This window comes from Phalacrocorax aristotelis, chromosome 1 (assembly GCF_949628215.1).
Source record: "Phalacrocorax aristotelis chromosome 1, bGulAri2.1, whole genome shotgun sequence".
In the NCBI taxonomy this organism is placed as follows: Eukaryota; Metazoa; Chordata; class Aves; order Suliformes; family Phalacrocoracidae; genus Phalacrocorax; species Phalacrocorax aristotelis.
The window spans coordinates 193,369,203-193,612,995 of NC_134276.1; the positions used below are offsets into that span (position 1 = coordinate 193,369,203).

The 243,793-nt window shown below is 40.4% G+C and overlaps 2 protein-coding genes across 8 annotated transcripts; one reads left to right on the forward strand and one right to left on the reverse strand.

Annotated features, from left to right (window-relative positions):
• The first annotated feature begins 48,824 nt into the window (after positions 1-48,824).
• PTPRZ1 (protein tyrosine phosphatase receptor type Z1) lies at positions 48,825-193,751 on the forward strand. Of its 5 annotated transcripts, XM_075081164.1 has the most exons (31): positions 48,825-48,948; positions 89,086-89,151; positions 127,781-127,960; positions 129,841-129,992; positions 131,458-131,553; positions 131,812-131,878; positions 135,101-135,258; positions 135,811-135,961; positions 144,880-145,064; positions 145,758-145,884; positions 152,564-152,607; positions 155,227-158,806; positions 162,502-162,646; positions 169,827-169,918; positions 173,274-173,359; positions 175,624-175,644; positions 175,810-175,906; positions 177,352-177,434; positions 178,184-178,318; positions 180,302-180,436; positions 181,524-181,687; positions 182,381-182,464; positions 183,949-184,084; positions 185,086-185,232; positions 187,354-187,447; positions 187,756-187,829; positions 188,842-188,970; positions 190,423-190,569; positions 190,862-191,004; positions 191,646-191,781; positions 193,434-193,751. In XM_075081164.1, the coding sequence occupies exons 1-31, from the start codon at positions 48,891-48,893 to the stop codon at positions 193,572-193,574; spliced, it is 7,053 nt and encodes a 2,350-aa protein (XP_074937265.1). In that variant the 5' UTR covers positions 48,825-48,890; the 3' UTR covers positions 193,575-193,751. The 5 variants fall into 5 exon arrangements, with proteins under 5 accessions (XP_074937265.1, XP_074937263.1, XP_074937266.1 ...); XM_075081162.1 differs by lacking the exon at positions 182,381-182,464 and having other exon boundaries at positions 48,839-48,948; XM_075081165.1 differs by lacking the exon at positions 182,381-182,464 and having other exon boundaries at positions 48,839-48,948; positions 155,227-156,187.
• A 5,833-nt stretch (positions 193,752-199,584) lies between these two features.
• AASS (aminoadipate-semialdehyde synthase) lies at positions 199,585-232,622 on the reverse strand. Of its 3 annotated transcripts, none has more exons than XM_075081168.1 (24): positions 232,508-232,622; positions 230,254-230,474; positions 228,931-229,107; positions 228,191-228,275; positions 227,377-227,444; positions 227,117-227,263; positions 226,043-226,121; positions 225,827-225,954; positions 225,506-225,654; positions 224,186-224,308; positions 223,923-224,034; positions 223,402-223,461; positions 223,240-223,307; positions 219,282-219,403; positions 214,764-214,893; positions 213,795-213,905; positions 212,372-212,480; positions 211,802-211,942; positions 209,699-209,866; positions 207,368-207,463; positions 204,492-204,607; positions 204,214-204,302; positions 203,711-203,887; positions 199,585-202,135 (listed from the first exon to the last, which is right to left on the reverse strand). In XM_075081168.1, the coding sequence occupies exons 2-24, from the start codon at positions 230,464-230,466 to the stop codon at positions 202,017-202,019; spliced, it is 2,787 nt and encodes a 928-aa protein (XP_074937269.1). In that variant the 5' UTR covers positions 230,467-230,474; positions 232,508-232,622; the 3' UTR covers positions 199,585-202,016. The 3 variants fall into 3 exon arrangements, with proteins under 3 accessions (XP_074937269.1, XP_074937268.1, XP_074937270.1); XM_075081167.1 differs by lacking the exon at positions 232,508-232,622 and adding an exon at positions 232,088-232,183; XM_075081169.1 differs by lacking the exon at positions 228,191-228,275.
• Between the last annotated feature and the right edge of the window lie 11,171 nt (positions 232,623-243,793).

Genomic DNA, 243,793 nt, shown 5'->3' on the forward strand with positions numbered 1-243,793 from the left:
CTCTTCTCATGAACAAGATCTTCCTTCTGTCTAAAATTTCCCAGAAGTATAAATGTTGAGGCACTGGTGTGCAAATGGAGCAAATAAAAGTAAGATTTAAAAAATTAAATAATACATTTCCTTCATAACTGCTCTTACAACTGCTCTGAAGTTCCTCTGAGTCTCATTTGACTTCCCCAATGAATTTTTAGTCTTATTCTAGTATCAACATCAGTCACAATCTCTCCCTGCAGAGTAACACATGTATTCTCAGGGAAGAGAAGGTCAGACAGATACAGAGACTCTTCTAAATCAAGCCAGAAATCTTGTGAACTAGTTATGCATTTTGTTTTCCTTCTTGCATTCCCACAGCCATAGGGAAGACACAGCAAGTATAAAGGTACTCACTGTGTAGAGAAAAATATCACAAAGATTATAACCTGAGTTAAGCCATGTAATTGTCATGAAAGACAGGTGTATTTAAATAAGCAGAAAACATATTTTGGGAAAAAATAGGTTTTGTTTTGGGTTTTTTTTTCCAAAGGCAGTTTAGGACTGTGTCTTTTTTTTTTTTTTTTTAATGTGTAACATAATAAACAATTGCTTTTAAGATTGGAGTGATGACGAGCAGTTTATAGAGATAGGCAATTTTGCTGAAACAATCTTTATGAGGAAAAACAGCTATATTTGCCCAAAAGAATGGCTTTATTTATTTGAAAATTAAATGGCTTAAATCTTTCAAGGGTTACCCAGGCGCTCACCTTCCTAGATTACAAACTGTATGCAAGGAACCCAGAATTGACCCATCTTGAGTTTAAAAGCTCTTTATAACTCTTGTAATTTGGACAACTCCACTGCTGCTGAAACAGTTTGATCAATATGATCTCTACAGTTGTCTCATGTACAAGTTGCAGTTAACAGAAACAGAATAGAGTCAGCACAATTAGGATTTTATTGCCAAAACAGTTTCCCAGCTTGATTAGCCAATAATAAAAAGTGACAAAACACCTTCTACTGCCTTTGATGGCCAAAACCCTACATCCCACCCTCCAGGAAAGGACCCAGTCACAGCAACACGTTTGATTTCTCCTACGTGGGTCTGGATGCTGAGGCAAGGCGAAACCTTCACTTCACATAGGGTGCAGCAGCTTGTCTCTGACGGGTATAAATTTTGAGAACACCTGAGGTTCAGTGCTCAGCACCTGCAGTTGTCTCCTTTTCATTTCAAAGCCACACACACTGTGGGCTGTCAAATGTTTGATTTGTATTCAGCAGCCTTATTTAATTGCCTTCAACTGCTTCTATATTAACAACTGCATAGTCACTCTTCTCTTAGACAATTAAGCCAATGGCACCTAGGGGGTGCAGAGGAAAAGAGAGTTCTCCAGCTGTGAACCAGCATAAGAGAAATAGAGAGAAATGGGGAGAGAAATACAGTGCAAAGCCAGGCCATGCTCAGAATAGACTGTAAAATGTCTGCAAAAGGCTTAACAAGCTTTAAGAACCAAGGAAAATAATAGAAAGAATAAACAACAAAATAATCTACAAAAACCTATCGAAGAAGCAAATATCAGTTGCATTATGCTGTCCACTTGACAATGCTGTGCAATCCACGGCTAGCATACTGAAAGCCTTAGTGCCTAGAAAGAAAGTCAATATGGAGTGAAATCACCTTATCCCTTTGTCACTTCTAGAATTGCAATGGTTCAATTTACATAAGGCCCATAGCTATTTTATACTGGTCGGCAGCAAATCTTAAACCATCCAGAAGTTAGATGTGAAAAGGCATATAAGTTATAAAATCAATCTGCTTCTTTTTACAGGATCATTTCCTAATCTATTACTCTTCATCAAAAGGATTACAAACCAATGCCTGACATGACTTTGAACTCAAAATCAGTCTGTGTTTTTTGAACATTTAGGGACACGTTTTCAGTACAAAAGCAGCAAAATAAGGTTGACTGCCTTACTTTCTAAACGTATCGTACCTTACGAGCCTGTAAAGAAAACAAGAAGAAGAGCCATTTATTCCAAATTGCTGGATGGAAAATTGACCTCAACACTATTTTAATTCCAAGGTTGGACTTAATCACATTTCATGATCTCTGTACCTTCTAGATAGTTTATTTAGAACTTCCAAGTGTTTGTACGTTGGTTCCATTTCCAAACTGCAGCTGAATGAATGGACTCAGAGCGCATCTTTGTACTGAGCTGTATTTCTGCTCCTTTGCTAGCTGTAGATGGAGCATGATGTAGTGTCTTCTCAGGCACTTCCACCCACTCAGGATGGGAGAACAGAAATATTATGATAACCCAGTAGTGAGGAGTAGTGTTTTGTGAGGTGAAACATGAGGTGATAAATGCCCTTCAACCCAATTTGTTTGTGGGTTCATTGATACTGCTTAGCACCAGACCTGACAGTTTTGGGCTTTGAGCAGTCTATTTGGATGACCATATTCTTTCAACCTTTGAAGGAAACAAGGAAGATAGGTGGTTTGACATCCTGGACAATTGCTTCCAGTTATAGTAAACAGGAGCTGAAGGTGATTTACAGCATTTACATTTAGATTACAGATTTACAGGTTAACATTTACAGAGTTTATCATAAGAGCATGCTGTAAGAGTCATAATGAGATGTTAAAATAATCCTTCTTCTTTTCCCATGAGCAGCATGACTTTCAGCCTTTCAGCTTTCACTAGCACCTCATCTTTTTTCTGACAGTCATTATTGACTTTGTTCTCAGTGTATACATGGGGTAGTCGGTTCCCCCATTCTTTCCCTGAAACAAAAAATTCTCACTTCCTGTTTAGTGCAAAAACCCAGGTAAATTTGGAAATCAGGGTACAAAATCAAGGAATGAAACAACACGTAGCTTCGTGATCACCACTACTTGCAGTGTTCTGCAAGACAGCATCTTACTTGGCAATCAAATAAGTGTCTGTTTTCTTTGAACTTTTTGCTTGCTTGGGACAACAACTCTGACTCAGTGATGCCGTGTATACTGATCACATATTTCAATTTGGAAAAAAACCCAGATCAGTCATCAGCAATCTGCGAAATCCCGAATGCACTCGCATACATGGCATCAGTATTACAACTGCTCTGCGCATGCTGGGCTCTGATATGTTTTATAGAACTACTTCTGAATAAATTGTTCTCCTAACAATCAGTTATTTAGTCTGACCTTCATATTTCAAGTTCATACTCTTCACCTGACAGTAAAGTAACCGTTAGAACAACAAACTGACTGTGCTGTAACATAATAGAAACTACTATGCATTTTATATGCCGAGGCTAATTGCATTTACAATTACCAACCAACCACTACAAGGCGTAAGTTTGTACCCCATCAAGTTCTAGTTACGTCAGAAGCCACAAGTCCAGAGCTTAAGTTATACAGCCACTGGAAGCCCGCTGCAGAATTATATTTCAAATAACTTAAAACACCTTTATTGTTAATATTTTGTACTAACACACACCTGAGCCAGGATCCATGGCCTGCCTTCAAATGTCCAAAGAGTTGTTTACAATGCTTCTCTTCAACCTGGAGCATGTCTTCCATCCCTTCTTAACCAATTCTTAGGACTTTTCAATTGCCTTCAGAGAATATTTCTTTCTCCCTGTACTCCACTGCTGTATCTTCTCTCAAAGCCCCTGGTGTTCGCACTATACTTTCCAAGACACACACCACCACCTCCAGATGCTCTATTTTATGCCTGGCTTTTTACCTTCCCATTGGAATGGCAAGTCCTCTACTCTAAAGGACGTAATAATTCTTCAGTTTAAGCAACTTTATACTTTGTAATGAAATTCAGAAGAAGTTATATTGCCTCAATATTTGCAACCAGCTGAGTGCTGAATTCCATGAATTATTAAAGTAGACTAACAATTCTTCAGTATTTTATTCAAGATTGCCTTGAGTCTTACCCTACTGCTAGAACCATACTGATGTGCCCATGAGTCTGTGTTTCTGCTGATGTTATGAAGTGTGTTGAATTTATGACTCATCTCCATTTTAAAGGTAGTCAATATGCATACATCTACACAAAGATCAAAAGATTTGTCACCACTTAACCTTTCCAAAACCAGTTTATTTGCTATTTGATGTCAAACACAAATGCCTTACCTGATCATAAATGCTGCATGTTACTGACCATGGCTCATTTTTGAAGTCTTATCACAGTAGGAAGCTTGAGTCAGAAACTGTTTGCTCTTTTATTGAAGATCTTAATGTGTAACAGGTATTTCTTATTAAGTGATGTGAGGTATAAGAGAAGGAACAATGTATTCTACTTGTTCATATATCAGGTTCTGTGGCAGTGAGATAACTGCATCTTAACACAGCAATCAGATTTCAGAGGTGTATGTCATTGTTAACTTTTGCTTAAGTTGATGGCACCTGCATGTGCAAACTGTGCCTCAAAAATCAAATGCTGTGATGCATTCCTAAATCCAGTGAAGTCAATGAGAGGCCTCCATTTTTGGTGGAACAACTTCAAGTCCTATGGAAATTACTTTTCAAGTTGTACATTCCTGAATGTCAAATTGTTCGAGGTTAAAGAAATTCTGATATTTCATTAGTAATTTTTGCCATGAATTACAATTGAAAAATACCAGATGTCAGAACTTCCCAGTGAGCACACTTGCTTCTGAAAAGTTCAGTACATTATATTTTGTGTTTGTGGGTTTTTATTTATGTTTGTTTACATTCTCATTTTATAATAGTTTTTACATTAGACTTGCATCCTAAAAATACCTCCTTCACTTTATTGATGTAAGTGGAGCCATGGACAGTTGGTTAAGACACAGACACACAGTGTAAATGTCTCAGGTTAGATGGGATGAATCCCAACTTTTGTAATTCAGAAGTCATGAGACCTAAGGAGACATATAAAACAGCATGGCGTTGCCCAACAGACTCCAGAGCATTATCCAGTGATCCTTCCCCCAGATCAAGAACAACTTCTAATAGATAACTGATATTCCACTTGTTGAATGAGGTAAGTAAGTGAGGGATAGGCAAAGCGATATATAATATATTGTGCTGGTTTTGGCTGGGGTGGAGTTAATTTTCTTCATAGCTGCTAGTATAGGGCTGTGTTTTGGATTTGTGCTGGAAACAGTGGTGATAACACGGGGATGTTACTGCTGAGCAGTGCTTACACAGAGTCAAGGCCTTTGCTGCCTCTCACCCCACCCCACCAGCGAGCAGGCTGGGGGTGCACAAGGATCTGAGAGGGGACACAGCTAAGGCAGCTGACCCAAACTGACCAAAGGGATATTCCATACCAGAAGACGTCATGCTCAGCATCTAAAGCTGGGGAAGAAGGAGGAAGGGGGGACTTTCAGAGTGATGGTGTTTGTCTTCCCAAGTAACCATTACCTGTGATGAAGCCCTGCTTCCTGGAGATGGCTGAACACCTGCCTGCCCATGGGAAGGAGTGAGTGAATTCCTTGTTTTGCTTTGCTTGTGTGTGCAGCTTTTGCTGTACCTATTACACTGTCTTTATCTTAACCCATGAGTTTTCTCACTTTTATCCTTCTGATTTTCTCCTCCATCCCACCAGGGGGGAGTGAGCAAGCGGCTGGGTGGTGCTGAGTTGCCGCGTGGGGTTAAACCACGACATATATATAAAAAATATGTAATATCTAATATAATGGATGATAATGGATGATCCATTATTTTAAAGCCAAGAGAGACAGTAGATCATTGATACCATTATAATGAATAAATTTGTCTCAAACATACCAGCAAGGCTTAAAGTTTTGAGTCAGACATCATTTCCCTAGTAGTTTTGTTCTAACTAACCCAAATATTAAAAATATATACCCTTTACCTATATTACCTGTTTTAACTTCCAGGCACTGCCTTTGCTTGCTAGATTAAAAACTGTGACTGCATCTACTGATATCTCCTTCTTGTGTACGTTAATGTATATGTATATATCTATATAAATACTTAAGATTTCAGTTGTGCCTTGATTTTCTTTTTGATTGGCTAAATAAATTAAGGATAAATCCCTGACTGTAATGTATGAACACTTCATAAACTCTGTTACCTTTTGATAGGTGGTTGAAAATGTGATCTGTTTTAATGTAATGTTTTCACTGTGAGAGAATAAAAATAGAAGTATCATACTCTGTTCATTGCAATAAAAGTTTTAGTATCTTTATCTGGCTTAGTGATAGTAATTAAAACTCTAGAAAACAGCCCTTAATAGGATGAAAAAAGTCTTTTTAGTTTTAATTCTCCAAATGCAAATCAAAGCCTCCCACTCCCTCCATAGTGCTGTCAAGCTGCTGTATAAATATGTGCTCTGTTGCCTGACAGTGAGGAAGAAGGAATTTTTGGCAAAACAGTTCAGCAGCAATATGACCATTGCAAACACAGTACTGTGGGTAAGGGAAAGAGAAAGTTTTACTGAGAAGGCATCATGAAACTCAGATCAGGTAAAAGCAGCTGAAGAATAACGATGCTGGTTTCAAAAAGTCAGGTGTCCAAAGGCACCTTTTGACTCCTGGAATATGAACATGAAAACTTACCCCATAGCCAAGGCAGCCCAGAAAAGCCTTCCACAATGCCACTCAAAAGCAGAACTGGAACATATTTCTGCTCATAACAGTTGGAGGGAGTCAGTTCTGTCAAGTGACAAAGAACTTACTGCTCTTCTAGTCTACTGAGCTCCTGTAAGAGCCTGTTTTGAACCTAGCTACCTCCCCTGAAAGGCTGGACTTTCAGGGGAGTGCAGATCAGAGAGGGAGAATTTTTGCTGGTTGTTCTACTTGGGAAGAGAGTGTTAGCTCCGTGCTGTTTGATCTTCAGATGTGGTCTCTTCATGACTTCAGCTATACTGGCTTCCTTAAATCCATAAGGTTTATGCAAATCTTGAGTGAGGAAAAAGATAGATGCTATTATTTTCTACAAGAACATTAAAAAGGAGCATGCATTGCCCTGGTCAGCAGTTTGAACTGCATGGTGCTTTAAGGGAAACAGATAATTCTGTGCTCTACATACTTTTCCAAAGAGCACAAAATATCTGGTGTTAAATAAGCAATGACAAATTATGCTGTACTATATTACACACTAGATATGAACAGATTGTTTCACATATTAGAACAAAGGACAAAGAATTGTTTGTGTAAATTAAGATTTCATTTGGAGACATTACCTTCTTTCCTTTTGCTCTCCAAGCACCACCATGATACATCAATCCCTGTTACCTAAGGGATAACAGATTGTTGAAGAACACTAAAACGACAGATTGTTCAGACGTCAGCAGAAGCCCGATCACACAATCAGCTTGGAGGTGCCTCTTCCTTTATTAGTAAGTAAGACCTTGGCTTTCTACATTCTTACAGTAGCTTTATGGAAGTTTTCTTATGACCAGTAATTTCAAAGTTTGCATTTATTTGAACATAACTTATGATGTACATACCAATACCTAGGTATCCAGATAGTATCTTTGTCTTTAGCAGGGTAAGAGAACAACTGGCTACCGGTATCACTCTTCTGTTACATATGGAAAAGCATCTGTGATCAGGTGGAAAAGAGCAAACAGGACTGAATTCTGGGCTTCAGACAGAAACACTTATTAGAAATATCAAATGTCTTGGATTTTGTTCCTGTTTTTTCTGCCTAGCTATTCCCATGGAATTGCACATATCATGCAAAAATCCCCAAGAAATTAAGCCTTCCTCCTGTCTGAAGAATTCTGGCTCCATTCCCAGATGCTATACTGCAAAGAAGGACAGACGTTATTATCATGAGGTCTTCACAGTGTATAGCTCCAATAGCAAAATGCATCCTTCAGCACTGCAGAAATCAGCACAACATAAAAGCCCAGGACAGATTAATTCCTGTAAAGCTAGAAGACATTATCATTGCTTAAGGTAAAATCTTCAAAAGTGCCTAAATTACTTAAGCTCTTGAAGTACCATTTTCAAAAATTATATAAACACTTATAAATCCTATTGAAGTCACAGCCTTATGATTACTATGGCATAAGTTACTTCACATGAGCTGAGCAGCAATAAATGCTACGCTTAATCTGCTAAACCCTGCAAATGAGGCTTGGGTGGCTCTTCCTTTGCAGGTTAAGTACAGTCAAATTCTTACTTCCCTTGTAGCATGCACGCAGCCTGCTATGAAGGCCTACCTGACATGTGGTAGACAATTAAGTTGTAGTAACTCCACTATTAGCAAATGAAATCAATGGGACCTCGGAACTTATGAATACGTAAATTCAGCCCATGAGAGGTTTTTGACTCATATCCTAGACAGAATTTCACCCAGAAGCTCCTCCAAGAAGCCCACAGTGGCTTGTTGAATAGATACCTGAATGCATTTGCTAGTCAAATACACAGAGAAGCTTGCTTCCTTATTCTGAGAAATAGCTACAGAATTTTAATACTCTGAAATATTATTCTGAATATTCTTACACACAGGCATGTATTCTCCATAAAGCACGTTTTACTGAGAGCCTGTTGATACTTCCTATTCCTTTATTTCTTCTACCTAGGTCAGGTTACCCAATTTTTTGAGTAGGTATGTGCTCTCTGTGCATGTGTGCATGTGTGTGCACACACACGCATGTGTATATGTTAAAGCTACAAATCCTGTTAAAGCTACACTCTAAGAAAAGACACACTAACAGGTTAACCATCCATAAAAAACCCACATGTGGGTGGTTAAATAATTCATTTGAAATACAGCACACTTCTCACCCACTCACAAAGGTGTTACTGAAGGCATGAATTTTCTTTCGTATTTGGGAACAAAATAAGGCTTATTCTTTGGCTTTTATAAGAAATGCTAAAAGCAATGTGAGAAATCATCTTCTCAAATACTCACAGAGTTCTCACAAGCATTTATGCGACATCTGCTACCGTGGGCTGAGGCTAGTAAACAATAATGTTAATACAAGCTAATATATTATTACTAATAATACAAAGTAATAATACATTTCTAATGCTTAGGGCATCTGAAGTGTGTATCCTAAGGCAAAGGCTGGATTCCATCTGGAGAGACAGCAAGAAGAGAGTCACCTGTTTACAGCAGGAAATGTAATCCTTTGCAATACTTCAGCTTCCCCACTGCAATGTGATATATTCATTTGTTCTAAATGTATTGTTCTGTACCTAAGAATGGATGTGTACAGAAGAATCGCCGGTGTGATTGCAGGATCACACTAGTTAGGTCAGAGCATGCTGGACGTAAAGATTTTGTTTTCATGAACATGGTGAGTTTTCCTGTGGCACTAGCTGCAACTGAATACCTTGCTTTAATGAAAAGTACACAGTATTCTCTATTTACAGAATTTAATTGTTCCTAAACTGCTGGTGTTGGATAACAAAAGCTTATGAATCATTTATACTCCTGTGTATTAATGTTCTCAGTCAAATAGGCTTGAAAGGGTGCATCCTATGTTGTTTTTACTCATCAGGTAAATATACCTCACATACCCTATGAAACATGACTACAACTCTGCTTTCTTCCACTCTGTTTTATGCTTTTTAGGTAATTTTAGTTTAAAAAAAAACCCATGATGTTCACAAATTACCAGGAATTATGTTTTCATGTAAATGAAATCCTAGATAGCATAATCTGGGAAATTATGCTTTCGGAAAACAAATTCTGAATCCGGCATTTTGAGATGTTAGAATCACATTGATAAATTCAGGAGAATGCTGCGGACACAGGCAAGGCATGCTTAACCTTCAAATTTAGGGAAGGAATAGTTTAACTACATAGCGCAGCAACCCTGAGAATCTATCCTTCAGTGAGGCATTGGCTTCCTGGCAGTCATTGCACAGTAGAAACAAGCTGAAGGTGTTTTTTGTGCAAGGGTTGACATAGTGCAATTTCCCACTCTACCTTACTATGTGGTATCTTGCTCACCTGTTCATAAGGTGGACACTGTGCATAATGGGAATACTGTCTTGCAAGAAAGCATTTTCTGGTTGATTTTCTCTACTCAGACACTCACTTTTCCCCTATATATGCTGGTACACAAGGAAACCTACTGAACAGAACTCTGCACCTAAATGCAGTGCAGCCCCTTCACTGGTATAAGTCAATCTGCGCCACAGATCCAGTTCAAACCCAACTGGATTGAAATGGGGTCTTTCCACTGTGTTTGAGATCATATTATGCATCCAGACAAGGATAGCTCAACAGACAAATAGGTGAGATCTGGATTTGCCCTATGTTATACCGTAGTACTCTACTGAATTAAATGAATAATATCCTGATTATTTTTTAATATATAAAAGCCCTTCTATTTCCATTCAAGTTCCCTCCTCAAAACATCTTCCTTTTCTATCAGGAGAAATTCTGAAATATTCTCATTTTCCTCATGCTGTGAAATTACAGTACATAGTCTTTATGGGCAGTGTATGATGCAACTGGCAAGTGTTAAATAGCTGGCCACCCACTGTGGAATAATAGTGGATGGTTGCAAAAGCACAGTAAAAGTCCATCAAATAAAGGGCCAGAATTCCTTAGACAACAGTTAAAACCCCAGGGATAAAGCAGTCGAGCATCACTTCCTGCTTAAGATAGATGACATTAGTAGCCAATGAAAATAGACCTAGACTCGGAGGAGAAAATGCAGATCCTGAGATCTAGATGTGAAGGCACCCCATTAGCTGCACTTGTTATCTGTCCACAAAACAATGCATAAATCTGTAGTGCCGCCTGTTTGGAAAAATAAAAGCACTATATAAACCAGTTTATAATTTTTTACAGTTCCTCATTGCAGCTGGCGATGGCTAAAATAGATGATCTCATAGTCTGCTGTGTGCCTGCCAGATAGCTTGCATGCAGATAGATGCCTTTGTGCTGCAGACCATAGAAACCTGCATAAAATTGGCCTTCTTTCCTTAATAGAGCTGCATGAACAAAGATGAGTTTGTTGCTGACCAAGAACTGAAAGCTTTGTTTTGTAAGACTCTCTGAATGTATTGCACTTTGCCAAAGGAGAAGGTTCCCCATAAAAAGAGGAAGAAAGAGAGGGCGAGAGAGATAGAGAAGGAAAGAGATAGAAAAAAGAGAAAGAAAGAAAGAAAGAAAGAAAGAAAGAAAGAAAGAAAGAAAGAAAGAAAGAAAGAAAGAAAGAAAGAAAGAAAGAAAGAAAGAAAGAAAGAAAGAAAGAAAGAAAGAAAGAAAGAAAGAAAGAAAGAAAGAAAGAAAGAAAGAAAGAAAGAAAGAAAGAAAGAAAGAAAGAAAGAAAGAAAGAAAGAAAGAAAGAAAGAAAGAAAGAAAGAAAGAAAGAAAGAAAGAAAGAAAGAAAGAAAGAAAGAAAGAAAGAAAGAAAGAAAGAAAGAAAGAAAGGAAACAAGTAGACAAAGTGCATACATTTCTGGTGGTGGATATTTGTCACTAAGTGGGCTGAAACTTTTTTTTTTTTTTGTATACTGGTCACATTTCTTGAGCTGAATAAAAATGAAAGAAAAAGGAACTTTAATTAATGGAATGCCTTTTGATTTGTAGAGCAAAACTGCCAGAGCAGATGTACCAGCAAAGAGGATTAGATTGTCCCTTCTCTGACGCACTGAAAATTTCTTTTTCCCCTTGTAGTAACCCCCATTGAGGAGAGGCTGTCTTTAGTGTCTAAGATTCAGCACTGCTAAAGAAACTGTTGTATTTGGGTACAATGGGCAGCTCTCACAAGACTAGACAGAATATGTGAGGAGAGAGCTAATATTCCTTTAAATCCAAGGTTGATTCCACTTTAGTATTTAGAAAAGCTTAAATAAAAGAGAATTTGTAAGTCTGAGTTCTTTCAAATCCCATCAAATATGTATTAAAGTGAATCCTGAAACAGTCATGGCTAAAGTTCATCCTTCTTAAAAGCTCACATACATTAGGTAAAGAGTCTTGAACCTATTTTTGTTTTATTTATATTAGTCCATCAGTTCACCTATTTCTGAGAATTTTTTCTCAGGTTGCAGTTCTCCTTTAACCAGGGTGGAATGATGACATGCACATTTAACTGAGGAATTTTATACACACAAATTAGGCTTGATTAACAAATTCCTTAAGTATTCCATTTTAAATCACGTTTTCAAAACTCTAGTTTGAAGAAAAACTGGTTCAATTCTATTCATTGAACTTCCTTTACACTAGGTGTGAGGTAAAGTGTATATTAAAGAGTTAGACTGAAAAATTAGACAGAAATATATCCCAGTTTTGCCCAGAAGAATTACTCTTAAACTGTAAAATTGTTTAAAACAGTTAAAACATTCTCAGCAAAATTCAGAAGTTCTGATACAGCTGAGATACGATAAAATGACAGGGAAGGACATTTTTACTGTAAAGTTCAAAGAGAAATTTAAGAAAGGTAGTAAAAAAAGAAATATTTTTGGCAGTGTAATTTCAGAAGTCTCATGAATAACATCTCAAAGATGAACAGAGACATCCTACTGCAGAGGAAGCCTTACCTTATTCTACCTATGTAAAATTCTGTTTTTTTCTGGCAGTGCTCACAGGAAATATCTCTGCCAATCTTCTTTTCTATTCTCAGCAACAGCAGATATTTTATATCTAGACTTCCAAGCACCTACTTGAAATGAAAATACCAAATATTCACCCCTCTCTTTATATCCTATCAGGGAATTGCAACATATGGTGAAGATACAAAGAAAACTCTCAAAAATGTGATTAATACCCCAATAATTTTCTTTTTGGTCTACTGTTTTAGGCATTCTTGTAAACCAGTGGGAGCACTCACTGGCTTGTCTTATCAGTCCCTTTGCTCTGGAACACAGCCTCCTGAGGGTGAGAGCAATGGTGACCAACCCCTTGTACTTCTGCTTCAGGGAAAGTAGTAGGAATAGCTTTCATTACCAGGGTAGATAGATCAATCATCGAGGGCATAACTGGGGTAAGGCTTGGGACAACACATCTGTCAAGACAGACATGAGGAAGAAGGAGAATTGCAAACTAAAAAGGAGCTAGATCAGAAAGACACAAAGACATCAGCAGTTAGAACCGGAAGTATATAAAAGTGATTCTCCTCATTTCACAGGCTGGGACACGTGATGATGCCAGTGCTGTCCTTTTGAAAGAATTATGAGAATAATAAACTGTTTGACATGACCATTGGGCAAATTATCTTCTTGCATTGTTGTCTCCCTGGTTATTTTTTAGAGCCAACATTGACAAAGGACATGGATCCCCAAAACTTTGTTCCTGGAAGGCCACTTTGGCCAGTCAGGTGGGTGACTACATAACAAATTACAGAAATTCTCCACCAACACCCCCAGCAACACGACGGCCATTAACAAACCAATACAGAAAGTCACCTATGGGTGGGAGTGTGTCTCTGGGGTCTCTCTGAGGGCCAACTGGTGGGTGGCTTCGTGAGGCTGCTGTGAGGTCTGGGAGACTCAAGCCTCAGTGATTGCTCTGTCCCCTGGGGAATGAGTCGAGTCTCACAGGCGGCCCCTCTGAGAGCTAGTTTGGCATTATCAGGGCTTCTCTAAAAATTACCTTCAATATACCAATTCTGTCTTGTTTACTTCCCCAGAATGGTTTCTATTGCCAAATGTAAAAAAAAAAATCCTTTTTCTTCTGTCAAAAATGGCTTCTCCTGGTGTAGAACTTGGCCATTTATTGCTAAGTTACTAGGTAAGTTAAGCCATTTATTGGTAAGTTATTAGGTAGTTTAGGCTATGATATTGGGAAGTTCAAGTCCTAATGAAATATTTTAAATTGGTTGCTTCTGCTTGCAAACCAGATTATACATTATACTTGGCATAATACCTCTGTTGCTACTATAGTGTCAGAAGCTTCATATTGGCATCAGAAGTATGTACATCTTTTCCTCACAGAGACCTATCCATGAACAGTACACACATCATTGCCAAGGAACCAGAGCTTTTATTTAGACAACTGTAAAGCCTGTGCAACACAAATCAAAAGTCAATAAAGGAAACTGACAAGTCAAGTCATCAACAGCAACATCATGATGGTATTAAGTTGGTTCTACAAACTCTCCAACACCAAGACTGTGGATGGATTCCTGTGATGGATTTAATAGTACGACCAGCATACCATTAGACAAGTTATCTCTAGGGGAAGGGCTTACCAACATCATCTACTTCCCATACGTACACAGTTAGTCTGCAGTCCTTTCTTCCACGCTTACTTCACATACCATAGTGGGTAAAATTGAGCACATGGCTTATTTACCAGGGAACAGTGATGCACTGCTCTCCCCTTCCCAGCAGAAGCTTGCTCGGGTGTGTATATCCAACTGTTGACCCATATTCTCAGCTTTGAAACCTAGGAAAACAAAGAAGTGAAATGAGCTTAGAATTGTTACCTTTTGGCAAAAAATTGTGTATTCTTACAAAATTTTATGTCATCTGGACAACAGGTCCCTAAACTGCCCATTTTAAAATAGTTCATTTCAGCATAGACATTTTCCAGAGCTTTCACCACACTGTAACAAAAATCCAAGAATGGCTGAGACAGATATTGCAGCTTATATAGTGCACAGAATCAAAGAGAAAACACACAGATTCATTTTAAGAAGTTATTAACATTTTAATCAGCAACACGATTGTGGCTGTGAAGTGCAGGTGTAGTAATACTCCTGTGATATGATGAGAAGCAGAGGAGTCAGGCAGGGAGCAAATTTTCTTTTCCCATAGATTTCCTAGATGTCACTACAATTTTCTTCACGTTTATTCCTCTTTCATTTTCAGCATGAGTTTTCATGTACAATTTTACTATGGATGCTTCAATTTTTTAATGCAGTATTTATCATTCATGTACGTAAAGATTGGCTATAAAATTGCGCTTTTGCTTGTTTAATTTTAAGTATGATATTTATTAGGAAGGAAAACATAGCTTTTTAATATCCAACTATTGAAGAGCTATAAAACATGTCTTCCTTTATACTGGTTTTGTTATATCTGTAGCGACAGAACTAAACCCAGCATTTTGGGCTTGTGCATGGAAATTGAATTAGCAACAGAATGTAATGTGAATAAGTTTATCACAGTCACATTTCCATAACAGCATTACAACCACTTTACTTGCACTTGCTGTGTAATTAAATTCATGATTCAGCCTGTTTTGTTAAATTACATTCATGTCTACATATGCAAAGACCTGATTCTTCATCTTTTCTTTTTTTTTTTTTAATTCTGGAGCAGAGTTAAGATGGAGCCAGTTAAATCAATGCTTGCTTATGAAGCACTACACTAATTCTTTGTTCCTTGTATTTTTTTTTACTCTAACTTTCTTGGTTTGTAACAAATACACTGCTTTATTCCAATACCTTAGCTTCACTACAGTGATTTTTTTATTATTATTATTTAATTCACCACATTATCTTCTATACTTACATATCCAGATAAGGTAATGCAGTATCTACTGATAGAGTAGTACAGCCCCTTTTTGTTCCAATGTATGTTTCTCCAATTAATGCTGCTTAATTGTTGTAGTCGATCCACCTCGGTACTATAAGATTTATTCCCTTTTAAATATCCCTCAACAACTTGCCTTAGTTTCTCTGCATTCAACCTCATCCCAGCCTTATTGCAAATACATCTGTTTGACATCAGAATTTGGAGCTTTCAATTCACTTGTAACTCCAAATGACATACGGTTATTCAGTCATTTCTCTCAAAATACAGAATATTCTAACCGGTTCTGAAACTACCCACTCTGCAATTCATGTCATAGCTGCTAAAATAGACTTTTTTCCTAATATAACCTATTGTTTTTCTTTTGCTCCTGCCATCAAACACAGCTTTGTAGGTTTTGCATTTCTAGCTTGAGAACTTAGAAGAAGGTAATCTGTGCATTACATTATTTGATTTAGACACTGTCCTTGATAACTCATATGTCACGCCAGGAATCAGAAAATAGTTGATCACTAGACCTGTACCAGAGGTGTTCTTGCCTTCTTACTCTGCGTGACATGAGAGTTATTAGCAAAATAAGACTTACCAATGACTACCCCACTACAGCTGCATAGGCTCAGCATGACTACTGGTAAGTGAAGAGACACCAAACAGACATAGAAATATGCATCCATGGGAGGAACTTCACATTGGCTCTGGCTATTATTGTCAAATCAACTTGCAAAGCACAGAGCTGGGTTATCAGGCAAGTGTTACTCCATGAGCACTCCATGAACAGTGAGGTATCCAAGGCTACAAAACCAGCTCTTGAGGGATGCAGTCCTCGGTTGCTCTGGCAGAGTGGGACAATCAAGAAGCATTACATTAAGAAGGAGAGAAGATATGGGCAGAAATTCCCAGGTGAAGGCAGAGACAGAAGTAATAGGCAAGAGAGTGGAGGTGTTTTACTACAGGAAAGAAAAACAAAGCAGGTGGGACAAAGATCAAAGATCCACCTGTGTTGCTGTGTGATGGCAGCTCACGCAGAGGAAGAACATGAACCTCTTTCCCATTCACAGCTCCTCTCAAATACTGCAATATGAGGGATGAGGGAATATTTGGATAGAGAGTGTATTCCCATCCCCTTTTCAATGCAGAAACTACAAACCCAATTTAGGTGTGTAATGCAGGCACTTCCACTTTGGGTGCCTGCCACCAGCAGGAGGGAGCAGAAAAGGAACACCTGAAAGTGGAAGGGTGCCGGCCCTCTACACAGAGGACAACATTGGCTTTGCTTCCCTTCTGCGAACTGCACTGCCCTTTGCATGGTGCATCTTCAAGGGAGCCAAGTACGCTGTTATCTAGGACACCACAGGGCTGGGGGAGCTGGCCACCCTTCAATACAGCCTGAAGGAAATAAATTTATCCTCAGATAAAGAAGACCTGGATTCAGGGTTTGCTGTTCCCAAGAATGAGCACTAACATATGAGGCAAAGAAGACACGACTGTTGGCCTCGTGTTCAGGGTGGGAAATAGCTACCTGTCCCCTCAGCACGAGTGTACTACGTGAATGTCAAGAAGGTTTTTTCAAGCTGTCCTTCAATGATGTGCCTATTCCTAGTGCCTAAGGGGTTAGGCAGGTAGCTAGGCTGGAAAGATGCTGCCCTGTTTCATCTGTCTTTCACAAAAAAGTTTTATTTGTATTTATCACAACATCCAATTCTGCCAACTTAACTGTCATTGAATAAGCACCTTGATCTGTGAGCAAATCCATCAAAATCAATCGGCTTTTCTCATATACTGAGGTTCAATTCAATATAACTCTGAGTAACAGTCATGGCCTTCAAGAAAATATGATTCACTGTGTTACCCCCACACACACCTCCAAAAAAAAACCATCATAGACTTTCTGTCATTGAATCTTCCTCTTTTCAAGGTTCAATTCTTTAAAATGTGTCTTAAAAGAACTCTGCTGCTTTCAAAATTTGTAGTTGCCATCAGGGCACTTTATATCCCCGAATGAAAGGTCAGGACAGATTCTAAATTGGTATCAATTGGCAAAAATCCATGAGCTTCCATGGAGCTGAGTCTATTTACATCAAATGCCTTCCTGGCCTTTTGAGAACAAGATTTTATTGTTATTATTATTATCATTTTAAAGGCTACCAAAGCAGCAACATTTATGCAATTTGTTTCCTGAAATTTGAGTTTGTAAAAAGAAAGCAAAACAAAAAAACCCCTACTTTCTCTTTATTCATTTTGTAATTAAATCCACATGGAGAAAATTGCCACTCTAAAAATAATTGGGTAGATATTCTTGTTCTTGCAAGCATGAAAAATTTTTCAGCAAACATGATTGCATGAAATGTCCCTTATAATAGGCTCAGTGGCTCTCTCAACTAATTGTGACATTATATCATAGGAAAAAGTCCATAATGCTCCTCCACCACTGAACCGAAGAAACAAGCATATTAATATATGCACAAAAGTTATCCTCAAGCTAAACCCCTGCCTCTTGCTCAGAGCCTGAAGCCGTTGCTATGTCCCTGTTGAAGGGAACAGTATTCAGACCAGAGTCATAACAGCCACCTTATGTCTAGACCTATTTTATAGGATCAGGAGCACATATGCTGTCCCTTGGCTCCCACATACAGAGGCTTTGGGATTTACCCCCACCCTGTAGAATCGTGGCGTGCAGTAAAATGGCATTTACCGTGTAGGAGGCCCTCACAGCTACAGCAGGGTTCCTCCCACCGACAAACAAGTGTCTCACTCTTGGGCTCAGTTCCCCTAGCTGCTCCTGCTCAAAAGCAGCAGAAATTAACATGGGTCTGCAATAGCAGGTGCTCAGTTTTAGACGGACTACCAGTTTCCAGGCAACGCAGTGACCCTTTTTGTTCAGAGGTATCATTTTGTTAACTGTAATTGTATATACTATCTCCACTTTAATGAGAGACACCTAGTAAATTATACAGGGAAGCATTTCACTGAAGGGAACACAGGCACCCTGAGAAACTCCAGCTGTTACTCAGCAATATTTATTATTCATATGCCATCACAGTTTCTGTGTGAGGCACCTCACACTGCAACGAAGAAAGAAAAGATGGTATCAGTTGACATCCTGCAACTCTGGATATAAAAGTTTAACTGTTCAATCCTATGGTCTTCAGGAAGGTTGCTCTTGGCTTAATAGGGTTTTGCTGCCTAGTGAGTAGTTTACAGTAGGTAATGAGCCCAAGAAATATACTATAGTTCAGTAATGCTCTAGAAAAGACCATAAGGGTGTGACAGGTCGAGAATTGTGTTGCTTGCCACAGCTGTTGGTATACCAGACATTTCAGGCTGGCAGGCAAAAGCACATGCCTATGTGCCTGATCCAGCTGTGTTGTCAATTGAAGGTCTTTGCAGAAGAAATGGGAGGTCATCACAGCTCATAGCTATTCACGTGCATGCAACAAACATAGAGAGGGAATGTAACATAAAAAGCAGGAGAAAGAGGGGGAAAACCTAGTTAAATTCCCCTTCCTTTTGTCCTTTGGCTGACTTCTGCTCTAGGTGCTGTGGTACTAGAAAAAAGCTCCAAAGCCCAGACAGAGAGAGATAAACCAACCTGCCTACCCAGAGCGCCCTGACATCACAGGCTTCAAACAGGAGCCATGCATTGACAGACTGCAAAAGGTGAGCCTAGAAGACCTACAGCACGGATGTTTGATTTCACGGGACCCCGTGTTGAGTGAACATTTCCAGCCCAGCTGAACAAATCATCTCCATTATTTTTCTAAGATATGCTTTGTTTAAAGCTGTATTTTCTGGATTTGGCATATCTGGGGATGTGTTTCCGCCGACTGATCAGAGCTTTGCAGACCAGGTAAGGACAGGCGGAAAGAGGAAAATTTCCCATATACTGCAGAGAATGAATGATGATTGAGAACAAAAGAACTGGCATCACTTTAATTAAGCCTTCAGGTCTGTGGAACAAAAACACTAGATTCATGATTAATATCCAATACACATAACGTTCTCTTCAGAGAACAAAGTGATGTACTATTCAATAACACCATGGATACTAGGAGAGTGGGCAGAGCTGTGGTGAGTAAGGGAGAACTACGGTGCCATATGGCACCAGAGCCCACAGAGAAAGAGCAGCTGCAAATCCACAGCAGCAGCTGCTGGAAGGGACTGAGGGACAGGAAACCCCTTTGAAAAATATGATGGTGTGGGAAGTGCCCATGCAGCTATAATTCTTCCTAGAGTTCTGAACAGGCATTAGTCACTATTGCTAGACACTGCAGTGGAGCCATGCAGGGTCATAGGGGTATTTTCCTGGTTATGACTTTTTCGACCCCAAAGAGCCTCTCAGCTGACTCTCCCATGTCTCTGTCCCCAGCCCTTCCATCCTTCCCAAGATGACTGCTATGCTTTATGAAGAGAAAATAACCTTGAAGAACCAGTTTTGTACCTGATCTGGAAGTTCCCTATATAAAACTCTGCAATAAGAAGGTGTTTTAGATGTGGCACACAACCAACAGTAGACCAAAGGAGCCATGAGTCAGTTCTCAGCCTCCATTCTTCAGTCCCTCCTGGCTGCACCTACTTGTGGTGAGGGAGAACAGGAGATACATGCAGATCAGCATTAAAAAATAACCTTTGACCAGAGGCTGCTCCATGCAAATAAACGTTGCAGTAGCTTCTGTTATGAGTATACAAAAACCTATAATATTTCTAACACCATAGAAGGAAAAAACAGAAGAAAACACGATGCTAATTAAAATACAACCCCTTACAAAAGGAGGCTACAATATTTCAGCTATGATTTCCTGTTGGAGTGCGGGCGTACCTTTTAGAAAAGCAGTCAGCCTTAAAGAAAATTCCTGGCAATGGTGAATCCATCAAAACCCTGAATAAGTTGTTCCTCTGCTTAATTGGCCTCACCATAATATGCTAATCAATGGTAAATAATTGCTTTTTAATGGCAACCACTCTGTGCAGCCTTTAATTATCCACAAGTTTCCTGTAAATCATCACCATCTCCAACCAAGCAGTAACATACCCACTAATAGCTCTGAAGCTTCACAAAAATCTTTGGTGACTCAACTGTCTCATCCAAGAAGCTCAGCCTTGTCCCTCCAAAGTCAGGTACTCAAAGCAGATTGCATATTTGGAGAAGATCAGACTATAGAAGTGGAAAAAGGCAAGTTTCACCCATATTTACCAGGCAGAGTTTGGCTTTTACGTAGCTGTTTTTCTCTTTTGCTTAATGCATTTCATTTGTGATGAAAAAAATTTATGTCCTCATTTTATTTTGTAAGGAGTACATATGGGAAAAGGCTTCCATGTGGCAGCAGTGATCTTAACAGATGCTCCCCTTTGGGCAAACACAGGCTTTTAATGGAAAAATTGCTGAGCGAGGTGCCAGGTATCTTATCTTGATGGAGCAAATTCATATTGAAATGAAAGTTTAGTTTATCTCCCGTGTTCCTTTTTATGATATTAGCTGCTATCCTGCATCACAAGCAATGTTTAACTTAAAGATATTCACATCAGATATAAAAACAGGGTATTGGAACTTAAATCAGTTAATGAGCACAGTTTGTTAAATTGCCAACCTAACCCATGAAAAGGGAGATTATAATTGCAGCTTATTCTTCACCTGTCACTCATTTCTCTTAAGGGAAATGATTGTTGTTTTTTACATGGAGTCATCAGTCAGACTCTTGGGTGCCTGATGAACTGCGATAAAATGAACGTAGGAAACATAAAGAGTCAAGTCATTCATTACTTTGTCTTGTACACCACTTGTAGACAAGGTGCCAGCTGCAGGAAAATCTCTCTCTGCCCCACACTTGAGTTGCAATGGGCCTATTATTCAGTGCCAGGCTATGGTTTCCTAACTTTTCCGGCATCAGCTTAATAGTAGCGTCAGCTGGGCATCATGCCATGTACATCAGCTATGCCTCATTTACCCTCCTGCTCCCAATTAGCTCGATCATGATGATAAAACCAGGAGAAAGACCTTTGGATAGAAGGCACATATTTATTTGGCCAACAGTCTAGTAAAAGGAAGGAAGGATGGGGAACTCATAAAGGGGAGGAAGGATGGATTGTGATCTTGGCTGTTCTGCAAACGCTCCATGTGACTGCCACTTCTCTCAGCCTCCTCTTCTCCTCCCCGTCCCCCCTGTCCCGTCCCCCCCCACAGGGAGAATTCTTTGCTTTGCTCATGGAAGTCTTTTAAGCCACTCCAATGCCACAGTGACAAGATATAGAAATGACTAAAAATAAAGGAGTCCAAGAACTTTAAATAGCAGGATTAAACACTCATGTTCACAGATCTACAGTTACTTGCTGATGTCTGTTCATCAGAAATCTTTGTTGAATTTCATGTCATCATATTTTGTTTGCTGTGGCTGTTAGGTTGTGAAGCAATCATCTCAGCTGTAATCCAAAAAGCTGAATGTAGTTATTTTGGGCAGAGGAGAGAAACCTTCTGCTTTAAGACCTCTGTGCAAGAGTTACAAGCCACAGCAATCTAGCTGTGTGAGAGAAAGCTCTTTTATTTATCTAGCAAGTAGTGTTTCCACTAGCACGCAGGAGCATTACTCTTAACAGAGACCCCTAGATTTGAGATACAAGCAGGGCTTACTATAAACTGGACAGGAAAGGGCAATCTGAAACTCCCTGCTATTGACTTTGTGACATGATCTGACAGATCACTTAAATGTAAAGATCCTGTATCTCCCTGTGAACAATGCTAGGGGAAAAGTTGTTCTCAGTTCCAAGGCAGGCAAATTAAGGAAAAGATGCTAAATACCTCTCCAACAGCTGCAAAGAAAATCTTCACCTGGAAAAAACTCTAGTTTAAGATTTCCTTCATTTTGGCCTTTTGACCCATTTTCTGTAACCTGTTGCCCATCCTCTAAAAAAATTATTTTGCCTACATAATTCACGGTCTTCTGAAAGGAGGTGTTCTTTTTGAAGGTAATAGAATCAAATTAATGTTGTGTGAAGTCCTCCAGGAAATCTGTACCCAGTCTGGTCATGATGGATGTTCAAGGCTGGCACAGCCAGTCTGGGAGTGCCAGCACCCAACACAGGGCATATTGCAGCCTTAGAGCATGGAGACAGCAAGAGTCAAGCTAAAGGTCCCATCTAGACCAAATGTCTGTCCATTCCAGGTCAGAAATGTGGTGAAAGTCAGCTGCAGATGCCATCTGATCCGGCCTAGTCCTTGTCCCATTCCACCATCATTAAAATGGCCAAGTTGGGACCTGAAATGAGTCTTGTTTCCTCACCTGGGCCCCAGGCATTTGTCATATTTTGTCATTTTGGCTGTGGCCCTCCATTCATCAAAATGAGTGACAGTGGAAGCAAAAGGGAAGAAGAGAGAGATCAACATGTGATGCCATTTTTATGCCATCTGGTAGTAAGTATGGGGATGCATATGGGCAAAACATAATTTAGAAGACTTCTTAAAATGTTTACCTACAAAGATCTTCAGTTCACTAATGCAATCTTTCCTAGCAAGAATAATTCTCAGAATGACTATATCCTTTAAAACTCATAATAGTATTTACACCTACATTATTTAAAAGAAAAGTCCACGTTCCGCCTAAGCAGGCTTTCTGTGGGAGGCACTGAAGAGAGTGCAAATCACTTACAATACCTACATATCTGGATGTTACTTTCCTTCTCCTGATTCAAAGATCATGAATTTGTTGTGCATAGCAAGGAGAGATCCTACTATTTGACTTCACTGAAAAGTTTCAGTCATTCTTTAGAGACCAAATGCAAATCAATATCAAGTCTGTAGGAATTAATTTCATCTGCATTGTAATAAATATTTCTGTCTCTGTTCAATTTCACATTTCTTTGAAAATTGGAAAACTAACACATTTGTTTCTTTCTAGCAATCATAACTCCAGCCATTCAAAATTAACCCCAAGTTTCTTTGAGAGCCTTGGATTCTTACCCAGAAGACTGACTTTCATCATTGGAGTGTGCTTAAAAATACTTACTAAATCTCATTCTAGGATTCATGTGTTCCCATCCCTTTTTAAAGTAACTGTCCAAAAGGTATCTATTGTAATGCCTTGAATATGTTGCTAACTTTGCTCACACAAATTAATAACATTCACTCTCATGTTTGTAGAATTGGGGATGGAGTTTCTACATGAGCTGAGTAAGTATATAACTTCCAGCAAACCCTTAAAGTGGATAGATTTACTTTGTTAAAGCAATAAAAGACCACTCCTTGTACTAACATCCCCAATATTTCTTTCACTACTGTGCACAAGATAGCATGTCAGTGGAAGAGACACATCTTAGTTTCACCAGTATTTGGAATACTGTCCATTTTTCCTTCAGTAGACTTTCTACCAGGGCACTGCAACCCCAAGCACTCTGTCATAATTCCTCAAATAATTAACAAGGAGATCATTTAAGTTGAGCAAGTCAAGTCTCTGAATACACCCATTGCTCTCTAACATGGGAACATCCACAAAATGTGGTGGTTGAGCAATGGCATTTATACGCAATATCAAATAATCTGGAACACCATATGAAGAATATATGAAAAGTCATGGACAGGATGTCTCCTTTGCAGCCAAAATAAAATGCTGGTTTTCAAATGAAATACGAAGTGGAAGAAATGCTTGCTTTCTTAAAAAAGTACTTTGGTGCCAAACATTTTGGAGACATTGTTGAAGAACAGTCCTTCCTCACATAGAGGTTATCCCTGTGATGCTGCCAAGGTCAGTGCCTGAGTGGGTGATTTGCCAAGTAAGTGCCAGTTGTGTAATATATGCTGTAGTAGGCATGGAAGCAGATTTTACTTTCACACCCGCCTTCTGAATTGGCATTCTTTGCCTCTTTTGTGTCAATGTTGCTTCTCTTTCCCATTCTGTGCCCTCTCTTTTCACTGGAATGCCCTCACCCCTCACATATAAGCTGAATGTCCCATTGTTTGCTAGAAAGCAAGACTTGCTGAATATGGATTTTATGGAAGTCACACAGGAAAGACAGACTGTATAACTTACTACATACCTTATTCATATGGTGACCCTACCAGGAGTATATTATTTTAAAAAATCCTCCTATTTTGTCATATGTACTTGTCTACCTTATATAATAGGGAAGAAAATAGTTCTTCATTCTTCAAGAGCTCTTCTTTCTTGTCAACCCATTCTTATCTTCATGATTACATAAATTCTGCTTCAACTTTTTTCTCCCCCCAATTTTGATTGTCTTCAGATGTCTTTCTTTTATGGTTACAAATTTCAATTTATTAGATATTTTCCTATGTTTCAGTCCTTAACCAGATGTTTTCAGTCAAGTCTCTCACAGTTCTACACAGAAATTAAGCACTTCTTTCTGAATGCTGACACTTACATGTATCCTCTCAAATAGGTAAATTGGGTTTACCAAAGACTTTTTAGAAGCAAGTGTTAGTAGGCAGGTAGGTTTATGCAATCAAATGATAGAATTTGTTGCACAATATTAGAAAGTTTCTGAAAGTTATATGTATCTTTGGCTGAGTTGGAGAGTGAGATCCCTGTTCTGTGTGCATTGCTTTTTGTCTAGGTTTGCCATAGACCACAATGTTCTCCTTTGCTATGGGAGCAGGGCACAATGAGCAGGCTGAACAGGGACCATATCTTTAGAGTCCCACACCTACCCCTCGGTAGCCAAAGTAGGAGATCAGCCTTGTATCCTTTGAAGCTGCAAAGGATTCCTTCCAAGAGCCAAGAAGGGGCTGAGGAACAATAGTTACTCTGAGTGTTCAGAAGTACATACAGGTTACCTCAGCTGCACGGCTCTTCACTCATCAGTCAAGCAGTTGTATTAGTCAGGATGTGCGCTCTGATCCTGGGGCGAGCATTAGAAGTTTCAACTTAGCTTGCATCTCCTTCACTGTGGCTTAATCCAACTAAACCTTCTTTTTCCTATTGTCTCAGAGCATGCACATAGGCAATTACTGCCTCTCATCCAGCGCTTGGTCAAATGTTAAATATAGTAACATGATGGGGTGTGGAAGCTCTGAGTCATAATACCTTTACTGAACGTCTCTAAGATGGATCACTTAGACTGCTCCCTGGCTCAGAAAAAAGCCCAAATGTTAAGCCAACCAAGCAGTGTATTAAAGTATTTTGTGTAGGTCTTTTAGTCAGAAGAGACAGAAGGGGCCTCATTGTGTAGGGCTCATCAAGCCTCCAGGCATTTGTGAGATCCAATTAATACGTACTGTCAGGGGTGGCTGCTGCCACTGCAGTCTTATACCTGGTATATACAATGTCAGTGGAGTCTTTGGCATGCAATGATTTTGCCATGGGGAATTCCACTTTGGAGAATTTTTCTTTGGAGGAAAGTAGTAGTTACTCATCTATTAATGCCTGCTATCAATAGGAAGCAAAAAAAATGGCACCCTGCTGGAAAAAGGTAAAAAAACCAAAACACTTATTTGAAAGATCTGGACAATGTTATTTTTTCTTTCTGCTGAGAGCTATGGCTTCATCTAAGCATTTGTCAAATTAAGTTATTAAGAAAGGGTAGTTAACACTCAGCTTAGACTCCTGTCAGGTTTCTCCATTTCTAGGTTCCTGAACACACAGAAACAGAGGGACATTGTGTACAGCATTTGTATGGGGAGAGAAGGGGAATGAATGGAAACTCATTAATTTCTTTGGAAATGTTATTATGAAATAGGTCACCTTCTTTAACAGGGAGGAGAAAGTCTGCAGATGCTAATCTTTGATGCTCTTTGAATCACACTTTCCTTTGCAGAACACTAATATCGGCACTTTGCTATAACTGAACTCAGAATTGCAGGTGTAGCCACCTACTATTATATTCAGGAATCTAAACAGACAGAAACCTTGCACATGCTTCCCAATATTTCTTTGTAGAATTTGATTGCACGACATGTCTGCAAGCAGTTTAACAAAATATGAAGAAACACTTCCCCCCAACTTACAGAACAAAAGAGAATGTATTCTTACCTATGGCAAAATATATTTTATTCTGATCTAAAATTATATTTTGCTAAGCTGACTTTGTGAGTTACTTTCTCAGTGGGAGTTGTTATTTCTCCCACTCTTCCTTCAGTAAATCAGTTGCTCTTTTTTAATAACCACTGTTTATTAACTTCCTTCCTATCAGAGATTGTAACAGGATGCTCAAATTATCTTATTCTTTCAGAGACTGTATTTAATCAGCGACTTCACTTTATCTCATTATTTCCACAGTTGTATTACTCAATATATTTAACATCTATGTTTAACTTGTTAGTATTTAGTATCACAGCATTGAGGTTCTTCACAAAAAAAAAGAGCACAACAGACTAAGTTTCCTTTTTTTGCTTTTTCTTAAATTCATGGGAGGTAATAAAACATAAACACTTAAGTGTTTGTAAAAGAGGTTTTTCACTGCCAAATGACCCATCATCTTTCCTGTAACTTTTCTTAGCTGAACTTCATAGGAACAAATGCCCAGCTCCTTTTCTTTTTCTCTTTCTCTTTCTCTACAGCATCAGCTTCAGCTTCTCTTTCTCAACACTGGTTAGACTCAACTTATATCTAGGGCCCATGAAGGTAGAAGTCCTACTCTCATAGACTTTTAGGCAGCTAAGAAGAGGCTCAGCCTGATCCAAATTATGCAACATGCTAAAATGATGCAAAAGGAGCTAACTCTCCACAAGTCTTCCATGTGTTGACTCTTGGACCCCCACAAGCTACAGCCCATGCTTTGAGATGACACTGACTCCCATCTTATTACATACCAATACTAAAATGGAAACTGCACTTGCAGCTGGACTATTAGGCTCAAAAAGCAGAAGAGAATTAAGATAGGATAAATTTAGCTTTTCTTTACTTAATAAGTGCAATGAAATTTCTTAAGAGTTTGAAGTTTAAATTAATTGGGACAAAAGTACATGGACAGTATTTTGCCTTAATTAGGAACTGCTTATAAAAAAAACCACTAATGTGTCTCCACTTCACTTCACTGATAACCTGACTTCATCTGGATACCCAGCAAATCCATTTATTTCTGTTAAGGGTCAACTGTTAAAAAAAGCTTAATATTTAGCCACCAGTGCTTATCATTAGATCCTCTATCCTCTTTTCTGAGTTGAAGACAATATTGTCTGAATAACTTATACTCCTTGAGTGCTTGTTTCTCTAACCGTATAAATAGTTACTCCACACACAAAAGCTTCCAATTTTTGCCACTTCTGTGATGCTCCTAGTAAAATTAATTTGTAGATTGCAGTTTCAGGCTTACATCTTAGCTCACTTTAGGGAGATATCACATAGTTTCATAGAATCATAGAATCATCAGGGTTGGAAAAGACCTCTAAGACCATCAAGTCCAACCGTCAACCCAACTCCACCATGTCTCCTAAACCATGTCCCGAAGTGCCACCTCTACACATTTAACAACTCCAGGGATGGTGAGCCCACCTCCTCTCTGGGCAGCCTGTTCCAAAGCCTGACCACTCTTTCAGCAAGAAGTTCTTCCTAATATTAAATCTAAACTTCCCCTGGTGCAACTTGAGGCCATTTAGTCTCATCCTATCACTAGTTACTTAGGAGAAGAGACCAACACCCACCTCGCTACAACCTCCTTTCAGGTAGTTGCAGAGAGCAATAAGGTCTCCCCTCAGCCGCCTCTTCTCCAGGCTAAACCCCAGCTCCCTCAGCTGCCTCTCATAAGACTTGTTCTCCAGACCCTTCACCAGCTTCATTGCCCTTCTCTGGACACGCTCCAGCAACTCAATGTGTTTCTTGTAGTGAGGGGCCCAAACACACACACAGTATTTGAGGTGCAGCCTTACCAGTGCTGAGTACAGGGGCACGATCACCTCCCTGCTCCTGCTGGCCACACTGTTCCTGATACTAGCCAGGATGCTGTTGGCCTTCTTGACCACCTGGGCACACTGCTGGCTCATGTGCAGCCAGCTGTCAGCCAACACCCCCAGGTCCTTCTCCGCTGGGCAGCTCTCCAGCCACTCCTCCCCAAGCCTGTAGCGTTGCACGGGGTTGTTGTGTCCCAAGTGCAGGACACGGCACTTGGCCTTCTTAAACCTTACACAACTGGCCTCGGCCCATCGATCCAGCCTGTCCAGATCCCTCTGCAGAGCCTTCCTACCCTTGAGCAGATCCACACTCCTGCCCAACTTGATGTTGTCTGCAACCTTACTGAGGGTGCACTCGATCTTCTCATCCAGATCATTGATAAAGATATTAAACAAGACTGGCCCTAACACTGAGCCCTGGGGAACCCCGCTTGTGACCGGCCACCAGCTGGATTTAACTCCATTCACCACAACTCCTTGGGTAGGCCATCCAGCCAAATTTTTATCTAGCGAAGAGTACACCTGTCTAAGCCATGAGACTCCAGCCTCTCTAGGAGGATGGTGTTGCTAATGGTGTCAAAGCCTTTACTAAAGTCCAGGTAGACAACATCCACAGCCTTTGCCTCATCCACTAGGTGGGTCACCTGGTCACAGAAGGAGATTAGGTTGGTCAGGCAGGACCTGCCTTTCATGAAGCCATGCTGGCTGGGCCTGAACCCCTGGTTGTCCTGAACATCCCTGGTGAGCACACTCAAGATGAACCGCTCCATAATCTTCTCTGGTACCGAGGTCAGGCTGACTGGCCTGTAGATGTCCAGATCCTCCTTCTGGCCCTTCTTTTAGATGGGTGTCATACTGGCAAGCCTCCAGCCATCTGGGACCTCCCCTGTTAACCAGGACTGCTGAAAAATGATGGAGAGTGGCTTGGCAATCTCCTCCACAAGCTCCCTCAGTACTCTCGGGTGGATCCCATCTGGCCTCATAGACTTGTGAGTGTCCAGGTGGCACAGCAGGTCATAAACTGCTTCCCCCTGGATTATTGGGGGTTTAACAACATGGTCTCACATCACAACATGTCCTGGTCCATGCTTCCTGCTCTAATATAAAGGTATAGCTAAAACATTGAACATTGAAATGTTTGCTAGAACTTTTTTGCTGGGCTAATCATCAACTCATTTTTCAGGCATCCATCATCAGATACATCCTTCAGTAGGTTTCAGATCTGTTCTAATTGTGTTTTGAAGACTATTCCAGCCTACAGTGTGTCAAGGATTGGGCTATTGTGACTTACAGGGTATTCAGAAGAGACAGTAGAGGTTGCAAAAGGAAGACTTTAGAAAAATTATGAGGAAATCAATATCTCTGATAAAATGCTTGTTGTGGTTGCAGTCGCACTGTAAGTAGTTTTCTTCATTAAAAAAGAATTTATTTTTGCATGCCTGGAGTCTGCTCATGTTATTATTTGAAATGCAATACTTGAAACATAGGGGAGTGCAAATGTGAGGTGAGAAATTCCTAACACAATTCATTAGTGTATCTAAGCAACCAAGCAGAGGACTGGATGTGCTGTCTCATGGCCTTCTGAAACTTTACAGTACCTGCCACTCACCAGTGTGGCCCACTCTGACAACAGACGTAAAAATGGAAACTTTGATCAATCTGACCCCAGGAAAAGCAATACCATTAAGCTGTGTTTTAGCATCATAGACCCATCGTATAAACTATTCAAGAGAGCTGCTACAGGCTGAGAAGAATAAACTTTCCATCTCTGCTTCATTCACCATGATGTGCCTCTCACTGCTTTCTTCTCTTCCTCAGCCCTACTTTCCCCTCCTCCTTCCCTTTTCAACTCCTAATTCTTTCACTGCTTCCCATTCAGGCCTTGCCCTCTCCATTCAGTTTCTGCTTCTCAGTCCCCTTTGCCCACTCCCCACCCTGTCTGCTCCTTTTTGGGTTCAGTTCTTCTTACTTCAGGCTTTTATTTCTCTGAGGGATTTGAATAATCACTCCTTCTTTTTTGATCTCATTGTCATCTCAATAGGTCTTGCTGCCTTCCACCCTTTCCTCAAAAGGTAGGTTTCCAAAGAACATATTCCCTCCAGAAAGGAGGAAAAGGACCTCTGAAACTCACTGACCCTTTCTAAATTGGATGTCCCATTGTGTATCACAGAATTAGGAATTTTTCCATTGTATGAGAATGTTAACTTTGTTAGTGAATTTTTTTTAATGAGCACATTAAATTCCTCTTTAGCCTTAAAAAGATGTAACTTTGTCTATTACCCTATCATGATTAATTTCTGTCTCTGCTTGGTCGATGGTCAGTTTTAACAAGGCTGATTTAGTCATACACTAAATTTTATGTAAAACATCAGGAGGAGGAGCAGACCTTACTAAAGGCCAAATAAATCCCTTTATACTATATGAACTCTCTCTCTCTCTCTCTATATATATATATATATATATACACTATATGAACTGGGAATCTAAGGCTGACACATCATTTATACTCTTGATCACATTTTTAAAATGCCCCTCAAACCTAACATCTGCAACTGAATGCTCTTGAATGCAACTATGCACAGCTGAGCATCTGACCCCACTGCTTGGGCAGAGAAGTCTGTCACATCTGATCTTGTTCTTTGCCATAGGTCAGATAAAAGACCCAGACACAAACACCAAGGTGTCACACACAGGGTATCTCAGGAAGAAATTTTACAGCGGTATTTCAGAGTCATAACTACTGACAATAAATTAGAGAATAAGTAGAAAAAAAAAAAAAAGAAACAATTTTGCAGCTATTATCAAAGGCTGGCCCTTTCTTTCCACAGTATGTGGAAAATGAAATAAAAGAAAATTCTCAGTGATATGCAGGGATCAAGAAAATTCTCAGTGATATGCAGTCAAGGCCACAAAACAAGAAGACCTTGAGCCAAACTTCTTCAAAGGTCAAGGATCCAGGCATAAGATATTCAGCTAGGCTTTTTGTTCCTTATGTATTCTTGCAATGGCAGATCACTGGAAGTTTGCTTTCAGCCCTTGTATCTAGGCCAGGAAATGTTAAAACATTCCTTTTTATCCTCCAGTACCCGATTACCACGTTACTAAATAAGGATTCCAAAATAAAATGAATGCAGAACCATATGGTTAGTTCTGACTACCATCTTGCAGAAAAAAAATCACTCATGCTTCTGTTCTGTACTACAGATGGTTCTGATGGACAGCATCATGGAAAGCCACATTTTTATTGCTGAGGAAAATGTGAAGACAATTCTGCAAATCTATTTATGGAACATTCTGCTTCTATTAGACACAGGGATAGGTAACCAGAGAGTACTTTTGAAGAGTTGCCATTTCTATTCTATATTCTGCTCCACATGTATTATCTGACCATGGAAACGTCCTAGCAAATGGAAAAACTATGTTTTGATGAATGCATTGCTGGATCCAGCCCTTAAGACTCAATTTTCTTTTATCACTTCCATCTCAGTTCCCAGAATTCTCATTTCTACCTGCAAGACTGAGCCCATTGTTATTTGACTTTTTTGTGCATCAGGAAGTATGGTTATTTTGTCTTCTAAACTTGGAAAGCCTGACTGCCTGGTCTTTTGAAGAAACTGTGGTCTTTAGTAGTTGCATAGTAGACACATCTGACTCATCACCTTAACTCTGTGGGCTGATGACTGAAAAAAAAAAAACCAGCAAAAAAATTAGTCCTTAGTCCAAGATCTCTTTTCCTTTACACTGGTAATTCCCATTCATCTCACCAGTTTTCCTGTTAATGGATGATGTAAACCAATGAGTAATTTTAACTTTCAAGTTTTCATTTATGGTTTTCTTATACTACAGAACAGTAATGTCCAAAATGTTCACTCCAAAGATATCACAATATTGCCAAACAAAATTTTACTGCAAAACATACATATTTAGATTAAAATGTCTCAGAATGATCTCTTCACAAAACATAGGAACATTCATTTTAACAACAAGAAAAAATCATTTTCCTGTCGTCTGCCCGTGACCGTAATATTATGAATTTCAGTCTGCTCCTGCTGAACACAGAGGAAGAGAAATCCAGCCCATTCTCCCTCCTCCTCCTCTTTGCCCTTTGCAAGGATTTAAATAAGATTTCCATATCTACTTTTACCACTTACATTCTGTTTCACAAATAAGCTGTTTTGTGTAGATGCAGATAGCACACGTTCACAGGCATTCCTGTTCTACATTCAGTTTCTACTAGTTTGCATAATTTTCTCTTTAGGGATTCTTACAAAAAGTGATGGGGATAGAAGTCTTTTTTTTTACCCCTCAGCCATGAATTCCATCTGTTGTCATGGCACTGAACCCAGTGTTGAATAGCAGCCAGCATTGCTTTTGATGTTCTGTAGGATTAGTAGAGATGTCTGATGTTATTGTGCAAGATTTTTCATAAGAGTAGCTCTACCTGAGCTTTATGCCAATGTACAGTTGCTAAATTAATAAATAAATGTGGTATGCCATCAAAGTTCACATTCTGGGGGCACTCCCTTGGGCCTTTACTATTTTATAATGGCTCACAGAAAGTTTTTGCAATTACTTTCATTTCTACTAACACAACTCAAATGTATGCAGCATTTTATTAAAGGTAGATGAGAAATAGTAAGGCCAATGAAATATAACTGACAATCTGTAGATGATGATCTAATGAGGCAAACTTTATTTGTATGATCTTCTAATCAAAGTATTTTGTGATTTGGCTCTACCTTTTACTCTGACATTTTTTACTGAGCTGTCAAGTAGACAAAGTTCCCATTGATCCTAGCTCTGGGAGGAGTCAAATATCCAATAATTAGAGGTATTCTTCAATGCTCAGGACATTCAGGTTGTCCTGTTTTAGACTTCAAATCTCTTGACACACATTAATCAAACTTTCACAAATGCCCATGGAGTAGAAGAGCTTTTTTGTTGTTTTTGTTTTCTTATAAAGGTAAGTATCAATGCTGTTCAGGATTTTTTCCTGCCATTTCTGTTTCATCAAAGGTTGTCAGTCTATCAATACCTTGTCTTGTTTATGGATATATTTTGGGAAGATTTCCAAGTTTCAAGATGGGATTTCTGGTCAAAACAGAGAACGTCACACCTTGGCACATGCTCAGGAAAAGGACGTGTAAAGTTTTCTGTAACAGATGATTACAAAGGGCAGCAAATGAAAAAAGCTCTGCTGCTTCCTTTTCCTGTCTCTAAGAAATCAAGTTTGCTTCTGCTTCTCAGGGAGTATTCAGGTTATATGGGGCCATGGCAGTGGCTTTCACCTTGAGGGGATGAAAAGGTAGCAATTGACACCTCCTGTACTCAATCGTCCTTCCCTGCAGGAGCAGCAAGCACATTTTCTGTGCTGTTTCCCATGGAGAAGCAGTCTAGCACTTCATCCTTGGAAGAGAAACCTTCAGTTTTGCCTTTACAGCTAAGAGGTCTTGTCTCAGCTTTAGCCCAGGAGGGTAGCCTAGTGAATGAGTCTTTCTAACAGAAGTGGAAGACTTAGGCCTAAGGTGCAGAGAGTACTCAACACAATGTGGATTTGGCGTCTTGCAATGAAGGCGAGTGCTCTAGACTGTCCTCTACTGCTTCAATAAACTGTTTTAATAGACTGCTCTCCTATATTCTCTGCATCCTGAGAAGATGAACAGGAACTAGATATTTATTTTCTTGTCTAACTTCTGAAATATTACTGATTTGCAGCCCCTTAGGTGTGTGCTGTATTTCTAGATAAAAATAGCCTTTTTCTTTCCCAGGTTCATTATTTTCATATTAACTGCTTGCACAGCCTACAAGGTTATTGAGAATGGCATTGGACTTTTAAAAGTGCTTGCAATTTACTCTGGCTTTTTCACATTTGAACCCTCTTTAAATGAAACTGTGCAGCCAGCTCAGCTTGTGTTTATGTGGAGTAAATCCACTGATTTCAGGAGTAGTATCCTGAAGTTACTTCAGTGCAAATTAACATGTTATTAAAGTAATTAATCAGCTTCTGATTAGAAAGGCAAATCTAGGATGCAGATATGTTGCCTTGTAGTTCAACAACAGTTTTCTGAGGTTTCCCTAGGGAAAGGATAAGGATAGTTGGACTTCTTGGGATACAGGATGGAACACAAAATGGCAGTATGTTGTGCTGTGCAGGTGGAGTTTCAACCCTGCATGTCTTGCCCTGACTGGTGAGCCAGTAAGGCTAAACTTTGATAAATTTAGTGAAGTTAGGGAGCTTCAAAACTGCAGTAACAAAAAACACAAAAAGCACCTGTTATAGAGTGTATGGAGGTAAGTTCTTGTTTAATGTGAGAAAAAAAAAATCAGCATCATTTAATCTCTTGGGACAGAAGTGGCAAAAAGACAGATGTTTTTGTTTTAAAAGAAGAAAGTCAGCATGGGCCACAGTACTTTTTCTACTTTCTTTAGAGGCTTTTTACCCAAATCTTCAACTCAGCCTACTAAATGCACATTTCTTTTGTGGCTGATATATCAATGTCTGTACATATGCAGCACCACATGTGGGTGATCGGGATACGGCTCAACAGTAAACTGGTTTGGAAGCAGCACAGCTTAGCCACTGGTGAGACAGAGACCAGACACTCACTTTATACCAATCCTCAAATCTTATTGCTGTGTGATGCCTCAGTCCCCAGCAGCTACAGCCTGGAGCACATATGTAGCATGGGAGTGGCATTAGCTTGGAAACTCTGCTGAGTATCTGCTGCAGCCCTGCTCACCTCTCGCTTCAACCAGAGGAATGCAATATGCTCAAATATTTGCTGTACAGTCTCTCTGTCTCCAGGCCTTTACCATACATCCTTCAGCAGGACTGAGAAAGAGATTACCACGGCTGGAGATATGGGTGATAACTATACCCTAGCTTTTCAGTGAAAGGAGGGGACAAGAACATGCCGTTATTGAAGCAAATACAGAATACCGTATCTGGAGCTACTCTACTGTGCAGATGGGAGTCCTTTCTGCTGCACCTTAGTATGAAGAGGGTGGTAGAGCACTGACAGTGACAGCACCACAGTGACTCCAGTCCAAGGTCAACCACAGCTGTTTCTCTGGTTTTCATGTGCCACAAAGGAAGGGGAGAACCAGAGGCTAAGAATCTGGAGTCCATTTGCAGGTTTGATCGAACCTCATCATAGTGAAAAATCTCTCCCTGATACGAATATCATTTATCCCCTGCATTAAGCATTTGGTGCTGAGTATACAATACAGATGCATGCCATTTGCAGCCTGTAAAATTAAAGATTGCCTTTTCACTGATGTTTTGATTTATAAAACACATCCTTTATAGGCTCCCAGTACACAGGTGCAGAATTGCTAGCTGAACATGAGCCCATGAGCTGCGTAGTAAGGAGGGATGCACATGTACTAGCAGCAGGCTCTATCAGTGAAATTGCTTTCATTTTTCACTGTCTTAGTCCTGTGGCTTAGACTGACCTATCCTTCAGAAAGCAGAGTAGGGCTTGGTTCCCTGTGCCCAAAGGGAAGAGGCTTGCCTAGCGAATAAGTGTCATGATATCCAACTGTATGAATTTTACTCAGTTGCATTTTTCCAGTTATTATCCCACGTAGCCCATAGATAAGATATAACTGCAGGAGGAACATATAGGTCCAGGGCCAGAATGATCCTGTCTCCTCTCAAGGACCCTCCTTGGCCACTAAAACATTTATCCTCCTTAAGAAGATCGAAGAGTTAGTCTCTTTTTTTAAAACAAAACAAAACAAAACAAAGCAACAAGAAAAAAACTCCCACACACAAAGATGTTGAAGCACTCTTTTTTCCATGTTTTAGTAGACTACGCTGCATTATTTGCATTTTATTTGGTTTTGCACTGCACTGAGAGTATCTTCAGAGATAGGAACCTCATTGATAAAAAGCACAATTGTCTGATCTGCGTCAGTCATGCTGATGGATGCTGTAGATATCTTGATATTATGGTGCTCAGTACTGTCAGATGGAGCTTGCAGATCAGCATAAAGTTATACTTATAATGAAGTTGGGAGCAAAAGGCAATTAATATGTACTGTTAGCAGGTTTTCAAAAAGTGGCAGGAAGCCTACTGAGCTCTCTTCTCACAATACATCACCAGCAAAAGTTTTAGAGATAACCTGTTTTCAAAAGACAGAGAGACAACAAGACAGGGAGACAGAGATCTATCAAAGCAAAAGCATTTAGGCCCAGATTATGAAGCCTTTACTGAAGCTCTTGAGCAGTTACATGTCAAGTCCCATTGACTTCAACTTCTCATTAGCATGAGAAAGAGTTGCATAGTTTGGCCTTTAGTTAGATAGTAGGCTTGAAAAATACACATTTGTCGACTTTCAGCTGAAGCTTCTCACTAACACTAATTCTATTCAGACTACCCAGCTAAAAGAAAATCTAATAAAGTACCTGCATGTTTTTTTCTATGCACTTGTTTACACAGGGGTGAAATCCTGTTCAATTTAGAGAATATAGCTTCTAGTCTAGGATTAAAAAAAGAATCACCGTCTGCTGCATTTTCATCCTTGAATGCCAAGCCAATCTTTCCGAAAATTGTTATGATTTGATTTCAGTTTCTGAAATGTGCACATATTTCACAGGTGTTCTGAAATATTTCCTTTTTATGTATAGAGAAACAACACAAGTCTTACCAACAACTGAATATTCTTGAGCAAAAACTGCCTTCAATAAGTTTGCACTAGTAGAAAAATCTGTTTCTTGACACAAAAATAAGGTACAGGGGGCTTTCTTTCACTTAGTGTTAGTAAGAATTAGTTATTTCCTAAATTTATGACAATTTCAGAATTACAAGATGCAGATATGTTTTTTTAAAGCTGCTTAGGCAGTGAAATGGAAGGTGCTGATTGAAGAGCTCTCTTCTGTATATACTTGAAGCTATTATGTATGCCAGACAAATTACACACCAGAGGCTGAATGTGTACTAGGGTAGTCAAACATTTCAGGGTAAACTTTCAGGGCCCTCATCTCTTTCAGTAATCCTGTGTTTTAATATGTGAACATAATTCAAGACTACCTTCTCCTTTGAGGGTTTCCATAATTGTTTTGGAAGGTCAGTGTGCAGTTCCAGTTGTTTTTAGATAGAATCCAATTGTATCTAAAGATATAACAATACACACATGGCTGCAGATCAAAAAAACCTTGAAATAATTGTTTGTCTACAGTATTTAAGAGATACTGGAGAAAATAACTATGCAAATTACAGGGTGGAGATGGGCTAGGTAATATATTTTATATCTTATGCATTAAATGCTACACATTTTATTTATTCCACCAGTGTTCTTCCTATGCTTTCTCATTTGTTGCTGTTAAAAAACAACAAGTTGTCTCATCACATACATAAATCTTCTTTGATTGTTCTGGACAAATTATTTCTCTGCCTCTGCAATCTGGCTTTCAAAAACATTTGTTTTGCACCTGGGTTCTCCAAAGGCAGAAGGAAGTGGCAGCATTTAAAAGCATAAGAGCAGCACCTATTCCACTAACAATATCAAAGCTGAACAAGAGTCTCTATTGAAGAAAATTAACCTGTAGCACACAAATGTATTTTACAAAGTACAGGGGATTAGATTAAACCACGAATCCTTGTAGAGTTGTACCACTGACTCCACCAGAAGCCAGGATTTCACCTTCATTGCACCCCATAAAAGATTCATAAAATCTCTGCTCCTTATAATTTGAGCCTGAATTGTCCTCATAAACAGGAATAGTGCACCCTGTTCTGTAAAGACTCAATATTCTTCTCTGAATGGAGATGAAGACAGATTTGGAGTGGGAAGTTGTAGTGCTACAGAATTGTCAATCCCATCCCTAAAACTCTACACAGTGCATTTTTACAGGTATATCCTGGGACTGGACAAGGAGCATCTCATCTGCACAGATCCTGCCCATGTCATTGTCCTACCTGAACCTTATGAGAATATTCCTCACAGGAAGGTAGTTATATGGTTGTTATATAGGACAATGTTGGAAATACTAGGAAGAGAAAGGCCATCCATATTTTCAGAGGCCTTCTTATCCCATGCTTGACCTAGAGGTAGCACTACAAAGCTACAGTCCATGCCAGCAAGATAGCTTGGTTTTAGCAACAGTCATCTAGCATCTGGGAGAGAGATGTATGAGGGACAATGGCATCTGAACCCAGGTTTTCTAATTTTACACAGAACAAGTCAGAAAATCCATCCATCCGAAGAAATATTAACCTGTGTGCCTCCCTGACTCATTTATAGCAAGTCCTATGGTAGGACAGACACAGTTCAATAGTTCAAGTATGAAATAAAATATGTTTTAAATTTTGAACGGACTCATAGTACACCCATTACAAAGGACAGGTATATTAGTGTGGCATTTTAAAGCATCACGGTTTGTGTTACTGAGGTGTTTCACAGCCAATTGACAAGTACAGCAGTCACATGTGCCCCAGAAGCTTGGGGAGGGCAAAGCAGCTGGGAAAAGAAAACCCTCCATTGTTCAATGCCTTCAGTACAAAGAAACTGAACACAAAAGATTTCAAATTCAGTCCTTTACTTACCGTGTATAACACAAAACCATGAAACTGTTCTTTCAGGAAAAAGTCAAGATGTTTTATAGCTACCTCACATTTCTTGCCTTTGACAATTGGACTTAATCCAGCACCACAAGATCTGAGTAACAAAAAATCATTAATTTCATTACAAACATGCTTGCCAGTATCATAAATTGGTTGTCATACTTACCTTCATTTTAATAAAAAACTTGGAGGTGTAAGCCTGTTTTCTGATATATGGGGGCACATTGTGTATTTTCAGTTAATTTGAGCAGTTGACACAGCTAACTACAGGTTTTATTACAATCTTCGGTTTAATTGGAAGCTTTCAGCATGTACTCTGGAAGTGTGGAAAAGGGACCTGTTTTTCAGAGTCCTACCTTTTCTAGCTATGGAATTCATTGCACCTTTACACGCAGCAAGTCTTTTAAGGCTGAAGCCAACCCTAGGGGAGCTAGCAGGTAAGGGAGCCCTTAGCAAGACTGTCCAGCTCAGCACTGCTCAGGGTGAGCTGAAGTGCAGAAGCAACTCATGCTGCTCTGGCTACAGTTGGTCACAGGAGAAGAACTCTGCAGTTCTGTCCTCATCTTTTAATTTTCTTTTTTTCTTTTTTTTTTTTTCTATATTCTTGACAGTTGCTGGAGTATGAAAGCTAATTTGAAGTTACAAAATTAAAAAAAAAACATAATGTGGGACCTTGCTGTACTCCACACACACATATGCGTACACATACAATCCTTGTCCTTTCTCTCCTCCCTCTCCTGTTAAAGTAGCTATCTTGCACATCAAAGGTTAGGAGGGTATTTTTGGTACAGTCAGGAATCACTCAGGAGATGAACGAGCTTATTTGTTCCAAATGATGAAAGTTCCAAGTATTTCATTTTTGCTAACAGTTCATTAATGTAGCCACTCATGTGTGCTAATCCCACTTATTAAGCCTCCCTGTCTCCTATTAATAATAATTTAGCTAAATATGAGATGTTTCAACAAGGTTATTCATACTTTCATATATAATTATGCTAGATATAGGTATAGGATAATAATCTTCCTTTTCACAAAGTCTTTCATCTAAATAGAGCTTGGAGTGCCATAATCTGCACGAGGTGGTGCACAGGCTATGTTCGTCTCCTGTTACTGAGCTGTCTGCAGAGTGCTTATCTCCAAAATCCCGTGTGAGCCGAGAAGCGCTGTTATCTTTCTTGAGCAGACAGAAACCTGTAGAGCAGAAAAACAAAGAAGCAGAACCCACAAAAGCACTTACACAACTTACTGGGTTCCAGGGCCTTCAGGCAAACTCTGGGAGTGAAAAGCAGTGAACTTTGCAAATGAGGTGGGCAGAGGACCCGAGTGTCCTATTGCCTGTGTGAGCGCTTCAGCCAGTATACAAAAAGCGGCCATTTCCTTCTTCAGCTGTGCTTGAGAACTGAGCCAATTGTCTGTACCTTGAGAGGTGATTTAGTCCAAGACAGTTAAACCTTGGCAGCCAAGGTTGCCAGATCTGTTTTTAAGACCTGCTACAGCTCTGTTCACCTCTACTATAAGTAGTCTATTTCTTTCATCTCCTCATAAGTAGTCAACTTCATGCTTCCCCTCTCCAAGCCCAAGAACAGACCATTTCTTCCTCCTCCATACAAGTATTACATCTTCTCTTTGTCCCCAGTGCAGTTCTGCCATCTCATTGATCTATTTTCCCACTCTTGTACAGGGTAGTCCACCTTCTCCGTATACAGCACTTAGACAACAATCAGTCCCCAAACCGCACGGTGCAAACAGCCTGCCTTTCTCTCCATCATCCTGATCTCTGGCAACATCATCCTACCTGCATTCTCTCCCAGCTGTCTCACGAGCATCCAAATCCTGTTCTGCTGAGCACCACAGCAGGATGAGAGAGATCTTGGATCATGCTGGCTTCGTTTGCTGCCAGCAGTTTCTCCTGTTGGACAAGTGAGCAGTCATTCCCCGTCTACCTTCCCCATGGTCTGGTCTGGTTCTACAGTCCTTGATCGTAGGTTGTTTCTTTTCCGGACTGAGGAATCCCAGACTCTTTTTTTGTCCCTCAAATTCCTCAAATATATACCTCCTTGTTCCTTAAACATAGAAGCCATCCCACCTCATCTTTGATCACTCTTGTTTTTCTTCTGAAAAGAAGACAATTTGGGGATTTGCATGTATGTAGTGAGGGGCAAAATAAAAGAGATCCTAAAGAATGATTTTGTATTCAGTCTGAGTTAAAAGTGGCAAGACAGAAGAGGATTTATAGAGTCGCATAGTAATGCTCTCTGTTTTGTCCTCTGTTGACTTTCTAATAATTATTACGAATGTTTTTGCGATTTTTTGACATCTACCAAGTACTGAGCTAATATTTTCATACAACTATCATCATACTGAATCTCACTCCTGCGTGGCAACAGGATTCTCAGATCTTGTAATTTTTCGTTAGAACCTAGGACACTTTTCTCTACATGCATCACATTTTTCTCTGTGTATATTAAATTTTATATATTTCAGTTGCCACAGTTGATAGGCAGCTCTCAATATTTAACAACAAACCAAGATATGTCTATGTTTTGGTTCAAATTAAGAAGTTACTCTTTCTTAGCAATAGATGGGCTGAGAGCTTAGAAGCCGTTACAATGGAATGACTGCCTTAAGTATTTTTAGACATTAAGGAGGAATATTGTTTTACTTAGTTATTCCTTTCCCTACATGAAAGACTTGTGCCTTTTATTTCTATGTGCCAGAAGCCAACATCTCTGCCTCTGTTCGTTTTCTTATCGATGTATCAGCAACATTGGTAGTATCTTCAAAAGAAGGATGAGCTGCAAATAGTTTATTTTATGAATACCTTGAGTCCTGACAAATAGTGGCTATTTTTGAGATGGATTATGGCATATCAGCATAACCTTGTTGTTGTTTTGTTGCCATTTACTTTTATCCCCAGGTGAATAGTAGATTTCAAAACTGCTTACATATTTAAAAGCAATGAGAATAATAGCAATCAACTACTAGGCCAGTTCCATAATCTCAGTTGTTTTTAGTTCCAGTTAAAATTGAAACATACCCTCTATAATAGTACAATTTGCTATAAGCAAAAAAAAAAGGCAGATAAAAATGATAAACAAGCATTCAAGAAAAAAACAATCTGTGCTTCATTTGCCAGCAGTAAAGTGTTCCTACCATTCAATATGCATTATTTGAAAACTCCTCTGTGCAGCATCATCAACAATGTTTACCCAAGCATGATTATGATTATGATTGTTCCACGGACTTCATATCTATTGTGCTTGTAGGTCAGCACTTGCTGTAATAAGAGGGCCACCAGATTCACAAATGAAAGAGGAAAATATTGGTAAATGTGATGTCAGCATAGGAAATACTGTTTGATTAGATTTGCGAATGAGCCAAAACAACTTGCTTTTGGCTGGAATTGACCTAGTAGATATCAGTTTAATGGTTGGTTGCAGGGAGGATTTATTTATTTATTAATTTATTTACTATTAAATGAGCTATTGTTAAAGCCTGCCACATTCATAGGAACTGTCTGTTTACTCTGCATGATCAAATGTTTGAGTCTATGCAAGCCTTTAATACATAGCTTAAGCATGCACTGGAGTTTCCCACTTTGGCTTGACATTTTTTTAAGTATCCATTTTGGTTCTACTTGTCCGAATTTCCTGTCAGGATGTACACTATCTTTAAAAAGTAGGCAGCAGAAAAAGAGCCTTTTAATCATCAACACCACTGAAAACAGTGCCTTATTCTGCAGTTACTGATTGAAAGAACCTTCCTCACTGGGCTAGAAAATATTTCTTTACACTCTATAGCGAGAGCTTTACCAGCAGTGAGAGCCAGAGGGGAAGGGGACCCATGAAATCGTTACTTGTAGACACAGTTCACTGCATGGGTGACATGAAGAACAGTGGGGTTCTTATGTGTCTCAAAGTGGAGGACCGAATTCAGTGCCTGGATAGGTTGTAGAGGAGCTGGGAGAGGCTTTGCACGAGGCTGCCACCGTCCCTGGGATTCAGCCAGACCTACATCTACCTGCCCCTCGACAGAAAGACGAGCAAGAATAAGACCTCCCAGGAGGTCATGCGAGGCTATCTATTGGGACTAGGGGGGAATCAGATGTTAAATAATGCACTCCTGCCCACTCTTCATTTAACATTTCGGGGCTTAGTTTTATCTGTCTCTGTGGGAAACTACTGTGTTGCTAACAGGTAACTATGCAGTGAGACGACACGCTAGCGTGGTTGTAGCTGTGTTTTGTGTTCCCCATTTTCCATTTAATAATCCAAGCAGAAATGAATAGGAATGCTAAATAGGAGTATGAAATATTATTTTCATTTTCTCTGTTGCTGCACAGCAGGAGGGAAAATAACCAAATGCCCCTAGAGGCATATCCGCTTGCCTAGAACATAGGAAAGGATTTGCAACTGGAATCAGAGCATTTTACAGCACGGCTATGCCTCTCAGAGCCGAAAGCATAGTCAGAAAGTCAGCCAGTGGCGTGTCTTTCTTCACACATAAGTTTCTTGTGGAAAAATAGCACCCACCTTCACGGAAAATGTTAGAAATACTTGTTTGCCACAAGTGTTCAGTAGTAGTAGTGTGATGAGTAGTAGTGCTGAGCACTGCATTGCACGAGGCAAATTGTGACTGACCAGCCACAAATGAGTACGAAGGAAATGCACACAAATTTGACTCAGTGCTCATGTACACACAAATAAACCCAATCTGTTCAAAGTTTGCATTTAAGCCCCTCGCTGTTTATTTCCCATACTCTATAACCACTCTGCTCGCTAAGTAGTGGGGTTAGAAGGTCATTCTTCAGCAGATGTAACAAGGGGCAGCTGTTTTGACACTGAAGGGATCAGTTAGGTACAGACTGTTTTTGCCAGAGAGACAGAGTTTGTAGACAGATGTTGGTTTTATTTCAAGATCAGCTGATAAAGCCGGGAGAAACAGGTATCTAACATTTCTAGCCCACAAACCTTTCATCAGAGCACCCGCTTTGCCAGAAGACGTGGTATTGAAGCCTTTTCCATGGCTAGACCAGACAGAGCGCTGTTTAAAAAGACAGGTTTAAACCATGCTGTCTTTAGTGCATCTAACAGCCCAGCTCTTTTCAACGGGTTCTTACTGAGAACTAAAATAATAAAACCAGGTTATGCGAATAGACTTTGTCTCTCGCCTAGCAATTCCCAGGGTCTGATGGCACCTGGCTGTTACCAAACTGTCAAGTTCTGATCCTTTTCCAAGAGGAAAATATACACCATCTATTGTCCTTGGGTTTAGCTTTGAAAAATGATTCAGTTACATCTTCTGTTTTGTAAAGGGCATAATAAGCAGTTCAATGTCACCATTTTTCTTGTCTTTCTGTGTTCTTGGAGGCAACTGAATTGGGAGAGTAATGTCTCAGATCAACGCCAAAAAATGAAAATAATACTACTTTACACAGAGTGCAAAAAATGGAAATCCCTTAACATATTGCAAAAATAGTCTTTATTTATTTGCTAATAAGGTTTTAATGATCTTGAAACTCTAACATGCCAAAAAAAAGAGTGGTAGACAAAAATACTGGTTTTACTTTCATTTTGTATCTCAATATTACAAAAAAATAAGGTCTGAGATCCTATGCTAATAGTCCTCTATTTAATATTTAATGCTCATGGTAAAAAGTTCTCTGAAAAAAAACAGCACTCTAACCAGAGAGATCTGACACATTTGACTTCAGCGTGGGACTTAATGAATTTGGCTTTTGGTATTGTATTATGTGTCTGAATGATATTCCTAATGATGGTACTTACAACTATTGCCGGGACAACACAGCTTTTTAATATTTCAAATTTACATGTCAATTCCTTGAGCAAAATTAGAAACTAAAGATGGAAGTCCACCAGATTCTTTGTTAATGTACCGTACCATACATATCAAGACACACTGATGGTACAGCCTTCATATAGGAAAGCTGCATGTAAATCCAAAAAAGGATTTGACAAATATCAAAGACAGAACTGAAAATAAAAACATTTACCACAAGAGAAGCAGAAGATAAATGCAACAAGAAATTGACATTATTCTGAAAAAAAAACATAAGCACTCAAAACAAGCTGGAAAAAAAAAGCTGAACAAGACATGGAATGACTCACCCTGGAAAATAACAAGATTGTCACAATACAAAGGAAAATACAGTATCAACACTGAGAAAAGGTTCATTTAAACTGAGAAAAAATGTAACCATGGATAGAAAGAGCACATCTGAAGAAAATATTCGGTATCAGATGAGAAGAGTAAAAGAAGGCTGAAAATTAAAGAAATTTAAAAATTCAAAAGGGAAAGGCTTATCAAAAGGGGAAAACGTTAACATAGAAACTAAAGAGGGACCAGTTTCTCCTTAACACTTGCTAATGTTCCATAAAAGGACAAGTAGAAATATTATGTAACGGAAGAGAAGCTTTATGTAAATCCACAAAATATTTACTAAAGGTTATGGTGATGAAAATAAGTCATATTTTAATTGCTAAGTCATCAATAAGAATAATAAGTTTTAAAGAAATAGAAATCTGGAATGTTAACTTGAAGCCCTTTTCATGTCTGCTTGCTATTGTATCATATTGTGGGTTATTTACACTTCCTATAGGAGAAAGAGGAAGCAGTAATAGAAGTCATGTTATTAGAGCCAGTGAATTGATTTGCTTGATAGATTTCCTTATTTCCAAACTAATTTTAGAGACTTTGGCTTGACGCAGCACAAGCTAAAACACCATGACATGACAGCTAAAGGTGAAGATGAGCACTGTCACCCTACCACAGCCAAGTGTTTCCTAGACTATGGAGACTGCTTCTTCACCAACCATTTTTCAGTGCAAGAACTAGAGGGGTATTGTAGGAATTGGCCTTTGGCCTGGTGGCTTTTCTAAACCACTGATGCCTGTTCAAAGCAGCTGTAAAGTACTATCACATCAGGATATTATAATTTTATCCTTACTCTGACCAGGTATGAATATACAGTGAATGGCCAGAGACAAACCTTCTAATCCATCCTTATTATCTCTGTATTACAGGCTATAAAACTCCAGTTACTTAGTGTAGACATTTGTGGTCATGTTTCAAGGAGGCTAAATTCTTGAGGTAAAGATTTCAAGTGATGGAGAGTCCAACACATTCACTGGTGATCTGTCCCAGATGTTTATAATTCACTTTGTAAAATATTACAATGTTTTACCTGCTGGAAGTGAAAGTTAACTATTGGCATAACAACCTTGCCAGGACCTCATTCTCCCTGCATAGTAATTTACTGTGGAAAACTTGGAAACAGTTCTGCCACCTGTGACTGCTGCGCTTGCCCTTTGGTGTGGGTGTGTTCACGATGGGTAACTTGTTCATGGTATAAATAAAAGGGGATTCTTAAACCCTCTAAGAAAGGGAGCACACTGACTTAACTAAAGCTTTTTCCATCACCTACCTAAGGAGGTAACCATGTTAGCAGCTGTCAGAAGTGATCTGTAGCCTTGTCAGACGGTCACAAAGCTTCAACCGCAGCTGAAAACCTGGAGATGAAAAAGGCACCAAACTGCTTAAAAGTTGGTCCTCATCAGGGTGGAGGGCGAAGCTGGAAGCTGCTGCAAGCTCACATGTACACACAAGCAACATAATTGAGTTATGTCTACCCACCAGCTTGAGGGGAAAGTGGACGTATAGCCTGAGAGCCATGCATTGCTGTAGCCTTGCAGGCATTGGCTTCATATTGTATAGCACAATACCTATAAATATTGCTGTGCAAGATGGTATAATTCTTATTCTTACTGAGAAACTAAGCCAATTGCAACACACAAATGGTGCTCCAGCTGGAGTTTGTCTCAAATATATTATCCACTGGTATTACTATTTTCTCTTGCATACGCGTATCAGTGTCTTTGTGCATGTTTGCATGCGTACAGGTTTGGAAATCACTACAGTTGTTTCCTGGCATCTATGGTCTTCGATAACATGAAAATCAGCTGACTAAAATCTTTAACAACATTTTCCCTTAGGACAGTCCTAAAACAGTTTTTTATTGGTGGAGTTCAGCACATGGAACTTTCTTCCTGTGATACCAGAAGTTAACAAGAACTGTCATTTAGAGTTAATTCTTCTCCTAATGAACCAATCTCTATTGTATGTAAACTCTGTACTACCCTGCAAGATGCTGACCTTGCATGAGAAGACACGTCCATAGCCTGCTTTCCGAATATAATCAACTGCTTGAGCATCTCGGCAATTTCTCCCGTAACTTTTGTTCTCTCAAAAATTTCCAATTTGCTTCATGTCGGTATAGCTCGTAACATCCCAAACAGCCAGGTACAGCAGGCAGACATGGAAATGAAAAACTGACACGAGTTTTTTCTTCGTTTCCTTGAAGGACAAGCTGGCAGAAGCAGCTCTGGTGCCTGAGGACTAGGAGGCCCAGCAGAGCAGGGTACCTGTAAACCACCAAGTGTTTTTACACTTAAGTTGCCCACCATTGAAAGTCGCATCACATCCCTGCCGAGCAGACGGTTTCACTCAGATGGGAACAGTACTATCACCAACACAGAAACCATTCACACGGCTCCTGGGCTGCACTTGGGCGGACCCGGGATGCGGTGGAGGGTCGTACGTGCCCTCTCGTACTCCCAAAGCCCCGAGCGTTTGCCGGGGGTGTTTCTAGCCCTGCCCCTGCCTTGTCGCACCGCGACACCCCAGAGGCCTGGGCTCAGCATGGGGAGGCCGGCTGCCGGGGACGCGCAGGTCGGCCTGTCTCGGCCGGGGCGTCCCGCCGGGCCCACGCGTGCCGCCTGCCGCGCAGGACCCCCGGCGCCGCCCCGCCCCGCGCTTCCCCACCACGCGGGACCTGACGTTCGTTTCCCTTAATTTCCCACTTCTTGTTTGGGTGGGTTGTTTTTGGTTTTTGTTTTTTTTGTGTGTGTGTGTGTGGTTTTGTTTTGTCCTGAGACGGTGCCGGTGCCTGCGCCCTGACCCACTTCTAAGGCGGAGAGTGATATTCTGCTGCTCCAGCCCCCATCCCCCGCTCCCCCCACCCAGTTCTCAGGAAACAAGCACCCCCTCTGCCTCCCGGCTCGGGGAGCAGCCTGCGAACGCCACCTACTTACAGGCCGGCAGCGGTTCCCAGCCCCGCCGAGCTCCCCGCGATTACTCTCCCGGTTACCCCCAGCAATAAGGGCTTGCAAAATCGGGCCCTTAGATCAGCGCTGGGAGCCGAGGTTGCTTTTTAGGGGGGCTCCTCTGTGTACGCGCTCTGCGGCATCCCCGCAGGGGGGCCAGGCTCCGCGCCCCCGCAGCATCCGCGCCCGCGGGCGGCACCCACCGCCCCGCACCTCCCTGCCCTCCGAGACCCCAGAAAGCCCTCACACCCCTCCCCGCTTCCACCGCGAATGAAACTTTTCCTTCTCCCGCCGGTGGTGGGGTGGCGGTGTCCCGGGGGGCTGCCCCGCGCGGAGCCGCTCTCCCCACGGGGCCACGCTTTGGCCGCGGCGACGTGAAGCGGCCCCCGGCCCCCCCCGCACCCTCCTGCCGGCTGGGGGTGGGGGGGCGTCTGCCCCCTCCCTCCCGCCCGCGGGCGGGCGCGCACCCCCCCCCCCCCCCCGCACACACATACACTCACACACACACTGAGGCACTCAGGCACACTCACACGCGCGCACACGTGCGCGACCGCCCAGCAGCGCGCGGTCTCCGCCCCCCCGCGCAGACAGACACACGGACACACACATCAAGCACACACACAGACACGCGCGCACACAGACACGCACGCATACCCCCCCGCCCGGGCACACCCGCACAGCCCCGCGCCCTCGGCAGCGGCCGCTCGGCGGAGCGCGGTGCGGCGCGGCGCGGTGCGGCGCGGAGGGCGGCCCCCGGCGAGCCCCCGCCATGCGCTGAGCCGCGGCCCCGCAGCACCCACCGCCGCTCCTCCCGCTCCTCCCGCTCAGCCCGCCCGCGGCGTGGGGGCGGCCGCCGGGCGCGGCCGCGGCGTGGAGCCGGCTCCCCGCTGGGGAGAGGCGCAGCAGCCCGCGGAGGCAGGCGCAGGCAGCAGGCAGGAGGAGGCTGAGAGGAGGCTGAGAGGCGGCCGGACGGGCAGGCAGGCGGACGGGAGGAGGCAGAGGACGATTTGGACATGCTCATTCTCGGGCGCTTGGTTGCCTGCATCCAGCTCGTCTGTATCCTCCGAGTGGGTGAGTGATCTGCTGTTGTGCGTGAATTCGTCTTTGCGTTTCAGACCAACTTTTCGGTGGGGTTTTCGCCCTCTGATCCCTTTGGCTCAGAGCCGCAGGTGCAATCACCGGCCACTCCACACCGTGGAAACACGCCGTCAGCACCACGGGTGGGAACGGGTCTCCTTACCCCTTCTCACCTCAGCCTCCTGCTGCCGGGCTCCGCGGATGCGCGGTGCCCCCACGCCACCCCGGCACAGGCGGGATGCTCCGGGGGTGGGTTCGGCAGCCCCCCCCCCGCCTCTGCTCCCACGGCGGCGTCTCGCGTGGCGCCCCGCGGAGCCGCTCCCGCCGCGCCTTCCGCAGGGCTCTGGCCCCGCGGGGCAGCCCGCACCCGCGGGGGAGAGAAAATCCCTGCCAAGCAGTATTGGCAGCGAGCTCTCCGTGGACGTGGGATATGAAATTTTACTTCAGCCTCTCGCAGGAACAGTTTGGAAGAGAACCGGGGACGGGTGCGAAATCTCAGCCCAAAAAAAGCCTCGTTCTCCAAGAAGGGGCAGCGTCAGCGATCGCCCCGCACCGGGTGTAGCTGCTGCCTCGGAAAGCGACGGACAAGTCGTTCGTTCACGTGGGACGCAGCACACAGGATATGGATTCAGATATAGATTTTAGCGGGGCTACTTACATAACCAAATTAATTTTCAATTCATTCTCATCTGTGCAACTGGAGCGCATCCTGACAGTCGTGCAGTGCTCTGTTACTCGGCGGTATTATTATTATAACCAGCGTGAGTCAGTTGATGCTGTTAGAAGTGCCGTCTTAAATACTTTGTCAAATAAATGTTAGGAGCTTAAGTGGTGGGGTTTGTATCTTATTGAACGATCGTTTTGAATTTTTAAACTTCTGTCAAACAGATCACTAGAAAATACTACGTGGTGCTCGCATTTACGTATGAGGAACTTAAGAGCTTCGGCTGCTCTTCTGTACACAATGGGTGTACAAAACCAGTTTTACAATAGGTGTCGCGTGATGAAGTAGGCACTAACCTACATTTCTCACCCAATAGATGGTTCTGCTTCTGAAGCCATGAAGCTCTGTAAACAAAGATCGGTGTTAGGTTACTCGGAGTGAAAGCAACTTCGTACCAAGTTCTGCTAGTTAGAGAAAACTACTTTTTAAAATTTTGCCACGTGAAAAAATATGTCTACCTCCTTTCTGGAAGTATAGTGGAATAGTTCAACTATAAATGCGATTAATGTAACCGACCTTTGATTAAAATATTAAAATGTATGATCCTTATAAGGGCATTAATAGCATTTTAATGTCACTTTTAATCTAACCTATTTCTAAAACCAGGGTTCTTATTCTAATATAATTCCCTTGTACTGGTTTGGCAAAGGAGGGCCTGTCATAAAACTTTTGATAAGTTTTCGTAACATCTTTCTCATATTGCCAACTTGTTTCCTGAAATCAGAGGTACTCCCAGGACTATCTAAAGGACAAAATTGGCAGGTGCTTGTGTATGTGTGTGGAGGTACATGAAAATGTGTGAGTACAGATCAAGTATACCATGATACGATCATAATGTAATAAAACACAATTCAATTTTGGAGACTAACTTCCATGTTCGGAGCAGCCTACCAGCTTGCAAGCAATGCCAGGCATAAACGTAACTTTTCTAATGGAACCTGTTCTTTTTTTAATAATTTCATTTCGTGACTTTTAGAAATAAGGTGGTTTTGTATAATGTAATATTCAAATACGTGGTCTGCGTGTGTATGTTGTATTAATTAATTTAGAAGACCTGTCAGGATGGGAAGACAAGGTTTTTTCCTCACACACGAGGTATAAGTGTGGCTACATTTTTTTCCCTCTAGACTGATACACTGTTGTTTTCAAACCTGACCTGAAGGGGACACCCTTTCTAGATGTGATGGATGATTTGGTCTGAATGGCTGTTCGTTCTGAAGACTCATGAGCTAGACTGCTCGGTGTGCTCAACGACATGAGTGTTCCCAAAAATTAATACCCTCTACAGGTTATTAGAGTGATTTAATGAGATTTCATCTGAATACGTTCCGCTTTGAATACCTATCCGTAACTAAGTATGCTCTCATCTGATAGTATTAGTTCACAGGAGTTAATACTTTGTTAGGAATTTGGCATTATTTCCTTTTGGTTTTTTTCATTAAAAAAAAAGCAAATAAATGATTGCATACTACCAGTGTATGGTTCCTCGGGCTTGGTGAAAGAGGAGGACTGGGTTACACAGGCTGACTCTTACCATCAGGTATTGGTGGTATGGAAGAAACCAGACCCAGGGCTCTGTGGAAGGGATGTTGCTGAAGAGCACGGCAGCCTCCCTTTGCATTCGGGCGACTACGCTCACTAGTTCAAGGCTAGGCAACATGTAGATGCCGGCCTCATTTCCTTGGAGTTTCAAAAAATGTTGTGGAGTTCTCAGCTGGTCACGGACAGAGCTCTGCAGGAGGTCCCTTCTAATGAATCTGTTTGGGAGTTTTGCTGTTGCCTCTGGGAGAGTCAGCAGGAAAATCTCAGTCCCCTATGTGTTCAGAAAAGACAAGGCGGTCAAATCAACCTCACCGAAGAAAAACCTATTAGAGCAGACAGAGGAAAAATGGTCTTTTGGGAATGACAAGACAGTGACAGTTCGTTCTGTGTGTTATTGAAGAAATGCTTAGGGGCTTGATTCTAATATCGCTGCTGAGATATGAATAGCACCTTCCTCCACAGTGTTACTGAAGCCAAGTACTGATGTAATTATTTATGGAATAGGGCATTATCTGCGTATTCTCAGTGAGTGCCATTCAGTGAAGTTCAATAGAACTACTTGTGGAGTGAGATGCTATTCAGTCAGAAGTAAGGGCACATGAGAAGTCCTGTGTGATTATTTGTGGACACTCCTGTCTAGTTAGAACAGAGGTTTCCTCTGAAGTTCTTTCTGTTACCAAAATGAAAGGAAAAAAGAGCCTCTGTGGAAAATTCGCTTGCTTTTTTACATTTTTATTTTAAATCCGAAATATGAGAGTCTGCAATCTTCAGCCTACGTATATCTCAGGCCTAAAGATACTCCTTGAAATTCTGCCTCAGCTTACTGATGTGTTCAGTATAACCTCCTGAAAGTCAATGGGACGTGCCCTTTTTGTAGCTTTTTTCTCATTGTGCTTGTGGAAAAAATGCCTGGAGTCTTTTCAATAAGTAGACTATTTATGAATCTGTGTAGGCAAGAAAATGTTAATAGAAAAAGGAGGATGTTTTAGCAAATTACATTGTAATTGTGGCTAAGTTTGAATCAAAGAGGCGTAAATATTTAGGCAAGACTTAAAAAATATTCCCTGCTCTCGCTAGCAAAATGTATGGGTAATTTCCCCAAATAATGTAAAAAGTCTCTCCAAAATTAGCTCATCTACACCATGCTACTGTCACTGTCTGACCTCAGCCAGAGTTTTGCCTTTCAAAACGCAGCTAATTAAACTACGGATTGTTTAATTAGTTGTGTTTCACTTTAATTTTTCTCTGTCTAGAAAAGGTCTCTCTCTCGTTTTTAGTTTGTTTTTGGCATCCCAGTACCATGCCTTTATTCACACAGAAGTATTAACGTTTCCCTAAATATTCTAATTTTTCTTACACAACTGACATCAGGACCGTGTTTCCAAGCCAGCAGACAGCATAAATCTCATGACCAGCAAGAAAAGCAACTTCTCCATGCTCTTTACTGGACAGCCCCAAATAATAATAATGAGAATCTGAAGGACAGCATTGGCTCAGCTTTCTAAATCCAGTCACACTTTCTGTTCATTCTCATATCTATGCATTTAGATTCAAAAAACCCTTAGACTGTCAAAGGGCTATGGGATCAGATCCTTCTTTTTTGCACTGACCTCTTATTTTGACAATATTTTTGTGGGTCAGATGTTTGACATACTACAAATTCAATTACATCACAGTAATATTACTCTATATTATTTGTAATGCTTTAGCATGTTTTACACTTAAGATGACATGTTCCTGTGGATGACGATACACGGTTCCTATGGAGAAATCTAGTCCTGCCGTATCTAAAATGTAAGAGCTAGAATAAAAATAAGAATTTTAGGACTGTTAAACCATCTATTTTAACCATCTGTATTATAACCATCTGTATGTTATGCATTTTTGTACCATAAGAGATTGATATATACCAAAATCTAAATATACAGTATGGATTTATTTTAGGTTCAAATACTGGCAGGTATGAAAAGTTGTGCAGAAATGAATGACATTTCAAAAGTTAATGTCAGTGTAACCTAATATTTATTCAGCACATTAGTCTGTGGGATATATCTAAAATAGTTAAAGCTGTACTTTGTAATATTTTTTCAATACAATGCATAAGGGAAATTTTCTGAGTTGTATTTGGCATTACTTCACCTCTAAATATACTCTTCTGTCTGAATTCCTGGAGAGAAACTAAATAATACATATAACATTACAGTGGTAATTTGAAACTATTCTAATTATTATCTGGATTATAAATCAGGATGTTAATTTCTGAACATAGGCACTTGCCCATTTCTTAAGGAAGGAGATTTCCTTCATTTTCTGTGCTCATCATTTAAGTGGTCACTGCCCACTATGAGTTCTCTAATTAGGAATTTAAGAGTGAACAGATTCTGTTCTTTCTCTGACAATTTCAATTCCTCTTCAAACGTGCCGTGCTTCTCAGTATTCCCTGTAGGGCCTGGAAGTCTGCGGCAGTTCCGGAGCCCCCTGCTCCCATTTAACAGCTCGATTCCCACAGCTTCGTGCACCATTTATGTGGCTTTCCTGTATGAGACATCCTTTGGCTATTCAATAAGCTTCTTTTCCCATAAAGACAAAAGTTACCTTTTTGAATACATGTCAAGGCTTCTGCATTAGAAAGATAAATCAACAGGAAGAAAAGGACTTACAGTATTAAATAAACAAAATCCGCTAAATGAAAGGTAGCAAATTTTTCAAAGAGGCTGGGGCTATAAATGAAACTTGGCTCCAGCAGGTTGTTGAGGAACTGTTGGCAGCAGAGTACTTTTGTAGGAAGGTATGGTGCAGGTTGAGTGTTGAATACAAATTACTGACGTCGGTCGATTCAGTCTTGAGGCTCAGGTGGAAATAACTGGAGATTTTAGAAGCAAGGTGAGGGTTTACTTTCCTTACTTTGCATCGCTGGCTGATATTGTGGCACTAGCTGGTCGAGGTGAAATAACAGACTTCTTAAGAAAAACGGGCCCTTTGTAAAAGTGCAATGGATTATTCTAGATGAGGCATGCCCCTCAAAAGCTCTTCTTGCCATCTGCTTCTTGCCCATACTTGACTTAGGTTTTCTTTAATCCACCAGAAGCAGCTGTATTTCACCCTAGAAATCAGTATTTTTTGTCACCAATCGAAGACTCCAGGAGCCGTTGTTTGAGTTAGCTAATTCTGGGTATCATTATTGTTGTAGAAGTCTCATGGGTGACAAAAACACTATCCTACATCTGATAAGGAAAGCTCAGCACTGAAAATAGGATGACAGTGGAACTTAGATGCCTGAACCAAAAATTATAATTAAAAGGATCTCTGATTCAGCTAGTACATCTCAGGGCTGCTAGGGAAGCTTTCAGGCAGGTACAATTCCCCTTCTGCATGTGCCTTACCTGGCCCTATTATGTGCATCTCAGTCCCTCTTTCCCTCCTAAGTTTAACTGGGATGCAAACCCAGATGTTCTTTCGGATGACTTCCCTGATCCCTAAGTCAGTAAGACTTCCCTAAATAGGCACTGACACGACCAGGTGTCTTGATCTGACTGTTGTTGCTACATCTGTTTAAGGCCAAGGGCGAGGCGATGGCTGTGCGTTTGAACCTAGATCTCCTGTCTCCAAACACTAGGTCTTGCAAACGAGAGGACTCTTCATACATCTTGTTTAAGATGAAGCATTTTTCCTTAGGAAAAAAAAAAGGTCAATTACAGAGAAGGACTAGGGAGAAGAACAAATAGCATTATGCCACTGCATGAAATCTTAGCTAACCTACTTCTTAAATACTGTGTACGCTTATGTTCCCCTCCTCTCAGAAAGGGCACAGCAGACTCAGAAAAAGTAAGGAAATTGCAACAGCGTATCTGTTTTCAGGAATGACTAAGGTAGGACTCCCTGTCAGGACCAAAGACAACTTAAAAGATTGTCTTGTAGAGTGTTATAAACTCACAAGTGATGGGAAGAGATTCTTCACTGACTCTTCCAATACAAGAACAAGGGGACAGCAAATGAAGGCAGTAGGAGACAGATTTAAAAATAAATAAAAAGGTAGTTCTTCCTGCAACAGGTGGTAAGACTTGTGAAACCCTACTATAGGCTGCTCTGAGAGCAAAACATTTTGAGGGGATACTAGATAAGCGCTTCAAAGAGAAACCTACTGGGGGTTGCTAGGCAGATGGAAACCATATCCATTTCAGGAACTTTTGGAACTGGAAGTAGAGCCTGGGAGAGTTTGCAAGGAAATTTTCAAGCATATCGCATAAGTTTGCCTTTTTCTTACTGTTCCTTAAGCATCTGCTTCAGGATTTTGGAAGCAGGACTCTGAATTGGTAGAGTAGTACAGCAAGAGAGGAAATACAAGTTCCTGTGCTCGTTCCTACTCAGTATTTTATTATCTACTTGCTGGATACAATGCATAGATCGCTACCACTGCCTTTTCTCTGGTTGTGCTCTAGAGAGAGCAGGTTTTGCTAATATCTTTGTGTAAGTGCAGACACTTACTTCAAAAGGGATTCTGGGTTGCATTTCTGAAGGACCCAACCTCCCAAAGGGGGAAAGAGCTCAGATGCATTTCCACCAACTCAGCATTTTACATCAGCTGTCCTGGGCAGCTGAATGCTGTTTGGGCAAGCCAGTTGCTTGTTATTGCACTCAGCTGCCTACAGAATCACAGAGTGGTGGGGGTTGGAAGGGACCTCTGGAGATCATCTTGTCCAACTCCCCTGATTGAGCAGGGACACCTAGAGCAGGGGGCACAGGAATGCGTCCAGGTGGGTTTTGAATGTCTCTGGGGAAGGAGACTCCACAGCCTCCCTGGGCAGCCTGTGCCACTGCTCTGGCACCCTCACAGGAAAGAGGTTTTTTCTCATGTTCAGGTGGAACTTCCTGTGTTCCGACTTGTGCCCATTGCCCCTTGTCCTGTCATTGGGCACTGTTGAAAAGAGTCCAGTGCCACCGTCCTGACACCCACCCTTTAGATATTTATAGGTATTGATGAAACCCCCCCTCAGTCTTCTCTTCTCCAGGCTGAACAAACCCAGGTGTCTCAGCCTTTCCTCATAAGGGAGATGCCCCAGTCCCCTGATCATCTTGGTAGCTCTCCGCTGGACAGCTTAGATCACGTAAGACAACGTCTGAACTTCAAGACTCTGGAGCCAACTGTTAGTGCCCAACAGGGGGGTGATTCAGCTAAATGCTGTCTTGTATCTGGGTTCTTGTCTAAGTCAGGGCTCTCAAATCCATCATTTACACTGTACCTTCAGATTCAGCAGAAATCACCTGAAATCAGCAGAATTCACCTGAAAAACAGGCTAGACATGGCTTGGCTACTTGGTATATAAAAAGTAACATTTACTTCTCTAGATTTTTATAGCATCCAGTTAGACACACAAAGTAACGTTTTTTTCCCACAGCCCTTTATGTTTCACTAAACTTATAGGCTGTAGAAAATTCTCTGTGTGATGCTGAAGGATTAAAGATCCTACTTTGCCGATAGCATTCAGCAATGTGCATTTCTTATGAAGATGTTAGGACTGCTCACCTGACTAGTGAGAGATTTTGTTAAGAGTTTTCAGGAGCAGTATTATGTGTCCGTACTTGGGCCCCGAATTGTCATCCTCATTGCCAAAAGGTTTCTGCTACATACTGGATTACCTGAAGACTGAAATATAAAGCAGGTAGCATTTGAAAAGGTATCCATCTTCACTGCCTTATTTATCTGTCTGCTGAGATAGGATAACAGTAAAAGCAGTGAAGAGTTGATTAAACAATAACATCAGAAAGGGTGAAAAAAAGAGACATCTAGAGTACTTGACTGAAGTTGTGTTACAAAATTGGTCTTCGAAGTCCTGTAAATACAGGAGGCTGCATAAAAATAAACGAAATCAAATGTGCCTTAGCGAATGAAGACGTATGTCTCTCTAAATGCCCTAACAGAATTTGACAAAGAATTCCTGACTTATTTAAAATTTCCTTAGAAATCGTGACATGCTCTTTCATTTGGGACAGGTTTTCTGGTCTTTTTTAGAAGGTATCCAGGCCAAATTCAAATTTTTCCTTAGGTAAATGGACAGTTTTAGTGACTTCATTGAGATTTAGACTGGTTTGTGTCATAATTCTTCAAAATATAATTTTTCAAATATAATGCTATTTTTCAAAGTTGTCAAAGCCTTGGAAAAGCAAAATTTGTAGTGTTCTGCAGGGGCAACTTATATTGAAGAAACTGAAAGCTTTTTGAAAGCTAAAGCAAGTATTTTGAGGAAAAATTAAGCCTTTAAAATCAGTGTTTAAAAAAAGACTTGATTCTTCAGTTGCTTTATATGCTGAACTCCATGATTTCAGCAGAACTTCCCAAAAAGAAAAACATCTGCTTGCTTAGGCTAAATAGCTAATGATCAGAGTAACAGCTGGCTTTATAAAAGTGACCGAGTATTACTCCAGGCAGTTTGTGTTCTAGCTCCAACCCCAAACTGATCAACTGTGTTTCATCCGTTTCTAGCCATTTGGAAAAATCATTTTGTTCCAAGTGTATGTCAGTTGTTTTTATCATTTCCTTTTGTAACTCTCATTCTGATAGGTGTGTCTAAGTATGATAATTAACAAATTTGTCAGGCTGGGACTTCCTGGGAGGCTAAGGAGCCTTCTGCCAGCGCCCTGGAGCACTGCTCTTAGGTGTGTGGGGCATTACGGTGTGTGCTCACCACACAACTCACCCACCCATCGTCTGCACGGAGTTGGCGGTGAGTCCTGTCCGGTCTGTGCCTACTTCTTTCTTTGTAATCTTTGATTTTGAGACAGTAGCTTTGCATTTCATGTATCATGCAATGTTGCAGAAAAATTCCAAAGAACCAGGTTCTCTTTGGGTGTTCTTTGTTTTGGTTTGGGGTTTTTGTTTTTTTTTTTTAAATACACTTTAGGTTTGTGTTAAAAAAACTCTATCACTGTAGATACACAGATCACAGTAGAACTAATTCTGGCTCATCAGTGGAACAGCGTGTGAATAAATGCTGGATGAGCATCAAGGAGAAAAAGATCCAGAAGAGCTATTTAAGTTTGAGGATAGTGCTGACACAAAACCAAATGGATACAAACTGGCAGTGTGCAAATTTAAGCTGAAAATTAGAAGAAGATTCTTACCCATTACAGCACTGGGATTTTGGAAAGTCTTTCTAATGGTAATAGTAGCAGCAAAAGGCCAACCTTTTTTTTTTTTTTTAAGAATAGAGTACCATGGTTTCTGCAAGATCCTGTGGCTCCTGCAATAGGAGAGAACCCCATCAATAATCTAGGAGTCCCTGTCAGTGAGTATCATGGTACAGTTTCAACTGTGCTAAATAAGAAAAGTGGGCAGTGTGCACCTGGCTGCACCAGCCACCTGCCCACCGCTGAAACAACATAAAACAGTCAGTCCTCGTGACAGACTGATGTATTTGTAAGCCGAGGTTCTGCAGACTGAGTGGCTGCTTGGCATCTCCAGTACCACTCAGCATTTCGAACGACACTGAGTAGTAAAACATCATAAATCTAACCAGGAAAAGAAATAAAGTCTAATACAAAGTCAGCAGACTTAAAAATTTACATTTTGGGTTTAATTATGGTATTTTGAGGCTGTTGATAGGTTGCTATTTTAAATAAGATTACTCGTACAAGCACAAGGTAAGAAACCTCTTCTAAAGAAAAGTATTTGAAATCTCATGTGGTTGTATGACTTCAGGGGCTAGGGGTTTAGTTAAAATACTAGCCAACAGAAGACCTTTGAGAACTGCCAGTGCTTTCACTTTCTCACATGATACAACCATAGGAAATTTCAATTCATTATATTTCAGTGTCAAATTTTACATTGGCTGAATTCTGAGAGTGTTCTCAGGCTCGTCGGCCCATTTCTCATTAATCCTTTCCATGCCCTCCTTTCACATTCTCAGGTAAATGGCTTGGCCTCCCCAACAGCCGCGTGAACTCTCTCCTCACCATGTGCACCTTTCTCCAAAGACACAGGCAGTTACATGTTGGTCTGCTAATGTAAAATTAACTCCTGCAACTTTGTAAGGCTCCTCCTTGACAGGTTTCTGTCTCCCTTTTAATGCGTATTTCTTACATATCTGATACAATTCCTCTTCACTGTTTCTTCCTGTATTTTCTATTATCACTAACTTTCTCCCCTTCTTTATTTGGGATGAAGAAGAAGGGATTAACTTTTTGCTTACTGCTTTAACTGTATGGTAAAAAAAAACCCAAACTCATGAATCATTATAATATGTATTAGACTAAGCAACCAGTGGATAAAAAAATGTAAATTCCTCTTTTTTTTTCCTCTGTGAGTTTTATTTTCTGCACGGTTGTCACTTAATCAAAGGTTTATTATTTTGTATCTCTCTATAAGAGAGGTAAAAGAGATTTCTGTATTTAATATATATAATTGAGCAGAGGTCAAGTCAGTATTACATTCAACAGAATTCATTCAGGAATACTTAGACTAGAAGTTATTCTTTCAATCCATTAGTGAAAAATGCATCCATACAAAAAGATTATGGGAAGCTATCTTTTAATGTGAGCATTTTTCAGTCATTTCTGGGTTGTGCTATCCACTGTGGGATTTGTAATGTGTGAATCAGCAGAGGATATATGTTTGCATGTGGTAGTCGTCTTCACTGTCTGGATGGGAAATTCCAACCTTTTTTGTGAGGTGATAAGACTGTGACACAGAATCTGCTAAAGATGTGTCTCAGTAGTGGCTGTACTGAGGGAGGGAAAATGACAACAGGAACAGATATATACTGTTGATTAGGAATATGTGCATATCTTAAATTATCTGATTAGGTTTTGCAACTGTTTAAGTGTTTACAGTAGGAAAAGAGATTCATCGTATTAAAACAAATTGCAAGTGCAATTTAGAGCAGAGTGAAAATGCCCTTATTGCCCTGCTGAATACGAGAAGGCAGGTTTAGCTAAATCAGGTGAAGCTAGTAAGGCGGTGATGCATAGCGGCTAGCTTCAGGTTACATGCAGTTGAATGAAATAGAAGAAAATATATGTAGAGCAACCAGAAAATGGAGTCTTGTTTTTGGTGGATGAGTTAATATGAATTAATCAGCTTTTTCTAACATGATCTACACATTCTGTCACAGCTGTAATCAGTGCATTTGAGTAAAACTGTAATCCAGGTTTTCATGGAAAAATTACAATTATTGAGGGGTTTTGTTCGTTAGTTAAATAGTTCCTTGGATGTGCAAGAGTTTTTCTAAATATATGAAACATTTGTCCCCTGAAATGTGTCGTTCACTTGAGAGCAACAAGAAATTTGGCCCACTCAGAGTAGCTTTATGGTTATTTCAAAGGAGAGATATAGTCACCTTGCAGTGGGACTCAAAATGCTGGGTTAGGCAACTTGCTTGTTGTGTACAGAGCACGAGAGTTACCAGCACCTAGTCTGGGATTCATAGTGGCCAGCACATCCAGTGCGAGACATGCATGCAAGCCTGGCTGGTAAAATAAAAATCAGTGTAGATAAAGTGTAAAAAAGTAACAAACTGGGAAGTTCCTCTTAGGGCCACATATTGGGCATTACTCTGCTGAAACATCTTGTTAAGATGGCTAGACCTGACAAAAAATATCTTGGAATCAGAATCATTGATCTTACTCTTCCTAAAACAGCCATAAGATGTTGATACTGGATACTTCTCATAATAATCTAATAGTATAACATTTGCTAAAGTAACAGGAGATGGCAACCCTAAACCTTTCCCGTGTAAGGGGGTTTGATCCACAGCCGTGGAAAGCAGTGTTAGCCACAGGGTGACAGACCACAGTAGTAGAGGATGGGCAACAGTGCTGATCTGTACCCAGGCTGAAGATGGGAACAGTAGAAAAGTTTGAAAGAGAAAAACTAACTATCCAGTCTAATAAGTGAGAGAAAGTGGTCCAGTGAAGCATTTCCAGGTGCCAGACTAGATTTTTGCCCTTTTCTTCGCTGTGCCCCCCCTACCCTGCCCAGAAGCAGCGGCTGCTGCCGTGTGCAAGCGGCAAGTCCCTGGTCTGCTTCTGCTGTGGGTCCCCTCCATCTCCCCATGCCACATCCCCCCACCTCGCTGTCTCTGTGTGGCTGCAATAGTACGTCTCTCTGCTGGGACGGATGCAAATGTGGACAAAGGCATTTGGCTGCAGAGGCAGCCCGTACTGCTGGAAGTGCCACTCTGTCTGCGACGGGGGATAGGAGACAGGCCAGGAAATATGTTCTGTAGGCTGGATTAAAGCCTTGGGTCAGCAGTTGGACCATGCTGGATTATGTCTTACAGTGAAAGGAGTGAGACATGGCGTTCCAGTCCCTGTCAGTCTGATTATTTCTGTCTTTTATCCAGCTGCTATCCAATGTAAAACCCACCAGGATTTCTGTTGTCTCCTGTAGTTCTGAAACCTGCTGAAGAATGCTGCTCTATCTCCTTGATGGGTTGGTCTGATGCTTATCTAGGTCTTCTGGGCATCTCTAAATAGCCACCTACGTACCCCTGATCCATGAAGTCTGTGCTGTTTTCAGTCTTGGACCAGTTCCTGTTTTTTTGTGTTGTAGAAACTGAACCAGTTAGGCAAAAGTGTATTATACCTCTCCCAGAAAAGAAAACTGTGCAGCTGTATCATTAGTCTGGGTAGGAAACGTATGCATTTGCATCAGCACTGTTGGAATAGCAGGAGATTTTCTGCCACAGGCAGGTATGGCAACTGAGTGAGCAACAGCTGCAGTGTCCTGGAAGAAAATACAGCATGTGCTCCTTTTTGTGGCAAATCAGCTGCTTTAGATGGCATAGAGACAACAGATACATTTCCCCGGTGAGTCACTAAGCCTCCCTAAAGCCTGGTAACTCCAAGGCTTTCAGCTGAGGTGGAGCATATCGCATTGCTCCCAATACAGTTGAAACCTTAAAGGCTCAGTCAAACCCATAATTAATTAACGTTTGTGTAACACTTAGAAGATACAACTCACTAGATGAGCACTAAGGCTGTTGCTAATGATTTTAAATCTACGAAGCAACTTCCTAAGAACCTTTGAAATTGACAATTATAATGTTCTGACTTAGGTGGAAATGCTTTGATCTCTCCAGAGCAGGAAATAAATGCATGACTTAAACTGGAGAGATACAGTGACAGAACAGCAGCAAACTGCTAAATATACTGCCATGGCAGAGGGCCAGGGGAAGATTTGCTGTTGCTCCTTCCAAAACTTGATTTGAAGCCATTTCAGTATTTCTGTATTGCATAAATGACTGTGAAAGTCCTAGGAAGCCCGCAGTTGCGTGTACTTACGGTCTGAAGATAAGACTTAACCGAAGAATTTATTTGCATGCCCTCTTCACTTTTTAAATTTCTATACACTTACAAGGCTACATTCTGATACAGTGCTAGAAATGAACCTAATGCAAATATTCTGACCTGTCCAGACTTATGTTCCAACCTAGATGCTTTAGTAAGAGTTAAAAAAAAATACAAGGTTTAAAAAAATTTATAAAAATGTGTCTGAAAGCCTACTGTTTCCTGTTCAAGGGTAGGAATATTTTATAAAGAAACTAACTGCAGTCTAGAAGCTTGATTTTGCTGTCCTGTTTTCCAAGAGCAAACTATGTGGATCTGTCTTCTGTGCTTGACTAGTGCTGGTTGTCGGTTCAGCAATGTCATCCAACAAACTGTTTCCCTGGCTTACTCAATTTTTCATGAGGTGATTAAAATTTAAGAGGTTCTTTGGTATAAAGCAGTGTAGTCTTTGCTTGTAAACTTTCTACACTTTCTTAAATAACTTCCAGTTATTCATGGATAGAAGAAAGAAAATAAGAACATTTTAAGAAAATAAAAAGTCGTTATAGAAAAACTGTTTTTAAGCACTAGACTGCTGTCACACGCAAATAATGTCTTACCTGTTGAAGGCATCTTCAGAAACATTTTATTTACTTTGATTAATTGCTCCCTAATAAATGTTTAATGAAGAATACTCTTTGAGTTGCATCTTGAAGGAACAAGTATTGTTGTAATGGTTTTATATCATAATAACAAAATAAAGTTACATCCAAGTAAAATGAGGGAAAAAAACCTTATCTCACTACTTGTCTGTAAGCTTTCAACTGAGGGATTAAATCTTAGTACTATGCCTATTGATGGAATACCAATATACTTCAGAAATTTTACAAACATTTGAGAAGTATATAACTAGTTATGGGAAACGTAGTCATTTAAATTACACATTATACTTCTTTCTTTCCATGGACGGATTAATCCTCTAACTGAGCTTTTACACATGTTGGATATTGAAACAAAAATGGGATCTGAGGCTAAACTGACACGTGGAGATGCTGTATAATCAGGAAATTGCTATCATTTATTATTTATGTATCGACGACATCTAAGTGCATTTGTCAGTGACCAGGGTTTCGTTGAATAAGGTACCATATGAACACAGAGTGGGAATATGACACCTGCCCTAGGGAATTTAGAGATAAAATAAAATACAAAAAAAAGAAGGCAATGGGACAGAGAAGATGGGAGGAGCTGCTAAGAAAAGAATCATATATTAGTCAGTATAAACAGCAGTCGAGTTGGTGAAGCAGCAATCTGTCATGTCTTTTCTATCTATTCCTGGAAGTGAGAGTTTTCAAAGAGGTATTGAACAGGTCTGCCTCCGTTCCTGTCTGTAAGGTAGAGGTAGTAACACTTTACTCAAAGGTGTTTTGTGTGAACAAGAGGTGTTGGCATTTCTAAAGCTCTTTCAAGAAGAAAAAGGTTGGCTCCAAGTCTTAAGTTGTAGGGCAGAGTCCCACCAGGAGGAAGTTATGGAGGTAGCCTTTGCAGTCTCCCTGGGACCTGAAGTGTGTGTGCAGGCAGGTTGGTTTGCAGTCACCTGGAGCCCCTGGTGCAGCCCCTTGCCTGACCTGTAAGCCCCAGGCAACACTTCCAGGTGAGGAGAAGCATTCATTTATGAGACCTAATGTGTTCTGGTGATTCATTAGGGAACTGAGTATCATGAGTCCTAGGAACTAAACCTGGCAGAGAGCATCACCTTGAGCATGTAATTTACCTTCTTTGCCTGGGTTTGCTGTCTGCAAAGCTGAGAGAGTATCCCCACAAGTCAGTTCAGGAGCAAAAGCACTGAGCAAATAGTAGGGTGCACAGAGAGTAGAGTGTGAGCGCTGGTATGTGAGGAGCTGATGTATTCTGCTTCTGACGACAAGATAGCCCTTTCAGCATGAGCACAGCCTTCCTAATGGTGTATGGCTTCACTTAGGTGAGACTGCATGTACATTTACACCTGACAACTTGGGTCAAAACAGCTGATCTGAATATTTATCCAGTGGTGGATCCTCTATGATCATAATCCTAGATGGAAATTCTTACCCTGGGTGACCCAGTGGTACCAGAAACCATGGACTGCAATAAAGCCTGTTACCTCATCGTCCCAGCCTGAGGAAATGTGGCAAAATCTGATAGGTGTTTGCTGTATAAAACAAAGCTCTAACATCTCACAAAAGGAACAGTTCTATTGAATGGGGATGCCACTGATGTGATGTTATCTAATTGCTGTAATTTAATGTTCATATGCTGTGTTTAGCTAGAAGTGTGGTAGGACAGTCATAACATCCTAAAAAGTTAGATTTTCCTCATGTGTAGCAGTCAGTACAGCTTGGGTCCACGTCATGATTAATGATGGTGACGATAATAATATCCTGTGTCATTCTTCTTCATTTATCGTTCTTCTTCATGCTATGAAGGTGGGCATGTGAGCATGGGTATAGGGTTGGTGGCTGTCAGCAGCTGTTATCCATTGCCACTGCAGTTCCATGAGGTCTTGCAACACATGTTGTCTAGGTGGTCCCTGGTGCCAAATGAATTGGTACAGCATTTCCCTCTTATGCCCTCCCTACTGCCAGGTAAGAAGGGACATGGGTCACGGTTCACACTTCAGTGCTTGCTGCCAGTTACCACACTGCAGTGTCCTGACACGTTACTGTTGTCTCCAGTTCTGGCTTCAGGGAGGTGGTGCTCTGTATCCGTTACTCGTAATTCAGAAGTAAATGTGGGCTTTTAAGTTGTGACCATAAGGATGATTACTGGCAAGGACAAAAGCTTTAAATTGCACAAACAAGCAGTGGAAAAAAACCTACTTTTCCATTTACTCTCCTTAAAAAGAATCATATGTTAAAAATTAATAGAAGGACCATTCTAAATTTCTGTTGTCTTCCAATAAATGATGACTTATGGGGGGAAAGGGCAAAAAAAGTGGTGAGTCTTACTGACAAGAGGAAAGTGTTAACTGTAGTTTCCAGAGTTCATAGAAATCCCATAGAGAGATTAAGAGAAAGGAAGAAAGCAAATGGAGGAAAAGAGGAGCAAAAAAGAAGGAGAAAGGGAGAAGGAGAAAGGAGGGAATGAAGAAGGAAGGGAGCGAAGAGAAACTTTACAAATGAGACACGCTTGGCGCTTGTGCAGCTTCCATTTATCTCATGTTTTGTTAAGTTTGGTGATGCTGCAGTCTGCAACCAGTCACCTTTTGTAACTACTAGAAAAGGAGACTGGGGAGGGGAGTTAAATTAATCCTGCTGTGACTTCTACAGGCATTGCATCAGCAGGCCCCGTGAGAAATGAAATGTAGTAACTGAACCCCAGCTTTCAATCTCAGTTGTTTTTAACAACTCTTCCACATAGTGGGGAGAATGAAGAGGGTAAGGCTACCAATTTCTCCTTTTTTAAAAAAAAATGCAGCCAGGTGGCATTTATTGCAGAGCACCTTATGAGATGTTCATTCATCACAACAGAGAAAAAAATTGTTCAGAGCAAGAGATGAGGAGTCTTTATATATTTTTGTTTAACACAAATTGTTTACATAACTTTCTTGGCATCATCACCACAGTTATCTCTAAAGATACGTAGATATGTAATACTTCTGGCAAATACATAATGAACCAGTTATAGAAAGACACTTGTTGACACTTGCAAGGAGAAGTGATGCAACGAGAAGAGCAGTGATGGGTTGGGGAAGGAAGAGCCACCCGTCCATGCCTGCTTACCTGCACTTCCTCACTACCTTGGCCTCTCTCTGTGGGTGACCCACACTACCTCCTCTCTTCCCCTGCTCATAGGGCACCCTATGCACTCCCCTTCCACTTCTCCTCCTCGGCCCCACATGTGGATGTAACCCAGCTTTCACTTCAGAAAATCCTCCTCTTCTAGAGGCAAAGAGAGCTCTTGTCTGGCCGGGAAGGAGGGAGTCCTGCAGAGCAGATTCTGGGTAATTGTCACTTGCTGCCTATGGCAAGCATGCCTATCTGAGACTATCATTTAAATTCTGTTTTTACCACATGCAGTCCCAATGCAGCTACAGTTCTGTGGATGTTCTGGCAATATTACAAATAAATCATAATAATAGCTCTTAATAAGGGAGTGCTGACAGTGTTACTCAGGCCGTAACAACCATTGTAACCTAAAAAAACCCCAAGGAGCTTTATTGTTTTCAAAACAGAAATGTGTGTTCTTAGGCTGAAAGGTAATTTGGTTGAAATAGTACATTTCATTTTTAATGAATGCATCCAGACCTAATGCTGCCTCCTTGCACAATATGGAAAACCATGATTTGACAGTAAAACTCTCTGCTCCTGAACATGGAGCGCTGCTGCCTCCATGGACAGAATATAGTTGTTCATTACAGATCAAACAGGGACTTTGCTAGTTCTCACCAAAATGTATAGACCTCTGCTAATAACTGGTTTTGTGAGGGAACATCTGAAAAGAGTTAAAATCTTGGACTTGTAAGGACCATGGCTTGGAAAAGTTTTAGCGAGCAAGGGGGAATGGACAGGCTGGCATGGCATGTAAGTTCTGTAAGTTTAAGTTCTTTTTCAGGGAGACAATATTTGGAAATAAGTTTCAGTTAAATTTCACAATTATTTTAATTGGAGAAAACAGCTCTAAATTCATCTTGATGCAATATCTATAATGAGTGCTATTTTAAGAATCCACCCGGGGCTCTAGTCATGAAGAAACATGTGCTTGACTGGGTTGCATTCACTCTAGAAAATAAAATTGATGTTCTACTTGCAGCTCTGAATGGAAGATCTTTTGTTCTTTTTTCTCCAAGCCAGAATTCCATGATGGTTGTGATGAATATCGTAGTTTTATGGGGGTGAGGGGTGGCGGGGGTATCAAAAGAGAAGCAAACGGTCATTTCCTATGGAAAAAAAAAATTAAAATTTTACATGATATTGGCAGGAAAAAAAGGCATCCTAGTGCAAATCCTGGTCAAAAGAAATTCTTCTGCTCAGTTCTATACTGTGCCCATAAAATTTTTGATGTACATCTCTTAAGCATTATGGTTTTCTGACATACATTATACAACAAATAAATGTGTAGCAGTAAGGTAATATTGGGGTAAGAACTAGTATCCAACAGCTACTCTTGGATTTAAGTGACTCAGATGCTCTGAAGGAAATTAGAAAAAGTTAACTGCTGATGCAAATGACCGTACAGCAAGCTAAGTTTGAAGAAGAGTATTGATTCCAAGTATACATGAGCACCTGCTTTCTTTAATCTAGGAAAGTATCCAAAACATGGTAAAAAATGTGGAGTATTCAGTGCTTGAATGAGAACCACCTATTACTCAGCCTACACCAGTGTAGCCTCCCAAGTGCTATAAAGATTAAAGGAGAAATTAAGATACCAATAAAACCAACAGAACCCTTTTTCCTACAGTTATGTTCTTCCATCTCCTTTCCTTCCAGTGTTAATATGGAGTTCATAAGAGACCAGATATATTTTAGTGAATGAATAAAACTTAATCCTAACATAAATAAACTAGTATACTGCCACTGTAAGAGCAGTGAGCCCATTCATTTGGCAGTAAGCCAAACATTGCTGGATAAATTAAAATGCAACCCTTTCATCACTGCTTGATTTAGCAATTAGTTGACATCAAACGAGCAAACATGCACTAGACAGAGAATACAGAATGTGATTTCTCCATATTAATACCCTAATCTCTCCTTCATTGCATACCTTCATAGTAGGCAGAATTAATACTGATAGATTTCCATTATTTACTCAAGAAACCCCCACTCATGTTAAAGCATGAGTCTGCACTTACCTGGCACTCAGCATAGATAAGATCTCCTTCATCCTTAATCTAATTATGACAAAATTAATAATGCCTAGCCTTGAGAAAGTAAGTGCATGACAATTAATAAAGAAGTGGTTTAGATATGAAGGAGTTTGCTTTGCTGATGATGACAGCGCTCAGCCTCTGTATCAGCAGTATGAGAGGATTGTGCTGAGAAAAGGCAATCATAAAGAAAAAGGTAAATTATGAAATCCAAATGAGACCCTGGGGAATAGGAAGATAATGATGGGTAAATCAAATCTGAGATGTGGGCTGAGGCACAAATGTATAGGTGAAAAGGGGAGCTTCAATTTGATGCAAGAAAAAGGGAATGTTCAAGCCATGATCTGTGTGTTATATGTAGCCTCAGAGAACAATTCATCCATCATTCAGCCCATTGCTGGCAGCTTACTTTCCCTGGGGAGTTAATTTGATGGCAACAGCCTGCCCTTAACTGTCATTTTTACCAGGGCTGAGCAGCTCACCCCTATCGTATGGAGCTTATTGCGCTCGCCTGACACCGTGCGTGCACGCAAATAGGTTTCTCTCTGCTTTGGGGTAGAGATAGCCACTAAAAGCAGGCCAGAACAATTAATTGGCCATTAAAAAAACCTTGGTCTGCTCTCAAGATGACCCTAGGAAAAAGGATCTGAACTGCTTTGGTGACTGCAACCATCTTTCAGCCATCTCCTGTACTGATCCTTCAGTGACACATGAGCCTGCCCTGGCGGCAGGTGAAGTTATGGGCCCTGCCCACCAGGTTGGCCTTTGCATGATAAGGTGTATGAAAACAGATTAAGTAGAGCAATTAAAACATCAGAAATCTGGAAAGAAGTGCACACGGAGTGATGGCTGGCAGGAACGTTAGATGGACAACCTAGAGTTAGCAAAAACTAGGTGAAAACTTTCAAGCCATAAAATAAAACAGAAGGAAAAAGAAGAATTAGGAATGAAAGGTAGGAGAGAATGAAGAAAGGAACCTAGAAGATAGAAGTGTGAATGTTTGGGTCCTATCCTGGATTAACAAAGAACTTCTTCCAGAAGATTTTTTTTTTCTTTTTTCCAGAAACTCTGTTGTCATTTGTACTTTAAGCTACACATACACTCAGTAGATTTAATTTCATTTCTTCTGGAAAGAGAGATGAAACATTTATGTCCTGTTTTGGAAAGGTATGTTGACTTTTGATCTTCAGCCCAGGAGTAAGTTTTACCAATGAAGAAATAAAAACGGCCAGATGCACACTCTGTGGTCCTCTGCACACGCACCTCAAAAGTTAACGGGTTCAGGTGTTGCTACACTTTCCTAATGAAAGCCAAGATACGTTTATGTGAAACTTGGAATTTACAGAAGGCTAGGCCTTTATTAGTTTCTTCTTTTCTAACCTCAGCTGTAAGGTGCCTAGGAGATTCATGCTACTTTGGGTCCTTCCCTCTCTTGTGCCTCAGAGTAGGAGAGAGGGGAGAGTTAATGCTGATCCGTACATTCTATCCATTCAAGGACAAAATGTCTTTTCCCTTTGGGATGAAGATTAGGACTTTTTTCTTCTAATGTAGTCTTTGATACAGTTATCTATTTCTTGTTGAATTTGGTTACCTGTAATACATCCCTCATGAGAACTTTCAAAAGGCACCATTTGCACAGATCGTAGCCAGCACACCAACAAGAGTGTCCCTTACTCCCTCTCCAAAGAGAGCACTTACTTCCATGTGTCATTCTCTTAGAGTTTAAAAAAAAAAATAGTTTTATTTCTTTTTTTTTTTTCTCTTATTTTGATTTGGTATATTTGTGCAGAAACCTGCAGCATGGAAAGAGGCAGTACTCTTCATCATAAATTATATATAACTTCAAATAATCAACACTTGTAGCTTGGAAAAGTTGCATTTCCCACAAATGAAACAGTATATAATTTATATATTGCTTTTTCAGAGCAAAGCTATTTCCTTTTTATGGAGAGACTTATTTTGATGAAAGTCCCTTGAAGCTGATAGTAAAACTGAAATAACAGGTTAATGATATGGAGTACGAGACAATACTGCATCAAGTATTGAACGCTGAATTGCAGAACGCTATGTGGATGTATAAAATATATTTGTTGTTAGTGGTAGATGCTTATGGACCAAAGAAAGATTTTTCCAGTTTCTTCTCCCAGCTATCTTCTATCCTATGCATGCCCTTGGACAAAGATTGCTTAAAAACTCAGGATTTGTGTCATTTTCAGATGAGTGTCGGGATGCTTGATTTCTTCCTAGATTCATTTTAAGAGCAAACTTTAATATACAGCCTCCAGATTAGCTTTGAAGTCCCAGATGGAGGTCACTACATATATGCATGCATGATTATTGATGTCAGCTTAAGGGTTTTTAGTTACTAGAATTCTCTCACACACAGAATAAATGGTTGAATAATTTATTCAGAATAACCAGTGCCTCTTACTAAATTCTTCATTTTCTTTTACTAAGAAATGTATTTTATTCTTTGGGAATAATTTTTAAACCCTGTGTGTGCATGAACAGATAATTTAAAGCATAAGGGGTACTTTGTTTTAAAGGAGAATAGGGTAAGGGAAAAGTTTCTTTCAGTTTGTTTGTGGAAATTGTGTTCTAAGCTACTTGAATTGAGGCATTTTGGATAACCTGATGAGTTTTTTGTACTCTCAGATCACACCTGAGCTTAATGGTCTCAGCAAAATCAGTGACAAAGCTTCCTATGCCTTTAGTGGAGCTACAGTTTCTCAGAGAGGCTTGGATGCGTAAGGAGACAAGAAGGAGCTTTGTAATTAGAATTGTTACATGGTAGTCTGACTTAAAAATAATTCACAGCTTGTCAGAGAAACTAGCAATTAACTCTGAACTCTGTAAAATTTCCATCCTTAAATATAAAAGAGAAATCTGTTCAATTTGTAGTTATCTTTATGAGCTGTAAAAATAGGCTCCAGATATAGAAAAAAATAGAATTCCTTTCATTAAAAACCATGAGTTTCGTTAGATGGAGAGAGCTTTACTATGAAAACGTTGGTCAACATAAAACCTCAATGTGATTCAGTTAGAAAAAAAAAAATTCATCATTGGCAATTCCTTCAGCAGGTACACAAGAGTCACAGGAAGGGTTTTATAGGTGCAGAAGCTGCCAAGAAAGTTTGAAAGCCAGCAGAGGGAGGGTTTTGTGGAGGGAAGACACAATGCTGGTTAGCCCTAAATGAGCTGAGAGGGGTGGAAGACTAAAGGTCAGATGCTAATAAGTTCAAAAATATAAGCTGAAGGATTTAGGACAGGCTGTGCATCCCCCAGTGCCTTTGGAGTCAGCGACTGTTCAAGTAAGACACTGACCTTTCTTCATCTGTAACATACCATTCGCCAAAAGGTTAGCCTAACAGGCTCAGATCTCATTTTTTCCTCAAGAGGCGTTTTCTAACAGCAGGTGTACTGCTGCTTTTCAGGGAAACATTTTTAAAAGAATTCATGTTTGAATTTGGAAGACTGGAATCTCCCAAGCTCTTTTTTAAAATTAATTCCTAATAATGGTATATAGACATAGTTGCAATAAATCCAATATCTGGGAGACCCTGTCCTGGCCTCTCCTCATTCCTTGAATGCAAAATTACAGTGATGTCTTATGGACTGATTTCAGTGACTTTTTTATAACAAAATTTATAAGAATATATCTGAGGGGAGTAGAGGCTGGTTATGGCAAAAATGCCTGTAATTTTTAAAAAGGTCAGCAAAACCAAACAGCATTGAGGACACCTTATTGGTCAAGTGAAGATATTATAACTTCATTTTGGTTCATGTGTGACAGATGCACTGCTGTGACTTGCACAGTAGTTTTTTGACATAAAAAAAGCTCAGTATTATGGCATAACAGAATAGTATTTTTATTGTACATGGGATATTTCCAAACTGTTTTGATTTTGCAACAAATTAGCCTAAGGTAGTTGGGTAGTGATTATTTTTATTTTAAAAGACCATTTTAAAAAGTTACCTAAAATATTTTTTTCCTTACTGTTTACCTCATTTGCAGGATTTTACTGTAAACGGTATTTTAGGAGACAAACATATGTATTGTTTGAAAGTTTCATCAAAATATTCATGCCAGTGAAAGCTTGGCTGCCTGTTTTCTCTGCAGACTTATGTAAATTTCTAGGGACCTTGTGTGAATGGAAGGAGTCTGAATTTGTGTCCATGGTAATCTGTTCAATGTGTAGAGGAAGTTACAATGGCATTAACCCATGAAAAGGATCAGTTGTTTTCATGGAAAGCAGTCAAGACATGCTCTGAATTCAGATAGTCAACTTAATCAGAGCTGAACATTGTTTTTTAAGGGTTTCTCTTTGAAAGAGCTTAATGCTGGTCACCTGCTACAGTCAAAATACATCATTTATCTGTAAAGGGGCATAAAAATTTAACAGTTAGCTGAAGAATGGATACATCCCTGAAATAAAGAAAAAAAAAATCCTGCAGTTATTTACAACCTCTGCTTGGGCAACTAGAAGCGTGAAAATGGCATAGTTGTCCTGGCTCATTACCTGCCTTCTGCCATGGGGAGTTGAGTGAATTCATCCAGTGCTTCTTCAGGACTGGAAATTCAGCAGCACCAGTCCTCACTGCCTTCCCGGCTGCGGTGGGAGTCCTGCCTGAGCAGGGGAGGGCCAGCGCACCTGACAAGCAAGACACAGAGGGGCTTGAGCAAACACGGTGATTCAGGGTCATATATCAACCTTTAGAGGACATGACAAGAATTCAGGTCTAGTCCCCCACCTCAACTTGCTTTTCCTCAGACATAAACGGTTCTGCTGGTACAGCTGCCCTGGTAAGAAGAAGGTGATTGAAACTATACTCCCCTTTACTGTTACCAGAAGAAAACATATGTAGCAGCCTCATTTGGGTTTTTGTCCTGCATTTAAATTAAATTACAGTACAAGGAAGAGTAGCATTAGGCAACCTGTGTTTATTTGGCTATTCAGCAGAGATTTCATTTGCGAGATTAAATAATACCTGTCTCAGCTTCATCTGTTTCAGCTAGTGAAAGTAAAAGATCCTTCTGCTCCATATCTTAATTAATTTGCTACAGGATATTTCCACAGTTTAAGGGTAGGCTTGTATTAGGGATGGCTAGCTTTTGATGATGAAGAGGATGACAAGGTTAAAAATAATAAATACAATTAATATAAGAAAATAAAAAGTTCAGTGTCTATAAAGTATGTAAGTTTTCACAGTATCTGTCTCATGCTACTTTAACATTTTACACCAATGCTAGCTAAACTAATTTGCTGTATTGCTGCATGAAGCTGAATTTAGAGAGCATTGTAACTATACTTCCTGGCCTTCCATGAAAATGGCATTACCCGACAGCTTTCCAGTGGGAAGAGGAAAGTCTTTCCATGTAGAGCTCTGAATTAATGCAGCAAGAACAGCTGGTACCTGCCCCTAATCCAATTTAAGAGCTGTAAGTTCCCTGAATTATTATCGTTAGAGCTACTGTGCCCTGTGCATGTTCACCAGTGGAGATGTTTGGCCATTAAAATTATAATGGGAAACATCATAACTGCTCAGGGGTTAAGGGAAAAGGCTGTTGATGGATGATCATGGTGTAAGCAACAACATCATCTCATCAAGACAAAGGAAGAACAATTAGGTAAGTACTGTAATGGCTGATATTTTTACTGGACATTTAAATGCTCTTTCTCCATGGGATAAGACAATAGCAGCAAGGATTTTCTTAGAAGTTGCAACACAAAGTAACAGAATAGACAGAAGTCTACTGTTTTGGAATTTCTCTTGCCTTTACAGGAGGCATGTGGGTCAATGGCCAGCCAGATCAGGCTACTCTTCTGGTTCTCCAGGTCAAAACCAATTAGATAAAGCAGAATGTCTAGAAACTCTCCAGAGCAAAAAGCAATATTAGTAAGAGCAGTAGTCACCTAAATAAGCCTTTGCAGAGGAATTGGGTTTTGAGGGTGAACTGTACAGTCAGGAATCACAGAACTGTGCTGTTGGAAAATACAATTGCCCATGAATTTATAGGTGTACTCTGTAGTGTTGGTTAGGCCAAAATCTGCTCTGGCCTGTTCTCTTATATGGGGAGTGAAAGCCAGTACTTTCTAAAAACAGCATTTGCTCTTTGAACAGGGTGGATATTGCAGCATAAAAGTGAGTCACGTAATCCCCAGCTCTGTAAGAAGGCTGCAACTGATGAACCAGAGATTTTTCCATTTATTAGGTATATCAATTTGCAGTCATGTTTTACTGTCCCTGATGGAATTTCAGACTCTTAAGGGAGACATTGCTAAAAAGCATCTCAGGATACATTCCCTTGAGTCTAAGCAAGGGAAGAGTCAGTCATATCACTTGCTCCAGCCAACTTCTTGAAGTTAACTTTGTTGCTTACCTGGATGCAAGTAGTGTCTGTTACAGAACAATAAGTGATGTTTATTTTAAGTTTTAAGAGTAGCTGCATTTCAGCTAGGACAAGTACAGGTTTGTCGGATGCTGTGGATCACTCATTGTAGTATGCAAATAGCAGGAAAAGCCATGTTGCGTCATATCTGAAATCAGTATTGTCTGACAGAAGCCAGTGCAGATGCTTCAGAACAGGAGGCATGAAATCCTGCAGTAGGTAGAAATGAGATGCTTCCCCAACCTTTTCTCACACATCTCATTTATGCCAAGTGCCTTTCTAAATGTATTGTGATAACTCCAAATATTCTTGATACCTTCATAGATGTTTTGATCTTCATTTAGCTAGTAGCCTCAGCAGTTTCCTGCAGTGATAATTGCCTAGGTGTGAAAAAAAGGTGTATCCTTTCACTGGTTTTCTTACTCTCAGCCTTCTCATTAATACCCCCAGGTGTTCTTGTTCTTCTAGGGAGAGGGAGAACAAAAGTTCCCAGTCTTTCTCTCAGCAACATTCATTATTATTTATATTTGTTTTCTTCCCAAAATAAGCATCCTTAACCTCTTCCATCTCCCTTTGTTTGGAATTTTTCCACAGTTACTTTCATCAGTGTTCCCTTTCGCCTGTGTTATTGTGCTTGATTGTTTTTGAGAAGGCAAGACTGGCACAGAATGCATTTTTCCTGATGAAACCACACTGATGATTTGTGTTAAGGAGCAATAATATTCTTTCTTCACCATTTCTGGCATATTTCCAAATTTTGGGTTGGACTTTAGCTGTATACTGAATGAAGAACTTGATTTAGCTGTCCAGGGGTGCCAGGGTCTCTTGTTTCAGCTGATGCAATTAATTGAAAACCTAACAAAGTAAAAGTAGTTTAGTTTTTCTCGGTACCCTTTTTTCAATTATTTTTGCTGCTACATCTATCAAAGCTGTATATTGTTTGGTGGTGTTAAATATTTACTTTGCTTGTTACAGCTCTCTGAACTTCTTGAAACTATGGTCCTACTCAAGCTAAATAACTGAAACATCAGTGCATTGCAACATTTTGGCATATCCTCTTGAATTTTTTTATTTAACCAACTGTTTCCATTTCTGGAAAACTAGTAGACATTTTAAAGACTTCTAAAAAGTGGCATTGCTATCAAAAAAACTGGAAATATTTTTATTTTGAGGGTCTTTGAAAAAACTTGTGCATTTTATTTGCTAGAGGTTGGTGTCAGTGTACTAATTTGACACCCTTGCTGTCCCTTGAATGTCAATTCAAATTATATTGGAGTCATCACTCTTTAATGGCTTGTCTGCTGTCCCTATGTGTCCTGTCTGCTGTGCATGTTATATGAGTTTCTCAAGAAAGACCTCTGCTGGTTTGTGTTCAAGAGCTACTTTTCAGATTTGCACCTGCATTGTTTGTTTAAGCTTTGTCTTTTTGGGCCATTTGGCCATTTTACGTATAGTAATTGAAATCTTACTGGTTTGTTACATTGTGCTGATTGTTTAATCCAGCTGCCCCTTAGGAATTCAATTTGCTTTTCTTTGCTAGACTTTGTGGTATAGCCATATTAATATATGTATATTATTAGGGCTCAGAGTTTGTTCTGATGTAGAGTCAGAGGTATGTTCCTCTCCTCTCAGCAGTTTTATTTTCCCCAAGGTGTCCTCCAGGGCCTAGAAGTTTAAACACTCCTTGGTCACTCATGGAAGTGGGTTTTAGTACCCTGTTCATTTTGTCTGTTTGGGCCTGAACACTTAATTGGAAGCATTTATAAGAAAATAGGGGTGAGAGAACTTCTTCTGAGTCTATATGTAAACTTCCAGGCCATCCCCTATTCATAGCTCTGCATTGCTCAGCGTGATATGTAAGGCAGGCTTCCTCCCTAGCACAATGGCAGAAGTGTCTAAATGGCTCTAGTACAAAGCGTCCTAATTACTTGCCCAAAGAATATTCACAGAAGACACTCTGAATCCAGCCTATTGAAGTTTTTCCCCATACCAAAAACCTTTATATAAATATTCATAAAGGCAGGGGAGAGGGGGAGGCAGACATGGTTCACAGCCTGCTAATTAATGCCTTTATCCAGGGTTTTAGTGTTCTACACCTAGATCAAGGGCAGGTTTCTGTTTATCAAGGGCTTTTAGGATCTTTGAGAGCCTACAATGGGATTTCAGTGTAAAAATCCCTTTCTAGAACTAATTCTTCATCACTTAAGAGCCCAAGCTCCTTAGTTCTGTTGGGAGTTGAGATCCAAACCAGCAAAGAGCTTGCGCAGGTGATTTCCCAATGTGGGAATGACTTGGTTGGTCCTGCTGTAAATTCACGAGTCACTTTAGGTGCATTGACACCTACTTACAAGATTTAAGCCTGCTCAAACTATCAACATTTTTAGATAATGTTTTCCCCTGATTCTGTTTGCCGTTAATTGACAGAGCAATTCATTACTTTATTAATTAGCAATAAAAATAATTTAATCTTGGTAGATGAGTCATTGCAATTAACTGAAAACAAATCTAATAGGTACGTACGTCGTATTTAATTTCTTCATGTTATAGTGTTTAGTTTGTAGTAAAAATTTGCCTATGAATCATCATGACATTCTCAGGCTTCCTGATTTTTGTTTCAAAGATTTAATTTCTTACTGCTAGAAAGTCACAGCCAATTTGCCGTTTGGTTATGGAGTGTTGATAGCTGACTGCCACAATATATGAACTTTCCATTGTATTGAACTAATGTGAACCTAGGAGGATTGCTGCAATGAGATTCTCAGTTCAAACCATGTTATACACTGAGTATAGGATTGCAAGTAACAAGAGGTCAGAATCTCCATTTTGTGGTTCAGTGCACAAATTAAGGCTTTTCATGGAGTGGCACCACCACCTGAGACCTGGAAAAAGGCTTTTTACTGCCTCAGTGAAAGGTTGGATTATAGGGGGAAATTGTTATTGCAGTAAGATGAAATTTCATGTTTACAGTGATTGATTAAACCATGTATCTATCATCTTTTGGCGCTATTATTTTTACATTTTGGGTCAAACCTTGTTCAACTAGGTTTATGTTTGCTGACAGAATTCAACAGGGATTAGAGCAGAAAGAATATGAACTAACAGAACAGTGTTGTATTTGGGGTTTGGGTTTTTTTTGAAATTACAAAGTTGTATTCTGTCTGCTATTAATTACTGTTATGTAAAATGTGCATAAATTAGGCAGTAGGAGGATGGAGAAGAGGGATGTATGCCTATAAGGTGGTGGTGTGTTCTGTCTGCATTCACATGGACCTTTTATAGCTTCCTGGGCAGATTTACCTCCCCTTTCCAAGATGAAGACGATATTGTTTAAATAAAAATTAGCAAGATACATGACTATCTAGATCACACAAAATATCTGGCACCCTCCTAAGTCTCCACTCCCAAATATTATTAGTATCTGAATTCCAAAATCATCTGCGAATTTCCAGTTTTGTGGGTGATGTGGGACAGGACTAGGATGAGACTCCTGTTTCCCTCATGGTACTGTCTTGGGCATACATAAAACATGAGACAGAATTTGACCTCAAAACTATGTCAAATGGTAGATGCAATATCGATAACAAGGTACTGAAGAGAATAAAAAATGAAGTCAGGAAAGGAAATGTGAAGAAAATAGATTTTAAAATGGCATGACCTTATTTTATTTGATATCTCCTATATTTTTTTTTTTAATCTGACAGGGAAAAAAATCAAGCGTTAATATTGCTGTAGTTAGCCATAATAAACGGTCACCTCCAGGAGCAATCGATACACCTTTTTGTCTTCAGCAGGCTGTGAAACTAAAACTATTGTTCTATAGAATAATAAACCACATTTGTTTATGTTTCATGAAGCGGAGGACCAGATACTGACCATTTGCTTTTCAAAACAAGAGTAAAACATGCTGACTAGCAAGAGCCTAAGTGCCTGGATTGTACGAAAATACAGCTGTGGTGTGATGCTCTACTTACATGGTGCAGGAGTGGGCAAAGAATGGAGGAAAGCCCTGACCATCCATTTCCCTGTGGAGTTACCATTCTTCCATAAATCCTGTAAACCCCAAGATTAAATCTGAATTCCTTAAGGATCTTCAAGATATCCCCTTTTTTTCGTACTCTATTTTTCTTATCTGACATCTTTTCCCAAAGAATTCATAGGAAAATAACATTATATCATTTGATCTGTTCATACTGACTTATAAATTTTTGAAATCAACTTCAGAATTGCTGGAGCAAAATGATTAATTATTCCACCAAAAGCAGAGGACTCACTAATTAAACTTGGGGCTGTTTGTTCTTGGTTTCTGTAAGGTCTGGATGAGGGTTTTGGGAACCCCATCCCGATCCAACAGCACCAGTCCCCCAACAAACAGCCAGCCCCTTCCCATTGACATCACCTTCGAGCAAAGCTCAAAGGTCTGGGAAAAAAACTGTGGTTGAGTGCATTAGAATATTTTTTTTCCTGGATCTAAGTGACATGTACCTCTTTTTCCAATCATTTCTGTCTTTAAGTAGTGCCAAAAAGGTTAAATTCCAAATATGTTGGGGTGAAATCTCTGGTAGTATTAGACTGTACTTAGAGTCAACAGTTAGGGTTTAGCCTATTCAACAGTGAGTTTTCCAGAGGCTTTTGTAATTTGAAGCAACAGGAGTCAGACTGAAAAGTGAAACTTAGGTAGAAGACAGACACCCAAGTCCAAAGTTACCCAAATTCCTGAAAATACTGAAAAAGAGTTGCCTGACTACACAGATACCCCAGTTCTTAACCTGAAAGTCTCCCAAATGCTTAAAATTCTGCTTTACAATTTGCTGAGAATTTCTCAGTCTGGATAGCGTGGAGCCACCTTGGAGCCTATTTCATATCTAAAATATGTTTCTAATTTAAAGAATTAGTCATCTTTCAGGCACCCTTTCAAAATTACACTTTGTTGGAACATGTTAAAACACACAGTTGTAGTGTTAAACTCCATGTAAGACATTAGTGACGCTAATTCTCCTTTTCACTATATCCTGCTGGCTTGAAAACTCCAAGGACATCAGGAGACAGGTTCCCTTCCCTCCTCTGCCTGGGGAGATGTGACTCTTGGTGGCAGTTGCTCCTCAACAGCACCAAGGGGCAGATACAGGCTGTCTGCAGGAACAGGAGGGTCACTGTGGACTTCCACTGTGGTGGAGGTGTGGTGGGTTGACCCTGGCTGGGTGCCAGGTGCCCGCCAAAGCTGCTCCATCACTCCCCTCCTCAGCTGGACAGGGGAGAGAAAATATAATGAAAGGCTCATGGGACGAGATAAGGACAGGGAGAGATCACTCGCCAATTACTGTCACGGGCAAAACAGACTCAGCTGGGGGAAATAAATCTATTACCAGTCAAATCAGAGTAGGATAATGAGAAAATAAAAACTAAATCTTAAAACTCCTTCCCGCATCCCTCCCTTCTTCCTGGGCTCATCTCTACTCCTGAGTACTCCACCTCCTCCCCCCGAGTGGCGTAGGGGGATGGCGAATGGAGGTTGTGGTCAGTTCATCACAGGTTGTCTCTGCTGCTCCTTCCTCCTCAGGGGGAGGACTCCTCACACTCTTCCCCTGCTCCAGTGTGGGGTCCCTCCCACGGGACACAGTCCTCCATGAACATCTCCAACGTGAGTCGTTGCCATGGGCTGCAGTTCTTCATGAACTGCTCCAGCGTGGGTCCCTTCCCTGGGGTGCAGTCCTTCTGGAACAGCCTGCTCCAGCGTGGGTCCTCCACGGGGTCACAAGCCGTGCCAGCAAACATGCTCCAGTGTGGGCTCCTGTCTCAGTGGGTCCACAGGTCCTGCCAGGTGCCTGCTCCAGCACGGGCTTCCCCTGGGGTCACAGACTCCTTTGGGCATCCACCTGCTCCTGCATGGGGTCCTTCTGGCTGCAGGTGGCTCTCAGCTTCACTGTTAACCTCCATGGGCTGCAGGGGACAGCCTGCCTCACCGTGGGCTTCACCAAGGACTGCAGGGGAATCTCTGCTCCGGCACCTGGAGCACCTCGTCCCCCTCTTTAGTCACTGACCTTGGTGTCTGCAGGGTTGTTTCTCTCACATACTCTTACTTTTCTCTCCTGGCTGCTGTTGTGCAGCAGTTTTTCCATCCTTCTTAAATCTGTTATCCCAGAGGCGCTACCACTGTTACTGATGTGCTTGGCCCTAACCAGCAGCAGGTCCATCTTGGAGCTGGCTGGCTTTGTCTCTGTCAGACACCGGGGAAGCTTCTAGCAGCTTCTCACAGAAGCCACCCCTGTAGCTCCCCCACTACCAAAGACTTGCCGTGGAAACCCAATACAGAAGTGAACCTGAGTGGAGTCAGGGAGATGCAAGCGGACACATGACTTTCTAGTCCCGCAGTCAGAGAAGCTGTAGGGAAGGAGGGAGCATAGATTTTGGTTCCTCATCTCACTGTGTTTTGAAATATAGTATCATAAATTAATTTCAAAGTAATAATTGCAGTTATTCTGTTGACGTTATCTGTGATCTCTCTCATGCCACATTATTTTAAAAAACCCAACCAGTACATTAAGTGTCTTTGTTTTGCCTTTGTTTTGTGCTTTTTATGCAAGTGTTTTTCACATTCTTCTCTGTTGTCTTTAGCAATCATAAGATGCTTCCTTTTTCAAATTATGTGTTTATGTAATCAGTTACAAGAAGGAAATGCCTAAAGGAAAAGATTAAAGGAGATTTATAACATGATACAATCATAAGGAATTGCAATATGTATGCATATATATTTACATATCCCTTTTTGACAAATCCTTATAGAGATACATACATCTGTAAATACCTATGCAGATATATATCTATTATAAATGTAAGGATGTCTCAAAAATTGTCAGCTTCTACATTTCTTACAATATTTTTTTTGTATTGTTCACAATATATTAATCTTTTTTTTGTCATATAGAGAGACATGTATTTTTATAGGGGTACAGTTGACATCAAGTGTCCATGATGAGCTTTGGAATTTTTCAGTCTTGATGTTGTGAGTGTAGATCTTCCTCAAGGGAGTAGAATGGTTTTGGTATGTGGCATAATCCCTAGACTGATATGAATACTTCTACAAAAATCATCCAGGGCAACCTCTCTTTTCCCCTTTGTTACTGAAAAAAAGAATTTCATCAAGATCTTTCAAGTAAATACCTCCCTGAAGCAAAAGAAGATTATTGCTGTCTAAAGAGACACCTTTCAGGAAACTTACTGGAACATGACTGGAGGGGTAATGGTTGAGTAGAATTTGCAATTCCAGCATCAAATAAATGAGGAAGGAAAATATTTAATAATTAAAGACTTCCTCCTTTAGAGAATATATTTCTTTCAATCTCCCCCCTACCAGCATGTTCATAGGATTCAGTCTAAGGCTGTTCATTAGAGTCCACAAGATGGTTTTTACCTTTTGAAATAGTGTGCAAAAGAGAAAGTTTCTAACAGCTTGACTTCATAGCCCCTACTATGCAAAAAAGCATTCCTTTCAGCAAATGTGCCTTTGAGATGACTTGCACAAGGTCTACTCTCAAGAGTTTTAGATAGCTATTTCCAAAGCTGTAGAGCTTTACTGATCTGCAGATGTTAACAGGTGGAGAGGCATTGGGGAAACATAGTAAAGATTTTTAAAAACATTTCCGAAAGTCAGTTAAATGTGAACTCTGAGATTTTGGGTGTAGGACTTAAATTTGGGTTATTTTTCATTGGAGTTCTGAAATGTCTACTGCTATGTTTCTTTTTTGTTGGAAAGGGGATTGTAAATGTTTTTGCACTTAGGTGCTAAATATAAGCAGTAAACCACATATTCTTAATTCATAATTATATTTATTACAGTTCTTGACATGCATTTTTGCCAGAAATCAAATAATAAAAAAATTGCCTGTGGAATACCCGGAACGTTGAAGACGATCGTGCAAATAAAATTAAGTTACCATTACTATTTATGTTTCAACAAAGTCTGTTTCTGTTCAACTCTGTCTTTTTCCTACTTCCCTGGTAGGGCTAACAGAGAAGTAAATTAATTTTGAAACCAAATGCCTGTAGTTTCACTGACTTGATCACATTTTTGTTTCTTCATGTCTGGTCTGGATTTACTTTTTATTTCTGTGATTCTGTTAATTTACATGTGTTGCATTAAAAGACTATCTGGGTATGGGGAAAAGAATCTGGGTAGCAGCAGAGTTATATAAGTGTGTCATTGATTCCTTGATGCTTTTTTGAATAGCAGTTGCAATTTCTATCATAATCCTCAGTTTGCCTCACTTCATACATAGGACAATAGTGTAACAACTTTGGGGAGATTACAGTCCCTTTTGATTTTGGCTTTGGACACCTAAAATCCATTTAACATCTTCAGCAGCAAGCCAGTTGTCCGGCTCTCCTGGGTTACTTAGTTCTCCGGCTTCTTAAATTGCCGAGATATCTTTGTATTTAGCCCAAGAGCTTCACAGGCACTTCATTTCACTCATCGTGTGTGTTCAGAAATATGCATTCTGGAAAGATTAGTACCATTCTCCCACCTAAAATGTGTATTATCAGCTTCATTTCAGTGAGCAGACACTTGATTTGGTTAACAGAGAAGCCTTAAAACTTACTATAGCCAATGCTTCAACTAACTGTTAATGGCTGCATAGGAAGCTGAAGTCTATCAGACCATTTTTCTCCATCTTCAGATGATGTCTAGTTGCACGAGATGACAAATGGAAGGAGGCTTCTAACATTTCCTGCTGCTTGGCTGGTAGTCAGAGTGAAGGTGGAAGCAGGTTACTTAAGCAGATTGGCTCACACCCTGTGACATCCTGAGATCCTTCCCACTTTCCACTGGCTGCTTAGAAATTTCAGAGGCTCTGTAAGGCCCAGGCATGTAAAATTCCAATGGGGTGGAATGTATATTGGTCAAACTGGAGTCCTTGTTGCTTTTGCATATACAAATGCACTGGAAAAAATGTGATTAAATGTGATTTATAAACCTTAGCTGATGCCATATGGATTACCCTTTTAATTCATGGCACTGTTCACTCTAAAGTTGTGACAGGGTAAGTAAGCAGAGTGCCTATTAATACTCTGGTGCTTAACACTAACTGCTTTTAAATGAAGCCAATCAATCTTTTTCTCCTCTGTTTTTTTTTTTTAGATTTAAACGCAATTTGTGTTAGTAACTACAGATGACAATTGTCAAATCGTAAGAGGAATTTTGTTTTGGCTTTATATTTAGTGCAGAGAAAGTCTCACTTTTTAAATCTGTATTGGAATGAGCATCCTACACTCCAGCATAATGAAGGGACCTGACTCTCTTTATAGATACTTGAACATGTACTGATGCCTAAAATAAGTCTACACAAAAGGAACTGTGGGTAAAAAAGATTTTTAAATTTCTCTAAGGCTGTGAGAATTCTCAGACCCATCTTGACAAAAGATTTAAACACTATGACTTTCAGGGAGAAAGAATATATGAAATTACAGAGGTGGGCTGTTAAAGCATTTTGGTGGTTTTAAGGATTTTACAGATGCCATTACAAAATTAAATAAATCCATAAGTGAGAGACCTTACTCAGGTAAATGTAGATCACTTTCTGAAGGGGTTTTATAGATAGCTCCTGTCAGTTAGAACTTCAAGACTGTTAGCAGATTGTGCTCTGAATCTTTTCATTTCCTCCGTCAGTATAAATCAAAAATTATTTCAGTTGAGGCAATGAAGCTACACCTCCATAAGATGGATGAAAGGTATTAGAAGCGGATCCTGTGACCTTCTTGACAATGGAAGGAGCTAAAATAAGGAAATGGCAATTGTTGAAGAACTGCTCTATTTATCATCAGAGGTGATTTTGCAGAGTTTTGGCTGTGTTTAAGGTTTTGTGTTTACATTCGGAAGTAGAACCTACATAATAAGAGTCTTTCTGATCTATTTAATTGTATTCTTTTTAAATTTGAAGAGGATTGAGCATCTATTTTGCTAATCACATGTAGCTTCTTTTTTAAAAAATGTATTATTATGCCAGTTTTGCAGTTTGTCTTCCTCTCTTTGACTTCTTTGCAGGACCTTTGCCTGGTGTCCCACTTCTTAGCCACTAGACACACACAGTTTTTCTTTCAGCTACCCTGTATAAACACGAAGCTCAACAAGGCCAAGTGCAAGGTCCTGCACGTGGGTCGGGGCAATCCCACGCACAAATACAGGCTAGGGGGAGAATGGAATGAGAGCAGCCCTGAGGAGAAGGACTTGGGGGTGTTGGCTGATGCGAAGTTCAACATGACTCGGCAATGTATGCTTGCAGCCCAGAAGGTCAACCGTATCCTGGGCTGCATCAAAAGAATTGTGATGACCAGGTTGAGGGAGGTGATTCTTCCCCTCTACTCACACGTAAATTGAAATTCCCATCGGTTTTAATACCAACATAGCCTTTATTTCCATGGCCGTAATACATTGCCATTATCCACTTACACTAGATGAATGCTTATGGCTTTAGAGTCTATCCTCTTTGCTCCCAAATTAGATTTTGGGATAGGAGGAAAATGTTGAGTGAGAGGTAACTTCCCAGGGCCAAACCGTGTTGGCCATCTGAATGCGTAGGCAAGAGTGCCAGCCCCTGCTGTACACACAGACCGTCAGTGCCCTGTTTGTATAAAATCTCAAAAACACAGACATTCTCTACATGTGTCCCAATTCCCATACATAAGTCATTCTGATGTCAGAATCTCATAAATGCCAGCTCCGCTGCAGATGCAGCTCACAAGTTCAGGCTGAGTGGAGGTAAAACCATAAGGAGGTTGTCCTTTTGTCCTCCTGAGTCTAGCAGCTGATATCTCTTGACACTGCTGTGGCAAAAAGGACAGGCGTAAAGGGCTATTAAAATTACAGCAGCCTGGTATAAATTACAGTGTCAGATTATGCCTGAGCTTGTATCCTGCGCAGCAAAGCAGCATGTTGAGTGTAGCATCCCCAAACATACTTTGTGACTCAGGCACTGTCCTCAGAACACCCTTTTTACTGAGGTTTAGGAGAGGAGTCTGTGGTGGACGCTTGGGGCTTGTTGTCTCGGCACCTCTCAGAGGATTCTCCCTGACAGGATTCAGAGGTTTAAGGTCCCATTTCCACCTCTCTGACTCATTATCCTGGCACAGAGTACCAAACCAAGAGGGCTTCCCTCAAAGCTGTTTCTTTCTGTTCATCTTTAAAGCCATTCATTTTTTTACCTTTATATATGAACGAATACACATTGAAGATCTGAATGTTTCATTCACAGCAGTAAATCAAAAGCAATTCAACCAAGGCCAGTAAGTGCAAAAGGGATATCAGACTCATTGCAGGAGGAAGAAAATCTAGTTATTTATACTTTTTAAACAGGAAAAAAGTATCTACAAGATCTTATTATTCCCAGCACTATGCTTGAACCAGAAACCTATCTTCTCTCTTTTCTCACCATGGCTGAACATGAGACAAGGTCAGCCACAAATCAGTCGGTCCCGCTACCCCTCATGAGCAGAGGAGGGAGCATTTGCCTGACTTGGTGGGCCTTGGGCAATGGTGTGAGCACTACTTGGACAGAATATAAAAAGAAACAAATCTCACAACCTCAGACAGAAAACTTTGGCTTTGAAGGAGGGTAGAAAAAGGGAACAAAAAGCATTTAATGATATCTGCGTGTCTCCTTGACAGGCATAGAAAGATAACCATAAAAACCGGTTAAAACATGATCCTGCAAATGAGCTGCCTTGTTCTACAAATAAATCAACAATCTATGGAAACATGTTCAACAGCTTCCTGGAAGCAGAACAGAACATTAAGGATTTTTTTTGCTCCATAAAACAGCACCTCAACCAGTAAAATTCAGACTATTTTGGGCACTGGCTGAAGATGTCAGTCAGTGTCACAAGAGCCATGCTGACTGTCAAGTTCATCAAGCTCAAGTATCAGTATCATAGATTTTCATATAACACCACAAATTTGACACCAGTTTTGCCTTCTCTTTTGTGAAGATGTTCATGATCATTATTACTATATTAATTTAAATTAAGTGTAAGGAATTATACTATTTAAACAGAAGTACCTGCTGTCATATACCATGAGCAAAAGGGATGTCAATTTGTTAGCTCTACATAAAATAAAATAAAATTAAATTAAAAAAACTAAAATAATTTCTTTCCAGCTGGTCAACGCTGACTGTTTACACAGCATCCCTTCATAGGATGCATGGTTGTGTTTTGCCAGGGCAGTTTACACAAGTAGCTCAAGGGAAGAATTCCCTTATCCTCATACACTCACACAGAGCTTTTCTCTGGCACCCGTGCTAACTGTGATTCCTCAGTCACTTCCTTTCGCAGATGAAATTTGCTTTGCTTCCCCAGTTTTGCTACATATTTGAAGTGGAAAGAGGCAAGACCAAAACCACTGACAATCCCTGCAGATGTGAGAAGGCGCATGGCTGTGAGTGTGCTGTGAAGGGGCTGTGGGAGCACAATAGGTGAATAGCAGAGGAAAGAAGGTGTATGAACTCCTAACGTCTTCTGGCATTTATAAAGACTTTCCACAAGATTTACAGGGTCTATAAGTGTGTAATGCACCAAAAAAGTGAACCTTGCCCCTTTTTTTCTTGTTCATTGAAGCTATCACTCCTTGTCCATCAGACCTCCACGTGGAATTTAAAAAGTGGTGGGACGCTCTCACGCCCAAACCCTGCTTAGTTAGCATATGAATGCTCAACTAATTGTTTGAAGTAACAATTAAGAGGACAATGGATAAAGGAGGAAACTGGAGACAGCAACTAACACCTGTGAATCAGGACTTAAACAGCTTTCTTTTACATAATTAATTAAAGAATGGGACACAATGCACATTGACTTGAAAATGTGGTCCAAAGACAATGTTGGTGCATGCAAATCCCTTTTCAGTGCCGTTACTTACATGTAAGGTTTGATCTTTATGTAAAATTCTTAGTGAGTGAATGTTGCGAAGTGTTGCAAGGGGGTTTTGTTGGCTGGAAGAAAGAGAAAGGGAAAAACATTTAAGGGCAATTGCAATTTCATGGCAGAGGCAGAAGTCCTGATGAAGTTACTAAAACGTATGGGCTTCAGATAGGTAGCAAAAAGCCATTGTAAGACACAGAACATTTCTAATCTTGCAAATAACAATTATGATTTAACATCCTGTAATCAGCACTACATACTTTTCTGCATTGAATAAAAAGAAATGGATGCTATGACACTGTTTCATTAAATTGTGTTTGTTGCAGAATGTGAGCAGAATTCTATGGCACTTTCTCAGGAAGCAATCCATGTGTGTGCTCAGCGTGCTCATATGCAATTATTTCTTAAATAGGTTATATTGTGCTTCTCTAGAACAGTATTTAATGAAGGTAGTTAACATTATGACTCTCAGAATGACAGTCTCAAAAAAGCTATATCTGCAATTTACATATATTAATAGGTATTAGGGGGCATAGTCATCTATTTGCACACATCAGTAGCATTGCCAGAGTTGTACTGGCATAAAAAATGTAACAGTGAAGGTTATTCAGCAGTCAGAATAAATCAGTGAGTATTTATATAGTTAGATATTTCTCTCTGGAGAAATATGTGATTAAAAAGTATCTAATACCTAGCCACCTTTCTCCATAAAGTTTATGGAGATACAAGCAACTTCACATATTTCAGCTATTATATTGCTGATGATAGTACACAGTGAAATGACATTTTAGAATATTTTGTTCACTAACTTTAAATGGTATCACTAATACAAAGTTAGAGAAAATATGTGAAGTCCTGACTACACTGAAGTAAAAGTTTAACTTGCATTGATTTCAAAGTAATCTGGATTGGTTGTTCATCACAGAAGATGGTTCCTCCAAGGGGGGAGTTGTATTCATTTTAAAAGAGAAAGCAGCATGAAAAGAGAAAGCTGTGATGAAAAATGGAAAGAAAGTATGAAAAGAAAGAGAAGGAAAGAGAGAGAAAGGAGGAAAGAAAGAAGGAACACACAAACCTGGGTGCAACATAAAGAAAATAGATATCATGTGGACATAAAGAAAGAAAACTGGGTGGACTGAAGTCTGGGGAGAATAAAACATTGGTCCTACCAGTATACATATGTCAAGTCTTAAGCTAAGAGGTAAAAATTGAATAACAAATGACATTCAGATAAACTGAAAACCACTTCTGTTTGCTTTGCTTGTATCCTTTATATGCCACAATGTTGATGGTATTTATATTCTATTTAACCAATACTTACCATCTAAGGTCCAAGATAAGTACAAAGTAAATAATCAGTAATTAAAACAGTGATTATCTTGTTGGAGGGGGGTGCGTTATCTACACTTCAAGTTCCTCTTATGCTTCTGGTTTTTATATTGTAAATTCATTGCTATTTTGCAGATTTGGCGTACGGATACTATAGGCAACAGCGGAAATTGATTGAAGAGATCGATTGGTCATATACAGGTAAGCAAAAGTGTCTGTCGAAGAACTTATTTTGCTTTGATATTTTCACTTTCATTGTTATAACTTCAAGGGTCTGTTGTGTCTGTATACCACTGTCCATATGCCTCAACAATTGCTAAAGTGAAAGAGTAGGAAATGGAGTCTGAAAAATTGCAGGAACATTACAACAGGAGAGACTATTTTCATTTCTTACATCTGTTACTTTTGGAAACAGAAAGCTCTCATCCTTCAAACTTTAATCCTGAGACATGACTTCCTTGATGAAGGCTGAGCCAATAAATTGTTAGGTGCTCTTTCATCATCTGAGTATTACTGTTCTGGCAAGTTTGAAAAGTAGACAGAAAGGCTGAAAAAAGGCACAGCATGTTGTGCAAGCAAGAACATATCCACCTACTGCATAAGAACTTCTGCACTTCTCTTCTGAGCACCTGAGCATCCTTTCCAGCTCCCACCATTATTCTCCTAAAAAACCAATCATTTGGGCTCTCTCATCTACATCAGTAAGAAAGGTATACCCTTAAATTCTGCATGGGCTTTGTCTCATCACAGAGGACTATTCACAATTCACAATTTGCCTCCTAGATTCTCCTGTAAAAGTCAAGCTACTTTCAGTAATATTGAAAAGGTAATTTTGTCCTAAATGATAGGTATATTTTACCCAGAATGTAAGAAGTGACTTCCTGAAGATGTGCATAGACTGACATTTTTAATTATTTAAGTTACTGTTTCAAAAAACACCAATTTATTAAAAGAAATAAAGACTGTCAAATTTCAGTGTTTCATATATTTGTTTCAAAATATGTTCCTGTAGTTAAAGAAAGTTATACTATTCCTTTGTCTCACTCTCTTTCTCATTTCTGAGACAGTTCCAGGGTAAAACATATCTGACAAGTTTTTGAGCCTAGAGAGAATTGAAACAGGCTAGTCATAAACCCTTCAAAATGAGATTTATAATGAAAACTCCCACTTACACACATTGTACTGCAAAATCCAAGCATAAGATCAATCAATATGATATTTCATGTTCAAAATCCATCCATTTTTTAATATTGCAGTTAGGGGAATGCATGGATAAGCCTCCAGGATTACAGGTGACCAGAGGGCAATTTATGAGTTTACTTTAAAGAATAGTGAATGGGTTTTGCATAGGATATTGGAGGATAGAGCTCTTCCCTAGCCTGCACAGAGCTCCCACCGCTGTGCAGATGCTGCAGCAGCCACAGGCCACATTTACTGGGTATTTTGGATGGCAAAGCAGCACAGACTCTGCAAAGCCAGAGGATTCAGACCTGTTGGTTCTCTCCTTTAACGTGAGATGCCTTCGTGTAGTCATTGCACTTCATGTGCCTTGCCTTAGTGACTCTACTTTTGGCAAAGCCTCTCTCCCTATTCAGACCTACATAGTCAGATGCATATGGTGCAAGGGGTGGCTGGATGTGAGAGGAGCCTGCTCAGCAGTGCGTGCCCTGACCGACAGCCTCCTGCCCCTGCAGCCTCCTGCTCCTGCAGCATCCTGCCCCGGGTCCTGCCGCTTCACCAGGCTCAGCATGTCCCCAGCACTCATAACGCAGCCAGCTCCAGCCATGGTTGGATACAGATTTTAAAAGCTTTTGGTGGGGGCTGTATGTAAATCAGGTCCTCCGTGTCTAGGGCTGCCAACTGTATTGGAAGCCGTGTGGGATTGGGTGTTTTCCTGAAATACGAGGTAATTGGTTCATGGCATGAAGGGAATACATGAATTCAGCTTTCACTTAAAAAAACCATAGTCTACTTGAATGTGACGAAAAATTACAAATTTTAACATTGTGTGTTGGAGGCACAGAACTCTAGAGGCTGAGGCATAATGATTTTGATCTCTATTTATTTATTTTTTTGTTTGTTTCTTTGTTTGTTTGTTTATTTTAATACCATAATTTTATTCCTGGGGCAAGTAATATCAAGTACTGTATATATAACGACTATACCTAGCTCAGACTTACTGTTTTGAGGCATAGACCAACATGCATATTTCTGAATAGATGATCTATTCTTTATCAGTTCATCCTTTCCTCAGACACCAGTTATATTCTTCTGTCTTGTAACTCATTCACTGAAAGGCCTGAAAAATTACCTTCTGTGTGCCAGTGAAGTGTTAGGAGTGGGCCTTGGGATCTAGCAAGCATGGATTTTAATCCACCATAAGAAAACGAAGAAACTAAGAAAAATCTAACTGGCTTGGTAAACTAATCTGAGTTTGAGCAGATGTAATTCTCTATATCAAATAAGAAATTCCAGATACATTAGCCACAGTGGGTCAATACAGTCCTTTCCTGGGATGGTGCTGTGAGATGAAAGTAAAATGTAACTAGAGGAATAACTTGAATCTTACCTGCTGCAATCATGCAGTTTCTGAAGGTGAAGTTTCATAATAAAGCAGTTTCGCATACTGTAATTTATGTGACTCATCATCAGATTTTGACTCTCGGGTAAATGAAGCCATAAATGTTACTGGAAATGTTTTGTAGTACTTCTAAGGGCTCTGCTTTAAGCCATAGACAAATTCTGCATTTACAAGCATGAATTTAGGTTTTCTTTGTGTCCTGACTTTGCATATATTTGCATAAACAAATACAGTGTTAAAGAAATGGTACGTGCAAATGCACACTACAGATGGATCCAACTTTTTCAGGAACAAATGGTTGTTGAAGCTACTTCATTAGTAAGATGACTTTATTTTAACAACCTTTCATTGTATTTTTCATTAAAATGGTGGTACAGATAAAAATTTTATAACAACAGAATATTTTCAAATTATGTCATATACCAAAAGTGATTCCAACCATTTTTGTTGTAGAAAAACCAAGACTACTGAGAAAGTTCACTTCCTCAAATCAGTTACATACTAATTGATGACCAAAGATCGTCTAGACATTATTTAGCTGCACCACTAAGGTTAAGCAATCTCATTTCGAACCATAAAGCAAGCAATATGAGCTTCAGCTATTTCTCTATCATACAGATGAAAGATTAATTTATATTGTTGCTTTGTTTATCTGTATTGGTTTTGCCAGAAGGAATGATATAGTGCTGTTTTCTGTTTGTTTGTTTTTTTCAACGTGGCTGGTTGATAGCACTCCATGAAAACTCTAAGCCTGAATGTTGACATGTAGAATTATCAAATGATACCACAAAGAAGACTTGTTTTTTCCAGTGAAAATTCTTTCTGTTGGGTTTTTACGCTTGGGATTTCGGTTCTTGTTCACAACAAACAAGTTACGTGGTTTAGGGGAAAAAACAGACCTAAATTCTGCTAAAAGCAAGAAATTCTAAACAACCTTCCAGGAATTACAAAAGCTGAGAGTTTTTTAAAACTGAATTCACTATGTAAATGAACAGCACAGCCAGTTCAGTGTTCTTTGTATCATCATTCAGGGGTGTTAAGTTCAGTTTCTGCTGCCATTCATTATGTGATAGGTGGATACATAATTGCATTATAAATGCAACTCAAAGAGTGATTTGAGTAAAAGCATTTGGGTCTCTGGATATTCAAAGAACAATTTGGTTGTTTGTAAGCAGAATGTGAATAATATTTCCCTTTTCTCCAGAGGGAAGATTCACAAATCACAGAATGATTTAGGTTTGAAGGGACCCTTGGAGATCATCTGGTCCAATGTCCTGCTCAAAGCAGAGCAAAGCAGGTTGTTCAGACCTTGTCCAGCAGAGTTTTTAAAATCCTCCAGGGAGGGAGATGCTGCAGCCTGGGCAGTGTGTTCCACTGTCATTCTGAAGAATTTTTTTTATTTACCCAACTACAATTTCTCTTATTGCAATTTGTGACCATTGCCTCTTGCCCCTTCCTTGTACACTGCCCTGTGGATTGCCTTTACATAGTGGTAGACTTCAGCTAGGTTCCCCCTCTCTTCTCCAGCCTCAGCATACTCAGGTGCCTCAGCCTTTCCTTGTACGTGAAGTGCTCGGATCCCCTGATCATCTCAGCGGCCCTTAGTTTGTTAATATCCATCTCATACTGGGTTGGGGAGGAAGTTGAAATTGCACTCCGCATTCTTGATGTCACCTGGCTTGTGTAGTAGAGGGAAATAAAGTTACTTCCCTTGTCTGCTGGCTGCACTCTTGCTAACATAGCCTTGTACTTTCTTGGTCATCCTGGGCGCAAGGGCACACTGCTGACTCACACACAACTCGTCTATCAGGATAATTAATTATGATCTTTTCAGATAATTTTTAGTATCTGGTGTATCACAGTATAAAACTTGGCAGTGTGTTGATAACCCTCTTCTGACCAATACTTTCCACAATAACAATGGCTAAATATAATGGCTTGTTGGTTTTGCTCCCATGTTGAAGACTGAACTAATCTTGTTAAGCTTAAAATTGTTATCATTCTGTGTCTGATTCAACACTCCCTGGAGATATCCCCCTAGTTCATCGTTCCCCATTACTATCACTACACAGACAAAACCTTCATTGTCAGTTGAAAGGCTGTTTTTGCCACCCCAAGTCCTGGAAATTTGCATTGATGGCTTCAAATGTTGCTGACTGTAGTTTGGCTCAGAAATGAGAATGTCCTTATTTTCAGTGGTACTGAGAAAATGTAATTCTCTCTCTTGCCCAAACAAGATCTAATGTGTTAATTTCAAATGTTGCTCTATCATCCTTGAGTACTAAGGAGATTCTACAGCAAAGTCACCGCTCATGAAGTTTATGGTAAAGTATGTTGTTGCTTATATCCATAATAATTTACAGGACTGTGCTTTCTGCTCAGCCTGAAAAGTGAGCGAGGATCTTCACTATCTCAGCTGTGACTCAAGAAAGTTATTTTGACATTGATAACCAATTCTACTTATTTTCTGAAATGTCTTCTGCTTCTATTACCCCACAATTTGAGTCTGGTAAACTGGAAAGTTTCCGGCTCTCCCCTCATCCTCACCCTGTCTCCCTGTTCAGCAGCCACCCACTGGGAGGATGGGCAAGGCCAGGCATACAGGCATTGTCTCCTGCCCTGCAGCTGCAGTGGAGAAGAAGCTGTGCTGAAGAGTGAGTGAATGTGGGCACCTGTGCATGCCCCTTATGAGACAGCTCCAGGAGCAGGGCAAAGGGAGCTAGAGGGTAGAAGTGTAGGGTTTGGGCCCTATTCATTGCAGGCGAGGGTGGACTATGATAGATGAGCCATTTCGTGAGCCAAATCCTGACAGTTAGGCTATGTGGGAGAGGGGGAGGCACCAGCAGGAGCCTGCTGGAGGTGGGATCCAGGAGCTGCTTGCTGAACTGGCTGATTTAATAGACAGTTCTACCAGACCAAGCTGAAATGTCTCCAAGAGAGCCCTGGCCAAAAGCTGATGAAACCTCCTGCTTTCACTGATGGATAAAACCATGCTCTGGGGAGATGATGCATACCAAATTAAGTTCACATTTTTTCCTGCTATCTAACTACTGTGGCAGTATCAGCATAGCTTTGTGAGAAGATCTGTTCTTTTTATCACCTCCTGTGAAATAAATCTCTTTGTGTTTTATATTCACCAAGTATAATCATGTGCTATATCTGTTGTGAGTAATAAAGAAAAGCCTATACTCTTGGGCCCTGTGGGTTCCTTCTGTAAAGGATGCTGCATAAGAAATCAAAATAAGATGCATTATTTTATTAACTCATATAAAACAGCTCTGCAGAGAGTCTTTTCTTTATCAGTAGACCTTATGCTTCAGAGGCTGTCATACCTTTTCTTGCATGATAGCTCATTACATGTATTTACATCCCCCAGATCACACAGTCACTCATGGTTCCAGTGTTTTGTCACTAAATTCACAGGCTCATTAATTAAAAAGCCTATGGCATTATTGCAGTTTTGGGAAGGCTGATGATTCAGCAACAGAAATTACAGTGTTATGCATCTGTTCACATCAAAGAGACAAGGTGTCCTCAAGCAGGAAGCTACATGCTGGCATTGCTTGCCATAGAGAATTCCCTTTTAAGATACTCAGTGTACTGAATCAACAACACAAAGCATGTTATTCAACACAAATAAGATCTATTCAGTGTATTTGTGATCAGACTTTTGAAGTCATATGAAGTGTTATGGTTCAGAAGAATCTGTTTCAAACGTCCTTTCTTCTCAACCAGGAGAGCTGATCTTTGAGCAGTAGAAGGCTACTAGCAGCAAAGTGCAATTTATGTAGCTTTGATTCAGTCGATATTTCTGGGATAAACTGAATGGAAAACTGTTACAAGGGTTTTTTTTTTTCTGGAGGGGAGATGAGAGGATTGGACCCCGCATTCAAGGACCTTTCAAAGTTAGATGCTTGTAGGACAGGTGTGAAGAACCACATGTTGGTATTCATATTTGGCTCCTCACTAGTCAAATTATAGCGTTTTTCTGTCAGTAAAGGCTTAAGTGATCTGTTTGCCAGAGTTTCCTGGTAAGGAACTCTGATAAGACCTGTTCCTTCCCCCATTTCACTGTTTAAATGCTATAAGCAAAGAGAACAGCTGGGTCATTTTCAGAAACTGCACAGCATCTCATTCTGAGCATCAACTAGAGTACTCAAATGCAGAAGGGTTGGTTTCTGAAGTGTAGAAATCAAAGTGTGAGGTATTTGCATAGTGTGGCCATGCTGTGTTGATAAGGTCTGGCCAGGAGTCAGAAAGATGTGGAGACTACCCATTAAGTAAATGCATTTGGAAATTAAAAGCTTTTTTAGGAGACCGGTCTTTGGGAATACACCAAAGTAAAATGAAAACAGCAGATTGTGGATATTTCACAGTAGACTACAGCCTCTGCCTAAGCCTCTTTGCCTTCAAAATTATCATAAAGGTATCCTCATGTATATACTACTGAATGATTTCTCATTTACAAGCCCATTCTATCTGTGCTGCAGTGGGAAGGATATGTTCTTGAGGACCACTTGCTTACAAAATACACAGATGATTACTTTGAGATCATCATCACCTCCATATCAATACGATTTATGGATTTGTGAAGTTTAGAGCCCAACAAATAATTCTCCCATTGCTTATGTTTACAGAAGACCTGGCTTTACTCACCTCCTACAGCCTATTTGTTTAGGATTTTCTTACGAACACTTTTACTCAAAGGCTATTCTGCTGTATTTATAAAAGAATTTGGAGGTTTTTTCCAAATGTTTTAATATCCCAATCATTTCAGTATGCACAGTTTGCTAATGTACTGGAATAAGGGCAATAACTAATTCTGTGGAACATATGCACAGACTTGAAGCCATTCACAACCTTGCTGTAGCTCATTAATTCTTAGAAAACAAACCCTTCTACGTAGTTTTTCCATGGGTCAATAAGGGTTAAAGCAGTTCTCCAAAAGGCATGGTTAGACAAGTCTGCATGGCTGGGAGCACAGAAAGAATATGAAGGTAAGAAGAAGGATCCTGAGAAGGAGGGGGCAGGAGAAGTGTGGCCTCCCTCATTGACAGAAGAAAGCTGTCCTGTAGGCTTAGGTGTCCCTGAAGCCACAACCACTGCAAACTACGGTGTAGTGGGTTGACCCTGGCTGGGTGCCAGGTGCCCGCCAAAGCTGCTCCATCACTCCCCTCCTCAGCTGGACAGGGGAGAGAAAATATAATGAAAGGCTCATGGGACGAGATAAGGACAGGGGGAGATCACTCGCCAATTACCGTCACGGGCAAAACAGGCTCAGCTGGGGGAAATAAATCTATTACCAGTCAAATCAGAGTAGGATAATGAGAACTAAAACCAAACCTTAAAAACTTCTTCCCGAGCCTAACTTTAACACTGAGTTCTCCACCTCCTCCCCCCGAGTAGCGCAGGCGGATGGCGAATGGAGGTTGTGGTCAGTTCATCACAGGTTGTCTCTGCTGCTCCTTCCTCCTCAGGGGGAGGACTCCTCACACTCTTCCCCTGCTCCAGTGTGGGGTCCCTCCCACGGGACACAGTCCTCCATGAACATCTCCAACGTGAGTCCTTGCCATGGGCTGCAGTTCTTCATGAACTGCTCCAGCGTGGGTCCCTTCCCTGGGGTGCAGTCCTTCTGGAACAGCCTGCTCCAGCGTGGGTCCTCCACGGGGTCACAAGCCGTGCCAGCAAACATGCTCCAGTGTGGGCTCCTCTCTCAGTGGGTCCACAGGTCCTGCCAGGTGCCTGCTCCAGCATGGGCTTCCCCTGGGGTCACAGACTCCTTTGGGCATCCACCTGCTCCTGCATGGGGTCCTCCTGGCTGCAGGTGGCTCTCAGCTTCACTGTTAACCTCCATGGGCTGCAGGGGACAGCCTGCCTCACCGCAGGCTTCACCAAGGACTGCAGGGGAATCTCTGCTCCGGCACCTGGAGCACCTCGTCCCCCTCTTTAGTCACTGACCTTGGTGTCTGCAGGGTTGTTTCTCTCACATACTCTTACTTTTCTCTCCTGGCTGCTGTTGTGCAGCAGTTTTTCCATCCTTCTTAAATCTGTTATCCCAGAGGCGCTACCACTGTTACTGATGTGCTTGGCCCTAACCAGCAGCAGGTCCATCTTGGAGCTGGCTGGCTTCGTCTCTGTCAGACACCAGGGAAGCTTCTAGCAGCTTCTCGCAGAAGCCACCCCTGTAGCTCCCCCACTACCAAAGACTTGCCGTGGAAACCCAATATACTCAGTGACGGATGTGTGCTTGGTATTTTGCAAGTGCATCTGACTTAGTTAAGCAGAGCACAGGAGCAGCAGCACATATGATTTCAGTTACTACATTTTGAATGCTAAGTTACTGGAAATTACTGTAAATGAACTTAAACTACATTTTCATGCTGTTCTTTGGAATTTTATTTTCAAATGTTGTAATGTGACTTTTTTCCTACAATAATAATTTTCCCAAAACCTTTCAATTTGAGAAAAGAGGTAAACCCATCAGCAGTTTTATTTTAGATGAAACTGCATTTGCTGACAGAAGCCCTAAACCAGTGAAAAAATCCTGACCTTTTTCGAAATTAACTTGTAGAAATGGCACTTCCAGTTCTATAGGTCTGCCCCTGCCATGTGTAAAGAATGCCACCTTCTCATCTGAGAGGTAAAAACAAGCTTCTACTTACCTTCAGCTGCATGTTAGAGCCAGCCCAGTTTGTAGCTTGGTGGCTGGACCCTGTGCTCTCTTGTGAAGCATTACCATGGTTGTTGCATTTTTTTTCCACCTGCTCACTGTTACATAGGTGTGGAGGTTGTGCGGGTGTCAGCAATAACTAGTTTGGTCTGCAGGCTTGCAGGCTTGCTGTAAGCTGTAGTAATTCATGACAAAGAGGGAAAATTAGCAAGGGGCAGAAATAATTTTTCTTTCTACACAGAATACTTCCTGTTGAGAATTTCTGAGGGATGATATGTGGTGTTTATTTATACACCATTAGCTTATAAGCAGTATCATGACTGGCACATTAGCACAGTTCTAAGAAACCTGAATCATACTGGAGAGTTACGCAGCTTATTGTTTACAATGGGGAGCTCCATTCTAGAAATTGAAGTTTTCCATTCCTAGAAGAAGTCTGGGCCCTGTTTCTCTACCAGGATAGCATGCTTTCCACACCACCCTGAAGAAATAGTGGGCATGTCAAAAAGCTGCTTACATCCAGAGGAAGTACACAATTCCAAATTAAGGCTCTGTGCCCCTGTACTTGGCCTTGAATTTCACAGCCTTTCTTCCCTTTGTCTTTTTTCTACAGTTGTGGTGCATATGAAATCACTCTTCTACATTCAAAGTCATCCCTTCTTCTGGAGAAAAACCTGCTGAAAGCAGTCAAAGTCTCTAACTGTTAATTTGCAGCAGTCCACAGGAAAGTGGCTGTGGCACTGTGCATCCACGAGATTTATCAGCTGAACTGTTCCCTCCATTACTGGGTTGCCAGAATAACAGAAGTTCAGTTCTGAACATCTCTTTCAGTCCTGAAAGGTGCACAAAGTCCTTTTTGTGAAAAGCCGGGTCAGGGCATCTAGCTGCATACCTATTTACCTAGTTCTTACTATGCTTCAATAGTTGTGCTTGCAACAAGCTCCATATTCGTCCTGTGGCGGCCTCTTTCTGCTCTCTTCCAAGAGCTTTCTTTATGAGAAATCAAACTATGGCTTTATCTGATATTGCCTGGCATTGATCCTATTTTAGGAGCCACAGACACAATTGACTGTCTCTTCCATCCTTTATCATAGATGCTGCATTTAAGAGCTAAGCTGTTTTCCCTCTGAATGTGGTATTTCTCTGTCAGTGCCTTCTCTGTCAATGAGCTTTATCATCTGATGAAAACTGTGTTAACCAGAGGCATTTTTAAAACACAGTTAAGACAATTAAGATATTAAAAATGGAAAAACAAAAAGAGGGATAATGTGTTGAAAGCTGGAAAAGAGAAGGAAGAATCATTTACATGTCAGGACCGGAAATTTGTTTTCAAACTTCTGATATTTCCCTAGCTGTGTAAGGAGTGAATTCAGGGCTTGAGTACATGGTCATAGGCTGCCAACAATTAGTTTTTACTGAGTTAATAGCAAAAACAAGCACACAACAACAAAAAGCCCAACTTGCATTATCCTGCCTGAGTCACTGAAAGGGAAGAACTGAAAAGAATACTGTTGCTGGAGTATTTAGGAATACAGGGTGAATGGTTCATAAATTCTTTTCTCCTATTTCAGAATAGAGTGGATTTTCTGCCTGCTTCTACATGTTCTGACTACTCTGCATATAGGCAGTACAGGACGATCAATCTTTTTTTTCCACCTGTGTTTTTTCTGTCAGTTTTCAGGAAAGCAAATAGTTTTGGCTGGAGTGCTAGTCAGTGAAAAATTACAAGCAAGGAGGGGGCACATACTTTAAACAATGCAGCACCTGCTTCAAACAGATTCAGTACGTTACTGTAACTAATCTTTACCAACACATTTAACCAACAAGAAGAGATATGTGCACCTGTCAGTCCTAATGTGCCCATGCCACATGTATCTGATCAAAATGAGAACAATACTTGTTCTTCACTGCATAAAAGCATCTGATGCAGTGGCTTGATCATACATCTGAAGTTCCCTTTGAAATTGTTTGTTTTAGTAATGATAGAAGTCATAGAATCATTAAGGTTGGAAAAGACCTCTAAGATCATCAAGCCCAACCATCAACCCAACACCACCAAGCCTCCTAAACCATGTCCCGAAGTGCCACATCTACACATTTTTTTAACACCCCCAATGATGGTGACTCAGCCACCTCTCTGGACAGCCTGTTCCAAAGCCTGACCACTCTTTCAGTAAAGAAAGTCTTCCTAATATCCAATCTACACCTCCCCTGGTGCAACTTGAGGCCATTTAGTCTCGTCCTGTCGCTAGTTACTTGGGTGAAGAGACAGACACCCACCTTGCTACAGCCTCCTTTCAGGTAGTTGTAGAGAGCAACAAGGTCTCCCCTCAGCCTCCTCTTCTCCAGACTAAACATTGCGGAAGGTAACCTTAGAGGAAAGATGAGGAGAAGGCTGAGGTACTTAATGCTTTCTTTGCCTCAGTCTTTAATAGTCAGACTGGTCATCCTTGGGGTTGTCAGGCCCCTGTGCTGGGAGATGGAGATGGTATGCAGAATGAAGTCCCAGTTGTTGAAGAAGTGGCAGTCACCAACCTGCTTCTTCTCCTGGATGTTCACAAGTCCATGAGGCCAGATGGGATCCACCCGAGGATACCAAGGGTGCTCTTCCACTGTCCATCATTTATCAGCAGTCCTGGTCGACCAGGGAGGACCCAGATGACTGGAAACCAGCAAATGTGATGCCCCTTTACAAGAAGGGTTGGAAGGAGGATCCGGGGAACTACAGGCCTGTCAGCCTGGCCTTGGTGCCGGGAAAGGTCATGGAGCAGATCATCTTGAATATCATTACGCAGTACATGCAGGACAACCAGGGGATGGGGCTCAGCAAGCATGGGTTTCTGAAAGGGAGGTCCTACCTCACTAACCTGGTCTCCTTCTATGATAAGGTGACCTACTTAGTGGATGAGGGGAAGGCTGTGGACATTGTCTACTCGGACTTTAGTAAGGCCTTTGACACTGTCTCCCACAGCATTCTCCTGGAGAAGCTGGCTGCTCATGGCTTGGACAAGTGCACTCTGTGCTGGGTTAAAAACTGGCTGGATGGCCGAGCCCAGAGAGTGGTGGTGAATGGAGTCAAATCCAGTTGGTGGCCGGTCATGAGTGATGTTCCCCAGGGCTCAGTGTTAGGGCCGGTCCTGTTCAATATCTTCACTGATGATCTGGATGAGGGGATTGAGTGCACCCTCAGTAAGTTTGCAGATGACACCAGGTTGGGTGGGAGTCCTGATCTGCTGGACGGTACAAAGGCCCTACAGAGGGACCTGGACAGGCTGTATGGTTGGGCCGGAGCCAACGGTATGAGATTCAACAAGGCTAAGTGCCGGGTCCTGCACTTGGGTCACAACAACCCCATGCAACACTACAGGCTTGGGGAAGAGTGGCTGGAAAGATGCCCAGCGGAGAAGGACCTGGGGGTGTTGGCTGACAGCCGGCTGCACATGAGGCCGCAGTGTGCCCAGGTGGCCAAGAAGGCCAACAGCATCCTGGCTAGTATCAGGAATAGTGTGGCCAGCAGGAGCAGGGAAGTGATCATGCCCCTGTACTCGGCACTGGTGAGGCTGGACCTCAAGTACTGTGTTCAGTTTTGGGCTCCTCACTTCAAGAAGGACATTGAGTTGCTGGAGCGTGTCCAGCGAAGGGCAACGAAGCTGGTGAAAGGTCTGGAGAACAAGTCTTATGAGGAGGGGCTGAGGGAACTGGGGTTGTTTAGTCTGGAGAAGAGGAGGCTGAGGGGAGACCTTATCGCTCTCTACAACTACCTGAAAGGAGGTTGTAGCGAGGTGGGGGTTGGACTCTTCTCTCTAGTAACAAGCGATAGGATGAGAGGAAATGGCCTCAAGCTGTGCCAGGGGAAGTTTAGGTTGGATATTAGGAAAAACTTCTTCACCATAAGGGTTGTCAGACATTGGAACAGGCTGCCCAGGGAGGTGGTTGTATCTCCATCCCTGGAGATATTTAAAAGAAGGGTAGAAGTGGTGCTTGAGGATATGGTTTAGTGGTGGACTTGGCAGTGACAGGTTAACGGTTGGACTCGATGATCTTAAGGGTCTTTTCCAACCTTAACGATTCTATGATTCTATGATTCTAAGACTTGTTCTCCAGACCCTTCACCAGCTTCATTGCCCTTCTCTGGACACGCTCCAGCAACTCAATGTCCTTCTTGTAGTGAGGGGCCTAAAGCTGGACACAGTACTCGAGGTCCAGCCTCACCAGTGCCGAGTACAGGGGCACGATCACCTCCCTGCTCCTGCTGGCCACACTATTCCTGATACTAGCCAGGATGCTGTTGGCCTTCTTGGCCACCTGGGCACACTGCTGGCTCATGTGCAGCCGGCTGTCAGCCAACACCCCCAGGTCCTTCTCCGCTGGGCATCTTTCCAGCCACTCTTCCCCAAGCCTGTAGTGTTGCATGGGGTTGTTGTGTCCCAAGTGCAGGACCCGGCACTTGGCCTTGTTAAACCTCGTACAGTTGGTTTCGGCCCATCGATCCAGCCTGTCCAGATCCCTCTGCAGAGCCTTCCTACCCTTGAGCAGATCAGGACTCCCACCCAACCTGGTGTCATCTGCAAACTTACTGAGGGTGCACTTGATCTTCTCGTCCAGATCATTGATAAAGACATTAAACAAGACTGGCCCCAATACTGACTGCTGGGGAACACCCCTTGTGGTCGTCCGCCAACTGGATTTAGCTCCGTTCACAACTCCTTGGGTCAGCCATCCAGCCAATTTTTTACCCAGCAAAGAGTACACCTGTCCAAGCCATGAGCTCCCAGCTTCTGTGGGATAATGCTGTAAGCATACACAAGATCATCACACATCATAGTGTCTAGAGAAGCTGTGGAGCATGTGCTAAAAAGAGCATTTCTGGATGACTTCCTGTATCTTCTCACTCCATTCCTTTCTCTAGAGTAATATTCCTACTCTTTCCATTTGACACTTTTTGAAATATTGGCTTATTGCCTCTCTTACAGTGCAGCCACAACTTGTTTTCCTTTTGCATTATAAAATTCTTCTTTTTCCCACCATCAAATAATTGTATAGTGTTTTGTTGCCTACTTCTCCCTGGCATTCAGTAATGGCTGTATGAAGTAACTGTCAGTTTGCCACTTTATCTCCTCTGTTTCCAGGAGAAACCCTTTCTCCTCCCAAGTAACTAGTGGAGAAAGAGCTGGCTGAACGTTTCCTTGACTATCTTGCAGTCTCTCCCAGCTGCCTTTTCCTAAATGTCACGGACACTCTCCAGCGTGGTTACCATGGTGCGTTCAGCTGGCATGCCTGCAAGGGTTCACAAAAGCCAGCACACCCACTGCACGTTTTATAGGAATATAGTATGAAGGAAGGCACTTACCTGCTGTATCACATAGTTACATAGAACATAATGAAAGATGCTTTTTGGTTCATATTTGGTATAATATTGGCACCAATTTGGATACCGTAAAAATAATCAATCAGTTAAGAATATGCTCTTTGCCCCTCCCTTTGTGAGAGTGTTGGAGTATCTGTAGATGTGTTACAAGTTACATATATAAACCTACTGGTGAGCTTGCCAGCTCAGCAGGTCAATACATGAATGTAAATGCTGATGAAGAGCAGTGAGATTTACACTGTGCTGTATTCATTAACTACTTTCTATAAAAAGATTTAAGGGTGTTTTCTATTTCCTCACAATTTATTATTCAATCTGAAACATTGTTATTAGCAAAAAAGCTTTTCTTTGATATGGTTTCCTGGTGTAAAAATCAGTACAAATAAAGTACATCCTGCATTCAGCCATCGGAAAATGTTATTTTTCAAACCTCAGGTTTATAGCTAGCAACCTGTAGATAAATTTGTAGCTGAAATAGCAAAATCCTTTTTAAAATGCCAACAGATTTAAAAACTCACTTTGAAATCCCAGGCAACTGAGGCATATTGTTGTCTGAAAACGTATAATTCACTTCATAAACAGATTTCAAACATAAACATGAATAAATGCCTTTGTTCCAAATAATAAGCTACCAGTAAGTTCTGTTCCAGGCACTTCTTTCAGGTTAAGTTGGTCATATTCTCTTCAACAGATTATTAGGTAGCCTGGAAACATGCTGCATCAGATTCAGTGATCTTACAGAGAAGAGCTCTGAACTACAGTCTACTTTAGTCTGTCGCCTTGATAAATGTTTCATAGAAACAAAATACTCTCTCAGTTGCTCAGCTTTAGCCCCTGTGAATGAAGTCAGTGTGATTTTCCAGTGTGATTAAATTCCTTACACTGAACTGCTCAGATTTTTCTTATTGGGACCAAATATGGACTCCCCAACTCCAACACCCTGCTGTTACAGGCAATCATGCCATCTAACTCCTGCATAAAATTAATCAAACTCTGTTTTAAAGGTAGTTGTGACATTTTGCTTCATAGTTCCGCTGAAAGACTATCTCAGAAACTCACTCTTGACTTTCAAACCTTATCTGGATTTCCAAGCTAGCTGTATTAGCGGACCATTGAGGTCATCTGGTTCTTCTGATAGAATTGGTTGGTTTGTTTGTTTTTTGGAGAGTTCTTTTCTATTGCCAATATTTTCCTGCACTGATATCCCTCTCCTGTTTGTCTTTTAAATTAAACCAAGAGAATCTAGTCTTTTCTCCCGTTTTGATCATTGCACTAGATTTTTCTGCTCACCCATGGTTCTGTTAAAATTCTTTTGTCTTCAGGATGGGTGACCAGCATCTCATGCACTTATCCCAGATGAACTGTTCCCATGAGTTTGTGCAGAGAAATTAATACTTTCCTATCTTCACTAGGAGTTGCTTGGTTAGAGCTTCAGAACACACTTTGCCTTTCCATCATGCTGTTTACGGTCCTCTGAGACTGTCAGACATGGTCTGATTCTCCTCCTCCCCCGTGTTCTTCCTATGGTGAGATTCTCATTAGTAACCAAAACACCCACTAGTATTCTCTAAATGTATGATTTTACAAATTGCATTGTTGAATTTCATGCCATTTTTACTACTTCAGATCTCAAGGTCAGCTGGTTTTCCTACATGCTATACTGGACCCCCTTGTGATGGCACGTTTTCACACATTGTGTCATCAGTAGGTGTAATTAGCAGAACTGAGAAACTCCAGTGTTTCCTGCACACACAGAGCCTAGTAACTCCCATTTACTACTGCTCACTATTTTCTCCCTCTCTTGTATTTACTGAATAAGTGAAAGTACTGATTTGTTAGATACTATGGTAACAGTTTTGGGTATTTTCTGATCTATGCAGCGCAATTATGCAATTTCTGTTTTTTCAAAGACTTCTGTTCATTTACTTATTTATTTGTTTTCCTTCCTCCCTCCCTCCCTTCCTCCCTCCCTTCCTTCCTCCCTCCCTTCCTTCCTTCCTTCCTTCCTTCCTTCCTTCCTTGCTTCCTTCCTTCCTTCCTTCCTTCCTTCCTTCCTTCCTTCCTTCCTTCCTTCCTCCCTCCCTCCCTCCCTCCCTCCCTCCCTTCCTCTCTTTCTGTCTCCCAACATATCTGAACTTGGATACCAGCTAAACAGCTGCCTATATTCTCATTCATATTCTGCAGGCGAATTCAGCCTTGCTTTAACTCCATTGACTTTATAAGCATGAGTCAATATAAGGAAGTTGGCTCATAAAGTGTTCTGTAGCCTAGGCAAAATATTGCTTAAGTTGAAAATTTATTTCCTGTTCAAGCATCATTAAATTGCAATGATTTATAGTCTTAAAATAAATTCTTGTATGAATATTAAATACCCAGTTAGCAGCTTTATTATGCTATCCCCACAGATAAATCCCATTTTGATAAATTCCTATGTAAATAACATTTTAATTATTGCTGTGGAAGTACTAAATTTTACAACTGCAACTAATTACCTGGATTCGAATTTCAAACTTTAGTCTAACAGCCAGAGCTAAAGCCAACTGAAATCAGTAAAAAGCTTTCCCTTAACTTACAGCTGAACTTTAAATCGGCCCTACCTTATAGTTATGACCAGTTTATATCACATTAGCAATGGAGTAGGTTTCTAAACAAAATTTAAAGGCATGGATTTTAGCAGTGATGGAGTGGGTAGCAAAAATATTCAGAAATGCATTCTACTTTGTGTGTAAAAATTATTAAATTATTGGAAAAATTGTCATGTCAAAACCAGGAGTATTTGGCAGTTAGGTGAGGAATCACTCTGTAATACCCAATGACAATTAGCTCTCCCTGTGCAGACCCTCATTATTTTACATTATAAGAAAAATTACAAGTGTATTAGCTTGATTCTACAGTTGATCATCAGTGAAAATTACTGTTGACATTTAATTGTCCTGAAACTTCATATTTAATATCTCACTAAGATGAATGGCTCAGTTTACACTTTCCAGAGCTATTGTTTCAGTCTATGGTAGTACCAGCTCCAAATTAATGCATGCAAATATAGCTTTTTCTTCACAACCAAGAATGATGGAGACTTTTACAAACTTAATGGTAATGTGAGAATATAAAGTAATTTCATAAAGCCTATCAAGATATATCCAACACAGCTGCTTCCTGGATGTGGTATTCTTCAGTATTTTCACTAATAGCTCAGATGACAGAAGAAAGAGAGGGCATTTGCAAACTCGTGGAGGACACCATGCTGGAAGTTGCAAGAATTTTGGGTGACATAATCAGAATTCAAAATGAGCTTGATGAATTGGAGAAATGTTCTCAAATCAATCAAATAGAATTTGTCAATACAATGGTAACAGTAAGCACAAAACAATTGGGACAGAAAATCAAGCATATGGATGCAAAATGGGGACTGTCTAGTTAGGTGGCTATATGGCTATAATTATATATGCAATTTTATAGCTATAATTGTATCTGAATTAACAATATGCTGTTGTTGCAAAAAAAGACAATCCCATTTTGAGATGAATTAACAGGAATGCTGTATAAGGCATGGGAGGCAATTATTCTGCTCTACTTGTCACTAGGAAGGTCTCAGCTGTATTTCTGTATTCATCCTTGGGCTGCACACTTGTAGGAAAGACAGTGACAAATTGAGAGAAGGTCCAGAGAAGAAGCAAAATGCATCATGGGAGTCTAAGAAAGCCCAAACTCCTTGGAAAAATCCTGAAGGAAATAAGTTAGTATAGAAAAGGGAGTTAAGATAACAGTCTTCAAATATTTAAGGTTGTTATAAAGTGATCAGTTGCTCTCCATTCCACTGAAGTGACAAGGATGAATCAGTTTAATTTGCAGAAAAGAAGGTCTAGGTGCAATATTAGGAAAAACTAACTGTGAGAATAGCTAAACTCAGGTTGCTTAGGCAGGCTGTGGAATCCCTCTCATTGAAGCTTTCTCAAAAAAATGGGAAAGACAAGCATTAGTGGGGGAGAATCTAATTATATCAGATCCTGTAATGAAGGAGAGGACCCAGATGACCTTTCAGTCTTACACATGTGATGCCTTGGGGCAACTTAAGACCCAATTTAATCATCTTTCAAACAGCACCTAGTGTATGTGTTGTTGCATAGACAAAGAAAATACTACCAACCTCTCCTGAAGTTACCCAGGTTTTCAGTCCTTTACTACTTTGTTATCATCAACCATTTGTCTAAGAAAATTATTTTCTATGCTAGGTCATTTGCCCATTTTTGACTGTTTGAAGCTGTGGGAGGGAGGACTGCAGGGAGCATTCCAGACAAAAAGGAGTTTTTTATAAGGAGACCCAGAAAAAAGTATAACTTCTCTCTTTTGAAAAAAAAAAATGGCAGTCTTTTCTCTGAAAGCCTTAATATGTCTTCATTTTGGATCTGGAACCTGGAAGGGTGAGATAGCTTTTATTTTATCAACTCACTTTCTGTCTAGGGCAAATGTTTCTGGGGCAAGCCCTTACCACCGTGTCCTGACATAAAATATGTGTTGAATTAATTTAATGTTATCTGGGTGATTTAGACTACTGTAATTATTTTGATTGGAAATACAGTAGAATCCAATGAGGCAGAAACTTCTGTGTGAGGGCAGTAACTTCTTAAGCTGCTCAGACTTGTTTCGAGGGCTTGTCTGATTTGCATCTACAATTCAAATTTGACATGGAAGATTTCTTGTAACTCTGTTTTATCAATCACTTACTATTCCAAAGCTTTCAGATCCCATTTTGACACACAAACTCATTTGTTTTGCTTTTCTTTGGACATTTATTACAGCCAATTTGAGATTAAATTGATTTCATTTTCTGTCTGTTGGACTACTGCAAGCCTGCAGTTATGCATGCTCATTGCTTCTGTCTGAGGGTAAAGCTCTTTATAGTAGAGCACTGAGGGCTGGCAGTGCTTTCCTTCTTGTGCTGCTGAGCAGCTCTGACCAGCTGGACTGTCAGCAGCTGGAACCTGCTGACTTTCTTGCTGGAGCAGCCCAAGGGTCAGATATTCTACATTCGTACTGCTTTTAGCCTCCTCTGTGTTTGTGCATGCAGTTCGGACTAGCGGAACCTGTCGTTTCATCAAGCCTTTAGCAGTCCCGCCGTAGCAATTCAGCCATGCAGCATTACCTGTTCACCCAACTAATGGCTTCCAGTGGATGCTCTGTATTTGTCCTAGCGTTCATGTTTTACATTAATGTGATAATATGAGAAATCAGCTTTTGCCATTATGCTGTCTCAGAACACCTTCATGGCTTCCTTCAAGCAGCACAGTGCATCTTTGGTGCTCGTGCATTTGTCCTTGGTGAATCAGTTCCCTTCATGTCACACTTTTTTGCTTTCTGCCTAGCTGATGAGTCCCTTATAATATTCCCAGAGGTGACTGCACCGTGGTGTATGATGAATCTGTGTCCCTGGGAGGATAATGTTAGGTTTCTTTTGTGTGTCATAATGATACTGCATAATGGAGACAGAATATATGCCTAGAGATGGAATAGTTACAAACAAAACCAACCCAGCAATAGCACATCTAGAAAAAACAGTTGTAATCACTTTTATAAATGTCAGGCTTGCACCTGCATATCCTCATCACCCTTTTGTATATGTTCTTTAAAACACAAACTACTTTTTGTTTGCTGAGCAGCCCAGAGCAATCACATAATTGCATAATTTTTGTATGTGCTTTTATAATAAACTGGCTCATAATAGGAGTACATTTAAGTAGATGCTCTTTGAACCTAAGATATAATAATACACACATTTAGGACTTGATTCTAGCTAAGCAGTCCCTTGAGGTTACTGGGAACTGAAGGCACTGCAATTTACAGGCTTATGCGCTTGCTTGATTTAAAGACAGAAATGCAGTCAGGAAAAAAATGTCTCTGTCATTTCCCAAACATCTTTCTTCCCTCTGACATCTTTCTATAACCCATGAAGTGGCTATTCTAGTTGTCAGAAAACATTGGCTTTTTTCTGGAAGCAGAGTACAGAAGTACTGGTGTGTATGAGGAGCAGGGCTGTCTCTCTCTGCATAAGTGCATTGAATATCATGTTCATCAGGCTCAAGTATCACTGATTGGGTATTTGTTTTCAAAGGAAGCATCCACTAGTATTAATTAGTTAAAGTGAAATGAAATATACTGTCAAACAATACTTTTCCCTTAAAATGCCCTTTTGAAATACATTCAAATTTCTTTTTACCTATTTGGACTCTCTATTTTACACACTCCAAAGTTTACAACCTATAGTCTCCAAAGTTGTAGGCTCCTACATGAACCATAACTACTCTATTCAACCTCCTACAGCTCCTTTCTTCATCCTGCACTATGGGGCAATTTTCCTGCAAATTAGCGCAGCTCACTGGAACTGAGGTTCTACATGCAGCTCCCCCACCTCTCAAATTAGCTTGTTCCTGAATAAAAGGCAAAAAACAGACCTAGAAGGAGAGACCAGACTTCAGGCTGTTCCCTTGCCCTCCTTCTCCTCCCCTAAATGCAATATCCATAAGGTGAAAGTCAGGCTCCTTGTCACCTTGGGAGCTGAGGTCTGTTGCTGCCCAGAGGCCACAGCAGCCCAGCCTTGGAAAGGACGGCCACTTCTCTCTTTTACTGGCTAAGCCTTTTCCTAATGTCTTGGCATAACTCCTTCAGGAAGAATAAACCCAAGAATTAAGTCACTGCTTCCTCACCCAGTGCTCTAACCACTAGTGCAGAAGCAGTAGTATGTTATCTGTGGCCATCATCCCCATTACAATTGAGACACAATTGAACTAGACAGATTGGACTGCCCTTTGAAAGGTGCCTGCCTTCAATATAGCCAGTGAAGAGAGAGAGGTGCTTAATTTTATGAACAGTGGATCTCCCCCTGCAAGTCCTTTCACCTTCGGCTGCGTAGTGTATTTCACCAAATGCACTAGATGTGTTTCATTAAGCCTGTGCACTGCCACAGAGAGATGGCCAAAAACTTCAGGGCATTTTCCCTCTGTTTGCTCCTTTTTTTGAATGAAACTATAGGATAAGGATGCTCAGGAAAAATAAATCCTTTAAGAATAGGCGATGTGATCTTCAAACCTCAAAGGCTGACAAATGTGATTCCTCAAACCAAGTAATCTGATTTTCTTGAAAATGACTGACCAGGCTTCAAGTTGTCAGCAAGCATCCTTTAAACTCTATGCAGGGCAGCAAACCTGCAGTTTAAAAGCCAAAATCTTAAGCAGAAATGCAGCTTATGAAATGTTGAAATAGCTAAATGTTTCTTAAAGGTTATTTATATACCCACTTGTATTTTTCATCTTCTGCTTCAATGAAGATTGTTTTTACATTCCACAGCTCATGTAGGAGGCTGTGCAAGAGGTTATTAATAAAATATTAATGCTGTCATCCCACAGGACATATTGTTTATACCATCACAGATGCAGATTACATCTCAGATCAGTTGAGCAATTTTTTTAAAAACTCTTTCTAAAGCAGCAGTTGGAGTATGATTATAGTTGTCCACAGTAGTTATATCACACAGCAAATTAGGAAATACATGTCAGGACCCATTATTCTAATGGGGGTCTTGTAAGATTTTTAAACAATGTAAGTAGATGCCAGACTTGCAAACCGATGACCCTCTTTGAAACAATACCCCCAGTAGAGAGGAGAGAACAAAAATGCTGTTGACTTGTGCATGGCTGTCAAGTTAATGCGTCACAGGAACCCACAACACTAATCGCCCCTCTTGAATGCAAGTTCTTCCTTTCTTTAGCTCCCTCATAAGGTATCTCTTAAGCACTCATTAGACCAACACAGCTGAAAATTGGTAAATTTGTTTTCAATGTCAGCTACCACCATTTTAGTCCTGGCCAGATACAAAGGAGACAGCACTACACTGCTGGTGTCACTTTGTTTCCTGGAGTATTTGTAAAGAAGCATTTTGTTTTCAAAATCCATTAAAATAGAGTAAGATCTTACATATTTATGCTCCATCAAATGCCCAGTATGTACAAGGATGAGAACTATAAAACAGTATAAGGTAGAGGATGGAAATTCTCCATCCTAAATGGCCAGTTAAGTATCACATCTGGAGAAATGCAGCTGCCAAATTTTTAGCAATCAGCAGCAGCAGCATTAACAAGGGAACCATTGTGGTATGCGTAATGGCAATATTTATTTTATGCAACTAAGATTCCTAATACTGAATTAAATTATCTACCAAATTAAAGGCAAGATCATGCTTTACAGTCTTTTGATGGGCTCTACTTATTACGGAACAGGGACTTGTCATACCTAATCTGAAGGGGTGAGTTTATGCAGATATACAGCTGCAGTCAAGTCAAATGGCACGGGAACGCAGAGTGTGCAAGGGCAGGGAGTAAAGCTCCCTTAGTACTCTGTGCCTGCAAACTGAAGATTATTTGAACAGCGATCAAATGTTCTCAGGAAATGTGTTTTAATTAAATTCTGCTCAGCTAAGAAATGAGACAAGGACACAATTATCAACAAAATCCCTCCTTGATGTGAGACTGAATGCTAGTATCATGAGTCCCTCACAGTGCCCATCAGTATTCTGCTTTGGTGGGGTGGCAGTGATATTATAGGTTGACAGCTCAGAGCCTGGCAAGGACAGCGCTCTTCAGGCTCCGCTTACTGGTCATGAAGTATAATTTTCCAACCTGTGGAGTAGTATGCACAGCTTATCCCCAGGTTTTGTGGATCCCATAAATGAGATAGGTGCCCAGGATGGCCATGGAGAACACTTGTAATGCCCCAGGAGCTCTAAGCTCTGGTATAGGTTATGCAGCTCTGGGGAAGAGGTTTTCTTTCTGACTTGGTTTCACAAGTCCATATTATTTTTTCTTTACAGGGTCCAGCAAAGTGGGAAAACAGTATTACTGTATATCTTCATCAGTGATCTAGGTGATGGGGCAGAGTGTACCCTCAGCAAGTTTGCTGCTGATATAAAACTGGGAGGAGTTCTGAGGGACCTCAGCAGGCTGGAGAAATGGGCTTACAGGAATCTCATCCACAAGGGAAAGTCCAAAGTCGTACACCTGGGGAGGAACAACCCCAGGCACCGGTAGAGGCTGGAGGCCAACCAGCTGGAAAGCAGCTTTGCAGAAAAGGACCTGGGAGTCCTGGAGGGCCCCAAGTCGAACTTGCGCCAACGGTGTGCCCTTGCTGCAAAAAAAAAAAAAAAAAAAGGTTAATGGTATCCAGGGTTGCATTAGGAGAAGTGTTGCCAGCAGGTCGAGGGAGGTGATCCTTCCCCTCCACTCAGCACTCGTGAGGCCACAGCTGGAGTGCGGCATCTAGTTCTGGGCTCCCCAGTACAAGAGAGACACAGACATACTGGAGAGAGTTTAGTGAAAGCGATGGGCACAAACTGAAAGACAGGAAGTTCCCTCTGAACATCAGGAAACACTTTTTACCTGTGAGGGTGACCGAGGACTGGCACAGGTTGCCCAGGGAGGGTGAGGAGTCTCCATCCTTGGAGGTATTAAAAAAGAGTCTAAATATGGTCCTGGGCAGCTGGCTGTAGATGACCTTGTTTGAGCAGGAGGGTTGGACAATGACCTCCAGAGGTTCCTTACACCCTTGACCATTCTGTGGTTCTGTGATTCTAAGTAAGAGTCTCACATAAAAGACAGATCATTACTAAACTGGAGAAGGAAGGAAATGCAAGAACATGGCAAGCTAAGAGATGACAAGGGTGAGTGAATCTCCATGTAAGTTTGTATGGCAGGTCTCCACAGAATAAGGGTTTTGAAGACTACCAGCAGTCAAGGAATTATTTATCAGAACTGCAGTGTGACAGGACATTAGCAAAAGTAAAAAGGCAATATAGAAAAAAACTCATTTTCAGCAGATCTCTTGTGACTCACAGTTGCAGACTGGCAGTATTTTCTGTGAAGTCAAAAATGTCTTTTCTTTGCAGAAACAATTCCATGGAAACTCCACTCACTGAGTCTTCTAGATCTGATGTTTCCCCACAGGGAGGTAGGCTGTACTGGAAACAAGAGATTCTGGTTATTATTCCAAGATAAAGCCAATTCTCATGAAGGGAAAGGTTGCTACCTAGAGCAGAGAGAAATTATTTTAAAAAGAGTTCACAATTACATATGCAAGAAGCTGTCTGCATTTTCTCAGAAACTTTCATTTACATAGTGTTTTTGCCTTGCTTTCCCACCCCCGAGCTGCCACCTTTTTCTAATCTAATATATTATTCCATATCTTGGAATTGATGCAGAAGAATCATATAATTCACCTACAGGGTTTTTTGATCAGCCCCTTCAGAGTGTAATTTCTGTGTAAATGTCATGCAAGTAGTTCATGAGTGAGACTAATCTTTTCATATCTTCAAAACTATACCAAGAGATATAGATTCAGTACTTGGGCTCTAGTATGCCTTGCCTGTGTGATATGCCTTAACTAGAAACTTGGCCTTGTATCTTCTCTTTTACCATTATAATCTCTTGCCACGCTTTCCACCCCAGCTGCAATCAATGCCTGCATTAGTCATCCACAGCTACCCGGTTAGGGAGGAGTCATACACGGGTCCTCAAGGAATGAGAGCACTGGGAGACTGTGACAACATACACTATGGTGTAGAGTGCACATGGTAAGCACACGGGAAGTTCTTCCAGAAAAAAAAAGTTTTTAAACAGTAAGTGGTTGGTTTATACTTCGCATAACGTAGGTGAGCTTTTCTTCTCTGATTTTGCTGGTTATCATTTTTTATATTCAGTCTGAGTTTCTTGTTTGAGAATATAGGAATTAAACATCATCATTTGGTATAGACTGGTCAACATTATGGAACTGTGTCAGAAATCTCTTAATGAATGCAGTGCTGTTTGGTACTAAATACCATATCGCAAACACTAGCCATTGTGCTGGAATAGCAAATATAAAACAACCAGAAATTCATTATACTCAATTATTTGTAACAATTACTTGCTCTAATTGCTTTAATAATAGTGGGGTTTGATTTGCCACAGAAATATAATCTATTTATATGAACAGACTAATGAAATACAAGGTGTTCTGTGGCCACCAGTACCAGAATAGCTGGCTGTCCACATGGATCAGGTTGTGAGACTGAGGCCTAATTCAAATGAGAACCAAAGCACCAGAGAAATACTATGGAAAAATTACACTATGATTTAGGGTTTATGCATGCCAGTGGAAGTTACATATGGAATAATCTAAGGTGCAAATTTGAAATGTGGGAGTTATTTTGCAGTAATTTGCTGTGTAGACTTCTCAAGTGCACAAAGGTTTAGCACGTCTCGTAAAAGTACTGATGACTGAGGGATCATAGAGGACATATATCTTCTCTTAAATTCTCAATTCAAGGTTAGGCACCTACATGAGGTGCCTAAACAACACAAGGGGGAGTTACTTGCCTCAGAATTCACCCATTAGCAGAAAGGTGCCTGTCTCTGCCCATTTGTGTCATCCCTACCCTTTCCCTGCTGAATGCTTCAGCTGCTGGGCTACAAAATCATCTTTCCCCCCTTATCTTCTTATGACCCAATGATTCTTGAATTTTTAGCCTGACCATATCACAGTGGGGTGAGTGAAGAAGACTTCTTGCCTTTTCAATATCCTCAGACCTTGCCATGGGAAATGCAAAATATGGGTCTTTTTTTTTTTTTTTTTTTTTTGCCTGAGGAGGGTACTTAACTCCTGTTGTCCCAAATACACTGCCTGGCTGTAGCTGCTGGGATATTGTAGTCAAATAAGCATCCACTTGAATGTTCTTGAATGGCAGGAGGAACAGCTGGAGGGCTTTACTTTCATCTTGGTGCTGTTGGCTGCACAGTCTGAGGTCACTAGGTGTGTGCCAGCTAGGTCTGTGCCTTGGGAGATCATGGCGAGGGATGACTGTGAATCCAAAATGTGCTGCAATTTTGGTTGCTCAGCTTAGTCAAACTGACAGTGCCTCAGGGCACAGGGAGTAACAGAGTGTTTAGGGAGCTTTTGGTGAAAATTTGGGAACGTGTGAACTCTGATGTGGCTTGGTCTCTTGAGCTTGGTTAAGTACGTTTCAATTATTTGCACAGTAGGCATGTATTGGGGAGATTTTGTCCTAACAACTTACAGACCTGTTTTTTGTTATGGCTGTCTAATTCCTTGCAGACTGAACAGAGATGATTCTTGTCAGCAAACTTTTACTCTGGAGCAATTCAGTAATTGTAAGTGCGTTTTTCAAGATCAGCTAACAAAATAACATTTACATTCAAGAAAACATGTTTAGGGTAGCATAAATTTTTTCCTGAGCATAAAAGTGATACTTTCCACCAAGAGGGAAAAGGAAAGGAGAAGCAGCAGTAGATAAAATTTAACTAAAACTTACTTTGCTTGTATAGAGGCCCTCCACAAATCTAGAAGCACTGGGATTCTTGAATACTTGGTCTTACTTGGTACGGAAGTCCCTTGTGTGCATCCAATCCCCTCTTAGAACTGGCTTATTTCCTTTATGTGAATGATAGCATAACTCCATGGCAGAAGATAATTGTTCCTCTGCACTGGGGAGAGGTTTGATGGTTAGATGATGTTAATGTGTCAGGAATATCATGTGTTCCTCCTGTTTCTGCCATAGTAACTTCCTGCTTAAAGCAGATAAATGAATCAAGAAACATGCCTTTAAATTAACCAACTGTCATAAAGTATGCTAGATCTCTTTCTCCTTGAATGGTCTACTTAATAAGAAGAAATAAAGACTATATTTGCAGGAGGTAAAAAATACCCTACCTGTCTGATCCCTGGCAAAAATGTGAAGAAAAGAAGTAATGTGCTTTTCTGATCCTCTTCCACTTTCCTATGTGTAGAAATGAAAGATTTTTTTTTTTTCTCCACAGGGAAAAGAAAAAGAAAAATTATGACACAAATCTTCATGAAAGTTGATTATTCTGTGTATTAGCCATAGGTGGGGAAAAAAAGGTAGTATTAAGCTATTAAAGAGTTTAATGAATTTAAAGCAATATTGATATGTAACCTGGAATCACAGCTATGAACTTTTGGCTCAGAGGGAGTAGGTTACACCAGTTTCTATTGCTTTCTTAATACAAGCAGTGCAATGAATTAATTCTTAGTTTCAGAAAATATGAAGTAGAAAACAGTGCTTCTAGCAGTAGCCAGGTATTTTAGGCCAGTTTTATCACCACAAGACTCACAGAGGGACATGAACTTACTGGCTGCCTGAGACAGATGTGAGACCACAATTGCCCAGAAACGCATGAATTAAGTGTGTGCCTGTGTAGCAGTTAATGCTGCTTCCATCCTCATTTCAAACAGTTTCCACTGTAGGATGGAATGGAAAAGCTGCGAAAGTAAATGCTATTAATGGACAGTGAGTTCCCCATCTGAGGTGAGTTACACCTACTGCTCAATAGCTTTCAGCTATGCACTCTTAAGAATAACTACTTAGCATTGAAAGTGACTTTAAAAGTTCATAATACCAAAAGATTTTAAAAACTGGTTAGGCCTTTTTATAGATCTGCAAAGGTAAAAAAAGGATTAGCGCAACATGTTTGTGGAAGAAATATTTGGAAGAAAAATCTACCACATAATTTATATAATGCTGTTATCACATCAGAGCTGGGTAAAACCTCACTCAGTGAAAGAGTTGGTAAAGAGTGTTTTTGAAGATATGATAGTCTCAAAAAAAGACATAATAGTATCTTTTAAATTTAACATGGAATATTATCAGAGGAAGAGTCATATACATCCACTGACATTGCTATGGCAGTTCTGAAAGTACCCATTACAAAGACTGTGGACAAAATGGAAACATAATGGTAACACTGAAGTTATACTTAGTCCAGATAAAGTAATACCATTAGTGCAGGAAGGTTTCTGGAATGTTAGGAGGGGTTTGGGTTTTAACATTTTTTGAAGGATTTTCTTTCATTTGGGGGGGAAGGGAAAGACAAAGTTTTTGCTATTGCAGTCAAAGTCCTTGCTGAAGAGCATTTTTGTGAATTAGAATTGGTTTTCTGAAGTAAAAAATGGTAAGAAATTGTGTAGATAAGCATACACACAAGTATAGCTCTGTGTAAGAAATCCATATGGCTCAATATAATACTATATAGCAAATTCCTGCCCATCACCTCTTATCGTTACCATTATGCAAACATAGTATGTATTGATATTCCCACAGAAGTGTGTTACCAAATCTTGCTAAAAGATGCTATAAAGAAATCCCACTTTCCTATGGTGTTATTCTTCTGGAGATATGTAGGAGCTTCATTTTATAAACACTGAAGGTGTGTAAAAATGAGAACCTGGGGAGCAAAGAACCAGAATTACTTCTATGTTCTTTTGGACATTAGGGTAATATATCTGCTGGCAGCTGCTGTGACTGACTGGCAGTGATATAATCCAGTAGTCTTTTATCCTTATATTTGTCTTGCTTTAGTTTATTTCTGTCTCGTACTTGCTTTTCAGGATCTTTATGTTATTCTTCATAGTTGATATAAATGCCTTTTTGCTATTCAAGGGTAAATGCCAGCTTTTTTTCATGGCTATTTGTGGAATTGTTGCATCCAAGGTTTCACTAGTGTTGTTTAGTAGTGATTTTCTTATGTATGCACAGCCAATCTGATCCAAAGCCCAGAGAACCTACTTGAGATTTATTCATATACTTCAGGAGGCTTTGGTTCAGAACTTATGACTGTGGCCTTTATGAGATGTATTATTCTTGTAGATAGGGTAGTACTGACAGAAGTTATTTTCCTAGATGATAACAATACAATAATTCATGTGTTTGGTAACAGGAAATAGTGCCCCTGCGGTACACCATCACAGGACTTTTCATGGAACTAAACAGACTGCTCATTAACATTTAACGGTCTAGGACAGAGGGAGGAAAGAGGGGAAAAAGGGAGGAAAGGAAGGAAGAAGGAAAGAGGGAAGGGGGAAAGTGGAGTGGGGGAAGGAGGGGAGTCATACCACAACAGGAGAGAAAAGGAGACCATGTTGATTTTCTCAGTGAAAGCCAATATTGTAAGATCTGTTGAGAAGCTGAGAAGGAGGAAATTACATGTTCTCTTTTTAAATTCATTGTTGCATTTTGTTTCTGTACTGAGTACCTTGTTCTGCCACCCAAGATGATTTCTAAAATACAGCAGAGTCTACCTTGTAGTAATGGGGAGTGAAAAGCAGAGACTGTTGCAGTGCAATTCATTAGACTTAGATGGTGATCTGTACTCTGGTAAAAATTAGGTTTCTTGCTGTTGAAGATGGGTTTCATTGTGCTCATCTCCTGGGACTACATCAACTATCACTTATCAGACAGATGCGAAATGCTGCACTTGAAGTAGATTATTGCTTCCTCTTTCTTTGCTCCAGCTGATGATACTTTAAAGTGCATTTTTTTGGTCTGTTTAAAATTGGTGCAAGCTTTGAGTCTGCACAATTTTCGTCGTATGTAGCCGTTGCATTTCTAATAGAATGGTAGCTGCATGTTACGGGGTAGGGGGAGATACCTCCCTAAGCTTCATTTATGCCCATGTTCACCAACAGAAAGATGATATACATTGACTTGTTGTCTGTGCAGTAGCTGTAAATTTGGGAGTAAGCTTTACTTCCAGGAAGTACAGCTGAACTGTGATGGGGATGTACCGTGTTGGAAAGCTGTTGCTTTTATTTTACAGATCAGGGTAGCTTTAGAGGACAAAGCCTGTGATCATCCCATTTTATTCGTCCTTCTTTAATAACAGTATGCAGAACTGCTCAAAAACAGGTGGAGAGTCCTCTTCTAGTGGAAGACAAACTGGCCTTTGACGTTGCCATGACAGAAAATTGACAGCTAATTCTATGATACCCAGCATGAAAAAAAGTGCAACTGAAGGGTATATGAAATGAAATCGTAGGCCGTGTTCCTCAGTGCTGGCCAAAAGGCATTGCCTATTTCTTAGCCTAAAAGTGAGTCAGCTCCATGTATTCCAGTTCAGTTTTCCATCGTCTTGGAATGATCTTTGTCTCTCAACACTGTTGTATTCAGTTTCATGAGCTGAAGTGTTACTAAAGGTAAAGGAAATCATTGCTACAACCTGAATTCCTCAAAGCAAGGTTCAGAAGATTTCAGGGCTTCCAGTTAGGGCTTTACATATTGTCAAAAATTAAATAAAAGCAGGAGAAAGAATGTGTTTCTTTTTTACTGGACATTTTCCCATTTGGCACTGTACCAAATTTCCTTCCTTAATACCTACTTGAAAAATATAGCTTAGATCTTAACACTACATTAATTATAAAAAATTACTTGGCAAGTTTTCATTATATATTGCTACATGATTCTCCAGCAGCACTTATATGCAAATTCAGGAGCAATGGGATAAGAATAATAGAAAAGAATTATCTTAAAAGGTTGACTGAGTTTCTCCCATAATCCTTCTCCTAGTCTAAACAGCTATCCCATTGAGAGCACTGCAAATGGAGCATCAGCAATAATCTGTATTTCTCTGGCATAGAAATGTTTGATTATATATTTTCTAACTTGCCTGCAATGGCCTGATTTATCAGGGAATGAAAGAAGAAGAGGAACAGCAAACAGTTGCTATATTGAAAGAAAGCTGTCCATTGCCATTTATCCTCCTACGTGTTTTGCTCAGTAATTCACTTAGTCTGACTATGAATCATTATCAGACTGAGTCCCAGGAAGAAAAATCACCAGACAGCCACTATATTAATAATACTGATTACAGCTTTCGATTGTGTCTCAACAACTGTAGTTTATTCTATCTGATTTTTTTTTCTGTGGGGATGAAGTGAAAAAACAAAATATTTTTCTCACTTGGTTGCTTTTTGGTTATTTTATTGAGCAATGTCTCAGTGACCATAGATGTGAAGGAAGCATAAAGTTTATGTTCAAATAAATAAACAAAAGATGAAAGATCCAATAATCTGAAGATAACAAAATGTTTCATCAGAATTTTCCTGACTCATCTTCTAAGATAGATTTTAATAAGGGGTAAGTGGTCCAACACATTTTAGATGAGAACAGAGAAGATGAACATACCAGAGTTCAGCTGAAGACAGGTTACTGCTGAGCCATCTTTTAGGGTATTCTCCTCAGGAAACGTCCATGTTTGTCTGTGTTTCTGCAGTAGATATTTTCTTTTTTGTGTGCGCATATACACAATACACAGAATACGATGTAGTTAGGTACTAAGTTTGTACTTCGGTACAAAAATAACAAATAAGGTACTAAACAAAATAACAGATTGGATGTTTTGGCTTGCCTGAATACATCTAGTTGCAAAGCAACCAGAATTTTTTGTTGATTCTGTTTGCTTTGTTTGAAATATTACACCCTACAGTAAGAAAATGTATTACATTCATTTCTCTGTCACTGTACATGTGCCAAAAAAATCCGTGGGATAAATATATTTGGCTCCTGCTCATTTAAAAGCAAGTTACTTTATTAGTGTTGAACTTCGAGGGTTTAAATGTTATTAAAGTCTTTTGGAGTGGCCATCTGGTTACTCTGTCTTTAACATAACCAGTATAATTTAGTTTTTGAACACTTGACCTAGACATTGGCAAGCAAATCCTGTCTTGGAAAACCAACTAGCAATTAAATCACTGAGACGGGCATAATAGTTGGCTAAGCCCAAACCTGGAAGACAAAACTCCTTCTCTGTAGTTGTGACTCTGTCCTGACAAGTAATTTCACCCATTGAAGTCTGGGTTTTTTCAATCTGAAGAATTTTTATAAACTTTATGAGGCTGATCATGAACAGGCTGCAGGGCTAATGCGGGCTTTTGGAAGGGGAAAACACAAAACCCAAAAATCCTTGGGTTTTGAATGAAGATCAAGATGAAGCAGAAAAGTTGTCTTCTACTCAGTAGTATGTAAAACTTAAACCTTCTGTTTTTTCGAAGACCAAAATGTTTTCCTAGTATGCAATAGGTTTTGTCATGGCCTTTGCAATACAAGCTATGGTAGCATTCACAGGATTAGAACTGTCAGTGCTTCTCTCTTTGGGCCAGTAGTGCACTCATCCAGAATGTGAACTGAAATCATTCTTCTGCCTTAGAGGATTAGAGAGTGCATTGTGCAACTTCTGCTAATAAGCTAAACGGTGTAGCTATTAATGGTAATGGTATGAAGCATCCTGAGGTTTATTGATCTCCACCTCCTCTGTTCACCCAGTTCAGACATACTATCTAAACAGTGAAGCAGAAATAAAGAGGAAAAAAAAAACAGAATAGCACACAGTTTGGTGTTCAGAGCAGTAGCGATTGGACCTCTAAATATAAATCTTGGCCCAGTATAAGCACCCATATCTTTTCATGGCCTTACTTCTGATTTCTCATGTCTTAGATAAAATGTGTTTGCTCTCAAAAAGAAAACCTTGAAATCACTTAACAGTTCAAAGTAGCAAGTCAATAATATTTTTGATGAGGCAAATCCATTATTATCAGTCCACACAGAGGGGATATCCTTCATGTGTCCAATCTATATTTATAAAAGTAATTATATCATTGTGAAAGCAAAAGCTGATGAAAAATGGAGAGGAAGAAACTAAGTAGGGGTAAAGAATCCATCTCTCTTTTCTGCTGTCTTTCATCTATAACATAAACCCTAGGGTTCACATCAGTTTAAATCATGAGATAATAAATGAGGTAGGAGCAATGGAAAACCTGAATGAGACCTATGATTATTTCTGTACTGCCCATTATTGCCAGTTTGAGAAGCAGTGTTTATACTCTAACTGGTTAGAGCCTAAAACTTACATGGTCTTATACTGTATCCCTCTTTCGGTCTAACAGTAGATATCTAACAGTGATGATGTTAACCTCCCTGTGTTTCAAAGCTTACACTTGTGAAGGAAGTATGGCTTCTTCACCAATATTTAAAGCATTTCTTTTTCTGTAACTGTCGTTAAAGCTAGAGCTTCTTATAACTCCTGGGGGAGCACATGCTAGGAGTATGCCCATTCACGAGAAACATGATCCTAATAAGAGCTAAGAATGCAAACTCTGTGATGTCAAAACAACAGTTACTGAAGTGAAGTGCTGGGAAGTAGAATTTTCCAAGTAAAACATCTCCTTACTAATGCAATTTTCTGACATCGTTATTTAATCCCATAAAACCCAAAGCGTTATTTTTAAGATCGTATTTCTTCAGAAACTACATCCATATTCAGTACAAAGAAGAAATGCAGACTGTTTCACGTATTCAGAATCCCATTCATTAGATTTAATGTTTACGTTTTAAGTTCTTTATGTATATTTTCCCATTGATTTAAAAAGATATCTTCCATTTTTTGTAAACTGTATATTACATTCAGCCAGTACTGATACATGGTAGTAAACAGCAGTACTCATGATGAAGGTTTACAGTCCAGCAGACGTGCATGTAGTAGTGTGTGAGCACGCTCAGAAACCCATCTCCTGGCGAGCTGCGGGGAGGACCACAGCCCACCCAGTTTCACAGCTTGTCTTCAGCCCTGCTCGCTCTTTCTGCTTGCATAGGGTACTGACACACAGAGAGTTCTTTGACAGATGCTTTTCTTTCAATATTTTTATAAAAGACAGAAGTGCAGTAATATCTTGTGGGCCAGATCATCTAAAGACAGCAGTGGATGAAATGCAGATTGGATGCTTGTTGCAGGAACGGGATCAGTGGGGCTAAGGATGAGGAGCAGAGTTAGGTATGAACATTTCCTAGAAAGAAAGGGTAGGAAAATTTTCGTTTTTGACATTCTGCCCTGGGCAAGAGTGGTAAAGGTTATGGTATAAGCAGTCTTCCATTATCCTGTAATCTGTTGTGTTCAGGCTCATTTTCATTCATTGTGAATTGTGAGTTACTTCTTCAGAGCTGACGGCTTTGACAAACATTGCTTCCTCTGTGCACTCTTTAAGATATATCGTGCACATTTTTAATCTCCTCAGATTTCCAAAGCACAGTTTGGGGGAATTCATTTTCAAAGATCAGTTTCAACAATATTTTTCAAAATGGCTGGCACTGCTTTGATTTATAATTTCCATCATAACACCTACAATAAACCAATCTGCTCTTGTTTAAAAACATTTGGTTCTTTCGCTTTTACTTTGACTTTCTGCAAGTCATGTAAACTGCAGCAGTTTCACCACCTGCTGCCTGCACTGGCTGCATTTACGTTAATGCTTTAGTTCAGATCGGGTGTGGACTTCTGAAGCAAACTTTCTGGCTGCTCCCTACTTGCCAAGCTTTGGTTCACAAGGAAGGGTTGTCTCACGGTGTGTGACATGGATTCACCTCAACTGATATTAAACAGGTGATGTGCTGCAGGAACGTACCCAATGCACTTCAGCAGCCGATGGGCATTCAGCCCATGGGACCAGGCAGAGCTAGGCTGAGGTAAAAACCTTCTGAAAAACATATGGTATGGACATCTGGTCCTCAGTCCCAACTGTTTCACTCTGTAAATCCACTCGTATTGGTCTGCGCTACTTGCTGATAGAGACACAACTATTATCTGCTCCAGCATTTGCAGCATTTATACATAAACATGTATTTTGCTGCTCAAATATAATTTGGATCATCGTGACTGAACTCCAGTTCCTTCTGGAATTCCCCGTGCTCCTGCCCCAGGCCAAAGCCTGCCATTGATCTCCTGTACATTTCATGCCATAGCTTTTGATCAATGCCACAACTTCTCAGTAGTTATGCAAGAGTGATTTTCCTCTTGACATGCAAAATGCACACAGATTTTGTTCCTCGTTACTGAGCTCAATATCATTTTTACCTTGGAAAGAGAGCTTCCACATTGCCTGTGTTCCTCAGTGCTGAGATCACTTGTACTTCTGCAATTGTAAGCACTAATGGTGTCCTTTGCTTATATAGCTTTTTCAGCTACAGCAGCTGCTGGACCACAAAGAAGAAAACTGATTAAAAGTTGTCAAATACCTATTCAGATTTGCCAGCAGGAACATTAATTTGGAGCATACAGTTAATTTGTCCTAGCTGGAAGTCTTATCTCTTGTCCTCTTCAACCATGAAATACTTTTTTTTTTTTTCGTTTATTCTTGGTTGACTTCAAGCTAGCATTCATACAGAAAGGATAGATATTTTTCTTTTTGTCAACCAGAGAGTAGCTGAAACAGTATTTGCAGCTTTTTCATACATAATATACATAGATCAGCTTCCTCCCATGGCTGTTGGTGAGTGTATGGCAATATGAATTTACATTAAAATCTCTTTTCTAAAACTTTCTTTGGGGCATAAAGATTTATAGATGCTGTAAGATTTCAGTAAGGTGTAAAAATCAAAGTTCTTTATGAAAGGAGAATCTTTTTATTATAATCACTTGCTTGGCTGAATTGCCTTTGTTTCTACATAGAGAAAAGGCAGAACATTATCAAATCTTTTTTAGCAAGCTCATCTCATAGGTTTGAAGCCTTTCTGGGAGACAGAAAATAGTGTTCTTCATCTCACCAAGCCTTCTAATTTCCCTCATTTCTTTCTGGCAATTCTTATGAAAAGCTTCACATGCAGAGTGAAAGAACAAACTTCCTCGGTCAGGCCACAGCATTGCCATACTGCCTACCGCCAGCATCCTATGTAACTCTGCATGCCCTGGCTCAGGATGTTGTGATGGATTACAGTGTTGGCACAACACTGTCTTCTGGGATCAGCTAAGTTTACTATTGTTATCATTAGCTTCACACTAGGAACTTGTTATATTACACATTGAGGCACACATAACAACTACCAAGTCAGAGGATAACGAAAGGATAACAAAACCACAAAATGTGAAACTATGAAGTTGGAAGGAGATTATAGTTTCTCGAATTTTATTGTATTTGTTTTTATTGAACGTGACAGTGGATAGTAAGGAATTTAAAGGGAAGATGCAAAAATGGGACAATGTCATTCATCAAAAGAAGCATGGAAGAAAGTACCCAAAAGTACACTAGTGGGAGAGAGAAAAGGGTTGTATTTTCAGTTCATTCTAATGCCAGTGGTGGAAAGAGCAGAATAAGGGAAATGTGTGTTGGGAAAAGATTTGTGACGGTGATCTGAAGGCAAGACTGCAGGTAAGCAATGGGAGTGGGTATGTCAATGGAAAGAGAAAGGAGATTTCTACTGCCTTGGGGCAACAGCAGGAGCCTGGGGAAGTCTTGGGCTGTGGCAAAAGGAAGAAGCAAGAGAAACAGAGCAGGCAGCACACCCTTAGCTCCAAGGGATGGCCATGGGCAGCCAGCCCAGCCCAAACTGGCAGAGACTTTGAGGGAGCAATGGAGGGCTCCAAAGAGTTTGCAGCAGCTTGAAAAATCACCGAGCTGGCTACGAGCAGACCTGGAAACAAGGGCCTGTCTGCAAGGATGCATGGGGCAAGCCAAGAATTGTTATTTCTGTCCTGTCTGACCCTGTTTGGAGGCTTTTTTGTTTAAAAGTTAATTATTCTAATATATATTTAAATAAAATTGGCTTTCTTGGTTTTAAAAGCCTTCAATATTTGTTAGAAAATTCACTATAGAAGATCTGAGCAGATTCTCAGACCAGAGACTTGGGCTTAGAATTTCTTAAGGGAAGTTTTTGAGAGAGAAGGTGAAATATTAGCCACTCTTTTCTTATTAAAAGCACATTAGAAATCACGATATTGCATTACTTGCCCAGGTGATAAACTACAACTGACAGCCGATGTCCGGGACAAGCGTGATCTGAGGAGGAGCTGGAAGCTTACCCTGTGTGTTCTTCCCAAGGGGACCACTGCTGGCTCAGTCTAGGGCTCTAATCCCCACCTGCAAGATATTCAGATTCATAACCTCGTGACTTTAACTCATTTTGGTTTGCTTGGCTGTTGTGCCTAACGGTTTCTTATGTTGCTGTTTGCAAGGAGTAAATGGGTTTATGTACCATCTGACCTGCAGTGCTTCTGATGCTGCAAGGTGATATTGGTAACTGGCTTGACTCGATATTTGTTGAATAATTTAGCTCAGGTTTGTTTCTAGGTAGCTAGCTATCCAGATGAGCATCTTGTATTACTGCCTATTGTCATGGTTACAGGGCTGGCTGCATCTCTTCTCCCCCTCTGAGTTTTCTGAGTGCAATATGAAGGCTGTCCTTGCCTGCAGTACAGTATAGCAAATCTTCCACTGAAAGTCTTGGATGTAGCACAGCAGCCTGCAAATGAGCACTGGCTCATTTTGACGTGTCAAATGTGTGCATTGGATGCACTAATATTAGCTCTTAACTACTAGTAAGTGGGAAGCTAACTGAAGCAATTATATTTTCTTAGGTCTCTGCTTAGGTCTATGCTAAATCTTGGTTTTAATTAGCCCTTTGAAGTGTTACCAGAATTCCCTGTCAGGAAAAATATTTATATGTATGCAAACACATAAACATACACAAAATATCATAGTATTTATATTACTATATTATATAAACAAAAGATTCTCAGAGCAGCTGCTAACCCCTCACACTGATCTGTAGAGTACTTGAGCATTTCTTATGGAAAATAATAAAGTCTTTGGTGAAGGGCATGCTGTCTGTTTCCATGTTGTCTGTGTCTGAACCGGCCACAGTGAAGTGCCACGCAGCCCCTGCACCCTGGAGAAGGTGCCCTGCTGCAGCAAAGGACCTCCTGGCCCCTCTCACCCAGCAGCTGCAAAGGGAGCCAGCTAGAGTGTGTGTGCATGGCCTTCCACGGGCCATACAGCCAGGCTCTCCGGCCAGAGCATCACTAACCTTTTTCCTTTTTCCGGGTAGAATCACTTTACCTTTTTCCCTCTGTGTAAGGATTTTTTTCAAAGATCTTATTACTTGTAGTTATTTAAAAATCTTATTAGACGGCTGACTTCATTGGGCAGAGGAATGTTAATGACATTAATATGATTAAAAGAGTTATTTGGAAAGGAGAGTTTTGCAGTAATACCCAAGGTTTTTTGAATGTCGATTTCTTTCACAAAAGCCCTCCACCCCCCCTTTTTATTTATTATTTCTGTATATTGTGTGTAAGGGGTTTTTTGTTGTTTTCTGCTCTCTCTAGAGATTCATAAACATGTATGTCTGATGTCTAAAATGGTCAAAAAGTGACTTAACTATTGGAGGGAGGATGCAATGGTAGGTGTGCTAAGTATTGCTACAGATGAGGCCTAAAAGAAGGGCAGGTACTCTGATCACAGATTGCAAACTGCATTTTAACTTTTCCATGTTAAAAAATATATGGGTCACAGTTTAAATTTTAAATGTATTTACCCCAAATGTTTTGATTTCTAGGAACTTTGAACCAAAAGAACTGGGGAAAGAAATATTCAGCCTGCAATGGTGCCAAACAATCTCCTATTAATATTGATGAAGATCTTACTCAAGTAAATGTGAATCTGAAGAAACTTAAATTCCATGGATGGGAAAAGGAAACTTTGGAAGATACTTTCATTCGCAACACTGGCAAAACAGGTTAAAAGTCAGATTTCATGTTTGGAGTTAAGTGAGGTCAGAAAAGTGATATAGGACAGACAATCAATCAAGGATCTTTAATGAAACATCTTCATTTCACTTTTCCTTAGCTGGTGCATTCTGAATTTATCCATTAAATAAAAAAAACAGGTGATGATGATAGCCAAGCATAATAGACAAATCACACAAATGAAAATTATGTGTGCAGACAGATAGAGCCAAAGCAATCACATCGTTACTATCATCCCAACATGAGCACTTCATTGAAGCTAAACAGTAATTTAGCATTTGCAATGAAATAATGATAATTATTACTACATATCTAGAATCTGTAACAAGTATCCAAAAATTATTTTTTAAAAGTATGAATAAATTACCTACTCATCTGGAAACACTTCATGGATGAGCTGTGGTTTCAGAAAACTCAGGATGGGATTAATCTCATCTACACATAGACACCTATAATGTGGACGCTTGCATCTGAATTACTCGCTTAGACGACTTCTGCAGTCAAAGAAGAGAAATAGGTCCTTTTATGGTACAATTTGCCTTACCTATCTTAAAAACATGTTTTAGAAAGAAGTGATTTATGCTTACAAGTACCTGTTTCTCCCAGCTATAAAAGAAGCTTATGGTGGCATTTACATTGTCACACAAATCTTTTTGCAACACTTATAAATCCAGGATATCAATAACTAGAAGCTGCTTGTTGAAAGTACTGTTTCTTGTGTCAGGCATAGGTATGGAGGAAGGAATCTGTTAACAACTGTTGCTGACCATCTACCAGTTCCAGAGGAACCCCTAGACCAGCCTTTTTATTTTATTACATTGTATTTTATGTTATTTAATTTAATTTAATTTAATTTAATTTAACTTTATGTTGTTTTATGTTATTTTAGTGTCATTGTTCCTAATTTCTGTTCTTGGCCCCATCATGTACTTCCTACATACTACTCCACAAAGCACTTACTTCCCTCTTGCTCTACTAGCTGAGATAAGTAGTGCATATGTCTTTTCAAGAGATCCCTGAGGAAACTTTCTTTCAAGTCCATAAAAGTGAACTGAGCTTTTCCTCATCTACAGTTCAGATATTATAAAAGGGACTGCTAAGCTCTGCACTTAAAACTGTCTTCAAGGTTTTGAGGAAAGGAGTGTAATGAAACTGAACTCCAGTAGTGCTGTTTTAGTAAGAGGTCAAACAATTCAGAATCACTGGAGGTGGGAAAGCCAAACGTGGGGCTTTGGTCTATTCCCCCTGCTCATTCCCTCCAAGACAAATATTGAGTCCCATCTACAGTTTGTGTACACCTGTGTCCAGCTGAAGACCTGTAATCACCCTCTCCCATGGGAGACCACTCCATAGCTAAGAGGCCTCACAGACAGGACAGTCCTCGTAGGAACTGGCTGAAATTTTCTTTTCTTGTGTTGCCTCATGATTTCCATCTAGAATTATGATAATAATGGATGGGGTGTATTTTCATTTTTGTTAAAAGCACAGGTGGTCTCAGGAAGCTATGTGTTTCAGGAATTTCTTTTCTCAGTCAGGTTGGTGGCTAAGCTAGTTTTCTGAGCTTTTTAGCATAGTTCTGTGGCTAGTTTCAGGCAGCAGGAGACCAATATAATAGTGCACTTCATTAGATGACTATTTTATGAATTGCAGCGTGAAATGAAACATATTTCTCCATGCTAATAGTGAATAACCACACCTCCGTCTTACTTTAAATAACCAATTTCCTGTCAAATTGCTTATGAAATACAGGGAAATAAGTGTACCATATTTACCCTTTAGCACCTAATACTGAAATATGAGAGTCATAGATGCCTTGGCTGGCTTTTATATTGACCCTACTTTTTCCCCCCTCCCCTCTCTCTTTGTGCAGTGGAAATTAACCTGACAAATGAGTATTATGTAAGTGGAGGTGGATTAGACACCATATTCAAAGCAAGCAAGATCACTTTTCACTGGGGAAAATGCAACGTGTCATCAGACGGATCAGAACATAGTTTAGAAGGACAAAAATTTCCTCTTGAGGTAAAGTACAGAATATATTTTGACGATTTGACATTCTGCAAAAAGTAATACTGTTGACTAAATACCTTTGTTTATCACTTGATTAAAGTCTATTTGCAAATATAATCATTCACTTAAATCCAAATTATTAATATTTAAATGATGCATTTTAGAAGGGCAGTGTAAGGCGTTATTCTGTGGCATGTTGAGAATGTCTAAACTGCATTTTTGCACGTCTTCTAAGATGACATTAGAAGTTGGTTCTGTTAATCTGACAAAGTTCAAGCTCCCGCTAACAGCTGAGTTCTTACAAGTTTGGCCTGTCATATGGCCCATCATATTCCACAGCACTCGGTTGTTTAAAGTGTAAATGGACTTTTCAAAGCTGGGGCTTTGCTGAGAGCCCATGGAAGCTGCTGGGCCTTACCACGACAAAGTGCGGCCCATGTTCCTGGGCTAGAAAGAGCTGGCAGCAGCATGTCAGGAGCCACCATGTGAGAGCAGGTCCTGGGTGCGGCCACGTCCACAGGCAGCCAGGCCAGCATACCCCTGGATGGTTTGGCAGAATAGCGTGCAGCAGCATGGGGGTGGGGTGGAGGAGAGGAGCAGCTCTCACTGACATCCACGAGGGAGCTCTGCAGACCAGACTTGCAAACCTCAACATGGCATTGTGATCATTTTCCAGTTAAAGAGATGTGAGGAGATGCTGCTCCTCACTCCAAGCACTTCGGTCTTTTATGTCAGAGCAAAGCAACAGAGCCAAGGAGGTCCTATAGTCTGTGGAGAGCTGTGAGCCAGGAGCTTTCCCTGGGAAGCATCACTTGCTTTACCTCATTAGCCATTTAAAGATTCCCTCTCATACTCCACCTGTCCTGCCAAGGCATTGAAGAGAATATTCTCTTTAGACATCATCACATGAAAAGCTAGGAGGAGCAGGACACTCCCCCATTCACGTGGGTGACCTGGCACTGGGGGAGATTTCCCAGCTGCATCCAGAGAAAGCAAAGAAGGGGTGCAACAAACCCAATGCCCATGACAGAACTCAAATGTGGGCACAAAATACCCGGTAGTCTTTTATTACGAATACTTCTCTACACTGACTGTAAGGCAGATGCAGGAGAGACATCTTGCCTTATTATTCATGTTTTACCACTGATTTCAAGATTTGTCTCACCTGAGTACTCTAGGTTAGATGTCCAGTATCAGCAAACTATCTCAGCTTGCTGTATTATCCATGGAGAGCATTATGCTCCTTGAAAGGATAACACCTGCATAACTGCTAGTTTTCCAGGAGAGGTCATTTTTAGACAGCTAACAGCTGATTAATTCCATCTTCAGATAATGCGAGAGAGATAAAAAATCGATGTATTTGTAATTAAATTTATTGCTTGGAAATTTTTTCTCAAAATGGGAATATAAATAGCTGCATTGTTTAATTTTTAAAACTTTTTGTATATATAACATTTGAATATATTTTTATTTGCAGATGCAAATCTACTGCTATGATGCAGATCAGTTTACAAATTTTGAAGAGGCAATTAAAGGAAATGGAAAGTTGAGAGCTTTATCAATTTTGTTTGAGGTAAACAAAGTATATCTTCGTGTCATTAATTAAGCTTTGAAACACGGCAAATGTTCAAAATGAATTTATCTCGTTCTAATGTGTGATCACTGAGTTCAAAGTTTGCATGTATCTTTCTAATTTATTCTTACAGAAAAGCAAATGGGCAAAATACGTTTGCTCTGCTTTAAGTCATCTATAATTTTGGTGGTAAACTGCAACTTCCAATTCTTTACATGAAATGTGTACTGTTAAAAAATTACAATTTCTTTTTAACAGATTGGAGTAGAAGATAATCCGGATTATAATCCAATCATTAATGGAGTAGATAGTGTTAGTCGTTTTGGTAAGTCTGCCTCCATGTTTTATTGATTACTGATTAGACTAAATTCCATTTCAGTGTAATTATGAAACCTTAACGACATCAGGGGGCACAGTTCTCTAGAGCTCAGCCATGTCTATTGTGTTAGAAACAACAAAAGTCATCTGGATAGGCTAGAGAGCTTAAGCTTTGTAAAACCCCTTAAAATCAATAGGTTGAAAGTGTAAAAAGCTATTACGCCAGTATTTTAAAAGCTTTCAAAAGTTTGACACTGTTATTCTCCAGAAAACAAACATCATTCAATAAATATAAAAGGAAGCAACTTTCATAAATTACAAAGACAGAGGAGGGGGAAATATAAAGCAGTTAACGTTCATTATCCTTGTGTGCCATCTTCTATGAAACACAAAGGAGAACGAGTGATACATCAAGGCAGATACTGTTCTACAGCCTTGGAAGGAGCTGTAAAACTATCAGCAGCAAGATTCAAGACACAGCCACTACATGGCACTTCAATGAGTAGCATATCATTTTCTTGAATAAAATGCAAATAAGCTCTGAAAATTCAGGTCATGACTAAATCAAGTTGCTCCTCCTGAAGAAAAGTGAATAGCACACGATCTATCCTTGTCGGCAATGTACATGATCTGTCCTTGTCAGTCATATCTGTATTGTACTTATTTGAATCCTAGTTGCCAAGTTCTCAAGCTCTGCAGAGGAGCAGTCCTGTTCCTTGCGGACAAACTCTCCATTTCTAATCATGCTTTGTAGGTGTTTGATTTTAGAATCTAGGCTGTCAATCACGTTAAAGGGTATTTTAAAATCCAAAGTTGCAAAATGTATAGCAGGATTCTTACTATAAATGAAAAGTTTTGTGTCCCCAAGCACCTACATAAAATGGACTGGCCATATATTTTTACTGAAGGAAGAATGTGTTAACTAGACACATACCAGCTAGCGATGATGGCTTCTGCCTGAAGGTTGATTAACATGTTGACAGGAGAAATAGAAGGATGGACTTTGTCTGACACTGCTAAATGTTCCCCTTTCATGAAACATGGATATGAGAGAGGGGAGGAGCCGGCTCTTAAACCGTAACTCAGTGGAACAGTCTCTATACAGAAGAAAAGCATCAATGATTTGTAATAAGCTGTTAACGTTATTTGCTGCTCTCACCAAATTTTTAAGGAATTATGAAGAAAAATACAGGCCATAAGTCTGTTCAGGTCTTAAAAAGTAACATATCTGTAAACCCAAAAGTTAATGCACAGTCTGAAAATTCATTAAAACAAATTGTGTTTAATATCTTTATCAATGATCTGGACAAGAAGATCAAGTGCACCCTAAGCAAGGTTGCAGGCAATGCCAAGTTGGGCAGGAGTGTGGATCTGCTCAAGGGTAGGAAGGCTCTGCAGAGGGACCTGGATGGGATGAATCGATGGGCCGAGGCCAGTTGTGTAAGGTTTAAGAAGGCCAAGTGCCGGGTCCTGCACTTGGGTCACAACAACCCCATGCAACGCTACGGGCCTGGGGAAGAGTGGCTGGAGAGCTGCCCAGCGGAGAAGGACCTGGGGGTGTTCATTGACAATCAGCTGCACATGAGCCAGCAGCGTGCCCAGGTGGCCAAGGCAGCCAACAGCATCCCAGTTTGTATCAGGAATAGTGTGGCCAGCGGGAGCAGGGAGGTGATCATGCCCCTGTACTCGGCACTGGTGAGGCTGGACCTCAACTACTGTGTTCAGCTTTAGGCCCCTCACTACAAGAAGGACATTGAGTTGCTGGAGCGTGTCCAGAGAAGAGGAATGAAGCTGGTGAAAGGTCTGGAGAGAAGAGGTTGAGGGAACTGGGGTTGTTTAGCCTGGAGAAAAGGAGGCTGAGGGGAGACCTTATTGCTCTCTACAACTACCTGAAAGGAGGATGTAGTGAGGTGGGTGTTGGTCTCTTCTCCCAAGTCACTAGCAATAGGATGAGACTAAATGGCCTCAAGTTGCACCAGGGGAGGTTTAGATTGAATATTAGGAAAAATTTCTTCACCAAAAGGGTTGTCAAGCATTGGAACAGTGTGCCCAGGGAAGTGGTTGAGTCACCATCCCTGGAGGTATTTAAAAGATGTGTCAATGTGGTGCTTAGGGCCATGGTTTAGTGGTGGACTTGGCAGTGGTAGGTTAATGGTTGAACTTGACAATCTCAAAGGTCTTTTCCAACCTAAATGTTTCTGTACTCGCATGACTCTATATTCATGAGTGAAATTTATTAAATAGGGAGAAATTTTAAATCAGTAATTTTGGATTAAAATAATGTATACAAGGATCTACCTTATTCCAAGTTGTAAATACAGGTATTATTTTGGATACACCAGACAGTAAGGTAGATAATTGTCACAAGATTCATAATTGTCACAGACTGAAAAAAATCTGCCTTGAAGAAGTCGGTACCATTTCTGCCATTTTTGGTTGCTGGGCCCTACTGCCATACCAGCACAAACTTAGCTTTCTGTGGATGAACTACCAGCAATTCCTCATGCATGCTCCCAGCTGACAGGGTACCCAGTAAACTGCTGACCTGAAAGACATTATATTATTTTCACAGGGCAATTAACAGGATGGTCGTACTCTCCTGGAGGACGTCTTTGAATCCTCTTCTACTTTGTGTAGAGCTATTACAGTTTTTCACTGTATTATCACCATTTTAAAATTCCCTGTTCCACAGAAATTTTTCTTCTGCTATCATGAGTAATATAACTCTCTGGTCTAACATGTTGACAATTCCCCAGGCAGTAATTTTCTGTAAAGGTTAAGATCCTGAGTAACTTAACAACTTGAGCAAATTCAGAGAGCCTTGTCATGAGACCAAGAACATATTTTTTAATTTAACATATTTTTCTTTGAAGTTCAAGGGTGAGACAAAGATTTGGCATCTTGGATATTTACAAGTAAATTTACAGGTGAAAAAATTATTGTCAACCAATGTACTGATTATTTTATTTATTACTGGAGTAACTTATTACACCTTCCCAAGTAAACAAAGTTGTTATTGAACAATACTTACTCAAACTAAGCAGAAAAGGCTCAGCAACTGATTTGTATACTAGTCTCTCTGGAGGTCAAATTTTTGATAGACTCAAAATTAACATGTTCCTATAATGGTAATTCTTTTGCAGAGTGTGATTCCTATTTATTCATTGCTTCTGCAGTATTTAACTATCTGACTAATTTTTGGTTTGTTTTTTTTTTTTTTTTTTTCCAGGAAAACAGGCTGCTTTAGAACCATTTATTTTGCTGAATCTTTTGCCGAATGCAACAGACAAATATTACACTTATAATGGGTCTCTATCAACTCCTCCCTGCTCTGAAACGGTTGAATGGATTGTGTTTAAAGATACCATTAGTATTTCTGAAGACCAGGTAATTCATTTAATGTATTAAAACCAAAAAATTGTACATAATACCAAAGAAAAGCGGTTGCCATGTATATGGTAAAGGCCATGGCATTCATTTCCAGCCCAACAACCTGGCTTTTCTTTTAGCAAGTTTTAAATTTTTCATGCAGCCATTAAATTAGAAAGCATATATATTACTTTTTCCCTTTTTTAGTTCAGGACTAGATTCTGAGTCATTTCTTGCCTTAGAAGGGAGTAAGAACACACTTCCTAACTCTGCAAGCTGTTTGGACTTCTAGCCCAGATAAAAAAGAGTACAAAACACTCTTTCCATATTCCCCCAGCTAAATGGTGGTGACTGGGCAGAGCATAGCTCCAATAGCAGAGTGGTCGAGAAATACAGGTGGATAAACCGCTAGATATACTGTTGGTACAGAGGAACAAAAGTTCAGGGCCACCTGGGAGAACTCAACTGGGCGATGTTACCCAACATCTTTTCCCTAGGGGTTTTGCCTGTTAGCAGAATCTGGTTAATTTGTTATGACTTCTAACTTCTTCTTTTTCTCACCTTATCTAGTTAGCTGTATTCTGTGAAGTCCTTACAATGCAGCAGTCTGGCTATGTTATGCTGATGGACTACCTGCAAAACAACTTCCGAGAGCAGCAATATAAGTTCTTTGGGCAAGTGTTTTCCTCGTACACTGGACAAGAAGAAATTCATGAAGCAGGTATTTACTGAATAGTCATTCCTCTCTTCACAGGTTGAAAGACAATTTTCAGTAAAAGATTCATCCTTGTATGAAGATACTAATTTTAAATTGTGTAGAAAGTACCATGCTGTATTATTACTCATAAATCTATCACTTCAGAGAAGAAAACTAGCAACCCTAAAGCATGTCAGATTAAATGGAGTGGAAAATTAAATGCTTGTCTTGACCAAACATTCAGTGAAGATCGCGTCAGTTCAAGCTTTCTTGCACTGCCCTTTTAATGTGTTTCAGACTTAAACAAAGCTGCGTTTTCAGGGGCTGCAAGAGGATTTTGTTTTACAAACCTATTTGGTTCTTTGTTGTGTAATGCGGATGCTTTTCCAACAGAGGCTGAAGTGAGGTCACCAAATTCATTCCACGTAGTCTGCTGAGAAACGGATAGATGGAGAGAATCGCAGAAGCCAGACTCTGTTCTCTGTTTTACCTAAAAGCTCAGGGAAGTTTGTGAAGTTTGTATGACCAAAATAGTGTGTTATGTAATGGGAAACAAGATCTAAACATGGAAGTCAATGATTTCTGTACTCACAAGCACAGAAGAATAAATAGCAAACATCTAATTTTGGGGCATTATGTTGCTACTTGGGTGGGGTTACCTGTAGATTCTTAAACTCAGTTGCACTGAACTGTGGTTAATTAGACATAGGCAGATGACCGAAGCATGTGGTGTAGGTGTTCTTCAGAGTAGAAGGAAGTGTGGTTTCATTTTAATTTGCCTTGGTTGGGTGGATATTTTTTTTTCCTGGAAAAGGATCCTGTGTATGAGACTTGCGTCCAAGCTAGGGGTTGTTCATCATTCAGAACTGCTGGAAGGCTGAGTTCCCTGCACAAGTACATCACACTGTTTCACCACAGTGCTGCACAGGATAGCTTTACTGCTTTATTTCTATAATCAGTCAGTGACACTTCTGTATTGACCTCAGCTTGTCATGAACTCCTCAGATGTGTGCCCAGGATATGAATTTTTTTGCATTGGTCTAACCCAAGAAATACCTATTCAGGAAGGTATTTTTTTGTTTAGGTATTAAGTAGCACTTGACATTTTGAAGCTTGGAGGAGGAGTGGGGAATTGAGCTGTAGCAATCAAGGAAATTATCTCAATTAAAAATTTGTTTTCAAATAGACTTACAGTGGACGTTGTTGATTTGGCCTAACTTAAAGAAAGATCATCCTTCCCCAAATACCTCTGTTGAGTGAAAGTCTCTGGGAGACAGGTCACTGTAATACAGACCACCTTTTCTCATGTCCACGTTGTCAGAAGGAAATTAATCTTCTCAGTCCTTTATAAATAGGCATCAATCTACAGTGAAGAAATGTCATAGGTAAAGGACCTTTGGAGGCAGACACCAGGACTTCAGCCACATGCAATCCACTTGCCTCCCAGGTGGTTGCACTACAGCCATAACCTTGGCCTTCGCCCTTCAGCTCAGTCACTGCAGCAGACAGAAGCTACTTTCAGCTGTGCCATCTTAATCTAGATTTCCATAGAGACTGACAAGAAGAAAAGCTGGATAATACTGTTTAAGAAAGGTCCCTGCGTCCTTCTGTGCACTCCATGTGCCGACACCTGAAGGAGCTTTCCACCTGGTGTCCAAAGCAGTGTGTGTTAAAACTGCATAGGAGGCTGCTTCCAACTTTCTGCACTACAGCAGAGATTCTGTGAATTTCTATCTTATCTGTGAATTTGGTATCCATACAGATAAGGAAAGAGTGTTCAGCCTAAAGGTATTAGGATCCTTTTCTGCATTGAGTTATACCATTTAAAATTAAAAGGCCCTTCCTCTTCATGTAATGATAAAATATGTTGTACAGAGCACCCAAATTTTCTCTCTGTGTGTAGGCTTGTGTAATACCAAACAAATGGGTTTCAATCTACCGAGTTTAAGACAAAAGTGTCCTGCACTCACATTATTCTGGCAGCAAACGCAGCTAGTATTTATTCCAAACTAGGTATTTAAAGTAACAAATTGTAGGTAAAAAATTCTGGTTTGGCCATAAACAGGGAGGGACAGAAAGGGATCACTAAAATTTCAAGTCTTCCTATATATATTTTTTTTTCACATTTCTGTTAATATTTATATGCACTGTGTAAATGCAACAACATCACGTACACAACTTATACATATTTGTGTAAACATGCATATATATATTCACGCAAATGCAATTAGAGGATTTGTTTAATTTACAACACTGGAGGAACATTTATATTTTCACCTCCATTTTAAGAGAAGGTAAATATAAAGCCCTAGGAATCATTAAACTTAAATATTGAGATGTAAAAACTGTAGTCTGAATGCTTTAGTCCCCCCCTAAATAAGCTTATGTATTTCATATTTAATATTGCAAAGTTCTTGCAGTCAACAGAGAAAAAATAATCTTTGAAATCCCTTTAGATGATTGAAGAGAAATGACAAGAGTGGGTCTTACCCAAGTAGGTAACTGAAAAGTTATTTTGTGTCGTGAAACCTAGAATCCTGAGATTCTCCTGTTGGATTCAGTGTAGGATCTCATTAGACAGTAGGATTAAGTGCTTGATTTATTGCTGTTATTAATGCATGGCATTTCTTAAGTAGAACTAAGTTTCCTTAGAAGGGCTGAAAGAATCTTTCTCTTCAATTGTAAACTAATTTCAGCAATGTATTGGCAGAAATTTTCACACAGTGACAGCCTCAACATTCTTGGTGTACAAACACTGCCCTACTGAGGTCATGGGAGATACTTTGTTCCCCAAGCCTGCTTAGTGATGCATATAATTTTCCTATGTGGTATGTATGTCTGCATATATATATATATTTAAGAGGAATAACATAGCTAATCCTTACAGCCATACTTGAGGACTCAACTCAAAAAGCTTTTTGAAATTGTGATGCTTTATCTCCACCAACCTCAGCTGGCATGAAAATCCATTTATAATAGAAATTATTGTATATTTCCATAAACCTGAGAACCATCATGGTAGCTGCTGGTATGTAATTTCCCATCTGCTCCACTCTTCTAGTAAAGCCCTGCGAGTAAGCGCAGAAACATAATTCTTGTTAGTCTTCCTGGGTTTAGTAAAGACATAAAAGACAATCGGTAGTTAAAATTCAAGACTGACAACACAGAATCATGTAATCATAGAGTCATATAGGTTGGAAAAGACCTTTGAGATTGTCAAGTTCAACCATTAACCTACCACTGCCAAGTCCACCACTAAACCATGGCCCTAAGCACCACATTGACACGTCTTTTAAATACCTCCAGGGATGGTGACTCAACCACTTCCCTGGGCACACTGTTCCAATGCTTGACAACCCTTTTGGTGAAGAAATTTTTCCTAATATTCAATCTAAACCTCCCCTGGTGCAACTTGAGGCCATTTAGTCTCATCCTATTGCTAGTGACTTGGGAGAAGAGACCAACACCCACCTCACTACATCCTTCTTCCAGGTAGTTGTAGAGAGCAATAAGGTCTTCATAAGACTTGTTCTCCAAACCCTTCACCAGCTTCGTTGCCCTTCTCTGGACACGCTCCAGCAACTCAATGTCCTTCTTGTAGTGAGGGGCCCAAACACGAACACAGTAGTCGAGGTGCAGCCTCACCAGTGCTGAGTACAGGGGCACGATCACTTCCCTGCTCCTGCTGGCCACACTATTCCTGATACAAACCGGGATGCTGTTGGCTGCCTTGGCCACCTGGGCACGCTGCCGGCTCATGTGCAGCCAGCTGTCAGCCAACACCCCCAGGTCCTTCTCCGCTGGGCATCTTTCCAGCCACTCTTCCCCAAGCCTGTAGCGTTGCATGGGGTTGTTGTGACCCAAGTGCAGGACCCGGCACTTGGCCTTCTTAAACCTTACACAACTGGCCTCAGCCCATCGATCCAGCCTGTCTAGATCCCTCTGCAGAGCCTTCCTACCCTTGAGTAGATCCACACTCCCTCCCAACTTGGTGTCACCTGCAACCTTACTGAGGGTGCACTCAACCCCCTCATCCAGATCATTGATAAAGATATCAAACAAGACTGGCCCCAATACTGACAGCTGGGGAACACCCCTTGTGATCATCTGCCAACGGGATTTAGCTCCATTCACCACAACTCCTTGGGCTGGCCATCCAGCAAGTTTTTTATATATTGGTTAAAAATATTTCTCAACCTGTTTTCTCGTGCAAAATACAACTGTGTAAAGCTCAGCAGCTATTTTAGTTAAATTCTCTTGCAAGAGTGAGGGTAAAGACTCACATCCTTACTATTTTACACACCACAGACAACATAAAATTAGCTATAACCATTTTCAGATTCTCTCAAGACATTTCCTCTTGCGCCAGATACTTTCTACTCACATAATGTGCTGGGTGCAGGTGCCTAAGCTGTCAGGGGGAGATAAGGAGCAGCCTCTGTGAGGAGAAGCCGGGGCTGCCCCATGCTGGACACAGCCGTTTCCAGCCAGCTCCAACCCACCCGTCCCAGGGCAGGCTGGGCCCCGCAGCCACGATGGTGGTGGGGCCTTAGGGAAAACAGATTTAGGAAAGGGCAAAACAGTGGATGGCAGGGAGGAGTGAGGAAAAAAGTGTGAGAAACAGCCCTGCAACACCAAGGTCAGTGAAAAAGGAGGGGAGGAGGTGCTCCAGGCACTGGAGCAGAGATTTCCCTGCAGCCTGTGGAGAAGACCATGGTGAAGCGGGTTATCCTGCTGCAGCCCATGGAGATCCCACACAGGAGCAGGCTTCTGGCATAATCTGTGACCCCGTGGGGCACCCACACTGGAGCAGTCTTTTCCTGAAGGACTGTACCCCATGGAAAGGACTCAGGCTGGAAAATTTCATGAAGGACTGTACCCCGTGTGTGGGACCACATGCTGGTTCAGGGGAACAGCATGAGGAGGAAGGAGCAGCAGGGACAAAGTGTTATGAACTGACCACAACCCTCATTCCCCATCCCCCAGCACTACTTGGGATGGGGAGATGGAAGAGTCAGAAGTGAAGCTGAGTCTGGGAAAAAGGGAAGGGTAGAGAGAAGGTGGCCTTAGTTTTGGTTTTGTTTCTCAATATCCTACTCTAATTTACTTGGTGATAAATTAATTTCCCCAAGTTGAGTCTGTTTTGCCATGATGGTTATTAGTGAGCAATCTCCCTGTCTTTACTTTGACCTGCAAGCTTTTTCATCTTATTTTCCTCCCCTGTCCTTCTGAGGAAAGGGAGTGAGAGAGCAGCTGGGTGGGCACCTGGTGGCCAGCCAAGGTTAACCCAGTACGCCTATCTACTGTGCTGCTCCACCTCCGTCATAGCAATGGAAGAGACTGAGCATATTGAAGAACTACATTTTGCCACACACTGTGGCAGGGAGCTGAAAAGCCCTTGAATATCTTAATGTAAATTAAGTGATTTCATGGCTTCCACAATTGAAAATTTGGATTTAAGTCTCAAAGCCAGATTCAACTGAAAGTAGAAGAAAGCAACGAATGTTGAGAAAGAATCCTCTGTGTTATCCAGTGCTCCCTCAGAACTACACCTAGTCTTATTCCAGCTGTGTCAAGCTCAGAGAAGCTTAAATCCAGGCGCTTTTTTTCTTTTTTAATGTACATCTGAATAAGCCAAATATGGGCAGCTTATAAAGGTCTTTTGATCAAAAACACAGTGCAGGCAGTTTTTGACAATGATTTGGCTAATATACCCTGGTGCTTCCCGATGATGCAATTCAGTTTAGATTAAAAACTTCTAAATTTTTTGTATGGGCAGAATTTTATTCCACAGAAGAATAAGCAAAGAAAAGTGCATTACCATGACCTGATATGCAAAACCAGCATCTAAGTACTCTCCCAGGGAAAGCAGATACCTGAATTCAAGCCCAGCAGGGGCTTGAATAGGTATCTGACTTCCTGTGAATAGTATTTTGCTGCTTGAGACTTGTAATCCAGTTGAATATCTGTTACTTCAGGCTAGTAACAGACTCAAGAACTCCCTTTCCTCTTTGCCCAGATTCTCTAAAAGTCAGTATCAGAGCAGGAGTCTTTATTAGGTAAGTTGTTACATGATCTTGCTTTTCCCAGTCTCCGGAGAGGGAAAGTGGGAAAAGGCAGGAGCAAAGTACCTCTATATTACTAAGACTGGCAGCAAAGGAAAGGAAACAGCACAGGCAGGATGACTGATGGAGAGGCATCAGAGGAAGGGCAAGACACAATAACTTGGGAAAGAACTGAGGTGCAATAATAAGCAGATGACTGTCATATAGGAATATTGTTGGTCACTGCTGAGATGAACAGGACCAAGCATCAAAAGGACAACAAAAGGGAAGATAACTTTTTTCTTGGAAAAAGGTAGTTGGAGCAACTATCTGGAAAAGAAAACAGAATGAAACTGAGATAAATAATATTGGAGACACCAATCTTGTACATTTAAAAGGTTTATAATGCTGCTCAGTTAGCCTGAATACAGTAAAAAATTTCAGAACCAAATTCACTTACAGACGAAAAAGAGGAAGAGAGGAAAAAGGACAGCAGAGAAGAGTTTGGAACAGGGAGAAGCTTGATACTGATACTATGAAAAAGCATTTGGAGAGTTATTTTAAACACCTTCAAAAAGAAATAGCAGAAGAGTGTTTTGATTCGTTAAAAAAATGGAATCAGAGTTTAAGTCATCTGCCTTAATGCTCAGAATTGAGAAGGGAATTGTCTTTGCTGGTCTAATGATTTCCGTTTGCCATCTGGTGGAAATGGGATGGAATGACAAGTTTTAGTAACGGAATGGAATGTGCACAACTAGAGATTTATTTTTTTTTTAATTTGCTCTTCCTTTATGTCAGTTAAGAGAATTCTGTGTAACACATAAAACGGCATGTCAGATACATAGCACAGTAGATTGAAAGCCTGGCAAGCTACAGTATTCAACTAGATCACACAGACTCTGCCTCTACCAGTAGCTCGTATACACAGAGAAAAAAAACAGAAAAGAAAAAAAGAATCACTGCTTATTTTCCATTGACTAGCTCAGACCAGCGCTGCTGAAAACTGCCCACCTGCATACAGAACGTAAGAAATTGAGGTTTTTCAGAATATTTTTGAGGGGTTTGAGTGCCCTCCTGTGTTCAAGTGTCAAATTGCAAAGTTAATGGAAAGACTTTTCCTCCTTTCTTTCAAAATGCAGTACAGTCTGCCAAAAGCATTGCAGTATCATGGTGTTTGCTTCCTTCAAGAGAACTGCAAAGTATCTACACTTATTTTCTTAATCACCTAGATAGTTTGTTTTGCTTGCTTTTGCTAGATAATCGAAGTTTGTTTTAAGCAGATTCTCAGATTTGAAAAATATGTTTCCTCATTTATTGCAAATAGGGAATGGTTATGTAATTACTTGTGCAAAAGTCAAGGTAAAAGTTTTGTAATAAAAATATATCCACCTAGTCATTTTTATATGTAGGATATAATTAAATTGTTGAAAGATTCCAAGTAAACTTCACTTAATCTGATCAGTAATTTTGACATCTAATAAAGACTGAATAATAAATAAAGCAGTAGAAATGAGGTAATGAATGAAACCATAGACTGACTAATATGCCTTTTCAGTACATATGAAAGCACACATGAAAGGAAATTCAGTACATGAGGAAGAAACATCCCAAAAGCTAGGGCCAGGGCAGATAGTCACTCCCAGCGTTTCAACCAAAGTTCAAAAACCATGCAGTTTCAAAGAGGTAAAAAGAGGAATCTGTAATAGGAAATGTCAGGGACCCCTGGCCCTCATTCTGAGACATGAGCAGAAACCTAGTTGCTGTGCTCCCAAGTTGGGAACCAAAAGTTTGTGAACAATTCTGTGTGTCATCTCCATTCTTCAGTGCTGTGCCTGAAGACATAGTTCCCTCACCAGCAGAGGGGATGGTGAGAGCAAGGAAGGAAGAGGAGTTCTTAGCCCAAAGCCAAACCAGCCATGAATGATGCAACGGTATATGGTGTTGCTTTATTTTTTGTGTATTGCAACTTACTGGTCATTTTCTGATAAATAATTTACATTTTCTGCTGATATATTTTTTTCATGCAGGTTAATCTACCTTTGACCTCGTATATTATTTTTAAGGCACACAGGTACTTGGGCAATTTAAAAAACAAATGTCAGAGTCTCAGTAGATTTCTAGCGCACTGGTAATCAGTATATCTGTATGTCTAGAAAAGTATCAAAACATTCAGCTTACTTGAATAAAATGAAGAGAGTATTGGAGGGGAAAGGCTTGTGTAGCAAGCATAGCTACCTGACCAGGCTTCTGGAGGGCAGGTTTCAGGCTCACAAAGAAGGTGTGCGTGAGCCAGGCCGAGGGCTGCAGCAGGCTGGTCAGACTTCTTCAGCAGATGTCTAGATGGTGCCTTAAAAGATAATAATATGAAATCACTAACTGCGAACCTAATCGTTTCTTAGCCTCTCCCTATTTGCCTTTTGTCTCTTCCTTAGGTACTATAAAAAGATTCAGACATCCTTGAGAGGAAATTTAAGTGTGATGGTTTTACCTTTAACCTTTAAAAACAATCCATTATAGATTACAGTCTAGTATAGCCGGTAAGAGGGTGTGCAGCTCTTCTAACGCTACTCTGATAGACCCATAAGGACAAAGTAATAGAGATTTTTCATCCCCAGGGTGTATGTATGAATCTTTATGTTTTGTGTTTTATATTTTATTTCTTGGCAACTGGATAGTAATATTTCACAGAATATGGTATAAAAAGGGGAGGAAAGGGAACTCAGTTAAAATACTGGTTCTGTTTACAGTGCATGGCATCTCAGATATTTTAGTGGAAAGCTAAAAATGAGGCAAATGAAAGACTTGCATTAATTTTCTCAGGATGTGGCTCAAGGTCTTAGAAGAGTCATTTGTACCATTTAATAAATATCCTATTCTTTCCTCTTTTCTTTCTTGCAGTTTGCAGCTCAGAACCTGAAAATGTTCAATCTGATCCAAAGAATTATACTAGTCTTCTTGTTACATGGGAAAGACCTCGGGTTGTATACGACACCACAATTGAGAGATTTGCTGTCTTTTATCAACAGTTGGATGGAGAAGACCAGACTAAGCATGAGTTTCTGACAGATGGGTATCAGGACTTGGTAACTGTAAACTCTTCAAGTTTCATACAAAGGGGTGATGGCAAAACACTCACTGTTAATTATCTTAAGGGATTAAACAGTAGCTGGGAGCTGATTCAATTAAAAAATTACTTCTTTGGCTGCAGCTCACGGAAGCTGTACTTAATTTTTTGGCTGTAAAGCCTTTCTTGCTCTCGTAGATTGCTGTTCTGATTTGCCGGAACTCTCCCCAAAAGTTTACAACCATTTCAATGTCAGAGCTCCTTAGCCATAAAGCCCTTAGCCAATTAGTAGTGCTCTATACATCACTGCTTACTGATGTGCAAAGAATGACCTACACAACTAACAAGATTCAGTACAATCACACTGCTCTAGATATTGTTACTGATTACAGCTTCATGGTATTTTACTAATGCGATCTGTTCCTCTAACCCTCTTTAAAGACTCATAATGTATCAGAGATAACGTTACCTGAACTAATGTTCAGCATTAAATAATTATATAGTTTGGTATCCTCCGTGTAAAAATTCACAAGATTCTTTTCAAAGTTGACTGAAAAATAGTTGTGACAATGAAATATAAAAAGCATACGTTACAGTCCTAAAAAAAAGGAGCTTTATGGTTCATATGAAAAATGTGTTATGAAAAAAATAACATTTCCAAATCTTTGACACTTATTTGCAAGTAAATGATTAAACATGGTTTTTCTTTTAGGGGGCTATTCTAAATAATCTGCTGCCCAATACAAGTTATGTTCTTCAGATAGTTGCTGTTTGCTCTAATGGTCTATACGGAAAATACAGTGACCAAGTCATTGTTGATATGCCTTTAGAGGATCCAGGTAAGTGGTCTTTTGAGCTTAGTGATGACTTTTAGCTGAAAATCTGTATTTGAAGTAGTAGTTTGTTTGCAAACCAGTTAAAATGCACGACTATCAAAATATGCTAAAATGAAATTTCAAAATCACTGCGGTTAACCTTCAGCATGTTCTTTGCTACTGATGTTTTACATGATGTAATTCTCCATTCCTTATAAGCATTACCTATGAAAGACTGCATGTTAATTTTTTTTTAACTCTTAAGAATATTCTGAAAAACACCTACCTGATTTCAAATCTCACAAGTGTATCTTTTAGCAATATAATGTAGGGAAATAAAACCATGTTTGGTATTATTTCTCTATGGATCAAGCATCCTCCCAAAATTAATCCACGCAGCCAAAGTATTAAGGAAACAAGTAATACAAAATATGACTTACAAGCCTGTATGAATTGATTTTGAAATTTGATTTCTTATGATTACTTGGAGTTTGATTTCAAAGGACTTGTGGTGATGGAATTCCCTTGCTTCTTAATGCTGCCTCGCAAAAAATCAAAAGGCCTAACAAACAAATCTTACTGATTTCACAGCCAGATTTACTTCTTCCGCCTGCTGGTAAATATGAAATAATTGGAAACTATAGCATGAAGCTTGATCTTGTCCTTAATAATTCCTTACATTCTGTGGAAGTTTTAGCATCAGACCCAGTTCTTATCATGTGAGCGAGAGCTGTGTTTTTAATTAAGAACCCTGTAATTAATCATAGGCAAAAAATCAAAGACTCTCTGATCGTGCAAGAAACTGATTTTTTTCTAAGGGCCTGGGTTCTTGTTGTTTATTTATGGATTCTGGAAGTTCAGTTTTACACTTCATTAAGTCTGTTTAGCTACAGCAAAGTCCTTAGTGATGTTGTGATGTGCTTGGGAGAACAGGTCAGTTTTTCATTTCAAGGGAACCACATTTCTTTACAACGAGAAAGAAAATGATCCTCGGCAATCCCTACGGCGTGAATTATGAACTAATAATGGTAATGGGGTTTATAATAGTGCGTTTTTGTCTGAAGGAGGGGGATGCAGGTTCAGGTATAGTACATACCAATTTTCAATAAACATTTAACTTGACTTTCAAACACAAAGTGTTAAGAAGAATGCATTTTTGGAGTCCTATGCTAATATCTACCAGAATTTTGCTATTTTTCTTCAGTTTTCTAAAAAGTCCAAGACGAGGTTCTGACATTCTGCCTGACATTTCACTTTTCTGTTTATCCTTTATCTACCTCTTAGATACTACATTCTTCCACCTCCTTTCCAGAATTTGCTGATTTTGTGTTTGAAGATTTTCTCAGATGAGGTTTCATCTACATACCTCCACATCCATTTCTACCTCGAATGACAAATAAGCAGCGTAGTGTTGTCATTATTAAACAATAGTCAGTTCAACAAATCAAATTAGTGCCGTGCTACCGTCACAGGTTTAAAAGCTCAGAAAACAGACATTGCAAAAAAAAAATCCATTTTAAATAATATCCATGGGATAACCCACCTCACTACTAGTGTTGTATCCCTGCTGTAAGGATCAGTGAGACTCGGTTGCATACCACCCTGAGGTGAGAGCAAATACTGCCGGGGAACAAGCGCGGCAAGAGGACGGTGGGGCGTTTGGCAGCCTGCAGCTGGCCAGCAGTGTAGGTACCGCCACCGATCATGGCACCCTTGCACTTCTGCTGAAGTCAGCAGTGGCTTTGCATTCATTTCAGTAGAAGGAAGAGTGAGGGCCTTGCTTTGGAAATACATACTGGAAAACCCATTTCACCTTCCAGTGTATCAGCAGGAATTTCTCTGAGATTTGTATTCTCAGACAGGAGACTTTGGTGCAATAAATGTTATATTTAGCAGTTTTAAGTGAAGGTTTGATACTCTCATGCCTTTTTACACAGACACACCACTAATTTCTTTTTGTTAAAGAAAGGAGAAGATATAATGCAAGGGTACCTAGGAGGCATAGCAATGTAAAGATGTATCTAAGTAAAATATGAACAGGTTAACAGAACTATGAAAATGGTATTGTTGTATTTTCTGTCATATGAACATTTAAATGTGTCTCCTTAATGTTACATTAAAGCAGATTAATTTATGTAAGTATAGTCTTATCCTGAGTTTTCATGTTTTCAAGTAAAGCATTGTAGAGAGGATAGTTAAATAATCTGCATATCAGAACTGTATAAGCACCTGGGTTTTTTTTCAAATTTCAGGCAGTTCTGAAAATTTGCAATAGCTTCAGGTCTACCTAAGGTTTTTCCTCTGGCTTTCCAAAAGCTTCAAAGTTGAGGAAGATTATTTGAGGTCAAATTAAGTATTTTGACGACATTTTAAATAAATTTTAAAAAAAACATAAAAAAGAGAGGAGTTTATAAATAGAAATACAATACCAAAATTAATATTTTGCATGTTTCAGGAGAACAGTTTCTTTGGGATGCTTCCTATCTGAAATGGACACAAAGTTATTAAATGTACTTTGTGTTCTTCTTTTTTTTTTTTTTTTTTGACACTTCCACAGAGGCACATCTGAAAGCATTGGATGAGGAAAATTCAGGGAAAAATCCCTCCCATGTAATTAGTATGATTAGTATGGGTGTGCATTGCTCTATAAATAAGTTTTATAGATGCTGTCTGAACCCTGGATATCATTTTAGAATATGAAAAAATCTTCCATTCTTTTCTAATATTAATGTGTATTTGCATACTTACTTTTACTAATTATTTACATCTGAATTAACTGTTGCAAATATTGCAAATATTTCCATATTTAATATTTTAATATTACAAATATTAAACAACAGAGATATGAGAATGTAGATATCTAATGAGAAAGATTTGTTCAGAGCAACTTGCTGGTTACTACTATAACATCAAATTGGTTTTGTGATCTGCTTTATAGATCTTGAGGCAAAAGGGGATTTCTTGGAGTTCCTGCTTGTGAATTTATGAAAGAAAAGTTTTCTTCACCATGAAGACATGAAATAAAATTGACTCACATAAAGTATAAACTAAAACTTTCATTTTCAAGAATTACTCTGAGTAAGCCAGTTTAATTAAGATGAAATTCACTGCAGTCACCTCTAATCTTCATGTTAAGAGCTGAAGTGAGGCATGAGTCATGCGGAAGCTTTAGATGGGCCCTTTTCCAGGAAGAATTCTGCCCTTGGAGTGGCCGCTTTTAATGAGGGAAGTTTCAGTGCTCTGTGCAACACAAAACTGGTGTTAAAAAAACCTCATGACCATTGTTTTAGCCTTTTACTTTTAAGATGCTTGCAAGAGAGAGTGTTGCTCATGCCTTCTCCCCTCCCAGACTGGGTGCCTCACATGTGTGGTTAGTAAGGGCTCTGCAGGCTCCGGGGCACCCACAGACCAGGTTTAAACTTTCTCGTCAGTGCTTTGTAAGAGTATGGACCTCTTTTGGGGCCATGCTCTCTGCCTCAGTTTGTGGAAGCCTCAGGAGCTCTGATATGACATTGGGCAAATGATCGTAGTTGAAACCTCTGCTCTTTGGGTTTTTCCTAAACTGTTCAGAGTGGCAGCCTTTCATCTTTTGATATAGTGTGTGTGCACATTAAAATCGGTTCCAGGTAGCTTCCATTTAGTGAAAGTCACCGGATGCCCTATGTGATGTAACTACACAACCTCCACTGAAAATGAAGGGAATCATGTACATAGTGTTTTAGTCAGCTTCGATAAAAGTCCAACTTTATTTACCAATTTTTCATTTACTATTAGAATTGGATTTTGAATAACTATCTAAATGTGTGCTTTGACTCTCTAGATAACACCTGTATAGCTCTGAAAATTCTGCAATAGTTTGTCGTGTAGTTAAAACCGGTGTTACTTACAAGCTTTTGCTGACACAGGAAACGAAAAATAAGAAGATATCTCTCCTCTCATCTTCCTTTGTGTAGACTTTGGTTGGTGTTTATCAGAAAAGCCATGCTGGGATATCTCTCTCAAATGCTGTCTCCTGCGTGGCAGCTCATGATGTCAGCAATGCTTTGTGAGGGTCTAACTATGCAATTGCTTTGTAACTTGTCTTCATTATTTTTGTCCTAAAAAACACTAGGCATATCTTAAATGTTTCATTTAAGGGATGCTTTTTTTTCTAATTTTGTACTGGTAAATGTAGAAGTCTGAAAATGAATCTGATCAGAGGAAACAGGCTTTACTTTTGGTCTTGCCATGCCATTTATTACATGAGACAGTACAGAAATGAAAAGAGTTTATGTTGTGCACGTTATTCATCAATTACAAATCAGACTGTTTTAAGACTTTTTTTAAAGATTTGCATTGAACATAAATGTAGGGAACTAGTACCTTTTTTGTCTTTGTTCTGTCGCTTCTTCACCTGTCATTAAAATGGACTATGAAAAGACCTCTACAAAACTTCCTAACTAATGATCTAATTATTTTATTTTAAAATGTAAGCTATAGAATAATCAATATGTGGTTCCAGAAAAAATAAACAAGCTTGTTCATCAACCTACATCAATGGGTTGTTTTTTGGAGGGTGCGGTTCTTCTCGTTGGTTGGGGGATATTAGCAGATTTCTATAATCTCCCATGAAATTTAAACTCAGCAACAGGATTAACAGAACTTCTACTATGTGTGTGTCTCTTTTCCTTTTGAAAACTACATTTTCTGAGACCAACTAAATTTAAATGGGCTTGGTAAAATGCCTGAAGATTTAGTGCTGTTAATATAAATTTTGTATGTGTGTTAATGCCTCTCCATGGAGACAACAGCAAGAAACTGTAGTTTTCTGCTGGTGGAATTTGTGAGCGCATACCATGCTTTATACTCTAGCACAATTAACATTTTATTTTTCTGACTGAGTCTGATTAAAGCTCAACTCAAGAATAGTGACCACAGAAAGAATGGATAGCATTTCTCTGTATTAAAAACATTTTTCAGAGAAGTCTACTGAGTACATAGTACATGGTATGGGTCTACTGCGGGAAGACTTTCAAACTAATGTCTACAATATTTGATTTATATCATTGAGAAGCCAGGGAATATCATTATCTCCTCCACCCCTTCCTCCCCTCCGCTCCCCTCCCCACCCTGCCCCGGAGCCTCCTAGGCTTCCTGGAGTCAGAGGTAAGATAATTTTTCTCTATCTTGTTAACGAAAGGTTAATTCAGTACTTGGTAATTTATAAATGTTTGTTACAAAAGAACAATTTGTGAAGATTTTGTGCAGCATTGTTTAGGCAAAATTTGTTTGCATGCTATAATCTACAAGTAAAACAGTATGAGCTTGTTAGTTTGATAAACTGTCTAGTGTGTGTTGCATATAGTGCATGTCAGTTTGTTTTGAAAGGTAGATATGGACAGACCAAAAGGAATACAAATTAAGTCATAGATCCCCATATGACTTTGCAGAGATGAGAAGTATAAAGATGCCATCTTGAGTAGTGTATTGAGGAAACTTCATTTGGGAATTGTGGAGGAAATGCAGACATGGAGCTGTGTGTGATGCAGTAGTTAGAATCACTCCCCAGGCTAAGAGACTGGCACTTTTGCTTAGTGCAAATCAGCCCTTGGAATACATGCTAGCACTGGTGTGCAGACAGAGTGCTAGAACATTGCTTAGGAAAAAAGGCCTTAGAAAGATTCAGAAAGGGAATGGACCTTCCTGTTCACCAAAGGAGCAGTAAGATGAGTTAATGCTCTGGCCTTAAAGGGTATTACATTTCATCACTGGAGACCTGTGCCAGTTCCTACCAGAGATTTGTAGGTTTCCTGCAACCTGCTTTGAAGCCTCTCTTGCTGACCACCATCAAAAGTACAATATTGGGTTTGGCCAAAAAGACAGAGAGAAAGAAGGTGAGAGACTACCTCTAAATTTAGGGAAAAGGATTTCCACCTGGGCTGTAGGAGATTCATTTCTTGATCCTGCTTCAACTGTTACTTATCTTTGAAAAGTGGGGAGGCCTCAAAAGCCTTTAGAGTAGTTCTTTGCAGAGCACCCAGTACCTGTTTATTAGGGACTTTTTGTGGGACGTGGTACAACCAGGTTCATGTCCTTTCATTGAATCAAGTGGAGTGGGAGTTTGAGAAAGGCCTTAAGCACTGGACTCTAGGAAGCGGGGGTTTCTTCGGTCTGCCCTGACAGAGGCAGGCAGCGTACTGCATGCTGAATATGATGGCATGGCTGTTGCACTAGTACCTGACTCTAAGCCTGGGTGCACAAATGAGGAATCTGCTGGATGAAAATTACAGAACAGATCATTTTACAAGAATACCTTCAGAGCTTTCAGATTAAATATAGAGGAATAGTTGATTGCCAGACTTACCTTTTTTTTCTCTTCTGTATTTCTGCATTAAACTGTACTTTCTCTTTGAAAATGTTCTCATAAACTTGGTTGTCCCTGGCCAGGATGTGGTTCCTCAGTGCAGATCCAACACATGCTGCAGTATCAAATTCGAGCCAGGCAAAACTGTTGTGGCTGAACGTGTCCTGTCTAGATGAGCATTGCTACCGTTAGAGCTAATCCTCAACCCAGGAGGTTGGCTGCTTCTCCAGACACAATCCTATAAAACATCTTAAACTGGATCTCAATAAATGTAATAACTAATCAGTTGAGTCCTTGCAGAATTAATAATTCTGTGAATTTAAAATGTTGGATGATATGGTGTGTATTTTTGTTTTATAGAGGCTGACCTCATTCCTGAACTGAATGAAACTGAAGAATATGAGGTATAGCATTCATTTATTTTAAGAGAGTATTTCAAATACATACATTTCAACTAAATTGAATTGATATTCTGTGAAAATTTTAAAAACTATGTCACCAACTGAACGTATTATCTGCGTTTATATATACATACATATATATACATATACAGCCTTCCCTTTCAGCTATATTCCTCCCTAGATAACTCCAGAGGTAGCTCACTATTTAGTTCTCTGGGGCTGAAGATACATGGAGAAGTAAGGGATATCACAGGATATGCCTAAATTTTTTGGAGAATGGGGCATCAGGTTACTGTCACCTCTGAGTGAAGTCTGACAAAATTGTTCATTTAGCAGAATCAAAGCTGTCACCCAGTGTTAGGCTTTTTAGTTTGTTTAAAGAAAAATCTGGCTTGGCTTTGCTTATGATGGTTTTAGCATGTAGGAAACTAAAGTAAGGGAGGAAAGCAGTTGTGCTGAAGAGTGAGATTCACGTGTGTCTGCTGTTAGTTGAATTTAACCATTATCCAATATTCTCGGAGGGTCATTTACTCTTATTTCTCAAGCTCAAGTTAGACTTTACACTATAACTCTATTTTACACAATTTTGGATGTTTTTATGGTAACCTCTGCAGACTTCATATTTGGTAACTAGGTTTCTGGTGTCCCAGCAAGGAGACAGGTGAAAATATGAAAAGACTTTAACAGTCTCTAATACCGACTTTACAACACGGACAGTTCCTTCAGTAAGACCTACATTTGTATCAAGTAATCCCTCAGAATTTTTATTTTATAGTTTCAATCTATGAGCACAATATTGTCACCAAGTGGCAAGTCCTTGTTATTTAGATAGACGGCTTGTGCTTAAATGTCTATCTATTTACCCTCCTTTGTATTTGTGGATGCTGCGTAACCAGTAATACAGTTAGTTCTCTGTTGGTGTAACCTACACATCTAGATTATTATATTGCATCTGTCAGGACAGTAGCCGAGTGCCAGTGAATGTCAATTGATTTTTACATGAACCAAGAAATTTTAAAAGTACAGGCATTGCCCTACGGAAAGTAGATTTTCAAAAACAAGGGCCTGTCAAGTCCGTCTGGATTTGAGGACACAGTCTAGATGCTGCTGTCCCTACATTTTAGGTATTTAGCTCTTGGAATGAAATCCAAACCTGAGAGTCATGTCTGAGGTACTTTATATGGTGTGAGTGCATTAGAGGTTCCTGGTACAAAAATGGGACTGCAGAGTGAACCACGGCTCTAGCCTAGTGGTTAAAGCCCTCACACTGGTGAGACTGGATAAAAGTTAACAACTCCTATTAGCTGAGTGCACCAGTTAATAGTTTATTCAGCAGTGTTTCATCTTGGGCACTTTCTTTCAAAGGCTGTTGTTTTTACATTCTTCTCTCTGCTGCGCCCTGTTCACTTCAGTGCAGGAGTGGGAGATCTACTCAGCCTAAAATATAGTGGAAGCTGAGGATTTCTTAGACTGATAACTGTGTCCCAGTCTCCTGTCTTCTGGGTGTTTTCTCTCAACATTATGCTTTTGAATGAAAACAGGTGGGTTATTTCCACCACATCACCAAGCCAGATCTTCAAAAGAAAAAGGACTTACAACTGTATTTTGTGAGAGGCTCTGTCCTGCTGGTGTCTCTTAGGGCTATGTGTGCCTATCAGATCAAGTCCCTTCAGAAACTGAACATGCCCCTTATTCTAGTTTGCAGAGTTGTGCTCAGACAGGTTTGGTTCTGGTGCAGTTCTAGATGGGGGCATGGCACAGATCTGCGGGCACTGCTATGTCTAGGTCAACAGAAAAATGCCTGCTGAACAAGTGAGATGCTTCTGCATTATGTTTTTTGATTTGGGGCAGGAAAAGTTGGAGAGGAGACAAAAAGATTTAAACTTCGATCCTCAAGGACTGCCTAAATCCTGATTGTATTTAGGCACGTAATTTTCTTTTTTTCTTTTTGGATCTGTCCTTAAAAAATTCAAAACTTTAACACAGATTTTTCACAAAGTATCATTATTCAAGTTCAGAAAAGAAAAGGTCATAACAGGGATTAGGTGGTACCACTCACAACACTTGTGAAACCAACCCTTACAGTCATGCTGACCATCCTAAAGTCTTCTTTTCCAAAAAACTCCAAAGAATCAACAAATTTAAGGACAGGTCATAAATATATTTTACAAATTCTGTTACTGTGACAATTTAATCAACAGCTGGGTATTAGTGCAAATCTCTAAGACATTCTGATAGCAAAACCATATTTTCACTATTTGTACTGCATATACAATTGCATTTTATTAGGAAAGAGGTAGAGCTTTTATAATAAAGCAGTTAAATATTGTGAGTGGTTTGTCTCTTAAACAGAGTAAAAGTAACACAATGCTTAAGAAGCTGTTGTGACACAGGATTTTTTTGTTTGTATTGCAAATAAGTGATATTTTCAAGAGAGAAGAGGATACCTGTTCTTGCAGCTAAATACTTTGCTGTGACCAATAGTCTTCTCAAGTGCTGTCTTGTTTTGCCTCCCTTATTTTTATGGAGCCAGGAAAATGTATTATTGCAGTTTTGGTTTTCGTTTGGGTACAGTGTCTATAAACATTTTTAATTGTCTTCGGCTATGATATTTTTTCAAAGGATGAAGTTGATGAAAAGGAAACAGAGGTGGATGAAGAAACTGCTGTGATTCCTAGCACTGACAGTACATTAAACCAAATATGGAAAGATTTCCAGGTGACTACATCCAGCTACAGTCAAGAAAAAATGGGGACAAAACCCAATGAAGCTAAAACAAACAGATACTTAACAAGAGAAGAAGAATTGCATGGTAAAGATGATGTTTTCAAAGCAGTTTATTACACTACTTCTCCACCTGTTAGTGCAATTTCTGAAGAAGAAGAAGATCCTTTTTTGGAATCCCGAACAGTTACTGGAATTCCTCCTCAACTCACTGACTCCACCAAAGGTGTAGAAGAAGAATATATATACCTTTCTTCAGGCACTGAACCAACAAGAATAACCACTACTGGCCATAGTGATGAAGATTTCTTATTGTCTCCTTTTAAACCTCATGGGGAATCTGATGACTTTTGGAGTTCAGTTCTTACCACTTCTTCAGCACAGCTGGGTACAGAGGAGACCTCCCAAGAAGACACCCTTCCTTCAGGAAGCCCAGATATAAGCATGCATGTTGTTCTTTCCCAAGGGTCCATTAAGTATGTTTCAGAAGGTGTAGCACCCTCAAGCTCTGATGAGCCTCCAAAGCATACTTCTTCCACTGATGGAAGCTTATGGTTCCGTAATGCTACAGATCCAACAACTCAATCTGTTGATACACCGGATAGCATGCAGTTGCCTCAGACCAGTTACACAGATGCTTATATAGAGGGATTAAAGCCAGCTACAGTGTCCTATTCCAGCAGCCCAGTGGTTTCACAAGACACTTCAGATGCGGATTTAGAGTTGCCACATTATTCTACCTTTGCTTTCTCCTCTGCTGAATTATCACCTCACTCTATCTCTTCAAGCTCTGGAGAATATGGTTCTGCTTCTGCTGCCAGTGAGGTACTCTCTCAGACAACTCAACCAGTCTATAATGGTGAGATACCTCTTCAACCTTCCTACAGTAGTGAAGTGTTTACTCTAGTCACCCCTTTATTGTTTGACTCTCAGACGCTCGACACTACCCCTGCTACATCAGATAGTGATGTGACCTTGCATGCTACACCTGTATTTCCCAGTGTTGATGTGTCATTTGAACCCACCCTGTCTTCCTATGATGATGTACCTTTGCTTACATTTTCCTCTGCTTCCTCCAGTAGTAAAATGTTTCACCGTTTGTATACAGTTTCTCAAATGTTTCCACAAAGTGCTACTCCAGCTGTTGCAAGTGATAAGGTGTCCCTGCATGCTTCTTTGACATTGGCAGAGGGTGATACATTAATACAGCCAAGCCTTGCTCAATATGCTGATGTGGTGTCACATCAGACTACTCATGCTGCTTCAGAGACACCGATATTTGGTCATAATAGAACTCACATATTTTCTCAAGTTGAACCATCCAGCAGTGATTTAAATATGCATGTACTATCTACAGTGTCTGAACTTTCTTATGCTTTGTCTAGTAATGTGGGCTCCCTCCAAAGCTTTACTGTTTCCTATGACTCTGCAGAATTTGTGCATGATTCTGTTGACGTATTTCGTCAAGATCCTTTATTTAGCAGCTATAACAATGTACTGGTGCATAAACCTTCTTCTGTAGTATCACAAGCTGATACTTTGCTGCAGCCTACGCGCTCTCTATCTAGTGATACGGATTGGTCTGAAGCATACTCTGGTAGTGAGTCCCTTTTGCCTGATACAGATACTTTGACGGTACTTAACATTTCTTCCTCTGATTCTGTAGATGAAATTACGTATGAATCATCTGGGTTTAGTGATGTTAATAAGATGCTTCAAAAAGGTGATGTTATATATGGAAATGAGAGAGAACTGCAAATTTCCTCTTCTTTAAGTGAAATGGCTTCCAGTGCTGAAAGTAAAGTGATACCTGAACTTTCTACATCTGTTTCTGATAATGATGTAATTAAGCAGAATACGTCTCTGCAAGAAAGCCCACTTCCTGTTTCTAGCACAAAGGGAATCCTTCCAGTCTCTCTTGCTTTTCCCACTACTAAGATATTTGATCATGATATTAGTAAACTTACAGAAAATCACCTTTCTGTTCAGCCTTTGCATGTTACAACTCCAGCCTTTGATGACACTTTGCTTAAACCTATGCTTAGTGCAAGCTCAGATCAAGCTCTCTCTGCCCCTGCTTATAGCAAAATGTTATCCTCGACTCAGCCGTACTTTTATGAGACCTCAGCTACATTAAATAATGAAGCATTACTACAATCCTCCTTCCAGTCTTCTGGCGATGGCGCTCTGCTTAACACGGCTGCAGTTGGGCGTAGTGATCCAATATTGGCTGAAAGCTCCAGGGTTCATAAAGATAGTTCTACATTTGACCAAATATTGCATCAAATGACACCAGGTTCTGCTACAACTGAAACCGTGCTGCATTCTACATCTGCACCTTCCGTTGCTGATATGTTGTCAAACACTGTTAGTAAGCCCACAGCGTCACTTCAAGGTTTATCTGTTTCTTATGCAAGTGAGGAATACGTTTCATCCACTTTGTTTAATGGTGAAGATGTTCAGCAGGTTATGCCTTCATTGTACAGTAGCGATGTGTCATTCCAGCTGACCAGTTTAGAAAATACCAATGCATTCCCCCCCCAAGCAGCGAATGCCGTAACAACTCCCTTCCTAACAGGTGATACATTACCACATGTAGCTACTCCTGCAGACAGCCATATCTCTTCAAGTGTTTTTGAAAGAAGTGAGGCAGCCAGTGTCTCTTCAAGTTCTACACTTGGTTTTGATCCTCTTCATATGCCTGCAGTTGTTTCTGATTCTGACGTGTCCGTTCATCACACTGTTCCATTACCAAATGTACGTATTTCTGTTACGGCTGTTCCTCCCAAAAGTGAGATCCCTGTAACTTTGAGTAGGTTGCTGGTTCCTTCTAGAGAATCCTCTGGGTTGTTTCCCAGTATCATGTCCAATACAGATTTGTGGCCTTCCGTAGTTGAGGATGACTACGATGAATATGACGATGGCTTCCCTGTAAGTAACTGTATCTCATGCACTTCCCATAGAGAAGCTCAGGATATGGTAGTAGAGGAACAAAATACAAAGGTAAACAATAACAAGGATCAGAATAATCTAATTATAAGCTCACATTCTGAGAAACCTGAAGAAGAAGAGAAGATTTCGACTGCTGCATCAGACAGTCAGACAAACCATGCCACGGACAGACGTAACTATACAGCCGTACCAACTCTGACAGCGAGCGTGATACCTAAGAAGCCCAACGACCCGACAGTTTTGGAGAACCACATTCAGACTGCTAGTGTCCCATTGCAAAACACATCAGAGTCTAAGTCTTGGGCTGTTTTTACAAGTGATGAAGAAAGTGGTTCTGGCCAAGGTACCTCAGATAGCCTTAATGATAATGAAACTTCAACAGATTTCAGTTTTCCTGACCTTAATGAGAGAGACACTGAAGGGGCAGTTGAAGCAGGTAACTCAGAATTAACTCCTGGATCATCACAGTCATCAGCCTCATCTGTTACTAGTGATCACTCATCAGTATTCAACATCTCTGAGTCAGGTTAGTTATGGATAAGTCTAATGAATACCGTCGAAAGCTGTGAGGGGATACTTTTGTGCCGTAGAGAATGAGAAGGTTTACCTACATATAATAAAAGGAGAACATAACAGTACCAGTAGGTGTGATGAAGGAGGCATTGGGGAACAGGGGGTGCATGCTGAGCTGGCTATCCTGTGAATGCTTCTTCTGGCTACTTAAAACTGCACCTGATTTATTCTCTGCTTTTGGATAGATGCGTACTGTCAGCAGAAGTTGGGTGGTGCATAATCCAAAACCAGAATTTGTTTCAGTGTTAATTGTTTAATTTTAGTCTTAAAGATTTAAAAGGGACGTAAGTTCGCTGTGCAAAGACAAGTGCTGCCCTTATGGAAATACACCAGAGGAAACTGTGCTTCTGCCAGAGGAAACATACCTCTGAGATTCTGGTTTTAAACTTACAACAGCACATTTCCTCCTTGTGTTTTGTTTTGTATTTTCTGAGATGTATTGAGCAAGGAAGAAGATGCTTCAGTTTGATTCTGATTCATCTTCACTCATAAAATCATTCATTTTCATTCTTACTCTGTATGCCAGCTTCAGGTTTCAGTGAGATGCAGACCTTTCGTGCCAGATTTCTGTATTTCCAAAATGCTTAGAGCCGTACCCTCCTGCACCGCTTTCTATTTAGTGCTATTTTTCTATGTAGTCCTCTTAAAGTCAGCAAGAATATTCGTGGTCTGTGATTCCAAGGATAAGGTCAGAAGGCAAAACTGAACCTCACATAGATAAAAACCTGATAAATAGAAAGCATTTCCTTTATATTTAAAAAATGCGTTGTGGAAAACCTGAAATATTCAGGTACCTAATCTGCATTGCCTCTTGTTAGAGTATTGAAAATCCAAGAATAAAGTCAGAAAGAATCTATGATGTTTGAAAAAAAACAACCCCAGAACCAACAAACAAGGTTTAATTGGCATTTCAGAAATTTAACTGCCATTAAGTACTCACAGCACCTGTAGAGGGCAGTATTGTTCAACTAAACCCACTAAGGAATGGACTCCACAAAGCATGGGAAGTTTTCGGTCCAGTCCTACAAATAACACAGTTAAATCACATGAGGTCATATTACTCATGAGCAACAGAATACTGGAACGAAAAGGTGGTAAATTGACTCTCTGTGTAGCTGGGGCTAGTAGAATGTGAAAAATAGAAAATAAAAATGAAAAGAAAATAGAAAACATACTGAAATTAGGAGGAGTCCTAACAAGGTAGGCATTATAAAACTGAATCAATAAGTGAGTTAGTTCAGTAGGTAAGTACTTACCACATTGTATAAAATGCATAGCATTTCCTTAAAAAATCAGCAAAAATAACATCAGCATTTCCAAACTTATGTTACTAATGTGAATGAGTGTTACCAGAAGAGATTTATAGTTTTCATAATGGGTGTCATTTGAATTGTTGCTTATAGTAACTCAAAAAGCATTATAAGTTCTGGAGGAGTAGTAGTACAACAGACTTATTTGTCTTCTAGATATTATTGAAAGACACTATACAGTATCATTTCCTGTATGCTATTTTTTCCAATAAATGATGCCAAATATTGTCTTTTAATAAACTGAAAATTCAATGTGAGCATGTCTAACATGGTCTCCTGTAAATCAAATACATCTTTGCTTAATTCAATTACAAAGAAATGAAACAAAAGAAATCAAAACAAAACAAAACCCTCTCAGTGGAGAACTTATTTATACATTACAGTGAATTAATCAGAAATTGATGAAATGTCTTCTAGATGTGACCATTACAGAAAAAAAAATGTCATTTAAACTTTTCCCGGTCTTTGCAGTTGTTGATGCATATTTATGTTTGTTCTGAACTAGGGCTTTCTCTGTAAAACCTCTATGGCTACCTAAACCTTTCAACTTCAGTTGAAAAACTGTAAGAGAAATTAATATAAAGAAATATGCAAAGGATCCAGACACATCAATTATTAGGGAGCAAAGAAATCTACTATAGATGAGACTGCCTTTTCAGCCACTGTCACTGGAGTGATGGCCAAGTAGGCGAGAAACCCTCCATTACAGGAGAAGCCTGCTCTTCATTCCCTGTAGAAGGAATCCTAATAGGATTTGGTCATGCAGTTGGAAGGAACCCTGCCATCACACAGATAAGACTGGGTTTTACGCTATGAATTAGTGCAGAGTTGGATAATCAACCATGAATGCTTCGAAGGGATCGTATTCTGATCTCTCATGCATGCACATAGTTTCTTCTGAAATCAACAGGAAATACTGATTTTAGCATACTCATCAGAAACTCGGGGACAGATTTTTCAGAAGCAACTTGTGCCTGCATTCACTCTGCCCACTGAGCTACAGGATTTGAAGAGTGAGACTTGGGTGTTAGAGTACTTTGAACTAAAACCAAGAAAATGTCTACAAGATTAGAGCCTAGACCTTTTTGCATATAAAGCTGTGAAAGCCCCTAAACCTAAGAAAATGGAAGCAAGCAGAGAGCTGCCTGGAAATCTGTACTGTGTGAAGCTGTTTGTTTCTTGACATCCTATTTAGAACATGTGATTTGTTGACGGGTGGTTTTTTTTCAGACCCAGCCCCATTCCATCCTCCCTTTTGTCTGAAAGCTTTTTATTCATGTAGAATTGGTGCCTTGAAATCCCAATTAAGTGCAGCTGATTTCTAGACAGCAAAATTTTGCGCCCATACAGAACATTCATTGAATTAGGGCTGTTCACAAAAGCAGAAAACATTCTTAGAAAATCTAAGGGTTTAATTCTAACAAGTGCAAAAGTGCTTATTTCTGTATTTTAACTCATATAATGGTCACAGATCACAATAAATGCACAGATTGAAAAAAAATCAGTCATTTTGTGTCAAAGTCACAGTTTTAAAGTGTTTACTTCTTGAGGTATGACCAAACTTAAAAATGCAGAATTGGTCTCATCCAGCATTGTGTTCCCTTATTTAATGAGATTATAAAATATATTGCTTTCATCTTCATACAGATTCCTATGCCCAAATATTTTTGTCACCCAGCATTACAAGGCTGACAGAAATGTGAAATCTAGACAATATCTAAATAATCATTTGATCACCTGTACAGATGGAGGTAGGAAATTTAATTCTGGCTCCAGTGTAGCTGGGGGAGGAAGTACTGCATTTGGATTCAAAGAAAGCAGGATGTATCCATAAGGCGAGTTACAGAATGGACAATGTATTAAAATACAGAAGGCTTAACTGCAATACAGCAAGCACATAGGGACTGCTGTAAGAAAATTTCCCTATTAAACTATTAGCCAGAGAGTCATTTGTATTATATGAGTGACAGTTTAATATCAAAATGTTCTTTACACATTGCAATACTATATATTCAGATTCCTTAATTCAGTTGGCTTTCAGCTAATAAACAGATGAAAATAAAAACTTTCTTCTCCTATATTTTAACAACAATCTGCTATTCTTACAAAGAGAAGGCTCCACTGCTGGAAGGCTGAGTCACATAAGCTTGAACACTTTGCTTTACCCTCTATCTGCTTATTTTCTGTAAGCTGGTTTGCAAATGTATATACTTTCTGCAGTGCATAGTAAAAAATAGAGGTAAGTGGTATTAAGTAGGCTCATTATAAGACACATTCACTCATGCTGTGCATTTGTCAGAATTTAAACATGGACTGTTTCAATTTTCTCTGACTGCAGAGGCAAGTAATAGTAGCCATGAGTCTCGTATCGGTCTAGCTGAGAGTCTGGAATCAGAGAAGAAGACAGTTATACCACTTGTGGTCGTATCAGCCCTGACTTTTATCTGTCTAGTGATTCTTGTGGGTATTCTCATATACTGGAGGTAAGTTGTTTTTTGGTTGATTTGGTTTTTTTTTCAGTTCTAAAGAACTGTGATTTGAAAAATGTGATTGACATTATTGAGCTGGTTTTCAGGAGGGAGAGTGGATCTTGTCTCTCACTGTGTCTTTATATTGCTCCCAGCACTGCAGTGACATAAAGCTGACAAAATAAGGTGGTTTCTGTCCAAAATACTCAACTACAACTCTTTTTGGTTGCAGAGGGTTGAACGATTGCAAGTAATTTATTTCTGTTTTGAGAGATTTTAGTAAACTTACTTGTGATTATGAACACCTAGAAGCCAAGTAGCTTAGAGCACTGGGAAGAACAGGAGGGAAGAAGAAAAATAAATAACATGGTGTGGTTTGTTTCCTATCTTTCTAATCCTTTAACAGTTAAAAAAGGTAGTTGTCAGTTAAGGATGAGAAGCTGTGGTCCTCAACAGGACTATGTGAATAAAGCAATTCATATAGGACTGCAGGAGTGTGCTGTAGCTGACATTGTATGTAAGACAGAAATGGGATAGTATCATAGTATAAATATTTTACAATCATTTACTGAGTAGCTCTTATGACGTTCCGTGATTAAGAACTTGTTCTGCTTCGTGATTCTGCCTATCTCCAAAGCAAAATTTGTTCCCCCAGCCTTTCAAACCATTCAGCTAGTAACTAAGGATGCATTTCATGTGCACACACATACTCAGGCTCCCTCATGGGCCTGTTTCTCTGTGTCTTGATAAATTGATAAGACATTGAGAAAAAAAATTAGGCTAAAGAGCAGTGATAGCTACAAAGAGTCCTGATAACATAATCAGTGAGGACAAAACGATTATAACTATCCCGTGAAATAAAACAGACCAGCTGGCATGGCACAGATTTCTTCCATACAGCTGAAGCCTCTTCCCTCACGGGGAAAATATAGAGTGGCTGCATTCTTGTCACCTACTGGGGATGGTCTCTGCCCTGTGCTAACCCCGAACTGTGTCAAGCGTTGTGTGAAATAATGCAAGTTGGCCTGAGTTAAAAGCATACCAAAAATCTAGGTAGCCGTGTGACAGTCTGTGGCAGCGCTCAAGCCTTTGGCTCTGTTTGTTTGATTCTAGGTAAAGCCAGAGAGTCATCCTAGGGACACGTCTGCTTAAGCTCTCATAGGGCTTTCAAAATACACGCACAACCCCAACCCTTTGTCGAGTGTGCAGGTGGCCAGGGAGGAAACGCAGTGGTCCAGAAGGGGGAAATCAGTTGCAAAAATTCCCTGCCACGGAGTCTCCTGCTGTTTGGTGATTGCCAGGAACCTGATCCTGTTACTGCTTCTGCAGTGCTACCACATAAACTAGCAGCAAGAAACAGGACCTGGCTTTTCCAGGACCTGTATGAACAAGGGAGAAGGCAGACCCAAACATCGCATAGATGATTCTAGAGCCTGTTTCTTTTTCTTTTCCCCTGCTCAATCCTGCTTAACTTAAAATGTATAGAAGTGGTGAAGAACCAGGAACTAGACCCCATACTGCCCTTTCCAAGTTACTGACTACGGTAATCTCTAGGCTATGATGTCAGGGTTGTGCTTACTGACTTTTCTTCTAGTCTCCTGACACTGGTTTTCTATCAGCCTAGCAGGGTATGTCCCACCTGGGGACAGAATACCTCCCATCCCTGAACACACTAGGTATCAAGAAACTGAGTTTTTGCTTCCCTTATTCCAGGCAAGCAAGCGTGCTAGTGAGCCAGACAGCCTTCAGCGTGATTAAACATGCTTTTAAGCAATTAATTTTCTTAAAGATTTCTTCTTCCTTCCAAAGAAGTAGTTCATTGCTGTAAGAATTGCACGACTCAATTCTTAGTTTATATCTATTTGGATAAATATACTCTCCATCACAGGATTTCCAGCTAACCACTTTCATACTGAGGACCTTTTCCTGTCTTTCATGTTACGCAACACAAATGTTCATATTCATCTTCCAAAGGGTTTCATCCCTGGAGCTAAACAGTATTTAAAATCTCTTCAATTTGCCAAGGAACACCATCCATTTTAAGATCCAGACTGTACAGTGCAGTTCTAGTAATCCTACACGTTACAAGCTTGTTTTTGTCGAATAACATTGTGTTCATTTCGTATTTTTTCTCTGGGAATGAACAATTCTGTAACAGAGGTCTTTCGAAATAAAACAAAAATCCCGTTAGCAGTAATATTTTCCTGAACTTGGGTTTAATCTTTTCTGTATTTCTTGTGTACTACAAAATAAAATATGGAGCTCTTTTTTTATTAATCCTCAAGAAAATTTTCTTGGCGTTATGATAACATCAGTAACATGCTTCTTATTTCAGAGGAATGAAACATAAACAGTATGTATTGTAGGTAGGACTTTGTGGCCCTCTTTCAAAGGTGCCAAGACCCTCACCTCTTTTTAAAGCCTGGGAAAAATCAGAACATTGACTTTATGGCTACACTGTTTTCTTTATGCCTGGAAATATTAGTATAAAGTCTATAAGCATTTTTGTTGTTAGATTTAGTTTATTTTGAAATAATTGATGTAACCTGTCAATGTTTATTTTTATAACAGTTTTTTTAATGTGGGCCAATTATTTTCAGTTATTAAAGTTCATAAAAAGTTTAGGTTTCCAATAAGTTATTCTATATTCCTTTGGCAACAATCATAAAAAAAATTTATGGGTCTTTCCTAGCTGGATATTTGAGTGAATAATGCTTTAAGTTTTTTCCACTACTAGCTCCTAATTTGAATATACAAAAGGTGTGTTATTTGGTTTAAAAACCAAATAACTACCAAGAGTGACAAGTTCCAGTTTCTCAAGATTAAAAAAAGGCAAAATTATTTTGTTCTTCACTTGAATGACTTGTATCAGAAAAATAATTCTGTACCATCTGTTGTTTGGGTTTGGGGTTTGGGGCTTTTTTACATGAAATTGTTAATCAGCACTTGAGGAAATTCCCCAATCTCTTCACTGTCTCATTAGGCACAGTTTCAATCTTCCTGTGATGAAATACTCATTTCTCTGACAAGGGTGAAAACTTTTAATGGCAATATTATCTAAAGATTGTCTAATTGCCAGCAGGAAAATACAGTTTTGAACTACTCTAGTTCTGTGTATCAGATCTTTTGTAATTCAAGCAATTTTCAAGCAATGTAATTTTCCTTCCATTTCTTCGGCATGATTAAGATTACAGTGGAATAATCAAGGAGCTTCTTGTGCCTGTTTAATGGCCTTATCATCCAGAGATCTTTTTTTTATATAGCTTTAGAGAGAATTTTCTATCCATATCTAGACCCTGTCCATCTCTCAGTATCTACTTGACTGAGTCCATGCAGCAGAGATGCAACAGGGATATCTGAATCTCCTTGCTCCGTTCTTTTCCCGGACAGCTTCATCATTCCCATTTTGCTGAATTAACCCTATCTGTTAAGGTGACTGAAATTGAAAGTTTCTCTGTGATGACATATAATATACTGGAAATTGCGTATGCATGTGTGCACACTTTTGGAACAGTTCATAGAAGTGATCAGTGAAAATAAACCTGATGAAATGATGTCAAGGAAGAAATGTCAGCCTATTTGTGCAAATCTATTTTTGTAACGGTTGTCAGAAGAAAAGCTTGGAGAATAGTAAAATGGTAGCAGTTGCCAGCGGGCGTTGTGCCATTCAAGACTCTTTTTCAGCAAATATATGTGAATCTCAGACTAGCTCTAATAATGAGAGCAGCAAACTGCTAATGCAGCTCCAGCTACATTTCTATCTACAGACACACTGAATATCAGCTGGCTGTCATGAAGCCTCCTAGAAGTTACATGGCAGCAATACTTCAGAAATGACCAAACCAATGACAGACAACACTCTTGAGTAGTCCTTTAAATTTTAACTTTCCTCTGCCACCCTGTATCTTTGAAACACAGCTGTCAGAGCTGTCAGAGAATGTTCATTCTCTTATTACCCTTTCCGAGGATAGTTAAACTCACACATACAGAGACACACTAAAAACAGATTTAAACTTACAAAGGCCACACTCATCCATCCGTCCATGAGGGAAAATCTTTTCAACTATGTGACATCAAATTATAAATAAAAGAGTTGATAAAATTCTAAAATGAAAATTTCAGCTCACAAACACTTAAAAATTAAATGGAACCATTTAAAAATTGAATAGTTGGAATTACTGGATCCATTAAGGATCCACTGAAAGATCCTTTGGAACCAATGGAGCTGTAGATGATTGGAACCATTTAAAAATAAATTCTAGTAAGTGTTTGAGAATACCTATTGGCAGCTATCCTGTGAGCACAAAAGACTGAAATTCTCAAAGAAGTGATTGTGCCTCTGAGACCATTCTGGGCAAGCACGGGATGTGCAAACCCATCCCGTCACAGATGCCTCTGACTTCCGAGGTTCAGCTCCCTTCCTCAGCCAACCCGAGCAGTGAACACCCTGCCCACGCGCACACTCACTCGCACACACAGTGCCACGCTGTGTTGCCTGCCTCGGTGACAATCCCAGTCAAGCTATGAGCAGTCCCTGCCCCAGGGGAGAAATAGGCAGCACATATCATCAGCCAAGGTCCAGGGGCCCGCCTGCCAGAAAAATTATGTCCTCTGCAGTCTGAGGCATGGTCTCACCCCAAGTAGTTCACATTTAAGTGTTCCTTCAGATCTAGTATCCCTCCTGTTAAACCAAAGAGCTGCCGCTGCACGGCTTCCTGTGCAGATACAGATACTCTAATTAATTAAATGGCTTAACACGCTCTCCATATATAAAGTGTGTGTTCAAAGAAGCGCGGTGTCTAAATCACAAATTACAGTTTTAGGTTGAAGATCTAAATGCTGTGATGAAAGGTGTAAATTAAATAATCAGGTTAACATTGAGTGATGGGACCTTTGTGTGGAAGTTTGAAATAGTCATCACTTTTTTCATTAACAACAAGTGATAATTAATGAGACATGGTTATTAACATTAGGTTTAGTCATGAAGACTTTCACTGCTGATGCAGAAGCAGATGGAGTGCCTATTTATGAGTCTTATTACAGGTTAAGTCAACTGCTATGAATTTGTCTCCCAAATGTGCTAAGGGTGTAATTTATTTTCAGCCACAATTAACTTGTTAAAGATTAAAGATACAGTGGCTCAGTGAGGGATAGTGAATATATGGCATATTATGAGGGCATTTTAAGTACTGCTTTAGATGTGAAAGCCATTATGCTAATTAAATTCTTTTTAGCTCAATCTTTTCTCAAGCAAGGAGGTGACAAAACTCTGTAATGTTAGCCTGTAAACTTTATGTATGATCATTGTTCATAAGCAGTAGGCATTAGGGGGAGGACATTTTTTGGCTTGAGACTTTTAGTGTCAGGTTGGTTGGCAAGTTCAGTTGGTTGGTGCGGTTTTTAATAAACACAGTACATCAGCATTGTCTGCACCCAGCAGGCAGGGCCGGACTCTCCAAAGGCTTTTAGTGATTTGAAGTACTTTGATCCTTGCCTACCTCTCACAGACATTTCGTACACGGTCCTGACACTAACTCTTGAGCATTACGCTAGCATTGAGACAGCCTTTCTCACCTCAGCAGCCGCTAACTCTATGGAGTGCTAACATTAGAGACTCTTTAAAAATTAGAAAGATGTTCCCAAGCACATCCTGAATGTGTTCTTGGTCTGATCCAAAATGGCCATTTCTAAGTAAAACTAAGTACATAATGGATAGTCTTACTCCAAACATGTTGTGCAAAGCCAAAACTCCTCTATGATCATCACAAATATGCTTTTAGAGGATTCTAGCTGGACTCCAAATTTAATTTACATGTTAATCACCAGAACTATTTTGCATGCCACAATTTTCCCTTGTCCGCCTTTCCCTGTGTTTTAAGAGAATCTGCATTGTACACAGAAAATTCCCAACACATTCTGAGAGTATGGGCATGTTTCTCAAAGGCTTAATTCAAATAAGCTTACCAAAGTCCTTATGATCTAAATTAATGGTTCTGGAAAGAATGACAATATCTGCATATTCCTTATCTATTTCTCAAAGTAGCCTCAAAATTTCTTTTTGATTATAACAATTATACGAGGGATTTTATCCATGCAGTGATACAGGAACAGTACAGAAGAATTTAAAACACCAGTGATTACACAAAATAGCAAAAGATTGTACAATAGCTTCAGCCAACAGCTTTGAAGAAGCAGAATCTTGTAAATATAAAATGAGATTCATATTTTCCTGATGCACATATTTCTTTTTAAATTTAATGACTAGTGAATAATATCTCAAATAGATTAAGTGACCCAGAGTAAAGATTGTTATTAGCATGTCTAATCATATGGAGATTTTTTAATTAAGGAGGCTTTGCAATGCTTACAGCAGCAGTTGGTTGTTTAGTCCCTTGAATAGCTTGGACTCTTAACAGATGCTATTCTTATTATCTTCACATCTGGATTACAGCACAGATACAAATAACATTGTGGGTCATAGTTAAGGTTGATTCCATTTGTATTCATCCTTCAATGTTTTTGCAACAAAGCTAGCATCTCCTGGAGTTATAAATTCCCCCGTATCTGTCTGTCAACTTTGGGAAGCCCTCCTTGATTAAGGTGTCCCTCAGTGTTGCAATTACATTATGAAAAAAATTGTTTAGTCCCAGTCATAGTAGTTCCAGAGCCGCTGTTTTGTCTGTTACAGGGCATGTTGCCTTTTATTGCATTTCCGTGTCTGCAGTAGGATCTAACGATGAATTACCAGAATTGATCTCGTACACTGCTCCATCTTCTGGCTAGCATAATCACATGAAAGGGAACAGGAATTATGTGTGCGAATTTGGATAAGCGAGGAAGACAATGGCTTTTTTTTATACTTGGAGTTGTTGTGCAGCATCCTCAGTAGCTCCTGATGCAGAGTTCCTCTTTCAGCTTTCACTATGTCTGATATGTGCTCTGTCTTCTGCCTCTGGTATAGGTAAAGATGCATGGACTGTGTATTATGCTGAGTTAATGTAGGATCTTCAAGCTGTATGCATAATTTGGGGGGGTATTGGGGGAATATTTATATTTCAGCAGTAGTATTTGACATTCCGTGAAAACTGGTTTTCAAAACCATGATTTCTTTCTTACTCAGTAACGCCAGAATTCCAAAAGGTCTCAGAAAATGTTGTAATTTTTGCAATATTTATGTATGTTTCTTCCTCTCTAGGAAATGTTTCCAGACTGCTCACTTTTATTTAGAAGATAATACATCACCTCGAGTGATTTCTGCTCCCCCAGCTCCAATCTTCCCAGTCTCAGGTATTTTTTGTCAACTGTTCTGTGGATTGGTGTTAGCTGTTGGAAAATGCTGCCTTGTATGTGTCATATGAATTCTTCACATACTGTAACATCTGTAAACCAGAAATTTGTACCCTGTTGTACTAATAAACCCAGATGCACTTGATGGAGGCAGAGACTAGTGTTACTAACATTTTCTCCTGTAGGTAACACAGAAGAGAAATATCCTCATCTTATAGAGTTGTCTCAAAGATACGCTGTGTCTTCCAGCCATTTGAATGTAGCCTGACTAGAAATGGCTTCTAGTGTAGCCATCTGAGCTACACAAAATAGCTCTAGTTCATTGTCATAAAGCAGAGGATTGCACCAGCAACATAGTCTGCTGTATTTCTTCCTCTAATTGAATTTGTCACATTTGTATGGATCATGACCTATTCTTTTTACCAGCAGGAACAATATATGCCTCATCTATCTGCATTTTATTTGCAATTACAATGTTTTCTTTAACTGATAGATTTTACTAGCGTATTTACTACTGGTAAAGTTCTGTGTGAGCCTCTTATAAAAATGATACGCAAGTGCAGAATATTATTAGCATCTTCTGGTTCCGTATCCACCACAGTTACTTGGAAAAACTGTTTCTTTCTTTCCTTCTCAAAGAGTATCAGAAGAGCACATGCAGCCCTTCCAGCTTTTTCAATCTGAGTAGAATGAAAAGTACCTTAAATAGATTAATTTTGCAGCAGATCCTGAGCCACATTTTCACACATGAGAAAAGGATACCTTGTTCCACAAGTAATGCCTTTGCAAACTGTGCTGTTACGCAGGGGGAGGGCTTCCCTTGGAGTGACTAAGGGAAGCAAAATCACCCCTTATGTACATAACTAGTAAACACATTTAATTAAACAAATCCCAAACATTAGACTTCTGTTGTAACTGAATTGTAGGCATCTTTAAATGCCTCTTGCATTGAATGCTATTGTTAGACGATGCATAACCTCTCTCTGTATGGTTAATAGGCAGGGGTATAGCTTGATTTCAGAAAACATGTGATTATAGATGAATGCCAAGTGCCAATCATTATAGGAAATCTCTGCTCTTACTCTCTATTATTAACTATATTACAGTACAACTGTATAATTTTCTTGCAACTTTCCTGACCAGCTCACCTCAGGGAGATAGTGTTTTCCTTTGTCATAAGACAGAATTGCACTTAAAGTTATTCTGAGTGCTTAAAATATGTGTTTGGATGCTGGAGGTTTTCCTTCTGACATACTGATAATATTAACTTAAAGAGAAAAGTGTTTCTAAGTGACTGAAAGATACATAAAATACTTTGTGGAAAAAGCTGCAAGCACTGAGGCAATATTTTTGGTTTATTTTGTGTGCAACAGATGTCAAGTGAGCAGTTTTTGTGTTTTCTGTTGAACAAGTGTTTCAGCAGTGTAATTTTACAGCAATTGAGACTAACCATGGTATAATACTGGCAAAGAGCACAGAGCAGGAAGAGCATTTTTAAATTAAACTGCTAAGTGTAATTTTTTATTATAACTATGACTAAAAGCACACTCCACAGATCTCATTATATATTAAATTTTTCTTTTGTGGGGCTTCATTGGCAGAGAGAGGATAACTGCAGCTTTTCACAGAAAATGCCCTGGCACTTCACAGCGTAATGCAAAGACGCGTTCAGAACAAATAATGAATTACAGGGTAATATTAGGACCCACTATCAATCTTTAAGTAGTTTCAAGTGATACCTGCCATCCAGATATAAAATATATTCCTGGAGTCAGAAGTGATTGAATTGGGAGATTAGCACTGTCGAGGAAATAAAGCAGTAATTACACCAAACCTGAGATCTCTTTCTCCCTTACTGTCCTTACCCTTAGGATCATCTACCTTCCCTTCTGTTTTTGTGTTTGCATATCATTAGAATAAATGCTTTATGCCAGGTTTCATCTCTGAAGTGTGAAGATAGTGTTACAAATTTGTTTAGCTTCTCTTAGGCTTGACTGGATAAATTCACTTTTTGTATTCAGATTCATTCATGTAAGCGGAAGACCAGATGGATCTCAATACAAATCAACAAATTCTTCATAACTGAAAGCTAAAACTATTAGGTGGCCTAAATGCTGAACATCTGTTGATGTAAATAACAGGTCCTTGTTCAACGTTTTTGATATTTCTTTCTCATATGAAACAGTGATAAAATTACAAATTGTGAAATAAACATATTTTTAATCCATGAAAAGCTTTTAAAAAAAAGTTATTATTCTTCAGAACGAAAACTAGCTGAAATAATGTCATCCTTTAACAGGTAATTAACAAACAGATGACTTTGTTTACATAGCGTATTTGCAGGAAAGAGAAGATTAAAAGAAGCAACGGTTTTTGACATGATCTCTAATGAATGTTCTACACAAGAGTGCTTTTCTATATTTGTATAAGGTAAAAAAGAGATGTCCTGAAATATAAACATCAGATGGAAAATTCAGCCTCAGAATCACAACCCAGAAGTTGCATGAATCACATTTCTTGGTTGAGAATGCAGCTACTGTCTGTGGGTATCCAGAAAGTCTTAAACTTAAATCTTGTACTTAAAACTTGAGGTATATAGCCTGATATGAAAATTTGCAGTCAATACTCCCAGGACGACCCATAAAATTATTATCAATAGGTAATCATAGAATCCTGGGGAGAACGGGGGGAAAATCCCTACTGGAAGTACTCACTCATGCAGTAAAAGATGAAAATTAGTTGTTGTTTCCTTTGGATGCCAACGCAAACATGCAACACATCAGTTAAAATTGTACTACTGGTGTAATACTGCATTAATTTAGTAGGCTTGGGACTCCGCGGCTAGTCCATGTACTGCACCAGAGCCCCGGTGCAACACTAATCAGCCTAAAGCACCCAGACTCCTCTGCCTGATCATTCTTTTTTTACCAGTTATTATTCAGAGCTCTGCTCCTACCCTCTCCCATTGAACATCTTGTAGCAAACTGCTAATCCTCACATATCACCCTGACTTCACGGTAGATCCGAGTGCTCTTTAGTTTACAGACAAGCTCAGCATCTTGCAGAATCGTCACCTTGATTTTGGGGGCTTAAAGACAGAGCAAGGCCTAGCAAGGCATTTTCTGTATCTTCTTTCCAAATAGTCATTTAGAAATGTGTAATTGTTAGAGAATGGTTTTAGAAATGTTAATGGTGTTAAAGACTGTTCTTATTTTTGTGGGAGTTGTATTTCCAAAGTTCATGCTGAAAATTTTATTTCAGGGTGTTGTGTGGATTGCCTACATAAAAACTTCTTTATATGTCACTGGCTTTTTATTCTTCATAAATATATTTTTTGTCTTTTCCCACCCCTAAGATGATGTTGGAGCAATTCCAATAAAGCATTTTCCAAAACATGTTGCAGATTTACATGCAAGTAATGGTTTTTCTGAAGAATTTGAGGTATGGCTCTATGACGTCATCTTTCTTCTTAGCACATACAAATAATGTTAAGTTTAAATGCCTGGAAACAAAGAACTGGGCATTACGTTCTGACTTGGGGACCAGTTTCATAAATGCATGTCAACATGAGCACTGTGAGCCCAGTAAGGATTGTATACGAAGAAAGACTAGGGAGATCTATGAAAGCTAACGGGACTGGGATGCAAATGGGAATGTTTATCACTGTTATAAATACTCAATGATTGTGTGTGTAAAGTATGCAAAGATAATGCAATCTGTATGGTTTATCAGATACAGTTGTAGATCTAAACCTTTTCCAACACTAATGCCAACTGAATTTTGCAGAAGCTACCCGCATTTGCTTGTTCCATTAACAGAGAAAAAAAATATGGGAGTGATTATGAGTATATGTGGCAAGACTTCTGATTAACAGGGGAGCTAATGTAGTCTTCATATGTGGTAGTGAAAGCTTTACAGTTCCTTTCCTAAAATATATGGTTCATAAGGGATATTTCAAAACTTTGAAACATATGCTCTCATCATATAACATCACTGTCACCTGATGTAGCTAATGAACTTCACTGTTTTTCACATTCATATGCATTAGAAGCAATTTAAAGATAGATATGTTCTAACTTAAGTCACATAAAATAAACATTATAAAGCAAACTCTGTAATTCAAGCTGTGCTATTAAAATTCTTGGCAAGTGATTTTTAACAAAATCAGTCAGCTGAGATGGAAACAAGTCTTTTAATTGATCTCTATTCATTTAAAATATGATAGTAATATTCCTGCTGCAGAAACAATACTGAAAGTCAAGAAATTAATAGTTTTGCATCTTTTGGTTTTGCTTTTGTTCCCCTGGCCAATGTGTTGTGATCTAATGGACCAAAAATTCCATGTCATTCACCTGACCTTCTTCATCAGACTTTCTTCTCCCAATTAATTTAACATTCAGAATACCCATCTGACTGAGGGCCCAAACTTGTAAATGCTTGTGAATGTCCAGTACATGTTCATGTGTTACCCACATGCGTATGCACTGACAGGACTGGGCTCCAGCTAGTCTGGCTGTTAATAAGAGCAGATGTTGAAGGACTGTGTAAATACAAAAGTAACCATTAGTGAGGACAGCAATACAGAAATCAAATTGTTCATCCTAAATTGTTCTTTTCCTAAATTACAGCAGTGATCCAGAGACCAAATACGCTGCATCTCACTGAGTTACACCTATCCCATCTGAAATATTTCATGCTTGTTTTAACTATTACAAAAAACTCAGTGTCCTTATCATTTTGTGGAGATCCTTTTTGGCTTTACAGACTACCCCAGGATTAGTTTCCAGCCTTTCTCTGCTGAAAAAAACTTAGAAGATATGGAAAAAAAATTGAAATACAGTCACTGGTTTTGCAGAGTCAGCAAACATTTGGAGAGGAGAGTACAGGGCTGGTTCAGGATTTTTATTTATATTACTATAGAACAACTTAGATTTAAAATCTAATTTCCAGGCTGGTAAACAATTTTCGTATACATACTTAAATAGCTTAGGGTGAAGGTAATTAATATTAAAATAAATCCTAAAAAGTGTTGGGAAACATTATTATAGTACTTTTAGTCACAACAGCTTATTTCCTACTTAACAGCATGGACCTTATAAATGCTTGAGTTTCCTGTCAGTTGAAGTAATCAATAAAATAAAATAAATTAATTTTGTGGGTTTTATGGCCTTTGTGCCTGTCTTTCTCAGGCCTGCTTCTCTCTTTATAAAACATTGGGTTCACTGAGAAACTGCTGGGAGACTGAGGGCTGTGCTGCTGTCCTTCACCAGAGCACCACGAGGCTGAGCCGCACGCTGCCCTGCTCCAGTGGAGGTTTTGCAGCTGATTGCAAAGAGAGCAAAACCATTCCACAGAGAAACTAATGCAGTTATAAGGACCAATAACAAATCCAATGAACAGTTAAATATGTAGATAATCTGGCTAAAGTCAGTGGTGTTGCTCATATGTATAAGCTTTCACCGGCCCACGGTCTAACATTAAAGATAAGAAAACCAATGCCAGTATTTTAACAGGAAAATTACCTCTTGTTTCCTTTAAGAGTTATGTCAAAATATTCAGCTTTATTGTTATTATGGAGACATATATTGCATGACCATAACTGTTTTCCATATAGTAACTGTAATTTATATAAACACTTTTATCCATTTGTTCTGTGCTGTGGAATTTGATTTTTTTTACTTTTTTTGCATTCATTCCCTCATTAGACACTGAAAGAGTTTTATCAGGTAAGGAATTATTTCACTGCATTTTTTTAGCAATGAAGTAGTTGTAAAATATCATAAGATAATTGGGTATAAGGTTGTGGTTCTTTTGGTGCTGACTTACTGTATTTTAAGACATTTTATGTATCTTAATACTTACTAAAGTATGACATACATTTTTTGTTTCAGGAAATCCAGAGCTGTACTGTAGATCTAGGTATTACATCAGACAGCTCTAATCACCCCGACAACAAGAATAAGAATCGATACATAAACATTGTTGCTTGTAAGTAAATGCATCACTTGGTGTTTTGTTTAAGAAATGAGTATAGACAAGTGGAGATTTATATGCTATTAGAGGGGAAACAAAATACCTCTACACTAAAAGCTCTGGCTACTGTTCAGCAAAATGCTGGGAGAGGAGTAGCATGAGAAATCACATCTCTTCCGGTTAGTCCTCTGGCATTCTGCTGCTTGGATGAACATGTGTTAGCAAAACATATTTGTGTCTTCTGTGATGACCCAAAGGGAGTTGGGAGATTTCATTATAATGCCATTATAAAGCCAAAGAAGCTGTGTTTTGATTGCCAAAATTAATCCATCTTTGATCTGGAATAATGATGATTTATCCTCTCTAGGAACTTCCCAATCCCTGGATATATTTACTGTCATATAATACAAATGTACCGGTTTTATGTTGTGTTGTGCCCTGCCACAATGTAATAGATCAGCTTCATTAGCCAGGACGCATGTTTTCCCATTGCATTGCCCTTCTTCACTATCCCAGATTTTTCTTTCTGAAACACATCTATTCAGCCTTGTTAATCTCTCTTTGAAGCTATTGCCTCTGGGCTCTTGATCATTTTGGTGGCTTAATATATTTTTCTTAATTCTCTATAGTATTTCAACTTTGTCTGATAACAAGAAGCTCTAAATTAAATATAAGGTCAGCATTCAGTGTCACTAACAGAAATAGGTTAATAGAAAAAGAGACAGAATCAGTCCAGAAGACAATGTAAACCAGCAGTAAGAAATCTGTTCCACCTGGCTGAAGATACCTCTAGAGAGATGGAAAGTCAGGGATTTTCCTCTGCCACTTTGTGTTTGTACCTGGTCGTACAAAAGGTGCTAACCCAGTGGCTTTTTTATCAAAGGGCAATGCACGGGCAGCTCAGGTAGCAAGAATTGCCCGGTGAAACTGAGTGAAGTCTCTAGTCCTTATAATCAGTGCAGGCTACAGAAAGCTCCATCCCTCCCTGAGGTAACCACTGCTGACCAGCTTCTCCAAGGTCTCATTGCTCTCCAGTCTCTGCTTTTTAACTTGGAATTAATGTGCCTTAACACTGGTGCTGACTGTCATTTGAGACATCCCACTGTGCAGGCTTGCCAGTCGTGACACAGGACTTACAGAAGACCCATATCCCTTCACAAGCAGCAGCTGGAGGCTGTAGGAAAATATGTCACAGTGCCTAAAATGACTCCAGGTGATGCTCTTCAGGCAACTAAATTCTGAATCCCTTGAATCCTTGGATCCATTAGTTTATTTTTCTGCAAACTAGAGTTTTGATTCTGATTAATTCCTAAGCATAGGATGTTTGCATATGTAATTGTCACTGCATTAGTCCTATGTATTGTAAAAATCCATTTCAGTATTTTTTAAAAAGATGTATTATAGAAAGAATAGAATTCTTGTAGAAAACTATGCTTATTTTCTCCCTTGTTTTACTACAGATGATCATACTAGGGTTAAATTAGCACAGCTTGCAGAAAAGGATGGAAAACTGACTGATTACATTAATGCCAACTATGTTGATGTAAGTGCCATTTTCTATCTGCCAGCCTATTCATCTGTCAGCCTTTTCTGTAAAAACTGTTGTATGGAGGTGAATAAACTTAATTTAAAAAAATAGTATCACAACATTACAGAATTTTTTTAAAAAACTTTAATCATCGAAGTTAAGCCTGCAAAGTTAAGGTGCAGGTAAAAGTCCAATTCTTTCTTGAATCCATCTTGACATTGTAGCAGCTGCAGCTTAATGAAGAGCTGTATGAAACCAAAACGTCCTGTCACATCTGAGTCGTTTCAGAAGCATTTAGCATCTGAATGTTTGTTCTTTTATACATTTTTGGTAAGTGGTTAATTCTTCTGTCTGAGATAATCTCATGAGAGGAAGATGCCATTTGGCTGAGATCCTCACCGAGGTACCATTTATTCAGGTTTTGTTACCTAGTAATTTACATGTGAATGACCTTGATTCATTTTTTAAACCACTACCATAACAGATGTCTCATAATCACTATCATGTCAACATTCTGCTGGAACATGGGGCACTTGAACATATATCCTATTTGTTGGAATGATAAATATTGACATAACAGTTACATTCACATGTCATCTGGTACCACAGGGTTTCTGTGATTTGGACAGTTATAAATTCAAAAGTACTTAAAAGCTTTTGAGATTCTTTAAAAATAGATACATAAAATATCATGTACTCCTCCCAACCTCCTTTTGCTTGAGGACTGTGATTTGACAAGTGTCATTTGTTATATTTCAATTTAGGGCTACAACAAGCCAAAAGCCTACATTGCAGCTCAAGGGCCACTAAAATCGACAGCAGAAGATTTCTGGAGAATGATATGGGAACATAACGTAGAAGTTATTGTGATGATAACTAATCTCGTTGAGAAAGGAAGGGTATGAGTACCTTTGACTATTATTTATTTCTCTGATGTTGATAGATGTACCTGTAGCAGACTCCTTTCTCTCTTTTAAAAATCTGGTTTAGGCATTTATTGAGCAAAAAGCAGTAGTTTGTAGTAGTTGCTTCTATTAGGATTGGCTATAGAAGTATAAAGTTGAGGATTTGTAGTATGAAACTAAAGAAAACATTTAAACTCAACTGTCAACAACAGGTCTTGAGCCATGTTCTAACTACAAAAGAAAATTGTCTTCTACTGAAAAAAAGACTTCATGTATATAATTAGGAGTGGCAAGACTCTGGACCTTGTGCCACATTCTGCTATCAATCTGCTCTCCGTCATTGTCTTTCTCAGGGATGCCTTAGACCCTGGAAAGGAGAAGGCCGTAGTTCAGGTGAATTCTTCTGGCTGTTCACTGGCAGCTCCTTGTTGACATCCCATGGGACCCGCAGTTCCTTTCCTACTACATTACTAGATACACGTTTGTCCAGTGAGACAAAATGAGGTCAAACCCCACCACAGGATGTGTGTTTCTCTGGTTATGTGATGGGAGCATGCATGTACCCTGGGGTCACCTGAAGAGGCAGGCATTGCATCACACTTGCCACATACCGGCAGCAATGTCTAAAATGCATGTAAATCTTGTCATATGACCTATTAAGCATCTATCAGATGATATGGACACAGCAAATGCAGGCGAGGGCCGCACTGGAGTACCACTTCATTTATAATACCATGCTATAAACGTCTACTCTTCTAGTTCTCCTAGAGAAGGCTAACCAAACAAAAGGCTGGACATCGCAGCTCTCTACTGTATATTCTGGCCACACACAAGCTCACTCGTACCCTTGCTATTGAGATATGAGTATACTCTGTGCTTAGTCAACTAACCAAAAACCACATACAACTCGCATTGGGGCTTGACCTGCTGGAAAGCAGTTCCGCTGAGAAGGACCTGGGAGTGCTGGTGGGCAGCAAGCTGACCCTGAGCCAGCAATGTGCCCTTGTGGCCAAGAAGGCCAAGGGTATCCTGGGCTGCATTAAAAGTAGTGTGGCCAGCAGGTCAAGAGATGTTATCCTCCCCCTCTACTCTGCCCTAGTGAGGCCACATCTGGAGTGCTGTGTCCAGTTTTAGGGCCCCCCAGTTCAAGAAAGACAGGGAACTACTGGAGAAAGTCCAGTGGAGAGCTACCAAGATGATCATGGGGCTGGAGCATCTCCCTTATGAGGAAAGGCTGAGAGACCTGGGTTTGTTCAGCCTGGAGAAGAGAAGACTGAGGGGGGATTTCATCAATACCTATAAATATCTAAAGGGTGGGTGTCAGGATGATGGCACTGGGACTCTTTTCAGTGGTGCCCAATGGGGCAATGGACACAAGTTGGAACACAGGAAGTTCCAGCTAAACATGAGAAAAAACTTCTTTCCTGTGAGGGTGACAGAGCAGTGGCACAGGCTGCCCAGGGAGGCTGTGGAGTCTCCTTCCCTGGAGACAATCAAAACCCACCTGGATGAATTCCTGTGCCCCCTGCTCTGGGTGTACCTGCTCAAGCAGGGGGGCTGGACGAGATGATCTCCAGAGGTCCCTTCCAACCTCTACCACTCTGTGATTCTGCAATTCTGCAATTCTAATGACTTGAATGCATTCCTATTTTACCTATATATTATTTGTTATGTTCTTTAGATTTTAGAGTGCCTATAGAATGGCAAGTTCAACAATATTAGAGCCCTTTAACTCTGACAGTATGATTTAAACGTCTTTTCAGAGTATTCCAACTAAGTTCATCTTTTCACAGCCATCTTCCTTTACAGCGTTTGTTCTCTTTTTCTGAAGATCATGTCTATTATGAACTGGGTATATTCAGAGTCCCTGCATGTTTTTGTGGTTGACCGTGCACTTAAAATTGAACATTTCAGCTTGCTAGTTTGACACCTTGTTTTCTTTCTCTTTTTCTCTGCTTTTTATCCACTTTCTAACAGAGAAAATGTGACCAGTACTGGCCTACCGAAGGTAGTGAAGAATACGGGAACTTCTTGATTACTCAGAAGAGTGTTCATGTACTTGCCTATTATACTGTGAGGACTTTCACTCTCAGAAACACCAAGATCAAAAAGGTTTGTGGCAACCTGAAAACATAGTTTGGGCAAAAGGGAATGTTAAAAGTTGCTCAGAATATTTTTTAAGGCAGTTGGAAGCTCTTTTCTGTTGTATAGGTAAAGATGAATCCTGTAGGTCTCAGCCAGCCAAGATGTTCATCAACTTCAGAATTAATTTGACCAGATCAACAAATTGAGAAGATACTGGCCTCTAGTACTGGTGTGTTGTAGGACCATCCAGATGTAGGACCAGAAAGGCTGTGATCACACTGGAGAGATGATTTGGACTTTGCCTGCCTGGTGAGCAGGAAGGTACATTTTCAGAAAGCGAGCAGATAGTAGAAAATGTGATATGAATTAAATCATCCACCTCAGCTCTCAGTTTTCCTTTTTAAGGGCTGAATTTTTACCGTCCTGCAAAACAGGTGAATCCACACCTTCATTTACTGTAATCAGAACCAGCATGCTCTCAGCTCAACAGTGTGATATTGGCTACTTTGAGGGGCATTCTGAAAGCTTAAGTTATTTCAGCCACCTAAACGTTAGACATCTAGTCTCTCAGCCTCCCTGTACAATTAATGGCTAAAGTACACTTACGGCCAAGTAATTGACTCTGCCTGTTTTAGGAACCCATCTTCGAATGAGTTGACCTGCTCTCTGAAGGTGTCCCTGCTTCTGAGTTGCCGTTGAGGGAGGGAGCTTAGAAAAGCAGCCTACGCAAGGCTACTTCCCTTGTAGATCTCTAAAGCTGAGTGAGGTGAATCCTACCCTTTCTGTCCACCCAGCAGAGGAGCCAGGTGAAGAAATAGGTGGTGACTCTTGAGAGCAGCTGTAATTTGTTTTCCCTCCAGTGCTCTTAGCCTTTCTCTATGGCTTTCTAAGGGACAGTGCCAGGTCTTTTTTCCATTCAAAGTGCAAGCTGATGGGACAGAAGCACAGGCCCTTACTCTTCTCTTTGAAAGCTGAAATATTCAGAGCTAGGTGGCATGCTATGTACTAAATAGGGACAGTACTAATTCAAGACTATCAGGTACGGAAATAAAATTATGAAGAGCTGCCATTCAGATACGGGCTGCTTACATATGGAATTATTTTTCTGTTGCAGGGTTCCCAGAAAGGGAGGTCTAGTGGACGTATAGTAACTCAGTACCATTATACCCAGTGGCCTGACATGGGTGTCCCAGAATACACGCTGCCCGTGCTCACCTTCGTGCGGAAGGCATCGCATGCCAAGCATCACGCTGTCGGGCCTGTTGTGGTTCATTGCAGGTGTGGTTTTTACCGCTGTAAGGTTCACTCCGCTTTTGTTTTGCAGAAAAAAGAATTTTTCAGTGGTGGGTTAAGCAAAATTTCACATTTAACAATTCCTGATGGAATAAGATTAATTTCTTCGCTGATATTTCTGTCCTTGGTAAGGCCAACTAATCAACTGTCTGTGCCACTTCTGTAAATCTGTATAAACAAGATGATGCTGCTCTGCACTATGTTCCTTTTTTTGCAAAAACGCTTTCTTTTTACTTCTTTGCACACTTTTATACTACTCTCTTGGTTGCTATGAGCTTACGAGATATATATAGCAGCAATTGTTTCATTTCTGCGAATATATCGTTAGGATGTTTTTGGCTCATGCTTTCTTTGGTGCAGGGATACTCTGTAATCCTAAGAGGAGCTCTGTCCACAAAAGAAGACTCACTCTATTCCTGGCTGAACTACAACTCTGCTGTTTTTAACATTACTCTGCGCTCTAGCAGTCATTTGCAATGGAGGAGCATTCTGGGGAACGGTTTGAGGTCTGCATGTGCCGCAGTGTGCAGGCAGGTGTTCTGTCAGTGCTCACTAAAACTGGGCAGCTCAGGGAAGATTGGTTAAAAAGGGCTTGTAGGGCCTGGAATGACTTCACAATGCCCGTGAAGGACCGGGTTATTGTAAAATATATAAGCAGGTTCTGGTTTTCCACTGTAGTACTTCACCTTTGATGGAACATTTGGAAAGAGAACCTCCTCATGAATTCTGTCCTTCTGGAGCTGACTCTGAGGAAGCCAACAGGTAAAGTCGCCTCACAAATGCTGCAAATGAAGATATTTTATTTCTGGGATGATCTAATCTGACTGAAATCTGTTTTTAGCTTGGAGAATGAAAATGCTATCTACATCCTGCCTGTTCTTGGGAAGTTCAAAATAAGAGTTTCCCCAAAATGCCAGGTCTGAGATCTATGCCAGTGGGCTGAGAGATCAGCAATACATCATAAGTCAATTAAACTGAGTTTTTAAAAAGTGAACAGTGGTAAGTTGTGTGGCTTCAGTCAGACCTCCCTGTTGGGTCATAGGTATAACTTACCTCTGCCTGTAGGCAGTTTTGGTCAGCTTTTAGTTCACCTGTCCCTGTGCACTATGGAATTTCAGAGGAGACATCTCATGTTAGAAATATAACTTTTATTTATCTTTACAGGCTGTATGGAGAACACAGGTGATGAACTTGATGAAACTTTTTTTAGCCACTTTTTTGTTTTGGCACTTTTGATGTTTTGTCTTTCATAGCAAGTACTGATGGTGTCTGGTAATCTTTATACCTTTTGAGTCTAAGAGTGTGTTAATAACCTGGGCCTTTCAGTTTTATATCACCTTTATTTAGACAGTTTATTACAGCAATCTGAGCTCATACTACCCATGCTTTGTGCCACCTCTGTGGACGAAATGAGACGACTGAATTAGCCTGTACCGACTGAGCTTGGATCTGCCCATAAGGAACCGTGCAGACACAGCACAGTGTTGCTGCCAAGTTACATGTGCCAATACATGTTTCCTCATCACTTAGAGGGGAATTACAACTAATTCCCATATAAGACTAGAAAGCAAAAAACGACCTCCTGACCTTGTACTCCCTACCGAGATATTTTATGAAAGAAAAAGTTGGGGTTTAATCTTACAGTACAGACATTTTATGCTAAATGAGTTCATGACAGGAGTGAGTTGATTAACCCTTTCTTCTGCATCTTCCCTTTTTAAGAAATGTTTCAACCATTGCTTGCTGTCTTAGCTGTATCTGAAGAGCACTAAGCTTTTTCTTTTACAGAGGTACCTTCAGTGGTTTTGCCACTAATGGGTGGCATAATGCAACTTTGCCTTTAAAGTGATGCGTGTTTCAACATAGAAGAACTTGAGCACATTAGCTGTGCCTAAATGCTGACATACGCCACCTTTTCTAGGAATACTTGACAAAGTATCCTAAGGAATATCAGAAGCCTGGAAATTGCAGGCCTGCAGGAAACCCCTTAGTTCTATTTCAATTCATAGCTTAAATCATTTGAGAAAATGATCTTTAGATTTCTTCTTGCACAAAGAAAAAGATGAGTTGAAAAGACTTTCCTTCATTACCAGCCTTGGAGTTTAGCAACACATATCGTATAATAAAACGATTTGTAGAGGAAAATCTTCCCTACACACCATTTTTTTGAAAAAGCTGTGTATAAGAAACAGTTCTTTTCATTATTGTTTTACTTCAGACTCAAGACTATATTTTTTGTTTTGTAGTGCTGGTGTTGGAAGGACAGGCACATACATAGTGTTAGACAGCATGCTGCAGCAAATTCAGCATGAAGGGACAGTCAACATATTCGGATTCTTAAAACACATACGTACCCAAAGGAACTACTTGGTGCAGACTGAGGTAAGAATAAAATATATTTAGCGAGAGACTGTTACAGACTATTTCTGTTTGCAGGAGGAGAGATAATACAGTCCTCTTTTTGGCACCACCAGACAGACTGGCATCCAGTCACCAGACTGGCCTTTCCCTTTTGCTTCCCTTGTTTTTATAGAGACATCCTTCTAGTCTCGGTTAGAGCAATCCACTAGAAATTACCTACCTGTGGGCTCTTGTCTGTTTATTAGGGAGGACTCAGAAGAGAGAAAGTGTATAAATCATGCTTCCTGCAGAAGCACTTTCTTGGCAGGGCATGCATTTTTGCAATAGAATTTTTTAAGGAAACACCATTATCAGGTGTTCAGATCTTCACTGAACCTGATCAAAGCGTTGATATAAGGCAATAAAAAGTAGGGAGAAAAGCTGTTTCAGTCAGAAGATTATCTATAGCTGCCTTAAACTGAAGACTATATATAGAATCATGAAAGACCAGGAAAAAACCAATGAGGGCAACAGCAGGGCATTTGAAAGTCTATTTCAGGTTTCAAGAAGAGGTGGTTAGATTCCCCAGTGCCTTTCAATGATAAAAAAGGTAATCAACCACAGCATGGGCCCTTGTTCCAAAGGATGTGAGAGAGAAAACAGGGGACAGCAGTAGAAACTGGGAGAGATCACCTTATTGCAAAAAAGGCAGGGAGAGTTGCGTAACAAGCTGACTTGAAAATTTGACTCAAGGTTATGATTGCATTTTTAACTGTTCTGTGAACAAGAGAGGCCACAGGTGGTGGGGATTTGGGATTATATCATATATACATTGCACATGTAGTTCAATTGTGCTTGTAAATGTGTACTGTCACTGTAGAGGGACAGCCTTCGCTTTAGAGGATCACTTTGGAGAAAACTCCCCCACAGCAGCAGGCTGTAAAGAAATACTGACCACATGAGAAGTGGCGTCTTAGCCAGAGGTGTCCAGGAGGAGTATCTGGAAATAATTAGAGCTCAGATGTTTGGTTTTATTTTCCTAGGAGCAATACATCTTCATTCATGATGCATTGGTTGAAGCAATACTCAGTAAAGAAACAGAAGTCCTTGAGACTCACATTCATGCCTATGTTAACGCTCTTTTGATACCTGGACCAACAGGAAAGACCAGACTGGAGAAACAATTCAAGGTGAGCTCCCCAAGACAGTAATGCAAAAAGCTTTAGGCTTGCAAGCTTGAATGACTTGAAAGTAGGTATCTCAACACAACTTTCATTATCTTTCTCTATCTAAAATTTGACTGCTGAGCCTAAATTCAGACCAATTTAACAAATGCATGCGGTCGGTTGGGACAAAAGAATTATTTGCATACTCTTAAACAAGGAATTGAAAAAAAAAACCAAACACAAACCAAAACCATGAGAACTAGGACAGTTAGAAGATTTTGGAAAAGGTAGCTACATGCCTTTGCACAAAGATCCCAAAGGTAAAACAATAATCAGGAAAGATGTCACTCTGGCAAAAATATCGTGAGCTATACTGGTCAATCAACATCTTCCCCTCAATGAACAACACTGGCTAGAAGACAGCCTTTGCCTCAGCAGGCGCTACGTGAATGCTTTGGTGCTTGTGGAAGTGGAGATCAGTGTGTGCATGCACAGGACTTTCAGTCACCCAGAGAAGGAGCAGACCCAGCCAGGTAACAGCCCAGAATCTGTGAGAGAAACAGCTCATTGAATCATGGGGAGAACAGGGAGTCTAGCTCGCTCAGTGGGTCAGTTACAGAGGAAACACAGAAAATCCTACATTTTCAAATGAATTTGAGAATTAAATCACAACTGTTTTCCAGATTATGTGGCAAAACATAATTTGCTCTCCCTGATTTAACAGGAAGTAAATTATTATAACCTTCCTCTAAGGAATTTGATTCTAAAGAGGACTGCACGGGATAATGTGTATTCTTTATACAATTAGCTATTGGATCATAAGTAAAAAACTTCAGCAGATAAGTCTCTAGGTAATGTCAGTAGATAATGAGGCTATGAAAAATATCAATATATTTTTTTTCTGGAGTATTTTGGTCACAAAGGCACAGTAACTAGTACTTCTTCAAGATAATGAACAATACAGAACAACAGAATAGGAACAACATACCAAAGGATTTCACAGCTTGCTGCTGTCCTGGCTTGAATGATCCGACAGTGTTGCACTGTTTTTTCCTGGGGAAAAGTAGGGACTCATCTCAGCTGTGGTGTGCTTGGAGAAATGAGCATCCCACCTTTCCTACACAGATGAAAGAATAAAACACAGAATATATACAAACAGTGTATGTAAATATGTATAAACACTGAGTGTGCAGTGCAAATTGCAAGAGCCATGAGGAGCTCCAATTCTAAGAGCTGACGTATTATCAGAAAGGGACATGTCTCATTCAATCTCATTTTCCTTTGCAAGATAAAATTATTAGAATAATAACAAAAATGTGGAGTCTTGTTTTACTGAAGAGTTGTTTTAGAGTAAAAAAAAAAATGTGGTCTCATGCATTTTGATGGAACTTCCCTGGTTTGCTGTTTTTCCAAAGCAGGCAGCTTCTGAAAGCTACACATGCCCAGCCCAAAACATCACAGAAAAGTCTTATGGATTCTTTTGAACATTCTGATTAATCTGGCTGATTTTTCTGGCAATCAAAAAAAAAAAAACCCCAACCCTAAAATCTAGGAAAAACATGCTTTCCAAACTTATTACATGCCTAATTGTGGTGTATATACCTATACACTCGTTCCTTCTCATACTCTTGTTTATTTGAATTCTATTACTTGAAACAGGTAAGTCAATGAGACCCGCCCTGGATCAGTCCTAATTTCCTCTCACAGGTTTGGAGGAGGAAGCTCATAACAGGGATATCTAGAGATGCCTCGCATCAGGAGCTATGCTGTCTGTATAACAATGCAGATTTTTTTGCACAGACATTTTCTGTTTTCCAAAACAATTTAAAGATACACAAGCAGCTGTGCAGACAAAATGGAGGTGAAACCAGCATGGCAACAAGCACTGGGAGGCTGGATATGGAACAACATAAAGTGGCATTTCCTTCAAAGACATGATTATGGACCTGGGGCTCAAGAATGATTTGAACTGATAAAACAACGAAGAAAAAAGATTCTGATGACTTGATAAATAGTTTAGCCAGATAACTAGATAAGCTAAGAGAGACGGCTAACCTGCAGTACATGCACCCTTCTGTTTAATGCGGCTAATGAAGGAATGGCTTTCGTACAGTTACCTGACTTTTTTTAACTTCATTGTTTCAGTTACTGAGCCAGTCTAACACACAGCAGTGTGATTATTCAACTGCACTCAAACAGTGTAACAGAGAAAAGAACCGAACTTCATCCATCATTCCTGGTAAGCTTGTTCAAATAGGCTTCTCTGGGTGGGAAAATGTTTATGAACTGTGTGGGTCAGACCTTTAATCTTTCCTCAGCAAGAAATGAAGACATCTGCATTGGTGTGGAGCAATGTTCTGTAAAGTACTTCTAGTGAAGAAATTATTTGAATACTACACATAGGAAAACAAAATAGATGGCTGGATAACACTTTATCCTGATTGACGGAGTTGAGTGTTATCATTACTATGAGATATATGTGAGATAATTGCTCTAATAAATGAGTATTCACAACATTTGTACTAGTTCATGACTTTTTTTTTATAGTGGAAAGATCTAGAGTGGGTATCTCGTCACTGTCTGGTGAAGGGACAGACTACATCAATGCCTCCTATATTATGGTAAGTCAGTTAACTGTACTGGTGAAAAACCATGTCCCATTGTATAGCTGTTTTCAGAGCACCCATGTGTCCGAGCTAGGGTGACACAGTCCTGATTTTGAAAGCTCCTTTCTTCTATGATTCACTCTGCCTGAGAGTTACTTCCCCCAGGAAGTATTATTAGGGTTATTACTGGTTTTAAGTTTGGTTAAGTGAATTGTATTTTAACAGTCTGTAGAACCAGAAATCTCATCATAGTTTAAAAAACTGGTAAAGCTAAATGCCACCTATGGATGGATCTTTTGAGATGAGCTGGAAGTTTTAACTAACAAGTTAGTTTTTAATGGCTGTACTGTGGTTTGCCTTCCTACCTGCTTATCTTACAGAGCTTTTGCAACTGGCGTAGCACAAGGCACCATAGCTCATCAGCTTTCCATTATCTTTTCATTCCCTGGGTTTTCTTCAATTCTTTTCCCTATTATTAGCTGAGAGGGAGGAGAAAACACTTCCTGGACATTCAGGAAAGAGATGGGAAAGCTCCTTGCAGCGCTGTGTGTGCACAACCGTTCATCAGGTGCATTAGTGCAAAGGAACACTTTTGTGCTAAGAACTTGATCTGGGACATCTATACAAATTGAGAGACCACTTGGGATTTTTTGCAGACCTTTCAAGTATTGTTTTATTTGTTTCAGGTTGCCAGCTCCTCTGGGATTCTGGCTAATGTAGAACAATTAGCATGTGTGTATGAGTTAATGTGTTTTCATTCTGAGTTGGCTGTTGAAGTCTCCACTGATTTGTCTTTTTTATTTGATCAAATTTTTTTAAGTTTTAAAAATTATTTCAGTGTAATTTATTTTATTATTTTCACCTGGAAAATACTGTATTGGAAGTTTTAAATTCTTCTAGTATTTGCAGGAAGCCAAAGAAGGCACAAGTCTGCAATCTATTTTCTAGGCTTCTGGCTCTGTCCATTAGAAACTTCCTTTAAATGTTAGTAGTTGAGCATCAATTCTGAGTCTGTTTTGCTTTGCAGGGTTACTATCAAAGTAATGAATTCATTATTACCCAGCATCCCTTACTACACACTATCAAGGATTTCTGGAGAATGATATGGGACCATAATGCCCAGCTAATAGTCATGCTGCCTGATAGCCAGAATATGGTAAGTTTTATGGCTGATTGTTAGGGGTTTATGTATGAATTTTATTTGTATTACCATTTTGAAATATGCAGAACATGAGGCAATATATTGGATTTTGCAAAATACAATTAAAAATTAATAATACTGTACTGAGTGTAAAATCCCCAAATCATCTAGTGGAAATCTGGAGATCCTTGTCTGGGCAGATCACAACTGGCATGAGAAAGTATTGAATCATCCCTGTATAATTTATAAAAAGAGCCATGCAGCAGAAGTTACCATTATGCAAGGTTAGTTTTGGCTCCAGGACTTTTTAGTTGTAATATGGCTTCTTCAGCCATTATTAGGTATGGGGAGAAGAAATATGAAGTTGTTTCTTTTGCTCATATCCTAAAGTTACAAACAAATGGGTAGCAGGGATTTATCTGACTCTAAACAGCAAAGGTAGTTCACGTGTTCATCCTGCCTGTGTAATTTAATAACAAATGAATATCTTTTTCAGTTACTAAAAATGCAGAAATATTTGAGAGCTTTTAGGTTGGTACTTAGAGAAATCCTGTGGTGTGAGAAGGCATCATGTTTGGTAATAAGTTTGGAGGAAAACCATTCAGATGCTTTGGAGAGTCTTGCATGATTGGAAAAACATGTACAACCAAGACAGTGTTTGTTTTTTTCTTCTCAACAAATGTTTTATCAATGTTATGCTTCCTATAAAACAGATGGATTTTTTAAGTTAGCCCTTGTAATATGGGAGGTTGTTTTGCCAGGAGGTGCACAAAAGGCACTCAGACTCTGTAAAGTATCACTTTAAATGCTATTTATTAGCGCTAACACTATAAAGGGGAGGGTAGTATAGATATAACCTTACATCCCATCAGATAGATGCGGGGAAGCCCAAGCTGTGCAGCATTGAATGTATCTCTGATCAAGGTGCATCATGCCATGCAGCTCCCATCCATGGAATGGTTACCCCCATTGTGGTCATTCAAACTACTATAGGATTTTCTTAAAAGGAAACAACTCTGTTCATCATTTCTGCTGTCGAACAGAAAGGATGTTCCCATGAGAACTTATTGCTGCACTTTCAGATAATGCCACGGCCATGCAAGTGGAGTAATCATCGGTACAGAGTAGGAGCTGCCTGCAGGCTCCTACATTACAATCCATCAGCTAAGTTTATCCTGTGGCCATGGGCTGTGGTCAGCGCAACACAGCGTAGCACAGCACGTTGACCGTTACGTGGGTCGGTATTTCCACCGGGTACAGTGGTCTGCTGGTCAGGATCGCCACAGACATATCTGAAAAACATCATTTATGATGTTTGTAATCCTACTCAAATTTTGATTTGTCAATTTAATTCTAGCTGGCTGCATTGATTACATATATGATTCATTATTTCTTATGTTGGATTAGGTTTTAGTTTAAGAGGAAAATGTTACTTACTTTCATGGCTTCTTTTTTTTTTTCCTGGAGGCTGAAGATGAATTTGTATACTGGCCAAACAAAGATGAGCCTATAAACTGTGAGACTTTCAAAGTTACTATGATTGCTGAAGAACACAAGTGTCTGTCTAATGAGGAGAAGCTCATAATCCAAGACTTTATTTTAGAAGCTACACAGGTAACACTGCCATAAACATGTAACCCGGGACTTAATTTGTTAAAGGTAATGCCTACATTTTGTTACATTTTCCATGGTAAATGAGTGATAAAATTCCATGCCCCTGAAACACCCAGGGAAGAAGTAACCTCTGTAGGTAATACAGTAACATAGGGAATAGTGTAGTCCAACCTCCACAGCAGTGGGATTCTGCAGCTGGCGGCTGGAACTCGAGTGGAACATGGTGAAGGATAAGAATAAAGACAGTCAATCTTTTACCAAATTGATTTATGGTTTTTTTTCACTCTTTTAGGATGACTATGTTCTTGAAGTGAGGCATTTTCAGTGCCCAAAATGGCCAAATCCTGATAGTCCTATTAGCAAAACTTTTGAACTGATCAGCATCATCAAAGAGGAAACATCCAACCGTGATGGACCCATGATTGTACATGACGAGTAAGAACTGCAGCTTTCAGTTTGTTTTGATGTTTTTCCATAGAACCATCCTTTCATCTCACTTAGCGTGAGAGCCACTGAAACAAGGCGCAAAGTCTGCACCAAACAATAGTGCTGCTGCTTCTGTTTCAGCTGCATCAACAAGAGAAACATTTTTCTTTTATTGCACTTTAATGTTTCTTTTCAATTCTATCATTTTGATACTCCAGATGATTGTTGAGTAGGGAACTGGAGAGGAAATCAGTCAGGGCTTCATCGTCTGTTACTGAAAGAAGTAAGACGAGATGAGGCGTTCTACCCTTCTCCAGCTGTTTTAATAATGGCCAAAAATACTGAAATGTTGAAACACTGAAGGACCTGAGGCCTTCAGGATTTGCTTGTAGAGGACTGAAGGGAAATAACGCTAAGACTGGCTTTTAAAGACTCTGCAGAAGTTGTAGCCAGGTGCTGTGAAGGTTGTGTTAAGGCACTGCTGGGAAGGCCTATTTCAGGAGGAGTAAAGATCACATGACAGAAATTAATCATATCAGTTTACCCTGGATTTTCTATTTTTTCCAGCTTTAGAAACATAGTCCCGTTTCTAGAGACTTTTTTGTATGTGTATTTTGTTTGTTTTCTTTTTCTTTTTTTACTTTACAAAGGCACGGAGGGGTGACAGCAGGCACTTTCTGTGCATTAACAACATTGATGCATCAACTGGAAAATGAGAACTCAGTGGATGTTTACCAGGTAGCGAAGATGATAAATTTAATGAGGCCTGGAGTCTTTACAGACATTGTAAGTAGTAAACAAAATGTGTGCATAGTTCTCTTTTTTTTGCCCATGTGTGGTATTATCAGTGTGCTTAGATCTTAGGGCAACATTACTGAACCACTGGCATCTTAGTTTCTGCGTGAGTTAATCAAAACTGTCTTCCAGAGGTGCTGTAGTGGACCTGCTGCTTATTCCAAAATAAGTAACTCCTGTGAAAACCTGTTATATAGTTATCAAGTGGTCATACTGAAAATATGCAGAGCTGCCACCATCATCATAAAATCTGCACTGTGTCATGTAAAGGAAGGTTTTAATTCAGCAGGAATAAATTTGTACTCCAAGTAGACCATGAAATAGTTACTCTAGTTTTCCATTTCAGGATGGGCTTTGATCTTTTAGGATCTGTTGAACAGTCACTTGACACCACTGTCACTGTGCTTACAAAAAATAAAAAATGAAAAGTATAACAAATAAGAATTATTTACTAAGTCAGTGTCATGCAAACGAAAATTCATCACAGAAATTAGAAACTATGAATCAGCCTCCTTTGGTCATACCACTACAAGTCTGACTGCTGTAGAGCTGCAATGGATGTAATGAGACGAACACTTCAAGCACAAAACATTAGGCTTGGCATTTTTACATTTTTGACAGCAAAAACAGGACATGGCACAGGATTCACAGATGTGCCCGCCCCTTGCCCTGCCAGCTAGCCCAGGCTTCCCACCTCAGCAGCACCAATAGGACCTTCACTCCTCTTGCCCCAGGAGCCTCCAGCAAATAACTGGGCCCTTTACCTCAGATTTCCAGTTTCCCAACCTCCTACTGCAGATTTTCCAATTCATTGCTTTCTACCCCAGGTGTCTTAGTGCAACCTAGTAGTCCAGACCCCAAACCCCACTCTAGTCTGTCTTACTGCTCCCCACTCCTTCCATCACAGAAATTCTTTATCCCCATATACCCATCCTAGAACCCAACTATTCCTCTGGCCTTTCAGAGCATCCACTGTTACCTGGTGCAGCACAGCCATCGCCGTGCCCGCGCTCCCCAGGTGCTGCCCTGCACAGAGCATCCAGCTGTTTCCCCCTTCCCAGCCCACACTGCAGCCCAGCTGGCTTCTGGCATCCCCATTTCCCACTGCACCCATCTGAGACCCCCCCACTCCCTCTGGGCAGTGGCTTCCTCAGTGAATCTTTCCACAAAGTCTCTCTTCCTACACTTGGCAGGGTCGTCAAAAACATAAACAGCACCTGCAAATACAAAAAAAAAAAAAAACCACCTGCCTGGATAGAATTCAGAGGGCAAAAAATGAGAACATATTCAAGGGATTAAAAAAAAGCCAACAGATAAATAGTACCCAAATCCTGACCCCATTCAGTCAATGGGAACTTCGCAATTGACATTAACAAGGATCAGATTTAGTACCTAATATTTCTTTTAAAATAGTTTTTTTCCCCCATCCGTACTGTGTTCCTTAATGTTGTGCTTTACATTGTGTAGAGGGGGAGCCATTAGCTGGAAAATTAATGAAGCTGCTAACACAATAACTTGTGGAGCACAGTACATTAACAGACTGACACATCAGCTGTTAATTAATTTTGAATAACAGCGTTACAAGATAATCTAGTGATATTATTTCTGACAACACACTGACTGCATCCTCTCCTTTTCTCCAGGAACAGTACCAGTTTCTGTACAAAGCTATTCTCAGCCTTGTCAGCACAAGGCAAGAAGAAAACCCTTCAGCATCTATGGACAGTAATGGCTCAGCTTTACCCGACGGAAACGCGGCTGAAAGTTTAGAATCTTTAGTTTAATTAACACATCAGATTAAACCCACACATACCTACATCACACCAGTCACAGCTGGCATTTACCACTATTATTTTCAGTTTTATACTTCAGGGGTGGGGGGGAATCTGTCCAGTCTCTCTATATATAATCAGATCCCAACCGTTGCTCCAACAGTCATTTCTGTTACATATGACTTTACTGCGGAACTTTTATCATTAACAATGTGTGCCTTTTCTTGAAAGATTTCTTGTAATACGTTGTTACGTCTGGACTAACTTGATTGACTTTTACAGTGTTTCTAAGAATTGGATTGTGGTATGTTTTTTCAGTATTAGTTTTTGGCTTTACTTTTAACTTAAAATTATCATATTTATAGATGTTAGGGGATTCTCAATTACAAACATGTCATGGTTTTAGTATTGGATTTATTTGCTGTATTTATAACAATTTACATTTGCTAGAACTATAACTTTTACTATAGTAGAATGTAAATAAAATACTGTTCTCCATAACATTCAACATTTTAAGACTTCAATTAGACATTTAGAATAGTAATCTGGTACTTACTGTAAATACTGCTACTTCTGTAGTGATTCCATGGACCAAATTTATATTTATAATTGTAGATTTTTATATTTTACTACAGAGTCAGTTTTCTAGTTCTGTGTAATTGCCTTGTTAAAATTATGTAGTCCAGTATGTTTTTATTTTAACAAAGTCTTCTGATATATAATTGTGCATCTTAAGCAATTAACCTTCATATAGCTGCATGTGATTTTAACTTTTTGTGGGAAATAGAAATAATTTGTTTTGAAATGAGAAGTTTTTATGAGAATAACACCTGTACTTGGCATTGTTAAATTGTTTTTACCTATGGCATTGCAAAAATAAATATAAATATTCCAGTCTGTGCTTAGTGGTCTGCCACATACATTAAATGGTCTTCATTGTCATACAAGAGAGCTTTTACTTACAAGAATAAGGGCTCAAAGCTGACCTGGAGATGGCTGCTCTTCCTGTGGAACCTGTGAGTTCAAGACACTTCTAGAAAACCTTACTTTTTGATATTTAATCTCTGCTCCACTTCCAGCCATGGACTCATAGAATGGTTTGGGTTGGAAGGGACCTTTAGAGGTCATCTAGTCCAAGCCCCCTGCAGTGAGCAGGGACATCTTCAACTAGATCAGGATATACCCATAGTGTCCACATTAGCTCCTGGTGTAGCCTCTCCCAGTCAGGTCACCCACAGGCTAACGGGCGGTGCCAGGCCTCCAAACTGCCTTAAATGCCCACCTGTGGGACTTCCCCATGCTGGCTTTGCTTCAGAGCATTCATTCAGCTGCTGAGCTCTTCGCTGCCTCCTTTGGCAAAGCAAAAGCCAAACTGGGAAGCAGTAAAGCAACTGATCTCTGCAAGAACAAAAGCAAAATTTTCAACTTGGGCACTCAAGTATTTTCTGTAACCTTCTGAACTGGCAAGAAAAGATACTGATTGTACTGAAGGTTGCAGCGCTGAGGAGGGTGGCGGAGCCTGGAGCAGAAGAGTTCCTTGTTTAAAACTGTCACAGGCCATGAGAGTAACTATTCTCTCACTTTAGTATATTCAGTTGCTACACAGAAATATTGAGAGCAGAGATACAGTTCTGGATCAGAATGCCAGAGAATCTAGTGGACAGTATCTTAGATGAAAAATACGGATGGGAGGAGACAGACCTGATGGCCACTTGGAGATTTTAGTCGACCGATGTCCTGAGGTGTGTGAGGGGAGCTCAGTGCTTCAGCAGATACATCCAGACCCTTTCAGCAGTGTGGAACTGAGGATAGGTAGAGCTGCAACAAAGCAAAAAAAACTTCAGCTTTAGACAAAGCTAAATAGTGGAAACTTTAAAAAAAAAATCCTCATACTGTTGATACATGAAGTGAGTGAGAAGGTACCAGAGCAGGAGACAGAATAGCACAGAATGACAGAATAGCTAGCAGTAAAGCAGACTTCTTCCTGCTCTAGTCCTCTTTAAAAAAAAAACAACAAAACATACAGACATAATAATCAAAACACTGTAATGCACAGGTTGTTTTGTAAAACTGTGTTAACATGTTAATGTGCTTGAATTATCTCTTACACTTGACCACTTCTGTTTATAACCACAGTAGTGCAGTCACAGGCATATGGAGTGGCTGAATCCTTTGGGCTTGTGGCCCGGGGGGTTCCCCTTCCCTGTCCACCAGGGCCGACTGCAGGGTGACTTTCCTGTCTCAGCCCGGTTCCCCTTTGGAGGTCCGCCAGGGACCACACCAGGCACGTATTCCACACACACACGTACACGTACACACACTAGAGAGAGTGGTAGAAACAGGATTCCTCACACAGAAAATCGGACTAGGATTTAAAAAGAAGGCAGGACAGGCAGTGGTGATCAGGCATGGGGGACAGACAAGTAAAGGTACTGCCCAGCAGCCTGCTGACATGCAGGGATCCCCTTTTACCCCTCTTCTCTCCGTTTTCCCTTGCTTATTCTTCCTGTCTACCTTGATCCCTCTGTTTCTCCACCCTGGTCTCAGTGTCTCTTTGCAGATAACCCACCTAATTACCTTTTCTTCATGGGCCCCAGCTTTGTTAGCTCCATACCCAATGTGAAACCTCTGATGCTGCCACTGAGATCATCTCAGCCGTACGTGGCGTTACCGGCACGGTTACCTTGGTATTTCTGGCCTCACAAGCTCTTCTTTCCAAACGGTCTCCTGCAGAGTTTGGCCTTCCCTCACGTAACTCCTCACGAACCGCCTGTGAAACACAGACGTCACGGCACTGCTCGTAACGTCTCATCAGCTGCTCGCTCCTGCTCGCTTCCGCCGTTTCCCCTCCCGTGCCCAGCAGTTTCTCAGGATCTGTGCAGGTAGCCCAGGGTGCAGCCATGCGCCGGCAGGTACGAGCACTTGCCGCTGCAGTTCACAGCCCTACCTAGTTGATTGAATAATTCAGAGAGGAGGGAAACTACTTTTCTGAGCTGACGTCTTTATAAAGGTTTTACGCTTTTTTCTTGTCATACTTGCATAGTTGCTAATTCTGAAGTCCAGGAAGAATGGGACTGAGATACAAGCGGCTTCTAAGTGCAGGTGAACTTAAAATGTATCCCCAGCCAAGTTAAGCACCTGTGAAAAATAGGATCTAGGGGTTTTTTATTATTAATTTGTTATTTTGGGGGTGATATGAGTTACAAATGTACAGACCATCCCATTGTCCCAAACGACAGACATTTTTATAACACCATTGAACTACACGAACACTTTCTTCACAGCCTTCAGGCACAAAGTTGGTGTACACCAAGGCGTGTAATGATTGCTCTTGGAGGAAGGGAATATCTTCTTTTTCCAGGTGGCCGGCGGGTTCCTTACTACTTCCTCTAAAGCACTCAGACTGACACCCTCCACTTGTACATCTAGGCCAACGAGGGCAGCGGTATTATACAATTCCCCCCCTCATTCCAAAAACATTGACACAATTTCTCCTTTCTTAATTTCTAGAGGTGCCCGTACGAGAGAGGGTACCTGTGATCTTACGGGCATTCGCAAACCGTATTCCATAATCTGCTTACCGTATACTTCTCTTCACCACATTAGCACACAACATAACAAACCGTAATGCTCATGTGCTACTTCTCCAGCCATTTCTTTAGGGAAAACTGGCTTGTAGCCTCACATAACATCATGCTTCTTATTTTGATATCTTCTATTAATGCATTTACAGTTTCATATGGCGGTATATACAAAGTCTTTTTTAGGCTAATTAATTCTACTATGTTTTCAAGCCTCTATGGACCAAAAGCGAAAAAGGAATCCTCCTTTCTAAAATCCCATCTTGATACAACTGTTTCTTTCAACCTAAATGATTTGCAGACATTTTAAAACGATAATCCAAGGAATCAGCTGTTGTTCAAGGTTTCTTCCAGAGATGTTTGTAATCACATTCATCATCTTAGCATGCTGACAAGTTATTCAAAACATAAGTGCTTAGGATAATCTCTTTACTCACACATATTGGTTCTGATCTAGAAAAAAGTTAAGAATCATAAAAAATCTTCTATAATCTTCAACCGTGATGGATTAGATTTTAATAAATGCGTGTCAGTTCCTCTCTCAGACAAAGGCCATATTCTAATTAATTTTTTTCTTGTAATCCAAGCCACAGACTCAAAAGACATATAGCCTGCCTTTTCAAACTGGGTCAAGTGTGGAGAAGATGTTATGTATCTCCTGCAAGAAGTAGGATATTAATAAACAATGTCAGTTTAAGATTTATATTTTTTCACAAAGCTGTAAGTCATGTGTGCCAAGGAAAACTTGATCAGTGAGCTTCCTCCTACAAAATCATAGGTGAGTAGATGTACAAAAAAAACCAAAAACAAACTTAAGTAATTCACTAACATCACCAACATTTCAGCAATCATGGTGGTGTGATTTATTACCTATGGAAAAGCTTTACAGAAGTCAGCAAGAACTGACAACTAGAAGTCATACAAACTCATAGCTACCGGTACAACAGCATATTGGTTAAAGACCTTAGTATGGACTTTGAAAATCAGTTGACTAAACTAGCTAGCAATGTCTTCTCACAGTGCTTTAACTGGCACAGCTCATCGCAACGTCCTAGGATAGCGTATGTTATTTATTTCAGATGGGTTGAAATTTTCTGCGGTGAAAGCTTACTTCAAGATGAGTTTGCAAAGTTAAACTCGTTCCTCTCTCTGATCGTTCTGAAGCATAAACAAAGCAGGGCTGGGGAGGAGGGGAGCCGTGTTGCCTCGCTGGGGTTAAAAACAGAAACAGGGATCCAACTACTACCCTAAGTCTGAGGTCACAGTCTTGGTTTTCACTACTTCCCTGCAGCAAGGCTAAGGCCCTTCCATCCACTTCTGTTTCACAGGTTTGTGCTTTGGTGGACTAGGGACTTGACTTCCCAAGGGACAAGAGGGAAAAGAAGCCTCTCAGGATATTTGGCCACATTTCCCCCAATTCACCTGTTTCCAATTGCATTCTTTTCTTTTTAGAACCAAAAAAGTAGGGAAAAAAACCCTTCTGGCTTACTGAACTCATTCCCTTGCTTTAGCAAAGTCACATCCAGTGCACCTATAATTAATTAGTCAACAGTATATTTGAGACGGCCTGATTTACCTTGACAAATTCTGCTGGACAAAGCTAAATATCTTTTCTCTCCCCCTCCTCATGAATTTTCCAGCCTAATCACAATCACTGCCCCAGACTTCTCCCCTTAAACAGCTACTGTGCTATGAGAACACGCCCTTCGACCAGCAGTCACACTTTTGTGCTCCAGTCCCTGAAAAGGGATGTAATTCTCATCTACAGAAATATCCAGGGCAGAGAGAGTGTGAAACGTTGTGGCAAGAAAGCAAGTCCGAGTGTAACGGGTCTCGAGCACCTCCATCTCAGAAAGAAACTAGGATCTTATCTGTCATGGAGAGCTGGCACTAGAATAAATATCAAAATGAAAAATAAGAGACACACAGTGGCAAACAATCTGTTCCTTGCAGCCTGATGTGAACAAACAGCTTAAGAGCCTTTCAGACCAGGCAGTGACAGCAGAAATCAAGCCACCTATTCAGCCAAGTAAGGCCCTCAAGGAGAGATAGGCAGTGAGACACCAAGCTTTCATTTCTTCCAGGGGTACAGGGAGACGTTATACATCTACTGTTCTGTAGTTTTCCACTTAAGAAGTTGTCCTTGTGCCCAAGCACAAAATGGGCTAAAAAACCTGCATCTCTTAAGATAATAGCTGAAGATGATGTCTAGGTACAGAGATATATATGTGTTTATAAATATATTATGGGTGTTAGATGTGGATGCTTAAACAATCCTTGAAGAGTCTTCTCTTGTGAGTCCAGCAAGAAGTATGGAAGGGTATTTAATGTACATAGAGGAGTCCGTGTTAGACACCCTTTCAATATAACCATCTGTGTAAAAAACCAAATCCCATTCATATACATCTCATTAGACTGTAAAGTTGACTTGACAATGAAACACAGGTTTTCAGATTATTTATTTTTCAAGCAATCTTGTGTATAAGATACAATTATCTTTCCAATAATATGCAAAGAGAGCTTAGAAGTAATCTTCATACAAAAGCTGAGCAATAAATTCATTTAAGTCTGAACTTAAAAAGCAGCATTGCACTGGGAAACAGAAATACATTCTGATACAAAGTGTTTCAAAAATAGGAGCAGTGTTTCTCGAAGAAAACACTCGGTAGTGCTCATTCTTTTTGTGCTCCAAAGAGATTACACGTTTTTTCAAAATTCCCATTTTCTTTGCCTACTGCATCTCCTAGGCAGAAAAGCAAGCAAGGTGCATGCATATATACAGAATTGCAACTCCATGGTTGCATGTTGCCGGGTAAAGGAGGGAACAGAGAATTCTCGAGTGAAATCCTAGTCTCACCAAGCACTGGACTGGAAGGAACCAGCAGATAAAAGTCTAATTTTAACCCTTAGTTGCAGGCCTTTAATCTACCTGGGGAAGGAGGAGGCAGCAGAGAACAGAACATTCATTGCAGGCTCCATCCTTACCCCAGCTGCATGTACCAGCCGTCCAACAGACCAACAGCCTGTAGGGTCAGTGGGAAGCAAAGCAACTTAGCGGAGCTAGGATTTCATCCGATACTCAGAACATGCATGGCACTGTAACAGAATCCAAATTTGACAGTACAAAAGCATTCAGTGGTTCAGTATAAAAAACCTCCTCTGACAATAATACTCTGCCCTTCGTTCTTCCTTCTCCCTTTGGCTCCTCTCACCCTCCTCTTCCTTGCAGCTGCTACTTCATTACATATGCACAAAGAAAATCCAAAACCTGAGCAGCAAGACTTGGAGGTCAAAACTTCAGCTACTGTTATGGCTGCTTTTCCTATCAGGCAGAGCAACACCTGGAATTCCAGCCCCTTGGGACCATGATAATAGCACTATGGTTCTCAGGAGGTAAAGGCTGTGTATTTATCAGCAAAGTGCGCTTATGAGCAAAGTCAAAAGCAAACAGCTTCCAGTACCAGTACTCAGCTTTAGAGAAGGGGAGCTCCAGTCAGTTGCACAGGGACCAGTACAAATGGTATCTGCCCACAGCATTGCAACTCACAGGCCAAACTGGTGAAGTCTAAGCCACACTTGCATTGCAAGGTGGTGTAGAAATCTGTGAGCAAAAGCCACAGAAGCAGCCCTGAACTGGAAGGAAGCAACTGCTGTTTTGTCAGAGAGAAGCTGCACTCAGGCTAAAGTTCAATTCTGGGCTGATGCGGCTAAACTGCTGCTAGAGCTGGGCCGGCACGTCTGTGCAGCACAGCACTTAGCATCAAATGAGCTGGTACACTGGCAAACTCTCATCCGCCTAAAGTGGCACTGTATTGAGTAGTCTGGATAGGCTCCCAAATGAACGCTTCAAAAGCATGATAGCAAAAGGACAGAAGCTAATTCAAAAGCAGTGATTTAAACCTCCAAGCCTACTGCATTTAAAAGCTGCTTATACTACACAGTCTCTTCCCTTTGTAACAGTACTTAACCCGGATGAGGCACACAGTGTAAGTGGAGAGAGTAAACGTGTCATTTGGAGCGGCTTGTAAGCACATTAACGGTGTTGCATTTCAGAATGCCCTTCCTAGCTGCAGAGCTAAATGCTAATGTGCTCTCTTCACAGCACAAGGCAACACGTAACAGCAGGTATTTCAACATATTGCAAACAGCCTCCACTCTGTAATGGGAAAGGGCAAGTTTAAAGTCCTCCCTCCTCTAATTAATTTAAGTTTACATTCATAAGAGAGGGATTTCAAAAATACTAGGATCTAGATTTCAAACATTTAACAACTGAATGTTTTCAAGATTTAACAGGATCTTATTTGCTAGTAGTGCAGAATTACTAAACTATTTCTTGCATATTGTTATTGTGAAAACATTCACAAATTCTGTTAAAAGGAAAGGGACAACAAGACTTACAATTGGAGTATCACCTTCATCTCTGTTATTCTGATAAATTATTTTTACCCCAGGAACAATCAAGCTTAATCAATGGAATTCATTAACCAGACTGTTACACCACAAAAGAATCCACTACTGGATTTTTCTTTCAGTTTAAATTTGTCTCAGTAATAATCCTATATGCTTAGAAGATAAACTCTATTAATTAAAAAAAAAACAAAAACCAAAACCAACTCTCCTGAGATATTTTAGGAAAGATATAAGGAAAGATCTGATCGATGCTGAAACACGTACGTGAAAGTGTAACAGTTTTAAGAGGAAAATACCACAATTCATGCAGCTGGGTATCTACTGTTTCTACATCAAAGCCAGGAGACTGGTTTTGTGGAAGGCACCATTTGTGAGTGAAACGGCAGGTGCTGCCTTTAGCTGGTCCAAAGGCGGGGACACACACCAAACACGGCCAAAACCTGATTCAATCCACTGCTTCCAGTTACTGTTTGATAATGCTGTGAGTTCTGTACACAATGCCTTCTGCCCGAACACGTTCAAGTATTGGTCCATAAACATTCTTTGTCAATGGTATAACCATACCTTTGGCACCTATTTCACCTGAGATGAAGGTAGGAAAAAAAAAGTGTTAAGTGCTGTACTGGGTTTACCTGGCAAAGCTTTGGCGGGGCGGCTGTGGGGTGGCCTCTGTGAGGAGAAGCCAGGGCTGCCCCATGCTGGACACAGCCGGTTCCAACCACCCGCCCCAGGGCAGGCTGGGCCCCGCAGCCACGATGGCTGTGGGACCTCAGGGAAAAGAGATTTAGGAAAGGGCAGAACTCTGCGTGGCAGGGAGGAGTGAGGGAAAAAAGTGTGAGAAACAGCCCTGCAACACCAAGGTCAGAGATGGAGGAGGGGAGGAGGCGGTCCAGGTGCCAGAGCAGAGACTCCCCTACAGACCATGGAGAGACCACACTGGAGCAGGGGAAAAATGAGAGGAGGAAGAAGCAGCAGAGAGGAGCTGTTATGGACAGACCACAGCTCCCCATTCCCCTTCCCCCTGCACCACTCCAGGCAGAGGGAATAGGCTGAGGAGTCAGGAATGGAGGACTGAGGCTGAGCCTGGGAAAAAGAGGTGGGGGCAAAGGAGATGTTTTATCTTTATTTCTCACTATCCAAACCTATGTTTAATTGGCAATAAATTAATTTTCCTGAAGTTGAGTCTGTTTTGCCTGTGACAATAAATGGTGAGTGATCTCCTTGTCTTTATCTCAACCCATATGCTTTTAAATCTTATTTTGCCCCCCTGTCCTGCTGAGAAAGGGGAGAGAGCAGCTGGGTGGGCATCTGGCAGCCAGCCAGTCAGCCAAGGTCAACCCACCACAAGTAAAAACATCAATTTGCAATTATATAGATTTTAATTTTTATATTTTTACATATATATATATATGCAGATTTATCAACCTCGGCATTATGTTCCCACACAGCAGCAGCAGTACTGTATCAAAGAACAAGGGGAAAAAAGTTTTAAACAGCAGCATGCACAGCTTGAATTTAATTCATAGAGCTGTGAAACTGATTAGATGAAAAGCATCTAAACTTCAAAAGTTTGCGTTTTGTTTTCTTAAATTACAAGAAAGACAAAAAAAAGTTTTTGCTCTTTTCAGTTAGCCAGGAGAAGAATGAAGTTATAAAGATTAAAAGCAAGCAAGGGGAAATCACACTATTTCCTCAAACATGGTGCTGACTAGGCAGAGGCTGCCTGTTTGTTTATACACACAACATCATCAGGTAATACGCCGCAAGCCTCAAATTTGATCAATCCAGAAAGCAGCAGTGGAAGTCACTAGTTTGTTCAGCACAGGTATATTTTAGCCTGCTTCACTGTGGCATAATCAGTTGTAATTTACAATACCAAAGGACCCCTCCACACCAGTGAAACACTTAAGATTAAATTACTAAAAGTCTCTATAGATTAATAAATTAAGAAGAGTCACTGAAACATGCAAACACGCAGATTAAAAATTCCTGTAAAGATAACAGGAAAAGTTTGATTAAATTGAAAAAAAAAAAAACCCACCCCAAACCTGAAACCCACATGTATATACACTTCAGAAACACTACACATATGCTTTCTACAGGCAGGAAGATCCAGCATAATGAAATACAGTTGCTGAAGCCTGAACAGTCACTTACCATCTAGAACCATCTTAGCAGCAATAGCTGTGGGGTATCCTACTGTTTTAGCCATTGCAGAATATCCTTTGTTATCACCATAGACAACCAGATCAATAAATTTGTCTTCCAAATGACCAGAAGGATGCCGGAGACCTATTTCATTTCTCATAACAATCATATCTCTCTCTCCAGGGCCTAAGAGAAAAGGACACAAGCTATTCATTACTTGTATTTCAGTCATATCAAGATGAGGTTCCTGATGAGCAAGGCACTATGCATACACGGCACATATATCAGGGAAGTCACTTAAGACAGGGACTGTTAGGGAAGACAGAATATTAAGGTGAAACTAAAAACATAACAGGGAAAGAAAAGGATCAACTGGGGGACTAGACAACATCACAAGAACACCTAACATGAAGGTTTTTTAATGAAGGTGAACAAACTAATCTAATTAAAGCTGATAAGACATATCGACTTGTTCCACTCACAGCCATGAAAAAGAAGTATTTCTCACATACCAAAGGGCAGCTTCATCTCCATGTGCTTTGCAAGGGCCCCCACAATGGAATCTGCTGCTGGAACTGGTTCATCTCCCAGTAAACCTAGCCTGGCAGAAGAAATGAGACAGACTTAGGTCATCGCCTATCAACAGCTTAGTCTCAGTTTTGTAATTTCCAGCTTGTTCAGCATACCAGTTTAACAGTCTCAACGTGGACCAAAATGGGTAGAATTGCAAACATTTTTTGTACTTTTTTTTTTCTTTTTTAAACCTTTAAAAATTACTGGAACATTTTACCATTCCACTGCCTCCAGCTGACTTTTGTCCTTTTCCAGTTTGCTAAACACAGCTTCTTTAAGAACATGGTACTCGGCAGGTGGCTTAATTCCAACCAGTTTGCACATGAGCTCCTTCTGTATTAGGAGAAGAAAAAAAAGTTCCTGAAGGCCTGACATCTGTTCCCACTCCTTTTCAGTCAAAGTTTCGAGAACTCACTGCTCCACTACACTCAGTTAATCTCCAGGACGTCTGAGAAGACAGGTTATACATACAGGGGCACAGAGATAGTTTGAGATTTTTTAATCGCAACACATGAGAATAGGGGTCATCTTTTCCTACAACGCTTTGTACCCCACCACTTGGCTCCTTCCCCCTACTTTTTAATCTTATCCCTTCCTCTGGCAGTGAAGAAAGAACATAGAAACCTGCATAAACAAGGAACACTGGGAGGATGTTAGGGTGAAAGAGAAGCCACCTGGAGACAGCCAGGGAGTCAGGATCTTAAGGATATCTTTCAGCTGGTCTACAAATTGAGAATGTCCCTTTCAAAAGGAAGAAACAGACTGATGAGATGAATAAGGCTCTGGCAATCCTGGGAGTATTACTAAAAAGCTCTCTAAAGATTTTTGTGCATATCTGAAGGCCATTTTGTGCTTTCTAGTTGCTGATTATTGCTTGCTTCAATCACACCAAGACAGATCATGAACAGAGCTATGAACAAGATATGAAGCAAGCAGGAACTGCAGAGTCTGTTTAGAAGCTCAGGTTGGCCTGTCTCCTCTGCTTCCCAGGCAGAGCAGATAAAGGGTAAGTGCTAAGATGTAACAACGTTGTGTAACAATGTTGCTGAGACATGGTTTTCAGCGAGACCAGTGAGATTATAGTTATTTTCACAGATTACCTAACACTGTACACCTATTCAGTGAGGCTAGAAGGACTGTAAATTCTAGCCCACTTTGCAAAAAAAACTTGATGATATCAATGTGGATTCCTGACCCTGGGACCAGACTAACATCAAGGGTCTGCTGAAGAGGGGAACGCCACGATGAGGCTGAGGTGAGGGGCAGAACTAGGTGAAGACTTGGTAGTCACCCCTTGCTTAGCCCCACAGCCCCCACTGTGCAGACTCCAATAATATGCCTCTGCCACTCCCTGCGCTGCTTATCAGCTGCCAGAAAATTAAGCCTAAACTTATGTCAAGAGCCTAGACATTTCTAACAGAACACCCTCTGGGAAGTATTTAAACCGACTCAAGAAGCTGTCACCCACTCGCAGATAAACACTAATCACAAGCACAACTCGTGGATGAAGATTTAGTTGTGTTGCTCTTTTAAATTATAGAAGCGTGAACATTTTCGCTGAACCGTGAGGCCTTGCTTCCTCTTTCTCCCTGCATTTATCTACCCAAACAGCCCCTGTTCAGCTCCGAAAGCTGTAGCAGGATGTGCTGTGGCGATTAAGACTCTGGGTAGAAAGATACATGGGGACTAGGGGCTTCACACCAGCTACAAAATTGGAGAATGGGAGTAACCCAGTGGAGCCCCCTCTCAGCTGGCCTGAGACCCCTATCACCATTGACCCTGACGCAGACTACCGGACCACGGAATAGGTCAAATCCCCCTTTCCCTCATTTCATGGATCTTGCTCTACCAATTTCTGTCTTATTATGTATTGGGCTTACTATATGGGTTAAAGTAACTTGCTTAAGGACAGTGGAAAATACAATAAATTGTGGTATATGTTAATCGCCTGGCATATCAGTGAAGCACATTAACAAACAGAATCTGTCTCGCTGAGGATAACAATCTGGGAACAGAGCATGACAATCAACCCTAAAGTTGAAAGAGGACAAAAATAATCTCAAAAAAAATAAAAGGAATTCCCATGCAGCAGCCCCAAAACCCCTGAAGTTTGGGAAGATGAGCAGTGCGTATGTTAGTCAGAGACAAGCAAGGCTGGGCCTCTTCACTTTGTGCGTTCTTGCCTTTAAGAACACTCAGGACATTCTTAACTTGGCATTATCAGAAAAATACTGTGCTCTCCTCAGACCATCACACAGCATAAGCTTGCTATCTTTTTCCAGATTAATCCTGATAAAAGCACAAAGGAAGGAAACAGGAGACAGATCTGAACTTTGTTAATCTGAGTAATAAACAAAGTTACTCTCTCAGCAGTTTGCAAAATGGAAGAAAAATTTCTCACAAGACAAACAGACCAGACAGTAATAAGCTGTTTGTCAGTTCTGCTCTCTTACCAAAATACAAAATTCCTTGCTTTACCCACAGAGACAACCGAAACATTGTCAAATGTAACAGCAGCACATCATAGGAGTCATACCATGGCTGAGATTAAGATGAAGTGAGGCATCAGTAAGCAAGACAGAAAAGCAGCACAACAGAAGACAAAAAAATACACTTAATATACTCCTTTAGGCATGATCTCTTACTTCCTGATGCCCTAAAAAAATACTTTTACACTGAAGATCCTGGGCCAGTACCAATATGGACACTGCGAACTCACAGCACTGAGGGCTGGATTCTGACTAACAGAAAATTTAAGACAATTCATAAAATATTGTACAGGACCTCTGAGGGTCACCTAGCCCAACACTGTACTTGAAGCAGGAGTACCACCAGCACTCAAGTCAGCCATGGCTTTGTGTAGCTGAGTCCTGAAAGCCTCCAGTGTCAGAGACTCTGGAGCCTCTCAGGCAAACCTGTTCCAGCACTGTATTACATTCCTGCTGAAGAAAATCTTCCTAATTTCCAGGAACAAAAAGCAGAGAAGACCAGGATGCAATACAATGTTCCCATTGCCGAGCACATCCAAGCCTAACAATAAGAAAAATATTAATAAAACAGAGGAAATAAGGCAGAGTAATCAGAGTAACTCACCCAGGTTAGAGGTGGTGTGGTTGAGCTTAGCAAAGGATAAGGATCTGGGTTAATTAATCCTAGTTTTACAAAGCCTCCCATAGTTTTGGAGTATCCCTGAAATAAAAGAATAACATGGTTAAAATTAATAATCACTTGAAACTGAGATGAGTATTTCTCCTTGGTTTGAATGTAGTGGTGGGCACAGCCATGGTGGCTTTAAGCATTATTCCCATGGGAAGACAGCCACAGTAATGCGACGCCAGTGGGGTAACTGCTGCAGAGCGGTACCTTCCCCAGCCCCTCCCCATACTTTTTCAATACCTCTTTAATGACTTTTTCTGCTGCCAATACCTCCATGGCAAGCAGCATTGGTTCATGAGATCAGAGAGCTAAGCTGGCCAGCACCAGTTCAAACTCCAGCATGTCATTACAGATGGGGTTATATCAGCCAGCTGGCCCATAAGCAAACTAATGAATACAGAGAGCCCAATGCTGAACTCAGCTCAACCCAGTTTTATACCAGTGTGATTGCACAGACATCAGATAAAATGATTTTTATGTATCTTTCCTTCAGGAACATCAGACAGACAACTGGGACAGCAGTGGAATGGTATTTAAAAGGAAGTGCAAAGGCTGCAATAGGCTGCATGATAAAAGAAGTCTCAACTGGTTTCTGTTTATTTTTGTTTGTATCCCTTAACACTCCCACGTAGCTGCTGGATACCTGAAAACACTTACATGCAAGTGACTAGAAACACTGTAAAAAAGCAGAATGGTAGAAATAAAGCCACATCAGAGAGGGCTAATTATAATTAGGAGCCACCTCCACCAGCACTAGGTTACCAGCTCAGACGGACTTGCGGTGAGGTCCTTCTGCAACACCTCTTTTTAAACTGATTCCATTAGCTATCTGAATTTAATCTATAAAAGGCACTGGGAGGAGATGTTAGCCTCCACTCTGGATGGATTGCTTTCGTCTCTGCAACACAGCAGCGTGTGCAAAGTGCCAACATGAACTTGTGCCCTGCTCAGCACTATGTTTGGCATGTAGGCACCATGCAGGCAGGGGTGTGGCAAGCTCCTCCATGCAACCCCACCAACATCACACCAAGCCAAAGTGACGGACCTGCTTTGGGGGTTAAGAAAACAGCACTAACCACAGAAACATCGTTCTGGCAGCACCTGATAACAACTCTTCATGTCACCCTGACATTTTTGCTTTTCCTTGTGCTAACACTTATACAAAAAAATAATATTCTACCAGGCACCAAATGGAAGAGTAGCTGCTGTCATATTAAGAATTCATGACGAGATAGATGCCTTCCACATATTTTTAGCTTCTGAACAAGAGATTGTGTCTAGACTAACAAGAAGAGAGCTACTGCAATTTGTAACCCTTATTCCCCCACACTGGCCTTCCATCTTCTTTTGCTAAGCAAGCCTCTCTCCCACCCAGAAATAACAAAAAAATCCTGCTGTATTGCAACAGAGGAATTAAGAGGGAAAGGGCATTCGCACTCCTCAAGACATGTACAAAACAACAACTTAAACCTTGACATAAACCTTAAGTCAATAGACATATCACGACATCCATAAAAGCTTTTTCAAGCCTTCAGTATGGTTTTAGGTTTACTCCTTCTTAATGTATGTTAGCCCATAAAATAATTAGAAAAGAAATCTGAAAGAAAACTATATTATGTTTTGATTCTGCTTTGTGAACCTACCAAATGAAAGCAAAAGAGCCTACCAGTTAGAAGGAAAACACATTTATCTCTTAACATTTTACTGAACTGATCAAAATGTTAAAGTTGCTCAAATTCAAGTTTTCCAGTTACTTAATGAAAAACTTTCTCAGTTTTAATGGAAAACCATAATTTTCTGTAAGATTTTAACATTAGATTTTTCACAGGAATATATGCAAATTGTAAGTTCAAATTTTTATCAGCTTTAAGATACTTTCTTAAAAATACGTAACAGCAGCATACATCACACAAACCCACCAGATCTATTCGATTTTTTTAATATCTTCTGTTGATCTGATACCAAATACAGAGCCAGAGGAACAAAGAAACACAGACACAGACTATGCAAGCCAACTGACCAGCTACCTAAAATAAGTAAAATTATTTTTCTAGTTTGCAACAGACACCTGTTAAATAAACCAAGTAAAACTACATTAAAAGAATGAAAGTGCTTTCTGGTATCTCTCAACTGGGATAGTGGAGAGCTCATAAATAGCACGTACAGAGCTAAAAAAGGCTGGCTTTTAAATACATAGTTTTCTGGAAATGACAACATTCATCTCTTGAGGAAAACAATAATTAATAATAATAACAAACAACAACTTACTTTGTATCTTAAGGTGCCTCTCAACAAAGTGCGAGCTGTCTGAATACCATACGGCTCAGCATATTTTGTACTGTCTCTATTAGGAAAACCTTCAAGATTTAATCCTGGGAAAAAATCCATCGCAGTAACAGAATCAAGTAATGCTCCTCCAGCTGGAATATTGATAATCTAAATTTTGTGAAAGAACAGCAATATTATTTTGGTGCAGTGTTATTTGATTTATTTTACAACAGAAAAGATGAAGTATACTCAAGATAGGAACAATAAGCCTAGCTTTTCTAGTGCAAGCAAAGGCCCAACCTAAATAAAGCAGTTGCACAAGCCATTTAAGCATATTCTTTGATGGAGGAGCACGTACTATGTCAGCCCTCACTAATCAAAGGGCTAAAACAAACCACATACTTCTCGCACACACTGATAATTCCTGCTGCACTTATATTCTAGTGGCAGGTTCCCTTTCCACTTACGTTAGCGTAATTTTGGAGCACCTCCCCAAACTACACTAATGTGAAGGGAAAGTCTGCCCATAGGCTCCCTGTTTCTTGGTCTATTTTTTTAATTCTCTTTTTTTATGGGGGAGGAGAAGGCAAATGCAAAGGGAAGGATGGGGGGGTTGTTTTGGTTTGTTTTTTTTTTCTTAAGATTAAAATAGATCAGGTGATACCACACTGATACAAAACTGCTGCCCACATGTATCTTTACTTGCAGCTACAAAGCACAGAGAGAATGCACCGTTGAAGGAAAACTAAATAAGGTTGACTAGTTCTATTATCACTCACAACCAAAGCCTTGAACCCTGCTTCCTTCAAGGAGCTGGTGCACAGATCTGCTATGCAGCATCAATACAAACCCATTTTGTGACTTTTGAGCAAAGGGCCAAGGTTTCCTTCTAGAAGAAAGACTAAGCCAATGAAGTCTGCATCAATGCCAAAAGATCTTACTGTGTTTGTCAGGCAAAACACTAGTGTGGAAGAATCCTGCACAACAGTCAAAGACAGCTTTAGTGGCTGGATTTAGTGGCAAGGAGGAAAACCTTGCATAATTTATTTACAAGCTCACACAGCGCTCTCATAATGAATCAATCATATACATGATCTAATTTCTCCTAGCAATGGGTGAAACAGGTCAGAACTAAATAAGAAACATTTTCACATTCTCCAAGAGACCCCTTCATCTGAAACTTATAACTTAACTATGTGTTGTTGCTTTTTTTAATAATGATCCAACGTACAGTCCCTGAATTTCTCCTTTCTTACTGCAATAAGAACACTAGAGCACCAAAATGTCATGATAAAACATCTCAAAAGATTTCTCAGTTTTGCAGATCAGAAGGTTTAGATAATTAGCTAAACTTTACAGTGGTTATACAAGGCAGCCTCCTTGACATTTGAAGAGCCTCTGCTCAGTAACTACTCTGAGCAAGTGGGAGTCATCAAGCAGATAGGACTGGAAAGCAGAAATGCGATAATGGCTTGCAATAGCTTTGCACAAATCAGTTATGATATTTCCATAAATCAGATGCAGTGACATTTGCGAGGTTAAGTCTACTCCAATGACTCTTGCACAAACAGCAAAACAGAGCTTATATAAAACACATCAGAAAGCACTGTACACTTTCACAAACCCACTCAGTGGGTCATTGGTATTACAGATTGCACCAAAAGAAATCAAGAGCTCTGCTATACACTGTGCAAGTATAGAACGAAGCTGTTTGGTTTACAAACACGGCTAGAAAGAAAAGCAAGTAGAAAGATGCTCTCACCTTTGTTTCACAGAGCTGAAGACAGGGCAATTAAGCAACAAAAGCAACACAACAGGGATGGAAGCTGAACCCAGAACACCAACCTCAATCCAGTGCTTTAGTCATTAGAACATGCTTATTCTTTGCAATCAGTTTCCATACAGTATGTAAGAATTAAGCTGGCAGCAGCCAGGCACCATCACGCTCCAAACACAGAATTAAGTGAGGTATGCAACTTGCTTAGGCAACTGACTGTCACTGGTTTGGAAGTAAACACAGCACCTTTCAAATCCCAATTCCCCTCTTAGCCCAATACCACCTTCTTTGTCTGGCTTTAAATTGAAATGTTAGGATTACTTCACCTCTCCATTTTTTAAATACGTAGCAGACTGAACTGTATTCAGCAACACTCCTTGTGGGCTCCAGCTGAACTTGTATCTCAGAGGATTGTCAGAGTGCTCTGGAGCTGGTAGGCCACCGCAGAAAGAAGTGTAGGATACAACCTGTCAGATTCATCCACAGGAAAGAAACAATGAAGAGAAGACAGACCAGGATGCAAACAGTACAGAGCTACCCTGCAGAATGCCCATGAGTCCTTAAACTTTCTGTTGATGTTATCCTCCAAATGGGCCAAATCAGATGATCTACAGTGGACAGGGGAAACCAAAATATCACTGAGCAACAGTGTCAAGCTGTCACACTGCAGGCACTGCCCGTAAAGGAGAGAAAACCAAAACGTACACCGGGGCAAAGCCATCTCAGTTGATGGTCTCACCAATTGGATTAGTGGGCACCAAGTTCCAAGCATCAGAAAAAGCAAGATGTCCAGAGCCCGTTATGCATCAGTGACATGCCCCAAAAGTGGGTGGTGTTAAAGGAACGACTTGACTAATAAAATCTTGGCAGAACTATGCACTACCTGCTAACCTTACCGTAGCACCAACTTCTTTTGCCTTGTCAATACATTCCATCGCCAACATATGGTCAAGACCAGGATCCAACCCCATTTCACTGATAACTGTAATACCAGCAGCCTCTACACTAAAATAACAGAAATGCAGAGCTGTCAGAATATTCACTATTACTGGCCTTTTGCCTTCAGGAAATGTGTCCAAAGGCCCAGAGAACCTTCCCCAACACAGCAAATTCCAGGCTTTGTCTGAAGCTTGTGGAAAAAAACAGAAGCAGATGTCAAAACCTGAACAGTGACAACTGTACAAGAGTCATTCTAGCCTTGGTTTCTCTTACTTTGCTGCAACATCTAGGAGCCGGTGGAAGAAGAAACTCCTACCAGGTACTCCATACCCCACATTCTCCTGGATGGTGCTATAATGCAGGAAGGTAGTAATGCAGAGGACAGCACAGAGCTAGTCATAATTGCCCTAAACAGCTCCTGCAGGGGAGAGAGACTGAAAAGCTTACTTTCCCAAATTACAAGCATTTGGGTTTTCTTTTTTTCAAGTTGCCACACTCGCATAGAAGCTCACTTATCACCACAAACTGAGGTGATTTATTTTATTTTCAAAATCACTTTGTGTTTTGACAAATGAAAACTGTCTTCTTTTTTTTGAGTGAGACCGTGACATGACCTCTTGGCATCAAAGCAAGAAGGGGAGGAGAGACCCTTAAACCTCCCTCATTGTCCACAACACTGGTTCTCTACCTGTTTATCTTTCTTTGGTTTATCTTTTGTAGAGACACAGCAGGTACAATTCTCATCTCACTCACTTGAATTCACTTCAGAGTTTCCAGTACCATGACTGAGAGGGGCACCTAAATGAAGCTTCACGTCCAAAACAACTTCCAATCATATAATAAGTAGGACAACAGATACATTAGAATAGTTAGAACTGTCACCAATTTGAGACTACTATGGTGGCCCTGTCCAAAAGAACGTGGCATGAAGGAAGATATTACTGTAGATACAATAAGCCAAGAACAAGTTTTTATTAGGGGAATGGGGATGACAAACAAGCTTGCTGTCACTGATAGAACAGGACACAGCCCGGCTGCTCAGGTTGAATATCAGCCCAGCTCAAACATTCTAACAGGTTTGAGGGGAGAGGGGAAGGCACATTAAGATGGAATAAGATGGGGCATGCAGAAAAGTACGTTCCAGTGTTTAGAGCAGCAGCCTGACCAGACTGGGGCATGCACTCATTTCTCTGCTCTGCCACAGCCTCCACATGCAACTTTGGGGAAAGGTACTTAGTCCTCCCTCATAGAAAGGGAAGGAGAAAGAATGCAGAGAACAGCAATTCACAATAAGCGTTGCAGGTATAACAGACTGCAAAATATTCAGATAATGCACTAAAGAAGGAAGCAACACCAGGGAGATGCTATTCTCATACCTACCTCTCCTCGAGTTCTTTCATAGCTGGTGTTAAGTAGCTGGCTGTTACCAAGTTCACTTTGTGTTCAATACACTTCTTAGCAACCAAAGGATGTGCTGAATAAGGCAGCAAACTACAAATGAAGGAGAATTATGCAAACATCAAAATCCAACCAGTTACTTATGCTGTCACTGGAAAGACACTCACAGATGATTTTGTGAGCTAAAAAGAGCTCAAGTAATGCAACAGCCATACCTGCCTTCCCCTGAGCAGTTTCATACCTACAGAAGTGAAATGCTACCCCATCAGAGGAGCACTGTTGTATGCACTCAGAACAGGGTGCAGGACAATGGGGAGTCATTCCTTAGACAGCATCTTTTGTCACTCTTCTCTTTGTAAAAAACAAACCACTGACCCCTTTTCAAGGCTACTTTCTAAACAGACATGCTGGAGGTTTAGAAGATGCAAAACTGTAAAACCACCCTTGAGAAAGCTTTCATTACAATGATCTTGCTGAAGTGCTTTGTGAAAAGTATGCTCTACATGGAAAGGAAACAACACTCATGACATCCGTGGCAAAAGGGATGGAATGGCAAGGACTACGAAGTCATTTCCTCCTGTCTCAATACCTGGAAAGAGGACATTCTTAATGGGATATTCAGGAGAAATGACCAAGATGTCAGAATTTTGCCTCCTCCTGTAAACATGCAAATTTGACCCCAGCAACACATACACTGGTGGTCACAGCTTGCCCCTCACACTAAGAAGGCTGTCCACGTAATTGGTGATGCAGCCAAAACACCTTTGAAGGTCCTGATGCCCTGCTATGTGAGAAGGCAGTGACCAGTTATAACTATTTACATACATAAATATCACCCCAGTTCTTGAGCATTAATAAAAAAGTTACCATGTCGATTTAGGTCAGTGATCAAAGAGAAAGAAGCAGCATGACTTAGGGTTGAGACTATCATGTTTTACAGAGAATTCTGACCTGATCACAAGGTTGTGTTTCTTCACCAGAGAGGACAGCTTTTCCTCATGCTTAATGACATCCATATGAACTGAAGTAACGTTGCTGTATTTTTTTGTCAGTTGTTCAAGCTGTTCCTTCATGACAGATGCTGTTGTAAAACACATCAACTGTTACCTAAAGATGAAGGTAAATCCAAAGCACTCCCACATATAATTGTGCTTTATACACACCTCCTTCTTCCCAAAGAGAAACAGTTGCATGGATGTTTTCCTTCACTAACAGTTGAAGAGAAATCAGGCATAAAGCACCTTACTTCCCCTCAAGTAGTCAATTTTATTATCAATTGCCAGTGTCAAGCCATAGCAGCTATAACTTAAGAACAAGAATCTACAAAAAATACCCTCAGAAGTAAACAACCACTCACTGCTAAATTGTGTAACAAGAACAGACTTATAACCAATTACCAACTTTGTGGGAATACTTAAAATTAACAGAAATTTTAACTGCAGTTTTCCTGTCAGCAGACTAGATCAACACAAATTATTTATGCAAAACCACAAGTCATCTCACTTGTTTTCCACCCTATGAAGAAGGACGCCTAGAACATGAGATAAAGGACCGTTAAACCTATCTTTGTGCAGTAGGACACCCCAGAACCCACTGGCTCACTTGCATCATGTGCACATGTCCTCCCAGCATGATTTCCTACAGCAGCACTGTCTACATTTGCCAAGTAACTGAGCACCCATGTGGTGGGAAAACAGATAAACTAAACAGAAAGAAGCACACATTCACACCTAAGTGTTTTTTAGAGAGAGGGGGAAAAGTCTGCTGAATGAATGCATCTCTTATGCAGAAACGTGTCACAAAAGTGTCATTAACAAAAACCCAACACTTACTAGAGGCTAGGCAGGGTTGCAATGCACCCCAAAAGCCCGTGTCTTTAACTCTGACCACTCATAAAAACCTGTAGCAAGGTATATTCAGGGTTTTAAAAAACATACATACTGGAGGTTTAGTCTTTCATATCTCAGGTGAACACCTGCCACTCTCTGATAAGTGTCAAAACATACTGAAAAAGACATTACAAAGTTTTCAAAGAACAAGTGACCAAACCACTGATGGAAGGACGGAGTGACCTCCACAGGTCCCTTCCAATCCCCACCATTCTGTGCGATTCTGTGATAAAAGCAGATTCTTTTGGAATCCTTAGAAATGCATTGTTATCTTGGATCTAGAAGCAGACTAATTGAAGAAAGTGTTTGAGGGTGGGGAAAGCAAATAACAGTCACACAAGAAGGGCGCTTGGATGTGTACATTTGGGCTAAAGAAAAGTTTTAGAGAAAGATCACAAGAAAGCAGCAAGAGCTGTAGCAAATACTTCTATTGACAGAAGGCGGCTCATCTGAACCGGAACGATATTCCTACCATATGAAGTCCGGAAAAATAAAGATGACCAGCAGAAAAATACAGTAACAGCTCTACTATGCCCAGCCCAAAGTACCACTATGCCATTCAGGCAGACCAGTGGGGTTTTTTGGAGCTAAAGTATTAGTGGAAATTAGGGGTAAGGAGTCAAAAGGATCAGACAAATCAAAAACAACAAAAACGAGAGAAGAGAACCAAAGTTACAGTAATGAGTAGGAACTCAATGACATCCCACATACACCACTATGAAACCAAGCAGCCATTTTTCTTTTCCTTATTTATTTGGTGGATAATCACACAATAGACTTGATCTTCATGTTTTGATTTGGGGGGGGAGATCACCCCCTGGGTCTACCAACCCATATTTAAATGAGTCATCCAGTGCTCTACTTGGCAGAACAAGGTATAGGAAAAAACTAGAATGCCAGAAACTCGCATGATGGTCCTATATGTATTAAATACTACTAGCATTCATGAGTTCATCAATTTGCTGGAGGAGCACTGCACAGCTAGAAGGGTAAGGGAAAAAATAAAAAATAATTGGCTATCCCAAAAAGTGCCTTTCCTTGCAGGTTTACAACCTCATGTGAAGCAGAATAATTAAATAGCATTGAAACAGGCAGAGGTTTTGTTCTTGCTTTGACTGTCACATGGAAATACAGAAAAGACATGCCTGGTGCTTCCCAATTTAGTGAAATACTGTGTTGCACTGACTCCTGAGGGAAGTATGCAACCAAGAAATTGTACACCCAATTTGGTTTAAAAGTAAACTGGTTTTGGACTAGCATCATCCTGTTGAAAAACAACCATTTTCCATTAGTGCGACAATTTACCTTGAGGCCTGAAGTGTCCCTATGCGGTATATATTTTCTCCTGGTTTTAAAAATAGTCACTTCTCTAACCTGGCCAAATAAATGTAGACATGAAGTATTCTATCAGTTTTTGATGGTAGCACCTATTTCTTGAAAAGCACAGACTACTTCACTGAAGAGCAAGAAGCTCAGTAGAAGTCCAGGAGAGGAAAAAGTCCCAAGAGGAAAATTTGTTTTTCTTTTTCAGGCTGTGCTTGGTTTAAGTGAGACAGGCAAAGCTTAACTAGTTTTAAGGTCTTTGTGAACACGTAGGTTCACCACAGCTAACTAACAGATTTAGCAAACAAACACATGCCCAGAAAAGCCTACCCCATCCTTCATTCCACGCAGCCATACATTCATAGATAAATCTGGTTAAAAAAGAAACCTTGCAAAACTCTCTTTCAGTACATATTAACAGAATTCCTATTCATAGCCAAGAATGGGTTAATAGCTTAAAACAAAACCAATTCACATCATTCACCATTTTTAACATAAGAAAGATAAAAACATTAAGCTTTTGCTTAGGGCAAATATGACTGAAAGGCCCAGATTCAATCTGACTAGTTTCAATATTTACCTATGGCTTAGTGCTACCAATCCCACATATGCTAATATTAATCACTAAAAGGAAGAAATCCAGGCTGTGCCTGCCTCCGCTTGTTCCTTCCTATTATCTTGCTCCTACTGCCATCAGCACTTACCACTATAAGGAAAGCAGAACTGAAAAGGAGATCCAGGTTAAAGCAAACAGTATTTGCCACATCTGACTGAAAGTGAATTGGTTTCCTGTCCCAGCTCACCAGGCTGCCAGCACAAGGATGGCAATGGGAGCACTGCCAGGAGAAAGAAGTGGGCAGTGAAGGCAGCAGGTGGAGCATGGGCTACCAGAGAATTAAAAGCATCTGTGCCTCTAACTTAGGGACATATTTGCTTATGGACTCTTCAAAGTCAATGGGAAATAAACATTGCAGAGGGTAATTCTCTGTACCCTATCAATCAGCTTGTGCTGAGAGAAAAGAGCTAGGCAAAATCATCTACAAATGCAAACACAAAAAAAATTCAGTACATGAAGGTTTCCCAATTAAGATTTTCATCATTTGGATTTAAAGTGGTGTAGCCTAACAGTAGGGAATTAACGTGGCACTGCCATGTGCATTTTATGCTTTCTTCATCTACCTGCCTGCTGTCAAATATTAGACAAGTAACATATTTGTGTCTCTTTCCTTCTAAGCTTTTTTGTGTGTGTGCTGGAGAAACTGCATGTTTTTAAGCTACCCAGGTAAGAGGCACCTCTTGTGTTTGCCCAGTGCTTGGCAAAACGGATCTTCCAGTTCACCTGGTTTCCCTTACTGCTACTGTATCGCAGGGGCTAGATGTAGCTTCCGTACTGATGAGAGGATGGACAACGCGCATTGCTGTAATCCTAATAACAAGGGTGCGGCTTCCTTAGAGTTCCCCTCTTCTCCCCAATTAATCTTTTCCCAAGGGTTAAAAGTACTAGGTTATCACCATAAAGGGTAGCAAAAGCACTGAGTATGAAAGTAGCATGAGGGGGGGAAAAGAAACCAAACCAAAGCAACAACAGCAAAAATCAACAGAAATACAATGGTAAGTTTTAAAGAAAACCCCCTCCCAGCAAAGTATCTTTCAGGCAACGCAGCCTGGTTTTTATATCTGAAATCACAGAATCAGGGTAAAGCCACCATCAAGGGTACAGAAAGGTGGTTTTGAGATAGCCAGCCTGAAATATGCTCCAGATAAAACCAAAACAAGCAGGAATAAACAAGCAGGCATGTGGGGCTGGTGGGAAGGTCAGGGTCTGAAGGTTTACCACTGCAGTACTGATTATAACAACAGCAGAAGCTTCACTCACACAGATGTCTAGAAAAACAATTTCATCATCTTGTTGTGTGGGGCTGACAACACAGCCAAGCACCAACAAAAGTGACTGACTAGCTACAAAACCAATCCCAAGTCCAAAGCAGGTTAGAAGGAAAAATACTGCTAATTTCCCTACAGGTTACACATGCAATCAGTAACTTTGCATGTGGCTATGTCATTTTCAAATCAATTATATAAACTTAAAATGCTTAGAAAGCTACAAAATGCTTTTCTGCTGTGCATAATAGCAAATAGTTTCTTCATCTGTTCTGAGAACCAGATCAGTTTGTTACTTATCAGAAAGGTTCTACCATGCTAACAGGTTCAAATAAGACATAACTTTTCTATGAAAAACAAGCAAAGTCTTACATACCAACTGTGATGTCAACTCTGGAATCTCTAGTGAGATATTCAAGTACAGGGCCAGAAACATAGCCAGATCCGAGTAATAAAACCTTCTTCTTATTACCCATCTTCAGTGACTGAGCATATTCCCTAGGAGGTGTTACAGGCAAAAATTAAAAACCACACAGAAGGAAACTGTAAGCTGCTAAAGCTAACAGAATAAGTATGTTTTAGTAAGTCTACAAACCAAGAGCTCTATTCAGACCAAGAGTCAAGTTGCTGGCTATCTAACCCAAGACCGGGCAATCACTGTCTAGTATACTGCTTCCATTCTTCTGCAGCACAGCTTCTAGTTTCTTTCCTCTAATATGAACGTGACCAAATCCATCAACATCTCCACTGCTTCTCCAATTGCTACTGGTCGTTGAACAAATTTTTCCTCAGTTGTCATTATATTTTTCCCAATGGCCAAATTACCATAACCTGATCGTTTTGAGGACTGCCATGCTTTCTATGTCACGTTGGGCTGACAGAAAGGACTCCAGGCTCTGCCTTTCTCCCTTTACCTCACAGATAACTGTTAAAGTACAGAAAACCATGCTGGTGAAAGCATATTTTAGAGAAGTTGTACTAGGTTCATATTAGTCCATCATAAGAACATTATAGTTAATAGATGTCAAATAAAAGTTAATGCCCATTTAAGAAATCCTGTTTGCAGTCAAGAACTCAGATTTGAAAACCATCACCAAGTGTTTCAACCAAGCTTCTACTACTCTCCTAAATAAATTTAAATACCTCTCCTGTAGACTTTCAATGTAAGATGTATTCACATCAGATTTTGCATTTCTTTTTGGCAACCAGAATAACGTAATTCAGCAGTTGTTTAAATATGCTCTCATAAATATATAGATTATAGCAGGAAAACACACTTTGGATGTTTATAACTACTTTTCCTTTTAGCTTAAATTTGCAATAAGTTGTAAAATTAGGACTGTAAAACTGTTTGTCTGAAGTATCATCACTATGCAGATACAAATACATAGCAAATTTTAAAAAATTCTTAAAGCACTTTTTATTGTTGAAGAAAAGGAAGTTCATTGCCCTATTTTTAACATAATTAATGGAGATTGAGGCTTGGCTTTTCTTATCCCATATCCTGAAAAATATGTCAATAAATAGGTAGGACCTTCAAAGACACAGACTTAGGAGAAACTTCATAAGCGTATAAGCAAGTTCCTCAATTTCCCCTTTATCTACTGAGAGTTTACACAGGCATATACTGCATTGTGGATTATGCCACAGAAGGAATCCCAACCTCTAGCTGACAAGATCATGTCCACTTTGCTCTTAGCTACTGCCCTTAGAAGAGGACTAACCACATGTCTACTAAACACTGTTTGGTTCAGACCTTTTTAGGGCTCCATAAGTCATTTTTTTTGTTGTGTTTTTTTCAGTTCAAAAATGACCAGAGCAATACCTAAGAGCATAACAACAAGAGCAGTATTGCATGACCTAAAGCATGGCATGAAGGACCTGAGCACATTTGGGGGAACAAGGCCTCAAACAATAGTGTTGAAAAACGACCCTGAGTGAAGAGAGTTAAATCAATACCAAATACATCCATATCATCTGTCTGAAGCACATTCCAGCCTACTAACTGTGTCTGAGTATTTCTAAAGCTTGAATTACGCTCCAAAATTCCAGATGTTACATCCTCCCTTCGTCCACTTTCAGGCTTAATTCAAATTTTTTAAAAAGTCATTCTTTTCAATTCATTAAATCTGAATGGGATGTACTAATGTATCACTTCTTTAATCTATCTAAATTATTACTATAGATTACTGTACATTTTGACCTTCATACAAGTTGCATAGATTTCATTATTTAATCCATTCACAGAAAGCCTCCTAAGCCCATCATACCCTTTCATATGACAAACCCAAGGACCTTCCTCCTCCTCCTATTGATTCTAAAAGAACATCTTCCACTGCTACACCCTCACAGGCAAGGAAAGAGAAAATTCCTCTCCGCCTTTTACTTACAGGGAACAATAGTGGTACACAGGAGCTTGGAGCAACAGCGTTCACAAAGGGAAGACTTCCTACACGAAATAAAGCTGGATTTTGCAATCAAGCTTCTTATAATATTTATTATAAACTTTTCCAGTGTCTAGAATGAGGTCACACTTGGATCAAACATAGCATGTTTGCCCTAGGACAGGCACAAACATGAGCTCCTGAATGACCCATCAAGAGTGGGAACAGAATCTACCCAAACCCAGAAAAGAACATTTCAGATCATGCCTATTCTCTACATACAAGTTTAAATAATTCAGTTACATTAAGCTATGAACAAACAACAGTAATACTGAGATGTCCACATTGTTAATGGAATATGCCACTGCAGGGGTGGATGAGGAACCCGTAGCAGGTATGAAGCCAGTAAAGGTGAAAAGATGGAGGGAAGTTCTGTAAACCAAACTGCTCCTGCATTCTGATAGCACCCAAGACAGTTCAGCTCATATAGTCTGGCTACACTAAAGCCCGAAATGTTTATGTACCTCCAAACGGTATAAGAAACTAGTCTAAAAAGAGCCCTCAGAAACTAAACGAGAGACAGCATAATACTTTGCTAGAGTAATAACACAAGCCACGTAACTCCGACAGGCTCTAAACAAGAGCCCATCTCTAGCCAAACCATCACACTTTAAGCAGTAAAATCCCTGCTTTCATTTGCATTATCTACAAAGTTTGCGAAGTAAAGGAGCGTACTGTTAGCAGGTCTTGCTTTTCTGACAGCTAAGTGAGGAACATCGATGGACAACTGAACATCACATGCAACACACAGGTCTGCAGAAATATCAAAAATCTGCCCACAAAACCCCCCTCGGGATTCAAGTCTCCAGATTCTCAGGGTAGTTCACACAAGACCATGCAAGTGACTGTGGAGAAAGCAAAAAGACCAGACGCTGAGCAAGGAATAGGAAAATTTGTTACAGAGACATCCTCTTGAGGTGGTCTACCAAACAGCACAGAACTAAAATCAGTGTGAGCTGGAGTCTTTGAGAGGCAAAGAGCATGTTACTTTGGGTGGAAAACGCACCCATAGTTCGTCACGCACAAGTTCATAAACAGAACTCCCGAAGTTCCCAAAGGGAACTGGAGAAGTCTGGCATGCAAAAGTCAACACACTACACTTCTAGTGCATGCAGTGCCTGGGGTCAGACCAATTTCAACTTTTACATGATGAATAGCACAGCTGGCACTGACCATGAACATGAAGCCAGAGGTACCCACTTAATGTCAAATTAACATTTTTCATAGGCAGATTATAGGTGTTTGTTAATAATAGGGAGCAAGGGGAAGGGAAAGGATACCCAGGTGATTTATACTTTTGTTAGCTTAACCCACTCAATGCTACTTCTTTCATGTTTCCACTGGCTGATAACTACTGAGACAGGGCACAGATGAAGTGGTAGCTACAGCTGTAGCTACGGGAGTGTAATGAAAAGTCTGAGAGTCTCACAGAGGCTCCTGAATACATCCAGCCACAGAACAATACCATACAGCACAGCACTTGAGCCATACTAGAGGAAACTAGATTCGAGGTATATTAGAGAGCCTTTTCCTTTCAGCCATTCCTTTCAAAGGACTGTATGTTATATCCATTTTAAAAGGGCAAGGAGTAACAGGATAATACTGGCATGTGGCTGTTTTCTGCCTGTGGTAAAACAATCTTCATAAGATAAGAAAGAGAAAAACAACCACTTCCTCAACTTCAGTATAAGTTACTAACAACACAGGTTAATGATTTAGGCAATGTGCGTGAAGAAAGAAGGAAATCATCAGGCTAGAAGACATTTAGGCACTGTGCAATATAGCAGTATTTCACCAAAACACAACAGTATATAAATGCAAAAAGGGAGGTAGAATAAAGACTTTTTTTTTAATCCTGAACCAAACAAACTTTAAGAACCTATACATTACCTGCTCTCCCTCAACTTCTGGATATATTCATACTTAGGTGTCAGTGAGCCATTGGATGCAATCACTGCCTAGAAATGCACAAAACAAATTTTGAGGTTTTATTTGTACCTGTACGTTTTAAAGCAGAGGAAGACAAGCAGAGTGCCAAACTGCAAAACTTACATCTCGAACAACAGATGAATAATTCTGTTTTTCAAGAGGTTCTGAGCCTTCTGATAACAGCTGTGGAGATAAGTTATTTAAAATCAGGTAATTTTATTTCCCATAATTTTTTTCAGAGTAAACATCAAGATTTTAAGCAATATTTAAATGCATGCAACAATACCAACATCTTGTAGCCTGGCCCTGATCAGCGTCCCTTGACTTTTATGAAAATAGAAGAATTCAAACAGCAGTCTGATTGTGACCGATCATTGAGTGTCCCAAGAAAATCAGATTTAGACATCTACTGCAGGGCCCAGGAGCAATGAACTACCTGCCAAAGCCTGTTTCCTGCCTACAGAAAGTGTTCTTGACAAATCCCTAAGAAGACTTAGAAAGCTTTTTTTTTTTTTTTGAAGTATGAAGTCAGTTATGTTCTACAGCAGAGTCCTTTTGAAGGTATACAGGAGACCAGAAAAGCAACAAACAAGCTGATCGAAGTCCGAGCCTTTTACCTTCTTTTTGGACACATAAGACCTTACCATCTCTTCAATATATGGGAGAAGCATATCACCAAAGTACTCTGTTGCTTCTATAGGAAGCTGTGCTGGCAGATTGTCAATGGAACACATCAGAATCCCAGAGCCTTCAACACTGAAAGAAAGAACATAGCTCTTCTGATCTATTTATCCTTGGTACCTTTCAGGTACCACCTTTCAGAAGTGTTTTAAAGCATCATTTTTCAATATAATGTTTCACTGTCCAAATTACAGAGGAAAGCAATAAAAATTAAAGGCTCTCCCACCTGTCATGAATAATATGCTGGTCAGCATCATACATACAAAATGGACTGTCAATTGTTGTACACTCCGTCATAAATTCTATAGATCCTCCAGTGTCTGCTGAAATATCACATATTGCCAGAAGTCTAAAGTGATTAAATAAAAAAGAGAAAGGAATAGAGCATTACCCAAATTACTAAGGAACATAGGCATAAGAGATCACAAGTGAACAGGAAATAAGAGAGATGTGCACAAGATCAGACTTTTAGCTTCATTCACGTTAACCAATTTAGAAGTCACCACAACACAATGACCTCCAGAAAAATCAAGAAATCTGGCCCTTCTGTACGCATAAGATTTCCACTCACATCAACAGGATCCATATTTCATGTGAAACTTCCCATAGACCAGGAGAGTCCATCCCTCCATCATTTTTCCCTGTACTCCATGTACTTCCAACACCTCCCATTCATTAACCATCTACCAATTCCCCCAAGCTGTCACTGGGCAGTCCTGTGCTAGAATAACTTCATCATTGTAAAGGGAAACCTAAAGAGGCTGCTGCCTCCTTTCAGTTCATGGACAGCTGGCACAGCTGGAGCATTCATTAGCCTAACCCACAACATCTGGCTCCACTCAAGGTTAATGCTTAAATTCTTCATTTGTCAAGTGAGAGAAAGAAAGGGGTCGGGGGTGGGCAGAAAAGAGACAAAGACCCACTTCCTCACCAGGATACACTGCCATATCCTTCCCAAACCCATCCCTGGGCCAGTCTCCCAGAGAATTACTACACAGGGCTATTAGAGAAAGGGTGGCTCCTACCCTTACTGAAAGGAGGCTCAACCTGGATTTGCACCCCACGTTCCATCCTTAAAGCTATTCAGAGCTGTGCAGCATTCCCACTACCTGCTGCAGAAATCAGAGGCGTTAAGGAACAGTTATTGGACTTGTACAAGCCAAATGACAGGGTAGGAAGGACTTAACCAACAAATTCTGCGTGGACCCAGAAAATTCCAGCAATAATGGTGTAGTAGGTACATTTCCCAGCTGTCATGCTGTTTGTATTTGGATTCTGCGCAAGGATCAATGGCAGAACTACCTTTGCAGAAAGACAGCCGATACCTGTCAATCATTTGTACTGCGATGTTTTCAAAAACTTCAAACTGAAAACAAGACTGCAAAGCACAGAAGAATGAAAGCAGAATCAATAGGGCACTTCACAACATGCAAGAGGAATGAGGTAAGAAACAGAATCATTATGTAGATACTTTGGTGAAATTGCCTAACATTATGGCTTAATCATGGAGGTGCAGAATTGTTATGAGTGAACTGAGGTGTCTTACTTGTGTGGTAACTCAGGACAGCCCTCCGTTGCACCAGCAGCAGATCTAATTGGCACCAGCAGCTTCTGAGCATCCTGTCGACTTAACAAGCGAGGGGTATGTTGTTCCCAGTATATGCCATTAATTAAACAAGTTGTGTAGGGTGCAATCTGCAGAGAAAGTTACAGATGCTTGATGTTCACATCTAGTACTTTAAGAAGCTCAAAGCACGTGATCTAGTGTTTTAAATGAATGCTCTCTCAATCAATGGATATGCAAAGGTGTAGTAACTACAAACACTGTGCGGAAAACCTTTCATAAAAGAACAGAGGAGATGCTCACATCAGTGTTAAAGCGAGAAGTGTAAAGTTCTGGGTGTTTATCGTAGTCTGCTGGATCATATAGTCCATCACGTTTCCTTACAAGATGATGGTGACGACTTAACACTGTCCCATAGACTTTTCTGAGGTCTGAGGTTAAAAAAAATAAACAAATTAGCTGTTATACTTGGACAAAAAGGGTTCCAGTGTTTTCAAACACTTTATTGTCACAGCATACCTCCAGATCTGGAAACTTCCTTTAACTCATGTGGTTCCACAAACTCACATGGGAGGGCATTGAACATTTCTTGAGCACCCTGTAGACCATGAAGTAGGATTCAGAATGAGCAGAGGCTACAAAGGTAGTGTAACACTGCTCTTTTGGTGTGTGAAAACAAATATAAAAATGCCACGCACAACTTGACAGTCCTGCCAGAGAACATCTTCAGAGATGTACAAACCTTCACACATACCCCTGCTTATCCAAAACAAAGCTGCCTGGGCTCTATGTACAAGGAATTTACATCACTCCCCATTACTGCAGTAAGCCTGACCCACAGTCCAACAACTGGTTTATACTCCTCATGTCAGAGCTGGGAGGCCTCAACTCAGCCACAATAGATGGTTTGCTGCCACTCGGAGGAGCAGTTTCTCTTTAGGGAAGACTCCTGAAGCCACTCCCTCACCAACCAGTCTGTTCTAAAGGCAAAGAACTTCAAGATGACCTTCCCAATATGCTGTGGTCATAGAACTCAGGCCTTTCAGACACACTATCCTTTTGTCCAGAAAGCACACATTTACACAGGCAGTGATTTCACTTTATAACTGGAGCCTATTTAACTGTGGCCAAAACCAGGGGTAAGCCTTTTCCCTGTGTCGTAGAAAACAGGTCTGAAGTCCAGCACTTGTAAGCCAAGTCATTGCTATAAAAACAGATGCAAAAACTCTGCCAGTATTAGAAAAAAAGTTCTTTCCCCCATACTTTAATGGGGTGATTCAACATACCTTGTGAGCCCAGAGTCAAAGGAGGGGAGAGAGGAAGACAAAAATCATGCAGGTGGGAAAGGAGAGAGTAGCAGTAGGACTTAACCCATTTCTTATGGTAAGAGGTTAGTGCAGTCAGCCTTGTCAGGCATGATCTCATCTCAAAGGCGTAAGTTTAGGATACTTAAAAATGCTTCCTGGCAAAGGAAAACCTGAAGTCCAAGCAAACAAAATGAACCCATCAACCCATTTAACCTGATATGTATCAAATGCCAAGAAGTTCTATTAAAAATGATATAGCATTTCATCTTGAAGACAGAATTCTTACCTTAGAAACATTACCAGTGCCTGTAAACACAAATGTTAAGGGCCCAACTGACTTTGGCATCAATCCCAGTGAAATTTCATACCCGGCATCCCGTACTGCCTGCACAGCCTGACTGCTATTCCTGTAGTTATGTGCCATCCCAATGTGCTGAAATCAAAGCCACAGAGCCATCAGGATATTTCCCATATTCAAATACAGATAATTAGCAGATGCTTGGAGGTCATTTTGCTAAAGAAAAATACATACACGTGTACTCTTACCATGAAGGGAGTGTGATGTCCCAGGGCTAAAAATCGTAATCCCAGTCCATGTAGAATATTGATCATTCCTATTGTTTAAAAAAAAAAAAAAAGGAAAAAAAAGAAAAAATCAGCCCAACAGTGTTAATTATAAATGTGCATAGTTAGAAACTGCAGACTGAATGAAGTCTAAAATCATTATATTTTTGCCCGTCTTTTATTATGAATACTTTACTTCTAAAGAAGGTCTACATAAAACCAGGAAAGGAGAAATTCAATAGCAGGCCATGACCTTAAACCTGCTCTTGGCCCACATTAGGTATTTCAGCACTATTTAATACTCAGATATCCTTTTATGAGATGCATCCACATCACCAGATTCCAAAAAAAGGAGATAATGAAGAGATTCTCCTGAAGAAACAGAGTTGAAGTTCAGTGGAAAGGAATGAGAACCATGCCTCACAAAAATCGGTGTAAATGGATAACAGAGTGACAAACAGATGTTCAAAGTCGCAGGACTGACAGCAGCCATCTCTTTCAAAAGCCTATTCAGCTGATCTCTCGATATTTAGTCTGCCTCAGATTAGTTGAACAGACAAATGGGACTTCAAGACAACATAAAGCAGTAGATTTGCCAGGAATCCACAGGACTATTTGACATGTAGTCTCATCAAAAATAGGGAGCACAAAGCAGAATGGAAAAAGCTTTTAAAAGCAAGAGTTAAAAATGCAGTTAAAATCTTATTGCAAGCCCCAACTTTCAGGAAACGTAGACAACCAGAAGTATTACAAGATGTTACTTGTTGCAAGCCTGCCTTTACTTTATGCACTATACCTGCTACACCAGCCCACTTTCCAAAGGCCACAACTCGCATTCCTTTATGATCAACCATTTTTTCATAGTCAAACAGTCGAATTTCCTGAAAATACATAGCAAACTGAGTATTAAAATTTTCAGCGAATGCAGTCAGTGGCACGTTGCTCTCCTAGGAAGTATCTTTTCATATGCTTTTGTCATCCTTCGTGACAGAGGCTGATGGTGTATATGAGGAAGGCAAATAATTTATAACAAGATTTAAGTATAAAAACAAAAACCTAAAGGTTGTATTGAATTCCTGGTTTAAAGAGTCTCTGTACTGCCCATGCTCACTTGGCACAGAGCTCCCCAATGTGCCACTCCAGCTGCTGCAGATCCATTCACATCCCCTGCCAAGAGGCTGCTCATTTCTGAGTGAACTGGCTGCCTCCCTCTGGAACGACCAATATGCACTCTAGCTTCATAACTTGCCAACAAGCCTTCATGCTCACACAGCATGAACCTACCTTGAGCATAACATGCTCGAAATTCAACTGCCTTACACACGGAAACAGAGTAGCATTGCTAGTATGAGATCCTCTGAGCAAGAAATACTCAGCTCCAGGAAAGGATACTGAAAACAGTCTTCATTAGCTATCTACAAATATGCATGCTGAAAGTAGCCATACTAGGCAGCAAGCTTTCAATCACACTTCAGCATTAAGTTCAGCTTCCACCCCATGCTAACAGCCAATTGTCTTCGCTATAACAAGATTTACCTGTCTTAGAATCTCATCCAAAAGGGGCATGTTTGCCTCTTGGGCTTTAATAGTGTGAGAGAAGAAGGCATAGTTCTTTTTAGGGATTAATTTGTCTTCTGGAGGTCTCTTCACACCTACTATCAGAGAAGCCTCGGAAATATCTTCTTGAATAATGCCACCTGCTTTGATGTAATCCTACGAAAGAGAAAAATCAAAGTAAATTTTTCTGGTTTTTTCCATATTCAGATCTCAGCACATAAGCAAATAGAACCAAGGACAAATTGATAACTCTATAAAGCAGAAAAAAAGTTACTGCTGTGATATGTCCATAAACCTCTTTATCAAAAGGGGTATCAAATATCGAACTGAATTTCCATGCTAACATCCTATTATACAAGGCCAAATCGTAACTATGTGCTAGTAAAACCCTTCATCTTAAATTCACAGACTACATAAAGGATATTTTACTACACTTAAAGTATCTAATAGTATTGCAATAATGAACAGTCTTTTGTCTGTTGAATATGTGTTGAGATACTTGGGAAAAAGTTTAGAGAAATCTGACAAATTAATCTGAAGACTGATGACGTGATTTTATAAAATTGTGTACGACTAAGTCCAAGCTGAAGAGCAGCTTCTAAAAGAATGATTCCCATATCGAAATTTATTTTTGTTCTCCCCTAACTCAAAAACATATTAAAATTCCAACTTTCAGTATCGTAGTTGTGTAGTGAATGTGATCTATGCTTTGGTGAAAACCAGCACTGTGCCTTAATTAAAGGGCGGTATGTGCAAGTGATCATTGATGCCCTACTTATGTTTCAATTTTCATCTGTTGGCTCAGATACCTTACAGCAGAGTATTACTGCTGCTATGAGAACTGTAAAAGCTCTCAGTCCTGAAGCTCACAGCAATAAAGAAAAAAAACCCCTCTCTCCTCATTTTACATGAGGAATGGGATTGAAGCAGGAATAGGATTCACCACATTTGTCCTTCCTCTTTTTTTTAAATATGCTTATCTTTTAGAGTGTTGCCTCCATACAAACAGAAGACAAAACCACCAACATTAAATGAATTCCCAAGATTCTACTTCAAGAACACCCAGAACTTCTTCAGAGACAGACGAAAGGGCAAGCAATCAATAAAAACAACTCCAAAAACCCACCAATGTGCTAACATTACATTAAAAGGCTAAACAAACTACTCCTTTTTCTCTCCATGAGGACACAATGACTCCCCTTTTAACAACAAAACTAATAATACATTTTCTTCTGTATATCCTTTGAATATTACTTTTCCCGAACTATGGTTTCGCTTATCTAACTCAAAACGGGACCTTACCTTTTCGTGGATGGCTCTCCGGTTTGACGGCTGTACCAAGACCTTGTATCCCATCTGCGTCAATTCCTTAACATGTTTTGGTGCTAGAGGTGCTCTTCTTTCCCATGCATTAACATCTTCTCTCCTGATTGCCAGCACAGACTTACGATGATGCCAACACTTAGCATGATGGAACGCGCACCTACCGTTTGTGTGACTAAAGGCTCGGAGCATGGTAAAGCCTGGTGGCAGCAAAGACAAAGTAGTAAAATAATACATGTATACGTATGCCTCAAACATTGTGCAAAAGTCCTGGTCTCCTTTAACATCTGCTGTAAAACACAAACCAGATACTTCATACTCCAGTTACACCCTGCTTTTGAGAGACATTAATTTACTTTCAGCGTACTTTGCAGTGTCTCAGTTTGGTGGAGTGTCCTTACAGAAACAAATTGTTTGTACTACTGTAAATGAAGTCTTTCAAAGTCTAATGTACCAAGTTTTTAATTACACTGCTTAAAAAGAATTCTGGAAATGTAAAGATACCAATTACATTCATTTGTCAGCATAAACATGCAAAGACCAAGCACTTACCAAAAGCTTGCACCGAGCACAGTAAAAAGCAACAAATCAGAGAAAGGAAGTAGAACACAGGCTATAATACAAGCAGTTGATTAAAAGAGAAAGCCCACTATGTAAGAACAATGCTAAGTATTTTTACATAACTAATTCTTACACAAGCTGAGAATGGAAGATAAGGACAAGACCTTAACTACTGCTTAGCAGTCAGCATATGTGTGGCCAGGAGCAACAGGTTTTCTTCCTAATCAAAATTTTATGCAAAGTGGAAAAGCTTTATTAGTGCAGATTCCCACTGTAGAGGATTATCCCTTTATTTTCTCTCTCCTCCTCTTCACTCCCAACAAAGCATACATGCCACTGCTTAGGTCTGCTGTGAATGGCAAGGGCTCTGCACAGGAGCCTAAGGACTTCCAATATTTAAGCAATTAAAAATTGTGGATCTCAGAGACAGAGGCTTCAAAGATGTGAACTTTGTTTCCAAAGCAATTTTAACTAATTACATGCACCTCTGTATCCGAATCACTTGGAAAATCCAGTTTGTCCCCATGCCTCAATCTTGTAAAATCTCTATAAGCCTAAAGCCTTAAGAGGTCCCATTTAACTCCAGGCTTGCTTAAACAGAAAAACTAGCACACAAGGGAAGGCATGAATGGAAGCACGCAGTCCTCTATGCTAGCTCCAGGCGTGGTCTTCCTACCATCGCTAGATTTGTACACCAACAGAAGTTACTGTACAGAAGTTGGAGTTACAACACTGCTCTTCAGCTGTTCCTCTCAAAACCAGAGGAAGACTTGTCACACGTCACTGTTACTGCACACTAAAATGTAGTGATGAGAGCAGTTCATACCAACGCACTGTACCTCATACCCAAGCCCGCAGTGAAGCAAATTTCACTCACACAGAGGAGTCCAACAAGACTGCTGCCCTGCACTTCCAGCATGTGAGGGGAAATCAGGGCAGTAAGCAAACACTCTGAGCGACCTCTGGCAGGCCAGAGGTTCATACGCATGCCTTCCCGTGTATGCTCAGGCTTAGCCACGGCGATACCGATATCCTCACGTAAAAGTGAAAGTAACTTTAGTATTCAAAGCCTGCAGAGCTGGCGAATCCTCTCTGGCCTCCCCAGCACGGCGGCTGAGCGAGGGAGCCCGACGGCACCGGCTCTTCATCGCCCGTGCTGCGAGGGCTGTTCCACACTACTTCCAGTTTCCCTGAGACTAAAATAGCACTGAGCTCTACAGGCAAAAATAAAATTTAAAAAAAAAAAACAAACCAGCAATGCATTTGATCACAGCACACACTTTGAACATGATCCTATTTCTAGAGTGAGATTAATACACTTGCACGGGCAACTTGTGCCTCCCCTTGAGACCCAGCTAAACTAAAGCGCCCGGCGCTGCCAGTGTGTTTCGCCCCCGTGAAGCTGCGGCCGTGGGTCCCACAGGGCCCCTCCAGCCTCCTGCCAGGAGGGACGGTGCGCAGGAAAAGCAGAAAACCCCGTCAAGAGGGGCAGGGAGGCGCAGGCAAGGGGAGGCAGGGGCAGGCAAGGGGAGGCAGGGGCAGGCAAGGGGAGGCACAGGCACCGGCCGCGGGAGGCCGTGGCAGAGCAGCCGCCAGGCCGCGCTCGCTGCCGGGGGAGCGCAGGGCCCCGCCGCCGGGTGCCGGAGCGGGGCGGCGGCCGCGCCGGACCTACCTGAGGGCGAGCGAGGCGGCGGGGGCGGTGCGGCCGCTCGGCCCGTCTCCCTCCGGCCTCCAGCGCTCCGCCGACGCCCAGGGCGACAGCCAACCGCGGGACGCCCTCCGGCTACGCCCTCCGGCTACACCCTCCGCTGCCCGCCAATGGGGAGGGGTCCTGCCGCGGCGTCACGGCGGAGGCCGGCCCGCCCGCTCACCGCCCCCGGTCCCTGGAAGGCCCGCCGCCCCCGCCATGTCGCCCAGCGGCGGCCTGGGGCGGGGGGGTGCGGGCGGCGCCGCGGCCTGCCGGGCCCCGGTACGCCGCGGGGATCCCCGCCGCCCCCACACGAGTCCCTGCTGGCTGCCCGCAGCGGCGCGGCCGCCCCCGAGGCAGTGCCACGGGCTCCGCCACCGCTGACCCGCCGCATCCCCATCCTCCCCGCGGCCCCCCGGTCCGACCGTGTTCCTGGAACGCATAGACTCAAACCACTCCCGTGCGTTCAGGCACGCCGCTCCTTTCAAGTGTCTTTAACGCAGTACGGGAGGCGGTAAAGCCACTTGGCCTGGCAAACAGAAATGACACACCATTTCTTGCGTTTGCTGCTGCCAAGTTTCAGCTGGAACTTAGGCCTTGAATTAGGTCCTTTATGATGGGCCTCAACTGCTAAATTGGCTTACCACAAATAGTAATGGGCTGTTGTAGCTAAAATCATGAAAATTACATGTAAGAAGCCAAAGGAAAGCTGGAGTCATGCACCAGGTTTGCGGGGTGAAGAAGAGCTTTCCTTTCGGAGGAAGGCCGGCTGTGGGAAGTGCACCTCCGCCTGTCTCCGCGGGCCAGCAGATGCAGTTGCTGTTACCGGTCTCTGTTAGCGGATGCGAGGACCTTGCTACAGAGTGCGAGAATGTGAGGCATCGTGCCTGCGCTCGGTGGAGCAGTGAGGACTAAAGGGTCTGAGGAGAACTGGTCCGCGTCCCGCTGTGCCGCAGTGAGATCTCGCTGTGAAGAGGGAGAAGTTGGAGCCACGGCGCAGGCTGCTCCACCTGTAACACTTGACCTCTTTTTAAGAGAGAGTTAAATTTTGATGGTACTGCCACTACACGGCTTTAGAGGTACCTTTTCATAGATTACTCTCTCCTTATAGTTTTCTGACTTTTCTTTAAAATCATAATATGACCCTGAGCTTTTCCCTCTCCTCCTCCTGCTGCTGGAGGCAGCATTCAACTGACAATAATAATCTGTGACTTCAGTTCCCTGGTTTAGAGGCAGATATTTTCCTAACTCAGGGCAGGATGTGAGAGCTGGAAAACAGCATCAAGGCTTGACCTGCACTTCAGGTTTGCTACTGTAATACAAGTTGTACAGGGAGGTGTGTGTTAGGGAGTAAGACCTGGAATGAATCAGCAGAGATTTTGAGAGTTTAAGGCCTCAGCAAAATGGACAGAATCAGTGGGGTTTATAGATACTGTGTGAGTACAAAGCCTTTCTCTCCACTCACTAACTCCCATACTTCCCTGCACAACCTCTGTGTCCAGAACCTTCTACAATCTGCCTTGTATTCCTGCAGGATCTTCATTCCCTTCTTTTCCTTGCTGGAGAAGAAAGTTACCTCATCCAGCTAACTGCTGGACCCTTTTTTCCCCTACCTCTCTGGTGTGTGAGGTCTAGAGCACACTCAGCCCTGCAGAAGCTCCTGCCCTTCTTCTGCTTTTCTTGGGAAGACATCCATTGCAGTAGGTAGGGGCTGTGTCTGTAGGTGGGAAAACGTGGCAAGGAAGGACTGTCTAGAAGGACTCGAAGAGCACTGGATTTGGGAATCCATCTGCCATGAGAACAAAGGCAGTAACTGCCCTTGGTTTCCAACCAAATAGAAGTAAATTAAAAAGCTGTAGTAACAACAACAATTCTAGATGAGAACACAGGTTGTCAAGATATTGTCTGTGAACATACCATGCAAGCTGCCCTCATCCCTTGGTCAGGGGCAGAGGAGGAAACCATACCTCTCAACCACAGTGAGCTTTCTGCTTGGCCCCAAAGACTTGAGGAAATATTGCTGTTGTACAAGGGCATTGTGTGTATGCCCTCATGTCTAATTTCCACTTTGTGGGCTTAATAAAGCACATATAGTTCTATAAGTTACACATGCAGAGTATAAATATATCCGCACCTTTTAGAAAATGTATTCTTTTTTCTGTTTTATTGATAAACTTTGCCGAAGCTGCTTCATTGGAGGCAGATTCAGTTGAAGTGCAGAAAGTGAATTATAGGAATTACGCCATTCTCTCGTTCTCATACTCAGTGATTCTAGACTATTTAAAGAACTGATTTTTCAGAGGGTTTTTTTCATTTTATGATGAAATGCAAATACGGACTTTGGCAAAAATGGAATTGTGGGTATGTGCAAAGTTGCTTGTTCTTATCCACAAAATTCAACTGAAATATGACCATTCTTGCAAAAGCGTGTAATTATTTGATGGCTGTAGAATTTAATTCAACCATGACACTGAAAAAGACACAATACTGATGGTCCCTCATCATTCTATGTGATTTCGTCATACTGATCACCTCAAATTGTAAACTAGTATAAAGTACACGGCTGAATCCATTGTTAGGGTCACGCATAGGCTGGCTTTGATTAAATTAATGTAAGTATTTTAGGAGCTGCTTGCTTTGTTGAATTAATTGAGAAACAAACCATGATTGATCTATTGTAGCAAGTAGACCTCACCAAATCTACTTGAAGGGGTCTTATTATTTTCTAAGTTTTCAGTTTTTGGGGAAGTTCTTTCTTTGAGTAAGATGTTGTCTTAGGACTGTCTACAATAGTTTAGTGCCTAATTATTTCTCAGTACTCTTCGAAGTTTTGCACATAGGAACCTGAACCCAGAGAAATGAACGACGAAACCTACAACATGCTCTGCCTTGCCCTGGCGTTCCCAGGCCTGAGCAGGGAACTCAGCCTTTGCACTACAGGGAAATGGATGGAGAGAGTTATTTACAGGAACTGAGTAGGAGCCACTCTGGCAACTCAGCAGAGCATGCCAGAAGGCACCGTGCCTGAACCTAACACTGCTTGGAAAGGAGCTGACTTCCCTTGCCAAGAGCTGTCAGCTGTGAACTCTCCCCAGGAGCTGGGCACCTTTGCCAAGCCAGATCTGCCTTGCCAATGGAAATGTTACGCGGATACCCTCCCTTGTCTCCCATACTCCAATTTGGCCACTAGCCAAATACTTAGAGCACTCTACTAGGAAGTTGAGGGCTGTTTTCAAAGTTGCAGTGTCGTTCAAAACATTGGCTTAAAAACATATGTCTGTAGCATAAGGACTAGAAAACTGGGATTTCTAAGGTGAGCCTTTCAGTTTTTTACGTTGGAAGAGACTATCTGTAAGTGACTACTTATAACTGAAGGGTCTTATATCTGAGTCACCGCTGAATGCCCTCGCTACTGTGACGGTAATGAAAACATTTTTACAAGTTTCCACTGCCCTTTGTGGGGGCATTGATATGATCTAGACACCTACTAGATCCTGTCGGTGAGAAGGGTAGGTTGATTCCTGATTTAAGAATGTTGCTTGGATCTCAGTAGGAATGAAGCTCCAGTCAGCTCAGCAGGAGCCAACATCTAAACATAGAACTGGATTTTAAAAAATCACTGGCTAAAACCATTTTTTAACACCAAACCATTTTACTTTCAAAACTTTTCTATTGAAAGAACTTTTTATTTTGAGATTCCTTCATGTATGTACGAAAGACACTTCACTTGTAGCTAAAAATCCATCTCACTTGGGGTCAAAGTATTCTTTGTATATTTGAAATTATTGGGGTTTGTACATTTTAGTTTACTACATCCTTTTAGGTTACATCCTTTTAGAATGTTCTTCTCAGGAAATGAAGTTCCAGGCTGGGCCAAAACAGTCAGCCAACCAATGATCCATCCATCTCTATCCACACAGATATACTTGGTGACTCTGGCTGTATTCAGCAGCAGAACTTTAAGTGCAAGCAGGAGGAGCAGAACAAGTAAGGACATGAATGAGATACTCTGCCAAAACGCCTATCGGAGACTTGATTTCTGCTACAGATTTGCCATCTCTCTGAAGGAAGATTCAGAACTATATCAGCACCATTTCAGTCTCTTCCTGCATCTAAAACAGACGACATAAACTGCACTCCAAAAGTGCCTATTGTGCTCCATAGAGAAAAAGGCAGCCTCAGTAACCAGTGTGGACTCACGCTGTGACAGTGCAAAGCCAGGTAAGATGAATCCCACCTGCACTGTACTGTGTTGCAGATAGAAAAGGCAGAATTGCTTAAAAAGAATAAAATTAATCTGGAATTCAGGTTTTACGAAACATGTTAATACAGAATCAGAGCTGTTTTCTCTAACAAATACCTCCTGGTTCAGGTGGACTGTGATTCCATCTGTCTGACAATCCCTAATTATAAGGTCTAATTCTTACTCAGCTGGAACGCTTTTTACTCAGCACTGTGGGGGGAGTGCTGACTTCCATTACGGTAACAATAAACTCGCAGAGCACCTAGAGAGAGGTGGACTTCATAGATTTTATTCTTAGAATATCAAGGATAAATCTTGAATCTGTTGAAGTCAATGAAAAACTCACACCAGCTTCTGCTGGGCTAGAATTTTTCCCTGGGTCTCAAATGAACAGGGGAATTGGCATCCTGAAGAGATTTTTGCAGACTGTGTATCTACCTGTCAAACTCTGTTTCTCATTTCATTCTGATTTTATACTGCAGAGATCAAGAAGTTCCAAGAAGCTTTCAGGCTTTCAGGCAGAATGACGCTATTGAAAAACATGACCTTTTATTCAAAAGCCACTACCTGCAGTGGCTGTTGACTGCCACTGTGAATGCTGACCTCGCAGCAGAGTACTAGACATCACTGAACAGCATAGTGTGTTGTGTTCTCTACAATCATGTAGAGAATATATTTACATTCCTACTGCCCAGTAGGAGAAATTGCCATCTCTCAGGGCTTACAGCACCCCCAGAGAAAGACCTTCGTCTTTTAGTAACACCTAAGACATAGGGTGTATATGTTCACATTTGTACACACTGGCATTCACAGCAGCGTCATCTATGTCTATGTTCACCGTAAAACTTGGTACTTCTGCATTTGCAGTGCACATTTAGATTGCTGCATCAAATTGAGATGCCCATTTATGTCATTCTCATAATTCCGAAGACCCCAGGTAAGTATTTTTAAATTGCTGTGCAAATAAACCTAAACGCAGAAAATTGCAGCCTGTGATATCAAATTAGTGAGTTGACTCATTAGAAGGCAAGTACTAGGGTCATTGCAAGAAACCGCAGCTGCTCAGCTAAAATAATCTGTCTGAAATATACTTCCATAAGAATCTTCACTGAGTCTATTAATTAAGACTTAGCGATGCTCACGATAGTAGGGCTTTCAAATCAATAACAATCTACCACTAAGTATGGATCCATAGTGTGAATAAAATCAAAACCGGGGCCTTCTTTTGAGAGAATCAGGGTTTAGTGCTTAAAGAGTCCATTAAAGCAATTATGCCATAGCTGCATTAAAAGTGCAACCTTGCTCCTGAGGCTCCTTCAGCAAATAATGGTTGTCCCTGCCTTAGCTCCTCCAACAGTGGTTTGTCTCTGCAAGAAAGTGCTGACCTTCTTCTGAAAAAAATCACAACAAAAACCAACAGCTTTTTCCGTTCATTTAGCGCTTTCCATTTTCATACTGCTAATGTCTTTATCAATTTGGCAGTAGGAGAATGTGTATTACTCACATTTTAAAGCTGCAAAAACACACACAGAAGTTGTGGTTCGGCCCACGATTCACATTCAGATCAGTGTCAGAAGAGAAGTTCAGGACTTCTTGAGAAATGTTTTTTGCAAGAGTTCTTGATTCTTTACGGGCCTTTAAAATCAGAGATTTAAAAATTATTTAGAAACCCATGAAAATAGTGAGAAGTATGTAACATGTATAGTGACAGGTTCTAGACCAGCACAACTAAGTCTGCAGCCGACTGTGTAGCCACAACTACACACGCAGCCACGTAGTAAAACAGGACTAAGCTGGCTAATAAAAAAAAATAGCTACTTTTTTAATGAGAATGCTTTTCTCTCCAGCATAACTCAGCAGACTCAAACAACTGAAGGTGTGTGCAGGCATGGGAACAAAGTGGGGCAGGGATGGGAGGAGGGAAAGAAGATGTCTGCTTAAGCCACAACTGCTGATTTAAAAAAAAAAATGCATATTAGACTATTGCCTCAATATGCTGGGGTTCGGCTTCCATTGAGAAGCACATATTGGAGCAGGTCCTGAAGTACAGGGTCTAACCAAAATTTTACCTGAGAATAACAAGCAGCTGTCACAAACTAGGTCCCCCACGTGCCCCTGCATGTCATCAGGGTGACAGTATGCCCAAGGGCCAGTCTGCTTTCAAATGACATGTGGTTTCTGGGTGACATAATAAGGCAATTCTGGAACATCTTTGGAAAAGATTTATCAAAACATTCCTTTGAAGGCACTTCTGCTTTGACCCAACATGTGTGCGTACTGAAATGCAGGAATTACCCTTTAAAACTAGTTTTCAGTTTTGTTCAGCTATAAACTGGAATATGGTTAAATTAGAAGGGAAATTCTTACATCACCAGGAGCTATGGATAAAAATCAAGACATGATCTGATAAGTCTTCTGCATTCCTAATTTCTATGGTCCACTAAAAAAGTACAAACAAGGATGCAAATGGATGAAAGGAGGCATATCATTAATTACCATGCTTCCATTGTTTCCTTTTCTAGTAAGAAAAAATACTGAAGTGCAGAAAAAGTTTGTCTGTTTGATTATACATGTAAATAAAACCATTTCAATTGTCAGCCTCTGTGTAGTGAAGCTAGTATTGACCTCAGGGCTATAAAAATAACATGTACAAATTGCTTGGTAAAATATGTCCTTATGTAATAAATGGATCTCACTGTTTATGGTTCATCATGACAGCCCCCAAAATGTAAGGTTGTACCGTATATAAATGACTGGGTTTATTTTAGCTTGTCTATAATGTTATTGGAAAATGGAGGTGAGGATCCAGTTACCGCCAGATTTTCCTATATTCTGATCAAAATTCTTCTTTGAGCAGTTAAAATTGAACCTACAGAGATTACCCATTACATGTAATTGAGATTATCTTCAGCTCTTTAAGGGAAGAGGCCACTTGGAGATTTCCCCTCAGTTTTGGAGTTGCAGCTTCCCTGTAACACAAGAAGCCCAAGTGCATTTTGGCCTATACAAGGAAATTTCTTTATGTCTGTCTATGGTTTTTTAAAGTCAAAATCGATTCTCTAAATGTAACATGCAGTTTATTCATGCAAAAGCATGTAGCAAGCACAGGTGGGTTACAAATATCTGCATCTAATTAAACTTTTTTCCCCCCAAGTTTTACTAGCCTCTGTGCAGGCACCTACTTGCATCTCTAGCAGAGAGACCAAATCTCTGATGATGATTCTCTTCTGGTGTTGTGGTTTAGCGGCAGCTCAGCCCCACACAGCCGCTCGCTCACTCCCCACCGGTAGATGAGGGAGAGAATCAGAAGGGTAACGCTCGTGGGTTGGGATAAGAACAGTTTAATAATTAAAATTAAAAGAAACAACAGTAGAAATGCAATGTAAAGGAGAAAAACGAGAGGCGCGAAGGGAGGGGAGAGGCGCGAAGGGAGGGGAGAGGCGCGAAGGGAGGGGAGAGGCGCGAAGGGAGGGGAGAGGCGCGAAGGGAGGGGAGAGGCGCGAAGGGAGGGGAGAGGCGCGAAGGGAGGGGAGAGGCGCGAAGGGAGGGGAGAGGCGCGAAGGGAGGGGAGAGGCGCGAAGGGAGGGGAGAGGCGCGAAGGGAGGGGAGAGGGGGAACGAACCGCCGGAACAAACCGCACGCGCCGCAGCCGCTCGCCGACCCGGCGCCGCGCCGCCCCCGCGCTGCCACTGCCCCCCCTCAATATATTGGTCATGGTGTCACGTGGTATGGAATGAACCTGCCATTGGCCAGTCGGGGTCAGCCGCCCCCACCATGGCCCTGCCCCTCCCAGCCCCCACCCCCGCCACGCGGCAGAGCGCGGGAAGCTGGAAAGGTAGCCGACCCCCACAGTGAGGAGAATTAACCCCTTCTCAGCCAAAACCAGCACATCTGGTCAAAATATCATCTCCAGCATCTGAAACCTGACCCTGTCTGCTGAAGAGGTAAATATCGATTTATGTCCTTTTGATCCTCAGCTCTGGCATTGTGAAGGAGGAATGAGAAAACAGACTTGCTATGCAGGTTGTGTGTTATTTGCCCTTTCACAATTAATAGCTCTATTATTAGTGCTTCTTTAAGAAGTGACATCTTTGCTGTCTTTCTTTCCTCTGAGGTCCCTAACAGCTCTGGTAACTCTGTATAGTCTGGTAGAATCAAACTACTATGAGGAAGATCGGATAATCCTAAAAGTAATAAAGTATCGTCCTCATTCCTACCTCTCCCTTCTGTTTATGAGAAGAACAAAATGAGTGAAGGAAGTGCAGAGAGTTTTAACCCCTCTGTCTTGGGCAGAGCATAATTGCAATGCTTTTACTGGAATCACCCTCGTGATAGAATGATAGAGGACAAAACTCCAGCGTCGTTATAACTACTTTACTCTTCTCTACTGGCTCAAAGTTGTTAAAGATTTTGGGATCTTTTCAGCATAAGCCACATGCTTTTTCTATGACTGGGTGAAATACATTCATGTATGCCATGGTAATTTGTACATCCCTTCTGAGACAGTCAGAGGAGCTAGCTAGAACTTCTTTGAATCCACTAGATGAAACCAGGAATTCAGAAAGTCCTTCATAAAAGTGGAATACAGCTTGAAGCCTGCCTGCAAGTCCATCTTTGCACCTTTGTAAGATCAGACATAAAAAGATGCATGCATTTTGCCCACTTGCAAGTCTGTCAGTGTCTCATCTGTTCTAGCAGTGGCAACTCTGGTAGCCCTGCACCTATAGGTAGGCAGAATGTTGCAGCCCCACCTTTCCTCAGCACCACCACCCTCACAGAAAGTGTCAGAGAGACCCCGTGTGTCATTGCCCTGTGCAACAAGATGTATTGCAGCTAGTTCACCTTTGTTGAGTTCTGCGAATCAGCCAATTCACTTGCCCTCTTTCTGTTGTTATATCTATAAAATTAAAGCCTCACCCAGACAAGTAGACAACGAAACTGCCCAGTCCAGCATGACCAAAATTGCTTTCTCTAGCGTCAGTGCTTCTGCTCTTAAAAAAAGCTAGTGGATGGAGATTTGAGTCATATGCACATACTGGACTGGAAGGTGATCTTCAAGAAGCTGAGTATTTCTCTGCCCTTGACTTGTTCAAGAACGACATTTTCAGATTAGCAGAATGAAGGCCATCCAAACCATTTGCCTGGTATTTGCGTCACCAGATTATTTAGGGTACTCTCTCCATCTTTCCCCCATCACATACTTAGGACCATACTGCATTTTCATCTACCTTTTACCCCTTGGTCTTCATTTTCATTTCCTCGGTCTGTTCCAAACATCAAGCTGCTTCTCTTTCAGTTTCAGCCGCTTGGAATAGCTGACTCAAGTAAGAGGTTTTTTTTTGCCAGACTGGTGTTTAATTTAGGGCAAACTCTCAGAGATAAAGCCAGCTAATATGCTCCACCAGCTTACTACTACAGTGCCTTTCAATATCTTCCTCCTCTGATACTGCTGGCTAGTGTGGCCCCTGCCTACTACTTTTCGCCAACAAGCTTTGATCTGTCCTGATCTGGTGTGACTCCCTGCTTGCTCATCTCAATACAGCAGAACGATTGCTTGAATCTTGTTTAGACTTTTGGAGTCTAGCCTCTGTTTCTTTGCATGTCTACACAGACTGCATCTCATAATTTGTCTTTTCTGTGTGTCCTCTTTCTCCTGTCCAGAGAGATCCCCAACTGTCCTTGCTGGTTTGGGCAGTACTTCCTTTTCACAGAAACTCTTTTGTCTCAAGGCTGGTGTCCTCAGCCTACAGCAGCTGAACTGCAAGTTTCGTTTGAGATTGCACCCAGATACACACTCACACATGCACACACACTCCCTCTCAAGCTCACAGCTCAGGGGGCAGGCTTGGCTTTCTGGTTAATCTCTCCTCCATTATTCCCTAAAGGCTCTTTTTTCCCTGGTGAGATCTTATCCCTGGCATTGTTTTGTTTCCTCCTTGCTCTACCTTACAGTCTAATTTTGTTTATCAGAGCAGTATTTTCAAGCTGAGGTAGACATCCTCATAAATTAATAAATAAATTGTACTAATATCATCTTTCTTAACAATGTGAACTTTCCACCCCGAAATTTGTTAGCTGATGAAGCCTGGACTGAAATAATTTTTTTACCTTGTTCTTCACCAAAATACAAAGTGTTCTTACGTGATCGTTAACTGTAAACTGTGGTACATTAGGGTAAGAGCCTGAATAGTCTTGTAAGTGGGACAAAGCCTGCTCTGCCTTCCCATCCATGTAGCTATGGAGATTCCTTTCACTCCCCCAGCTGGAAGAGTGCAGTGCAGATGAAAGACAACTCTCCACAGAGGGAATATGAGGGCCACAAACAGGACCTAGACTAAAAAAAATCTAATGCCATGGAGACTTTCCCATCTTTTTAATTCCCCTATTTTGCTATGTGAATATTATGACCTGGCTCCTTTTCCCTTGCAGCCGATTCTACCTGCCCAGGAATCTGCCCCGGTGCCTGACACATAAAATGCTACTTTTGTGCTACCCTTTAAAAAATACTTTTGTACCCCATAAATACCTCATAAAAACATCACACCATTAACCAAGGTGATTTCCAATATTTAGATTTCAAATCTGATATATCTGAAAACACTATAGGAAAAATAATAGACCCACCACAGATGTGAACACATTTATATGCATGTACACACACACATCCAAACACATGCATGTATGCATACTTGTACTCTATGTCTTCAACTTCTTCAGGAAAGCATTTAAAATACATCCAGCACACACATTTGGAGAATAAAAGATGTATTGAAAACTAGTGTGCCACATAAATTGTTCAGTAAGAGGGAAAGGATTAAATGCTTCATCTTGTGTTTATGAAATCAAATCTTTGTGTCTCTGCTCTGTGCATCCCATATCATAAGATAATGAATAGTTCCATAGCAACAAAAGTCTACTGCTAAACCATTACCTTGATTTCAATTCTTGAACAGAAAGAACACAAAACCCAGAAATACCAGCCCTAAACTTGAGATAATAGCAATGATTTAAACAGGCTGCTTCAGAGT

Excerpts from the sequence above, each read along its gene's own strand:
- PTPRZ1 (XM_075081164.1), top strand. The coding sequence starts at position 48,891 with ATGCTCATTCTCGGGCGCTTGGTTGCCTGCATCCAGCTCGTCTGTATC. Across the intron at positions 162,647-169,826 it reads GGTATTCTCATATACTGGAG|GAAATGTTTCCAGACTGCTC; the intron begins GTAAGTTGTTTT and ends CTTCCTCTCTAG. Across the intron at positions 178,319-180,301 it reads ATCTCGTTGAGAAAGGAAGG|AGAAAATGTGACCAGTACTG; the intron begins GTATGAGTACCT and ends ACTTTCTAACAG.
- AASS (XM_075081167.1), bottom strand. The coding sequence starts at position 232,124 with ATGTTCAAAGTGTGTGCTGTGATCAAATGCATTGCTG. Across the intron at positions 226,122-227,116 it reads GCACTGGTAATGTTTCTAAG|GGTGCTCAAGAAATGTTCAA; the intron begins GTAAGAATTCTG and ends CATGGTCTACAG. Across the intron at positions 214,894-219,281 it reads CAGAGTTGACATCACAGTTG|CATCTGTCATGAAGGAACAG; the intron begins GTATGTAAGACT and ends GTTTTACAACAG.